Here is a 288,358-nt window from a genome sequence, read left to right as displayed (position 1 = left end):
AATGCGCAGTGGGGGTGTGAACGGAAAAACAACGACAACGACAAGGGAGCGAGATAGCCCCGACCATGAGATGCTTCGCATTTAAAACAGCGCCTCCGTATAGCCGTGTGAGATTTCATACGTGCGGCCCGAGTCCCTCGCAATATGCACGCCAACTACCACATTGGCCGCAGGCCTTCTCGTGCTCGAGCCCTCACTACGCCATACGGGAACTACCCCAGCGGCCTATACACAGATGATATTCCTTGCACTGGGTGCGTCGGCCACGTAGCCTGTGTAGTTACACATACTGGACAATGCATGAATGCCGTGACTACTACCAAAACCCCAATCGATGTGGCTGTAGAAATAGCTATTGTCCTGCCACCACTTCCCGCCCTGAACCAGTTACTATCCTCACCGATTTGCAGACAGCCTGACGAAACTACCAGGTTGGCCGCATTTCATTACCAACCCTACTAATCCTCAAAAACTGCTCGGCAACCACTGATATCCGCATCGTCTTGGCTACTGGACACGCCGCCATCCCCGGAAATGAAGCGGCTCATTGCGAGGGTCGTGGTCTGATGGACCGAGCCATTGCCAATGGTGACCAATGTCCACCCCCTCGAGATTAACCCCGCCCACTGAGTGGCTACACAGAGATTATACTCCATTGCAAGCAAAGTCGTCACAGCCTCCCACGCCACAATGGCCCGTATCTAGAGAGGAAGCTACTAATGGACGAATACCTACTCACGCCCCACCCGCCTTCACCTCATCTTCCCCACTCAGCAAGCTTCCCTCTGTACGTACTGTCCCCAGCTTGGAGCGCTGTACCATAAATATGGGAGTGCGAACGTATTCCAGACTCGCCCCCACTTCCCAACTCCTCCTTGGAGCAGAGGAGGACTTTTCTGACCAGGCTGGGCGCGGATATCCTGCTCAAACTAGTGACCTGAGCCCGGACGGCTAACCGAACTCAAGGCTTCCTCGACTATGGATGACTTCCACGGGGCGAGGACGTACATCAGCTTCTGCTCGCTGAATAAAAATATTCTCTCTCTATCTCTTTCTCTCTGTTGCTCAGTAAACCTCCGCACAGGTTAAAAGCTTGGTATAAAAACAGCAGATGCCTTAACACAGAGTTGGTTATTTAGAACCCAACCTACGTTTTTTGCACTCCATACTGCATAGCGGCACTCTCTTACCATGACAACGGAAAGTGATGCGATATGATGCTTTCTAGCATTCGTCAAGGTTGAAAAAACTGTTTTATCATCACTATACTTGCGATTACGGGGAATGGTAATGTCTTCGGACGAAGCCGACAACTCTGCCGGCCTGGAATGTGTCTCACCTTGCATTTTTTTCCTGTTTTCGGTTATTAGCAGCTGGCTGTTCTCTTTGTACGAAAGATTGCTCGATACAGAAGCTGACGCCTAGCTCCGGCTATTTGAACTCCGCGCAACGAAAGGGGCAACATCGGCAATATTTCATCCGGAGTTGTATCAAAAACTCTACTTTAAATCACGTTTTGAGCTTGTGTATGCCATTCTAGTTCTTTTATTATATTAGAGAGTTACGCAATGGTGAAATCTGGTGCGTGCAAAGCACTCAACTTAGCGTACAGAGACAGCGGGGTGAGCGAGCCCGAGTAAGCACACGACAAATGCGAGTATCTGCAAGCCGAGCTTAGGGAAACGCGATTTTCAGAGCAGCGTGGGGTCGCGCTTGCCGCCTGTATGAACCCCACCTCCCATTCCAGTTCTCGCCTGGCCCGCGCTCGCCCTCAAATCTCAAAATACCCCCTTCTCCCCCCCCCCCAAATGAATACATGGTTTACGTGCACTCCGCGGATTATAGAAACCATTCAGATTTCACCCTGAACGTCACCGGTTCATCTATTACTCAATCAATGAGATCCGGCACCCTACACGGCATCACCAACTACTGCGCAGGAGGCGGCCTTCGCCTGAACCCTCGCACAGTGACCAACCCCGTCTTCGTATATCATATTCGCAGATGCAAATACAGAACTCCTTCAAAGGCTCTAGTTCCAAACCCGCCTTCGAGATGCCTTCAATGAATCCCCATACCAACCCATGTCACATGGACCACGGCCCATATTAGGATAGCAGCTGATGAGGTGGCACATAAACATGCTCGAGCAGCAGTTCCCCGGGCTCGGGTTTCTTTAACACTCCATCCACAGCGTCAGTGAACTCAGATAATGAGCCCTTCTTTTTTTGCGCGACATCCCACAGCAATACCGCGTCCTCCGCAGAAGCCTACCACCTCTTCATCCATGACTGACACCGAGGACAATCCAAATATGGCGGCTGCTACAGGAACTTACACTTTCTCCCATATACTCGTACAAACACACCCACATTCATTCCCTTCCCCCTCAACTGACCCTCATCCGCCGCACTGTATACTCGAGATCACTATCTATGTGAATGTCAACATACTTCTCGCTCCTACCCCCTTTTTTCCCCTTACCAGTGGAAGCAGGCCCAGGGGAGCTCGGATTTAGCCATCCAGGAGGTAGCAACCACCCGGGGCCACCAAAGTCGCCGAAGCCCGTTTCTATTATGTTCTAAGCGAGCTGGTGGAAGACGCCGCGTATGCTTCCGGGATCTTGTCCGCCGTAGTACGAAGCACCCGCCCTAAACCATCTCTCCGCCTGGTGTCGCTCAGCAAGATGACAAATCCCCCCGCCTTTTATCTCTCTATCGGTCTTTCTCTCCTAGCTCTCTCTCTCTTCCAACGACTTTTGGTGAGGCAGAGGTGCTACCCCCAGCCAACCGGGTTCGTCACGTTGATCGAGGTACCCGCGGATACAAGGTTGCCCGCCTTACAAAATCATCTGTAAAAACGCAATTCGCTGGTAGCTGGTATACACGGCGGTCCTAACACCACACATAACACACCCTCCACCCCCCCATTCCCCCATACAGATACATGTCATCGTTGCAACACCTCTGATGAGGTTGATGAGATGAACATCACCGGAAGCCTGACAAATTAGCAGGGCGCAAAGTGCAAACTCTTTAGTGCCATTTCCAAGAAACCTGGCCTCATTGTTTGTGTTTGAAGCTCGAGAGAAAGTACACAGAAAGGCGGAGAAGCGAGGGGGTTTAAAGGGTGAAAGGAGGGGAGGGGAGAGTATATGAATAGCAGCGAAATCAATTACGTTCCTTCCACACTAAATCTTTCCAGCAACTGAAATCACACTGTTAACGCAGACATCACCGTATCCAATGGTCGGCAACATATTTTAGCGCATCAGCATTCAACAACGATGCTCTATGTCACGCCAGGTTCCCTATATCACTTCATTTGCATTTTAAACCGTTTGATTCAATTGCCCATCTACCTTGATATTTTTATGTAGGACCACCTATATTGGCAAATCAGTAAGCTTTTACCTGTGATACGTGCACACACAAACGCAAATTCCCCTTTGAAAAACCTCGGCGAATTGGGCAACATAAAATAAATGGGGTCTTACAAAATTATTTAGTAAAAGTCACTAACGTCATCGCACTTCGATATCACTGAAGTGATATTACCCCTCGGAAAAAAGGTGCTCCAAGCCTTATTTGTTTCTTCCGAAGCTGGCTTTAATAGTTCTTAGGATATCAATAATAGCTGAATAGAACGCTTGCGCACTATGCAAGAGCTTCAGGAAGAAAGAGAAGCTTATACCGCCGGAGTTTCAGGCACCAAAAACGAAAAAGTCACCGCGTACCTGCTTACTTTGCTGCAAATGTTGTTTCAAAGGCGACAGTCCTGTGCCGCCACCTGCCGCCGCGTCAATGCTTGACTTCTTTTCCCCGCCCACTGTACCGCTTACCCCCTCTTGTCTCACTCCTCTCGAAATAAACCTTGTGGAAGTTTGCCCTAGTCAGTTCAATTTCCTCGTGTTTCACTGCTCGTTCACCATTTACTGGAACCTTTCTTTACCCTGTGACTACTTGAAATGCCGCCACAGGGCACAAGCCACGGGCGCACGCGCTTTAACTATTTTTGAGACCGAACCATTGTTTTATTGAGATCGAAAAATTAAGATCCAAACAGTCTTCCTATAGCAAAAATCAAGCCGACATCTGTGTTTAATTAAAAGAACACTGCAAACACCAGATATGTACTTATATTTTGTCCCATATCTGCCTAATGTTTTCTTTTTCCTACATAATGAACCAGTATAGAGTGTGTTGCAAGATTTATGGTTAGCAAACATTTTGCCTGCATAAACCTCCCGATCAAGCATTCGTTACTTTAACATTTGGCCTGAAGGCTTGCACAGTAGCACTCCCCTACTGCATATAGTTAACGTGATTGTGTTCTTCACTCTCAGTGCCTGTACATACCAGCAAGTTTTGGACAAGAATGTTCCGTGTCCTGTGTTTGTAGTGTAATATATAAAATAAACTATTTCTCAACAGAAACAGAACACACACACCCAATTTTTTGGGTTAAGGGGCCCATGACAGAATATCGTTTTTAGTACTCCCGAGAGTCCGCGTACTTTTGAAGCGCGAAGCATTGCGCAGTCTCAAGTGTTAAAACAGGAATACATGGTTGTGTGTACTATTAGCTGGCGATCACGACCAAATATGGTTACCGTTTAAATCATGATTTGGAAGTTACAATTAAGTGTCTTAGCATTTGGATATGCACTTTCATTACCGATGGACGCCATTTTCTAGATAAGTCACGCCAACATTATACCGTGTGAGTGTATGTATGTACTACATATGTGTCTTTTTTGGGATTATCGCTGTCAACGCTCAAGAGAAACAAAATTTGCCCTGAACTTTGGCCTAATTTCTTCGTGACCTCATTATCATGTGCTAAAAAGTTTCCCAGGTCGTCTTTCTTCATTTCAGTAGAATGACTGATGATTTTAAGCTACATACGTCGTTTACTTAGCGCCCCCATTTTATTGCACTCTGGCATTCCTTTCTCGCGTATTGTATATATTCTTCTTTTTAAACGTTTTCCTACGAGGCCCGGTTTGACATAGCGTTCTTCTGTTCCCGAAGGAACCTGCGGGCACCCAACGAGAAGTCTTCGCCCATCTTCTCCGTTACCTGGAGACGACTGGCCTCACGCAGCGGATGTAGCCCGGAGCGCAGTGCCCGAACTGACGTTCCCGGACTGACAGCTTTCTATGACTGACAGCTCTGTTTACACCTTTCTCTCTGTGTCTCACTCCACTTTATCCTGTAACTCCCTCTCTACGTCTCTTTCCCTGCACTGGGTTGTATGCCGGTGAGCTCCCTTCCAAGATAAAATGTCCACAGTGCTTTTCCATTCATTTTCGTCTGTCGCAAACCAGAGCCCCCACCATAGCGTTCATATATTTGATTCTTATTTTTGTGTAGAGTACTGTTTTATGTCCGGCAGTAGTGTACCTTGATTTTTTTTCCGAATCTATATCTACGTTTAAAATTTCAAGCTAAGTATTCAACCTCTCCCTGGACCCGTCTGTGGTACGCACAAAACGCACTCCAAGAAACCAAGTTTCCCTGACGATGATGATCATCCCTGGTGAAGGGAATAAAAATAACCAGCGTTCCGCGGTCGCAATCGATTGTGGGTTGCTCGCGTTATGAAGCCGACGTGTGTCCGATTGCCCCATTCCGGTGGAGTTGAAGCGTTTTGGACTTCTGGAGGGGTGCATGGACGTGCAAAATTATACAGTAAATGCAACTCTCGGTCTAACTACGGCTATTATTGACCATTAAGGAAAACCGTGCAATTCCCGCGTCACGAAAGCACTGGAGAACGCAGTCTCAGAGTAGTGTAACCTGCTAGTTACGTAACAGGTGTTTATAAAGAGCGTACACTCTGACGTCATACCCGATTCTCAGTTGGTTGATTCGGTTTTGGAATTTATATTAAAAAGTTTCTCGTTTCCTCATCTCTGTCGTTTCTACAAATGGGTGGTTGAAGTTTCGTCCTAATTACCTTCCTTCCAGGGAAACATCCTCGCGCGTCCTTTTGTCAACGGTCCCCCGGTGCGAGAGCAGTTTCCAACTTGTCTCGCCTGAGAAATTGAAGTTTTTCGCGAGCACAAAAGGAAGGCATTAATCCGAGGCCCACTCTACCGATTCGAAACTGAATCTCAAAACTGCACAGTGCCGCTATGCCCTAGATCTCGCGGACAGCGATTGGAATGAATTCAGTGTTGCCACTCTCTGTATGCGCCCAAGGCTTATATATAAGCCCCACGAGATGATTTCCTTCGGGGCCTTGGATTATGTATCACTCTTTCTCTCCACCCAGTTAAAATGTCTATGCAGGCAATGTTGATTTATAGGCCTTCTATCTCCAATCTCTTTATCAAACAACGTGTATTTTGACCATACGCGAAAAATGTTGGTCTAGTCGTATACTATTCTTAATTAAAAAATAACAAGAACGGCACAGGTAAACAGACCGATATGCAACGGCTCATAAATGTTAGCGGCCAGGAAGTCACCGACCTCGGTTTAAATTTTAGCGCAGCAAAATCGGGACTAATGGTTTTCAATTACACTACCACTGGCGCAGTGTCGATCCAGCATGGCGAACAACCCAGAGTGAAGGAATATAAATATTTGGGAGTATGGATTAAGGAATGGGGATTACTTCTTAAGAACTGACGAGGAGCAACTTAAGGGTAAGGGAAAGCGAAACGCAGCTATAATGAAGCATGGGGCTCTGTGGGAGCACAACAAATATGAAGTAGTGAGAGGAATGTGGAAAGGAGTAATGGTTCCGGGTCTCAGAGTTGCGAATTCTGTACTCTGCTTAAAATCAGATGTTCTATCAGGCCTTGAAGTGAACCAGAGAACAGTAAGGCATTTCATATAAAAACAATTAACGAAGCAGTGCAGGGGGATAAGGGCTGGGTGCCATTTGAATTTTAAGAAGCGCAGAGTAAAATATATTTTGGGAGGAGGTTGGCATCAATGGATCAACGTAGGTGGGCAGCTAAGGTGTTTAGGCAACTATACTTAAAACGCGTGGACACGCAGTGGTTAAGGAAGACTAGAAGGCTAACGATGAAATACGGAAAGAACAGTGGAGAATCCAAGACAGCCAAGGTAACCGAAAAAGAGGCAAGGCAGATAGAAACGAATAAATGGTGAGAAAAAATGGAAGCTAGAACGTCGTTACAGATGTACAGGGTATACAAATCGGACATCAGAAAGGAAAATTTCTACGATAGTTAACAGGGCAGTGCTTTGCTTTCTAAAGCTAGAGCAGGTATCTTGCAAACTAAGAGCTTTGTGGGGAAGTATTCACAAAATGATGGGGTATGCATTGTCTGCGGGAACGAAACAGAAACTATGCGGTACATAGTGTTAGAATGCGAGGGTATCCATCCAAATCGACATGAAGGAAACGTTTGGCTTCCAGAAGCCCTAGGGACTCAGGGTAGCACCGAGGAAGTTAATTTCAATGCTGTCGAGAAGACGAAAAGACGATTAGAATGCTGGTGGACGAAAAGCAGAGAGGGGAATATTGCCTACGACCGTTACCGCCTGTAAAAGGAAAAAAAAAGTATTTGTGCCTGATAAGTTTTTGTGCCTGCCCTAAGCAGCGCTGGTAATAAACCAAGAGTATAAAACATGGGTATATTAGTCCTTCCGGTAATACAACACGTCACCACCGCGCTACAAAAGGGAAACCAATAGCGATCATCATTATCATCAGGACAAGATCACCGATAAAAGAATGCACAAGCTCTATCCTCGTCCAGTGTACATTGTACGCAAATTTTCGCTACGATCAGAGTTCTACACTTGATATGAAAACTAACATCAGATAGAGCGTTAGCCGACAGCTACTCCTGAGAGATTCCTGCTTGCATGAAGCGTCATTTGCGGGTACCTTGTGCAGGCGTGAATATGCAGCAAGAACCTAAAAACCGGGCCTAGCTAGAGGATGATGAGCGGGTCTTGTGACCTATGTGTTAGGTTTTCACATGCCCGTATGCAGCGCCAGTGTCAGACGGCTAGGAGTCACTTTTTAAAAAAACGTGCTGCCGTACAAGGAGTATTTGGAATTTGGCATCACCTGTCACCGCGATGTGCAAAAGTTTGTAAGATATAAGCAAGTGTGACTCAAGACTTCTGATTACAATTAGTTCAACTGTTGTATGTACACCATCGTAATCCTTCGCATCATCATCGTGGTTAGCAGTGCATTATGTGGACGACTGATGTTTTCTCCTCTACCCATCACGCTATGTAGGACACCCTTCTCGATAAAAACCGGTTAAAGAAGAATCGCTTCCCGAGTGGCCTCGAAAGAGAGAGCATCTTAGACAGATTGAAGGCCTTGCTTTGTCAGAGATCTTCAATTCCTCTCATTCTTTACTGCCTGTCCTACAACAACCTTCGTTATTCTGCGTCGTGCCTATCTTTGATCATGGTAAAATCATTAGGTACCCTGGTGTTAAAATTGAACTTTAACTGTGTACGTTGCTAACATTTGTATATACTTCTTGTATTTCTGATAAGTCGTCCTAAAAATAACTCTCTATATACGCTTGGACAAAGTTTTAAGTAGAAGGACCACACCTACGTGCCACCATAACATAGAATTAGCAGGAACGTCCTGGGCTGTGATCCAGAAAACGAACTTGTCTCTGTGCGATTATCCTGGATCGCCAACAAAAAAAAATTATTTTGCAGCCGACCACGGTCAAGTACTTTATTCAAGAGGCGGCGCACACCCAGCGTATGAGTATGCAAAAAGCCCGAAAGGGTAAAGTAGCCACCTGTAGAAAGTGTTCCGAAACAGCACTGTGGGCAAAATGAACACAGGTGTACGCTAACGTGCAAAAAGCCAGTATGGCGTAATCAGTATATACGTAAGCTCTACGAAAAGATGAACCCCGGATCCGCACAAAATATTCATACATTTAACATTCATGAATCTGGTGAACTCGACACCAGTTGTTGGACCTGGCCCGAGGTTCTGTGGACATAAAGTGGTTTTTTTGGACATAAAGTGGACATAAAGTGCGTAGACGGTATTTCGGGCAAGTACTTGGTCGAGGAATGCTAAGTCCACTCAGTATTTCTTTGAAGTGTTGCGAAAGGTAAACGAGCAGCATGCATAAAGCCTTTCCAATCAGGACCGAGGGCACAAGCAACCCCATAGGGTGCTAACACAGAAAGAATTGAGTATGTCGCTACACGAGTGAGCTCTCTTTGAACATGCCCGCCGAATCCGCTCAAACATGCTTCTAATGCTACGCGGATCCAGTGAGCTGAAGACTAGAACTTAGGCCTTTAGGTCTGTGGGACAAAAAATTATTCTCTCGGTTGCTTCGCAGGAATATTAAAAAAAAAGGTCGGCACCCATGCACCTTACTAGCGCGGGAAATAAACAGTCATCTTCCAGCGAATAGCCGGACGGAAACGATCCTCACGTCGCCTGACAGGTTGTAAGCCGAACATCAAGGGCAAAAACATTAAAAACTGCCTTCTCCTTGTTTTCTTATCACGCAGACGTATTACACCCAGTCGGCAAATTCAGCTCCATCGGTAAAGTCGTACATCTCTGCATGCACTGGCATGGTTTCAGTGATATCGAAATAGTGAACAACGCGGGCATGGTACAACGAAAAAAGGGGCTCAAGGTGCCCCTGCCCACTGCCTTCGGACGGCGTCTGTAATGTGAATGCCTGGAACCTATTTCTCTTGTGCAATGTCTTGGCGCGTAAATCCAACGAGAAATTGGCAACAGCTGCTCGGGCGCTGCGAAAAAGCGGGTGAGAAATCCAATTCCATCATTCTTAGTCAAACAAATCTGGCCTATTTGTTCGGGATTGCGTTATGCCCGGAGGTGAAGCTTGTGCCATCGCACTATTTCACGCCTCGGGTTCGACTGCAAATCGATTTATTCTGCAAATTTATGCTATGCAGTTTTAATGCTCGAGGAATTAATGAAAAAATTATGTAGTGCGAATTTCTTAAGACAGTTGTTCACGAGTAAATCAAGCAAACGTATCCTTAACTGACCGAAATAATGATTTTAACTCACTCAGCAACTGCATGTCTAATAATCACCGTGCAACTCCAAATCTGAAATTATAACAGAACCTCCCGCATTGCTAGGGAAAACAGCCGGGAAATTGAACACGCGGTAAATGCGGGGATAGGTTGGAGGAAGAAATTTTCTATTGCGTTGCTCAACTGTTGGACAAACTGCGCAGAAAATACCGCGCAATGCGCAGTTTTTTCCATCATTGTTCTGAAAATCGAGAATATTGAAAACAAGAAAACCAAACATAATGGATGAAATCACACAGCTATGCATGCAGTTGCATAGTTTCATGATTTCGGAAAGAAATAGAGTCACCTAGAGAAGGAGCAAAAAAAAACCTTTATGCTGTGACTTTTGTCAGCTAGGGCTTTTGACGCGGGGCTAACCTGGTAACAGTTATATACAGCGAACTCCCGTTATAGAAAACGTGGTTAAGACGAATTCACCCTTATGCCGAACACAGGAGGAACTTTTCTTTGGTTCTCGATAGACCCAATGCACGAAAAATTCGCTTAGGACGAATAGCCTTGCACGTACTCTTCGGTAAGGACGAAAAACTTTTGGGGGCCGGCACCACTGCTGGCGATTCTAGGTAGCGAACATGGCAATCTTCGTAAGGTGCGGTTGGGCATTCACGCGACCAGAGGAAAACGAAAGTAAAGGAAAACCCTAGCGCGAAGCGAATTCGTGCCAAGGAGGAAGGGAGGGAGCGAGAAAAAAATACAGGCGAAGGTATGTGTAAAACGGGGGGCCCGTTTGTAAAAGGGGGTGTATGTGCAAAACGGGGTGTAGAAGAGGGCTGCCCAGTAGCTTAAGAATGGAGGGGGTTGTTTGGAAAAGGTGCAGGGCTCCTCTAGGCCCTCAATTAGCCTACTACTTCTCCCACCCTTCAAACCGCGCAGCCAACGGCACAACAAAGAAAAAAATAGGGAAGGCGAGTTTTTTGGCCGCTCTGCTGTACAGGAAAGGCGCAAAACTAGGAGTATAAACACGTAGAAGGAAACGACGACGGAGACCTCCTTTCGCGAACGTACCAGCTATCCTGACCACTACCTTTTCTCAGCGGTAGCGAGTTTTTGCCGGTTCACGTCTCGATTCCTACCGCGTCATCGCCGAGAAATGGAGGATTTTTCCCTCTGTCCTTACTGTAAACCCAATATACGTAAAATAAGAGGGGAAACGAAGGGCCCCGACTTACCGGGGACATGTTGCTGGTTCTATTTGCGAAATGGCGTTCTGACGAAGACGAAAGAGCTCGAGCTAGGGCTGCTCACGCGTAATTACGGGCACCGATGACGGTGATTTTATCGCTGCGGCGATGATAATTATAAAGTTCCCACATCGACCCCGGCCGCACAGAGCCCATGGTCAGTCCACGTCCACCAGTTGTCTTAACTTCGTTTTTGTCAGAATCTTTGAGGCAATCGGGAGGCTAAGCTGCGACATCCGCCGACTTCTGAGCGGATGGTGAATGTTTCGGTGGAATCTGCAAAGCCAGGTGAAAATTCGTACTTTGTCTTCAACGATCCAATGCAAGTTTTCAAAACGTGGACACCCCGGTGTGAAAACAGTTCCTCACTGCCCCCTTATTTTTTCTTGACATTTTTGCTAGGATAATCCTACTGAATATGTGAGATACATTCTGTTTCTGTTACTTTTTCTGAAACAAGTTTGAAAATCCTCCTGCAACTCGAACAAGACAAAGCACTTGTCGTCAGGGGCCATACGAAGGCACGCTGCAAGCCGGGTCATTAACAAGAAAAACGCTTCCAGGTGCTATGATGGCGGCCATGGGGGCAAATGATTGCACTGACAGATTAACCTCTAATATATGGAAGTATGAAGCTATAACCTGTTGTATATACACCCAGCGTCAAAATAAGCCGGGGCACGCAAGCGCGTGGAAAAATGCATTGCCGCGACATCTGACGTTGCACTTCTGGTGTCGAGACACGGATGTGCGCTTGCGCGTCCAACCACACTAGCTAGCCTGTCTCTTTCTTCGCTTCAAACTGCGATGCTGGTAACCATCAGCGTTTGGCGACAGGGGTCAATTTCTTTGCTGAGCCCGTCTGGCTAGCACCTGCTAGCACACGCTTCAGAGGCTGAGGGTGAGGGTTAAGATGCGTTGCTCGCTCTACCCTGCTGTGACACAGGATACATTGCAATGGGACTGCTATCTTAGTCTTAAATACTCTATTCCTTTTTTTTTCGCTATCTAAACGTGAAAATGTCGGTCTGCGTGCGTGCCAATCAATTCAACTACACCGCCAAGAACAGTGGAAAAAAAGTTTAAAGGCAGAGTGCTTATACACAAACTGTTCCAACTACTTCAACTTCTCCCATGGCTCATACAGGTTAACGACATAACGAGAGCGCCAGCTTTTTTTTTTTTCGTGGCGAGTATACACGCTGGGTTAGTGTTTATGACAGCACATAAAAATCAACGCGTTAAATAATGCTTCGGAAATGTGAGACAATGGCACGAATTACAACAAAAAAATGATCTTCCGTTATTTCTCCCTTACTATTCAATATTGCCCTGCTTCAACTGCCTTCCCAGCTTTCAGAGATCCCCGTACTATATCACGCCTTTTACGCCGATGATGTTACAATCTGAACGAATATGGGATCAGCTGGAGAACAGCAGGATAGACTTCAATAGGCCATAGACTGCGTGACGGAGTACTTGGAAAGACGGGGTCTTGCGTGCGCCCCTACCAAGTCAGCCTTGCTGGTCCTTCGGGCACGCCCACGAGGCAGACCACCCAACCAAACGCCCGACATCGCATCCAGCCCGGTAGCTCAAGTCACATCACTTCGCATTTCGGGAGTACCATTTCATGCAGACGGCTCCGGTACCGACTTACTACCACAACTTAACACCACGGTCATGCAGTTGATGCACTTAATCCGTCGGATCTGCACCCAGCAGAGCGGTCTTAAAGAACAGGACACCTGCTGCATCCTTCAGGCACTTCTGACCAGCCGCATCACCTATGACACCCCATACGTCCAACTACGCCCCAAGGAACACTCTAAAATAGATGCCCTAATTCGAAAATCGTATAAGCTGGCCCTGGGACTTCCCGCTTTTACGCCTACAGACAACCTTGTCAAGCTTGGACTCCATAACACCTTCAGCGAAATTCTGGAAGCGCAACGAGCAAGCAAACTAAATCGACTAGCTCTAACGCCAACGGGCCGGGCGGTTCAAGACAAACTGGGCTACCCCATCCCTGCACCATCTAACGCGCCTACACGGATCCCATCAAACATACGAACCAACATCAAAGTAGCCCCCATTCCAAGACACATGCACCCGGAATAAAACAAGAGGAGAAGACAAGCAAGAACAAGATACTTAAGCAATAAATTCACTAATAACCCGGATGTCTATTATACAGACGTCGCAAGAAATCCCGACCGCCAGGTCTACGTTGCAGTGGTCGTGGGTTCCGAAGGGGCATCAATCTCAGCTGCAACAGTGCGCACCACCGACACCGATGTCGCAGAAGAGACAGCCATCGTCCTAGCGGCCACCTCCACCAAAAAGCAAATTATTACAGTCATCACTGACTCTCAACAGGCATTCCGGCATTACCTATCAGGACGAATATCTCTGCATGCGCTCACAGTTCTACAACACGCCAAAACTCTCCTGACCATTCAGTTTGTTTGGACGCCCGCGACATTTTACACCGGGCATTCCCAAGGGAGGCCGACGACACACCTCCAATCGCATCGTCCAGCCAGTCAGTTCCAAAAACATACACAGACATCTTATATCATTATCACCGGGAGCGCCTCCTTTACCCTCCTCCTCACCCATCACTTAATACGCAAGACTCGAATCTGGCGCCGAATCCAAACACAGACTTACTACAACATGGCAATGTTGCATCATATTTCACCAACTGTTTTTACCTACAACTGCACAACATGCAAGACACCAAACACCACCTATCACCTCGTATGGGAGTGCGCCAAACATCCCAACCCAATTGCATCACCTACATTGGAGCAGTGGGAGCACAGGCTGACCAGCGTCCAGCTCGAGGATCAGGAGTACCTGATCTCCCGGACGAGGGCTGCTGGGGGGCCTGAAGGCGGCCTGGACTGAGGCCACCATCCACTCTCCTTTCCCCCTCCTCTTTCCCTTAAAAAATAAATGTTATTCCTCCTCCTGCTCCTCGTCTGCTTAAGCTGCAGCCAACTGAAAAAAAAAATAGTCGCGTGATCCAAACAAATTGTCAGTGCTACCGGCGACCGGGGAAAAGTTAATTTAACTGAGCAAGCGTTTATTGCATTCAGTAAAGGAGAGGTGAAAGGGAAGGAGAACGTGGCGGGTGTTAGGGGTGGAGAGGAGAGTTACATTGCAGGTGTTGCAAGAGGCAGTTGTCTTTGATTGATCGATTGTGAGGTTCAACGCGCCAACGCGACGCCAGCGATGAGGCGCGCCGTAGGGAGGGCTCCGGATTAATTTGGACCACCTGCGGATCCTTAACGTGCGCCTAAATCTCGAACACACGGGCGTTTTTTCTGCAGTCGTCTTCCGAACACCGGGTGAATACGCGGGTACTTTTTGTAACATCGCATTGGCGACCTCTGCGGCCGCGTGGCCATGTTTACCACGCAAAACGTGACATGACGATTTTGTCGTCTTATTAGAAAATATTCATAGAATTGGTTTTTGGATACATTGAATAACACATGAGTTAAAGCCGTTTTCTTTAATCGTACTCCCACCGTCGATTTCCATGTTTCGCTGCGCTACAGGAAGTGTGAGAAAGCCAGCTTACAAAGACCAAGCTTCCCTCCGATCTTCATTCGGCTTTACCTGTAATCACAGACGCATTGCTGGGAACTCCGGAGGGAGCGTAAAGCGATACAAGGACAGGCTGTATGTCAAGCCCAGCCCAAGAGCAGCGCCACTGTTAGAAATACCGAGGTGGGAGAGCATATGTGGGGCACAATTTTGTCGCCGCGAGATGGGCTATATTAGTTATCTGTCACAGCAGGGCAGAGCGAGCAACGCATCATCACCCTCTCTTTCGGCCGCTAAATTGTGTACGAGCAAGACGTGTTGAGCAAGGAAAGTGACCGCTGGCGTCAAGCTCTCAATGTGATCAGCGCTGCCGATTTACCTTGGCTGCCGTTTGTAGCGAAGGAAAAGACAGGCTAGCTAGCGTGGTTGGACGCGCACGCGCACATCGGGGTCTCGACACCAGAAGTGAAATGTCAGATGTCGCGGCAATGCATTTTGCCACGCGCTCGCGTGCCCCGGCTTATTTTGACGCCGAGTGTACAAAGTTAGCCTCTTTGAATTTGCGGACTACGAATATTACGGTGGCAGAAAGCCCCATGTATCGTTTTCCACACGACATATGAATGTAGTGAAAATTTTGGCTTTTGCTAGTCCGAAATTTTTACCTTAATTTTTTTCAGGCTATTAAGCTTACCAGTTTCCAAACTGTTACTTTACAACTTGTGGTTAGTAAACAGATTCATTTCTAAAGCTCCCGGACTGCACAAAGTGGTAGTGGGGCTCGCCATTCCTTGCTAGTCGTAGCTAGCTAGGTCTTGTTATACGCTTATAAAGATCGCTTTTTCTTTGGCAACTGAATTGTTCCTAAACTTCTGCAAATCTATGAGGCGGAAAATCATTAAAATGCGGATTTTTATACTACCTCATTGGCATCTACTTCATTTATACTACCTCATTGGCATCTCCTAAGTGTACCATGTTCGGAGTAGAGTACGTGCGATGCCCTTAATTGCCTTTATTAGCCCATGGCTTGTGCCTCACTTTCGCGTCTTAATAGTGTACGCTTTCAAGGGATCACACCACTTTAGTAAAGACGGAGCATGCGTGCAGACGGTACCTTTAGGTGGTCTTCCCGTTCTTTTCCGGCAATACATGTGCTTGGTAACTTTCAATTAAGCGTTTGTTTTTATAACTATCCTGGATTTTAAATTAAACGTTCGGTGTGTTGAACGAAGGGGACTTCCGTGCCCCTGCGGAGGTTATGGTTTGTAGAGAAACCCTCCACACCAGTTGGAACGCTTCCGTCGATCCCAAGCTAGCCGACACTAGCCGGCCATTGGAGCCTAAGCTTGCGGGCGGCTACTGAAGATAATATTTCTGCAGAAACTTTCTATCGCGCTTTCTTATCAACATATAACAAAAAGCATGACCACCGCAAGTATAAAAATGTTTGCAACATTGGAGAAATGATGCAAATCTTGTGAGATAAAGGCGATACCTGTGACGCTTCCTTGATGCCCGCAGCTTTGATATAATGCCGGTGAGCGTATTTTTTTCTGTCACCTTTCTACCTGTGCGACATATCTGAATTCACATGCATTTACTGTTGCGCCGTAAAAACTATACGATTACGTGCACTTCATCTGTCAGTATGGTGACGACGCGCTGGAAATGCGGTATGAATAACTGGCAGGCGAACTTCAAGGACTGTACGTAAGATTCAAGATAATTGCCTATTTTTACAAGTTCTCGGTCGGGTACGTAGCTCTCATACTTCCACGTGGGGTACCATTGAAACATTTAACCGCGTAGGTTCGGCTGCAGCTCTAGACCAAACATTCTTCGGGATCATTACGCTGTGCAGTTCGCCGTCTCCCATACAGGTGAAAGATTGCTTTTTTTTACGTGGGACTCAGAACGTTCGCACATATTGGCAATAACAACGGTATCTTCAAACTCTGCGGGAGTGCAAGTGGTCTATACTTCGCAGAATGCGGTGTTGCGAGCTCGCATACCGCCAAAGTTATGTACCTACGTGGGTGTTACCGTATGCATGTTTACAGATAGGCGCAGCTGTCTTGCCACAATCGCCTGTTTAATGTGTCGATTTACGTGCTCACGTTGTTCTGATTTGAGATGATGCTGCTTCAAAGGGCATATGCTAGGAGTTTATTTTACACTTTTATGGACGGAAAAATAAATATAGAGTGGTTTTCGAGGGAGTAAATTCATCAGAGGTCTTCATGCAAACTTTCCAAGTTGCACTTTAACAGAAGCATGCTACTGTTACTGGTGTCAATGTAGCATCTGTTTTTAAGAAAACACCATTTGGCGTTGAAATCAATTTATTTGGAAGTTTGAACGAAGGTGAAAAAGGCATTCTCCCACCGGAGGACCGCAACCTACGGCCGCATAAATTTTGAAAGAAAAAATTTTTTATTGGGATCTTGGGCGTACGCGTGTGATTGGCTTCTCGGTGATATGAAGAGCCCGCTCCAGTGCACCCCATTAATTTCCTGCGCAGGCGTGGCCCATGGCGCAACGATTCCCGATCAGCCAGGGACCGTCTCACAACATATCCAGGCGACGTCATGCATTACCGCCTCGGCTGTCGTAAATATGCGCCCACCGCATGGGCAAGCGCGCACCTCACGCCTTTTAAGGTTCACTCGCGTCTCTCCAGGGTGGTGCTCCACCATATCCGTGCCTCTCTTTACCTTTCAGTCCAACCCCAGCGCATGTGGCGAGAACCCTACACTTACTACACTTACTCTCTGCATTTGAGACTTTTGTTGAAACCCGTTCCCTTCAATTACTCGTCAAATACCGTTAAAGCCGGCTCACCAAACATTGTTTCATAAAAAAATTTCTTCTTCTCTGTCTGAACCGCCACCTTTTGGACAAATAAGGGTTCATTTTCTCTCTATCTCCCTACTAAAGTTGGGGAAGTATTCGGAAAAGCTGCGACCTAAAGGGGGTTTGTACGCTCGCGCAGAATCTTTAAGATAGAAAAACGCAGATCGTTCCGATTAGATAATGGAAAGGTGAAGCGCCCCGCGAACATTATCAGAATGTCTGATATGGGAGAGGATTGTATCGTACTCTGCGGTTGAGAGACCTTAGTCAACGCTATGCCCCCGGGCTATGCTATGCCCCCGTCAACGCTATGCCCCCGTCATTTTTGTTGAGTGTGTTAGACAAAACCGACTTTTGCTTTTTAATTCAAAGCTGCATGCAAACTCCGCTGTTCTGCTCCTGCCTTTTTCATCTGCCTTCATTTGGGCCCTTATTCGCACGTCCCCAACGCAGCACAGCATTATGTAAGCAAAAGCAAGCGAGGAGACCTATCATCTTTCCTCTACCAAACACCCCCACCTTACTCGCAATCCACTTCTCTCTCTCCCATCACTTTCTGCCTCCGTATCTACCGTTCCTACCCCTCTTTCTATTTCTCTCTGCTTCCAACTATGCCTGGTATTCTGATTTCCTCTTTTTTCTCTACCACTCATTTCCCCCCTCACTCAATCTCTATCATTTTCTCCCTTCCTCTCGCTCTGTCTATACCGAAATCAGCACACATACAAACACATGCAGGTTATGTTAAAACGCTAGCCAGTTACTCTCTTGGTACTCTCGAGATGGATGCTCTTCGGCAGATTTTCTGGAACTACTATGGCAGCTTGAAATGACTATACAGGTACAGAGTGATTACAGACTTCAGAGGTAGCTGTTGCATCACGCAATATTACGCTAATCTTGGTTACATTTGACGTGCAGTAACGGGCATTCTATGCCGTGCTACTTCAAACACGGGAAGGGATCGCTTTTTACGACTTCTTTTTCACCAGTGCGCTTTGCGCTAACTTGACTTTCTTTGGGTGCAGTGCAGTTTTCCTAATACTCATTGTGTGTCGCTGTGTAAGCGAGCTTACATTAGGCTAGGCGGAACTGTGCTCTGTTATAGCAGAGCGCGTCTCGCATTCGATGCGCCCATTAGAAGGTGGGCTGAGCCCAAGAACACGGGTTCAATTCCCGGTCGCGGTGGCCGCTTTTCTGATAGAACGGGAAAGCGAAAACAATGCTTCGAGATTTTGGTGCGCGTTAAAAATCCCCATTGATTGATTAATTGATTGATTGATTGATTGATTGATTGATTGATTGATTGATTGATTGATTGATTGATTGATTGATTGATTGATTGATTGATTGATTGATTGATTGATTTTAGGGTTGAACGCGGCGACGCAACGCAGGCGATCGGGCGCTGCAGTGGAGGGCTACGGATTAATTTTGACTACCTGGGGATCTTTAACGTGCGCCGAAATCTCGCACACACAGGTGTTTTCCCTTTTCCACTCCATCAGAAAAGCGGGCGCTGCGGGTGGGAACCAAACAGAAAATCCCCATGTGGCCAAAATTACTCAGCAGCCCTCCACAATGGCGTGCCTCACCGTCTGTGTAGCGTCCGCGCATTTATACCTCACAATCAATCAATCAATCAATCAATCAATCAATCAATCAATCAATCAATCAATCAATCAATCAATCAATCAATCAATCAACCATGCCAAAGAGGATAAAACTAGCCCAGTACATCATTACCATCTTCAATCCTTTTGAGCGCTTTATTCCGTTTTTGAATCCGTGACAAATTTTATGGGTCAAATCCATTTTCCCGGGGTTCTTGCCGTTCGGAGTAAAAAGTCAAGTGAAGTTATTGCTTTCACAAAGAAGTGTTTCCATTAAACAAAATATCTATGTAACAGCAATAGGAATAATTGTAGCACGTTGTTAATTATTACAGGTATACCAAAGGAATGCATAACATTTGAAGTGGCCTGTGCTCGTATGTGCGTGTCCGTAAAGTTTTTGCGTCGCTAGCTAAAATTCTTCATTGTGAGTTTCTTTTCCTGACAGGAGTATTTCCCTACTGTAGATATTCAGAATTCGAAAACATCGCTCCAAGTAGGTACCGTTTCGGGATGAAGTACGAAAATTGCTACCTCAAATTTTGCTACCTAAAAATCCGTTCGCGGATTAGAGAATATGTTCCCTTATCCACAGTGCAGAGGCAAAATTGGTTTTGGAACTTTCAGACGCTAGATTTGAATACCGACGAATTGCACCCAAATGCGTCTTTTAAGAAGCGTGGAAAAAATCCACCAGCCTCTCTGATGTTATCTTGGTGTTTTATGCCCTTTCCTTTTCCTGAGAATGGCTGAAGAGATACCTCCTTCGCTTGGCTCGATACGGTTTTTTCCTGCACACTCTAAACATGCTTTGCTGTTCGCTTCATATGCCGCCTGGCGGTCGCGGAAAGAATAATCCCTACGCGAATACGCTGTCACGCGCTTGCGTCCAATTGTAGCGACGTCCGCAAAAACGCAAATAAGAACGGGTATGAACTTTTATCTTTAGGACTTTTTTAAAATTATCCCACAGGCCATACTATCGCAATTTAAAAAAGCCAGACAGGCTTCAAGAGAGAAACGCTGTAGTTGGATATCGAGTCTTGATTGCTTTCTAGAAAGAGAAATTCAGTAGCGTGTTTGTTTCCGATTGTTGATTGCTGTCATTTCTATTGTAAAACCCTTTGAACAACCAGGCAGCTATATAATGCCCTGTTCGTTTCAAAGCACGCCTAATCGATCAGCGGTCCTGCTCTCCTATAAACCTAGCCAATTGCCCTAGTCTTTTTTTAATTTTGATTTCTTGTTCCGTCAAGGTATTTGCTCGAACCTAGCATGTCCGTTTCTGTTTGCCACAAGCCTATCTAGAATTCGGCCGTCGAATCCTTCCCAAGTTTTCAAGTTTTCCTGCTTCTGTTCTTTCCATAATTCTGGCCTCGCTCTGTTTTTCGACCCCATCAGCACACCTACCTCTCCTTCCCCCCTTCCAACAAGCAGCTCTCCAGGCCTCGCTGTCAGGGCGAGTGCACCCATAATTTCTCAGGCTATTCCAATCTCCCCATTCAACAAACCTGGTAGATATTGCAGGGATACCGCTCCCCCCTCACTGGAAGGCGGAAACTTTGCTCACGAGCAGATTTCGAGGTCATACATTGAGAGCGAGAGAGACTGTGGGGCCCGACACCTTCTCACCTTCTAAAGCACTACTACATTTTATCGCTCTCCCCACCAAAAAATCCCCCGCTGCCACGCCATAACAGCCAAGAAATCCTAGTACATACTTTATTTCTGTTCCATAATATATAGAAAGAGCAAAAGCAGCAGCTGAAAAAAGATGTCATAGAAAGCATGGTGAGTCTCTAGAGCCCTTTCTCATCGACAGCAGAGGCGTGGAAGACTGCGAACAATAATACCAAAGGCATCCAAAATAGAAGACATTCATTGGCAGCAGAAACTTCTAACAGTAATACACTGATTTGGATTTATCGCAACACAAGTGATCTTTAACGAGTGTCCACGAAGCAGCGAGAAAACAAGAAGGCAAAGAAAAAACCGTGAATGTAATTAAACGCAGTTTTCTGTACACTGCACGCCGCTAACTCTTCCAGCATGCGTTGTAACTGAGCTATGATAGATATCTTGCGCATTCCTGCGTATTCCTAATTTTAATCGGTTTTTTTTCGCTAAATTGTGTGAGTAGAAATTATGTGCTCCACAACTTCTAAGAGGAATGTCTTTGGTTAGATTCTCACAAATCACATTAAAAACGCGACGGAAATAATATTTTTTTAGGCTAATAAAGTTATGCTAGAGAGCCATTCTTCGCAGTAGCAGGAAAAAAACGGAGAATATTTCAAATTGAACTAAGAACAATACAGATGCAATGCCAGATACTCGCCGAGTGTATTCTCTATACGATCAATATTTCAAGCTAATCTACCCACTTTCTTCGCTGATCAGGCCAACTTGTATAACACACAACTTCAAGAAGGAAACTATACTTATCTAATCCGGGCGCATTTATTCTTGTCCCGTCCATATGCAGCTCAAGGCATGTTTTGCCGTAAGTAAAGCGCGCTGCAACACATCCGGGGAGTGCTTTCAGAATCCAAAACTCCAAGCCCTACCTAACTTTGTATCCTTTCAGCTGGGGGAGAGCGCACTGGCCAGCTATAAACCGTACAAGCACCTCCTTCTAAAGACCCGTGCAAGCACGCCAAGGTTAGCGCGTCTCTCCGCGGCCTTGCGAATCACTTTCGCTATCTCCGGCCCAAATAAGCTCTCTTTTCTCACTCTCCCATATTTTCCGAACAACGTGTTCACGGTTTGATGCCGGCTTGATGTTTGGCATCATGCGCACTGAGCAGAGTATATGCTTACGTCATCAGTGACGTATTCGCAATTGACGTATATTACTTATACGAGAATACGACACCGATATTGAAAGTTGCATTACGCGTATAGCTTAACAGATGCTGAAACTGGGACATTGGTGAGAAGTCGCTGACCGCCTTCCGGATGCACTCAGTACGCGTGTGTATGCTACATGTTGGAGTGGATGCCACACCCAAGGATGTATCTCCGCGTCGTTAGTTTTAACAAAATGGGATGATGCGGACAAATGTGTCTTCCCCATAAGCTCGCAAACGGTAAAAATAAATACGAGGTGTAAAGAGGAAATGAAAAAGGCATGCACGCCACTTGTGGCCTAAATTGGTTGTTATTTACAAATATTTATGTAAGTTTTCGTGAGGCTTCACGCTGCCCTGCCGCCTATAAACCCCATTTCCAATGAATGATTGCTAACTCACGGCAAATAAATTAATTCCGGAAATTAGGGTAACACGTATTTAGACAACATCACATGAAAAATTAAAGCTGCAGGGATCAGCGCCCTACGTCTCACGGAAATACTTGCCAGGGCACTTAGCGAAACTAATTATTATGCCAAATTAAACCTTGCGACAACGTACAGCAGCTCAAGAATATTTCTCACGGGACGAACCATTCGTAGTAAATCCCTGAGAAAGCCCCAATTTACGATTTTCAATTCCATCGGCCCTAGTGAAGCCTCCTTGATATCAGCCTATTAGCATGGAAAGATCATTAGTGCGGAACAATTTGGAATATTTTTTCCCTCGCAGTCACTCTGACAGTGGATTTAAATTCGCGATCCAGTTCATTGGCTGGAAGGTGAAGGGTAAACTTTAACCGGCTGGCAATACTCCTGCAGAGGAGACGCCCCCACCGCGCTATTCACCAGACGACTTACTCTGCAATTCTGGAAACCAGCTAGGACGTCCCTTTTAGGGTCCATAGGCGAGCCGCTTTCCAACGTACTGAAGCTACGCGACGTGTTAGGGCGTTTGCCTAACCCAAAACGGGCATCTCGAGCGAGAAAGCTTTATTAAATTTCCGGCGAAGGGCATGGTTTGATCAGACGCTTTAAAGAAGGCTTCACTAGCGAGCGCATCATCGTCATCAAAATCATCATCATAACTTCATCGATTTCATTTCTTCTTATATTTCTGGTGTAGCAAGCTAGGTGCCTTTGCCAGGCTAAGCTCACCGGTACCATTAAGGACTATTGTCTCCCTTTCCCCAACCCTGCACACTCTACCCCATTATCCGATCGTGCTCCCGCACTCCATCCCTCCCCAATCCCCTCTCCCAATCAAGAGCAGTGGGAAGATATGGTAACCATCCCGGCCCCTGGCGACTAGCTTTCGCTGGTCGATAGGGCCCGCTATGCAGTGACGACCCAGGGACCTTTGAACTCAGAAGCCCCCCGGCATCATGGTTGCAAAATTTTGGCCCAAAAATCTTTTTTCCTCCCTCTCATCCTACTCACTTTGACATGTCAAACTTTTATCGTGGTGATTCTGTAAGATCTAGGGTCTCGTAGCTCAAAAAAAAGAAACTACCAAACGAAACCATTTACTTTGATTGAAACGAACCATTCGAAGGTACAGAAGGACCAGCAATTTGACATCTTTTTTACGTAATTCATGCCGGTTTTTGACGCCCGCAAATTACTTCGATAGCCTCTTTTTACCCACTCTCCAATTTCCAAAAATACTTTCGATCTGCATCACTGCTTCACGTATCGCTAAATTAATTAAGACACACAGATAATCTTGTGCACCTGCACAGGATAAAATGTTACATACTTTAGTTCCCGCTAACGCTTTCTGGAAAACGTCTTATAGGTAACATTGACACAGGCAGTAAAAGGCACTACAATTCCGCGTGACTAGAAACTAAGCTGCATACATCTAATATATCAAATAGGGTAATCGGTCTGCTCCTTCCAAATATTGCCCAATTTCTTTAACGTGTATTCCTTGTAAGCTCCTTGAGAACGTAATTTTTTTCTTTTCGAGTGTGGCAGCTTATTCCGAGGAAAATTGTTGCAAAACTAGCACGGCTTCAGCGCAGGTTGCTCCTTTGAATGTGAACTTTTTACTTTTACTAGTAAACTTTATTTAAACGTCCAGTCTGTGTTCCGAACCAAAGCCACCTCCACCGATTTTTCGAAGGCATTTTATAGCGTCCCTTATCAACGAGTTCTGCTTAAACTGTACTCTATTATTCCCGACTCCCCCAGACTGTCATGGATACATTGGTTTCTGGGGAATCGATCCCAGTAATGAGTGCTCAGAAGTCATAGTTCAAATGTACAAACGTTTGAACATTTGAACTACTACAAATGTATTTTCTGGCGTGCGTCAAAGTTCAGGGCTTTGCCCTGTACTCTCTCTAATGTTCATTATTGACCTTACCCCAGAGGTTAGATCATTCATGCGTCTTGTTGGAGACGATTGTATTCTTTACCGCCGTATACGTACCATCCTTGGCCAACAGGCCATCTAAAATGATTTAAATGGAATGGCAAATTGGTGGATGATGCTGCTTAGACTGTCTAAGTTGAATTTTTTGCTGGTTTTTTGTCAGCATTTAACAAGAATTATACTTTCCCTACAGCTTACCAATGTTACCATAGCTGAATACTACCGTTATCTCATTGTCCTCATAAATAGCAAGCTCACATGAACTGTATTATCAGAAGGTCCTGCTCCCGCTCCCTGCACTCAGTTTGTAACCTTTCTCACGAAAGACACGTCTGTAGTAAACTCGAATACTCAACTTCAGTGTGGAATCTACACTGATCTTACCTAATAGACACCAATGAAGCCAATGGGAATTGCGCAACTGGCTTTATAACTTCTAAGTACGACTGCCACTCCAATATTACCAATGTAGAATCATCACCCTGCCCTACAAATTGGATTTTAGACCAACATGGCGTGCATGTCATTTTCCCGAATTGTAGTTAAATTTTTCTTTCTTACACAGGTCCCTGCTTCCCTCCCCCCCCCCCCTAAATTAAACTTCACGCAGTGTTTACAGTTATATGTGTCTTGACAAATATAAGGTTGGAGAAACACTTTTAAGAAATCATTCCTTCCAGTAGTGGCCGAAGATGAGAACTCACTTCCCACTTCACTAGTCAGCGAACGCAATCTTCTTAAGTTTAAAGCATTACCCGAAGCACATTTTGAAATGGTAGCGTTTCAATGTGTGTATTGCGTCTTATTCTTCCTTTCACATTTCTTCACATTTCTAACGAGTTCTTCCTTATACATTTCGCACTGCAATCCCACTTTTTGAATTATTCTGCGTTTAATTGTTGAGAGTTTATGTTGGTATTATACGTATATTATATTTCTCAGCTTGGCGGTTATCTGTGGCACACCAATGTTATTTTTGTAGCACGTTTGTGCTTCAGTTATTTTCCTCATGTGTGCTTGATTTCAAAGAGCTCGATCTTACCTGTTCGTATACAAAATTGATACCGCTACTGTAATTGTTGTATCTACATTTAATATAGTCATGTGCACTACTAGTCTGATATACCACCTTTTTGATGTGCCCGGGCGGGCCACAGTAACAAATTCAGCTAAAATTTTTCATTTTCTCTCACTATTATTCAAATCATTTCCTGTATTTTGCCCCATGCACTCCTTTGTAATGACATTCTTCTTCTCACTTACCTTCCCCTATTGCCACGCTTATTGTAAGGCGTCTTTTAGCCGAGCAGCTGCTTAATCAGGTTGGTCTGGTGGCGTTAGAAAAAATACTAATAAAAAATGGAAGTGTATCTGCTCCTTTCATCAGAAATGGCGATAAAAGACGATAGTCTTTGTCCACATTTGCCTAGTAAATGCCTTCTTTTGCTTTCCCGCTCATCTATCATGCTATCCCTCTTCCGTCGCGCACCTCCTAAGTTAAACACATAAAAGCTTTGCTCAGGTAAGTTTAAATTTACCCTGTTCCACTGCTCCAGGCCGAGTGTCTCGATGCCCGGGTGTCTCGGGTGTCTCCAGGCCCGGGTGTCTCGCGGAGACTCGCCTGAATGGAGGCGCCCTACCTCAAAGTTTATGGAACCAAGTTGCCTTACTCCGTGAACGTTCCAAGCAGAGCCTGAAACCTACCTTGCGGAACCTTTCGAAACTGTCGGAGCTTGATTTCTTAAAATTCCGCTAGAAGATATAATGGCGCGGTGACAGCAGGCGACCAAGTAATTTTTTTTTTCTGCAGCAGATATAGCATTTCATTTCGTAAAAATCAAGCAACTACGAATTGGGAACACTGTATATATCCCTTATGTATAAATTTTCTGTCTTATATTTTCGTAATGTCTCTCGCATATTTTCGTAATGTCTCGTAATGTTATATTTTCATAACAATGTCGAGAAGTATCAACACAAAACCGAACTTACACGTTTAGATTTAATTGTGAGTGTATAAGACTCTTGCGCAGACTGCGTTTCACTTGGGCGGGTGGTTGAATCAAGTCACAAACAGACAGACATACAGACCGACAAAAATTTCTGGGTTTAAGTAGCCCAAGAAAGACTCTCGTCTTTAAAAATTCTTCCAGAACGCGCCGAGCCTCGCACAGATTCGTGCAGATGCGTTGACGGAGCCAGGCCGCGCTTAGCAAAGCTGTCAATGCACCGGCACGGCGATTTTTTGTTGCCGCGTCAGCGAGCGGGGACAGACAACGCCTCCCGACTTGTTCCACTAAGAACAGCGTTCATACTCCTGAAAAACATGGCTCGGCTGAATAAGTATGTAACTTCCGCGGAAGAAGAAGCACAGCACGAGCGCCGTCGTGTCGCTGCGCACCGTGTATCGCCGGGTGTTCATCGGGTCTCCGCTAATCGGGCCGTTCCGGTCAGTGTTCGGGGGAGGACCGGATGACCGACCGGAATGGCCTTGTCAAATCCGGTTCAACTCTGCGCACCCCTCAACACTTGGCCTAGCCTAGCAGGAATATAGCAAAATCTACCAAACTACGCCCGCCGCGCGCACGTCAACAAAGGCGGCCATGTTTGACGGGGTCGGGAGAAGGGCGCGTTTTTTTCGCGACAGTGAACTCCGTCGCCTATTTGCTTTCGGCTTGCGCTGCGCTGTACTGGAGCCACCCTCAAAGGATGTAGCAAATACAATTCAGCGGAAGTATAGGACACCGAGAAAATCGCAGCCGCCCAGCGCCGCTTTTTGGGGGCGCAGGTTTGAAAGAAGGCAGGGGCCAGGCCGGAGTTTTAAGTGATATAGCGGGGTTGTCTACTTGACGCAATGGGGTGCCCATTGCAACATGAACACAGACGGTGATGCACGCGGGTTTTTTCACAAGCCGTGCTTTTATGGGCGAAGCTCCTCTTGCTCGGGCCCTGTCCCGTCCCTCGTTGCTGCCTAGCACGGCGGAATGATGATGATTGTGGCATGATCCCCCTAGCGATTGGACAACCAAAAATTGGCCGAAGAGGTCAAAACATTCAACGCGTTCATTGCTACCCAACAACGACGAGAGGAAGAAGAGGCTGTCGTTCGTCGCCTGCGAGCTGAAGACACGTTCCGGGGCTACGCGACACAAGAAGCTCTGCAGAAGGCGACGGCCAAGGTGGCTAAATGTCACACACCGAATTCGCTAACTTACCCATGGAGATTCTCATAGTCCCAAACAAGCCCTACATAATCACCACAAACATCGACGTCGCCGACGGGCTTGTCAACGGAGTGGTGGAAAGCTTGACGTGTCGAGTCTTTATATGATGTGTGGGCGAATGTTTCATGGTTTTACCGATAAGCATTTGAGCTTCGCCCCTCTCATCATCATTCACTTCGTGGAGATGCCGGGATTTTTTTCAACGCGAGCGGCCTCAAGTGGGCGCGATGATAATGCCAAGCGTTCTCTCCTCGCGATTGCGCCGGGTTCGCTCGACGTCTATCGGGCGCTCCACTAAAACTACCTTGTTAACTCGAGCAGCTGGAAAGTCGGGAATGAGGTTTCAGTGAATTTAACTGAAATGTGAACGAACTGTGAATTTCGCTGGTTGACAGAGCCTGTGAAGCTACTAGTCAGTGAACCAATGGCTGCAGATTTTTTTATAACTACATCTAAGACGCTTGCTTATGTTATGACTACTGTATGTAACAGCTTGCTGCACCCCACATTATGTATACTTACTTGATGTTTTCATGACCTTTTTTCTGAGAATATATTTGCTGGCTAAAATTAGCGGTAAAAGATTACTTCATCAGCCAAAATAACAGGTCCAGCATGTCGCCCGACGGGGCAACTGCCCGGGACCGTTATTGGCCTTCAGTAAGAAGTCATTCAAGCCACGTAGTGATGGCTAGGGATGTGGAGGGGCAGGAGGTCGACAGCTGCACCGCTAGGCAGCAGAAGAGGCAGTAAGGTAAATCAACATACTGGACCAACAGCTAGGTTACGAGGTGTTGAATAGAAAACGGTAGAGAACGAGGAGGAAGGAAAGACTGAAACTAATGATTAGGACGAGTTAGCGAGAGATAGGTTAAGAAAGAGAGTGAGAGACAGAAAAAGTTTTTTTATAGAATAGATAACATTTACATGGCGAAGTATTGCCTCTCAACCGAGGGCATAGGTTGCCCGGGGGAGGGAGGGGCAATAAAAGGAAAGAGGGAAAGGGCAAAGAATAATAAGAAGGGCGATCTGCAGAAATCCAGATAATTATCTACTAAAGCGTTGCATTCTTATGGTACTTACCCTGAGTGTGAGTTTTTACAGTAAAAGATTTTGGTTTTTCTCAATCCTGTCCGACCAGTCATCTCCATGTACGCTATTATAACGACTCGAAGGGAAACAGTGGCGAAATCTGCATAATTCTTGAAATGCAGGTCGTTATACGATTTGCCATTTTTCGTAGTTTTTATTTTCTTTTTATTTATTATTTTTTCTACATTTTTTCGGCCATTTTTTTCGATGTAGGCTATTACAACGACTACAGGTGGAACTTTCAAGAATCTGCATTAGTGCGGAAATTCAACGCGGTACCCGGCTCGCCATATTGCGTAATTATTTTTTTCTTTCTTAATCTTTATATTTAAAAAAATTCGTCCTACAAATTATCTGCATTTACTCTATTGTAACCACTAAAGCGGAAACATTCCTCAAATATGCCTTATTGTGGAAATGCAATGCGTTGTACGCTTTTTTAAATTCCGTAACATTTCAACCTTTTTCAAATTTTTGAGTTTCTTAAAATTTTGTCCGACCAATTATGTCCATTTACGTTGTTATAACGGTTACATTTGGAATTTTCCCGTATTGTTCAATATTGCGGAAATGCAGTGCGTTACACAGTTCGGCACCTTTCGCAATTATTTTCTATTTTCATATTTCTTTTACTCTTTCAAAATTTCCTCTGACCAATTATCTGTCTTTTAGCTACTATAACGATGACAGGTGGACCTTTCGCAATATCTGCATTATTGTGGAAATGAGACGCGTTATACGTTTTGACATGTTTCGTAATCATTTCATATTTTTCTCATGTTTTACTTTTTCAAAATTTTGTTCGACCAATTTTCTCCATTTCCGTCATTGCAACGATTACATTTGGAACTTTCCAGAAGTCTGCATTATGGTGGAAATGCAGGGCGTTGCACGGTGCGGCAGTTTTCGTATTTATTTAATATTTTTCATACTTTTTTGTTATTCGAAATTTTGTTCAACCTGTTATCTTAATTTACGCTACTATAACGACTACAGGAAGAACTTTCGTGATATCTGCAATATTATGGAAATGCCATGCGTTACACGTTTTGATATTTCCCTTATTGTTTTTTATTTTTTTTACTTTTTAGTCTTTCAGAATGTCGTTCGATCAAATATAACCACTGACGTTTTCATAACAACATTTTGAACTTTTCCGAAGTCTTCATTATTGTGGAAATGCAGAGCGTTACAGGGTTCTTGGGGGGGTTACTCGGAAAGTCTTGTTCAGTACTCGGAAGTCTGGTTAATCTGAGAGAATCATCTTCCTTTCAAACCACGTTGCATTCATTTATCACGCAAAATATTAACCAGTAAACCTTACGAACTGCTTTGTTGAAAAAGTGCTTTAAAAATGTGCATTTTTTTGCAGTATAAGTTGTCTAGTGTAATCCTGTAATGTGCACAAAGTTCGGAAATGTTTGATTTTATTGTATGTATGCTTTGCAATCTGACTACGGACGATTTTGATGTTACGGGTTGCTCTTGCTAGCACCTTATATATAACCTTGTTGCACTACTAAGTTATTTGCGGTCATACATGCTCTGTTAAACATAAAAGACACAAAGATGGACGATGAATGATCGATGTATTCTGCATGTCACGCCTCGTTCAACTGTGAAATGGTGTTGTGTTTGTTTTTAACCCTCACTCCCCCTATGTAATTCCCATCACGGGCCTTTAGGCTACTAAAATAAATAACTAAATGTATAAACGAAATAAATAAATAAATAAATAAATAAATAAAATTACAGCTGAATATAGCTGAATATAACAGTAATATATGAGTTAAATGTGGTTATATACTAAAATAAATAAATAAATAAATAAATAAAAGAACGTTAGTATTATAACAGGAGATGCCCCATGGAATGCGGTCAACACACTGGCTGAGCTCAATTCGGCTCTTGCGGCACTGCCCCCGGTGGCGCAGCACCTGTGGCGCGGACGGCATCACATATGCCATGCTGCGAAACCTCTACACCGACCAGCAGTTGCGACTACTCGACATCTTCAACCAATTTCTTAGGACCAGCACCATCCCTCAGGACCGGAGGACTACTATTGTGACAGAGGTGCCGAAGGCAGCCAACCCACTGACTGAGCCTTCCTTGTATCGCCTCATCTCCATGACCTCAGTGGTGGAAAAACACATGGACACTGTGGTCCTGGGCAGAATGGAATAGCTAGTAAATGTGGTCCTGGGCAGAATGGAATAGCTAGTAAGCCTGCGAAATGCGAATGACAAAAGTCATAGCGGCTTCTGGAGGTACTACTGCACTGCTCGCTCCCTCGTAGATGTAGTGTCCTTCCCGGAGCAGGCCCGACCCGAACTAAAAGGGGCGTACCTTCTGTTCCACGACGTAACATCAGAATTCTACGTGCTTCGTCACTAGATCATCCACGGTGACCTTGACGGCCTGGGAGCAAAGGGGAGGCTCACGGCATATGGCAATGGCTTCCTTAGGGACCCTACACGTCGTCTACGCTTTGGCAGGACCGTGAGTATAGTTCCCGGTGTGGGGATCGGTGTTCTACTTGGAGACTCCTGAGCCCACTTCTCTTTAACATGGCCATGACCGACCTTCCCAGCTTGTATTCCGGGATGCCTGAAGCATCCGGTAGAGATGGCCATCTATGTTCATGACGTGACACTCTGGACACACGAAAGTCGACAGGCGGTTGCGCACGTCCCCACAACCTGCCCTAGATGCAGTGGCAAACAACCTGACGAGTAAGAGACTTTGCCTCTACGGGACAAAACTGAGACCATCACGATCCATCCGCATCCAGCCCAAGGAAGATGCGTTGCCCCACTACACCTCAATGGCGGACCCCTCTCCAGAGAAGCCGATTCTCCAGCATATGCTAGTTATCCATGAGGCTGAGGATAGAGGATGTCGCCCCGACCGGAGTGCAGGTAGACGTCCTTGATCGTGTGGCACAGTCTCCCACCGTCCTTCCAGTGCGTGGGGCAGGAAATCGACAGGTCACCGGAAAAGAGTGTCACAAGTAAGCAAGTGGTAGAACTAAATCCAGTTAGAGGCCGAATGCTCGTATACCTAGTGGAGGAAAACGGTGGATGACTGCCTTGCGAAGACCGCGGGTTCGCCCTCCAGTGGAACTATATAGGGTGGAAAGCCGGTTTGTAGGCGTAAGTCACACTTAGAAGTCAATTATGCTCACAGTTATTATTCTTGCTTAGTTGGCTTTCCATGATCGCATAACTATTTAATGCAATAATTGAAATTCATCGCAAGGTACGCACTTTCAGTAAATTTGCTTAAGATTTCTCAGTAGCTAATATAGCGCTATTTATACACCATTTTTAAAACACATATATACGTGTTCAATCCGATGTGCTTACACTGTATGTATTTCACTCCATGAACCAGTATCCTGGGCCGCGGTCAGCTTGTAATCAAGAGTGCCGCCCAGTAATAATCCGGTTCAGACTATTGCAAAAAAAGTTGAACTGAAAGTTGAAGCAAAGGCTTATTGTCGACAGTGATGACGCCGTGTTAGAACAACACACTCAAAGCCCCCGTGCCATTCTCTACAGAACCGCGAGGACAGGAGCGTCCAGTAAGCTGCTCAAAAATCCGCGGGTTGGAGTGAGGATTACAGTAAGCCCTTTCGGAACTATTCACAATTAACCCATGCACGGCCACGTGCCAGGGACCTGACGAGCACTTGAACTGGAAAGCACGCACAACAGCCCGGATACAGCGGCGTGCGTAGATTAAGCGAGTTTCTGAAACACCGATGGTGAAATTAAGAAACTTTTCAGTTCGACGTGCGTACCACAGGCGCATAAGTTCTTGCTTGGAAAGCTTTATGGCCGTGTACTTCATATGGGCTTCTAGGGAAAGCGGCTGATATGTAACACGGGTACAACGTGCCTGCTCTGTGTATGTAGAAGGCTCAGCGTAACTTTGTCTACACGAAATAGAAACCGCTAAAGGCGGGCGCTGAGCAGAGGCACATGCAGATCCGTTTTCGTCCCATTTCAGTTTTGCGAACACTGGTCAACCGGGCTGCCAGCGCACTTCAATAATGTTCCAACTTTCCTATAGCTGAGAATTTATTACGTCCGCCGTTTCAATATCTTCAGAGCGCGCTACAAACAGAGCGCGCTACTGGGAAGCAGTATATGTCTAACCCCCCATTGTTCACTCTGGTGAACCCGATTCACTCAGCGCCGCTAGGGCACTCCTCCTCGCCACTGCCGACTCCACTTTCACAACTGTTATCCTGCTCGCCACAACCGATGCCTCTTTTACAAGCCGTGCCATCGGTTCAAAACGGTGGCAGCGCCCTTATCGTTCCGTATCAGGTCAACATCATTTAGTTCTATAGTAATATAGTAATATATACTAGAGGGAAATCTGCGCTGCAGTCGCGGGCCGCAGTGGGCGGCGACATTGCCTCTAGCGACGTTCCTCGCCTACTTGGCTTAGCTAGCCATATGGCTTCCTTTTTGTCTCGAAGCAAAAATCAACAAAAAACAGCAACATTTTTTTCTTGCTCATCATACGTGAAGCTTTTATATAATTACTAACAAATTAATCTTTTTGGAGGTTCAATTTTATAATAACCAAACAAATTTTATTAAGCTTCAACAGTAATATTGTTGCTTTTTTGCAGACAGAGCCAACTTTTCAGCCTGTTCATGAGCCATTGCAAGGAACAAGTGAAACGTGCTGCTTCCCTGTACTTGTCGGAATGCTCGCTGAAGCGCGGCTCCCCTAGGCGGTGACGCCAGATTTCCCTCTAGTATATATTACTATGAAACGCTAAGGCCAACATTCCCACTTTGAACGCCGATGAGAGCTGATAATATTTTTTGGTGCGGAATACCTTAGGACTGCACCATATCCATCCGCGGCCATGCTGATAGCATTTACAATCGCAAAAAGTCACGTCACAGCAGAATTTGAGCCTGTGTCTGGTAGACCAGACAGAGTTAGTGTCAGTCGTCTCATCCATTGGGTTACGACCATAAGTTAGTACCCGAGAGTCAAACGGCTTACTCTATCGGCTGTAATGGTGCAGAGTACCTTAGAACTTCCCCATGACCGTCCGCGTCCATCCGTGCGCACACCACAATCTAGAGAAAATCAAGCGAAATTCGATTTGAGTCGTGAGTTGCAGTTTCCTTTAGGGAATAATATAGGTGCAACTCGCGGCTGAAATCGAATGACGGTCGGGGCGCAAATCGGATGTCACTCGGGGCGGAACTTGGATGTTATTTTGAGTCCCCGTACTCCGCACCCTCGCCATCGTCCACGGAGTGGAGATGCTGCCATTTTTCAGCATAAAAGGCTTTCCGCGCGTGTATTTCACACCTAAGCACTCGGCCATCACCGGTTGCTGGATTATGCGAGCACTGGTTTGGAGCGGAAGGAGTGGGGTGTGCAAGCACTGCTGTGCTCCATGTCGCTAACGATGACATTCCTAATGTGTTGGCGGGAGATTTAAACGTGGAATATTGTTGGCTCAATGCGCCGTGTAAGCTTCATGTCTTCCGTAATCGAGTGGTTTGGGTCTGGGTTCATGTGTTTCACAGACAGAACGATGGCTTCGACGGGGGAGGGAAACGGGCCGCCAAATATTTGTCCGCTAGAATGAACCTTGAGCCCTTCGAGGTTTTAACTCCCTATGAAAAGACGCGTGTCGTTCGCTCGGAGAAAGAACTGCGGGAATCGAAGGAGCGTTTGCTGGAACATAAGCGCGAATGTGTTCGTAAGCAACAGAAAGCCGCTGCCGCCGCCGTTTCCATCGGAAGTTCCAGCTCGCCGAGTAGCTGGGAATCTCTCCCGGATGAATAAAAACGTGGACGTGAGCCAATATTTCTTGTTCAGCCTAAAGGGCTTTCATAGCGACAATTTTCGCGGTGCCTTTCACTTCTAAGCACGCGCACATAACTGGTTGCTGGGTTATCAGGCACGAGTTGGCTGGGGGGGGGGGGGGGGGCAGTAGGGGTAGGTAAGAGGGCGCGCATGCTCAGATATAGGTTACATGCCCTTACTCATGACATGTCAGTTGTACTGGCGGGAGGTTTGAAAGTGTACGTCCACCACCCCAGTGCGAACTTTCCGGTGTCCTCAGGGGTCGAGCGGATTGGGTTGGTGTGTTACGCAGACAGTAAGATGCCTACGACAACGGGGATATACACACAGCCCAATGCTTGTCCACTAGAATCCTTCAAAGTTTTATTGGGCTAAATTACGAGTTACAAACAAACGTATTTTGTTTCGTGCATTTCGTGGACTGCGTCCAGCCTCTGCGGTAATCTTTCTCCACAGAGTTGAAAGGCACTAATTTTTCTTTGCTCACCCAGAATGCTTTCGACATTGAAACTACACAAAACCTTACTCCAAGCAAAGGCAGAAACATTCCAGTGAGAAATAGCCGGGCTTACAGAGTGCCGCAATAACGCCTCAACACAGGCATATTCCTTTTTCCACCCACAATACGTCATTGGAACGTATTACCAGAATCTCTCGTCCAATCTGGAACTGCTTCGGAATTTCAGCACCGGGTTTATGCTGAACCAAGTGCAATTCATTCCTAAACATGTTGTTAATAGTTCGAATGCATGTCTGTCATTATAGAATGAATGCTTGTCTTCATATTTGTGTCCCTAACCTCTATGTCATTCCATTGTTTGCTTATTATTTGTGCGCATAGTTTGTGCGCAAAGGTAGGCGTGCACGATTATGTAATTTTTTGTTAAGCTCGTATGTTAATACATGGATTTTACAACCCCACAGTGTGTCGGCCTCAACCGGCCAACGGTATGAGTAAAAAATAAAACAAGAAATACAGTGGAAGTCCGACGACCCATGTAAATCGTTGGATAAGAAATCACTACTTTTTACTGCCCTGTGATGGCAAAAAATTAAACGTAACTGCAGAAAGGCACCACGCCAAAAACAAATATATGAAACACAAATATGGGGGGTACCATTTCTGGCTAACAGAGAAAATACCTCCATCATTTAAAAGTGGCCAAGAAAACTGAGCAGGATAACAAATGAAAGCGCGGCCAGATTTTATAGTATTATCGCCGTAACCACGTATAAAAGGAAATGAATATGTAACGGTGACACGCACCTACCATCGTACGGAAACTCGCCGCACATTCAGGGCATAGAAGCGTTGGTGTGCCTCTCCATATGCTCTTCCCAGGCGAGAAAAGAATTTCTTACGCTGTCACACTGATCGCCTTTTATACCATTGACGGGTATACTTCTTCCAGTGCCCACACTTATCCTCAGGCGTTCCGCGAGCGATTTAGCGATTCACGCCAGCTGTCCCGTGGCGCATAAACCCCGAGTCCGCTCGCTGCTAAGGAGCCCACTCCGCAGCGTGCGCTTGTCATCTAGAAAGAAAACGTATTGCGCCCGCCTATGCCTTTCTGCCGCCAATTGCGGTTATTTTCCCTCGCGCATGTGCACAATGTCCTTCATGTCGCTGCAGCCTCACTAGGACTTACAGTGGCGTCTGCAGTCAGTTTCCTGGAAACTTCCTCTGGCCTCACATTTCCGACAACTTCTCCGCAGTGCCCACTTAGTGTACAATGTACATATCACCACGCAAAAAGAGATACTAATCGGCACATGGTCGCTTTGCCTAAGGGGGGGGAGATAGCTGATCCGTGGCCAGTTTTTCACGGGTAACCTTACAGGTAGGAAATGCTCTTTCTTGACGCCTTGCTACTTCTAGAATGACTATGGACGCGCTAATCTAATCGTTTGTCTGTCTATGAACTGCTTCAGAGGGCTCACGCGTGTCCATTTGCTACACTGCCTGTTCCTTCGGCTCGCGAGAGTTTCCACCGAGGGCTGATGCGTTTTCGAGGCCCATAGTTTGGGCAGCACTTAGTGCCCACGCAAGAACGGTCTCGAGGAATACACCGTCCGATCTGTTGCAGGCTTCGGCGACTAGCTGGTGCCAACGAACGCTTTCCCTCTGTTAATGCATGTTCGGAACATAAGCAGGCTTCGTAGAAGAGCACTTGCGCCAGTTTGAGAACATTGTGCCCCGACGTCTGAGTGTTTCCCTAAATGTCCTCGTTTTCTAAGCCTCGAATTTACTGGTGAGGCATTGTTTCCCTGCTATCCCAGAGACATTTCTGCGGCATTAGGTGTGGCAGTGCCTGTGTCTGTAAATTAATGCATAAATGTACAAGTTATCACATATAATCTTTATAATATAATGAATATAGATCATTGTTACTTTCAGAATCGATGAGCATGAAAAAAATAACAAAACCTTTGGACACGATGCGCTGTCATCGCTTTTGTGCATGATCACTTTTCTAATGTCTGGACCTAAAGGTAACCTGCAACGAGTTTTTCAACTTTTTGAAATCTTAAATGCGTGCAGAACGCAGTAACCTTACACACAAAGTACTTACATTAGGAGGTCGCAAAGTACTTCTGCCAAAGTTTACTGCTCTAAGAACATAAGTTACGTGGAAACCTGCCAAAAAGAGTTTTATGTATTTCCAGAGTTTTCGCCTTTTTGAGTGCTCGCATTACATCATTAAAGCAATTTAGCGGGTATTGACCGCTTCGTTTTTTTGCAGAAAAAGGACGCAATCGGTAGCAACTTTAAAAAAAGTCACAAAGCGAAGCCGAAACACAAGGCAGATAGTTCTGCGGAAACGAGCAAATGACGCAATGCCGCTCAGTGGTGTGGACAACAAGAACTTTGACAATGCTTCAAGACACGAATAAAAGAGGGAAAGCGCTTACCGGATGAGTTCCGGAGTCCCCTAAAATGTAGTCCGCATTAAAGGGGTGTCAAAACAACATACAAAACTGTAAGTTGAGACTAACTAGCTAGCCTTCGGCAACTCACTCAGCTACATTCCAGTCCCGAAACACACTTTTAACCCAGAAAGTGCGAAGAATAATAAAAAAATTAGCAGTGGCTTAGCTCGGCAATGCCAGGATATACGTAGGGGGAGCTAACGCTAGGCTGGTTATTCTTAGGTTTCCTGGTTGTCTAGCAAAAACTGGTTATCGTGCTTACTGCTACTAAAACGATTTCCAGTCCAATCCAATGCAATCCAATTTAATCCAATTCAATCCAATCCAATGCAGTCGCGGCGGCAGCAGCTCCGGCGCGCCAGCTGTGCGAAGTTAGATGTCACTGTTCCTCGTGCATGGGCAGCACGGCTGTCCAGGAGCCACGCGAAGCTGTTCCACCTCGGCCAGTGTAGATCGCGCTACAAAAATTCCACACTTTTTTCCCACAGTAACGCAAGGAAGACAGAAGTGACGTAATATGAGCCAGGACTAAAAACACTTTTATCCCTGTTTTCTCTCATGACTGGTCGAGCAGCTGTGGAGCATCCAATCACGGCGGCGGCAGCCCAGCGATACAGCAGTGGGTGACCCGACTCTGTGGGTGCCGACAGGCCACAGAGTTTAATACTAATATACGCTAGAGGGAAATCTGGCGCCACTGTCTACGGGAGCCGCGCTTCGGTGAGCGTTCCATCATGTACCGGGCAGGCACGTTGCAATTGTCCTTGGCATTGCTCATGAACAGGCTGAAAAGCTGGCTCTGGCTGCAAACAATATTACTTTAGATAGTTCATCAAATTTGTTTTGTTGTTATAAAATTTACCCTCCAGAAAGAATAATTTGTCAGTGATTATGCAGAAGCTTCATGCACGTTGAACAAGAAAAAAATGTTATCCTTTTTTTGTTGATTTTGGATTCGCGACAAAAAAGAAGCCATATGGCTGTCTAAGCCGAGTAGGCGAGGAACGTCGCTAGTGGAAATGGCGTCCCACACGGCGGCCCACGACTGCAGCGACAGATTTCCTTCTAGTATATATTAGTACGAAACTCTATGGAACAGGCCACCTTTGGAAGTCGAACCTGTCAAAGCACAACGCTCGAACCCGGTCTAGCGTAGGAAGCTGATCTGCACTACTAGAGGAGCTATTGGACATAAATCGTACAATATAAAGTTAAGTCAAATCAGAGGAATACGAGAAGGCTTCAGTTTGCTTAATAGCTGGCATATTGTGTGCTACCGAGGGTCTAAAAACAGGAAAGTTAAACGGATTGAATTCCTATTTCACAGAGAAATAACAGGGAACGTGGAGGAATTATTCAGCATTATAGAAAATGTTCAAGACGTGATAAACTAAACAAGTGATAGAAGTTAAATATAGTACAAGCCTATGCGCCGTCAGCTAGCTGCGATGACGGAGCCGTAGACTGTTTCTACGAGGACGTCGAATAAGCCATTAAGAAAGGAGCAACACAGTCCGTGATTGGGAAAGGAGACTTCAACGAAGAAGTTGTTCAGGAACACGTAGGAGAAAGGTCAGTGGGAAATGTTGGAATAGGCAGTCGCAATAGTAGAGGAAATACATCGATGGGATCTGTAGCGAGAAATAACCTGAGAATAATGAGCATATTTTTCCGGACACGAAAGTGTAGGACATGGACGCGAAAAAGTCCCAACTCTTAAACAAAAAATAAAAGTTACTTTAAGTGACAGCGCTTGCATTGTTTTGGCCGTAAGGCGCTAAGCAAAATTCGGAGCAGCGATCGTGGGATGGTTAGATACAAAGTAAGGCTGAATCTAAAAACACAAAAAAGAAACTCGTGGAAGTAAGAAACTGAGCATAAAGACAGTCAGAGACAGGACGCAGAAATATAAAATAACCCTTCAAAACAAATTCCCGCCTTTACGCGCGGGTGAACAGGGTAGTATAGACTGGCTATATGCCAACCCAACAACAACAATCACAGAATCAGCAGCAGCAGTGGGATAAGAAACATTTAAAAAACAAAGTGGAGAACTAGCTCGGAGAACAAAGAAAACAATCGCGAAATGTAGGAAAACGAAAGGGTTGAGCGCGGGGGATCAAATTAAGTTAGCAGAGCTAATTTGATTAGCAGAGCAGAAGTAAAACAAAAATTAAAAATTGCAGTGATGTATGAAACACTGCACATAGTATGGAGTTTCAGAGCAACTAAGAGGAAGCCAGCTATAGGCAAAGGCAGAATTTACGCCCTCAGTGACAAGCAGGGTAACTTAGGCACGAAATGTAGGAATAATGAAAGTAACAGAACGGTTCTAAAACAGGCTATACACCAGCCACCTAACACCATAGGAACTATTGAGCGTATGTTAAAAATAGTAGATGAAGCAGAGGTGGTCACTGGCAGCGGCCTCCTCCCAGTGCCATCACATTGTACAGTTCCATCCGACATTAAACAGATATTTATGTCCTGCATTCCCGGCCACGTTTTCTTCAAGAAAATGGTGCCGTGACCACTATCCGAGGACCCTGCGGTTGAAGAACTGAGCTAGCACCCCCACTCAACTATGACGTAAGTGACCGGAACGAGGGGACTTAACTGCTACCAGTGACCACCGACCACAGGCGGCCAAGATGAAAAGCCTAGAAACAATTGATGACGCGCCAAAGGGTTACCTGGTTTCGCAGCCTCAACGAAATTACAGATTCTTGGCGAATGCCTTGCAGAGACAACCGGAAAACTCCTTCGATTCCACCTACCATCCGTTCTCGACGACTGAGATGGTAACGACGCCAAGCGCTGCCTTGGAGGCTCTGTATGAGCGACTAAGCCTCATGTGAAACGACACGACCACACTGAATAACCATATTAGGACAGAGATGAACGCCTAGACCCCATCAATTGAGAAGGTAATTTTTCTCGGGAAATGCCTTACCAAAAAATGTGATTTTAAAGAAGCTAGAAAGTGAGATTGAAGAAATTCGCTACCTTGATGGTTTAACGGTAGAATGGGCAGCCGCATATGAATTCCAAGATTCTATCCTGCTGACAGAATTTAGAAAGGACCGAGTGCTCCCCGTGTTGCTAAATCATTCTTACAGTGAAATTGCCACAATAGCCTCGGAAGAAAGGAAAGGTAGCATAAACACCAATTACACGGTAGTACAGAGCGGTGACTTTGTCAAAAGAAAGAGTAGTTTGGTGACACCATTTAATAATTGGCAACAGCCACAGGTCCTCCAACGAGCTGCTTCTATTAAACCAGGACCATAAGAGTCAAAGAGGGGGGGAACCGTTCCTGTAGCTCGCTCAGTCGACGTCAACGCCAACCACAATTCACTGGTTCCTGAATACACATTGGGGTAGCGAAGTATTTATGAGGCGGAAAGATTACTACAGAAAGGACGACCTCATGAAGGCTTACAAGCACAAAACCTGAACATAGAACCCCTGCTTGAGCATCGACACATTGATCCAGCCTCATACTAACGTACACAGCATTGGGATACACGTCGTCATCGTGGTAGATTGGGTTCGAAGAGGATTGGTGGTAATACCAAGTAAAAACTTGCTTTTAGGACACCCACGTCGAACCTAAAACAGCTATATAGGTGTCGACCTAATACAAGCAGGAACGAGTATTGCAAGAAAGCCTCCACCGAAGCTCATGACGAAGTGCCGACTGATCGGAAACATGAGGAAAAAGGCAAAGCCTCTGGAAGAAAGATTGCTACGTGCGGAAAAACAGCCATTCCCCTCACGAATTTCTCCAACATACGACATGCACAAGCCCTCATAACCGCCACATTATGCTTGCGCAAGTGCTGCTGTGCGGTTATTGCGGACAGGCGCTGCTACAGACGAACCGCCGATCATACGGATTGAATTCCTTAGACCGAACGTATCACAGAAGCTTTAAGCCCAACTGGAAGCAGAAGAATGAACTACATGGTGCGGCCAACATGGACATGACATGAATTGTTATTATAATGGACTGCTTACGTGACCTTCTACAAAAGTGTTTGGCAGTGTACCTCAACGAACGCGGGATTGTGGGTTACAACTGAGAACAATTTCTGGTCGCTTCATGTAGAATATCTTCTTGTGTGTATTGTTCGGCGGGGAGGATGTTAAAATATTAGAGGAAGAAGAGGTGGCTACTAGCAGCTCGCAATATTATTATCATTGTACACTTCCATTCGTCCTTAAACAAACATTCAGGACCCGAAGTCCCCTGCAACACTGTAAAAGCTTAGCTTTCGATATCCAAATCGTAAATAAAGAGGAAGTAGAAAGGGCTCGCAACAGCACAAAAAGAGGAAAAGCTGAGGGTGACTATGGCTTAACCATAACTGTTTTTAAAGGAGGAAGGAAGTATTTTACTGGACAAGCATTATACAGTGTTTTCAAAATGCCTACGGGAATAAAAGGGCCAACAGCCCGGAAAAACGCCAAAATAGCTTTCATTCACCAGAAGGAAGATATCAAAGACCTTAAGAATTACAGACGATTAGTAAACTCGCTGTTCTATACAAGCTGTTTACCAAAGTAGTAGTTAACAGCATAAGTGATAACCTAGACTTCCTACAGATCATGGAGCAGGTGGAGTTTAGGAAAGGATGTTGAACAATGCCGTGAATTACATCGATGTTAGAAATCAATTATTAAAAATATCCCCAGAGTAGAATAAACCCCTTTACATGTATTTTATAGACTACCAAAAAGCGTTTGACTCACTACACACAACACCAGTGCAGGAACCGTTAAACAACCAGCAAAAAGAGAAGATCTTCATAACACTTCTAGGCAACATATATAAAGGATGCACGGTATGGGTAATTCTTCACAAAGCCACAAATTCCCGATCCAAAAGGGTGTACGGCAGGGTGATACCATTTCGCTAAAAATACTTATAGCATCTCTTGAAGGGGTATTCAGGATGCTTCAGGGGGAAAACACAGGATTACAGATTTAAGTGGAATATGTTTGGTATTTGCGTTTTGCAGACGGCATAGTCTTGATGAGCAGGTCTGCAACACACCACGAAAAAATGCTTGAGTACCTATATTCAGAAAGCGTGTCCCTGGGGCTAAATATAAATATCAATAAACGTCAAGTAACTATGAGTAAATACGATAAACGCGCACAGTGCAGCATATGTAATGAAATGCTAGATCAAGTAGAAGAACGAAACTACCTTGGACAGTTTGTCTGTTCCGATCCCAACCACGAGAAAGAAAGTGGGCGAAGCATATGTATAGGTTGAAGACCACTTGGAAAGCGCCCCCAGATATTCAAAATCAAGTTACTTCTAACACTACAAAGAAGGCTATACCGCCAATGCGTCCTGCCGGTGTTGACATATAAAGCGGAAACTGAAAGTCTTAGTAAACAACTGGAAAGAAAACGTTGATTGGCTCACCGGGCCATTGAGTGAATGATGGTAGGAGTAGCACTTAGGTACCAGAAACGAGCTTACTGGATCAGGGAACAGTTTCGAGTAGAGGATATCATAGATCAAACAGAAAAAGAAATTAACTTAGGTTGGACACGTAGTTAGACCAATCGGTAACCGGTGAACCGCCACGCTTAAAGAGTGGATGCTGAGAGACGGGTCTAATGAAGGGGAAGACTAATAACCCGATGGAGGGACGAAATGAAGAAATAATGTGGCCAAAAAAATGGAATCGGGCAGCGCAGGGCGGGAGCGGTCGGAAGTCAATGGAAGCTGCCTTCCTCCTGCAGAGTTCCTGACGAGGCTGTTGATGATGATAATGATGACACGTTCACACTCAAGGGATGCGGACAAACGGAAGTGGAGGCCCCACTTGAATTGCCAGTCGTGTTTCTGGCGGTGTCTTTTTTTCTGCTTTCTATCGTGCAAACACAGATCTGGGACGACATAGAAAAGTCGCCGGAAAGTGGCTGGGAGGACGGCACTGTTGTTTATTTATGTCTTTTTTTTGTTGAAGCTTGCAGTATAATAATTGGTAAGAATTTCCTCTAATGAACGTAACTTGTGTTTTGTTTTTAAGGGCTCTTTAAAGGTGGTCCCTATACGGCGCTTCGTACAAATACACGAGGGCTTCAGAAGGGCTCTTTAAAGGTGGTCCCTATACGGCGCTTCGTACAAATGCACGAGGGCATCAGACTTTATTACGAACACTTACACTCTGTCTGCTATGATGTCTTCCCAGCGATTCCTATTTGTGCCGCAGTTAAGCCAATGGTGTAGTTGCTGGACCATCATTATGCAGCTTCAAATAAGGCTTATATATCGCTAGAGAATAATAATTTCTGTACGATTTTAATAGTGAGTTTTATATATCTAGGGTACTGTTCATTTTATTTACACGTGTACAAAAAACGGTTCGCGCAGTTTAGGAGGAGAGAAAGGGTAAGCTGGTCTGAATTGTCTGAGCTCATTGTCTTATTGTCGGAAAACTGAGACAGAAGTTAAACGCAACGGGATTAGAATGGTTGCCGGCTGAGAAAAGACAGAGAACAAGAAAAAGAAAGAGCAGATGAAGAGAAGGACGAAAAGAAAAACGCATGATTGACGGGACCAGATGGCAATGAGAGAGAGAGAGAGAGAGAGAGAGAGAGAGAGAGAGAGAGAGAGATGCACAACACTGACACAATTGTTTTTATAATTTTTTTCTGGAAATTGTTCGGGGGGATAGGGCGGCAAGTTTGGCGGTTGCAAATTTCAGCCGCAATTAATAAACAGAAACTTGGGGACAAAGCCACGCGTATTATTCAGGGAACTTCGTTAATGGCAGCCATACAGCCTTGGCGTTAATTACCTGCCAATTTGGGCGCTGCTCTGTAATTGCGAGAACGTAAAACAATGTCAATGGTAGTCACAGGGTTCCGCGTAGATTAACTGCCACTTTTCTGATCTATAACTGCGTGAAAGCACCCGTCAGACGATCTAGCGTTGTGCTCTTGCTCCTGAAAGAAAAAGCTTGCGGTCTTCCACTTCATCCAAGACATTTCCCCATCTTTAAGGTGTTGGTGACAGGAAGTGTAAACAAACGGCTGACACACCATTAATTAGAAGCAATTCGATGTTCTCCACTGCATCCAACCGAGGGCAACTGAATCGAACATCCGAACAAAGGGATTTCCATTTTTACCAACCAATGCTTTCTTGTGATCGATTTTCCATAAGTTGTGAGTTGTATAGATCAGGCGCCTCTAGCTATTCTCACCCCTAATTCTATTAAACTACCATCCTGTCGAGTTCGCCTCGAAGCAGCAGCTATATCTCCGCAGCTACCAGACGTAACGAGGGAGCAATCAATAAATAAATATTGACAGACGTTTCATACATGGTTCTAACTGCGTTTCCCTTGATCCTTTACAAAAAACATGCCTTTGCACAGCTCCAGGTATACGCTATGCAAAAAGCGCATTCAAACAAAATGCAATGACTCAAGTTGAAAGTGAGAGAGTCTGAATGTTTACACGAACCCCAGACGGCGAAATATGCCACATTCTTAGTGGTATTGACAAGAGCAGTACTCGCACTGTCCCGTTTAGAAACCAATGCATAGAGCGGAGAGCACAAATAATAATGCCATCTACAATCGATAACGGTTGCCTGGGCAAACGGACATGCCTGCTGGCGGATGTCTGAAAAATAGCAAGGCAGTTTACCTCTCATGAAATTGCCGAGTTTTTACAACTTAGAGTTCTCTTATCCTTCGTATGGCCACTTCTGACAAACCATTACGTGCGGAAAAAAACTAGCGCCCTTTCGACAAATACCAGTATTCAAGGAATTTCCTTTGAAATTGTTTGCAATTAATTTCAAACGTGCGTTACCACCCCGGGCATGCCACTTTCCCTTTTTTTACTATGCTCTCCTAGGATTTAAACTTATAAGAGACGAAGTTTGAAGGCGGATACCATAGTTTGAAAGCGATGTTTGTTTTTTGGTTAACGCAGATTTCTAGGGGAAACGCTATTCATTTTCAGTCTTATTCCAAGAACACACGTACGCAAATTAGCACGTCTAGTCCAGTCGCGATGTTTGTTATGAACGGCCTGTACCCAACTATGCACCTGCCTGCGCTGAATGTCTATCAAAATGCGTAAAAGGCTAGAATTTTTAATAAGTTGCTTTTGGAATACACACAAACACTTTTAAACTCAGCTCTCCCCCAAAAAACAACAAAATGCTGCTTCTTCTGTTAGCTTAAAGCAAGAAAGACGTCGAGCTGGCCGGTCCATTCAAAAGTTTCAATACAAAGATGCCTCCAAGTCAGTCATGAACACATTTTATTGAGGCTATATTATAGTAGAACACCCTTTAATAAAGTTACGAAAAACGGGCTTGCTTCAAACATTCAAAGCCCATGATTTAAATTTTAAAACATCACACAAACAAACGTTACAACAATATTACAAAGGTGTGTCTATGTTTTAGCACATTTAGCGATAACAAAATCAGGGGAAATGTCATAAGTACTTTTTCAGCTGCAAGGTGATCGACCCCAGCACTGGAACATAGTTGTCGGTAATCTCTACAGGTAAAGCAACCTGCATTGCTTGAATCCCAAGATTCACGTTTGAGCGGTGGGTATGCTAAACATTCTCAGTGTCGTGGTACAGATAAACCGGGTAATCTTCAGTACATTTTTTTGTGAAAATCATGGCTAGGGTCATCGAACACTAGCGCGTAGAGATTTATGGTTATACGGCAGGCAAAAAAGAGAACACACTGAAATAGGCAGTCACGTTTCGCGTGAATCGGTGCGTTTATATTATCCGCACAGCGTCCACCAGGAAAGAACAGCCTTCTAGTCAAGCTGAATGCGACCTGTTGCCCCAATGGTTCGGGTTCTCTGTGTCTATTAGTTACTGCACGAAATGTCGGTTAAGTGCATATCACATTTCTGGCATTACACTCATCCAATGTGCGCACCTATTTTGTCTTGGCATTCGTATTAGTCACTTTCATTGTGGATGGCTCACACGGTCAGGGCAGTTCAAGAACTTCCCACTTTGAAAAACACAGCATTCACGAAATATGTTGCCGAAGTTAAATATTGCGTTCAAACGCCCGCTTTGGGCACTCCAACATTGCCTACGCAATGTTGGAGTGCGTGATTTGACGATTGGATGCGGAGGCTGTCGCTCTAGTGAGTTGCACAAAAGATGTTTTTCTATTCCTAATGTATTTTTAAAATTTTTGATCTTGTTTCTGCTAAGGGATTTTTTACCCATTTTTTTGCGTTACTTTGAGGATCACTACCTGTTATCTAGGGGACTTACTGTGGAGTTGGTGGTTTGAATAGCCTCTGTTAGCGCTTCACGCTGGTCATTGTATACTATGCGTATCACCGAGGTACTCGCTTCACTTTGCTTTTAATTAGCACAACGACGCCCTTCTACCAACAAATCGCACCATTGAGGGAACCAGTATCAAAATGGGTGGCCACCGAACGTGAAACCCAGGTGCACCGCATAAGCGTTCAGCCGACGTCCCGTCAAACTAGCTTTTCGTAAGCTCGGCAATAGCTAGTGAAGTAATAAATCCCCTTGCACACTCAAGAGACAATAAAGAACGCCTGTTATACTCCCGCTTTTAGACGTACCTAAGGCAAACAACAAAACACTAGGGCTTGTCGTTTGGTATTTCGACGCCAGATTGATTTTTTGCAAGCTATTTGCTAAGACCATCGCAATGTACACGCTACAAGTGACGGTACTTTAATTGTTGTGTTAGAAACATAGCTGAATCTGCAATTCTATTCGATTGGTTTTAACGGTGCACGCTTTTCAAAAAACCAACACACGCCTTCTCGCTATCCGGCCAAGAGCGAAATGTCTAGAATTCGTTCGACACGATGTCATCCTGGCATAGGAAGCATTGAGGCGGATGTCAAATTTTCCTTCACAGAAACTTACTCCACCTTGGGGATTTCTCTTAAATTCAGTCGATTAACACCTCTACTTAAGTTAGATTTGTTGATTAATTCGCTCTCGCGCTACAAACGGCTAGTCTCCTTGTTAGATCAGTTGGTAGAGCGACTGCTCCGTTAAGGCGCGGTCCCGGTTTCGAATCCTTTAGCAGGACGAATTTTTCTTCAACTGTGAAGTTTATGTACACGATGTACAGATTCCGTTTGTAGCAGTACGGCTGCATTGAGATGGATGTCAAATTTTTTTTCGCAGAAACTTACTCCATTTTGGATGTTTCCCTTAAATCTGGTCGATGAAGGCCAAAAAACCTCAGGAGAATCAGGAAACTGGAAAGGAGTGGTGACAGAGAAAATGCCGCTTTACCGACATCACTTTTATGGGCACTTTCAATTCTTTCTTTGGCGGCGGAAGAGAGAGAGAGAGAAAACTTTAATGAATACTGAAGAGGTTAGCCCCACAAACGGCGGGGCTTGCTACTTCAGATGGGGGTGAACATAGCGAGGTGAAAAAAAAAAGAAGAAGAGGGGAAGAAGTGCGCACCAACAATGAATATGAGGGAGAAGAAAATAAAATCAGTTCGGAACGTAGAAAATAAAATTACAGCACTAGGAGAGAAATGTGAGGATCCCAAGTTTAAAGAACATCGGTTAGTCCCGTGTCAGACAGGAAAGTTAAGAGAGCCTTTGTCCCTCGCGCCGCGTCAGCGTGATTTTGCCACGGACCAAGAAAGTGACGCAGCTCTAAAGAGTGTCCTCGTAGCAGTCGCACTAGAGTTATTTTAGCTGTTTCGCGTTGAGTCGTATGCTTCGGGCAGTAACACAAGACATGCTGTATGTCGTCTCTCACAGAGCACACAGAGCACAATGGCGAGTCCGCCCACCCTATCTTAAAAAGAAAACTACCAGTGAAGGCAACGTTCAGGCGTAGTCGGTGAAGGACACCCTCAGTTTTCTTTTGCAGACCTCGCGGAAACTGGAAATTGCACTGACGGTCAATCGCGTGCAGAGGCAAGGGTATCTTAAGAGGGTCCTTCCAAGCTGATAACTGCAGTTTCCATCCAAGCGCATTCACGGCCGTACTTCCGTCTTGTCTGGAATACGGGATTCCAATAGACACAAGCAGATTGTGTGCCTCTTTCGCTGCTGCGTCAGAGATGACGTTCCCCTTGATGCCGGAATGACCCGGTAGCCATTGAAGCGAGATGCGGTGCCCGCCTCGTAGCCCTAGTGTGTGCAATGCGTTTAGCTCACGCACAAGTTGGCCGCAGCGGTGGGATGGCTTCATCAGTGCTTGCAAGGCAGGCCGCGAGTCGGTAAAAATCACCCATTGTGGAGCGGGACTATTGGTGATGTGAAGGAGTGCCGCCCTAATAGCAGTTAACTCAGTGAAGGTGGACGACGTCTTGTGACTGAGTTACTCTTTCATAGTTAGTCCCACCGACGGAATCCAAACTCCAATGGCTGACGAGTCAGACTTCACGGATCCGTCTGTATATACCTGAATGTGGCCAAGATAACGCGAACTGATATGCTCCAGCGTGTAGTATCGCAAGGCTGGCTCAGGCAGAGATGATTTCTTGCCTATACCTGGTATGGTGAGGCCTACATCCCATGGTGCAGCTTTCCATGGCGGAAAGGCAGGCTTGCTTGGGCGTTCGAAGTTGGCCGGTAGGAGGCTCCGTACATGCGGGGAAGACACCTGTGCTAGAGGATGGTCAGCACGCCGGGTTACGTGACGGAGGCTGGTGCGAAGGAACTCTTGGGCTTGGAGTGTCTGGGCGGACATACACCTTGCTTCGCAGAGAGTTCCATTCGTGGATGTGCACCTTGGAAGGCCCAGGCAGATGCGCAGAACTTGAGCCTGCGCACACTCTATCACTCTGAAGTTTGTCTTAGACAAACCAATCAGCGCTGGGAGGCTGTACCGCAGAAGGCCAAGGAATAGTGCCTTATATAGTCGTAGTAGCGAAGCCACTGAGCAGCCCCATGTTTTTCCTGTCAGCATCCGGAAAATGGGCACAAATGAATGCAGGCGTTCTCTAAGGATACGGATATGGGGGGCCCAAGATAGCGAGCGATCTAATGTAACTCCGAGAAATTTATGGTTGTGAACGTATGGTATTTCTGTTTCATTTATGACCAGAGGATAGCGGGATAAATCCCGCTTCGTAAAGGCGACCGCGGCACACTTTTCGGGTGAAATTAGCAAGCCGCAGGTGCTAAGGTACTTTTGAATTGCAAGAAGAGCTTTCTGCAGTTTCGATCGTATACTTCTCCGGTTTTTGCCAGAAGCCCAGATACAGATGTCATCAGCATAGAGAGATATGTTAACACCTTGGGGTAGCACTTTCGTGATCCGGATGAGACAGATGCTAAACAGCACAGGGCTTAGGACTCCGCCTTGAGGGACGCCTTGTGTAATCTCATGCCGCCTTGTGCCGCCTTCCTTGGTGGTCATATAGACGTACCGCTTATGCAAGTAGTTACAGAGCCAAGTGTGCATCCGCCCTCGTAGACCTACAAACGCCATTTCCCTTCGAACAGCTTCATGAGAAACGCTATCGAAAGCCGTCTTGATGTCTAGGAACACAGCTACTGTGATCTTTTTCTCAGCCTTTTGCCGATGAATGTCCCTCACCAAAGCAATGACGTTGTCAACGCTGCTTCTTCCTTCTCTGAACCCTGACATCTCTGGGGGATACACTTCTCTGTCCTCAAGATCCCAGACGAGTCGCTGCAGCACAATTTTCTCCATTACCTTCCCTATGCAGCTTAGTAAAGCAATAGGCCGGTAAGAGTTGATGTCGGTTGGCGGTTTTCCTGGTTTAAGGACCGGAACTAGGCGACCAAGTTTCCAGCTTGCTTCCACGCAGCCTGTCTCCCACGACTTGTTGTAGAAGGTAAGCAGTTGCCGGAGGGCGTTACCGCCGAGATGTCGTAAAGCCGAGTATGTAACGCCATTGGCGCCTGGCGAAGAAAGCAGGTTAACTGACGCTTACGCTGAGATAAGCTCGTGCATTGTGAATAATTCATCCATGAGCGTAGCATTCGTACTGGAGAGCCAATCGGTCAGGACTTCTGAAATCATTGCAGAGCTCCGGGGAGCTGTAACCTTGGCGCAAAATTCGTCAGCTACGTCCAGTTCACTGACGCCACGCTGGAGAGCTATTGATGAGAACGGATGAGCTTGACTCGGTGTTGCTCTTAGGCTGCGGAAAACTTGCCAAATGCGAGTTAGCGGTTTGCGGGGATCAAGCTTGGAACAAAATTCTCTCCAACGTTGTCTTGCAAGCTTATTCAGGTGCTTCTGAATGCGCTCCTGGGCATGTCTTGAAGCTCGAATGTCATCTGGTGACAGCGTTTTTCTCGCACGGCGCTCTGCTCTCCTGCGAATCGCGCGAAGGCGTTCATACTCTCCGTCCACTGGTGCCCACGCCTTTGGCGCCAAGCTCCGCCGTGTTGACTGTGACTGGGCCCTGGCAATAGATTCCGCCAGCTCTTCGCTCGTAGACAATGCAGCAGAATTATCCTCCAGCATGTCTCGGAAAGTCGACCAGTTTACAGTCGACAGTGGCCGCTTGATGGTACCGCCGCGAACTCCATCAATCATGGTGTACGTTGGGATATGGTCGCTGCCGAAGCTTTCAATGTCTGGGTACCAGGATGCGACAGTCAGCAGAGAAGTGGACACCATAGTCACATCCAACACGCTTGAAGCCCTGCCCCGAAAAAACGTGGGGCAACCACTGTTGAGCACTGATAGTCCTGCTTGGCTGGCCACATCGAGCAGACGGTTTCCCCTTGTTATCGTCTTAACACTGCCCCAAGCTGGATGGTGCGCGTTGAAGTCCCCCGTAAGCAAGTGCGGCGGCGGTGTAGTGTCCAAGAGGGCTTGCAGGCGCTTAACGCTGAACTTTGCCTTAGGTGCAATGTATCCTGTGATTACAGTGAAAGCCACCTGATTATGCTTCACTGTTGCCGCGACATACTCATTCGAGTCATCTGGCTCAACATTATGCACCAGAAAAGTTAAGTCATTACGAATTGCAAGGAGCACTCTGCTGTTTTCTGAGCTCGTCAAAGACCGATGCAGACAGTATCCCGAAAGGAGGAGGACATCTGGATTCTGAAATGGCGACGACTGGGAACCTGTGCTTATTGATGAGTTGCCTAAAGTCAGACCACCGAGATGATAGTCCACAGGCATTCCACTGAAATACTGTTGCCTGATTCCGAAGAGTTCGCATCGGCACCGTCATAGCACTCCCAATAGAAGTTACAGCCAGTTTCGAAGGAAGGGGGTAATGGTGTCAAGTAGAGTAAGGATAGCACGAGTCACAGGAGACGTGAAAGGTGCTAGAACTGACCGTACGGCGTCAATGAGAAAGAGTATTGATGAGCCAGAGTTCGTAGATGGTTGCACGCTCTGCCGGCTCATGCGGTCTTGGCTGGCACGTGTCCAGGCGTGCTGCCGTGGAGCAGCAGGAGCGGTGGGAGGGGTTGCAACTTGCGGAAGGTGATCAGGCGTCTGAGGTGGTAGCGGCGGGAACTCGGAGAAGTCAAACTCGGTGTTCTGACTTCGCCTCTCTTCTGTGGTTCTGGTGGTGTCACGACGCGTGGAGCGTTTCTTCGATCAGACCGCCGCCTTCGCTGCCTTGTAGTCCACTTTGTTTTGGCTCTTGTACCTATAGATGCTTCTCTCTTGTCGAAACGTCGGACAAAAGTTGAAGTCAGCCTCATAAGTCCGGCCACAGTTTGGACAGCGCTTCTCAGTTGAAGTACAGGCCTTCAGCTCATGGTCGTCTCCACAGCGGGGGCAGCGCAATTTGCGCTTGCACGTTCCAGCGATATGACCAAAACGCTGAAATCGCGTACATTGCACCGGCTTCTCTTCGTAGTCGTACACCTGGTGTCGAGTGTATCCCAGGATGACATATTCAGGTCTCGTGTCAGTGGTGAAAATAATTTGTATGACCTCTGATGTCCCCATTCGTCGCGCCGATCGTGCTGGTGTTCTCTGCCGCACGCTCTCAAGTATTTCAATGTCAGTGATGCCCTGAGGTACTCCTCTGATGACTCCAACAGCGCAGCTTGCTGGGCGAGGTTCATAGGCACGCACGGGAATGTCCCCGATCGCTGTTATTTGCAGGAGGCGTTCAGTAGCGTCGGCATTCCTTGTGTCTATAGCCATGAGATTGAGCCTGTAATTTGGTCGCAGTTGCAGCACCCCGTCTGGTGCCTTAACTTCCAGGCTTTCTTTCAGCAACAGTGGATTAAAGCGAGTAATAATTTTTTTTTAATCCAGCGGCTTTAAGATCACAGTAAGCCCATGCTTTGGGGCACTTGCAGCTGCGTTGCCTGCCGCGACAGACAGAGATCTTTTAGATCCTCGACGTCGTTTGGGAGGCACAACAAGTTGAAACTTGTCGTCGGAGGGGAGTGTGCCGTCTTTGGCGTACTCATAGGTCATGGTGGTCGAAGACTCGGAAGAGATTGAGCTGATGCCGTGATCCATACCTTCAGTGGTGATGTCAGCGCGTGTGGCCGCAATCACATCCTTTGGTGCAATCCCCGTAGACAGCAATGTTGCAGGAGGTTGGAGAGGCACACTCTGTGGAGCATCAGAAGTGGACGGTAGGCCTAGCGCCCCGGGGGCAGCCGCAGCGATAGAGCCAAGATGTGTAGCGGGCGGATTGGGAAGCCCCGGAGGCTCCGCGGAGCCCGCGGGCTGCATCGCGAACGTTGGAGAACACTGTTCTAACCACGTTGTCGGTGTAGAGACTTGAGTTCGCACAAAATAATCCAGAGAGCGGAGAGCGGGCCGAACACCACTTCACTTCGTCGTCGTCGATCCTTGGCGGCGGAAAGCACTAGATACGCTGAATGGAACCCTTCCCCTTTCCTGAAATCCAACAACGGCATCATCTTCGCATCCGTACATGGTGGAATTTTGTCCGCTTAGCGCTTGCTGATCCCCTTTTTACATCGCTACCGCACATTAGGCGTCTACCTCATCATCTGCTGATTTGCGATTTTTGTAAAGGCATGACCCTCCGATATAAACTTTGCATCATATTCTTGCCCTACCTTCTAGATAGCATACAAACGGGACAAGTTTGGTAGAAGTGTGTCATTTCTGAACTTGCTAATATTCACCTAAATTACTAGCAATGCCACAACGTAAATAAAAAAAGTTGGTGAGAAACTTACGACTCAAAGCCGCGTTCTTGAGCTGCGAATGTGAAAAAAAAACACTGACTGGTTTACGCTATTGACGGCAGCCGACAAAACCTGGTTGATTATATGGTTCTGGTACTTTTGTGGCTGAAAAAACTAAAAATAGATAAATACCGATATTGAAGGCAAGGAGGGCTGTAAGCCTAGTGGGGGAGTCGCGTTAGAGGGTGGGGTAAGATGAAGTCCGGTCAGACTTCCGAAGTCTTCTGATCTTCCTCGAAGCAGAAGGATTCTTGTAGGCATTGGGTTAGGACGTGTACAGCATACACGACTTTCTGAACTGCTTGTATAAGGCCGCTTAAGAGCCATAACAGCGCACGTATATCCCCTGTTTCTCCTCACCGACTCCGTACGACGCGTCTTCCTCCCCGGCTGTGCAGATACATTGTTTTAAAAATTAAGCTTGAAAACTATACCCCGCCTTGACTCACCACCTATCCATCTAAAGCCCCAATATTTGCGGAGGTATGCGCTTGTACGTGTACAATGCCAGTAATACACATGAAACCCTACCCAAATGGAACGCGCCTGCAACCACGCCATGCTGCCCACAACATCCCAGCCAAATGAAGGTTGATCTAAACAGTCTCATTTGGATTTCCCAAAATTAAATCGCAATTTAAATTTGTCTCACTGTAATATACACGCACTACTCTTAAACCCTCACTTCTCGCACAAAGCCACCCCTATCCTAATTGTCCTACTCCCTTTTAGTGTTTTTCACCCCACTTTATCGATCTGCAACATTGCTACCATACCACTGATGGCCCATTTTTGGTACGGTGGTGGCGCGGCAGCCGGGCACTGCAAGAGCGATCGCGATGGGCCTGAGCGACAAGCGATAGTGCGGGCCTGGCCCGGCGGTGCGCAAGCAGCCACGATCGCCACAAGCGTGGAATTAAATGGTGCCCCAGTTTTTGGATGCACGGCACAGCGTTCAAACGTGTCCCGTGTGGTCTCTTTGTATCGTTCCCGACATTGGTGATCCGGACGCTGCAGTGGAGTCAAGAGCCCAGAATGGGCCTTTCTTTCGACACCGGCGGTAATTCTGCGTCCTCCGCTGCCTCTTCACACGTTATCTCCGCCCTCGCCTGTCGTTTGCTCCCCTTCAGCACTCAGCACCACGACGTGTGGTTCCTTCAAGCCTGGGCAAGTTTCAGAGTGAGCCGCATCATGTCGCATGAGACCCGCTTCAACCATATCCAACAGTCACTACCTATTGAGATCGCGTATGACGTTCGCGACATCCTCGCAAACCCACCTACCACGAAGCCTTACTACACTTTAAAGGCTGCCAGCTTGACCAGCTCGAGGCCTTCCGAACGGCAGCATTTCCAGCGGCTACTTCCTGCGGGGGAGTTGGGGGATCGTCGACCTTCGCAGCTCCTTCGCGAACTGCAAATCCTGCTTGGCGACACACCTTCTGCCACGGACTCCCGCTTGCTGAAGGAACTTTTCCTGCAACGGCTTCCCTGGTCTGTGCAGATGATCTTCGCTACGGCTTCCGACCTCCCATTGTCACAATTGGCCCGGAACGCCGACCAGGTAATGGAAGTCGCCACATTACATTCTTCTCCAACCACAGTGGCATCCGCTCGATCTCCCGGAACATACCACCGTGGGGGCTTCTACCACATTGCCCCCAGCGGCATCCGACGACGTCACCACTCTACAAGAGCGCATGTGAAACCTGCGGTAGCTTGTCCGTCCACTGGATACGCTGCAACACTCCTAGGTTTCGTCATTCTCCCAGTCCTTCGTCACCACACGTTTACCGTGAGGAATGTACAACGCGCCAGCAGATTCAACACACTGATTCCTCGGGCCATCGCCGCTTCGGTGCAGTGGTGCAACGTTGCGCCCGTCCTTGTGACTGGCCGGCAAACGCGACGAGGGATCGTTAGCGGCGGCAACCGATTCCCAAGCCAGCGACAGCCGCTTCTTCTACATCACGGAGGCAACGAGTGGTCACCGTTTTCTAGTTGACACTCATGCTTAAGTGAGTGTGCTCCTCGCCAAATCATGTGACTGCACTCAACTACCACTGTGCCATCTCCAAGCTAATAACAAGTCCAGCATCCCCGTGTACACAACAAAATTCCTGATGGTAAACATCGGCCCACGCCGTGCGTTCCGCTGGACATTCCTCGTGGCCAACATGAGTCACGCAATTCAAGACCCCTTTCCCTCCATACTTAAAGAACAGCAGTGGGAGGGAGCACTGGGCAGCTCCGACCCAGAGTTCCAGATACTTCTCGTCACCCGCGCTGATAACGTCGCCGTCGGCCTCAAGCCGACGGCCACACCTCTCCCATAAACCCGCTTAAGCCTCAATAAAGTGATTTCTCTCTCTCTCTAGGAGCCGATTTCCTTTCCAACTTTAGCCTGCCTGTGGACATGACCCGAAAAGATTTCTGGACGCCGCAACCCGCCTTTCTGTCACCGGCCAATTGTCTACTTTCTACCCGTTCACGTTTAAACTTCTTTGCGACCTACCTTCTCTGTCCCGGGATTTGCTGAACAAGTTTTCCTCCTTGACTGCACCTCATGACTGGACAAAGCCTGTGAAGCATGACATCTTTCATCAGATCATTACAACTGGTTCACCTACGTGTGCCATGGCTCGTCGCCTGGCTCCGAAGAAACATAAAATCGCGGAGCCAGAATTTCGCCACAAGGTTGAGATCGGCATTGCTCGTCCATCCTCGTGGTCCCGAAGAAATCAGGTGACTGGAAAGCCTGCGGTCACTACCGCTCCTTGAACGTGCCCACTGTACCCGACAGGTACCCCCTACCTAATATACGGGACTTCACCAATAACGTCAGCGGATGTACCATATTTTCACAGCTCGACCTCCCAAAAGCCTACCACCCTGTCCCTGTAGCCCAGGACACCGGTTGGCCTCTTCTAATTCACCCGGATGTCTTTCGGGTTGCGCAACGCAGCTCAGACTTCTCAACGCTTCATAAATGCCGCCCTCCGTGGCTTAGATTTTGTTTTCCCCCACATAGATGACGTTCTTGTCACCAGTTCATCATCCTCTGAGCATCTGCACCATCAGTGGATAGTTTTGGAACGCCTAGCAGAGCATGGCCTCATCCTCAACCGCGAAACGTGTGCATTCGGGTTGCCGTCGTTGGAGTTTCTCGGTCATCTCGTAGACCGCAATGGAATTCGCCCTCTACCAGACGAATTAAAGGCCATAATCGATTTTCCTAGGCTTCAGTTCTAATGCCAACTGCGTCGCTTTCTAGGGATGGTAAATAAATACCGACGGTTCATCCCAATCTGTGCGGCCATTGTGCAACCCCTCGAGGTTTCCCTTCAAGCTTTCATCTTCAAGCTTCCAACCCATCAAGCTTCCAAACTTGAGTGGTCTGAAATGGCTGATTGCGCATTCACCGCCATAATGAAGCGCCTGGCCGTTTCTACTCTCCTTTTCCACCCGCGCCACAACGTTCCCACGAGCCTGGTGGTAGACGCTGCCCACTGTGCGGTTGGAGGTGTACTTCATCAACACATCCGTGGCACCTGGCACCCGCTCGGTTTCTTTTCGAAGAAGCTTTCTCCAACTGAGCAACGCTACAGCACTTTCGGGCAGGAGCTCCTGGCGGCGTACCTCGCTCTTTCCGTTTTTTCTTGAAGCCCGGAGCTTTGTGATCGTAAGCGATCACAAGCTTCTTGAACGCCTTCAATTCATCGTAGACTGCGTATTCTCCCCGAGAGACGCGATATTTGGCGTATCTTGCAGAGTTCACGTCGGACATTCAGCTGTCAAGGGTGCTAACAACATCCCAGCCGACACCCTTAGCCGTATTTTGGCGATAGAAGGGTCCGGTTTCATACTCAGGAGTTGGCTCAAGCCCAACGAGATGACGAGGAGCTCCGCACTCTGCGTTCTTCAAACGGTTCCTCTCTGCTACTCCAGGACATTATCTGCGCTGATGCAGGAATGAGCATCGTCTGCGACATTGACGCGGTTTCAGGCCACAGATGGCCGTAACTTCCTGCTTCTCTCAGGCGCATTGTTTTCAACTCTATTCACCGTATCAGTCATCCTGGAGTTCGTGCCTCACGGCGTTTTCTTGCCGAGCAATACGCCCGGACTGGCATGAATACTGACGTACGCGCATGGGCTCGTTCCTGCCTCACCTGCCAGCAATGCAAGGTTTCTCGGCATACCACGTAGCCTCTGGACACTTTTGTCCTGCCGGGATCTAGGTTCTCCACAATTCACATCCACCTTGTTGGCCCGCTACCACCACCTAAAAGCTACCGTTACATCTTGACAGCGGTCGACTGTTTTACTCGCTGGCCGGAGGTGGTTCCATTCGACGAGATTACGGCTGAGGCTGTTGCTTACACGCTTATGTCTGCGTAGATCGCCGGTTTTGGCGTGCCTACGGAGATTATCACAGACCGTGGCCGCCAATTTTACTCCACGCTCTTGCACCGTTTGACATGCCTACTCGGTATAATTCACCTAAAACCAACGGCCTACCATCCTCAAGCCAACGGCATGGTCGAGAGGTTTCATATTCAGATAAATGCCTCACTGATGGCTCACGAATCACATGAACAGTGGACAGCTCACCTTCCTCTTGTGCCGTTAGGATTACGTAGTGTCATCAAAAAATATCTTGGTTGTGCCGCCTCTAAAATGATCTATTGCACGTCTTTGCGCTTACCGGCAGATTTCCTGGTTCCTTCGCAGCCGCAAGATAAGCAATCCCCTCCTGGCCGCTCCTACGCAAACGGTTAAACCGGGTTTTTCAGCTGTATCCGTCCCAAACCGCCATGTTCGTGTTCAACTAAGCACACATTTAATATTCCAAACCTTTCTGACTGCCAATACGTTTTCATTCGTGTCGACAGTAACCGCCGGCCACTTCAACCGCCATACACCGGCCTAATCTCATCCTTTCACGCTCTGAAGAGACGTTTACAGTTCGCGTCAACGGCCACGACACCCTCGTTTCCATCGATCGCCTCAAGCCCGCGTTCACCGAAGCTGCCCTGCCTGCGTTCCACTCCAACATCCACCGTAATACACTGAACACCACCACTCTCCCACACTCTCCCTTCCGTTCGTATCGCCACCCGTGAAACTCGCAACGCAAAGACTGCGTTTTACTGTGCCGTTTTCCACAAGGACTCCTCCTCCAGACTCCGTCTCAAGGGGAGGGGGCTATGTGGCGGCGACGCAGCCGGGCGCTGCAAGAGCGATGGCGCTGGGGCTGAGCGACAAGCGATGAGTGCCGGCCACGCGCCGCCGGTGCTCAAGCAGCCACGAACGCCACGTGCGTGGAATTAAAAGAGGCCTTAGGGGTTTGGGTGCACGGCGTAGCGTTCTGACGTGTCTCGGCTCGTCTCTCTGTTGCGTACCCGACAGTACCACAGAATAGCCCTAATGCCTGACGCCTTGTGCCGGTAGATTTAATGTTTGATAATGTTTGTGATAGTTTTAAATGCATAGCATTTTAGTAACTCACAATGTCACGCGGCGTTGGCGTGCCTTGTCGTAGTCCGCATGCGCGCCTTGTCGTAGTCCGCATGCGCGTCTTGTCGTAGTCCGCATGCGCGTCTTCTCGTAGTCCGCAGGCGCGCCTTGTCGTAGTCCGCAGCCAGGAAGAAATAACAGTTTCCGGCGCCCGGTTTCGAGCCCATGACGCCGCGGGCGGAACGCAAGGTGCCCGGCGCACTACCGACCGAGCCACGGAGCCGACACAGATTTCGATGCACCGAAAGCGCCTTATATCCTTCACTCATTTCTCGTTTGTTTCGAAAGCGCCACAAGTTGTCCCGCGCCTCCAAAAGATGGCGACACGGGTCCCGCGATCGAGAGATACGACTTGCCGGCGCACCCCCACGGAAATGCTGTGCATTTGATCGTGCCCCTCGCGAGGGGGATGTCTTTTTAAATGCATAGCATTTTAGTAACTCACAATGTCACGCGGCGTTGGCGTGCCTTGTCGTAGTCCGCATGCGCGCCTTGTCGTAGTCCGCATGCGCGTCTTGTCGTAGTCCGCATGCGCGTCTTCTCGTAGTCCGCAGGCGCGCCTTGTCGTAGTCCGCAGCCAGGAAGAAATAACAGTTTCCGGCGCCCGGTTTCGAACCCATGACGCCGCGGGCGGAACGCAAGGTGCCCGGCGCACTACCGACCGAGCCACGGAACCGACACAGATTTCGATGCACCGAAAGCGCCTTATATCCTTCACTCATTTCTCGTTTGTTTCGAAAGCGCCACAAGTTGTCCCGCGCCTCCAAAAGATGGCGACACGGGTCCCGCGATCGAGAGATACGACTTGCCGGCGCACCCCCACGGAAATGCTGTGCATTTGATCGTGCCCCTCGCGAGGGGGATGTCTTTTTTTACAAATGGTTGCTGAACGTCCCGCGTAAATGTGTCCGGCTTTGAATAAGCGGCGAACGGGAAAGCGTCTAGCGAAAAAAGGAAAACGAGGGCTTTGCTTGGCGGCGCCGCAAGAAAGAAGAGTGAGGGGAGGCACGGTGAGAGATGACGCCATAGGCGCGCGTGTGGCTCTGTGGCTCACAGTTCCCCAGAAGCTCCTCTTCGTTTTCTATATGCCATCGCTGCTGCGTTCGCTGACTTGCTTACGCGGACATAAACAGACGCCGACACCACGAAACCGGGTGACGGCTGCCAAAGGGCTGCGTCCTAAAAAAAGTAAGCAAGAAGAAAATTTTTTTATTTGTCTGGTGACAACAAATAATCTTGGGACGGAATAAAGCCAAATATCAAAAACGGTCTCTTTTGCACCCACTGCGTTCCTGATCGCTTAATTTGTAACTTCGGTATGGCCTAATCAAAACGGTAGACGTCCTATGAACACACTCTGTGGTGCTTGTTAATGAATTATAACGCTACCTCTAGCCGCATTGTTGTGTCTTTCTGAAAACAGTGTATTGTACGCGAGTACTGAAGGCATACAATTCCACTGCGCAGTTGACGAGACAATGTTTTGTCTACAATTTTATTTGTGTGGCAGATAGGACTGCCCTTTTAGGAGGTGGGTTGCGCATACATACAAGTTACAAACTTGCCTGTTTATACAAAAAAAGTACGGACGATGCCTCGTGGAAGCTTTTTGAAGCAATCAAGATCAACGTATCACTTAAAAATGGCGTTTTGAATAATACTACGCAACCTTAGAATGCATTGAAAAACTTCAGTGCTTCAAAATGCCAAAGCCAAAGAGCTACGGTTTAGGTGTGGGTGATTTCGCCTTCCGACATTTTGTATACCAATGGATAACTCATTAACTAGCGAGGACCTGGACAATCAAACTAAAATGTTTTGAGACTAACATTTACCCAGCCTGCGTGTCGGGCTCTTCTGTAATATAGGGTGGTTACAAATAGATTCAAGGTTGCATTTAGGCGGCTTTTGCGGCCGACAAACTGGACGAGCGACCATTCTGAGCTGCAGTTTTTGCCTACCTACATTAATAAGATCGTGTGAGTTCAGAGGTTCTCATCACGATAGCTTTTACAATGTTCCCATGCACTCTGTGCGGATGGTTGAAGAAGTCATAAAAAATGCTAGTTTGTTTAATTTGAGAGAACCGGCCTTCAGTGCCTCAGATACAACGCAAACAGGAAACACTTTTTATTCGGAAAAACGCAGAGAAGTACTACCATACCACCTATCGTTATCGGTTGAGTGTGATTCACACAGTACATCACTGCGCCAGCAGTCCGCTATGATAAATTCAGCTAATTTTCTGCCCTTATTACTCCTCTTGAAGCTGATTTTTTCCATTGTCATAGGGTTGCGCCGGATGAGTTTTTTTCGTACGTAGTAGCACTATACTTTCCGTTCGAGTGCCTATAGAAAACTGTTTAAACACCGTTCCCTTGCTGAACACATTCAAGGTTGTAACGCCGATCTGGCACCAAGGCATGCACGTCCTTGGTACATGCTGCGCGCAGAAGCGTGGGTTTAGGCGTTGTGTTTTGCGCAGTATAGTTCGACGATACGCAAATCCAGTGTATCTAGTTTCACATATTAAGGATAGTGCTAAGGCATAATTAAAGTTTCGTACAGGAGTTCTGTGACGACCAGAAAATAGTCATGCAGGAGCACTTCCATTCTCAAGAGATATCCTGCATTTTAATTATAGACTCCAATAGCCCTTGACCCTCTGAGCCAATCACCTGGAGTACCGGTTACGTGTAAACTGGTAACATGTTATCCCAATAGCAATACACATGTTTTTCCCAACAATCGGCTACCTCAATAAGCACACCCTCTCTCATCGGTTCATCCAACATATCCTTTGTCATCACTTCTGTTTTTATTGTACCTGAACGTGCTTTAATTTTATAGCTACAGGACCATATTCTTTCTTGGCTCACCTTATCGTCATGTGAGGTGCTAATTGTAGCCTACGCTAATGACTTAGCTATACTTAAATTGACACGGCAAGTGTGGAGCCTGGTCTTACCTTTACAAGAGGGCTTTCTGACGTTTCAAATGCAGCTGTGAACGTTGAGCATATGCTCCTTGCTTGTGAATGTGCGTCTGAGTGTGCTTCTTGGTTTAGAGATTAGGGCTCAACAAACGACTATTTTGCAAAAATGTCTTCAAATAGTGACATAAGGTAATTAAGGGTGCCCCGCTCGCCGTACCAAATACGAATGCACATCGGCTGGCGCAGGTTCTACAGGTTCAGGGGGGTGCACAGAAGTACGAACAACAGAGCGCACGGACTTTGATACAGGCTGCTCTACGTGGCTGTCGAATTTCGAAGGTCCCAATATCCACAGGTTTTCAGTTTTTCCGAGTAGACGACCTACTGCAAAATCAACCGCCTTCTCAGAAAATCGAAGCTTCATATTTATTTACGGGTGCCTTTTAAACTGCTGTGTTACCAAGCCATTTTAAATGCGGAGCATTTCTTAGGCTCGCCTGGTCCTCCGTCGTTGATGGCGGCGCCGTCCACACACTCACTGCGCATGCGCAACTCTCCTCCTTACATCCACAGCTCCGCGATACTACACTATAAAAAAAAGAAATAGTTAGCGGCGCCCAGTTTCGATTCCACGACTCTCTGGTCGCAACGGGAGGTACGCGGTGCTCTTCCCACTACGCTACAAATCCGGGACAGGAGTAAGTGCTACGAACGCGCCTTATGTCCTTGACTCATTCAAACTACGTCCAGAAGCTACTGATACAACGAAGGCACGCGAAGCTGAACATGAACGGAAAAGACGAACTGAAAACTTTAGAGGGGGATGCTGGATTTCCCGTGGGAAAGCTGTGGCGGGAAGCGCCACGCGCCTTGCAGCCAAACCAGCCCCGTCCGCAGCGCCTCTGATGCTGATTGTGGCAGGGTGCCCCTAGGGATTGGCCAACCAAAGAATCCATCACGAGATAGGTCGTCACCGTCGTCATCTCCGCCGAAGAAGAAGAAGAACGAGAAGACAAAGCTGCGAAGAGGAGGGCGTGTACATTGCTCTCAGCCGGTGCACCAATGTCAACAATCTTTAACTCACCAAAGCTGACGGAGACTACCGATTCTACCACAGAGACAACATCGACAAGAACGTGATGGACGAGTTTCGGCGCCTCGAGAACCACCGCCTACTCACCGTAACACAACAGCACTTGCGTGCCTTTGCCACCGGTGTGGACCCGGACGCGGAATTCCCTCTGGCGCTAGTAAAAACCAGATCACTGAACATAACGGCAACACAATGGAACCACACGGAGCCGCCACGATGCTTCGCATCCTCATCAGTGTTCCCAACGGGAAGATGGTGTAATTTTTTTTTGCATCTAGCATGCATCCCGTCAAACGTATTACCTTCATTTAATGAAGTTTCATTTGTACTTAAGAAGGAAGAAAAGTATCAACCATAGCCTTGCGCTGAACGTCAGATTCTTCGTTTATTTAAAAGTGCAAAAGGATGGCAGCTTGCATAGGGGGCTCTTATGTCTCACGACAACATGCCACAAACACAATGGGCTTAGCGAGATGCGAAATGTTGGGAGCTACTATTGCTTTTCGCTCAACTGCGCAAGGGTGTGTAACTACAAAACTAATCAATTTTGCGCCGCCGCTTCACTGAGCAGGCATCTAATTAATCGGTAGGTCGCACCGTCAGATGTGGAAAGGTCTAGCGCATGCGAGGGGCTTTCGAATTCCCCAGGCAGAAGATGAAACGTTGTTCCCAGCCTATGCGCTCTGTCCTTCACATGTTTCTGTATTCCACTACCTTCCCCTGTACAGTGTGAGCGAATGACTGGTGTTGGAGACAGCTGTCTGTTTTTCTCGCGCCTGTCTGGGCTAGACGTCTCTTGAATGTGAACATCTTCCACAGAACTCTGTCTGGTTGGGTTAAACTTGGGGAGGAAGCAAATACACCAACCGAGGGCGTTTATTGAAAGTAGGGTTAACGTTTCGCTGCCTATTTGGCTCCTTTATCAAATGTGACTTTGTAAGAGCACAAGCAGCACTCATGTGAAGTGCCGTCTTTTTCTTTTTTCTTTTACTTGAATCTTGCCCTAGCGAATCCTAGGCCGTGGGCGTAGATTGCGAAAAAGACTCCTAAGGTCCTAAAAGATCTAAAAATTAAAAGACTCCTAAAAAATCCTCAGGACTCCCAGTGAACCGTGTGTGTGTGCCAGGAGTCGGGGAGTATTCATCGTGAGTAATTGGTTTCGGTGCAAATCACCTATGCGCCGTCGAAGTCAATCGGGTGATGAGCTTTCTCAAAGTGCTCGACGAATGCACTGCGCTGAATCTAAGGCCCAAATTTTAAAACCTTCCTTACCTTACTAAGGTCGCCTTAGAACTCGCAAGGAGGCCTTAGTTCAATTTTGGAACGTTCCCTACTGAGGCTTCCTTACGAAACGCTCCCTTGATGTCTCCTTACTGCAAGGTCGCTCGTGGGCTACCTTGATGCGACCTTACCCCGCTCTTTCAACTGGACGCACACTTCTCCGCAGCACTTGTTCCCACTAGGCCGACACGACGGCGACGACGACGCGACGGCGACGCCGACGAGTCGCCAAACCATCGGCCAACTGCCGAGTTGACCGACCGCGCTGTCATACTACGCCGACGGCGCCACAAACACGTCGGCCGATGGAAAGTCGCCGTAGTGTGACTGACTCGCCGACCGAAGACGCCAACAAAAGCGGTCGTCCGACCGGTCGCCGGACGCGTCGTCGGGAATCGACCGAGAAACGAAAACTGCTCCCCGACAACATTCGTGCCGCAATGAATGCGGCCCCATTTTGATATTGTCTGGAGTGTAATAAACTCAGTAACGTCCACGAAGCCCATACAACTCAACACTAGCGCTAATGCAATCCGTATTTTGGCGTTCGAGGCTTCAGCCGTGCTCTTCGGCGACGCCGCTACCCCGGACTTGCAACCGGCAAATACGTGTGCGATCGGCTCGCCTGTAGAAAATGTAAGGTCAGTTTCGTGCAGAAGAAGAGTTACGTAGGGTAATTTTGGTAATAAGGCATCAATATCGACCAAGGTTTTTCATGTGAAACGTAAAACCAAAGTACAGCAAGCACTATCCCCACAGTGGGAAATCGCAGTCGCAGCCGGCAGCCGTGCACACACATTATTGCGAGCGCTTTCGCGAAGCAGCGGAGTTGATGGCGATAAGCTATTGTGGGGGCTTCGGGGAACGTTGCTGTGCAAGCGCTATTTAAGAAATTTCAGTTTACCAGCCAGGAATTGTGTAAACCAGCTAGTAAACACCGACGTATGACACGGAAGGATGGGCCTCCATCTATTACCCAGGCTATTTCGCAACGAGGCACTATTTGGGCAGTGGCGCAGTGCTCTCGCGCGTCGCGCCCGTGCGCTGAAGTTGGGGGTTCAATTCCCGGCGGGGTGAGTTTTTTCTTTTTTTTTTTTGCGCATGTGTGTGTGTGAGCGGTTGTTTAGAGGGTATGGTTTGCGCATCCAATTTGGGAATCGCGTGATTTTGAGAAGCAACCTCGTCAACGTTTCGCAGCCCACAGTCAGCAATGGGCTCTGGGAAGTTACGCAGGCGGTGTGCTTGCGCCTGTTCCCAAAGTACGTCGGCTACCAAACGCAACAAAGAGGAAACGCTTATGACGCGGAGTTGTTTTACATCACGCGGGCACACGTTGGGCATGCTGTTGTATTCGTCGCAAAGTCGCTTCCACACTTTAGGTTTCGCGTGCAGCGACATGGCGTTGCTCTTGTTGCACTCTACAAAGTTTTTGTATTTTCGTACCAGTTCTTGGAGAAGTTCTTTTTTTTTCTGTGTAATACACTTTCCCGGGCATGGTTACACTGGCGCTACGCTCGCACAAAACGTTGGCTCGCACGTTTCGACGCTAAATGCGATGTTGACAAAAATCAACGTGAGACTGTTGCCAGACTAGATTTGACTTACAAGCAACTGCAGTAACCGACCGGTACAACTTGTTTCAAGAACTGCGCAATAAGCAAACATTAAATATATATGCCCGTATAAATGTAAAACACGACAAATTACATGCCTATCACGGCTAATGAAGGCACATTTTAAGAACAAATTGCGCTTACCCTCGCACCCATGTGCACGAATGTCTTCCTTGACGGGAGTAAGGGCGCCCTTTGGTAAGGAAGGTTGAGGGAGGCTTTAAAAATGAGAATCGGAGCTGCAAGGTCGCCTCACTGTAAGGGAGCATGAAGGGCTCCTTCAGTAAGGTGAGGAAATGGGGTAAGGTAAGGAAGGTTTTAAAATTTGGGCCTAAGACTTGCCAACGTTGTTCTTGGGCTGCGCCGGAGGCGTTTTGCGGAGTTTCTGGTCTCGCCGTCATAACTGGTGGGGCAATGTGCGCAAGCAATTTTGAAGGAGACCCATTATTTTGGCGGACGCTCTTTCGGTCGCGGCATCAGCCACCCGAGTGTTGACTCCGGCTTTTGGGAGTCGATAAAGGCAGACATTTCGTGTATCACGATTTGTGAACGTCTTCTGTTCGTGTTTCAAAGTACCGGTGTTCACTGGGCTCCCGTGACATTTTTTTAGAGTTCGCATAGTGGCCTATGCGTCGCGAAGACTTTTTCCTTCTGGTTGTGCGAGAGGGACTTAGGCTTGCTCATATTTATGTTTGTCAGCTTGCTTTTAGCTTCGTATTTTCCCAAAATATTCAACATTTGTTCATGAGCGCGGCGATACAAACACAAACCACTAATGTTCTTCCTGAAACAATTTCGTCGTCGATGTCTGTTAAAGCACCCAGATGCTTTCCAGATTTCTTCAAGGAAGTGTTGAGAATTTCTGCTTCTTACATGTGGGTTATGTTTACCTAACAACTTGAACGCCAATGACGGCGCTTTATCCCATAATGGGGTGCCTAAAGCCCGACCGCACTCAAATTTTTCTTTGTCCAAATTTGATCCAAATAGGTAGTCTATGCTCTTAAAATCACCATGGTGAAATCCTAAGCTTCGTAATCACACAACATACTAGGTACCGTCGTTCAAAGTAGCTCCGTTTAAACGACATTTGTACCTGGCGGAGAGTCGCCGAAATAAGTTCCAAGCGGCCTGTGACGGAGGTTGGGGAACCTGTCCCGTGGAGCTCGCGCTTCTCTGGCGACTTGCACGGCGCTGCGTCGGGCGCAGAGACGTGTTCGTCAGCGGTTTCTTTGCTACACCACCGCACTGTACCCCCGTCACCATCACATATTTGAAACTAACAGCATAGGTAGAAATATCCGCCTTTTTTTTCTTTTCAGTGCGAAAAAGATATTAGGTGCCTATAAGCTATTCGCGCGCTTGCGAACCTTCTGGAGCTAGCAAAACTCTTTTTACTTGAAAATATTATTTCTACTAACAGAAGTAGCGCAACCCGCACACTTGCCTTACATTTGTCATTCCTACGGCATCCATCGCAGAAAAAACGAATTTTTTATAAATTTGACCACTTGCACTTCCGCGTTCAAGATTTTGACATATTTGGGCTGGCCCAACCCCAACTGCATTTCTTCGACGTTTTTTAAACTTTGACGACCTAACTGGAGTTATTGTACACACGGGTACAAACATTTGTGCGACGTCTGCCTCACTCCCTCAGAGAACCAAAGAACCAGAGAACCAGAGAATCAGCCTTGCTCGTGGTAAAAATTACATCCGCACAAATATTGGCCGTCACCTTCGCGAAGTGCGAAAGCTAACAAAGATGTTCCTTTCATAAACAATAAATTTGATCTTTTTTTTCCAATTCCCCAATGAAGTATTTACTTTTGTAGCGGGATAGATTTAGTTTACATGAAAGTAAAATGTTTTCATCAGCACATGTTTCTGGTGAAAGTAGAAAACAGCGGTAGATCGGTACCTTTTTTCGTGTTTTAGTGCATCATGTAGCTGTGAAAGCTGGCTCATAGTTTTAAATCCCTTTTATAATTCGACACTTGGTGTGCAGCAAGGCAAAAAATACTGGGCTGATATTCACGAAGCTGTTTGCAGAGAATGTACAGTAATAATAGTGATTGATCTTAGCCGGTGCGCGATTTATTCCCTTCAAAGAACGCGATGTCACAGCCGAGGCGGCAGCTCACTAAAGCTGCTTTTGGTTATCGTACGAGCAACTAGCTTTGTAAATCAGGCCTCACTTCTTTACTCGCCAAGCCAAAGATTGCTACAGTGGCAGTAATACTGATGGGAAAGTAACTGTCGAACAGCCGACTTTATGTCGATTGATAACAACGGGATGTCGGAATCGCGCCTAACTCCATTATACTGGGCAAACGTTAGTGGGAGTTCTTCTGTAAAAATAAGAGTGCTAAAAGCGACGCTACCGCGGCCATTTGAAGGCGGCTTTGAGCGGCCGCCGGTTCTGGCGCGGCCGATTCCGTTCCATCACGTGCGTCATGTCCGGCCGCCGGTTGGCCGCCTTTTTCTATTTAGTTTCGGTTCCGCAAATGCCAATGTCGCGAGCCATTTGCTTCGCTCACTTTCATGTTTGACACGTTGTATTTTGTATTTCGCACTCTTTTTATGTGCACTATTAGCTGACATTATTTTTACGTTGTCGACAATTTGAGTGCAGCTGGCCTTTAAGACTTTCGCCGTAACGACGGTTTTATGAGAAATGGGGCAGCAAAGTCTTTCTCCTTATACACCCACAGACGAATTATCCAAAGCAGTCGCTGGATTTTAGCGGTCTCGTTTGTTCTCAGTCTCCACCGCTGCCTTTGGTTAAGCTGGAAACGGCACATTCAATTAGTTCACGGATTTCTAAACGCAAAAGCCAGATATGCTAACCCGAATGTACTGTGTCTAAAACACTTAGAGGCTTTCAGTCGGCCAACCCAGATTTGGATATTAGAGCTTCATCTGCGACTGATATATGCGAGAAATTGGCTATTGGGCAACTGAATGATCGGCAAAAAGAGAAGTCTCGCGGGGCCCGCAGTTTAGGCAGCCTGGCTGCGCATGCATCTCTGTACGGACATAGAACGGATGTGTGTGAACTGTTGTGGTTTTTATGTTCACTCCCACGCGTGAACTATGGTGTCTGAGTCTCGTGCCTCGGACATTATTGTAAAGGACCTTCGGTGCGGTGTACTAGTTGTTTTGTGAACTTCCATGATCTTCACTTCCTTTTCCTCTGTGGCACATTACGTAAATCCTGTGCTCTGTCGACCCGTGTAGTAGCTAACTACAGCGGGTCCTAGCTGTAACCTGTGTTTAATAAATTCTCTTTATGTGTGTGTCTAGTTGAGCGGAAGACAGTGGTTTTTCTGTTGTTGTCCGCTAAAGACAATGTCCGCTGCTGTACACAGCAAATAAATAAAATACATCCGTGGTCCGATGGGACTAGAACCCAGGTATGCACATTAGGAATCTGATGCGGTACCGCTGCACTACATTTTTGTTTACCGTTTTTTACCGACAGTCTCAGCGCTTAAAAAGCTCCGATGTTAAAACTCTCCTGAAAATCTGACTCACAGGCACGAGGCTGGTACCACTATACTCAATAACAGTTTTTTAGAAAGCTTATTGAGATAAATTTAATAAACGCTCACGAGACATTATTGCACAAAAATAATTTTATAAAAATCTAGTTGAGATAAATGTAATAACAGTCCATCAAAAATCATGCAAACCAAACTTATGCCAAAGAGCATGTTACGACCATATTCAATATTGAGTTTCAGAAAACTAATTGAGGTATATTTAAAGGAGCCATGAAGAGAAAACAAAAGTTTGTTTTATTCGAAAGGTTAGGTGTTTCATAGTACACCAAGCGCTTTCCAGGAAGCAAATGATGCATTATTCACTGAGAAATAAGGCAATTTAAGCCAAAATTTTAAATCTCCCGCTAAAATTGAACATTCCGTGACGTGTACAATGGCGTCATAGAGCCGGTCCATGAAACAGATACTTAGTATGTCGACTCCATATAGCACCCACACGCGGGAGTCGATCGAGACGGCGGCCATTTTAGAAATACTAGAAAAACCTAGTGCACCCGCAGCCCTAGTCATGGAATCGCCTGATCCGGAGAACAAAACTCTCGCCGAGGAGCTCGGGCTTGCATTTAACAACCTCACACCACAAAAACGCTCAATGCTTCTAAGTGCACGAGCGGCAAGAGTTGTGGGATACGCGGTGGACGGGAAAGCGACCATTCCGCGATAGCCAACAGACGAACGCCCAGCCGTCGGCACCGCTGCCTCGTCAGCCCCGTCGCGACGGACGAATATAGACTGGTACGTATGTGCCGTGTTTTGATTACGGTTAATAATAGTTCAATTTCAGTAGCAGTATCACTTATGCCAGTTGGCCGGTGTCGTGTATGGAAAGCCGTTCGCGCGAGCTCTCTGCTTCGACCAGAAAGATACGAGCGTCAATGCGCGGTGTTTACGGCATTTTTTTCCCCAAGGTCAGAGCGATTTGACGAAGTCGGCGACGAGCGCCAGCAGGTCCCAGGAGTGAGCTAACGTAAGGGTCCCTGCCGTAACTGAACAAACTGAAGTTTTCAGTGGTTGTAAACTGGAAACGAGCTCGTAACGACAGCAGCAAGCCAACACCATTCGAAACTTACGCGACGACTGGCACTATCTCGTCGCTTCTTGCTGTTCCTTACTCCCCTCGTTTCTATTTTTACCTTTGCTGGTTGGCGATATGACGGACAACCTCCTGCGAAGGGATTACGATACGAAGCAAAATCGCGGCTGTGCGTGCTGGAACGGTTCGTTGGCCCCGAAGAGCCTCGAACCCGAAAATTCGTCTGCGCGACGGCGAGATGTCGAGCTCGGCCGGCGCGCTAGTTTCGTACGCATTGGCGCACACGCTTGCGAGTTCGTTCTGACCTTCTACCGTTTACTCCACCGTTCTCTGTCATAAAAAGAATGTGCAGTATGTTTCACGGGCATTTAGCTCGCTATGGAAACTGTAAGCCCTGCCTAACATGCGTTTGCTTCTGCCAGCCTCCGCCAATCGCAGAGCTTAGCCCATGTGACGGCATAGGTTCTGTTGCGGGAAATGAGCTGGTGGGTCGCATGACCATTCCCGTTTTTCCTAATTATGTAGCTTATTTGAGCGAAGTTTGCGTTATAAGTGGTGTCGTTATGGTTCTAACGAGGCAATCTTTCGAATGAACCAAACTTGTGTTTTCTCTTCATGGCTCCTTTAACATAAACTCGTAAAACATTGTATTCCAAATTCGTTCACACGCAACAGGGTGTTACGACTACACTCAATAACAATAATTTAGAAAACTAATGGCGATAATTTTAATAGAAACTCCCAGAAACTCTATTAAAACCTGACCCACACGCAAGACGCTTTACGACTACAGTTAAACCTGGATATAACGAACTTGACAAAAATTCGCGATTTTTCGTTACATCCAGATATTTTTTAGATGCAGGTTTCGAGTTAAGGCTTGCATAAATGAAGCAGGAACGAAAGCAGACTGCTAGACATCAGTGACGAGGAACTCACCATCCAAGGATTTATTTCACAGCGAAAAACTGCGTGTGTTGCGCGTGCTGCTTTCCGAAGAGGTTACTTACTAGACGGCACTCCGAAGGATCAAGGTCACTTACCTCCGTATGCGCAAACGTAACTCAGGTATCCGTTTTGACTTTTCACACTTTTCGGGGCGTTCACACGTTTCAAGGGACAAACGTGTGCTCAAAGGGTGCCTTATCGCGAACTTGAGACTCTTTTACGCACTCCAAATTGTTGAGAGGTTGCTATCTGGGATACTTTACCGGGCGGCGACGTTCTTCTTTCTCGCCGGCGGAAACGGCGTGTAAAATATCCAGTTCGTTGGAACAAGACAAAAATTATTGTTTTCTCGCCGCAGAAAACACACTGCAGGTAGCAGTGGCGACTAGCAGCTACACCTCGACGGGCAGGCCTAACCGACACCGCACTCCTACGGCACTAACCGTCACACCTAACCCACACCGCACTCACACGTGGAAACACACTGTAGCTTGGGGTGCGAGCGAAATCTAAATTAGTGCATTTCTCTAGCCTATTCTTCAGAAAAATGGAAAAAAAAACAATGGCTCACCAACGTAGCGAATTCTTTCCATCGCAACGCCTTCGTTACATAGAGATCGCAATCCGATGGGTTTCAGTGAGGCTGGAAATGGGGAATTGAAAACTTTCCTTAAATCCATGAATTCGTTGCATCGAGGCTCGTTACCTCCAGGTTTAGCTGTATAATCAGTAAGACTTGCACAGAAAGCTTATTGAAAATGTTTTATAAATATTAACAGTGACTTAGCTCGGCTTTGCCAGGATATATGTAGCAGGAGCTAAGGTTCAGCTGGTTATTTTAGCTTTCCAGGTTGTCTAGGATAGCTTGATTATCATGCTTACTGCTGCTGCAATGACAAAAACATGGTACACACATTATGTGACACATGTATATTTATCAAGCGGCTCCGGCGCAGCGTCACCAATCGCCCCAGAGCTAAGCTGGTTACACAGGCGCCCGCCGGTGTTGCTGCGACGCACGAGCCATCGGTTGCACACCCGGCCACCCGTGGCATGATCATCAAGTGGACCGGGCCGCCACGTGCGGAACGGAGGTCGGTGAAGACGCTGGGCGCGTGGGGTGTGTGTGAGAGACGCCGGGCAGCAAGCAACGTTCTGCCGCCGTGTGACGTAACTGCTCCTCGCAAATGCGCGACACCTAGAAAAACAGCCGAAAAAACCCGGACGTAGAGAGGTTACACAAACACGAGCGCTGACGAGCAACTGGTGAAATTTTATTAAAGTTGGCAATAAATAGAAAAAAAAGAAAGCAATCATACGCCAGTACAAACGAGATAAATAAACAGCTTAAAAGCGGCGTCGGGAGTGAAAGTTGATAAAACACACACAAATTTCTTTTTATCTAGACAGATAAGCAATCTCGCGCTCAAAGAGTACCACGGAAGGCGAACTCACGCAATCCTCCCCCTTAGTGGCTATGACAGAAGCTTCAAAGATTTCGCGGGATCGGGCATCACGATACCGTTTGAAAATGCGGGTTTCGTTGAGCTTGGGGTAGCAATCTTTGCAATTCTTGCAGTGTAAGGCCAGATTGCTACCAGTTCCTGTGCGCATGTTATTTGCGTGCTCACGAAGACGGTTGTTGACGCACCTGCCTCTCTGGCCCACGTATACTCGCCCGCACTTAAGTGGGATCTCGTACACTATGCATTCCACGCATTTGACATACTGTTTTTCATGTTTCTTCCCACAAGCAGCCCTGGGAACCTTTTTGTAATTCACCATGGCACACAACGTGGCTAGTTTGTGGGGCGCTGAAAGAACTGTCCGCACTCCTGCCTTGTCTCCTATCTTCTTCAGGGGGTGTGACACGGCGTGTACGTAGGGGATGACGTTAAAGCGGCCCCTGGAATTCTCTTGCGACCTTTTCGTAGCCCCTCTGGAGTTCGCCCAGCGGAGTACATGCGCAGCACGGCTGTCCAGGAGCCACGCGAAAACCTCAGCCAGTGTAGCTCACGCTGCAAAACCATAGAAGAAACTCATCAGAAACTACATTCAGAGTCGGTAAGGAGACTATTGACTTGGCTTTACAGACTTTTAATTAAAACGCGGGGGCCAAGTTCTAATGGAAACCAAAAGACATATTCTACCAAATGTTGGCAAACTGTCTATAGGATTCGTTTACGCAATATATGTAACAAGTTTATTAAATATCGCTAAACATTTTTATGAGGGTTAACCCAGCTACACCAAAACGACCGCGGACAGCGTCGTGAGAACGGTGACGAGATAGCACGTCCTTCGTGTTGTCGCGAGGGCAACCGCAATCAACTCGTACCGCGGCACAAACAAGCGTTTAGAGGGCTGCAGGAATATACGTAGTCCTACATACGCAGGATGCGGTTCCTACTGAGGCTCCGCACCAACATTGTTACGAGAGCAACGCAAAATAGTTCCGTGGGCGTGTGTCACAAAACGTCCCATCCAGTCTGATTTTGGATTTTCCTTGGGAAGGGGCCGGCGCGGACGCCTAGCCCCACTACCAAAAATTGCATGCCCCATCTACCCCAGTTTGGGGTAGCGGCAAGCTTCAGCCGACCGCAGTGCAATGGCCGGCCTCCGCTTGGGGCGCCGGGCAGAAATATTTATTCGTGACACATGTATACAGGATGGGTATGGAAAGACACGGGATGGCGTTAGCGCCTCCTTGAGCGTCCATGTTGCATCGAGAGGGCTGGATTGCCCCGCTAGAAGAAATGACTATTTACAAAATTATATCCTCTTTGGGGATTTCACACGACAGTCGCCACCCTGGAGGCACAAAAGTGTCTCATCTCCTCCAGGGTGCTTCACGCACACACACACATAGCGCCAGCCATCGTGACCACCGAACAGCCCAGCACCAGGTAAGTATGCAAGATATATTGCTGCAAACGGACCCCACTTGCCACGTGCACTCATGAAGCGCCAGTGGCGTGACCCAAAAAAAACAAAAATGCGAAAAAAACGAGGTGTCAACCTCATAAATAAGCGCAAATTGACGACTTTTTTTGTGGCTGGCAGATATCTGTTAGTCAAGCATATTTAAGGCATAATTTTTTATAGGTCTGCAGGGGTTTGCCAACTATACACTCCCTTAATGTTTAGTCAATGAAATCATGGCAGCACCAGAGACACTTCGTGGCCGTGTGGTTGACACACAAAACAGAAATTCCTGTCCTAAAATTACCGATGAAAACCCTCGTGCATGCGTGCGATATATGCCCTGTATGATTTTCGCCCTGGAGATTGCCATTTATGCGGACACTGCTGCAGCAAAAGGGTGTGGGCCCCTAAAGAAAATAAGCGCTTGTGCAGGAGTCGCCGACAAGTACTTTTGTGTCACCAAAGTTGCCTACGCCGAGGAAAACACCCTAGATAAATTCTTAACCACCCATACCCCACTTATTGTTATAAGCCACACCCACACCAAGCATGGCGTTAAAGATACTCTTTTAAGAATAATCGTGATTGACTTATATTTCGCGAACTACTGCGGAGCAAGGAGTAAAATTCTATATAAAGGCATCGATTTTGAATGTCTCAGGCTGTATTGTTCTAACAGCTTCGTCTCGGGCACGCCCAAGGGAAACAAAAAAAAAAATATTCAATGAGGGTCACGGGTCTCCACATCAGATATTTTTAACTCCGGAAAATAACAATTCTTTCTAATAGTAAAATATAGGAAGTGACAACAATTACACATACACACCAATAATTAAACTTTGCCAAGTCACTACAAAGGTAATATCATGTGCGTAAATAAGTGGGGAGCTGGGCGAGTTGGTATCGCGTCGTCTAACACCGCGAAAAAGACGGGGTGGCACTCGTTTTGTCTGGTTCCTTGGTCCTTGCCTATTTCTCGCGGTTTAGATGAGCGTTAATTCAACTGCCGTTTTGTTAGCAATGTAGTATTGGGAGAATGATACTGTCCATACCGTTGTCAGTACTTTTCTATCAAAGCAGACAATTGAAATGCGAGGTTTATTACGCTCTAAAAATTGGCTCCTGTTAAGGACCAAAATACGCAGCTCTCATGTGCGTAGCTGTTACTAAAATATGGTTAAGAAAGCTCGCTGTTAAGAATAGAATTAGGGGTGCTTCCATGGAGTCGCTTTGTATTTTACGTGAACCTAATTTTTACCTCTTATGACGTCATTGTTCCTCTAATTTTTTATCAAATTGTTTGTTATTCTTGTCTTTTTTTGTTATTTATTTATTTGCCTTGTGTAGACTTTAAGCCCGTCCGAAGAAAGCACACGTTACCTACACGGTTCCGCCGGGACAGCTCAGAATTTGACATTAATCTAAGGATGCGCCTGCCTTTGTCGTCGCTCTTCATGCCTCGCAGGTGGGATGGAGGGAGAGGGGGGGTGAATATTTAGGGCCATGGCATAACATAATTCGCAAAATTTGTTGTCGTTTCAGAGAGCAATATGAGTGATAGCGCTCGATTCCGGGGCGTAGCGACGCTTGATTAATCACGGCAGCAGAAACCGCGCTTCAAACCAAAGAATCTTGGCCGCAGCACTACTTACCGACTTTATTGCGTGAAGCCCGGCCAAGCGGTTGTTTGCTAGTTCGGCAGTTTTTACTGCGAAGGCCTTATGTGTCTCATAAAAAGTGAAAAAGAGGGATGGCCGGCGACAACAGATATTGTACCGACATGGCCACCGCTGTATAGAGAAAATAAATATAAAAAATTGGTGGCACAGCTTGCACTAGTGTTGCTATTCTAGAGAGAGAGAGAGAGAGAGAGCGAGAGAGAGAGAAACACTTCATTGGTGGGAAACAGCAGAGGTGGGTGTCGACCTAGCTGCTCCCCACACTGACGGCGCATCCCAGGGGAGAGGGACCAGCCGGACCCCAGCCGTGCAAAGCCGTTTTGGTCGGCCCTGTAACGCAAAGACCATTAGAGCATGTAAAGTGTTTTATATTCGGTAGCAATCGTCGTCATCAGTTTCATCGTCATCTTCTGATGGCACAGCACCGTAGTGGAAGATCCTGTTGTTGATGATGATGATGTCCTTAAAAATTTTGGCACGTACCAAGGCTAAATCGGTTGTTGAAACACGTGGGGACCTCAAAATACTAAATTATTTCCGGAGAGAGGCAGTAAAAGGAAACTTAGTTATGAATAAAACCCGAATTACCCAGTAATTAGCACCCTTCAGCGATTCAAATGACCTGAAGCAGTAACAAAAACAAAATTTCGAAAGCAATTAGCCACAGACACAAACCCATATATATATATATATATATATATATATATATATATATATATATATACCCCTTTTTGCAAACCCCAAATTTGGTCTGCCAATAGATAATATAAGTGGAATCAAAAAAGTCTACCCCAAACGCTCAAATGGGTCCTTCAAAAGCAGTTGTCAAGCGGTTGAGAAACGGCGGCAGTCGAGAAAAATCTATTGTTTTAGAGACCTCGCACCGCACACATAGTTCCGTAGGCGATAGTCCTGATCTCAACAGATAGAAATCAAGCCTTGGAGTCCTGAAGCGCAGCTCGGTGAAGTTCACCTCGCATTGCCGAGAACCACAAAAATGAACATTTCACCCGAACTTTAGATGTTAGTACTCTTCAAATGATAAAAGTGAGTCTGAACGAGTAGCGTCTAAATGCCAATATCGTCTTTATCTTGAAGATGCAAAAAGAGCCTGATTAGGTATTCCGAATGTAATGGAAGCTGTGACAGCGAGATTAGCTAAGTGGTCCGCTATCTCGTTGCCCCTGGTGTCCGCATGGCGAGGGACCGAAGACAAGCGTACCTCGATCGATTGTTGGGGTTTAACGCGCCGACGCAACGCAGGCGATGAGGCGCGCCGTAGTGGAGGGCTCCGCATTAATTTTGACCACCTTGGGACCTTTAACGTGCGCTGAAATCTCGTACACACGGGCGTTTTTTGTTTTCGCCTCCATCACAAAAGCCGACGCCGCGGAGTGGGAACAAGCGAACCTCCTTCACGTGCCCAGGAACAAAAAAATAATAGTGTGCGGTGCAATGGAGAGCTGGAAGTGGAAGTTAATGCCGATATAACTGCTATCGAATTGGATAATATGAGGATTTCGCAGCTCGTCCTCGCCTCGCTAAACAACCACTTCTTCGTCAGCTGGCCCGGTGGACGTCTCCACGTGTGGATTGTGAAAGGATGGCTAGACAGATTCTTCGTCATTACCTTCGGCGCGGCGGACTCGTGGCGCGTCATTCACTACACAACGACGATGACGACGACGAAGGCGGGAGCTCCTCATGTGGCGTAAGCCCTCGCGCAAGCCTAGACGATGCCGGGAGGTCGCCGCGAGGCCGCTCGGGTTTTTGTCCACGCCGGAGGGAGATGTGTTGGCCTAAACTGCTGTGCTTTGTAAACACAAATTGGTTCATGCGGGAATAAAACGCGCGTCGCAGGACCAACAACCAAGCGCACTAACCATAGCGCTAAACGGGCACCGAGACAGCACGCAGCAAAGATTTGCTTGATACGTGCCTTGTGCCCTGTGGCCGGCGAACGGGGAGGCACGTGCATAGAAAACCACTTGCACGCGGTGCACAGTTGTTGGGGAAAAGCTGCCGCCCGAATTACGGCCAGTCTGCCTGCCGGGTACATTTGCGCCATTAGAAGTAGCAACGAAAGCGAATAAACAGACGCAAATACGATGAAGCAGTGTAGAACTCTTTATTAATCGTTGGCTTTCGTCCTCAAATCACTTAATAAACGGGTCATGCAGAAAAAAAAAAGTTTGTTTTATTCCAAAGATTTCGTGTTTTCTGGTGCCCCCAGCGCTTGTCCGGAAGCAAACGATACTTTATTCATTAAGAAATTATTCAATTTAATGTAAAATTTTGTTTCTCTTGCCAAATTATGTGTTTTCGTGACGTCTGCAATAATGTCTTACGTGGTGGGGAGCCTTGTTTACCGTTAATCATCCTAGATGGCACCACCACACCGCGGCGGGCCGTTTTCTGCTTTTCGTTTTCACCGTAATTGTATCTGGCTTGTTATTGCTAAGGTACAAAATAATCATTTCATGAAACATAGTATTCACTTGACAAATATGGTCGCGTAAGACACCGTCGCTTACGCCAATCGGCCAATGTCGTCTGAGGCAACCCTAAAGCGCCGCAGTTCTGTGCAGCTAAAACACCATAAGGCGCGCAGAACCAACGGCACTACCCTCGGTACTTTCATTTTTTCGTGCACTTTCGTAAATTCCACTGTTTACCCAACAGTTCTTACTGTTATAAAAAAATGTGCTCTAAATGTGGTTGCAAAGAGCTCGTTCGGCAAGCTTATAGGCGCTGCTAATTTGCGTTTCCTTTCACCGGCCGCTGCCAATCGCAGAGCTGTCGCATATCACACCATAGGCTCTGTTGCGGGAAGTGAGCTAGTGGGTCACATGGGCATTGGCTTCATAGATGTGAAACGTCTCATGGTCGGGGCTATGTCCAATATGTCGGGGCTATGTCCTCCAATAAAATTACACCATCTTCCCGTAGTGGGACCCTGAGTAGTATGCGAAACAGCCATGGGGTCAACGCAATTTCTCATTTCGTCGTTAAGGTAAGGGCAAAGTGTGGTAGTTACCATGGAAACAAAACTGTAACTATAACGATAGCTACGTACGTCCACCTCACGGAAACGACGAACTGAAAACTAATGGGTACTTGAATCGACCCCATGCCTGCTTTGCATACTAATCAGGCTTCCCCTACAGGAAGATGGTGTAACTTGTTTTATAGTTATGTAGCTCATTTCAGCGAAGTTTATGTAAAGTAGGGGTCATATGGTTCTAACGAGGCAATCTTTCCAACGAACCATACATGCATGGAAAGTTTGCATGGCCCCTTTAACCAGAATCATGTGCACAAATATTATTTCATTCAATGTATTTGGATGAGAGGCCTCTCGTTCTAACAGCTTGCAGTTTACAAGCAACTTTCTTGTTTTTTATCGTCAACCTGCGAACATCCGCGATAGAATCTTCAAGGTAAAGGGATGTACGCTAACACTTAAAATGAAAGGTACGGTGAACGTCGGCACAAAGAACTACACCTGGAGCGCTCAAGCTTAGTTCCACAAAAAGGCAATGCTGTCTTTAAATACGTAATAAAAATGAAAAAAAAATCATTTTTCGATACCCTAATCCTTTCACCGTTTAAGCAGCCTACTGATACAAAAGGTGTTATCAGTGGCGTACAGAAGATTTAGATTCGTGGAGGAGCAAGGAGACAGGCGAGAAAAGCGCACAATTTTAAAACAGGCCATGAGCCAGGAAAGGGCGACGGCAGTAAAAAAAAGCGAAGAGAAACAAGAAACCTTGATTTATTGTGGGGTTTAACGCGCCGAAAATACACCTGGGATACAAGGCGCGCCGAGTTGAGGGCTGCAGATAATATGTGACAACCAGGGGATCTTTAACGTCCGCCAGCATAAATAACAACACAGGAGCATTTTCGCTTTTCGCCTCCACCAATAAAGCAGTAACTTGGGATGGAATCAAACCCGCGTCCTTGGGCTCAGCAGCGAACGCCTTATCTTCTGAGTCACCATAGCAGACGAAAGAAGCCTAGACAATGTGTCAAATCCAAATAAAAAATACGGATGCCATGCACACACTCAGACGATATATCGGTTGTCTTGTTCATTTTCGTTCGTATTCGAGAGCATTTAAAAATTCGTATCCGTTGTGGGGAGAGAACAAACCGAAGCCACTAAAGTTTGGCCGATGCTTGTGAGCGGCCAATATTTCTCAGTAGTCGCCATCTCATATTAGGTAGAGCTAGTGGCTATGTACGCTGATCCACACCCCCTCCCACCTCCCCGCTACTCCCACATTTCCCAAGCTCGAACATTCTGGCGTGACCTCATCTCTTTCCTTGGCTTTGTATTAAAATCGTTGTTAAAAAACCTAGGTCTCCGTTGAAGATATGTACAATGCTCTATCACGTTTGCTTGTTTTAAAGTCCACCTGTTCTTACAGGTTTACTTGACAGAATGCGTGAATTTCAAAGAAAAACTTGAGAACACACATAAAAGTTGTAATTTTTATGCCTTTGTCACATTTCATTTGTGATAAAGCTGACTCCTTTGAAAGCACCAGCGCAGCTACGGAACCAACGATTGCTTTTTCAAGTATGTATTGTTTAGACATATCTTATTTCGGTGGTATTTTCAAAAGTAACAATCCGATCTGCCGTTTTGTGGCAATCGCGCTTTGTATTGCCGGCTGTGATTAAAACTATCGAGGGTGTGTTAAAACTTCAGACAGCTTTATTTATAATTAGAGGGACTTAGAACCAGAAAATAAAGACTCATACACAATGCATCGAGAAGGCTGGATGAAAAAAACTACCGTCATTCTGCCTACTTTACTTCTTCCAGAAGTCTTTGTTAGCAGTCTTGGGGTTCCTCCGGAATAAAATATTCAGCTCCTCGCAACAAGTCCTCCAGCCACGTTTATCTAGCGATTATTTTCGTCTGTAAGACACGGGGTTTGTTTTATTCTTGAAAATACTTTGTATTTTGCAACCGTACAGTTGAGGTGAGTTGCTTGTCTTATTGCCGGAGCACAATACGTCAGGTACGAGTAGGGTATGCTTAGAGCTTTTCCGTCAAATTCGTGCATTTTAACGAGAAGCGCGACTTCTGAACTTCGGCATGTTCCTTGCGCCATCTTTTCTACGATGTGCTCACGTAGGAGAGAAAGACTTCGAGGCTACATTTAGAGGATTTACTTCTAGCTTGAATAACATGTACAAGGTACGCGGGCGCATAAGAGAATAAATATTTACCATCACGTATGTCAACCTCATTGTTTAAAACAGCGAGGTTGCGCAAAATAACATTGTAGGAAAGTGCGACGTCATTACCGTTTACCGTAGCTTGGGTCGAGGCCTCAAACAGAACATGGTGTTTCCTTTGCTACGCGCAATTACAAAACGAAGGCTTAACACTAGTTTTAAGCAGCATTATTATCGATTACCAGGTCATTTCGATAAGTTTGACTCGAAACTGGTGAAAGGTTTGAGCATCAGGTGCATTAAATGCACCGATTACACCACGCAAGAAGAAAACCGGCAAATTCATCCTTACTGGATGCGGAAAAGCAATGCTAGGAAGTTCACAGGAAGGGTCTAGAGGGGATGGGCTAATAGAATGGCAAAAGTTTGAGAAAATCTCTACTTCGAAAGAAGAAAGGAAACAAAATTCCTCGGGGCACGTAAATTTGATTACGTCCTTCGAAGCCAACAGCCTGGAGCACTAATTAACAACTTTGTGAGAGGTATGTCTTGATTGCGCCTATTTCTGCGCCTTAATTTCTTTGTCTTTCGCAAGAATTACTTTCATTTGACCGGCTTTTGCTCTGCTACACTCTGTATGTGTCTCTCTCTGCAGCTTTGTTTGTTCTTCTTACGGGGCGAACTATGACAGCAAGCGCGCTAGCACACGCCTCGGTTTCCCTAGGGTCACTGTTCTGCGCGGCTGGTGTGCACCTGGTCTACCCACGTGTCATCACGTTCAGGTCCGACACGCCACTCTTCAATCTACCACATTGAAGCTTTCAATTTGCGGTTTCGTGAATTTTTAAGTGGGCACGTTTCCACACAAAACTGTCCATTTTGGCCAATTCCCAAAGTACGGATGTGCCATAATGAAAGTAACAACAACACCGACAATTCCTGTCCTACACTGGGAAATTTTTTAAGTGCGATGCACTTCTTAAGCGACCCTGAACCTGCGTCCACCGGAGATGTCCGCATAGCATACCCACGTGGGGGATTGGCCAGGAATCTCCTCGTCTTCCTTGGCAACGGGGGGAGCTGGGCGCGCGCTGCCTGGCCGCTGACATGGCACATACCCACGTGGGGGATTGGCCAGGAATCGGGCGTGAGAAGGGCTAATGCACCCGCTTAAAGGAGTACTGACACGAAATTTCAAAGCTGAGATCCGCTCTACCAATCAAGTACAACGACAACACAAATAGGTGTCTGTGAATAAATGCATCTTTCTTTCTTTGTAGTTGTGTGTGTGTGTGTGTGATCTCTCTTTCGCGAACATTACCGAACCTCGCAAATTCAACTCGTGCATTCGCACTTTCACATTCTTCCCCTCGGGGAAATGCAGGGAATTTTATGCTACATGGATTTGTAGTGACATAAAAACATCTGGTGGTGATGATGCTGATGATGATGGTGATGATAATGAATAGTCTTTTATTGAAGCCAAATCCGGCTTTGTGTGGAGGCAGACCAGCAGGGAAATAGTATGCGGCAAACAAAAAAAAATGGCCGCGGCTGAGCTCAGCTAACCTTGGATATGCCAAGGAAAAGCCTGGCCTAGTATTGTTGAGTCTTTGTTTCGCTTGGTTAATCTTTGATGTAGCTGTATTGCTGACTACGGCTCAAAGCCATTCGTGCTCCCGCAACGCTCACAGAACGAGGCCGGCCTCACTGTTATTCTAGGCGAACGCGGAGTTCCTCTTACACGGCGAACGCGACGCAAGACGAGACACGTAGCCCCAGACGACCCAGCAGCGCATGGGAGGGACGCTGCGGGGATGGTCAGCGGCCGATCAGCTGATCGGCCGCATCCGCGGCGGCTGCCGCCGCTCAATGGTTTAGCAGAACGACTGAAAACGGGGCGTTAAGCCCAGCGCCAAAAGCGAGCCCGTCAAATGACATGATGCGCTTCGAGGGGTGTGTCTTAGGGGATGTGTCTCCTGTCAAAAGGTGCACTTGCGTATCTGCGGCGAAACTGCTGGACGAAAGTAGCAAACCTTCGCTTTAAAAGGAGATAGCGCAGTGGAAAAGCATCGGGCTGCTACTGCGCCTCAACAGATTCAAAGGCCACCGTACACCATAGGTTTTTTTTTTTAACTTAATCTACAACTACAACGATACAACAACGGCGCTTTTTCGCGGACTTGCGCACTCAAAGCTTTCGCCTTAAAAATGACAGGAACACGTGAAGAGGCTCCACCGGCGCTCCCTGCGTTGTTCCGTTTGGCGCACACGCAGAAGGAGGACGCCGAAAGTGAGAGGCGGAAAGGGGAAGCGCAACAGCGGAGGGCGGAGAGTTTGGCAGCGTCGTCGGAATCCCGGACCGAGCGCCTCGGGAAACGGCTCGGGTCCGCCGGAGAGTTCGGACGACTATGCTGCCGCCCCCGTGCACTCCGCCCTCGTGGCTTCGCGTTTCGCTGCTCGTTACGCTTCTGCCGGCTGCTTCGTTTACGCGCGCCTCTGTGAATGGTGTCCGAGTTGCGCGCACTGCGGACCTGCCCGAAGACAGACGTTTGGTGGTGACGAATGGATTGCAGGAAGAGCGTGAGAGGAGTACAGCGCTCAGGAGTGGTACCGGCAAGGAAATCGGTGAGTTGCACCTGATTGTTTGAGCGCGTTTTCTCAAATCACAGAAAAGTGGCCGGTTGGTAAATGGAGTTCACAACTTTGTTAAAACGCATCATTGGGCGAGTTCATTATGAAAGAAAAAAAAACAGCTCGAAATAGTAGAAACCGCGGAAAAAAGTATGCAAAAACAAACCGTTGCCTCTGTACTTGTCCTTTTTTTTCTTATTCTACCTTTTAAGTTCTCTTTCTTACAGCAATAAAACAATTCAAATATTTTTGTGTCAGCTCACTTGTGGTACCGCTTTTTTGTTGCTGGATGTGGATGATGTAGGAAACAACAAAACCTGTACACAGAATAATAATATTTATTAAGGTGAATTCTGGCCGTTAAACAAGCTAGCCAATAGAACATGAAAAGCGCCGGACATTTTTAAAGGATTTTTATTACAGTACGCACAGGTCAAGTTACTTTTCGTGATATTCTTTTTCCGTCCGTAAGTGACTGCGACATCCGTGTGTCTGTATACGCACATCAACGTTGAATGGCTGTCTACATATGTCGCACAGTGTACTGCGTAGTTGCTATTTGATTAGCACGTGGGAGATTCAAGAAGTGCAACTTTGTTGGATTAAAGGCATTTTTTGGCCAAATTTTTTATGGTGCGCGCCCGCGATATTTTTGGAAATCAGATTTCGTAATTTCAGCCAATCACAGAAATAACGGCGTGTCACCAATGTACGTACGATACATCGGCCTACAAAAAGCAAAGAACAAAATGAGTCAGTATGAAGGACCCGAAGAAAAACTGTGGGGCGAAGCGTACAATGAATAGAAAAGGCTATTTTGCAAGGTTTAATCGACTTTAGGTTTAGATGAACTATTCAGCAAGATCTTTTTAACCCCGAAATAACCAGGAAAATGTTTCCAAAGGGAGTATTAACCGCCCATTGTACTACCAGTTTAGTTGACAGCTGATAGGATATCTCTGCAGTGCTTATACGGCTACTGTTTCGTAATATGCACTTGGTCGTCTGGAAAAAAATCAGTGCAAATGATTTTAAGTTTTAATTCACACAATTGGTCACAGAAGCTTCCTTTGGGTGCTACAGTGGTGACGAAGAGTTTCTAAGCCCCGGTTTTAAGTCACGTATTATCTAGTAGTCTTACACAGCAAATATTTGGCGATCAGAAAAAAAACTGGAAATAAGTGCAAGGAGGAAAGTCAGGCTTTTTTTCCTGTATTATGCCTAACTTCGCGCGTGTTCATTCTGCTTGTTCATATACCACCAATTTCGCCAGAGAGTTTCTCCGCGTACTGGACTCAGTGCCACCCTTAGCAATGACTCTTCTGACGCGATAGAAAATACTTGTTGTACTTGACCACTGCTGAGTTATGACTGACTTATATATTTTTAATTTTCGAGGATTTCACGTTTTCTTTTCGACCAGCCTATTTTACAAGTACCTTACCGCATTGGTTTTGAGTTCATACTGACGGGAAGATTGTTATGCGTAAAGAATGGCTATACGGAGTCACGTTTTTCTAAAACTTTTCGCCGATATTGCTTGCGTAGCTTTTTTTATAAAACAAATTACGCCTCCATATATTGACAATATTTTGCAATGAAGCAAACACTGGTGAAAGCGCGATAATAATACGTCAATGAACTGTAAGCTTCGGCTAGTTAGTACATCTTGTACATTTCGGAAAAACCACATAGAACTGGACAAAAAAGACTAGAGGACGGCGCTTTGTCCTATACTATTATTATAACTGCTAACGAATGTCGAATATCTCAAGATCTATAGTTTGTTGTGCATACCTTCATTTGATGTAGGGTATAATGCGATGAAAAACGTCGTACCAGCCTGTTTGGTATTTCGTTCGTGTTGGACTACCATGGTTGGAATGCCCACCTTGAGCTGACTGAATTTATAATAGGCATGAAGGGTCTGTCAGAGGTGTTTAACCATAAATCTTCAGCCCAAAAGGTGAAGATACTTTGTTCACGCGAGGAGGTTGCAACTGCAAATGTGACAACTGTTTGCATAAAACAAGGGTCCGCATGATAAACAACAACGGCATCCACCAACGCAGAGTTAGTTTATAAAGATAGCTGTTCGACACTCTTAGAAATTCTCCATCCGCGTCAAGTGCTAAGATATTTACAAGCGTGGAGAAACATTTTCAAAAACGCTGATCCGCACTCACCTATTCTGGTTTTATTTTCAATGCAGACACAAAATATTGCCCGAAACTCGCAACTCGCATCCGAAAAGTAGCTCACACATAGCTGTTGGTGGCTACACCGGTTGTTAGAACGATTTGTTCGAGAACAGGAAGATGTATTTCAACACATATATTCGTTGTGTGCGTGTATATATGTGTGTGCATACACAAGTGTTCGTGCGTGTGTGTGTGTGCGTTACGCACGTATGATGTGTGCGTGTCTCTTTTATTGTGAAAAAAGGGAGTGTAGATCTTCGTGAAAACTATACAAAACATGCCCAAAATATTGCCGATCGGACTATAGAAATGTTGTCTTCTTTACAAAAGTTTTGCGTTTAAAATTGCTGTTATCTTGAGAGAACCTATAAAAGCGTAGGAATGAGTGCACAAAAAGATTTATTAATACAAAAGACGGGTGCTCTTTGACACGATAACCCAATTCTGACATCGCGCTTTTATTTGCGCGTCACCACATTGCGTACGTTACGCAGTGTGGAAAAAATAATGGAAGCTTCGCGTTATCATTCACCCGAAAAATCATTTATTGTATCGATGGAGAGTTTTTTCACGTCTTCTTTTTATTTATATTGTTTAGCTGAATGCGGAAAGTATTAAATAGGCTTGCAAAAGTAACCTTGAAGTGGTACCAACACAAGTGAACCTGAGAATTTGCAATGAGCTTCGAAAGGTTTTGCCGTATTTGCACGGATGGCAATTCAGACCCTCGGCTTCCGTTCGCGTGGATTTCTATGCGATGCCAAAATAAGGAACAGTGGCTACTGGCTATCCTACGCAGTGCATTTTCAGTAGCGTAGCTGCATTTAAGGTTTGTTAACCGAGCTGCAGGATAATATGTCGGATATTTTGACACAGAAGCTCACGGGTTCTTCTCGCGGCACCACAAGACCCTAAGGGTGCCAATGCATGAAAAATCTAATCCTGTCCTAAATCACAAAAGTGCGAATTTCATGGCCTTAACAATTTCATGTCCGTCACCCTACTTTCTGTTGTGTATAAATTATTGACAAAAGCGATGTGTAATCGGATCACAAGTATGCTACATTTCCCGTAACCTAAAAAACAGACTGGGTTTTGTAGGAATTTTACTTATGTGGACCATATACCTGCAATAAACCGGCTAAATATAAAACGTTCGTGACGTATGAAACCTCTATATAATGTTGTTATACACAATAAGAAGGCATGTGATGTAGTGGCCACCACTGCGATGTTCGAGGACGTAAGGCATTATAGTTACACGAACTTGTCTTCGCATTCTTCAAGGATATTGCGAGGAAGGAAGGATATTGCGTGCAAGGAAGGTTGCACGCGCCTTCTTCGTTAGAGCGCTAAATAATTTTTCTGTCACGGGGCGCACGTAACGAACACACAATCTAACCAAAGCAATTTGCCCTCCCTCTGTAATTCGAATAATTTATTATGGGGTCATTAAAACTTGCAAATCACGACATTGTCTTATTAATTTTAAGACTGTCCCGCCAGAATTAGCCGAAAATGTTTCGTGAACGGTACTTCTGTTGAGCAGTGGGTTTAAAATAAAGCCTAAATTGTGGCCAGGTAGTGACAAATATCGACGGGAAGAGGTTGCACCCTACCTATTCGGCTAGTATGTATCCGCAATGTTTTCCGGCATTTTAGTTTTCATCAGTAACTCTGTGATGTGCACAAGGACGTTTCCAGCGTCCATACTGAATTGTAACGTTTCCGTTCCAAAGGGAAGTGCGGTTGGTTCCAGCCGATTGCACAGTGCTCACAGGGTTCACGTTTAGGTCGCTTTGCGGAATAAAAACTTGAAAATGACGTTCGTTCGTGCCTTTCGTTCGCACGTGCAATGTCAACTGACTCTTTGTTTTATATCCTCTCACGTCCGAGTTCAGCTGCACATGCTGATTAGCGGTTTCAAGCCGTTGTACCGTAGATTCAGGTACAGGCATACTCGTCCTGTACGCAATGGCAGCTTTTAATCTTTCTTTGTACCTGGTACTAACGAGACTTTTATAACAAGACATCGCTAAACATGGAAGTACAACTTATACGTATTCAACCCTTGGCTTCGAAAACTCGACAAACGTGTTCATAACTGAAACGAACACCTTTCATCATATTCTATCTTCGTAACTGAGACTGTTAGTGGCGCATTATTTATCATTATTGTCTTTCTAATTCAATGATTAAGAGAAAATAGTGCTCTTGGTCATTTATTTGCAACTTCTATAATGAAGTTAGACATGTAAAACACTCCTTAGTCTATCATCATTCATTCAAAATTAAAATGCTCATCGAAGGAAAAGGAAGTCGAAATATTGACCTGTAGTATCAAGGCAGGTTTTACAATGCCGGCACTTTTACTGTGTGGCGTAGGATTAGCCAGATTTAGACAACAACGTGTCCCGTCGTGGGAAACCAAGCCGGCTAATTAAGTCACCTTTGTTCTACAAGTATCTCCTGAACTTTGGAGTCTATGTGCTAGTCTTCCGTTAACGGTACCAAAATGTTAACGGAAGAACGACGCAAAGCAGACCTGGTCCATGGCTGCCCTTAGCAGGGATGACAGATTTAATGACACGGGAAATCTACATGATGATGCTGATGATTACTGACGCATACATATCGGGAGATTAAACAACTACTTTTAAAGTCGCGCACTTGAAGGAACCGGGTTGTCGTCATAGTTCATCCGGGGTCGCGGTATCTAGCCACTGCAGTCACGTGGCGTACCGCACACTAACGCAGGCTTCAGAAAGATCAACTCTTCCCCTGGTCGGGATCGAACTGGGATCCCTTGCGGCACAAAGCCGATGTCACTTCGGGTGCAGCACACACCAGACTTTGATCACTTGCAAAATATTTGGGTCATCCTTATGTTGCCCGGTTCCCACGGAGGCTGCCAGGGCAATGCCGCAAATAAGTACACAGTAATATAAAAAAATCACGCATCTCCACGAAGTGAATCATGACGAGTAGGTGAAGCACTGGAGATCGTTCTTACCGTAAATCAAAGTGAGAGTCCTTACTGCCGCTTAAACAATTTCCAATCCAATCCAATACCGGAAAATTCAATTTAGGTCAACCTGTTCTAACACAATTAAATCCAATCCAATCCAATACAATACAATCGAATTCTCCTCACGCGTGCGGAGAAACGCTTTCCAGGAGCACTCTCTGTTTCTCTCACTCTCTCTCTCTCTCTAACCTTTTGTGAACAATTTATTTTGTTCTTATTAACCTGTTGTGAGCATTTTGTTCACAGATGTTTCGATTTACACGGTGCTGTGCGTCGATTTACACGGTTTTGTGCGGGGCTGTGCTGAACAATATGCAGCAAACGCTTCCTGGTGGTGTTCCAGTTTCAATTAGGAGGATAAAAAACATGCGTACAACTTGGGAAACGTTTTAGTTGCGTAACACCAATACAAGAGAATGCCATAGACACGAAAAAATGTGCTTGTGAAACACATTACGCCCATTTTTTACCTTTGAAGTTGTGAACATTATCGAGATAGTCAGATGACGCATTGCCTCTAGAAAGCAGATTTGTTCTGGTTACGTACCTGTTGCACAAATAGTTCAATTAAAAGCAAACCAGCCCATAGCTGTTCCAACTCGTACTCCTGAGTGGTTTGTGATTTACAAGTATTTTTATGTTTGTTAGTGTATATGACTCCCGGGTGTTTTTCCGCCTCAATTTTACTCCCCATATTGAACAGCGTAAAGCTGGCATTGTAAGTTTGTTTAGGTAGTAATTACTTAGGCAGTCAAACTCGCCATTTGGTTAGATGTATATCTCAAAATATTTGGTTTGTCAATACCTATTTATCGCAGACATTCAATGTTTCCCGAAATTAAAGCTTACTATTATATTCTGGGCTAGTTTGTGGTTATTAAGCTTTAATGATATGAATACAAGAGACTAGTACTGCGATTTGCGTCCATGTAATCGGCCATGCGCTGATGCACCGGCTTATTAGGCGGGACGCCTAACTAGAAAGGCATAGGAAGCGGGTCAGGTGTCAGCAAACACGGCTCACTGAATCAGATACCACGCGCGCTCACACGCGCTTTCAACGCTATTCTCGTTGAGCTACTAGCTGGCCACTCAAAAACAAAACGTGCCCCTTACTTGGAAAATGTAAAAATAAGAGGGACCAATATCTGACATTCCAAGAACGTGGTGCCCCAATGAAAAACGGGACTGCTCGGCATACCAGTATATAAGCGCCAATGTACGCTGGTGTGCGTATATTGAGGTGGTACTGAAAAAATAGGAATACAGCAGCTGCACAGAGTTTGTATTTTCTTGAATTGAAGTGCGTAGGATTAATAAATGAATGCTTACAGCGAACTAAACAATATTTGTTCATGTTCTTTGCAGGTGTTCCCACAAACGCTTGGATGATTGTGCCCCGCACAGACGAGGTGTTCGCAAGAAAAGTCCCAAGATACTTCATTACTTTTCGCCGTATTTTGCACTTTGCTCTCCCTCTTTCTCCCGAGAACTCGGAACGATGGCAAAAAGGCGGCCGCAAAGGACGATCGCTGCTGAAAAGTCCAAACTTTCGAAGGAGCCATGCAAAGCGGTTGGTGAAGAAACATTCCACTCGTCGTGAAGTGTACAGCAAAAGCTTTTTTGATATATTGAAAATGGAGAGGGATTTTTTTCAGCAACAAAATCAGGAAAAAGGGAAAAGTCCTTTTCCGCAAATTCTGCCATCCTTCAACGTGTCAGAGAAGGGGAAATACCCAGCGTCCCCAAGTTACTTCCTACTTCTATGTAAAGATCGCTGTATGACTAATTCAGGCACGAGAGTTTCTGAAACTCGTTTACGAGATACCTCTGGCCTCGACTCTGCAGACGACAACCAATCGGTGTTGCATGAATCAGAATCTGCTGAAAAAGAAGGGAAGCGTTACTATGACTTCAATAAAAAAGTCTTACCTACGCCGATGAAAGGAAGACAAGTACTTGTCAACGTGCGGAAACACAAAGAGAAGAAAAAGATTGGTGCGAGATCCGTGACAATACCCGCTTTGGAGAAAACTATCAAGCACCTTCAACAGGGGAAGAACGCAAAAACGAGTGAAACGCAACACTTTTCTAACAAACGAACTACCCACAGCCTTTCAAATTGTCCAAATAACCAGCGGAACTACTGGCACGGCGACGGTGTGCAGCTCTATATAGTTCCCGATCCAGACCGCCCGTCACAAAACCGCGGCTGGAAGCACGCAGAAAAAATAAGGAGCTCAAACAGACCGACCACACGTGGCCCTCAAACCGCGAACTACAATTTTATGACTCCGGGGTACCAAGCCTTGTACAAAAATAAAAGTGGTGTTTTCTCTAAACATGTACTAATGCGAAAGAAAAGATTCCTTAGAAGCAAGCGAAGACCTGAACGAACGACAACACTGGGCTGGCAGGAGCGAAGAGCCATTAGTGACGGAAGGGGCGCTCTTGGAGCATTATCGCCGTCGAGTGACCACAGATTTTACGGAAGTGATGTGGCAGAGAGAGCCAAACCAAAAGCTAGAGACCATCCTCCCGGATTCCCGTCGAAAGAACACGGAAGGCCACCCGAACAAGATTTCGCTGAGTTCACCACCCTTGGAGGCGTGAGAGGTGGCATAGACTTGCCCTTGCCATTCACGGAGTCGGTTCGTAGTGACGGTTGCCGCTGCGTGGAACACAACGGCCCGAGCGGCTCCGCGGGGGGCACCGAGGCTACGGCAGTGGCTTCAGACGACTTGGACGCAAAACCACGGGCTGGCCTGGAGTGTCACTGCGTAGGGGCTGCGGTGGAGGACGTGCCTAAGGACCTGGGGAGCGACGTCGTAAAACTGTGAGTGTACTACCACTGCGATGTCATGTTTAGCATTGCTGAGGGATACAGTCAAGCTCCTTGTGTGTCAAAGGTTTTAGTCCGGGCTTCCTAGCAATGAATCTTGAAGAAAGTAAGAAAGTATAGCTCTAAACACGAGAACTAAAGGCGGAGGTTATAGATGCGCTATACCTATAATAGAACTATAAACTTGTTGAGAAAGAGAATACGCATGTGTGGGACACATTACAGCGCGAACGTTGACTGAGGCTAAGGTGAAGAAAGAACGAAAGGCAAGTGCAGTAATGTGTTCCACTGCCGAATAAAAGCTGTGGAAAAAATCACAACGCTTGGAGAGTGACTCACCTACCTGCAACCTTTTTCAATATTTCCTGCGTTTATTCGGCCCGAAATTGTCTTTCGTGACTGTAATGGAGCTGTGTGACTTGCCAAAATCTATGTATTTCGAAGTAAACCAGGTTAATTTGTTGGTTCACGACGCTTAAATTTGCGGGATATCGCATAACAAAGAATTGTGGTGTTTGGTTTTTTTTTAATGGCGCAGTCCTACTTTTCATTTTTTTTACTTTTATTTGCTTTTTAGTTTGTCCCAGAGGATTTTCAATGAGTGGGGAGGACCGAGAATTGTCAGGTTACTTTCGGCGCCATATTTTGACGACTTGAGCAGTATAATATGTACTCGGTACACCATCTCATATTTTTCTAACAACAGAATCAAGACCGTTGCTAATAATTATTGCGGAATTTTTCGCTAGCAAGATAAAAATAAAAAGTCGTATGTCCTCTTTGTTTCGCGCTTTTTTACTCGCCCATGAAAGCAAAATATTGTCACCTGACAACGCAGAGATAGGTTGTCAGAAGGAACGTGTATTTACAAAAGACACCGCAGTCATCTGCACAGAGGCCGGTTGATGGCGCAAAACAAGTCGAGCCAAAACTCCAGCTTCGTCTTCCTTCGTTTTCTTCGCATCCGTACTTCAACAGCAATACGCACCAAGATAAACTGAGATAGGACATAGCTAGATATGCGGCTATGATAAACGTCAGTTTCTGGCGAAGCTGGCCGAGACGATTTTCGTCATGACGATTGGTGACGCTCATTGGCTATAAAAAGGTTCAATAATATTTCTTGTGAGCATTTCATCGACTTCCCGCTGAATGACACCCCGTTAGTTAAGAAACACGCGGTATGAGCGGCGACGTATAGGGCTGGCATCGCTGATGTTTGTGGGATGCGTTACAAAGGACATCTGACCTAAGCGATGGTTGTAGAAGGCAAAATGTTCCGACGGCTTGCAAGAAGACAGCCGAGCTACTGCGCTTGCTGATCGGAGAGGTCAGGAGAAATTATTGTCATAAACGGCTCTGTTGTTGCAAGGTTGCGGGGCTTGCCTTTACATCTTGAGCTGTGTCAATGGCCACGGCGGAAACTTCGCAGTCATCCAATGGGGAAAGCAGGGAAAGAGCTAGTCCTTGCGGAAGGATTTGGGCTGAGACTCCGAAATTCAGGAAAAGGAGTGTTGTGCGGTTCTGGGCAAACATTACGCCCGGAAAGGGGAGGGTGGCGTTGCCGTTGAGCAGCACGTTGATAACCGGTGAAGCGAAGTCATCACCATCCTTCACGGGCGGAGGTGAGGTCAGCGGAAAATAGGTGCCTGCTTTTCTGTCCAGTCGAATGTGCTCAGGGAAACAAAGCCAGGGCTGATGGTCTACATTAGTAGCAAGGGTGGTGGTAGCTCGAGACGAAGAAAACCTGAAGCGCAACCGATTAAGGCAGTGTGATCGACGAGAGAGTCAAGGCCGAGAATCACGTCATGAGGGCATGTGTTGAGGAGGGCAAACACGACAGGAATTTCGTGGCCGACAATTCCAACACGAGCATTACATATTCCGGCTACGGAGGTCATCGCAGCATCGGAAACACTCAGAACACGGCACGGGGCAGGCGTGAGGACTTTCCTTATGCGGTGGCGAAGTGGTGAGGTCGTTACGGACAACTGTGCTCCTGTATTGACAAATGCAGTAACCCGTACACCATCGACATGATAGGGTAGTAAGCTGTGTTTTCGAGAGAAAGTAGGGACAGAATTTTCGGGCTAGGTCAGAAACGCAGTGTCACCTCCGGGAGCTGCACTATCCACTTTTCTGAGGCGGATGGGGTTGCATGGCCGGGTATCGGGGAAGTGCTGCGAGGTTGCCGCGAGCGAGACTAACCATGTTGATGCCAGTGCAAGCACTTGAGCCGGGTGTGCACAGGTTCTGCATTCAAGGGTTGGACATCAGAACTTGGAGGAAAACGGTGCTGCGCATTGGAAGTGTAGGCGGAGTATAAGGGCCGGTAATTGTAAATCAAAGGACCTATTTGAAGGAGGTATCGAGGGATTCCTGCAATAATGAGTGATATGACCAATGCGGGTACAGTTAAAGCAGATGGGTTTGTCATCTGGTGTTCGGCATACAGGGGGACTGCGGCTGGGGTTACCGAAAGGTGATCCGGGATTAGGGGCGTAGTAGGCCAAAAGTCGTAAGTAAAAGGAGGATGCGGATTTATGCTGCTGCGGATTGGATTTAGGCCCTTCCTTGCGTTTTTATCGCGAACAACGGCCTGGATCACAGAGATTGTGGGTAGTTGGCAGCGATCATCTGCGCATGGCTCTGTGGTGTTCGGGGCCATTGCTTCTAGTTCACGACGCATGATTATCGTGATATGATCCGCAGACAGTGCGACAGGGTCCGCCGTACGGGGCAGAGGTCAGGGGAGATGGAGGTCATCGCAAGAAGACGTCGCAGCTGCGTCCGCGAGGAGAGTAAATTGGTGGGCTCCAGGGCGTCCGTTGGCCTGCCCAAAGTGTTGACAATCCTTGATGATTGAGTCCACTTGGCGCAATCCTTAAAAATTAGCAGGTGAAGTGCGTCATCTGGAGAGCCGTTGAGGATGTGGCCATCCTTGTCTTCCTCCAACATTCTTGTGTCAACCTTGGAGCATAGGACCATGACGTCCTGGATATAGGGGACGCAACATACAGTACAATATTGATCGCGTTTTGAGAGCGCTTGCTTTGCCGCTAGCTGGCGACCCACGGACTTTCCGAACACTGTTCGAAGCTGTTCTTCAAAAACAACCCAACAGTTTTGTCTATCTTCGTTGGTTGCAAAGCACTTTCGAGCCGTTTGTTTCTGACAAAAATAATAACATTGGCGAGCATGAGTGTGGAGCCAATCTTCTATATGCGGAGCCAGTCTTCTACATGGGTGTCGTCCGTTCCAATGCAGTTGCCGGGGCCTCGAGAATGGGACACAAGGATGAACGGTGAGGGGGATTCGTCTCCTTTGTAAGCATCGCGCGGCGTCGATCGTTGCGCCCACTCCGAAGTTCAGTGTTGGGTTGAAGCCGCGCTGGCAAGCGGCACAGGAAACAGCAAGTCCGCCTCCACATAAGACATCGCGTGACAACGCCGAGATAGATTGTCAGGAAAAGGTGTATTTAGAAAAAAAAAGGTATCACTGGAGCTGAGGCGGGTTGATGGCGCAAAAGCAGTCCAGCCGAAACTCCAACTTCGCCTCCCTTCTATTCCTTTCCGTCGGTCCTTCAACACCAACATATACCGAGATAAACATAGATTGGGCGTAGCTGTATATGCGGCTATGATGTGCGTCAGTTTCTGGCGAAGCTGGTCAAGAGAGAGAGAGACAACCTTTAATAGAAAAGGATGACCACTGGTCACGATGGGGGAAAGGAATGGGGAGGGAGGGTAAGAGAAAATAAACAAATTAATGCTGGTCGTTCTCAGTAGAGTCAATAACTGGGCCAGTTCGTGCAACCAGCAATTCATGGGCCAGTTCATGGTGATCGCAATAGAGTTTGTGCACATACACCAGTTCGTTCGGGGGAGGACCCGCTCAAACAACCCGTGCCAGACCGCTTTTGATTGAATAAACCGCTATTTCACATAATAGTTGTGCATCAGTTTGTTGTAGATCGGGATGGGGTTGGGGAGATTGAAATGTACGGTGCGTGGCGAAAGCTGGGCACCACCAAACTAGGTGTGTGAGGTCTGATGGCGTTGTGGTACGCCAATAAGGACATCGAGGGGGCAGGTGAGGGGTATACCACTTGCGAAGTGTTTCAGGTGTGTACGCTGAATTTGCAATATATTTGTTAATAAAAATTTCGCCTGAGCGGGGAATAGGAGGTAGGCAGCTGAGGAAGCCAGCTGGAGTTAGGGCTTTTAGACGTGTGCGTCGGTCTTTCTTGTGCTGGTGAATACGCATCGCTGGGGAGGGAGAGGGAGACCGCGACGGCCTTACCCCAGGCACCAGTGGAGGATAAGAGGGGGAACTCTCCTGAGCGGCCATATGAGCCGCCTGGTTGCCTGAAGAAAATGGTTCGTGGCCAGGTACCCAGTCGACGCGGATGTTGGTGTTGTTCTGTTTGAGAAGTTGAATTTGAAATAGAATTTCGTGGACGACAGGGTGGGTTGAATCATATGATCGCAAAGCTGTGAGGGCCTCGTACGAATCTGTGAGTATGCGTATGGAGGGCGGTAGAGGTGGGTCACAGTCAAAGGCGATAGCTGACACTGCGTTGTTAATAGCGTACAGCTCCGCATCGAGGCTGGAAAGTTCTTTGCCAAGTATGGTAGTGTACCCTGAGAGAACCGGTGCCTCAGGGCATGTCCAAGAAAGGCCCGCGCCGTACTGGTTTACGCTTGCGTCCGTGAAAATGTCCAGTTCGTTCTGAAGGCGATCCCTTTGAGACGTCGAATTCGCCGCTGTCGCAATAGAGTATTAGTACGCTCTATAGGTCTGCTATGCGTAGCAGCATCAATTGCTGGTCGCTGCCAGGGTGCTATGGGGACTGGGTAATTGGAAAGTACTGGTGGTCTTCTGGCGTCCCACGCTACTAAGGCGTGTCCCTGGTGTGTAAGGGGTCTTTTGAAGTCCGCCTGGGCTTTGGCCTCCTGAATGATGGCTTCAATAGGAGGAAGAGGTACAGCTTGCTCCAGTTTACCAATGGGTGTGTGCTTTGGTAAGCCAGTGACTGTCCTGAGGGTCGCCCGATGTAGCACCTGAATGGTTTTGGTGTCGGTCTTGTTGAGGTCGTAAGCCGTTGCACCGTACGTGAGGGTGCTCACAGTGACAGCCCTGGCCATATTCAAGATGGCTTTCTGCGATGCTCCACCATATTTATTCGACAATCGACGAATGGAGGGCAGTATGGCATTCCATTTCTGTTTTAATCTTTTGAGCCAGATGCCAGGACTGTTTTTTGTTCCAATGGGGAGGCCTAGGAGTGTAATGGGCTCAGTTGAAGCAGATACATCGCAGTTGACTAGGTTGACTACAATTTCTTGGGGCGGGTCAGGTGGCTTACAACCGTATACTGCCAGGTTTTTTCAGGTGCGAGTTGTAGACCTAGCTGAGCCAGAGTGAGCTCAAGGCTATTAGCCGCGGCCTGTAGCTCAACAACCTGGCCCTCTAAAGAATCAAAGTCGGCCGCTTCAGTCCAGACCGTGATATCATCGGCGTATTGGTGAAGCGGGCGCCTGAGTCAATTTCAAGTTGTCGAGCTACTCTGGTCATGGCCACGTTGAAAAGTAGAGGGCCTAAAATCGACCCTTGGGGAACACCGCGGTCGAGGTAGTAAGTCGTAGGTTCCCATCCAGGGTGCGAACCGTGAAGGCGTACAGGCCGGCTTTGGAGAAATGCTCTAATCCAATTTTGCGTGCGGGCACTGGGGTAGGCGCGAGCAAGTTCCTCTAGAATGACCAGGTGGCTAACGTTGTCGAACGCCTTTCGCAGATCAACCGCCATGATCAGGTCAGGAGTGCCGCGATGGTAGTGAGGGCGGTTAATTACCCTACGCAGAAGCCAGAGGCTATCATGCGTGCCAACATTTGGCCGGAAGCCTGTTTGGGCTGGGTGAAAATACGGTTGGACATATTCCAAATAACGTGTGAGCCGATTGTTGATAAGGCGCTCAATCAATTTGCAAATAACGGGCGTGAGGGTCAGCGACATTATGCTCGCCTGAACATCAAGTTTTGTCTTTGTTTTCTTTCTTCTATCCGACCGTTCCCGGGCACATAAATGGCATATATACAGGATACTACAAACGTGAAGCTTTGAAGTGCCGACTTTCTAGTTGAACTATGGACCCGGTACTCCTTTTTTTGATTTGGAAATACCATACAAAATTACTAACTTAACCTGAAAAAATCAACCTCGTTCATAAAATTCTGTTTCGAGAGGGAGCTTATGCAAAGGAAGGGTTTTTCGGCTTTTGCGAAATGGTCTCCGTCATCTTAAGACACTAAAGTTCACTTAGTGGATGCTTGCTTTTGAGCCTTCAACACCATACACAGGTAAATCTCGTCCTTGAAAGGACATCCAGGTCTTCAAGCCATGCTGCAGGTCGCTGGCAAACGATAGGCCATTTATCTCACTTACGGCAGCGCGTAATTTACGCTCGGAGGGAGAGTTATTACGTTAAAAGTAAACCAACTTGCGTGAGAAATATATACCAACTTAATCTCCTTTAATGTCGCTAGTGTAGAAGGCAGCCTAAATTCCAGGACGACGAGTACCTTGTACCGCAGGAAAAAAAAAATCGTAAGGCTTGAAAACAGCACCGTTACTTTCCAGTAATAACCTAATGAATCGAAATGGAGGTCTCATACGAATAAAAATATCCAGAACGTTGCAGTCAATGCAAGAGCAAAACCAAACTTGTACACCTCTTCACGGAAAGGCCAATACAGTGATTGAAACTGGGAGATTATCCAGGATTGTACAGATTGCGCATCCGAGAAGCGTTAAATAATTAAACGTCACTTCGACAGCACGGCCCTGATAAATTAACTTGTTTTTTTTTTGTACTCACGTTTCAACTAAATCCTTCTTGGGCAGCATTCCAGCCCTAACTGCCGTTTTATTTAGAGCTGTTACTCAGAGATACTGTCGAAAACTGCCATAGGGTTTCATTAACCTTTATCTGTACAAAATTTCACTGTTTTTATTTGGTGCATGCGCTAAAATACAGAATCAGCTGAGCGCGCTTTTTTTCACAGAAATTGCGATCTTCTCCGTGAGCCCTTTCCAATGCCTCTTAACCGCACCAACCCACGGCCCTTCGCGTTTGAATGCCTTTCTTGTATTACTGGGCGGGGAAATTTTCTTAAGGAGGTTTGCTCATCCCTTAACGTCGTAAAATAACATATGGAAGCACCAATACCTGAAATTGGCAGGCAAAGATGGATTTTATTTGTTCTATTTTTGCGATATTTATTCGGAGTAGAAGCAAGAAGTTGTAGACGTCCCAAAAAAGAGGGCGGACAAATACCACTTCCCAATCATTTTTCCCAGAAAACTGCTTGCGAAAGACATATCACAAACACAATGTAGACAGAGCTATTGGCCACGCCTCTATTTCATACAAAGTAAGGCGGAACGCTCAAAACCGAAGGGTTGCATGATCCCTATCAGAAAGGCCTGACAGGGAGAAAATGGCCAGCATTTTCTATTCTTCACACTTTTCTATCCGGCGGTATTTCAGGTTTCAGAAAAAAGGCGTAATTTGATTGTCTTGTTTGCTTGCGCGCTGGCGGCCGCATAATCGATATTTCTGATGAGTTCCAGAAATCTTTTCGAACTTCACAAAAAAAAATCGCGCAGCCAGTTCCTTGTGAGTCATGCCATAAATGACACATTATCTAAAAACGAATTCGTCGCAATCCCGCCCTGCTTAAGAGGAAGTGCAGCAAAACCGTATTAAACAACTACAAGTGGTGATGGAGAAAGGTGTGAAATGTTTCTCGTCGTCTTGGCGGGCTTGTCGCTTGCGCTCGGCTGAGTCACTAGATAATGCCACAGAGTATCGACGCTCTTCTCTAATATTCTTCCTTGCCGCCGCTATGATCATTGGTCAGTTCGCATTAAGTCAAATTGGTTTACTCTGCGACGGTTCATGGGGGCGTCATTTTGTTATTTATGCGTTTTAGCCGGTCAACTCTGGTGGCCTTACCTTGCCTTCCTTGCTTTGCGGTTGCGGGTGACTTACGTCGTTCCGAATGCGAATCAAAGATAACGCGTGTAATTGCATTTCAGCTGCAGAAGTGTGTTCCAAAAAGCAGTTTTGCTGCACCTTCGGTAGTGTTGTTGACAACCGTCCCGGTTGACGTTAGCGGAGAGGCCGTAGATGCGGCAGCTTCGCTATATTGGCCACCAAAACCGCCAAAATTGCCGTCATTGCTGACTTGCGTGCGTTAGTGGCGGTACCCCAATACCTTACCTACTGACACAACGCTCGGCTTCTGTGGCGGCAAATGCTGGTTCCTGCCTGGCCTGACGCATACGCTCAGCGTCTTGGACAAGAACTGCTCTATTTAGTGTGACTAGGTCTGCCTAGTCCTAAAAGATCATCTGCAAACATAATCTTTACCAGGGACATGGTGAGGGGGAGTCCCATTGTTTTCAAACTTCTTCTTATTCATATCTTATTCATAATGCGGTTTTGGTACTTGTTTCATCATTTCCTTAATCGAATTCTGAGCTCTATGATGTATGCTTGAGTAGCTTGACGCATGCGCTCGCCGTCTTAGGCCTTGGTGCCTTGGCGTTCTTGCCGACAGCAATGAAACTGTTTGGGGGTACAAGTATTCAGCTTTGCTCTAAAATAATCATGGATAGGAAGTGTAGCACCGAGACGTCCTACGAAAGGTACAACGTGAAAGTTGCCATACCTTTAAAGCCTTGTCGCCAATGAATTTTCTACTACGAAACTGCACTGCACCCCTAATTGCCCACACGGCCATTATTATCGCTTGCCTTCTTATCCGTGTTTTGTGTAAACCCTCGTTATCTTACTCTTCTACGCTCTTCTCTCTTCCCTCCTTTAAAACCTCTCATATGCTGCATGGCATATGCGAGGATTGCGAATCGGTGTGGATAGAAACGGTTAGTTCTCTACTTCCCCATAACAATAAAAAGTTCGTCATTGGTTGCATCTATCGTTCCCCTTCGTCTTCTCTCACTGAATTCCTGCTTAACCTTGATACTATTCTTAACCAGCTTGCACTCGAAAATAAGGACGTTCTGTTAATTGGTGACATAAACATTAACTTACGTGACACCGAATCTAACTCATCTACCGCTTACACAAATTGCTTAGCTGGGTTCAGATTCGAATCTCTGATACATTCACGCACCAGATGCGTGCGCACTTTATTAGACGACGCACTTTATTAGGTCTGTGCACTTTATTAGACGATGCACTATCTAACCTATCACCCCAACCTTTCCCAGCCGTTCGTGACTCACATATCACCGATCATTATCCTACTTTGCTTATTTTTGACGAGGACGTCCCTGAAAAACCCAGTTTTCATTGTACAGTCGGTAAAAGGCTTGTCTATAACACAGCTTTCGTACTCTCAGCCCTATAGTGCCCCGCCAGAGCAGGATTTGAATAAAACTACTGCGGAATTCTGAAGTCTTAGCCCTTCGCTTTTGCCTCCGACATGTTTGGAATGAGTATGTTCCGGCAGTTTTCGGATGTAGCTGGTTGAAGCCGACATCGCTGTTATAGACAAGCGTTTTACCGACTGTACATCCGTAGTTGATTCAGTAAAATCTAAAGGAGCTATAAGGGCGACTGACTGGTGTACCATTAACTCCATGCATGATGCAGAACTAGCACTGCAGCACTTTTCTTCGACGTTTTTAAGAGCTGTGTCATCTAGCACTACTACTGTTAAATATTAAAAAAAAGGTTCAGTTTCCCGAATAATCTCTGAATTACTAATGGACTTTTAGAAAGCATAGGAAAGACAGATAACCTCTACAAGAAAACCAAAAGGCAGGCCTTCAATTCCTGTTCAGCTAAGCGATGCAAAAAATACTGCTCGCTCCTAAGCATTCTTTTTAAACAGGCAAAAAAAAAAACGTTATAATGAGAATGAATTTGTTAAACAGAAAAATAACTCCAAAAAACCAAAGAAACTATTTAATACCTTCGTTAACACGACTACAGTTAATGCCTCAATACTAAAAATTACCTGCAATGGAACAAACCTAAATAAACCTACTGACATTGCCAATGCTTTTTGCGATTATTTTTCCTCTGTCTTCAACAATACCCTGCAGTCTGTGAATGGGCAACATGGTATACGCCATGCCAACCAATCTTTCTTTTTGTTCCCTGGTACGCAAGAAGAAGTGCTGTCTACGCTTGGTGCACTCAAAATAGGAGCCCAGGCCTAGATAACATTCCTGTTCGCCATTTGATGTTAGTTGTCGATTTAATCGTATATACACTTACCCATATAATAAACCTTGTAATTAGGTCTGGAATGTTCCCAGCTTCTTTAAAAAAAGCAAAAGTGATACCCATTTTCAAAAAAGGTGATCTTATATTACTAATTAACTACCGCCTCAGTTCCATTTTCTCCTGTCTGAGTAAACTAATTGAACAGCTGTTTTCCAAACGTCTTAATAGCTACCTAACTAATGTTAATATACTAAACCCTTGTCCATTCGGTTTCCGGTCTGGACGTTCCACTCACCTATCTTTGCTTTCGTAATGTGACTTTATTAAAAAATCTATTGACTCTGGAAATTTTGTAGGGTCAGTTTTTTTTAGACTTTACGAAAGCATTTGATACCATTAATCAGGAAATCTTGTTTAATAAATTAGAAACGTACGGCATAAGCGGACCGTCATATTCATTTATGAAAAGTTACTTGCTAAACAGAAAATACACTGTATATGTTGCTGATACTTTCTCTGAAACGAGAACATTTAATCAAGGCGTTCCCCAGGGATCAATTTTAGGTCCTTTACTTTTATTTTATTTATTAACAACCTTCCCGATTGCATTAATCCCTCTCATTGCGTTTTGTATGCGGACGTTACTACAATATTATTATCTAATAAATAAATAATTTGCCTTACTTCGAACTTGAATGCAGTGCTTAACAACGTTTTAAACTGGTGCCGTGACAATTACCTAAATATTAACCCGGAAAAAAAAACTAAATTTATGGTATTCAGGTCTCATCAGAAAACTATCACTAATTTTCCTAAACTAAAACTTCGCCCTCATTTAATTGCACCATGTGACCGCGCTAGATTCCTTGGCATTCATCTCGACCCTAACGTTACATATAAATCGCACTTTTCCAATCTTAAGCAAAAGACCGCTTTTGGCATACGAGCTTTCATCAAGGCTCAGCGTTTTTTTCCCTCATCATGTTTTGTTGTCTTTATATTCTGCTTTTGTTCACAGTCATTCACATTATGCCATTGTTTCATGGGGCAACGCGTACTTTTCTCACGTTTCATCGGTTCAACATATTTAAAATCTGTGTATTCGCATTATAACCTTTAGTTCATGTCGTTCTTCTGCTTCAGGCCTTCTACATCAGAATAACATACTCTCAATTAATGCAGTATTTCACAACAACCTGGGAATATTTTTACATATTATTGCACTCTTATCATTCTTATGATTTCATTGATCTTGTTAGTTTACGAATCAAAACGTTCACCAGATTTTCAAGTAATAATAATTTCTTATTGCCAAGTGTTCGTACTAATTACGGTACGAAAACATCTTGTTTCGCAGCTGTCACAATGTGGAATAATTTGCCTGTTACAGTTAAATTATCATCTTGTATTACATGCTTTAATAAAATCATAGAGAATTTTTTCTTGTTTAATTACAATCCTGCTTTTGTTTGTATTTATGAGTGACATTCCTGTTTGCTTGTGCCGTTAATTCTTTTGCGTTACTTCACACTATAACTTTTTTATATATATTAGGCTTACTGTTGAGTGCATGTCAAGAAGATTAACTTCACTTGTCTTTTTACTATTATGATGAGATATCACGCCCGTTTGCTGCTTTCACAAATTTTTGTGCATTAATATTTGAGGGTCCCCTTACAGTCTGTTGACAATTGGACCCTCGTCTGTATAATAGTATGTTAGTATTATTTTTATAAAATACACTTTCACTTCCACTTTCAAAACGGCACAAACACCTAGCTACAAAAAAGCCTTTTTGTCACAGAAGTATTGCTGAGTCTTTGTCAATATTACCTCGAAAGCTAGGAATAGAGTGTGAGTCATAAAATGAAAGAAGGTCACGTGTTCTGTGTTATCTATATGATTGTTTGTTCCCATCCCCTTCTTGCACTTGCTCCTGTGTGCAAGTACCAGGCCATTGTCGTCTCTAAGCTTTGTAATTGTTTTAATGCTGTGGGGCGCGTGTCGATTAAAGCTGCACGAGTAAGCCGCCGGATAGCCATTCCCACGGGGCTTGTCTGTCGTAAACCGAGGCCCTCGTAAAACACCGCTGGTGGCGAACACTCTTGATTCTGCGTGGCTCCCATCGTCGCGTACGTTGTTTACCTCTTCATGGCCGTGCGGATGTGCTTACAAAGCGAGAAAACTGCCTCGTACGCCCCCACGTAGCCTCTGTTTGACATGCGGACAAAACTATTGTTTCTGTACGCTATTAAGGTAGTAGTTGTATTTATTGTCATGTTGAAAATGGCGGATATGTGGACCCATTTGGCTGTATTGCGTTTCTAAGTACTTTCATTTTCGTAGTTAAGTACCGCATCTAATGCAAAAGATCAGCTTGAAACACACAGTTTCTACAAATATATACTAGATGTTTATCTGTCGATGCAATCCAGTGCCGACGTGGCTGCCGCCTAGCAGCTAGCAACCTTCTTCACCTACTTGGTTTGGCTACTCATACGACTCATTTTCCGTCTTCAAGCCAAAATTAACGAAAAGGATAACATTTTCGATTCTGTCGTCCCACATAAAGCTTGCTTATTATCCCTGACAAATAAAGACTTTGCAGCTCAAGTTTTTAATAACTAAAACAATTTTAAATCCTTTTACAATGCCGTTGTAATTTTTCTGCAACGCTGAATTTGACCTCGTTTGTGAGCCATGCCAAGAACAGCGGGAGGGTCCAGACACTGACGCCAGATTTCCTTCTAGTATGCATTAGTACGAAGCTGTATGGCTTACAACGCAGCTCGCCTACCCACGTACATTAGAAAAGTACAGCAATTTCATTCAGATAACTCAGAAAATTGGCTCAGATACTAAAACCTGCTTTAGTTTTTGGTGAAATTTCTTTGACAATAGTTTTTACGTGTTGTAAAGCTGTTTGCGATGGTTGTGCCGGCGCCACAATCTTTCGCGGTAGAAAGAGGAGCAGAGGTGGATGTAGCGAGCAGACCGAGTTTGGTGGTGCTTGCGGGAAGATACCCATTCCACCGCTGAGTGAGCCGGAAGCGAGCGAAGGCGGTTGGGCGACGTTCGAATAGAAGCCGGCTGTCAGTCCGGTCGCCCGTGCTGCCCAATCACGAAAAATGGGACCTCTACGCATATCGATGCTTGCCTGAGCGCATGCGCACGCGTTGTGTGGCGTTGTAGTCTCGCACTCATCTTAAGTCGAAGCATATTTCGCTAGGGTTTTCCGAATTTTCCTAGTCTTCGAGAAACAAAAACGCCTAGCGGCACAGCTCACTTTATCGCGAATGCTCAGGAGAGACCGGTTCCAACTCTATTTTATCAAGACTTCCTTAAAAATATTTAAACAACAACTAGCCGCTAAGACGATTCTATTATTGCTGAGTTTTATTTACTTGTCAACCTTAGCTAGTTCAATACGAAGTCATAAATATCACAAACTTCACCTTGACTCTGACTACATGGACATCTACGGGAGAAGTATGGTAACAGAAAATTGCCCTAACCTTTTTGGTTGTCCAAAACATGTCAAACACCCATTGCGTAACAACTGGCCGCTAAGATGAATCCAATATTTTGACCAATGATCGTTTACAACAACGTTTTTTCTGAAATTTTTCAACGTGGTGAAAACGCCATTATGATTTTTCAACGTGGCCGCCAATGAAAACTTAGGATAGCTCAGCGAAAAGCCCTCATGGCAACAGAAAGCGCTCATTTCCGATACACATGCGCAAGTGCCTGAAAACGGAACGTTGCAGCCACGGAACGATGCCGCCACGCCAAGTGATTAGAAGAATAAACTTCAAAGTCGTTGATAGGATGGTGACAGCTGAGTACGACTCAGTATTCGAATGTTACAGAAACCACGTTTTCGAATGAAGCAATCTGCTCAACGGCCTCAGCGAAGTAAAATCACGTACGCATCCATATGACCGAATGATAATTTTGTAAACGGCGGTCAGTTACTAATGCGGGGCTTTCTCTGGCCCACTGATGGCGTATGTCACATCTAAAACGCTTTCCCTAAAAGCATATCTTCCGTGACGATCATGATAATCGCGGGTGAAGTGACAGAAAAAAAAACTTTTCCTTGGTGCGAATGCAACCTCAGTCCCTGGTGTTATAAATTCGTTATGTATCCGATCTCTCCAGTACAATACGATCGAAGCAGTTCGGATATGGAGAACCGTGTATGGACGTGCAAAATTAGAAGAATCATGCACCCCTCCTTCAAACGGCGACGATGGTAGAACGCGAAACTTTCTTCAAGCGAAATAAAATGGCGAAGCATTAAAGTCGAAGCCACTGTGACGAGAAGGCCAAACTGTGTACGAGTCAAAGCGAGATCTCAATGGGTCAAAGTTCGGGTTGTTTGTGAGTTCCCGTCCGAGCACAGACGGCAACCAAAGAATCCCTAACGGGAAAGATTCGCGTCCAGCCATTAACGTCGGTAGACGAAGGAGTGCAATTTTTTACACTTCAGGTATTTGCTTAAGTTACTTGTCATCTTCAGGGTGTGTTGCCTAATGTAACCACTGGTGACATCAGGCAGCACGTCATTGCTGATTTGGCGCCTAGTTCAAAGGCACAATTGCGCACACAAGATTCGTTCGAGGGTTGCTTTGGGGCGGGGCTCGTGTACTAGTAATATAATTAGAGGTGTTCTGCATGGTGCACTGTTCAATAGTTTACGCCACTCACGTGCTCGATCAAGTTAAGCAACTCTTCGCTTTCGGTAGCAGTCGCGCTCCCTGACCACCGGGCTTTCCCGCAAACCAGTAAGACGATGCATGCACAATGCGGATAGGATTGTTTAGGACGTGGTCAGAAACACATAAAAAGAACGTGTGTGTGGTTAGAAAGCTGAACAGTAATGGCTCATGAGCACCTCCCGTATTCAATGACGTTGTGGCCATTACTCAAGCGTAGCTAACTCAAGTAAACGAAAAGCATTGTTTACTCAGCTCACCAGGCTAAAGTTTTGGGAATGCAGGTTATCTTCTGACATTTTGTGGGGATACTAACACAAATTTTTAAGCGAAAGAGTGTGTGAGGAAGTGCTGTCGCCACATAACTCCCCTATCCGAATTTTCAGACACATTGAAAAGTCTGCAAGACAAACGTTTTAGTAGTAATGGCGCATTTAACCTAAACACAATAACGCTAACAAAAAAATAATAATTGTAACCAAGACATTGGTGATGACAGTTTACAATTCGCAGTCCCCGACAGCGTGAAAGCTCATAGCAGACCAGTGTGACGTCTTCACATTTCTTACGGTGACCGCGCATGAAGCGTTCTGTTTGCTCTTCTGCTGCCCATTACCGACAAAAATAAGGAGGTACACTTCCTCTAAAGACTGAATGAATGAGTTCCTTGAAGAAACAAGATCTTGCCAACCAGATATAAGTGTCTTATCCACGCGCTTGGTGGTCCCCTTAAAAGTAACTCCTGAAACGGGGAATTCTTTTAACACAATTTTTGAAGGAAGTTCCTGCCTGTAAACCACCTTCCCTCTTCCTTCTACGCAGCATAAGCGTCGAAGCGGTGTATAGGATGAGAAACATGTTTCGTTATCTATTTTACTAATTTGCGCTGCTGAGCACAAAGTCGCGGGTTCGATTCCCGGCCGCGGCGGCCGCTTTTCTGATGGAGGCGAAAAGCAAAAACGCCCGTGTGTACGAGATTTCGGCGCACGATAAAGATCCCCAGGTGGTCAAAATTAATCCGGAGCCCTCCACTACGGCGCGCCTCATCGCCTGCGTTGCGTCGGCGCGTTAAACCCCACAATCAGTCAATCTATTTTACAAATGATAAACAGTTAGCCAGGCTTCACCTTCGTAATGTCGCGAACGCTGATGTTAACAACGAAGCTCCCTGGCGATCACTAATAACAAGGATTAACTTCATTGAAGTACTCAAAAGAAGCAGTTCAATTCTAATTCGAGTTAATTCGTTTTTGCCGTGTTCCACTGCTCCTGCCATATACTCGAACCTTTTCAGTTTCAGGGCCCCGCCCTTGTTCACGAATGTGTTCATTTATTTTTTTTTTTTTTGACAAGGCAAGTGCCTTCTTGTATTTCATCTATGAATCACCCTCGCCTGGCGAGTTTTCGTGGAACCTTGATATAAATATAACCTAGGTATTAGTGTCTTGCCTCAAGTATGGTTAGTGTCTTCTTTTTGCTCAACACGGTTGACAAGTATAAACGATGCCACCAGATTTAGTACTTTAGAGGGGCTTCGCCTACATAAGCGTCTCGTTGAAGTGTTCTTTTAGCTTGCTGCATGTGTGCTTTTCGATTGCTCTCGTATTCGCTGGACATGCCCTTTCAGCATTCGCTGCAACCACGTTACCGCATTTCGTCCCATGAAAGCCTCGATAAAGAGCAGATTCTCTGTCCAATTTTCACGCGGAACGTGTACGGCGCAACTCTTAGAAAACAACACGGTCCGCATATCCGCTGTTGCTTGTTTTTGGCATAGTGGCTCGATATCAATTTTTTCCTCCGAATTAGTAAAGGTCCGAATGGTTGCCTTTATTCTAGATGCGATTTCAAATAATGGTATGCCACTTTGTCTTGTATCAGCGCACCAAGAAGACTCCTTCTATATCGCAACATCACTAGGGTCTAGGTTACTAACTGGTGCTGGAAGGAATTTTACAAAATTGCTCTCCATCAGTAAAAGGGGTTCATGAAACATCTGGGTTGGCCATGAGCCCAGGTACTTCCATACTTGCAGTGTTTATTGCGCCAACAGTGTTAAATCGATATGGTTTGTTGTTTTACAACCAGCTCAAACCCAAATTTCGCTTCCGCTCCCAAGAAAAAACAAACGCAGATATTTGCATTTGTGTTTTTGCTACATAAGCGTGATAATGGTTACTACCATCCGGTTCATTGAGTGGATTCTCGAGTTGATTGAGTACGACTAAACGCTAACCAAGGTCAGGTGTTACTGACTACAAAAGAACTGTTACAATAATGTAGCCTGTTATTTTATGTTGGTGATTTTATTTTATAAAGATATATTATTTCTTTCGTGTTAAACAAAAATTAGGTGATTAAATTTGATTTGAGTTCTTTTTTCCTCTTCATCGCACGTTCGCGTGTCCGCAACCACCAACTCGCCCAGTTTCAGGACGCATGGATTTATAGTACTTTGGGAGAAACAAAAGATTATACCAGCCGATATATGCAAGGCATTTAGTAATCCTTAATAAAGCAGGAGCAGTATGCAAAAGCTACAGACACATCAGCTGAGCCTGCAAAGGGGATTGCGATGGTCCTGTATTTCCTTGTATTAGAAGAAAAGTGGCCCAGAGGTCTCCACCTGTGCTATCAAGATTCATTGATAAATGAACAATGGAGCGCGCCGCTTTTAGTGCATGCTTCACAGTCTGGGGCCAGTTCGCGTATGGGCTTTTGGAATTAGTTACGAGAACCCGTCTCCACCGTTGACATGGAAGCGCATAGTTAGACGCGGGAGCATTTTCAATCGATAAATAAATAATTAAATAAATAAATAAATAAATAAATAAATAGGTGGTGGTGGTGAAAACGTTTTATTGAGCTGGAACGGAGTTAGTTGAGCCGTTCCTCTCTTGTGGGGGGCGTCCTCAGTCCAGGAGGCCCTGGGCACGTGCGGCCAGTTGCGCCCGGGATATCAGCTGTTGCTGGTCACCCAGGTCGCCGCTAGCCAGCTGGCCCTCCCACTGCTCAGGGGTTGGGTTGGGAAGGGCGAGTAGAGTTGGGGTTAGGTGGCACTCCCACACCATGTGGTATAGGGTGCATGGGGATGGGCAGTGTTTGCACTTTGGAGAGTACTGTGCAGGATACATAGCATGAAGGCGTGTGCCATGAGGAAAGGTGTTGGTTTGCAGCCGTCGTAAGATGCACTCGTCGGTCTTGGGAAGGTTCGGATGGGGTGGAGAGAAGTGCTGGCGTTGTCGGCGTAAATGGGCAAGGATGTCAGCGTAGCGGAGGGGTATGGGCGGAGAAGCACTTGGGTCGTCGGCTCCCGTGGGTGCCCGGGGTATGAGGGCGCGGGCAGAGGCGTGGGCCGCCTCATTCCCAGGGAGAGCCGTGTGACCCGGTGTCCACACGATGCGGATATCGGGAATTGGCGCTGATCGTTGGGCAAGAATGCGGAGGGCAAGGGCCGAGATTCGTCCAGCTTGGTAGTGGCGGCAAGCGGTCTGGGAGTCTGTCAGGATCGTCACATACTCTAGATCGGTGTGGGCGGCCAAGGCGATTGCAATTTCTTCTGCTGTTGTTATGTTGTTGGTAGGGGTGGTAGCTGAGTTCACAAGACTTCCTGTGGAGTCGACAACGGCTGACGTGTGGGCTGAGTGAGAGGAGTATGGAGAGGCATCCACGTATCGAGTGTCGTCCCGAGATCCGTACTTGACGTAGAGGTGGGCAGCCCGCGCCTTGCGGCGGCCTTGGTTATACGTTGGGTGCATATGGCGGGGTATAGGGGAGACAGTGATGTGACGACGGATAGCTGGTGGAATGCGTTGAAGAGTATGTTCCGGTGGGGGGAGCGGGTAGCCGAGACGACTTAATATTGAGCGACCGGTGGTTGTCAGGAGGAGGCGTTCTTTTTGGCTGGTGAGATGCGCCTCGATAAGCTCCTCAAGGGTGTTGTGAACCCCGAGTTGTTGGAAACGGATTGTTGACGTGGTGATAGGTAGCCCAAGTGCCATTTTGTAACTTCTCAGTATGAGGGCGTTTAATTTATTACTTTCAGCAGGTTTTAGTGTGAGATACGGCGTGCCGTATGTTATGCGACTTATTAGGAGAGCCTGTACAAGGCTTACAGTGTCGCGCTCCTTAAGGCCTTGACGGCGGTGGGTGATTCGTCGAATGAGGCCGACTAGTTGCATTACGGTGGTTTGCAGTTGGGTGAGAGTTGCGTGGCCAGCCCCATCTTGTTGAATTTGAAGTCCTAGTACCCGAAGAACGGTCACCTTGGGAACGGGTTTACCCTGTATGGTGAGTGATGGCTCAGGCGGTGGAGGTGGGCGTCTGCCACGAGAGCGGGCGCGGAGAACGAGTAGAGACGATTTTTCCGGGGCGCAAGTAAGTCCGCAGGTTGTCAAATAGGTGAGAGTGGCATTGATAGCTTGCTGGAGTGAGTCTTCCTGGTCGCCTACTGATCCACCAATAGTCCAGATGGTGAGGTCGTCGGCGTAGAGTGCGTAGTGAATGTGAGAAAGAGAGTCAAGAGCTGGTGGTAACCCGAGAAGTGCGACGTTGAATAGGAGTGGGGATATTACTGAGCCTTGTGGCGTGCCCTTGGGTGGTGGGTGGAAAGCAGAGCTACGGAGGTCACCGATTCCGATCGTAGCTGTCCGGCCAGTTAAAAATTGACGTACGTAGTTGTAGGTGTGGAGGCCGCAATTGGTGCTTTGTAGGTTCTTTAAGATGGCAGCATGGGAGACATTGTCAAAGGCTCCTTTGACGTCTAGAGCCAGGATGGCTCGTGGGGTGGATGTGCTGAGATGGTCCAGAACCTCTTCTTTGATTTGGAGCAGGACGTCTTGCGTTGAAAGGTGAGCTCGAAAACCAATCATGGTATGCGGGACTAGATTGTTGTCTTCAAGATAGGCTGTAAGGCGAGTATGAATGAGGTGTTCGTAAAGCTTGCCTAGACATGATGTCAGGGAGATCGGGCGGAGATTATTAATGGAGAGCGGTTTGTGAGGTTTCGGGACAGTGTTATATCCGCATGTCGCCACTGGGCTGGAACAGTGCCTTGGGTCCATTGCGAGTTGAAAAAGTCGAGTAGTGCTTGGAGAGAGTCGTTGTCGAGGTTACGCAGGGTTTTGTTATTGATGCGGTCGTGGCCGGGAGTGGTGTTGCGGGTGAGCTTGGCCAGGACGTCTTGAAGTTCTTGAATTGTAAAAGGGGCATCTAGGGTTGGATTTGGGGCCCCTGAGTAGTCTGGATGACCTATTGTAGAAGAAGGGGGAGGCCCAAATAGGGTGGTTTTGATATCGGAGAGTAGCTGGTCTTGGGGTCCGGGGTAGTTGTGAAGCAAACGTTTGAGGTGATGTGCCGTAGCAGATTTGGAGGGTTTGTCCCCGAGAAGCGATCGCAGTATGTGCCATGTCTTTGTAGTTCCAAGCGTTCCTTGCAAGCTGTTACAAAAGGTAGCCCAGTTTTGCTGATGTAGCGTGAGGGCGTATTGGGCTGCCTCTTGGGTGATCTCGTTGATCCGGCGGCGGAGTTTCTTGTTATGTTTTTGTTTTTTCCATCGGCGAAGTAGGCCCTTGCGGGCGTCTAATAAGTGGAGAAGATGAGCATCCATGACTGGGTTTTCGGAGGTAAGAGGGAGAGTTTTGCTGTGCCGGGATACGGTTTCTTGAATTTGAGAGACCCATTGATCAAGGTCCGTGATGGTGGTGGGGAGTGGGTTAGGATCTTCGCGAAAGGCTTTCCAGTCAGTAAGGGTAGCTTGTCCAATGCGCGTTTTTGCTTTATGTTGGGGGAGAGTCACTTGGATGATGTGGTGATCGCTTCCGAGGGTTTCGTCGAGGCGTTCCCAGATGAGGTGGGAGATGTTGCGTGAGAAGGTGAGGTCAGGGTTTGTATCACGGGTGACGCTGTTGCCAATTCGAGTGGGAATGGTCAAGTCATTCCACAGAGATAGTTGGTGGTGATTCGCGGTTGTGAACAAATCCTGGCCTTTCCGTCTGTCCGAAGAGTAACCCCATGAGGTGTGGGGGGCATTGAAGTCCCCCAATAATAGTAAAGGGTGCCTATGAGAATGACAGAGGGCACGTTGGACGAGGTGGTCGAGGGAAGCTAGTGATTCTCGTGGGGGGCTATACACGTTAAGCAAGAATATACTAGGCATGGTAGGCGAAGTAGGAAGAATTTCTATAAATGTATGGCCAATTTGGGAGTGAATGTCGATAATCTGCGCGGTGAGATGGCGTGCCACCAGGATTGCCGTGCGAGGGGAGGCTGGTGAGACGTGTGTTTCGTAATCCCGTAGGGTGACAGGGGCGGTATCAACTTCTTGGAGGGCAATGACATCTGGTTTTTTGTCCTGACTGAGATGTAAGAGGGAGATACGCTTGCTTTGAAAGGAACGACAATTCCATTGCCATATGGTTAAGGGACGTTGTATGGCTTGCGGATTATTATTCATGTTGGAGTGCATCAAGAGTTGCTGCCATTTCCACGTCTCGTTGAGGGTAGGTCTTCTGTTTCTTTGGATATGGTGTATGTTCTCGACTTGAGAGGTCCGAGACTTGTTTCGTAAGGTTCACGAGCGCTGAGTTCATGGCCGTGATTTGTTGTTCGATTGCCTTTGTTCGTGTGGTGAGGGCGTCCTCTATTCGGAGGATGAGGTTGGTCGTTGTGGTTTGGGCCTCTGTGATTTTTCGATCGATGAGGACGGTTGTTTCCTCGGGCGATTGGAAGACTGGGAGTGTTTTGATCTTTTCTATTAGTAGCGCATTCTGAGTCTCTATCTGAATTAGGCGTTCCTGCGTTTGATGTTCAAGCTTGTCAACTCGTTCCATCAAGAGATTGAGTTGTCGTTGAAATTGAGCTTGTGCTTGGGAGAGTGTCAGTTCAGAGGGGGAAGAAGGCGGGGAAAGGGGTGTGTTGACAGGAGTAGGTAGAGGGGGGAAGTCGGCATGCTGAGCAGTGGGAAAAGGCGCAGCCACTTGCGACCAGCTTACCTGGGTGACGTGGTGGGAAGGCTTGGCTGGTAGAATGTTGAACTTCTGTGCGACGAGGTCGGCCGAAGTCTTGGGTTTCGTTGTTTTTCGGGGAAGAAAACGCTTGGGGCAGTCTTTACTCGCTGTGATGTGTGGAAGGGAGCACAGCTTGCAGCTGGGCTGGCAGTTGTGGTTGGAGGAGGGGCTCGGGGTGCCGCAAGCGATACACTTCGGCTCGTCCGGCCGCGGGCAAATGTCCTGTCTGTGGCCTACGTCGCCGCAAATGCGGCAAAACTGCACTGCTCGTCGGTACGGGCGGCACCTGGTCAGCAGACAGCCCACCTTTACGTAAAAGGGCACGTGGGGTCCGTGGAACGTCAAAAGGGCTGATGATGTTCGTCCCAGTAGTCTGGCGTGAAGTAGGCTGGGTCCATTGGCTGCCAGGAGGTCGTTTAGGTCTTCGTTGGAAATGCCTTCATCGAGGCCGTGTATGACGCCGCGAACCGTGCCAGGCGGGGGTTTCAGGTAGGGCGACAGTTCCAGAATGCCGGTCGTGAGAGCAAGTTGATCGACAGTGCTCAGCAGAAGGGCGTGATCTTCATTTGCAGTTGAGGCCACCAGCAGATTTTGTGCGGGTTGTATTTGCAGTGTTATGGACGCGTAGAACTGTTCTGGAGGAAGCTTGCTAGCTGCAACGAGTGCGGTCACAATGTCTTTAGTTGAGCAGCGCGCGACCGTGCCTGCGGCGCGGGGACGGTAGACGATGACGTACTCAGAATCTGGTAGGCTTGGGGTTACGGGCTTGCGAACGCGGGGCTGGCGGAGTGCGGGCAGGATGCCGGCAGCTGACGCGGAGCCGACAGGGGCGACTGTGGTGGCGGCAGGGGTTGTTGGAGAAGCGGCGTTCGGCGCGGCGGATGTTGTAGCGACAAGCGTAGGAGACGCACCTTTCGGCTTTGATTTGTTATTCTTGCGAGCTTGGATAATTTTCGTCCAAGGGCCGTCGGGATTAATCGTGCGACCGCTTAGTTCGTCGAAGTCCATGCTCTGAGTGGTTGTGTCCAGGGTAGACAGGAGCGGGTCGGTTGCTGCAGGCAGGGCAGCGGCAGGCCCGGAGGCTGGCAGGTTCGGCGGCGCGGCGGTGGCCATTAGGGCTAGCGCCCCGCCGGCACGGTGGAGTGTTCAGACAGCCACTAATTAGTCGGATGGGCACTCACAGACAAAAACGAGGTATCCCCAGGTAGCGTAACTCTTAGCGGATGCAATATTCACACAAAAAGAAAACAGGGAGGCGATGGTACGGCCCAATGGGCAGTTAAAACGGGAGTCGGTGTGAGTCGTGACTGCTTGCGGCGGCCCCCAATAAATAAATAAATAAATAAATAAATAAATAAATAAATAAATAAATAAATAAATAAATAAATAAATAAATAAATAAATAAATACACTGTTTATCTTATTCTTCATGAAGAATAAAGGGGGGCCTGCGGAAAACAGCTGCGCTATTGCAGAAAGCCCGCATCCCCCAATCGCGCACAGTTCCGTTCACCAGCCGTAATGTAGCGCACATTTGGGGCACGGTGAAGACAAAGAAACACGCAACACACCACCGATTGTCAACTGAAGTAGCACAAACAAAAAGCATACAAAACAGGAACGACGTTGAATTTGTTTTGGCTCGCCGCCACGTTTTGCTCCAATTCTCGCTATCAATAACCAAGGTATACGCGCGCAGCTTCCATCCTGTGGAGCGAGGGAGATAGAAAACGGCAGCATGAACCGGCGGCAAACACGGCGTTGGGAAAGTAAAACGCTCACATGCCAAACAGCTCTTTGCTTATCAATGTTGGCTAGACACGAACAATCGCAAGCTATACCTACTGTGCAATGGCGGCCCGTCACCAGCACGCGCAGCATGAACTGAAAGCAATCTGAAAGCTATGCCCCGCTTCGTAGTATTCCAATTTACCTTTGTAGTAAACACGAGTACTCCATTTTCTCGCTTTTATACATAGAGCCAAAGTGTTTGCATTATTCCGACATACCCCAGCCAAAGTCTAGCGCTTAATCATACGTATCCTACTTTATTTCCACGGGTGTACAACCAAGGCTACCGCATGTAGGGTTTACAGCATCTACGGTTCCGTGTTGATGTCAGCAGAAGCAATGGACGCCAAACATGCAACGCGGCAAGCATGCGGAAATGCAGGGTGCCAAAGCGCCAAGCCGAAAAGCATGGATACTTTAAAGTTATTCAAACAGACTGTCAGGCGGAACGGTCTTTGAAGCCCGTGCTCCTAATTAGTTATGCCTCGCCGTGCCATGCCTGGATCTGAAGCTACAAATAGTAGTTCAAAAAGCGCGCTCCACGTAAAGGGGGCATCTGTGATGTTTTGACTGCCCGTTTGTAAACACACTACATGGTGGCGCAGGTGTCTGTCGTCAATGTTTCTTTGTGATTTGTTGTTTTTGATATGTTGAAATTCACTTTCAGGCGGATGTTTAATATTTTTGTGTGGTGAGAGGACCGGAATCTCGCCGCTTGAACGTTCCCTTTGCTTGTTGCTCCACTCTTCAAAAAGAAAGTGTTTTTGTTTAGAGCGCCTCTCTGAAATTCCTTCTGCAGCTCTTTCAGACTCCTAGCTTTAGCTTTCCCATCCTTCGGCGCTGGCGTCATAGATGGCGCTGCTTATGTCAGTCGTGGTTAGCGCCTAGCTGCCGCTTTCCGCGCGACGCTTTGCACTTTATTTCTATCGTCCTGCTACCATTAGAAAAAATAAACTAAAAAAATAATAGGGTTTAGTTACGGCGTGTGTATTACGTTCCATTTAAATAATAAAACGGCGAGTTTACGTCTAAAAGAGCACGAATAGTTGCAAGCAGCCTAGAGTCGTAGAATCGTTCCTTACCCGAGATGTCGTGCAGGCCTCCCAATGAGGCAAGTCAAATATGCGTAGTCATACATACGTAGTCAAATACGTCTCCGCACTCAAATATAAATAGGTGGCTGATGTAGTTGATGGCTTCGCGTCCTACGTCTAAAATTTTTTTCGCTCACAGGAACTCACCATTCTGTATTTGCGAGTTACAATGCAGAAGTTGTTAATCTCTAAAGCAACTTTGATTTGACTCTTTACGGACATGCTAGAGCCACAAAATGAGCTATGCTTAAGAGTAACGACACTGACGCACGGCGGCAGCCATTTTGGTGCCTGACGCCAGGGTGGCCAGCTTTATGCGCCCTGTTGCGGCTGGCATTGACAGGCGGGATTGGTCCGGGAGCCGCTTGGCAACCATGAGAGCTGGGTTTACTTTTCGAATATGTAGAAACAGCGCGGCGGTGCGATGCGCACAGGCTCGGTTAGGCTAGCGTATCTTATTTAGTGGCTCTAGGTTACGCGCAGAGCCACTAATTAAGCCACGCTCTTTACAATCGTGACTATATGTTACGCTAGGCCACTGTCGTTGTTTGCCAGCGGGAAGCTATGCAGGTGTTGTCCACCCTCCCGCCGGTTGAAACAGCCCAGTACAGAGCAGCACGGCATCGCTTCTCTGTCTGGGGGCTTAAAAACACCCTCTCAACGTCTCATACAGCCGCACTGCGCTCCGAAGATCACGACTTACCGAAGAGCGCGCGCGGCAACACAGAGGCATCAAAATATCAGCGCCCATGGGTCTTCCACGGCTAAACAAATGTCACGTGACGTGGGTCGACCAATTGCCGCTGTCGGTGGCATACAACAATTACCGAAAAGAGTGTCCATACTCTGAAACCTGATAAAGTGGTTCTAGGACTTGACATGTGGGCGTTACGGCGCTCTAACGAGAGGGCTGCTCCGCCTCCTCTCTCTCTGTAATATCATGATTTTTTTTGTTTACGCTCCGAAAAATTCATTCGTAGTGTCCGTTGTTTTATATATCAGCAACGGGCTTTCGGTCCGCTTAATAAATACCACGAGGCGGACCTAACACAGCGTCGTTGATGCGGATATTGAGCCAAATACGGTAGCCTTTCGGGACAGCTTCCGGAAAGGTAGCAAAGAAGCATGACGAGATAGAAAGGTTTTATTTTCATTCAAGTGAATCAGTGACAGCGGCAACGTTCAAGAGGTGGGGGCTGCCTGGCGATTTTTTGCTATCTGTTTTCCCCTTTGTGGTTATTTGAGCACACCCTCAGGGTCAATGGACTCACGTTCACATTCGCGTCATTTTCGAGGGTCTCTCGACGATAGGGCTCAACGCTGCACTTCGGTATTGCTCTAAGCACTTGTCCCGCCCACCCAAGGACATATTGCTAGAAGACGACGGTGATAGAGGCGATCCGCTGCACAAACACATCAGGATAGTGCCATGTAATATGGAAGCCGGCTGTATATATGCTAATCTTCTCCCCACACTGTCGTCTTCTACTAATCCTGTGAAGCTACCGAGCTCTCCACGGGCACATTCTGCAGCGTTTCAATCGAAAAGAAACACGAGCGATGTTGCAAGCAACGACAGATAGGTGAGTTCATATGGATACATGATGGAAAAGAAGCGCAAAAGACACAAAACGACGGAGAGAACTTCAAAGGACAAGCGCTCGTCGTACTCAGCTTTATCCTTCGTCTTGTGTTTTTTTGCGTTTGGTTGTCATCACGCGAGGGATGCTTATAGTTTTCTGAAATGTGAAGGCAGAAGTTTAGGTGGACACCTACCATTAATTTGCGGTCGAACTTTGTGGCCACGCCCGTCACTACTTGACCACTCTTTGTACTGTACCCCACGGAGGTCGTAACGCTCACTCGCAATCGCTATCAGCATCATTTTCGACCCGCCTGTGCCTTCACTTTTCAGTACAGCGCGCACTGCAAATGCCTCAGCGGCCTATCATCATTTGGCGCTGCTGTGTCTGGTTTCGGCGCCACAAACGTCGCACTTTTTCACGGTTGGTTGGTTGGTTGTGGCGATTTATTAAGAAAGCAGTGAAGAGAAAAGAACTGGGGATATTTTTCGACTCAACGGGGAGTTCACCCTCATGCAACGCAGTCCAGGGAAGGGATGGGGAGGGGGGGGGGGAGGTTACAGGATAGAAAGAGTGAAAGAGAGGAAAAAAGGAGGGGAGTGAGGTATAGTCTATGTCGCGTTCGTCTCGTCCAAGGTTCGACGGCTAGAAACGATGCCCTAGTCCCGTCACAACCAACAAGTTGAGGAGGTGCTGGTAGGGAAGGCGCCCGGACCCGTTGGGACCTCCTTGACCAATGCCTGCACAGCTGTTTTCCTTTCCCGGCGCGTAATGTCTGCCTCGCAATCTGCGGCTCGAGCTCGTTTAGGCCACAACCTTTTTCGTACTACAGATTTTATCTGCCTCGTGACTTACACCTTTTTTAAAGGGACCCTCCAACGTTTTCTCTCCACTTTTTGTTTTAATCATTACTGCTTTCGGAACGTAGTCAACAACCTCAATCTGTACTTAAAATAAATTTTCACAAAGGTCCATTAGGCAGCCGCTCCACAGCCATCATATAAGGTATAAACGTGCTCTGGCGTTCTTTATCTCTCAGCCTGAATACTATTTGTCCGCTCGAGTGACGTCACTCAGGTTTTATGGCGGATATTTGTCGGTTGTCTTAGAGTTGCACGAACAAGCACACTCAATAACCACTGGGAAGATGAACGCAACAAAAACAAAACAGAAAATTGAAGGGAACAAATCCTCAGCAAATCACACCGTACCGCTGTCGGCCGGTGGTAACGACGCTTTCGCTGTTCTCCGAGGTACGAACAGATTGAGAGAAAATATTTGTCGCCAGTGTTTCGGCGTATGTTCTAAATTATCCACCATGCCTATGTAAAGAAGAATAACTCACAAGCGACAGGCTTATTTAATGCCGCATTCCAGGAGGATGTCGTTCGCACCATTTGTAGTTTTCAGTATGCAATTTATTGTTCCCGTCCGCACCACACGTCGCCAAATTCGAGAGAGGGTCTGTCGGAGAAGTGTGCACTTTGGCAATGTGCCTCGGCTGGAAATTACCTATGTCCCTGTGCCACATCTGCCTTTTCGTCTCTGCATACGCAGCTGTTGATTCGCCCATTGGCGGAGACTTGTCTTTTTTTATTTTTGTTTTAAATGGGTTATCTCCATCCAGTTCTCTCATCAGTCTTTCTCCCGCGCTGTAATGTATTTGCATTGCGTGTAATAAAATCTAAACAGGATTATAGGCAATTGTGATGCACGTACTTAGGCAGCGTACGGAATGCCCCTTACTAAAGATTAAAGCAGTTACACTCAACGTAAAAGCTCAAGTTCGGAGCATTGTTCCGCCAATGGGGCTGTGGCGCCCTCTCTTGGCTATTTTCGGTATTAGCCTGGAGGTAATACCAAAAGTAGTCAATAGAGGCCACCGCAGCCATTGAAAACGCCTATAAAGAGACACTGGTATCATTTCTCATAAATTTAGGGTAATAAATATCATAATTCATGAATTTTCTATATTACATTCATCATCATCACCATGCTCAGTCAGTCAACGCCCACTACAGAGCAAAGGCCTCTCCCATAAGGCTCCGATTTTCTGGTTCTTGTGACATTATATTACATAATTGTGTGGTGTAATGTATAGTAATTTTATATTATTGTGTACTTTTTGCAGCCTAGCTACGACAGCTCTCCGTGGCAACGGCCCAACACATAGGTCCCAACCAACAGTCTTTTTTTATGATGAGCAAGTGCCTCTACCCAGCAATAAGATTCCCATCGGTTTCGTAATACTACGGACCCAGGTTCAATGCCTACCAGGGGAAGCAAAAGCAAAAAATACGAGCAGAAGCAAACAATGACGCTGTGCTAAGTATGTAATCCAGGTAATGAAATGTTGGTAAAACTTATCGCAGGATGTATTTAGCCGTATTCCCGCAAAGGATGCATGCGTGGGGTGAACCAACGAATATGGGCAATGCTCTTTAAAGGTACCCTGCAACGCTTTTTTCAAGTTTTTTTTTTAAATCTTAAATTCTTGCAGAATGTAGTCACCCAACACACCAAGTATTTAGATTAGTGGGTCGCAAAGTAGCTCAGCCAAATCTTAATGCTCCATGTCCATCATAGAACTTGTAAACTCGCTCAAAAGATTTTTATCTCTTTCCCTGTGTTGGCGTTCTTCGACGGCTCGAATTACGTCAGTACGGCCATGTAGCGGTTATTGGTCGGTGTTATTTCAGTTGCAGGGATGAACCCTTTCGATCGCAACTTAAAAAAAGAATCCACAAAAATAAGGCAGAAACGGAAGGCGTATCTGGTGCGACCAGCAAATCACGCAGTGCCGCTCCGTGTTGACGATAACTTTAGCTTTCGCAGCGGTAACAGGCGCATAGAACAGACTGAAAGCGCTTATACAACATGTTTCAGGGTCCCATTAGGTAAGAGCACCAGAAATGTTTAAAATTTCTCGCAACCTTTTTTGGAGCCGTGATTTTGGCAGTAATCACTTTATCAATTCTTTATCAATCCACGGAACGCAGGGTTACGTTAAGATTTTGATGCCCTTCTGGGTAACGTGACCGCACTGTACTCTATAAAATCATGGTATTTCCGCAACTCGAGGCACAAGACCGCTCACGAACACGTTTTTTTGCGCTTTAGCTTCCTGAATATATGAACTAGCCAGCCCCGCGACAGGTTTTCTAGGCTCTTTACTTAAGCTTGCGCCTAATGTCTCATTAGAACTCGTTCGAAAAAAAGCCCGTAAACATTTGCAGCGGAGCTCTCACTCCCGATAACGAGTCTAAAATATCCACGGGATAAAGGTTTGGGAATCAAGGTGGCGTCGTAAGAATGGTTAGCTGAAAGTGTTGCCCAATAAAAAAAATTACCAGAGTTTCTTACTATGGTTGGTCGCGGCAGAAACGGTTTTCTCCGGACGCTGAAGCGCCCACGCGATCGCGGACAAGGGCTATATTTTTGTGCTATTGGCCGGACGCACTTGACTCATGTGCCTTCAGGCGGAGCTAAACGTGCTGGCAAACAGCGCCCTTCTGATCGTCTGTCTCCAGTGCGCCATCGAGACGAAATATAGTGTCTGGAAGTGCGTCTGTTCGTATCTATTGTGGATTCAAAGTCTGCGGCCGCGCAACTTAATGAATTCGGCGGCCGTTGTGCCTCAGCTTGTTGAGCAACAAATCTCGATACTGTTTTTTTTTCCCTTGGGATTTTGAAGAGGTGAAGAACCAGCTGCAACAATTTTGGAATTCTAGCGCCATCAATGTTGCGCTAGTCGTCACACCTTGCAGAGGTGTACAGCTTTTAAAACCCTGCAAAAATAACTGCGTTATCACGGAGGACCTTTAGTCCACCTTGGTTTAGGAAACATAAAACAATTTTTGTGGTCATGGATAAAAGTAAGTATTATTCATTACCCTCAAGAATGTTCCTTCGTGGGCCGCCGAATTTGTGTCATTTTACATTGTATACGTGACGAGAACAGCCCCTTGCGTCCAGTTTTGAGATTGAGATTTAGTTCACCCCCAATTTTGATTTCCTTAGATGATTTGTGTGAAAATTTTATTATTTCTTCTTTTCTTAATTTGTTCAAAATTCTGTTGTTGTAAAACGGTTAAATGTGCTACTTTGGCAAGTGATAAATTTTGGTTAAAATGCACGCCATCACAGGGTTTGCTTATTTGCGCTGTTTTTATTCCCACTTTGAACAACCTTTTGTGGTTTTCTTTCCGTTTATTCTTCAGTGTTTGGAGCTGTGTAAAGTACATATATTCGGTTTGGCCACACGAGTTTTCTGAAAACTTTGTTTTATTTTTCTTGTTCTCATTGTTTTTCAAAATTCTGTTTGTCGAATTGTCTCCTGTAGCTAATAAAACCAGGGCCCGCTTGCTCGAAGCCAAATAAGACAGTCTTATTCGCAGTCTAATCTTCTGGGAAGTGTTATTCGGGGTCTTATGTTCCCTAGGCTATAAGACGCTTTCTGGAAACTTATAAGACAGCGAATAAGACTCCAAATAAGAACGCAGTAAGACTGTGAACAAGCGTGCTCCCAGCAGTCTTATTCACAGTCTTATCCTGACGTGGTCGGTTGTTTCATCATAAAGATCGACCTCCATACCGTGAAAAACGAGTGCAGTAGCCGTACAAGTGGCCAACGATGCCGAGCGGCGGCCGTTCGACCGTCTGCCTGGAACAAATAAATGCCTGTTCCGGGGAAATCGACGCAGTTGGAAACGCCTTCAGGAGAGAAGGTGGAAAGGAACAGACAACGCCGGCGCCGGAACCGCAAGGCCTACCTACTTTGATGTAGCAGCGATGGCTGCAGCCAACCACCGTTTTCAACTTTCGCTGTGCGCTATAGGCATGTGCTTGTTTTTTCCGGGTAGCGCGGCTTTTTTTTTCTTCCTCACGTCAAACAAACATAGACGGGAATGATAGTCTTCGGTCCGATATTTGTCCCGAACAGACATCGGGCGGCCGAGCGCGCGGTATGAATTTGTGATCGTCTGCTACGACAGCTGTCACCACAGTAGCTATAAAAAGGCGGCACGGAAAGGACGCAACAAATGTATTGTTTTATAAAAGCATGTTTGATAAACTCAGGAACAACAAATAGGCGTTCACAATAGAACTGCAACGTGACAACAAAATTACACGCAACAGCAAAACGCTAGCAGCCTGTAATACCTCTGCCCGTGAGCGTCAAATAAAATCGCGTTTTCAACGAGAAGCTGCGCAGACTTCGCGGCTTTTCACCCTTCTCTTCCAAAGTGGCGGTTACGAAGCTCGATTGTTTGTGTTTTTACTTTGCGCATTCTGCTTGAGCAATTGTGATCCGGAGGCGGCACGTAAAAGCAGCATGCATAATATCAACATTCGGCGATATTCTACAGCGCGATTGTTTACAGCTCTAGCCCTCGCTAAGCGTACTGCCGGCTAATCAGCGGGTTGTTGCAATCGTGTCGCCGTTCCAGGCGGCGTGAGCCGCTGGAGTGCTCGTTGCATCCGAGTCTACGACGATGAAACCGAAGCCAATTCGCAACTTTATAATTCACGGTGAGGTGAAAAGCACGACTCGTGTTGCGACAACGGGAGACAACGTCGCTGCTTTTTGCGTCAGCCCAGTGGGTTTCTCGGGCTCACGCTTCGAGCAGACGATCTTTGTGTATGACTTCGTTTACGCGGCCGGGGCCCGGCCGCGTGAGTTGGCCTACCAAGGATGGCGGATCATTGTGATGTATTTGTGACAATGCCCAAAAGCGCAATCTGATGGTCCGAATTTCTTGAATTTATCCAATCATGGTTCAACATAAACGCTTGCCCAACGCCGGCGACGGCAACAAGCAGTATTGCGGCGTATTCCCCGCTTTTCCCTAGGGGCCTCTCTCGTGCTCATCTAGGTACCGCTGTCCCTATAGTCTTCAATAAGACCGCTCTGTAGACTGGCCCGAGTGCTTTCGAGCAAGCGCACTAGTCCGAATATTATTCGTGGTCTTATTGAAGTCCGTGAATAAGACTAGACTGTGAATAAGACTGCCAATAAGAACGTGTGTTCGTGCAAGCGGGCCCTGTAATTGTATTGATTACGAAAGTTCTCTGTTTCTTTGGAAATGCACGGCGTTAAGCGGTTTGCTTAACTTAGCAGTAATAATTCATATTTCCATTTTCATTTTCTTCATTGTTCATTTTCACTTTCATTTTCATTTATCTTAGCTTTTCGGAGGAGATGTATAATTTGCAGGAGATGTGTTATAGAGATGTATTTGGAGGACGGGTGGTGTTTGTAGGAGATGCATAAAATGCACTTTGAATTTCGTCAGGTCATGTCTGAGAATCGTATTTTTGCTTTTCGTGGAATTAATATCCCTGTTTAAGTTATTATAACAAAGAAATTTACTTCCACCAGCTAGCCATAATTGTAGATATAGAACCGGTCTACACGGTTTGCTTATTTTCGCTGTTTTTTATTCGATTATGCACGTTATTGTCCGGGCTTTTCTTGTTTTTGGTCTGATTTCTTGGGGAGTTGTATTGTATGCCTAGTTTTGTTTTCTTTAGATGATTTCTGTGAAAATGTTTATATTCGAATTTTTCTTTTTTGTTTATTTTTTCAAAATTCCTACTGGTCAAATATCTTCATCTGCGGTATCATAACGATTAAATGTGTGCTCTGGAAAATATGAATTTTTGTGAAAAGGCAGGTAGTGACCCGTTTTGCTTATATTTCTATTTTTATTCGTATTCAGAGCGATCTTCTGCGGGCTTCTTTCGCCTCATCCTCAGTTTCTGGAGGAAATATTAAAATGCAGAGTTTTATTTTTTCAGTTCAGTTTTGTAAAAAAATTATTCTATTTATTTTATTTTTGGCTTCAGAAAATCTCTTCGACTATTTACTGCCATTCACACTATTATAACGAATAAAATGGGTTATTTCCGCAATTCCGCATTTTGGCACAAATGCAGGGCGTTACATTGTCCTGGCTTTGGGATTACTCAGCAAATAATGCTCGGCTTTACGACAACATTTGTGAAGCAGTATGATGCTTCTACGCCATGTTTGAAAAATGCAGCATGAAATGCTCCAGCTGCATGTACGCTTTCTTGTGGCCCCGAAGAAAATGGCGGCTTCCCTCGGAAACGCAGGACCGGGCCACCAATTTTTGTCTGAGAAGGTAAGTTCACTGGACAAGCTAGGCCTTGACAACAGTGGTACTACATCTGCCCAAACCGTTTACTCTTTTTTTGTTTAGGGCGGAAGCTATACATCTCCAATATGGTGCTCTGATATATGTAAAAGCATAGAATAAAATCAAAGCCCGTCCCAGGCCCTTGAAATTTTCTCCTAAAACAACGGAGCTGAATTTCAGCATGCTGGCGCCCACGTGCCGGAGAGGCGGGCTGGCTCACAACGCCTCCCGCTACGGTATACGGTATATACGTAATTGAGGCTTATATGCGGAGTTCTAGTAGTTTATTGGTGCATATATGTGGGTTCGTAAAGCACCACAAGCCCCGGCGCCGAGTCAGCAAACTGGGCAACCGACGCATCGTGTTGGCAGCACCACGGGCCTGCGGTAAGTCTCCGTAGGTGATGGTGTGCACGAACAGTCAAACGAGTACAGTTCCTGTGCGGCAGACTTTTTTTTTACTACGCAAGTGGTATTTCATGACTTAGGCGCACTGGCGTCCCCCCGGCCGCGGAGGCTGCGGTCGCTCGCAGTGCCACTCGCCGCGGTAGGTATCTTTTCGAAGCTCGTCCAAGGACACGGCTAAACTACGATTTTTGCACCGTACAATAGTATAGCACTTAGAACATTCTAACGCTGGTGGCCTCCGGCGCATTGGGAGGAGATCAGAGCAAGTCGCAATTCTTCCGCGCTCATCGGAGGTCACTGGCAACCACGTCCTATCAATGGCGCCTAAGGCCTGCTCACCTTGGCCCTACGCACTGCGCTGCCTGGCGGGCAGCTGAGGGTCTGCAGCAAAGACGAGGCAGACGACAGGGAAATGAGCGAATGTGGGGGAGGTGGCGTGTGTGTGTGCAAAATACAAGCAAAACGGGGCGGGCTGTGTAAGTGGCATTTCCGGCTTCAGTAGTGGTGACATCACATCCTTTCCTAAGCTTTTCTTTCTTCCATGCCAACGAAGATTTGGAAGTTTATCAGTGCATATATACATACAAGTTGACCTGGGCTGCGTGCCCAGATGAACGACGGTCGAGGCGCACTGTTGAGACCGACGCATGGACGACCGTCGAGGCAGTTGCGCCATCTGCCGAATTAGCGGGGCACCTTTTGTTGTTATGAGGGGCATCATCGCCGGACATTTGGAGCCCCTAAACAGCTGCACTGTTAAACATTATTGTGACATATAAATAACCCCACAGAAAATCGGATCGCGCACCTGGAAAGGGAAAGGCAGTAACTTGGAAAAATAGAGAGTAGGTGGGAATTTCTTTCTTGAAGCAGCAGCTCCGGAGGAAAAGGGCGATAGACCACAGAACATTGTAAAAGTGCCTTGCCATTTCATCCCTTGGCAACACTGAAAACCACCATGTCTCGGCCTCTGTACCTGCGCATGGGCAACTCGCTAGCACCTTGTAGAAAAAAAGGAACACCGGTGTGCATCGTCTTTCCATTTCAACCCGATTGTATGCTGCGGTATTAGCAAATCTATTAAAAATCGCACTCACATTATATGGTGGTGGTCTCCTTGCCCTAGACAGGTTCGCAACACCGGAGAATGATGATAAATTACTTTTTATGACGGTGAGGACCGAAGGTGGCTGGTCGGGGAAGAGGTGGAACAGGGAGGGAGGTAGCCGCCAACTAAATCACGCTCGCCAGGCCACTGGAAACGGCTAACTTAACTGAGGTCAGCAGGTGTTGAGGATGTTCAGGAATGCCTTTATGAAATGCTTCTATATCTGAATTTTGAAAAACACAGAGATTCAGTCTATGAATATCAAAAGAGGAGCAGTGCAGAACAATTTGTTCCATGTTTGCGTGACACAGTGTGGCAAAAGGTACATGTGCAAGGGGCAGCGGTGCCAATGCTTTTCTACCGCTGAGAAACCGTCGGCCATTTACGGGTGATATGAGGTCTAGTAGCCGCGTAGGCAAGTACTTTGTTGGTAAATATTTCTTGCGATTAGCATAGGGATAAATCCTTAAAGATTTGTGCAGGGGTGATTCTTTTTAATCTCTCGCGGTGAAGAAACCGGAGGTAGCGTCGTACTCGCGCCGCTTCAAAATGGCCGACTGGCGGCGAATCCGGATAGGTGTGGTCGCGAAGGTCGGGAGATCCAAGCAGGAGAGGCTGGAGATGCACAGGTAGATCTCCTTATTGTTAAGACCATGTTCCACCTCGTTACCACCCCCGTGATTCCCGCCGTGTCCCGAGGTCCAGGTGACCCTAGCGTCAACGTCGTTCATCTGCTTGTGCTGGAGTATCTGGCGGGTGCGTGGAGCACTGTCATGCTCTGTTTTCGGGTCCTCAGTGCTACGTACTGCCTCAATTGAGCCTGTACATATTACGGATGGTCCGGTGTTGTAACTTAGAGCTGTCCAGATAGCCAAAAGCTCTGCTTGTGCAGGTGCTGCGTGGTCCAGTGTGCAGACGTAACGCCTGTCTTCTCTGGTCGAGGTTTTGTACCAGGCAAGGGCCCGACCAAATCTATCGAGAACGGCGTCAGTAAATAGTGCATTGGCGTTTTTTTGATGGTGCCTATGAGAGAGGTTCTCGCTGGTTGAAGTGGCGCCATTTATGTGGGGCGTGTAAGCCTTGGAGGGGTGCAGGGTAGAGAAACTCGAGGTGGTTCTTTCGCTGGAAAATAAAACGACACGACAAGCAAGAGGCCGAAGCTGCAATCGCCTGCTACCACGGATGTCGACTGAAAACACTTCTCCCTCGCACCCAAAGGGAAATCCCTAAGTGCGTAATTTTCAACCCAATTGAAAAGATGGCCCAGTATCTGCACCTTCCGTCCTAAGTGCATAATTTGCAACCCAACTGAAAAAAATGGCCCAGTATCTGCACCTTTTGTTCCGAATGTCGACGAAAGATGATAGTCGACTTGAGCCCCTGGGAAGTAAATGCCTTCCTTATCTTTCCTGCTTACCTCTCATGCCGTATCTCTCCCGTCTCGTTCCTCCAACGATAACACGCTAGAGCTTCGCTCAAGTAACTTTAAATTTATGCGTTCACTGCTCCAACTCGGGTGCCTCGACGCCAACGCTGCCGTACAGCTGAGATGCGCGTGTATCGAGAAGCCTACTGCAGCGTTTATAGAACCACGTTTCCCTACTCAACGAACGTTTCTAGCGGAACATGGAACCTATCTAGTCGAACCTTTCGTTGCTGTTGCCGTTTGATTTCTTAAATGCCGCCAGGAGGTGGCGTGCGCAACAGCAGGCGACAGTTTTCTGCAGCTGATGTAGTATTTCGTTTACTATCGCAAAAACCAAGTACCCATAAATTTTGAATGAAGGAACGCTGCAAATATCACTTATGTATTGATGTACCGCCATATATTTGCGTAATGTTCTGTTCTCGCTCAACAACGTTGACAAGTATTAACATAGCCACCGGACTTAGGCGCTTAGATTTGGAGGTGGTTATGTAAGACTATTGCGCAGCTTGAGTTTCGGTTTGGCCGGGTGGCTAAATGTAGTCACGGACAGACTGACGTACACAGAGACCAAAAATTTTAGCGTGTAAGTAGCCCAAAAAAGACTATCGTGTTTAAAAGTTGCCACTTTTTTGGAAATAATTCCCAGGGATGGAGCCAGTGTCCAACGTCAGGAAACGAAACTCCGAATATTGGCGTTGAAGCTACAACGCCAATACAGTAGTGATGTTATGATATGCTAAAGAAAATGTTATGGAGGAAAGTAAGGCAAGTAGTTTTATGCACATACTTTATTGAAATGGCCCCCTTTTTATTGCTTTGGTTGTATGTTTATCGACCCTATACGCTTTATCTCCGCAGTGTGCACAGCGGAACGCCGTTTCATCAGGAATTGTCTTACTACACAAAATACAGCAGTTATAGTTGAGAGGGAAGTTTTTGTGGCTTTGAAATGCAGAAAATTTATGGGGTTTTTTTCTCGCTGTAAGCAAAGGTCCATTTGATGGGAAACCCAGGCACATACAGGTTAGCAGCCTATCGACTTTCTCCTATTGCAGCCTTCTCAAGGCATGCACTTTTGAGCACGCTAACCATACGCTAAAAAGGGGTAAATTGGTATATACGCGCAAGCACTACCTCTTGTGTTCGAAGCAACGTTGGGACGATTCTCTGGCCCTTCAGAAATGCGGAGCTAAACACAATCAAATATTCAAAAAATATGTGCAGAATGGCCGCATAAATTAAAGCTGCATGACTGCATTGCGCGATTGGTCACTAGGAGCAGACGCAGCACAGAAGACTCATGCCGAATGTCCCGAATGGCGCAAAGATGGTCGATAAATGTTTAACCTCGACTCATCTCGTCAGGGAGGAGCTACTTTATCAACCATGAGAAGGTCCAGGAAACAGACCCTTTGTGCAGCAGTATCACGAACATTGTGCAGCGAAACAGGAGTACAATTTGCTCAGAAACCGTCAGGGGTCATTTATTGGGGCTTAATATGTAATCGAGGGCATAAAGGCAGTGCTCGTGCACCCATACCTGGCTTCTCGTTGTGAGCCTCACAGTGTGCTAGGTCATTTATCCTTAGTACAGGACATACACCTATCCGATTACCTATCAAACAAGCTGCTAATACATTGGGACCTCAATGGCCTTGCGTGGTGGAGAGGCATAAACCGTGTGCAGAAAACTGCAGTGCGACTTAGATGGTGGAAGCAAAATTGTTATGCTGTAATTTGCACTCAATGTTACAGAGTTTAAATGTAAAACGAGTACGTACCACTTAGTTGCACAGTACTGCACCATTTAAAAAGCATCGGTTTCACAAGTAATGGTAAGAAATAGGAGAAAACATAACCCTGAAAGCTGGAACATTAATTCTTTAGCAAACCATTCGCGGTTTACGTTTGTGATTAATAAGTGGAAAACCCTAAGTGCTCCTTTCTGTGAACCTAAACACTGTTGTCATGATTGATGTTGTAGTTGTCCTATCAATAAAGAAATGGCGGCCACTGGAAGGAGTCATAAGATTTTAAAGCGAGATGCTCTTGAAATATGTGCACGACCAGATCAGATTTCAACCGGGGTCTCCACATTACCAGCCCTACTGCTCTCTAACGCAGTGTTCTGCCGCATGCTGTCTCCACGCGTTTTTTTTCTTTATTACATAGAAAACTATCCGCAAAGTATAAAACCACTCGCTATTAACAATAGCACCACACTCAGTGGCATTTATGAAAAAGCACAAAAGGCTCACCGCGACCTATTTTTAAAAGTAAGGCAGCTCGTGCTGCTTATTGCTTTGATTGGGATGCATATCCACTTTTAGACTGGCCAGTAAGCTGGAGCATAGAGAGGCAATCTGCCCGCTTCCCATAAGCGACAAAACCACGAATTCAAAATGTAAAGGTTTAGAACATTGTATGCCGCGTGGCACATGGCCGTGATATCACGTAAGTAGAACAGCTGCAATTATGAAACAGTGCAGTGCAGAAGAGGCAGAAGCGTGCCTCTTGAAGGTAACTTCCGCAAAACGACATTGGAACAAAAGCAAGGACACACAAATACGGTAGAAAAGTATTAAAAGCACGTAAGCAAGCTTGCATACCTAGACAATTTGTGTATTTAGGATACAGAATCTACTTTTCGTCTAGCTTCTAGGGTGTGTTCAATGCAAAGCCTCGATAAAGAAGCCTGAATGGGAGCGGGTAAAGCGAGTCCAAAAGATCGCGAACGTATGGGTTACGAAGGAAGGCGTAGAAACACATAGGGCATCTCTTCTTCCCGATGCCGTCTACAAAAATCCCAATACCCTCCACACGAGATAATGCCACATTGTAGTTTTGCGGTATCAATTACGTGTAGCGCTGCGAGGAGGTCGGTTAGCTTGAAAAAAGTTGCAGTATCAACGCAATACGACTGTATTTAAATCTGAAGAGTTGTTTGGGTTGCATTTCCTAATGCTTGATATGACATGACATTGTATAAACTCTTGGAAATTACTTTAAATCCCTTTGTGATACCAAGAATTTCTTGGAATTTCGAGGCGAGGGTGAGGGATTGAGCATGGCAATGGCAGCGATTGCGTATATGGGGAGCTTATTGGACTAAGCGCAGTGGTGATAGTGAAATTGGGCGAACTTTAAGAGTTACTCGAGTCCTTTGGAATATCTGGCAATTAAACCCATTCCCTTTTAGTGACGAGGCCACGATAGCAGATACCTGACTGTGCATGTGAATGGGTGTTTGTTAGTAGGAGTGCCTGTGTACCCAAACGTTAATCTAGTGGCCCCTTTGGTGACGTTTGCGGGCGTACATGTGATAACACAGCCGGCGAGCCATCCACGTGTTTTGAAACAACGCTAGGAGGCAAACAATACTTCCCACAAATCACTTCAGGAGGGGCATGTTAGGTTTTCGTATTCACAGTTTTTTTTTCACATGCTGCTAAGAGCAGTCCCGATCAACGGTCATACCTGTGATTAGAAATATAATGGCGATTAAATCCAACTTGCCACTCTTATCTACAGGGAAGGACGTAACTGAACTGAAATTGCACAATTCGCAGAGGACTGACAATGCCATACAGATCGCCTTCAGCCTGTTCGGTCACAGACACGTTGGTGCCCAGAGTTCAGTTAATCTCTTTCTTTCCCGTACCCGCTATCCTGTCTGCACAGTCTCTTCCTCTTGATGGTCAAGTTAACTAAAGAAATTTTAGTGCTTTTCCACTTTTCGGAAGGATGACTTGCGAAGCTGGACGCAGTGCACAGAGTACACGAAACAACAAAGCGGTTTTTTGTAATTTGTGATTGAGCGTACTTTTTAGCCAAATAACTGATTGAAACTTGGAAGGACTTGAGCTTTATTCTAATGGACAAACAAGAAGCGTTTTGCTTCTCTCGGGCGCCCTAGGCATTACCGTCCGTCTTACACACCAACCCAGTCAGCCCGACCTCTGACAACTGACAGGTAGCATTGTCCCGCTTGACGCCCACGTTGAAACCCTCACCAGCACAAAGGACATGTTTTAAGTTAAGGCAAATAACCTAGAGCTGCCCATGCACGCCCCCTGCCGCTCCCTCCACTACCGAACCATGCATGCTTAAACCGGCAAACGGACTCTGTCGAAACTGTCGCTGTAAAGCCCTCCAAGCTGAACAAGACATATTACCTCACGTCGGCGTTCGAAAAGTGCAAGTTGCTGTTCATCCGGGGAGAATTGGCAGCTACTTCATGAGCTGAAACTCGCGGCTCGTGAAGTCGAACGACTCCAAGTCGACCGAACTCCGAGTCGAACGTCTGCGTCCGTCCCTTCGCGAGTTAAACCTGGAAGGACTCGAGCGTTATGGAGCGGACAAACATGTGGCTGTCCATTTCCCTCCCGCGTCGTAGGACCCTTACTGTCTGTGTAACAAAGAAACCCAAACCGCTCGACGAAGGAGGACAGCTCACAAGCAGCATCGAGCCCTGAGACTTTCGCGTTTAAATCTGCAACCATGACCACGGACATTTCTTCGGTAGCGGCGTTAAGCCCCCTCCTGACACTACCAACCCGTCCACGCAAAAACAGGCAACGGGTGATTGGCGCGAGTTTAGGCGTGAAATACACCGGAGAAAATGACTCACCAAAACCCTTCCAATCTCAGGACGAATTACGGGCTCACGTCGGCGGTCCAAGCGGGCATGTTGCGCTTCATCCGGGAGGGACTCGCTGCTACTCAAGAATGTGGAATTTTGAGGCAGCAACGGCGGCAGCTACTCGTTCGGCGGTAGCAGCTTTCCCGCGTTTTAATGCTCATTTGCTTTCCGTTGATTCTCCGCATCGATTTGATGATGACGCTATGTTGGTTTTAGTCGATTGAGCAATTTGTGAAAGAGACATGGGTGGTGGCGAGGGGAGTAACATGTTGTGAAAGAGGGGCTGACGGTGGCAAGGATGAGCGTTGGAAGGAAGGAAGAAAGGAAGCAAACTTCATTTTCCTAACCACCCTTAGTCCAGGGCACCGTCTTGAGAAGCTGTGGCCATGGCTTCCTCAGCTTTAGACGACAGCAGGAGCTATGTCGCAGCTCTGGGGAAGGGGGGGGGGGATCAGCCAGACTTGCCTCGTAGGATGCCAGAGTTGGATTCGCGATGCAGGTCAACTTTGCATGTCGATTACAGGCCCATTTTGTGTGAAATATGTTTGGGTAACCTCCGCAGAACGAGGAAGTAGGGGTGCCGGCTAATTTCCGAAAGCAATGGGTAAGATGTTGGAGCGGCGCCGAGTAAAGTGGGTAAATTCTGAGTAAACTCTTCAGTTTAGTAAACTGGAATAAATACTGGCGCCGTGAGACATACCCTACTGCTTCGAAGTAAAAAGTGTTTCGCTTGGCGTTGCGAGCACTGCCTGCAATTCTGAGGCACAGCTCATCATGAGTAACGTGTTACAGCTTGTATTTCTTCTTAAACCGAAGACGTGGAAAAATAACGCGCTTTTGGTTAGCTCTGTGCAAACGTGTGCCTGTAGAAAATTATGTGCGTCCCTTATTCGTTTCATAATATATTTGCCAACAGCTCAGTTTTTTTTACCGAAACGACAACTGCCTCTGAACCTCCCGTAAGCCAAACAACACCCACTAACACAACTGATGAACACAAATTTCAGTTGTATCCAGGCCTAATAACGGGGGACTATGTTGTTCGCGCTTTAAATACATCTATAACACACGGCCAATTATTTTTCACCTTGTCGCTCCACACTCCCCACACGCATAAACTTTGCTGGTAACTTAAAGGGTCGGAGAACTACTGCGGGGGCACGAGTGTGCAAATAACAATACATGATGGCGGCCAATTGAAAAACAAAACTCCTCCAACAGCCCAAGGGCCAATTTAGGCACCGTCTCTGACCATCTCTGGCTGTCGTCAAGTGAGGTATCTCAGGCCTATAATTCTTAACTAAAGTTTGGGTTTTCGCAAGTTGGTTCATAAATAAACTGTGAAACAGCGCTTTAAACGAGGACAGACACTAGGCACAGCGCTAGTGTCTGTGTCTTCTCTCGCTGTTCTTGTTTAAAGCGCTGTTTCACAGTTTAACTATAATTCTTAGCGTCGTTCTTGTACCAAACTAAGATTACTTTCGGAACTGTTGTAATCGATTGCATTCGTGTAATTCCAGCTTTGAATAAAATATGTCCTTCCAGTCAAAAACTGTATGCACACGTCACTTGCGCGTCACCACGACAAGGATTCACAATTCAAAAGTGGTGACACACTATAAACGCGGAAACAAATGAGAACACTCCCGGTTATTTTATCTTTAATTTATTTACTTTATGAATCGATTGAATTGACCGCACCTCAACATTGCCGCTTATTCAACTGGCGCCTCAAAAACACCGTATAAAAAGAACGAGGAGTACGGTTATATGTTTTGGTTTTTAATACAAACACGTGTTACGGGGTTGAAAAAGGCACAACATTTTATATCTTGTGGTCAAACGTCGCGGCAGAGGTGAACTTCAGGTTTGTTTAAGTTATTACGGCATTGTAACTATATTCAGACTTCAGTTAGATGTTTTTGTACGCCTTTAGAAATCGCTCATAACTTTTTACGAAAACATGGGTACTTCCAAAGTTTAGAAAGGAAGTATGCGGTTAATTCCACGAGTGCTTACCTTTAAAACTTTGAAAGCAGCATTGTTTGGTAAAACTTCTCCGGGACGGTCATGACTTCTAAATAAACTCTCTGGAGCATCGCCTTCTGCCCACGTCGGTGAAACGCGGCGCTGCCTGAAGTAGATGTAATCAAACTACTGTAGTTCAACAAAGGGGTATTTTTTAAACATGTACTGTGGAGCTGAAAACAACAACAAATAGCAAGTTTTGCGAAGGAACATAACTTGAACATAGTTTGAGTGACGAACATAGTTTGAGGGAACATAGCTACGATAGAGGTTTGCATTTGTGATTACTGCCTTCAAATTTAGTTTTCCTACTTCAGTGAGCGACCCTATGTCCGAACTTCATTTACAATAACTTTGTACAGAAGTTTGGTTAGGTCTACATAGACCGTATACAATAAAGAAAGAAAGCTGAGAAGGAAAACGTTCGGACGCTTTGACGAAGTCACTTTTGCCTGTATGTTGAACATGGTTGGACGAACAACTTTATTTGACCTTTACAAGAACGCAAGACCAAAGCAAGGGACAACTCCTATGATGCCGCGATTACGAGCTAGCGAAATTGTGAGAATGCAGACAACATGAGGAGCCGCGAAGTTTGCAGAAGGCAACATTTCTGCCTCGGTGGGACAATGCTACACGTTGACAAATAGCGCACCCTGAAGAGAAAAAAAAAGCCACAAAAAACTCAAAGCTGGTGCAAGTGTGTGTTATGCAAATAGAAGTTTAAATACGAACTAGAGTGGTAATTTAGGATTCAAGGGATCTTTTTTTTTTAGGGGAGGGGGCTAAATGACTTGAAAAAATTTGTTATTTTTCCCCATTAAAGGAACACCGCAAGTAACTAAAGTAAATATGGGGAAAATGAAGCTACGAGGGCTGACTATCTAAATTGTTATTAAATCAGCTATTTTCGAGCTCGGCATTACACCTCATATCGCAAATGTAGTGGATTTAGGTAAAGTGGAATGGCACGGGAAGTTTATGAAACAGCCAAGGCAGTACACGGGGGAAAATGCTAGTTGTTCCAGTGGTGCCAGAATCTTGCGGGTGAGGTTCACTGCGTCTGTGCTCACGGGAGCCTTCAAACCATGTTATCGCACACGATGCCACGTACGTTGCAAGTTGTGTACCTGTAGCCGGTTTGTCTCCTATTGTTAATGTTGCCCAATAATACAAAATGAAAAAAATCGGCCGTGTATTTGCTTGCTTTGCTGCAAATACCATCAAACCATGTTGCTGCATTGCTGCTCCACTACTTAACGCTCTCTCCTGTTTCGCCCCCCAAGAATGTAATATGTTCCCCAACCCATCTCCCATAACGAACGCAAACTGAAGTAGCCACCTTTTTAATAAGTTTTCCGCGTTCGCACAGACCGCGCGTCGTTTGTTGAGTACTCTTGTTTCTATTCTTCTAGTAGATCTCTAGAAGTATCTTTGAACGTTCAATTGCTTTCGCCTCTCTTTTATGCCACTCTTGCGCGTTTTTTACTTCCTACTGCGAAAGAAATGGCCAATTCATTTGTAATTTATTTATTTATTTATTTACACATACTGCCAATCCCAATTAGGGATTATTGCAGGAAGGGCACATACATTGTGGAAGTGCAAGATTTATACAAAGAATACTCACTGAAATATTGCAATAGGAGTGAAACAAAACCGACTGCAATACATTTTATGACTACATCACTACAATTATAACTACATCAATACCATAGGACATCAATACCAACTAGTATTGGGAAAAAAATAGTGAGCACTTCAAACAGTGTACAAAAAAACTCAGTTTGTCATTCCAAAGACAATAAGTAACATTCAAGCAGGGATGAAAAAGTTTCCAATGATTGACTGTTTGTTATACTGATTGGCAAATTATTCCACTCACTAATTTCTAGTGGAAAAAAAAGAATATTTCAGACAGTCAGTACGGCACTGATATTCATCCAGTGTCTGTGAATACTTTTGTCGTGTTGGCCTTGTTTCTGCGTATGACATTTACTTTGAACTGTCTATGTTTAGCTGTTCGTGAATTAATTGATACAGGAATTTCTGACGTGCCAGTTTAGCGAGGTTTTTTATTGTTAAGAGACCTGCTTTTTTTTAAGTTCGGTGGGTGAGTCTGTTATTCTGTACTTGTTATAAACAAATCTTATCGCTTTTCGTTGTACTCGTTCTAAGGCATTTATGAGATTGTTTGTAAAGGGAAACCACGCGACGTTTGCATATTCTAAAACGGGTCTGACGAATGCTTTGTAGGCGAGAAGTTTCGTTTCATGTGGTGCAGAACCGAGACTTCTACGAAGGAAAAACAGTCGTTGTAATGCAGCTGATGTGACATGGCTAATGTAGATACCCCATCTAAAATCTTGTGTTAAAGTTAAACCTAGATATTTGTGTTCACTCACTACCGGAAGGGGAGAGTTATTTATAACGTAAACGAATTCAGATACATGCTTTTTACGTGCGAATGCACTTTATAAGCGACCCTGAAATCCGGCGACCGCCGTCCGTCCACATAGCAACAGCTGCGGGTGCGCGCGCTCCTCGGGGGGAGATGGGCGCGCGCTGCCTGGCCGCTGACATCGCACATACCCACGTGGGGGATTGGCCAGGAATCTCCTCGTCTTCCTTGGCCACGGGGGGAGATGGGCGCGCGCTGCCTGGCCGCTGACATGGCACATACCCACGTGGGGGATTGGCCAGGAATCGGGCGTGAGAAGGGCTAATGCACCCGCTTAAAGGAGTACTGACACGAAATTTCAAAGCTGAGATCCTCTCTAGCAATCAAGTACAACGACAACACAAATAGGTGTCTGTGCATGGCACATACCCACGTGGGGGATTGGCCAGGAATCGGGCGTGAGAAGGGCTAATGCACCCGCTTAAAGGAGTACTGACACGAAATTTCAAAGCTGAGATCCGCTCTAGCAATCAAGTACAACGGCAACACAAATAGGTGTCTGTGAATAAATGCATCTTTCTTTGTAGTTGTGTGTGTGTGTGTGTGTGATCTCTCTTTCGCGAACATTACCGAACCGCGCAAATTCAACTCGTGCATTCGCACTTTCACATTCTTCCCCTCGGGGAAATGCGGGGAAATTTTTTCTGGTTATCGTCAAGAGAGCAGATTTTTTAACATTCAGGGTCATTTGCCAGAGAGCACACCAGCTAGATATGTACTGCAAGGCATTGTTCAATTTTACATGATCTTCTGGGGCGTTAATTTCTTGGTAAAGTATACAGTCATCGGCGAAAAGCCTCACATTAACACCAATGCCAGCAGGTAAATCATTAATGAAGATCAGGAATAAAATGGGTGCCAAAACACTGCCCTGTGGTACACCTGACGTTACATTGGCTATGGTAGAACTTTCGCGATTGACTTGCACGTACTGCGTTCGGTTACTCAGATAATTGTCTATCCAGTCAGTAAGTGGACCTGTGCCTATTGTTGCTTCTAATTTTCTTACACGTTTTTTGTGTGGCACCCCATCAAAAGCCTTTGAGAAATCCAATAGAATTAAATCGGATTGTTTTCTGCAGTCTACATTGAGTGAGATGTCGTGAATTAGTTCAACCAGTTGGGTAACTGTGGATAGTCCTTTGCGAAAACCGTGTTGTAACGGCGATAAGATGTGATTCTGTTCAAGGTACAATGTTAGATGTTTAAGAATTATGTGTTCCAGTAGTTTGCAGGTTGTGCTGGTTAGTGAGATGGGTCTGAAGTTTGATGGGTCAGCTTCGCTACCAGATTTATGAACAGGGGCTACCTTTGCGATTTTCCATTCTTGGGGGAGGGAACAGGTTGATAGGGACTTATTGAAAAGTATACACAAGCATTTGGCTACCCATTCAGCATATCTCCTAAGAAATTCATTCGGAAAGTTGTCCGGGCCGGCACCCTTTTTAGTATCTAATTTTAACAACAAATTAAGCACTCCGGACTCTGTCACAACAAGTGGCTCAATATTTTGGTGGTTACAAATGTCAACATCAGGCACATTTCCGTCATCAACCATGAAAACAGATTGAAAATAGTTATTTAGAGAGTTTGCTTTATCTTTGCTTTCTTCCGGGGCCGCGGGCCTATTACGGTTTTTGGGATTGAGGTAGTTCCAGAACTTCTGGGGAGACGTTTTCAAAAAGTTGGGTAGGGTTCTCGTAAAATAGTTTACTTTAGAAATTTTATTTGGGATTTCATGTTACTAAGAGCTTGACTCAACTTGTTCGGAATTTGTGGCGTAGGTTTTGCCTTCAAAGTTTTTCTGAGGCGTTTTACTTTACGCTTGGGATGAATAATTTCACGCGTTATCCAGGGGTTATGCTTTCTTGTTTTCTTTGTTTTAGCCGGCACATAGTTAAGAACGCAGTGTGTTACGACCGCTTTGAACCTTGCCCATAGGATTTCTATATTTGTGTCTGAATCATTCGCAAGTAGTTCAAACGAAGCAAGTTAATGGAAAAGATGATCAAGTATGCTGGTGTCATCGGCAGGGTTAAAGTCAAGATATGTAGTAAAGGAGTTGAACGGTATTGGGATGTCAAATACAGAAACATAGCCTTGAATAACTTCATGGTCCGATACGCCTTCAAGAATTACGATCTGTGCTTGATCTGCAGGAAAATGATCGCTTAAAAACACCACGTCAAGTACATTAGAACAGCATCCTTGAACACGGGTAGGCTGTTTTACAATTTGGGAGAGAATAAATGTCAACATGATATCAAGGAGCACATCCGAGCATGCGCTGTGGTGTTGCATTGTTTGCCAGTTTATAGCGGGTAGGTTAAAATCGCCGAGCAAGATTAGCCTGGCTCCGAGTACATGCCGATGCATATACGTGTGCAATGCTTGCAAGCTATCCTTGTCTGAAGATGGGCTGCGATAAACGCAGCCAACAAATACTGGGCGAGAAGTGAAGAGAAGCTTGCAAAATATTGCCTCGACTCCGGTAACCTCAGGAAGTATTGCAAAGGAAAGGTCTTTTTTTATTAAGATGGCCACGCTTCCCCCACGTGTCGGCCTATCTTTACGAATGATAACGTAGTTGGGGGGTGTTACCTCAAAATCCTTTATCTCATTTGTCAGCCACGTTTCTGTCAAAGCTACGAAGTCCGGTTCAATTCCAAGAGGTAAGGATTCAAGTGGTACTAATTTTTGAAGCATGCTGCGGGTGTTTATGTTAAGAAATGTTACTTCTTTCGTTGGCTGCGGCGTTGTGGCTCGCCTGGTGCTTCTGCTTCGTCGTTTTTTTCATCGTTGATGCTGTGACGGCCAGCGGTTTGGAGCGCAATAGCATTTGTTTCCTCATCCCATCGATACAGATCTTCGTTCACTTTTAATTTGTCATAGACCAGAAATACTTTGTATCCAGCTTCTTTTCTTGCTTTTGCAACTTGCCAAAGATTTTTTCTGATGTCTCTTACTCTATTTGAGAAGTCCTCTCCAACAGAGAAGGCGGTTCCTTTTAGTTTCGTGCAGTTTCCAAGAATGGTTGCTTTGTCTCGGAAGTCGAGGAGTTTTAGTATGACTGGTCTAGTTTTTTGAGCGTCTTGTTTTCCTATCGTGTGAATTCTTTCTATTGGAACGGGTTTGATCTTCGGTATGTTTTTAAGTATCTGCTCACTTATAGTTTGTTCGAGGGTTTCGGGGTTTTCCTCTGCCTGCTTTGGTACACCGTACACAAGTAAATTTGACCTTCTAGACCGGTTTTCTAAGTCGTCTATTTTTAACTCCAAGTAGTGAACGGTTTTTTGAAGATTGGTTACTTGGGATACACAGGACGTGATCTTGTTTTCCAGTAACGTTACTTGTTCTAGTTTGGCTTCAATAGATTTCAACCGTTCTTCTTTTATTTCTTTTATGTCATCTGCAATTATTTGAAGCTGTTTCATGATACTGGCCATATCGGGCCCCGGGTTTGTTTCAATGTCACCACTGAGCAATAGTAATTCCTTAATACAGGCACACATGTCACACAATTGCGCATACATCTGCCTAGGGCACGGCAGCACTATTAGGCATAGGTAATTTGAGCGAATACATTTGCCATAACGCTTGCTCACCTGCGGCAGATAAACAAACGGGTTGAGACATTGCATCCTGGCAGTGCTGCCGTAGAATGCCAGTTATTTACTCATCTTCTAATATTACTACACGAGTTCTTTTTGCTGCAACAGTTTGAGATAGACGGAGCAGGTCACCAGTTGTAGTAGTCACTTTCAGGCGTTCTATTGCGGTTAAGCAAATTACCTGAATCGAGTGACAAACAGACCCACCTATAGACAACACACATAGCGATATATTTGTGTTTAGGTGTCCTGAAACAACAATATTCGTGTGGACCTCAATTGTCCTGCTTGTCCTGGCTTTGCGCTGGAAACGCAGTTTTTTATTACGAAGAAAATGTGTATAAGACCTGACAGTGGGGTGCCGTGGTTTTCGTTCATGCTATTAATAATACAATAAAGGGTGTATTAGAAATTCCCCATTTTCTTCCTCGTTTATTTGGTTGCTTTTAGAAGATGATTGCAAGTGCCCGTTCTTTTCCCATGACTGTCATAGTTCAAGGGGCGATCCCCTAAGGGAGATGGGATTAGTGTGCGTGCGAAAGGCCGAAGACGAAAAAGATGGGAACTAAATTCAGATTTGCCGCCGAGCAGGTGACGAATCATGAATCACCGCGACCATCACACGAGAGGCAGCGGTGAAGGGAGAAGTGAAAGGGTAGCGGTCACGAACAGGCAATTGAAGAATGCAGTAACTTGATGGCGAAAGAATTTAAGCCTGGGACAAGTGGGGTGAAGGAAGAGGGCGAGAAGAGAGCAGGAGCAAACTGCACTAGAGCCAGACAATCTGGGAGGAACGAGCCAAAGAGACATGGCCAGGCCTTGACACCGCCACGTAAGACTAGGCTGGGGCCTTTCGTCATCACGTCGGTCGCAGCCTCCGAGTCGCAGCGCCAACCTGTGCATTGGCTGTCCCAGTGGCAAAGATTAGACGCCTGCATCCAGCCTCTACGCCCTCTGACGGTCCGCACATGGCGACGCTTCCGGTTTCTACCGGGTGCCTCTTGCTGCAATAGCGGCAGACCCCAAGCCAGGGGTTGACTCCTGCTGAGTGGGCTACCACAGGATAGCCACAGAAGGCCCAGGATGGGATGTGCAGCGCCGAGGCCATCCCCACAACGTCCGCGCGCAGCGACACGACAAGTACCAAAACGGATGTATACGGCTACCCCCGCATCGCGGCAACGCAACGTTATCGCGACGTCAGTGCCGGGGCAGGGGTAGGCCAGTCCAATAGGGGCACATAGCCGTAGGACATAATTAAGGGTTCCTTGCGTAAGACTATCCAATGATTGTACCCAGGACTTCTGTATTTGCGAAGCTTGCTCAAGGAATGTATTGTTGTTTGGATTTGTGCTGTTTCATTTTATGGTTTGTTTCACGATTTTCCCCGTGTGGAGTAAGTGACTGCTTGGCATAACCCCGCAGCGGCTCTCCTTGCTGCATCCCTTTGAGGCAGTCAAGACGCCACGCGATAATGACAACCATTTTGTGTATGTCCGTGAGTAAATGTTCTAGTCTGTATGAGCTGCCATCTTTCGAGACTTTAAACTGGTGGCCCTACCCCGAATGAACCGCAGCCCAGCAAATGAAAATTATAATGGCACCTTTACGAGCACCAGGACCGGGTTGAGAAAAACAACGCGAGAAACTTGAGAATGCTCTGCTTGTTACGCGTTATTTGATACGCAAATTGTTCCACAAACAGTTCACACCGTAACCTAAACACAAGTCACCGCTTAAAAGCACTTGCCTGCGACATCTAGGGAAATAAGTTGCACCCGCACAGGTGGTATTTTTCAAGTCTTGGAATGAATACAGTTCTATGCGTCGCGTGTTTTGGAGTGTTTACCGTCTTCCCTTGAGGTTGTCTTCCCGGAGAAACGAATTTCCCCGGAGACAGATGCCTTGCGAGAAAAATGGCCGCTTTCTGTAGGGCAATATCTTATCAAACAGCGGCGATGCGCGCTCTACGTAGCTATACACAGCTACCTCCACTGAATGCACCGTTTTTACTTGCAATAAATGAGGTTTTAAAAGACTAAATCGGCTTTTAGATCGCAGCACTAGTGTTGGCACTACCTCCGCCTCAAGCATTTTTATCGGCTGAACTGACAGCGTTGGTTCATGGCTTTCATATTCTTGGGCTGAAAGGCCAGTTCTGGACACTGAACTCTATGCAGGAAAATCCGTTTTTAAAGAAGGGGAATAAACTTCAAAAACGCTTTCGCGGAGTCCTGCAAAACTACCGAGCACGTAATGTATTCACTAATTGTAATTGTCTTGAATTTAATTATTTTCTTTGGCACAACATCGATTTAGAAACTCTTTCTCATGCGAACTGCGAACGAAGTTATTGCAGTTTACTACCTCAGTTCATGTCTACCTTGGCATCATTTTTTTCAGTTAACTGCGTTTTTCTGAATTTACCAAGGCCTTGATAAGGTAAATCCATTTTACTAATGACTAAGCTTGCCCCGGCCCTCAACCTTGATTCCAACTTGTTGATAAGGCGGGAGCATTTACTCGACAATCGTTTTTATTTCACAATGAATGGTCTTGTCTCCCTCCTTAAAGAGGTAAAATCTGGTATGCCTCAATGTGTAGTTCTAGGTCCATGCGTTTTTCTAATAAATTTCAATGATTTACCTAACCGTGCGTGGAGGAAGCGTAGAAAGAGAGGACATATAGGCTATAAGGTTAACCAGTTTTACAGGCTGGTTTGCTACCCTGCACAGGGGTATTCGGGTCCAAGGCGCGCACCCTAGTTCCTGTGTAGGCTCTACAGTCGTTCATGCAAATTCGTTTTGCTCAGGAAACGTTGGAGGGCTTTTGTCTGTGATGTCGATGGCAGAGATCGATTACTTAGGATAGTAACTACTATAAGTGATCGATTTTACAATCGGCTGACCCCAGTGGCAAGCACACTTCTCTCCGTCGAGTATTCGGGACCACGACAAAACACATGCTTTATAGCCTCTTCCGCTTCACAGGTGTAAGAGTGGGCATGGCTGACCATCCCGACAAGGAACTAGTAGGCTTTCGTGAAGGCTACTCCCAACCGCAGTCTAGAAAGTAAAGTCGACTTGGGTCGAGACAGCCCATTCAGAAGACGGTGCTGTACCTTGAAAATAAAGACAGGGATTCTAAAAGTCTGATGTGTTCCATTGCTCCAGGGTAATCCTACGTGCAAAAGAGCGAAACGTCTTTGCGGCTTCGGACGCACTCCTCTCAGCAGAGTGGTGCGTTCGCTCTCGGGGCCTGTACGGGCACCTTCATCCGCGAACACGTTACGGATTACTCCGCAGTGACCTCGAAGCCACTGGAATATTATGTCATGGCCGTCTGTGGTAGCGAGATGGAAGTTTTGTTTTGTTTTGATAGAAGTTTTTTATGGCCCCCTCCACCAAATGGGGGAGCGCAGAGCTGCGCATAAGCTTTGTAAGGTAGCCTTGGAGTAAGTATAGCCTAGTTTTGAGTACCTCCGATAACGTGGTAGAGATCCTCACGAAAGGGGTCACGTTCCGCAGTTGTCGAGCTCGTAGTATGGGCAACGTGGCAAAATCTACTCGTGCAACTACCGCGGCTGCCAAACTGGATGATGTTAGAGCCATCCGTATGTACAAGTTTCCCGTTGTTCAACCGCGTGTCGCCTTCAATGGACTTATATGCTGATGACTGCGAAATTTATCGCCACATTGGGTGTGATGACCACAACCGCGAGCTGCAGTCTGACTTAAGCAACATTGTAACCTGGTGCAAACCATAGAGCATGAAGCTAAACCCCCTGGAATTCAAAGTTACGCGTGTTTCCCGGCGTGACACTTGAACACGTGACTTCCTATTATTACCTCGGCGTAACCTTATCATCACACTTGGAAATCGCCCATTGACTCAGTCATATCAAACGCTAGTCGCATGCTTAATCATCTATGACAAAATTTTGGCGAAGCTTCGGTTTCTTTAAAGAAAACAATCTACGGAACGCTAATACACTAGAAATTAGAATTGCTACTTTTACTTCAGAACCCATCCATGCTAACCCAATTCAGCTTGTTCATTTATAGTGCAAAAAACGCAGCTCGCTTCGTACGCCCAACTACTCAGGAGCACCCAGTGTTACATCAATGAAGTCCAGTTTATCATTGCCGCTTCTGTCCCTGCGCAGAACCTTTTTTCTGCCTGTGCCTGTTTCACAAAATATCCAAACATAAGTTGCTACGCAATTTTCTCATACCACAGCCATTTTATCACTCACCTCGTGTTGATCACATTCATAAAGTTGGAATCACTCATGGTCAAACAAACATATTTTTTCACTCGTTCCTACCCACGACATAAAACGAATGGAACCGCCTTCCTGCAGATTCATTCTCAATGACAGATCATGTACTCTTTCGAGGGGTTTTATATCCGTTTTTGGATCAAAATCATTTCTGTAGGTTCCAGTGCACACCTTCCCTTGTATCTGCACCTATTTCTTTTTTTGTGTGTGTGTGATTAGTTCAGTGTATACCACTCTTCGCTTTTTCATGTTTCCATTTTTGATATGCGGTATATCCGGCCTTGAGTTTTTAACAGCCGAGCTGTTGAACAAAACGTAAGCTAGCCATTGCAGGAAAAAATACAAAGAAAAATGCAGAGCGCTCATGAGCGCGTGCAACGCCCCGGCCGCCGAGTGTTCCTAGCACGCGCAGTGGCTTTAGAAAAAAGAAGAAAACAAGCAAAAACAGCCAAGAGCGAGAAAATTCTGAAAGCGTGTGAGCGCGTGCCCCGTGGCGACCGCCGATTCCCGGCAGCGCAGTGGCTTTAGAAAAGTAACGAACATTAAACTACAGCGCTGTCGTCAAGCGCTACCGCGCATGTAACTGCTTGGCATAAGGAACACGACGATATCGATGCATACGACGGTGACAACTACTTGTACAGTACAAAGAAATGACGGAACATGCATAAATTATTCAAAGCTTGCACAAATGCGTTCTGATTTGTCCTTCGTGCTCCCGTATAAGGAAATCCTGCAGCTTCGCTATGGTTCAAGCCTTGCGCGACTCAGTGCAAGCTTCGCTACTTGAGCCGGTGGAAGTCAAAGTCTGAGGATGACTTCGCATCCGGCACTTGCCGCGAAGAAGACGACGACCTCTTCGGTGCATGTCACGACGACTTCTAGCACCGCAACTACGCAAATAAGCAATGATACTAAAACATAACTGTGTGTCCGGCAATGCTCACCTACGACAGTTCGGCCATTCAAGTCTGGCGCCTGAGTGCAGGATTACCTAACCTAATGCTGCCTTTGCGATGTGCATGTCTTTCTCTTTTTCCATTTTGTATGTGGATGTGTTTCTCTATAAAAATGATTTTTATGATGTTATTCATGTCCGTGCGAAGTATAATTACATATTTAAAAAAAAATCTGTCTATTTCGCCGAATTTGTCCTTTGCTGTGTACTCTCTAGCAACACTACTCTACACAATGCTTCGTCAATTGACAGTGATTTATTAAATAAATAAATAAATAAATAAATAAATAAATAAATAAATAAATAAATAAATAAATAAATAAAATTGTCTCTTAACGAACCACACGAACGAGAATTGGGATGCACAAAATTCGGCTGGCGCCTCGTAGGCGTTGCGAAATCTCCCCCGCTACCGGAGTCTGGTAATTCTGTGCAGTGCGCTTCGCAGCTATTGCGCTATATGCATTGGCCGCGATATACATTGATATGCGTGCCGTACTCGTGAAGCTCGCCAACAACTTCAGGCGCCGTGAAATCGCCGTACTCGCTCACCAACGTGCCCCGACAGCGTAATTAGTGTCTCATAATGGTCGCCGCGAGAGCAGTCTGTCTTGATTTTACCAAACCGGCCAAACCACTTCCGCTCACTGACTAGCCAGAGTCCATATTAATTATTGATAGTGACGCTGGCTAGTCAGTGAGCGGAAGCGGTTTGGTCGGTTAGGTATAATCAAGGCAGACTGCTCTAGCGGCGGCCGTCTCGGGGTAGGGGGGGATTTCACAACGCCTACGAGGCATCTGCCCGAAATTGTTCTGTCTCTGCTGACAAAATGTCTCATTAATGGTACTATACACCTTTCGCACAACCCAGAGAGAATTGGCAATCTGTTTGTTTAGCTCATGCTCGGTTGGGCGGCTCAAAAGATCTAAGATATTTAAAAATGATATGTTTCATAGATGTGGCAGATTGGTGTTATCAGGCGAAATAAAGGAAGATTGCAAGAGGTATACAGACGCAACAGTCATAAGTAGCGACTACACACAGTCTCATCAAATTTGGGTGTTTTACATCAAGTCATGCGGAGCAGCAAGTGCTCTCGAGTGTGAGAGATGTTAGATTAACATAAACTTAAATGAGCCATTCCTTTGTACGCTATCTGAAACATTGCTTATGTGCAAATTCCCTTTATAAATTGCGAGAAAATCAACCAGCTGGGCTTTCGAATTTCTTGCATTGATTTGTTACCCCGAGAAAGAACTTCGGCTATTCGTTTGCTTGTACCCCTCAACATAAAACAAAGCACTTATTAAGATGAGCGATATGCCATTTAGTTTTTTCTACATTACAATAGTGGAAAGATGCACAAACTTTGTTAAAATCTACCTCGGGAAAATTGACAGGCGAAGCAAATTTGATGTCGTGTGCAGTCTTAATTTTCCGAATAAGTGCCTTTCATGTTAATATTAGGCGGGATGTTCGCCGCCTCACTAATTTTATTATGAAAATGAATCCGTCATAACAATAATATAACAATATTCAAACTCCCTCTTTAGAACAAAGATGTGTTTAACGGGAAGCTTTCCCCCATAAACCTGAGTCAGAAACGAAGTACAAAATTCGACCACGTCCGAATCGCGCAGTCGGGTATACCTCGGCTTCATTGCGCCATGCACCAAGGTTCGATTGCGACCACGAATGCGTTTGTTTTTGCTGAGGCAGTTTACGAGTTTACGCGCATTCGCGTATCCTCATCATCGTTTCGTGAAACCCATTGTGCAAACTTGGCTTTGATGCAGTGGGCTTTCGGACGACTTTCAATGCCGTCAGCGATGAATAGACAGCTGCGCTTTAAATCATCGGAAAATTCCTACGCGTGCACAGATCTCAGATAAGAACTCGCCAATAGATGACTTCGGATAGTTCTCAGTCAGAAAAACAAAAACAAAAATGAACACATTTGCTCTTTATCTTTCATGCCAGCCCTTCACTACAGCTCATGGCTTTTCGCAGACCGGGTCGCGGTTAAGTTCCATGTGAGTTTGAAGTCAAGCGTATGTGTGGCCTCTTCTCGTCTCCCTACTTCCTCATCGCTTTTGGCTGGGTTTTTGATCCAACGGCACAACACGGTGTGAGTGCTTTCACCTGGGCCTAACCTTGTATGGTATAAAGACGTCAAACATAGTTAGGCAGTGTTTTGCTGGTGCTGTAATAATTGTTCGACTCAAAACTGACGTAAGTTGCAAAATTCCAATTGAAAAAGGGTGTAACATTTTCACCAACAGAAAAAAGGAAGCTTTTTATCTGCAATTCGAAACCTTTTATTAAAAGCATCTAGGCATTTCAACGTATCAAAATTAACGGCACGGTCGCAGGTAACTTCATGGGGTAAAAGGTTTGCTCCTTCTGTCGTGTATGTGTCAGCATGAAAGAACAAAGCTTCGTTAAAAGAAACACGTTTTTATCAACTTTTGGACACCAGTTTTTGTACCGGGTTGAAGCATTGACAACCGTAGAAAGAGACCGCCATTTATGGCTTTTCTTTCTACTTTTTTTTTGGCGTCAATTGCAGCCCGACTAGCACTGGGCATTTGTTGCATGTTTAAACAAGCAACGAAGTTCTTATATAAACTCAATTAAGACCTTTTCAGAATAAATTCAGCGACACAAATAAACAGGCTTTTTTGAGCTTCAAATTTATGGTAAAATCATTTTCTCTTCTAGTGCACACTTTGTGCAGGTTTTTCTTGTTTTTCGTGAGTGATGAAGGATAGTGTCGAGCCGACGGGTGACGAGATAATACAATTTATTCCACCTTACACTTGCGATAAACTTTAGGCACCTAGTGCGTCCCATGAAACTTAGAAAGTGTGAAAGATACGCGTGAAGTGCAGCGCCTTTGTTTGAAAGATTGTCAGACCACCAACTTTCCGCTTGGTATATTTTTGATGGAGCACTATTATAAGCTGGGAAAGCCTTTCCATTGCTTGATTTCTGTCACATAGCTTTTAAGCTGCTAAGTACCGAGGAACTCCTAAACAACGTAATAAAGCCGGCGAGGGGAGGGAAAGAGGTGGCACTTCACGCAAAAAAGGCGCATTGCCAACGCTGTTACCAGAAATGCTTTTATCCACTTCAAAACACTCAAGTGTGAAAACTCAGGAAAATGAGCCAAATGTTTTTCTATAGTTTTTATACACGTAAAAGCTCAAAGCGAGAACGTGACGCATGAAACGGGTAAATATTTTTTGTAAAGGATAGTATTTACAGGTCAGTTCTTTCTGTAGTGTTTGGGTGCGGAGGAACCCTACATATAATGCGAGATTTTTAAAGATAAAATAAAAAGAACTGTTCTTACGGCCGCGTACATACACTGAACAAACACCTGAGATTCACTGATTGTTACGGCTATTTTAAGCTCTTTCCTGTGAAGTGCGGACTACAACTTCCTAAAAAACAATTTGTACCTCAGCTGCCTTCGTCTGAAAGACCTTTAATAAAATGCTTCAATGAATGTAGCGGAAAAATATAGTAGGTTTAGACTTAAGAAGGGACACAGAAATCGTCCCAATATTAACCACATTACTCTGAGGCAGCAGAAGAACGACAGTACCAAACGTTCGCTTGCCGGCAAGTTTGGCGGCTATTATCGGACTGTTTGCTTCAGTTACGCCTATGTATCAAACATGCGGTGTACAATGAAAAACGAATTGTGTGTTTCGGCGGAAAACGTTCAGCCTGTGCTGGTTTATTAAAGTTGTCTAATAAATTTTTGTACCTCTGTAATTTCCTCTGCATTCATTTCATGGTTGTGTGAAGGCATGTAGGCCATCTATAAGCAAGTATCCAATAATATGATCAGATTTATCCTTTGTTTTCGGCATTTTTGTGTTATTCTTCGCTGTTGAATCCAGCGTCATGAGCCATACACCACTCAAAAGCTTGTCAGAATGTTTTTATTTTTTTTCGAATTGAGTAAAACCATAACCTATGTACTATTAAGGTTTGCCAGCCTAATGACGGGTTTTTCTACAACAGACGCACGAAAATGCACCATGTGCATACAAGTAAATTCACCTTTTTTATGAGGCTGAGTTACTTAAAACAGACAAGCACTATTCTCTGTTAGCTGCAACTATAGCGCTGCCCCCCCCCCCTCCCTCCGTGCTGTATTTGACAACGCCTTGGTTTTATTGGGTGCTCTTCGGGCTGAGAAAACATGGAAAAATAATTGCTAACAGCGTGGCTACTGATTCCCTAGAGATACGTGGAAAGTGACCCCCCCTTTGATAAAATTAGTGTACCACCCACATTTTATGTGGTGCTAGTATAGAGATTTCAGTAGCCTTCTTGAGCGATAAAGCACCTTTTATTTCGGACAATACTAGTCCATTAAAAAGTAAAGGGTTCCTCAGGAACGACGACGTACAAGGACAGTGTTATGACTTATGGGAAAGAACAGCACTCGGAGACAACGTGGTTTCTGTAAAAAAATGAGAGCGAATCTCCACGCAGTGTCGACAGTTTCAAACTGCAGCAAGACGCATTGATATGTTGGCAGCAGAATTTTCGCAATGGCATCGCTCCACAGTGACGCTAGTAAGTCAAAACAAAAATGTTGTCTATCGTTGGTCTTTCGACCTGGGAATGGCCAACAAAATCTGCAGTAAATTCAACAAAAGGTGCGATGTTTCCTGGAAACACAACTAGGGTAGTGTTCAAAGAACATGATGCATAGGTTGTGCAACATTCTGCATCCATAAATGACCTTGCAGCGAGGCAGAACAGAATATTTTACCGTTGCCTTCAGGCTCCTGCAATCGGCCCTCTTGAAATATTCCCAGCCTAAACGTACCATTCGCATGAACGTATGGCAAACGTGGTATCAGTAAAAAATACTTTTTATACAGTGCGCACAATAAAATCTTCCGCAGAGGCCATTTTCTTTCAAAAGCAGCATTTTATTTCTCAAATTTTTTGTATGCCCGTTGCATGATAATACCTTTACGGAAGATCGACGTTGTACATAACTACCCTAATTCCAAAAACGGATTCGAGGATTTGCCGATATTTCTTTCCCTAGTCGAGCCTCACGTTATTTCTTTCCCTAGTCAAGCAATCGGCTGTACATGTCTTCAAACAGTAAAAGAGAGAACGCGTGTGGTATACAATACTGAATCCGACAACGTAGCACCGCCGAATAGTACGGCAAGGCCTTCCGGTGCATTACGACGAACTGCTCCTGCACGCATTGTATACACCTTGTTAGCCTCGAGAAAACTCCACATTCACAATGACAAGTGCGCTTCCGACACTGGGAGCAGCTCTCTTTATAAACAATTTATATTGAGTCTCCCGAAATGACGCCTTCTTTTTACAATAAAACAGTTAGAAAACTTGACGACCTCATGTTTGCGACATCTAAGACGTAGAGCTTCTAACGCATGTCAGTCCCACAGTCTCCAGAAATAACGATAACGCGAACCGCTGCATCCAAGAAATGGACGACTTGTTATCTCGCACCGGCAAAACTGGGTCTCTCACTTTTCGCAGGTCGTTACAGTGGTTTGGGGAGCTGACCTGAACCTACTTCAGGATGAGAAAGACCAGGTTTTGTTGTACCTTCAGTATCTGCAATAAAAAGGCAGATGTGTCGGTTTCTAGGAACCTGAAGAGCACCTCCTAAAATATATTTGCAGGAATCAAAACGATGTGTTACGAGCATGGACTCGGGAAACGCGCGGCCTCCGTTGGGTCACTGGGACTCTCAGGGATCGTGAATTGTTTGCGGGAAAGCTTGCTGAGAAAAATGCATTTGCTTGCCCCACGGTCTGTGACCATGTCACTGTACGGCGCCTTTTGGACTGCTTTTGGGAGATTCATACTTTAACCCGAGTTTAATGGCCTGTGTTTTACAGATGATTGCACGTTATACCCGAATGTCCAGAAAATGAATACCCGAAACAAGAGAGCGCCTACAGTATTGCCGTTAAGGAATTCTATTTTGGGATTTCTTAGTAAGCAAATGGTAAAAACGAAGCAAATGACAACAGTAGCCGATGACAAGTCACGGTAGTGCACGGGCCAAAATGTTACGCTGCTGAGTCTAAGGACATGGGTTTCATACCGGCAGCGGTGGCTGCTTTTCTGATACAGGTGAAAATAAAAAAAACACGGGTGCGTCGAAATTTAGGCGCACGTTAAATAACCCATGGTAGTCAAATCAAAAATCAAACTTTATTTCAGTCAAAGAAACTCTGAGGCCTCAACTAAAGCAGGCCTCATAGCCTAGCTGAAGCTTTCAACAGTCAAACCGCGCAATGAAATCAAATAAAATTACAATAGCCAATGATGCTTTTGGAAGTTCTATGGCAAGATGCTCAGCATTAGGCGTAGGTACATATTGAGAGTTCTGTCATTTCCTAAACAATATTATTTTGCCTAACGCAGCTGGTTGAAAATGACGAAGCTCGTGATAGGGATCCGGCTTTATACTTTTTAAAGGAATGACCAGTGATTGATTAACAATAAATTTGCTATAACTGTTTACCCTGTGCTGTCCGTTCAATTTGTATAGGTTGTCTATACAGATGCTTTAATAGGGATACAAAGGAGTGCCTCATCGTGTTATGCGCTGTCATCTTGCCCTCAGTCGTATAAATGAGGACTTGTGATAGTTCAATAAAATTTGATATTTCAAAGACCATCACCCGGTGCTGTACGAACAAGAACAAGGCTTCTCATTCCTTCCAACGTTGTTAAAATAAAACCAATTTAGTGCACAAACAATGATCCCAGAGTAGAGCGACTGCAACGAGAGCCTTGATTAATTATTCAAAAGAGGCATAGAAAGCAGCAAAAACCAAACATTAACTTAAAATAAGTAATCAGAATGAACACAGCGAACAAGTACATTAAACAAAGCATAGAAGTTCGTTTAACAAAATGTACAGAAAAATAAGTCGTGCCTAATATTAGCACGATCCTAATTCAAAAGTGGTAAAATATGTAGAGAGCGAAACCAGTACAAAAACTGGGCGCTTGCACTATACATACGATCTATATGAAAACATAGAAAACATATATCATGTAAAATCGCAACATGGCAATAGAGATTGTAAACAATACGTTAATCCATTCTACAAAAATATTTTAGCATGTGTTTGAAGAAATACAATGATGATGATAACTTTAGTTCATCCAAAAGACTGTCCTAAAAAGAAATTTTTGAAAAAGCGAGTGTAATTTTACGATAGTGAGTGTGGAATAGGGTAATAAGTAAATATAGTAAGTTTTGAATCTGCTGGAATTGTTAATATGCGACAGACTCATTTAAATAAATTGGTACTATAAATTATAACCAGGCATTTGAAAATAAAGTGGTGGTGTTTTATTGGAATAAAATTTTATCCGATAAGACATGATTCTGCAGCATTAGCGAGGAATGAGTGGTTAGTATTGAAACAAATTGCTTTATTTTGAATAATCTCTAACGGTGCAAGATGATAATCATAAGTGTTCCCCTCTTCAGTCTCTGACTCTGGGACCTCCTTCTGAAATCTTCTATTGTATACATTCTAGCTGTAACAACACAAAATGAAATAAATTCAAATTCAAATTCAAAATTCAAATCCAGTTACCTAATACAACAATACCATGAGTGATATGACAAGGTATTAAATCAAAACAAAAAGGCAGGAGCTCCTTGCGTGAAAAAAATGGGTGGGATTGCACGTGTGCTGGAATGCCAACAGCCGTGTCATTTCTCTGGTGATCAATATGTTTATAAAATTTCAGATGCGAGTCGACGAACACTCAATGAAAAAGTACACCGTCACATGGGGTTACGGTGTTCGAACAAAGTTCAATTGTGGGAAGTCATAATACGTGATATTGGGGTGGTCTAAAAATCATCAATTTAGTTTCTGACGAATTGATAAGACACCATTTAGTTGCGTCAGTGAAAAGAATATCTAGATTTCAGTAATGCGAGTAGGCCATATTGAGGAAGATAAGGCGTATTCGCTGCTGCCGGCGGCGTTTTCCGTGGAGACTGGAGACCGCGGTCTAGCCAGCTACGAAACCGAGGAGTGCGAAGGAGGGCCAAGCGAATCGTTATGAGCGTGAGCCGTCTGGTATGGCCGAAATTCCCACAATGCGCAAGTTATTACAAAAACGAAATAACATTATAAGTGAACCAGGCGTAAGGGTATATCTGGCTTACCGCTCCCTTCGAAAAGCGTTCATCCCCATACTTTTCTAGTTGTTCTTGTTACCTTAATGTGAACAAGAATCCCAAAAAAGGGGATGCAAACACGCCGCGCTGTGAAAAGTTTCCTTTGACATATGGCCATTCACTGCTTAACATTTTATTGCAGACCTAAAACACTGTGAAAATAAATATTTTGCAAATTCAGCCATTGTTCCACAAGTTTTATAGTAATTCCACGTATCTGTCGCCGCAGTAGAGTTCCCGCAAAAATGTCATTCCAGTATACAAACAGCTAAGGATTCCGAAAAAAAAACCGCTTTGTTCAAGTAGTATCTATTCAACAAACTTAACCCGCCTTAAAGGGTTTGAATAAAAAAACACGGTCATATTCAGTTGCGGACGATATTGGGGGAGGTAGTGAGTGCTGCATTTACTGCGTGTATTCTCTGTAAAACAATGGCTTGCAGACGTCGCGAAGTAAAGTCCTGTAAAATTTGTAATCCTCTATATAGATATTCACACAACGAGTTCTAGAAATAAAAGGGCCTGTTTGGCGATGGTATGTATTGCATTAACGTGAAAAACTGGGCATGTTGGTCCATAATTTAGGCAAAACAGCGCAAAAAAGACAAGGAAAGAGAGAGATACACAATAGCCCATTCCCTGTCGTGTATCTTTCTCTCTCTTTGTCTTTTTTTGCGCTGTTTTGCCTAGATTATGTATTGGACTTGGAAGAAACCATAAAAATGACGGAAACGCTAAAACCGCATGACAATGAACTGATTGGCTGTTTATCATCATCATAATCATCATCACAGCCTATCTACCACCCTGAAGGGCAAATGCCTCTCCCATTATTCTCCAGTTACCCCGGTCCTGTGCGAACTGCGACCAATTTATCCCCGCAAACTTCTTGATCTCATCTACCCATCTAACTTCCTGCCGCCCCTGCAAAGCTTGCCTTCTCTAGGGATCCACTTTGTTACCATTAATGACAACGGTTATCTTGCTTTCGCATTACATGCCCTGCCCACGTCCATTTCGTCTCCGTAATTTCTACTGATATGCCCTTAACACACGTCTGTTCCCTGACCCACTCCACTCTCTTCTTCTCCCTCAATGTTACACCTATCATCTTCCGTTCCATTGCGCGCTAAGTCATCCTCACTTTAAGTTGAACCCTCTCAGTGAGCCTCCAAGTTTGTGCCCCGTAGGTGAGTACCGGTAAGATGCAGCTGACATACTCTTTCTTCTTAAGAGACAATGGTAGGCTGCCATTCATTATCTGAGAGTGCCTGCCGAATGCACTCCCCCCCTTATTATCCTTCGAATTATCTCTGCCATATGGGTGGGATCCGGGATCACAACTTAGCCTAAGTAGATATATTCGCTTACTACTTCTACGGCCTTGCAACCTATCTGAAATCGCTGTGCTATCCCGAGGTTATTGACCATTGCTTTAGTTTTCTGCATATTTATTTTCAACTCCCCCCGTTCGACTCTGTCTAGTGCGGTAAACATGCTTTGCAATTCCTCCCCCGAGTTACTTAACAAGGGAACGTCATCAGCAAATCTGAGGTTACTCAGGTATTCTCAATTAACCCTTACTCCCACCTGTTCCCAATCCAATGTTGTGAATACTTCTTGTAAACATGCTGTGAATAACATTGGAAAGATTGTGTCTCCTTGTCTGACGCCCTTGCTTATAGGTATTTTACTGCTCTCCTTATGGAGTATGATGGTAGCTGTGGAACCCTTGTAGATATCCTCTAAATGTTTTCTCATAATCTATGAAGGATATATATATAGGGGTTTAGTATACTCGGCGCACTTCTTTATCACCTGATTGAACTTGTGAATATCGTTCCTTGTCGAAGAGCCTTTACGGAACCCTGCTTGTTCGTTAGGTTGACTGAAATGTAAGGAAGCAGAAATTCTGTTAGCGATTACCTTGGTAAGTGCCTTGTAGACGACTGACAGCAAGCTGGTCGGTCTGTAATTTTTCAAGTCCTTCATGTCCCCTTTCGTATGGATTAGGATGATGTTCGCGTTCTTCCAAGATTCCGGTACACTTGCGGTCATTAAGCATTTCGGTTACAGGTTTGCCAGTTTGTCAAGTACAATTTCCCCACCATCCTTCAAGAGGTCTGCTGTTATCTGATCCTAACAGGTGCTTTGTCCCCGTTCATTTGTTTCAAAGCCTTCCTTACTTCTTCTGTCGTTACTGGTGGGATGTCTATCTCCTCTGAACTACTTCCTTGTTCGGCATTATCATGGATGTCCCGGCTTCTGTACAGATCCCTATAGAACTCCTCGGCTACTGTGACTATTTTATCGCTATTTGTGATGACATTACCTTGCTTGTCTTTAAGTGCATATATCTATATTTTCCCCACGCCAAGACGCCTCTTCACTGCTTTCTGGCTACCTCCGTTCTTTACAGCGTATTCGATCATCTCCATATTATACTTCCGTATGTCAGCTGTCTTACGCTTATTGATTAACTTCGAAAGCTCCGCTAGTTCTATTCTGTCAGCTGGGGTCGAGATTGTCATGGTTTGCCGCTTCCTAAATAGATCCTTCGTCTCCTGGGAACGTTTGCCAGCATCCTGTCTAGCCATCGTGCCCCCGACTTCTACTGCACACTCCGTGATAACGCGTGTAAGGCTGTTGCTGGCCTCCTGTGTCGTAAGCCTTGATTCTCGTTAAGAGCTGAATATCGGTCCTGCAGCGCGATCCTGAATTCCTGTACTTTACGTCTTACTGTTAGCTCATTATTCGGCTTCTTTCGTAGTAGCTTTTCATGACCCCTCGTCAAAACTAGCCTAATTGGAGATTTTACCATACCGTCGTCACTACACCTTACCCCTCCGAGGACTTCCACATCCTCCATTACTTCAGGGTTATCGCATAACATGAAGTCTATTTCATATTTATGCTCCCCATTCGGGCTCCTCCATGTCCACTTCCGGCTCTCTCGTTTGCGGAAGAAGGTATTCATGATGCGTAGGTTGTTGCTTTCTGCGAACTCGATCAGTAATTCCCCCCTGCTATTTGTAGAGCCCAGACCATCGTTGCCAACTGCCTTGTCTCCAGCCTGATTCTTGCCTACTTTACATTGAAGTCTCCCATAACTACGGTATACTGTGTTTTTAGTTTAGCCATTGCCGATTCCACATCTTCATAGAAGCGTTACACTACCTTCTAGTCGTCTTAGCTGGATGTTGGCGCGTAGCCCTGTACCACCTTCAATTTGTACCTCTTATTGAGCCCAATTAAATGACCTGCTGCCCTTTCGTTAATGCTGCAGTATTCTTGTATGTTGCCAGCTATGCTCTTATTTACTAGAAATCCTAGTCCAAGTTCTCTTCTGTCCACTAGACCACGGTAACGTAGGGCGTGTACATTTTTCAGCACCGTAAGGGCTTCACCTGTCCTCCTAGCCTCACTAAGCGCTATGATATCCCATTTAATGCCCCTTAAATTCCTCGAACACCTCTAGGCTCGCTTCGCTGGATACGACTCTCATGTTAAACGTTGCCAGGTTCAAATTCTAATGGCGGCCTGTCCGGGTACAGAGATTTTTAGCACGCTCTGCTGCGTCACCAGTCTGACCGCCCCGTGGTCAGTTGCTTCGCAGCCACTGGAGACTGAGTGCCGTGGGTTAATTGACTTGGTGTACATATACCTTGAGGAATGCAGAAGCAACAGGTACAGACATACTGTAGGCATAGAAGTTTAAAACAGAGTAACGAGTGCTGTCTTGAGGATACAAAATAAGAGCTATTCCTTGTGCTAACACGTCCAACAAGTTTAATCACTGTTGCGCCACATAAATCCTGCCATCGTTACAAGAAACAACGGTGATGAGTAAGTTTTGGAAATTACACTACCTAAATGCTGTGTGCAATTTATTATGTGCAGGATAACTGCATACAGTTCTGAATTTTAAGGGCAGTCACATTAGTGAAATTTTCTCAGAAAAGAAGAAAGTCGTTTTAGTAGAGTGGACCTAGGGCACCTTGATTGGAAGTGAATTGGCTACGTCGCACGTTCGCATTCTTTATCTCATGAAGTAACTCGGGGAAACACGCTGTACATTTCTGTAAGAAAACCACGCCAAAATGCACAAAAGCTCACATATTTTTATAATATCGTAATATTGATTGATAATAATCATTTACATTATTTATTGATAATTATTAATAATATTAAGAATATTCTCGAAAGGGGGACCGAGGTTTATTTTCCGGTTTACTGGTGACTTTGAGGAGGTAGTAAAAGAAACCGTAATTTAAAAATTTTTCTTAAGTTTTTATGTAGTATCATTTGAAATTTTAAAGAACTTTTTTTTCAAACGTGGCAGTTAAAGACATTAAACACGTACATCGACTAAAAATAACTAATAACATTAGGATGGATTTTATGTCCGGCTGAGAGGCTTGGAGTGCAGAGATCTCAAGTTACCTTAGCTTTGTTGTGTTTGCAAAGCAAGCAATTATTCCACTTGTACTGACTTAAAGTCGCGAACGACGGTTTTAACAATGAAGCTACTTTGTGTTCCATAGCCGGTTTCCTAAGCTTTATAGAAGCCCTCCGAGGTTTTATTTCTGTTCATGCCAACTTAGGTTAATTCTATTGTATGTTTAAATAAAAGAACAACGTAACTATTACTGATGTATAGATGTCTTGCCTCAAATACGCTTAACGTTATAGCTTTTCTCAGAAGTTGTGGGAATCGTGGAGAACCGCGACCTGCGATCCCGAGCCAGCGCGCGCTTCGGGAGAGACGCTTGTGCGCTGGAACCGGTCCGGCGCTCCGCTGGTTCGTCGGCGTCCCCCGAGAGATGGCGCCACCGATGTGTGCGGGGATAGGCGCGCGGGCGCGGGCGGCGCGAGCGTGCGCGCACGGGAGAAGGGAGTCTCGTCGGAGACCCGGTCGGGGCGAGATCGGCGGAACGCGGCGGTGATGGATACTTGTGTCTCAGGTGGGAGCTTTGTTTGTCGCGCGCCGTGAGTGCCTACCTCCCGTTCGCGGTCAGGACCCGGAAGGCGTGATTCGTGAACGCCGTCGAGCCTTGTGCTCGCATGCTTTGGGATTCCCCAAATAAACGGCTGTGCTTCGGCACTACTGTCTACTGTGTTCTCGTATCGGCGAACCTCGCTGGGCTGCCGTAGCCATGGGAGCCCCGCGTGGTTGACACGCCGGGAGCTAGCGTGGTGGCTTACACCAGGACTGGCTAAGGCCCCCGAGGAACCCCTCATATATCCCACATGGCGCCCGAACGTGGGGCTCGTATTCAGACGAATTCGAGGTTGCTAGCTCCCCGAGAAATGCGTTGCTGCAGTCGTAGCCCGCTACCCTTTGTCCGGAAGACTTCGGACGAAACGCCTCGCGCCAGTCGGTTGCAGGCAGACAGTTATGATGCCCGATACAGCCGTGACGGCAAATGCGTAAACCTTCCTACACGCACCAGGCGGTGAGTCAGTAGGATACCTCCGAGCACCGCAGTCGCGGCCCGCTTGCGAGACGGGAGGTGCGTAGGCCTTGTTCCAACATGGCGGCGGGTCGCCTTCCTCGTAGCGCCATCCCCGCGCAGTCGCGGCGGCGGCGCCGGTTGAAGTTTCCCCCAGGCGCGGCGGACACTACCGAGCGAGGGTGCGGTGTTTGGGAGTTCGCAAGCCGCACGATGAGCCCGCCGCTACTGCGCTTCGAGTCCGAGGCGGGGTGTTTGCCGATTTGACGCCTGACAAAGAGCGAGGGGGATCGCTGAAGAATCAGTCTCCTCTCGCTGCGGGGGGAAGCGGGAGCAATGGGACCGTTGTCTCCGCGCTTCCGGAGTGCGTGCGTCTCGATGCCGTGAAGTCTCCGCTTGAGATTGCGTTTAGGCAGTAAGAGCTTCGCGCGGCTCGGCAGCGGGCTCGTTGGTCGCGAGAGATCGCCAGTCTTAGTAAGAGACGGACTCTCAGGCGACCTATACCGGTGATTTGCGCCCGTAAGCCGCTGGTATTGCGGTTGGCGCTGGCTCTACGGCAGCTTGTATTGCTGCGAGTGAGTTGCAGGAGCCCGCCTGCTTGATGCTGACGCTGCTTTGCCGACCAACGCACCAGGCCGAAATAGCTCGGACGGGCGTTTCGATGCCGACAACCCGTAATAGTCAGGCGAGCTGCCTCCATGCGGGGGTGGCTGCTGGAGCACAGTTGCCGGACTCGTGATTCCGCGAGCAAACGAACGTGCAAGGGGGAGTCCCCTCGGGCATCTTTGTTACCCTATTTGGCGAGATCGTCGATAAGGTTTCCGGCCAGTCACAGGAGATTGCGGAGTCCCGCTGCTCCCCACTTCAAGTTTGGGAATCGTTTAAACTGGACGGTGAGAGCGAGACCTGCAAACGGATACAACCGGGAGCAACGCCAGTCACCACTGCCACGGACAGCGAGGATGGCCTGCTGAACCACCGGCGGGGCCGAGCGCGGTTCGTGGAGCTGCTACTCCAGTTGCTGCTCCGGCCTGCCGGGCGGCAGCCAACCGTTCGGGAGGACCTGCGGCCGAAGCGGCCACGGAACCCAGGAGGCGGCGGTATCTGACGCCTACGCGAGCGGCGCGAGCCTTCGGGCAGCCGCAGTGGGCGCGGCCGTTCCTGTTGCCGCCTCGAGCTGGGAGTGGGGGTCGCATCATGGCGCGACCCCAGCGTTCGTCGGCTGCGGCTGCAGCTACCCCCGGGCCTGCCAACCGGCTGTGCTGCCCAACCGCGAGAGACTTGGAACCATTGCAATGTGTTTGCGGGTTTGTGAGGCGAGCATCGCGACGGCGGCATCGTGTGGCGAACTTTGGTGTGGAGTGGCGTTCGGTGGCTGTTTTGCTGACTTGAGACGTGACGAGTGTGGTGCACCGTGGCGTCACTCGAGCTCAAGTGGCGTCCAGTTTTAGGGGGGAGGAGTGTGGGAATCGTGGAGAACCGCGACCTGCGATCCCGAGCCAGCGCGCGCTTCGGGAGAGACGCTTGTGCGCTGGAACCGGTCCGGCGCTCCGCTGGTTCGTCGGCGTCCCCCGAGAGATGGCGCCACCGATGTGTGCGGGGATAGGCGCGCGGGCGCGGGCGGCGCGAGCGTGCGCGCACGGGAGAAGGGAGTCTCGTCGGAGACCCGGTCGGGGCGAGATCGGCGGAACGCGGCGGTGATGGATACTTGTGTCTCAGGTGGGAGCTTTGTTTGTCGCGCGCCGTGAGTGCCTACCTCCCGTTCGCGGTCACGACCCGGACGGCGTGATTCGTGAACGCCGTCGAGCCTTGTGCTCGCATGCTTTGGGATTCCCCAAATAAACGGCTGTGCTTCGGCACTACTGTCTACTGTGTTCTCGTATCGGCGAACCTCGCTGGGCTGCCGTAGCCATGGGAGCCCCGCGTGGTTGACACGCCGGGAGCTAGCGTGGTGGCTTACGCCAGGACTGGCTAAGGCCCCCGAGGAACCCCTCATATATCCCACAAAGTTTAGACAAGTATAAACATTCCTACCCGAGGTAGTAGGTTAGAAAGATTCCTTATGCTAATGTCTAGTTCAAGCATTCTTTAAATTTTCTGCATGTGTGCTTTCCACTTGCACCCTTCACGGCAGGCTACACCCTCTGCACGTTTCTGCGGCTGAGTTGCCACATTTTTTGCCATAAAAGCCTCGTCCCTGAGCAGCTTGTCTGTTAAAATTTTGCAAAGAAGAACAGCTGGGCTGCAAAATTTTGCTTAGGCAAGCTCGTTTAATTGCGCCGAAGCTCACTTCATAAAGTCTAGGGCACACCCTTACATTCTGCAAATAAGAACGTCCCAAAGACGGTGGAGGCCCGCTCGTTGGGCCGATGCTGGACCGAGAAGCCGTAGTACAGTGCCTTGGCACCGCTGTACGCGTTGCAAAAATGAGTATGCGGCGAGTTCTGCGCCGAGAAGTTGACAGAATAGGAATAAATAAGAAGACCCCACTATATGCGAACACTGGTGGACAATAACAGGAGTAACAGGCAGCGAATTCTGCCGCTAAGGCAAGCTAGTGGGAGCCTTTTGACTTTTGCGACTCAATGCATGGCTGGCACGTGTGCAAAGGGCGTGCTAGAAAAACCTGTTGCAATTTTGTTAAGCTGGACCAAGCCGGGTGCATTGAAGCCACGCCCTAATTTTGTGAGCAATAGAAGGGAGATATCCACGTGTTCTTCAACATTCATCTCTAAAACTCCTCCTGACGTTTTATGGCAAGACCTATATCGAAGTCGCGAAACACAAAAAAGCAGTGCACATGGGTATGCCACTGACTGGTGGAAATGACTTCTGTGGTTGAACTACTACTATGTGTTATTGGTGGAGCAGGAAGATGTCCCAAGACATTTGTTCTCTTAAATATAATTACATTTTTACACTTTATAAGTGTGCGCATTTTATTACCTTCTTAGACTCTATAGGTGTGCGCCCTATAAAACTTGAATGGCTGTCAACGAGGGATCGTAGACTTGGCAACAGAGGCGACAGTGTCTGGAGAGTTTCAGAAGGGTTTGTGTGAAAAAGTCCACCAATGCAAATCCTCAGAGCTTCATACCCCCTTGGGTACCCGTAATTCCTAAGTTTAAATAAGATTTCTGACAGTGACGAACTAACACTTATATTTCAAGTAATGAATGCTAAAAATTCACTGTTCATAATTTATGCTGAAATGAGCATATTTCTAACAAAATGAACTGCAATAATAGAACTTGCAGCGGCCAAAAAGCTCACTTGTTGCAGAACGCCTTTCCTATACTCCTCAAATTTGGCACTGGCTGAAAGGGGTCCGTAGTCCGTGAATTCTAGTCAAACACCACCACTTTACGCCAGCCATCATCGAAAAATTCCCTCGCTGAAAAATACAAGATTGAACTAATTCGCCACTGATTAACTTCAGTTATTTCCCGTCCTAAATTACGTTTTTGACAAGATAGAACGCACTGATGTATTCAAGTGGCCTGTAGGAGCCGCTTTGAGCAATATTGAATCCGCAGGCAAATCTCGAGAAGAAACGTTGTGCACGCCGGAAATCGAATAAGTTTGCTGTCCTTTATATTTCTGGCTTTCATACCCTTTTGACAGTCGCAAACGAAAAACAAAATTAGGTGACAATCTTCTGCAATGTCGCAAATCAGCATAGACAGACTTCCAGGTAATCATTGTCAGAAGCAAGCGTAGAATTCGCGAAAAGAAGTTCGTTCACTGGTTTCGGCGGGCTTTCACCTTGAAAGACGCCGATGGCTAAAAAAAAGCGCCAAAAGGAGCAAGACCTGTTTGGACTATCTTGTATGCAACGAGATGTGCTTTTGCAATCACATGTGGTTCGTTTAGGTACGTGCGCTTTCAACGTTCTTTACATACCGTTGGGAAAGAAGCGCCTCCAGTGCCTAATGTGAGAACTAAGTGGGAAAGGTGCTGTCTGTTAGTATATTTTATTTAGCTATTAGTTCGTTCGGTAGCAAAACACTCAAGTATACGCACCAAATGCAGTTACGCTAGGAAACCTTCACCCGCACTTAAAAGAAATTTACATCGCCAACGCGGTGCATCGGGGGAACTGTGTTTTAGAATAGTGCAGACTTCGTAAGCGGACGTTTTGAGGCACTTTCAGCATGTACCATGATCTTTTACGAATTTACCTTTTCCTTACTGTGAACCACTCTGGGTTTTACTGGAATGTTTTGCATTTCATGCGTTAAGCAACAAGAAAAATGGTGTGTTTATTTCTGAAATGTTTTCGGTGATTAAAAGATTGCAGTATTCCAGTGTAGTCGGGTCAGACACAATTAAAACTGACTTTCGAAGCGAGCTGCTCTTATTTGGCTTTTTTTCATAATGGGACTACGTAAGGACGGTACTCCAGACTAATCCTCATTTTGGTGGACTAGTTTGATGGGAGAAGTACCATATCATGGCAACGAACGCACATTTTCTCAAGCAGTGCCGATGCCAAATCGCTTTAAATTGGTTTGAGCCGTAAAGCAAGAAATATCGCTGAGTTCCAACCAACACTGCTAGATATTAAAGCAACGAAAACTATCTGGTTAGCAGCCAAATTATTGTGCACTTACAAGTCAAGGCCGAACGTTTCTTTGGTAAATTGTAATGTGGTGGGTAATATTTATAGCTACACGATATTCCTCGCGCTTTCTGTTGAACCTCTGATGGCCACAGCCACAAAGGTGTTTGGGCGGTCGCGGTGCTTGGCCACGTCCACGTACACGGCGCCCGCATCTCCCTTGTGCTTTTCGGCGAGCGCTCGGGCTCGCGCCGCCCTCTGTTCCGCGTTCTTGTCCGGGTGGACGTTGCGCGGCAGGGGCAGCACCTTGATTTTGCGGATGATTTCGTCCCTCAGGGGCGCGACTTGGTCGACCTAAAGTGAGGTCAGGGGAGGGTTGATGCCTCACCTCTGCAGGATTCTTCTTCAGTCTTTGTGGAGCCGCCACGTGAGCGGGAAACCCGCGGATGTATGCAGTCTCCGTCCTCTGGCCACCACCAACGATGCTTGCCGTTGTCCCGCAGACTGCGTTCCTGGCAAAGCCCGCGATCGCTGACCTAGAGTCGCTGAGTATGGTGGTAGTTGTTGGGCTGGTGAGCGCTATGGCTATGGCAGCCTCCTCTGCCTGCTTGGCCGTTTTGGCCTTTATGCTGCAGGCATTTAGCAGTTCACTAGTGGTGCATACATCCGCTGGTTCCCCGCTCACGTGTCGGGCCTGGTGGACAACCGTAACGAGGAGGCGGACGCCATTGCACGCGAACTAGCATCGTGCCGTGCAATGCCACCCCGTCCCTCGCCAACGGCAGACCAGGACATGGAGCCCCTGACTTCATACGGGGACGTGCTACAATGGCATCGCATGGGAAGACGGACCCTGCCCCCGCCTCACCCGAGGCTCACGAGGAGCGAGGCGGTGCTTCTTCGTCCACTACAGACAGGAACGGTGCTCAGCCACGTGTGCCCCGGCGTCTACGAGAGTGACAAGTGCAGTGTGTGCGCGTTGGTCACTGCGGACCTGGCCCACCTGATGTGGGGATGTGACAGACACTCTGTGTGCATGGGGAGCAAAGATCTCCCACCGGACAATATCGAACTCATGAGCTCGAGTGAACACGAGCGGCAACTGCAAGCGGTCCAGCGGCTCGAGGCTGCTCTGGCGCGGCAAAGGCGAAAAGGAGACCTCTCTGAGGACTCGCCGAGTAGCCTGCGCTACAGCCCAGGCATAGCTTCGGGGTCTGCCTAGTTTCATAGACAGTGGAGCGGTGAAGCCCTGCGTAGCCTGATCCGCCTCCTCCCCGCCGGAAAAGATTCAGTAAAGTCATTTTCTCTCTCTCTCTCTCTCTGTTGAACTTGGTCTCACCGACTACAACGCAGTCTTCAACCTATGCGATCGACATAAGGTCACCAGTAAAAACTGAAAGTCCCTTCGTCTAACTATCGAGATAGAGAAAACTAAAAGCTTTCTTTCAGCGCGAACCGAATCGAATCAGAGTTCACTGTCGTGAGGGATTCGTTCGTTGTCGCCTGCCCGTGATGGCGGCTGGGATTGCAATGAGTATGCGCACTTGCGTTTAACGTCTAAAACCCTCGCGCCAAAGCTAAATTTTCTACGCGGCCTAATCAAGATTGCAATGGTGATTACGGCTTCTTTCAAGGGTTTAACACCTATTTATTAGAGGGATTGTCCATGGTAAGGTGTTAAGAGCGCACCTTCGCTTGATGTGCCCCTGGGAAATCCCACTGTGTAAGTTGGCTTTGTTGCAGTGTGTTTTGGGCTTAATGATTCATATTTTTGTGTACTAACAGTGAAGAAATTGGCTTTCAAGAAGAGAAAGCTTCGCGTTTAAACTGTGTTTTCCTTCACCTGTGATCATAGTCATCATAATCGTCATTAAAATTTGCCTGTCCGGTGGTGCTTACTGGTGTGAATGGATGCGTTCAGTGAGGCCAAGAAAGCTTCGTTTAAGACGAAATTGCTTCGACCGGGTGAAAATGGTGCAGTCCGATAAACGTCGCCTTTATACCGCGAGAGACACAGGTTACACTGCAACCACGATTGCAAGGCACAATTGAAGAGCTTGTGGGCATAATTGCTAGATCATCAGTGTCCCTTCTGCATTCTGCAAGGAATAGTGGATATTGAGACAGAATTGTCTACACAAATATTACCAATGGGATTGGAGAAACTGCAAAGGAATTGATACGAACTCAAGGGATCTGTATTTATTGTTATTCGCGTTCAATTATTATATGTTCTCACATCCTTAGCTCCAACCAAAGGCACCGATATGGTATCTTTCATGTAAATTTATTACCTACCCGGAAGGTCCTGTGCTTTTGTTGTACTTGGACAATACTTTCAAGAAAAGCTTTTGAAATGCGGTAACTTGCTTTATAAAGTCTGTATTCGTCCCGAAAGCGACCAACTTCGAAACGAACACTAAAATTCTTCCCAGCGTTTTGAATCGGGTTAAACTACTACATGACAAAGAATATCGTTACAAGTATTTAGAAGCTGAAAACTGTTGCTACTTATGCCGGCGTGAAAATACGAAGGCATGCCTACACTTCCTAGGAGTTTTCAAGCCAAAACCATGAGTGTTCAGTTGAATGCCTGAGAAGCATTGCTTCCGCCTCTTGAAAGGCTATGTTCAGTGATGCTCCTGAAGGCTTTCGTGTGGCTTCGACCTGCCGCCTGACAGTTGTGCTGCCCATTCTGCCGCCATAAAACAGGAGTGCTGATGGAAATTATATATTTCGATGTTTTTTTTTTCTCCGCTACCTCCATCAGCGGTGTACTGGAATATCCGACCCTCGTTTGCATCCACCGAGCTTTAGCTCACGCTGTTGAACTACTCGTGGTGTAAAATGCCTCTGAAGGAGTTTTGTCGAAGTTTTTTTTCTCTCAACCTATACAGGGCGGCTGCTTTTTTACCGAAGCTTTCGCTGTAGAGAAGCACAGGCTATATAACGCCTTAAGCAATAGAACACCACGTTAGGGAGCCGTTGTTTTTCATATGTACGCTGGACGCCGGCATTTTCTGTTTCTAAAACCAGTTAAGGCATTCGCCTTAATAAATTATAATGCGGAACAAAAATTGTCGCCTTGATTCAAAATTTCAAATTACGTGAACCAGTCAAACGCTCCCCTATTCCCACAACAAATTTGTTTTTGTGCACACACTAAAACGTCCGAACCTTTGTGACGCGAGGAAAACCCTTCCTACATGACGACAGTCTACTAATAATGATAGAACTTGGGTTGTTGTTACCTGCAGCATGCCTGCAACATAAAGCAGACGGACAATACCTTTGAAAATTCCGATGTCTGTTCATTTATATTTCTTCACAGCAGAGGATGTGACCGGTAATACAGCAATAATGCTTTTAATAAACCTGCGACACGAAGTAGAGGAGAAATAAACTGTTACTGAATCCCAATCTGACTCGGTGTGTGGAGGCAGACCAGTGGGCGACTCCTTAGTCCAGGAGTACCCCTGCCGCAGAAAGGGAAATTTTTTTTTGGCGGAGACCATACTTCCGAAAAACAATATGTGTTTTAGTTTGGTGGCAGCTCGGAACATCAGCATAAGTACTAAAAGATAGAAGCTTACCGTAATTGCACGATTCTAACGCTATCCTGGTTATAACGAGAGGACAGTTTACTTGGGAAAAATACAAAATAAATAGGTTGACGCCGACTCTCCCGCACAGATGTAAAAGGTATGAATTCACTTACTTGGCAGAAGACATTTTAGAAGACGCAATTATTCTTGGCCGCAAAAATTTGTGGTGGTGTATAATTTTTGGGTGGAGTTCGCGTCCATGGCAATCCTGTTGGCTACTTTGAAGTCGTAAGTTCTTGAACCTAGTTGATACGCGCGCACAAGTTTAAAGGCTACATTTAGCAAAACAAATGTGCGTGTTGGAATCGAGCAGATACGGTAATTACGTTAAAGTTATGGAGCAGTGAAGCTCTCAGTGAATCCGTTCTCTTTACGACCAAGAACACCATAAATAAACAATTTTGAACACTGAGAGGCTACTGAAAAGTCGTGACGTCTAAAATTAACAACACTTGTTTGCTGAAATGAGCGACGTCTGCTGTAATGTAAAAACTAAGAATTATGTGCCTGTTAGTTGTGTGAACATTTATATGTTGTCCAAATGAAGCTTTACTCAGCCCAAGTGGAGGAGCGGTGGTGGATAATTTTTTGGCTAGTTGTTTGTAGTTTAGTGTTTAGTAGCTTAGTGTTTGGACCACGCACTCAAACCAACTGCAACAATAAATTCAGAAATTGCCCGTTACAAATATTTTTCTGTCAGAACGAAAACTAAGGAAGTGTGCACTTCTGCTAAAATACACTAAACTTATAATCATGAACCCCTAAAATACTCTCCCCATCAGATCTCTTTCCCAAACATTCTGCATAGCCTTGACAAAACCACAGTGTTAAATACAGCTGGAATAGGCCGTGCAAGGCCAGACACTTTGCGTAACGTGAAGGAAGACGGTACCTGTGCAACCTTTACGACTCGCTTGCAACGACGCCGTTCATATTTTCATTGTCTACGTGAGCAAGGCATCATCTAACAGAACCATGCTACTTTTCTCTTTTATTCGACCCTCATTTCCGACAAGACCTTCCTCCACACAACCTCAGCCTGGTGAACCATTCAACGCTATATCTCCCTGGAGGATTTCCGGTCTTCGCGCGGCATCTTCCCGCCCGGGTGGGACGTAGGGCCGAGACAGCATTAGCCGCATCGTTGGTTAGTGTAACAACGACAATGTCCACCAGACCCATTTCTGAATTGTAGTTGTCCCCTTATGAATCTCGGTGGTGCAAATGAAGATTTTCGCAAGTAGGTGCTATGATTATTGTGGAAATAACTGACCACATGCGGAATTCCAGCTGCACTTCATTACGCTGTAGAAGTACAATCTCTTGCGGAGAACGGGCAGCAAAGGCACGCAGACATCTTAAACAGTTAGGGAGATGTGCTATCACAGAATTTTTTTAATCCCTCGTATCGCACTCGCCCTTCTGGAGGAAACGTTTTAGTAAATATGACGTTTTGCTTGCCTAACAAAAAAGAATTGCAGTTTATTACTGCATTCCACTTCGTCGTAGCCAGCATGAACAAACTCTACAAGCCTTGCGTTGTTGTAAAAAACCTTTATGCCGCATTTAAAGCTTTTTCGCTCTAGCTTTAGTGATGAACCTCAAACTGATGCACCCGAAGCAAACAAGTGCCTTCTACCTGGATGCGAGCAGACGGTGTTTCTTGGAAACTAAAAAGCAAAACTGTCTCGAACTTCTAGAGTTGTGAAACAGTTCGTTTTATTGAGCGAATACAGCGCATTTATCATTGCTGATTTATTCTGTTCGCGATATGAATTAGCTGGGTAAAGCAAAATAGCGTATCAAAGGGAAGATTGTCGCACTTCCAAATGTCGAGAGGACGCTCTAAAAACTGAACCGCAAGGACAATTTTCCTTCTGTTAACATCTACGCGCATTTCCACGGTACGTGCCAACGGTGCTGCCTTAATAAGAACGGGGCGCTATAATGCACTGCAGTGTCAATATGATGCGAAGTGTTATACTTTTAAGCAAAGTAAATTTAGTGGTGAACATGTTGGGAGAGTTCCACAAAAATTAAAACAGCACTTTTTCTAAATATTGAGGCGAATCTAAGAGTTTGTCGTTTTTCCCAATACATATACTTTAAATAGGGCGCAGATTGATTATTCAGGTGCCAACGTGGACACTAAAAATGCCATTTTTGTGTTACATTCTCGCTTATTATGCCCGAAGTGGGATCAATTGATTTTTTATACAACATACACAATTTACACAAATGTGAGGAAAGTCGCTACCATTACAGTACGTTGTGGAGAGCCGGGCGAATAGGGCTCCTTTCTCGCCCTCTACGCATTCCAGGAACAAAATGAGGCGATAAGTTTTGATGATTATCCAAGGAGATGTAAATGCGTACATCTGGGGAGAATTTGACACAATCTAAGACGTGTTTTTTTAAAGACGATAGTCTTTCTTGGGCTACTTAAACCAAGAAATTTTGGTCTGTCTGTCTGTCCGTCTGTCTGTGAATAGATTCAGCCACCCGGCCAAAGCAAAACAATGCCTGCGTAATAGTCTTATATAGTCACAGCTCCATCTACCCGTCTTGGTCCCGTGTAATGTTCATACTTGTCAACATTGTTGAAGAAGAACAAGATATTACGCAAATATGGGACAACAAATCAATACAGAAGTGATATTTGCAGTGTTCCTATATAAAAATTCAAACATGCTTGACTTTTGCGAATTTAAATACTTTATCAACTGCAGGAAAAGAATTCACTCAGCCGTCGCCGGCTGTCGCCCGCGCCACTATAGCTTCTGGCGCCATTTTAGGAAATCAACCGGCAACAGTTACGCAAGGTTCCACTAGATAGTTTGCACGTTCTGCTTGCAACGCACGTGGAGTAGGGAAACGCGGTTCTATAAACGTTGAAGTAGGGTGCCTCGATTAACGCGCGTCTTCGCCGTACGGCAGCGTTCGCATCGAGACACCCGGTTTGGAGCAGTGGAACGCGGGAAATTTAAAAGTTAAGCAAACATTTGGCGTCTTTACCTTGGGAGGAGCGCGACGAAACAGGAACAACATCAGAGGTGAGCGGTAAAGCGAAGGGAGGTATTTACTTCGCAAAATCCGATAAAGACTATCGTCTTTTGACGCCATTTGCAAGGAAAGGAGCAGATACGCGGCCAATTTTTAAATGCGGAGCATTTCTTAGGCTCGCCAACTCCTCCGTCCATTGGCGTCCGCAACTCATGATGTCACGTCGAGGCGCAAGTGCGCGCCTCTCCCCCGTACCCTCCTCGCTCTCAAGAACAGCTGCGACGGCGCGGCAGGAGCGCGTCTGCGCGCGCATGCGCCGTAGCTGCTCCGTGCGCCTCGTCGCTCTCAACAACAGTTGCGGCGGTGCGGGGGGGAACGCGTCTGCGTGCGCATGCGCAGTAGTTACTCCGTGCGCTCCGTCGCGCTCAGCAGCAACAGCGGCAGGTGTAAACGTGATAGTGGCGTGCTAGCGGCGTGACAGCTGCGTGACAACAGCGTGGGGGGGGGGGGGGGGGGGGGGGGGGGGCGTGGAAAGGTCGCGTCCAGACTCTCAAAGTTCGCGAGTGGTGGGGGGCGTGGAAAGGTCGCGTCCAGCCTCGCAAAGTTCGGGCCTGGGGGGGGGGGGGGGGGGCGTGGTAAAGGTGCGTCCAGACTCGTCCAGACTCGCAAAGTCGCCGCACTCCAACGCCTCGTGCATCTCGTCGTACTTTGCCTTCAAGCGGGTTCGACGCACCCGTTCCGCCGCAACGTGCTGCTCGTGCTCGTCGCCCTCGTCGTCGTGGCCGTTGTTGTTCAGCAGCGGAGGAAACGGCACCACGATCTTGGTGGACGCGCTCGGCATGAACGGGGCGCTGAAACGACACTTTGTGCGTCCGCGCTTGTAGCACGTGATGACAATACCTTCACCTGTCCTTCTGGTGTCCGAAAATCACGAAACATTAAATAAGAATAATAAATATGAAAGAAATAATTAAGCATTCCAAACCCTCCCCACATCCAAACGGTAACCACAAACTACCCAATTACGCAACTTTCTCGCAATACAACCACCCCTATGCGACGCATTTACTCGAGTTCCCCCTGTGGGAAGATGCGGGCGGGCGGCTTTTTTAAATAGGCTTTTGAAATTTGTTTTCAGTTTTACTCAAACTTGCGTGCTCGGTGCATCTCAACCGTAGATTATACATTTATAACATTGGCTGTGTTTGCTTATAACTATAAAGACCAGACGTGAGCAAAATAGTAAGGTTATAATTTTAGCACTTTTTGTAACTTTTAGGCCAAAATGTCGAACAAAATTGAATTATGAGACGAATTCTTACGAAAAACGCGTATGCTTGACAGCAGAAAACTTTTTTAGATAAATTTAAACCAGGCGTAAAATGTGCATAAAATGTAAGAATTCCCGCTCATAAATATTTTCGTAGCTAGACGTTGTTAAAGTGGCCTAGGCGTGTGAGCTTCTAGCCGCGGGGGTCCACGTTGTCGCATCCCGAATTTTCTCCCGGATAAAATATTGCTGAATCTCGACATAGCAATGATCTGGAAATCATATAAAAAATTCAAGCAAATTGAAGAGGTCGACCAGCCACGCTCATTTTGATCTTATCTGAAATCACCCACTCCATATAGGAGCGAAGTAATTAGCTCGCCATCACGGCAACCAGGTCCTCAAAAAAAAAGGTCGCCGAAAAATTGCCGAGAATAGCCAAAAATGTCGCCACCGTAAAGTGAATTTTTGAAGAGGAGCCATAAAAGTCGCCGTGTTCAGCAAGGGGATGTTAGTAAGTACTTTTTGTTACCTTTGCGGAAAAAATGCAGAAATTATTAAGTAGAAAATCGTACTACAAATTGTAATCGTTTGCTGCGGTTGACTACCGTCTATAAAAAACGGAAATATGAAAGTTAAGGTAAAGTATTCAAAGAATATGAATGATTTAAACCGGGCCTTCTCTGAACACCATATTGTACCACTTTCAATGCCTCTATACACTACCGTGCCTATTATACATCGTCATACACACTTGCCACCACTCTGCATAAAATGTCAAGCTCCCGTAAACGAGTGAAGCATTACACTTTAAACCAACTCTTATTAAAGTAAGGAAGGCAAATTTCGATTTGGCCAGTAAGTAGCGCAGAACCGGGGTGTATTTGTGTGACTGATTTGTTGGGACCTATAATAAAATTTGCCGGGTAACCTTCACCTGTTCAGTTTGTTCAGTTTGTCTCAACGGGCGAAATGCACTGACATTTCCATCGACACGAGTTTCTAAAAGACCCAGCTTGGCAACAAATCGCCATACCAGACAAGCCTGAGCATCATACAAATATGCAATTGACTTCACCTATACTCTAACTTAGCAACAAATTTGCCGTATATCGGTTTCTTTCAACGCGAATGTAGTCAATAGCCTTCGTCCCTCGCTGCGTAACTTGTACTCTTCGCGCCCACTTCCCACGTCTTTGCCTTCCCCTCTCTTATTCCGTCATAAATTCAGTCGCGATTTCTTCAGATCTATTCAATTTTCCCGCCTGCAAATACTCGCTGCACTACCTCATGAAGCAGGCCGCATTGTTTTTTTTTTCTTTTTTGATGTTTCTTTGTATGTCCGGAGCAACACGAGCCGTGTTCTTTTTGTGTTTGCGTTCACCTCATTTGTCTGCGCCAGTTTTACCCACGCCATTGCAACTAAAATGCATGACGAGAGTGGTAAGCATGCAATGAGACAGAAGCTTCCTTCATACTTATTCTTTTTGATCGAAATGCCCTCACAGATGCTCTTTTATGCTTGCGTTCAACGTCTTGCCACTTTCCTCTGATTGTGAAGCCATATATTCATTCCCGCTACGTGAAACATAACACCAAGATTTTTGTAAGTTGTCGGCATGGACATTACTGTCGCTTGTGTGTAACTCCGCAGTGTTGTCACTTCGGGCGTTTAATTCACTCACTCTTGCCGACACCTCTTATTATGTGCATGATCAAAGAAAATAATTTTTACTGATAGTATCTCATTCGTCCTTTAGAATTCGAAGCCGCTGTGGAGATTGGTAATATTTGCTGCGCCGAAAAAGCTAGCTTTTTTTATCATTTCAGCACCTTGATATTATGCTGAACTTTCCCAGCAGCTTGATGCTTTGTCGATAATTGGCGAAATACTTTACAGGCAACCCCGGCGTTGCACACGCCTCTCAATGGTTCAACCTCCTTAATATTTATGTCCTTTCATTTTCACATGGACTGCTTCAGTTGAGTATCACGTTCATGGTATATATGAGAACTCAGTTATCACCTCAAGACAATTCGAAGATTACGTATAAAAAACCAGCTCTTCCAGCAAGCGACTGTGGCTGGTTTTACTGACGACATAAAAGCTCATACCACTTCCCAGTGCAATCAACTGGCCCGCACCTCGGATGCAACCACAAGTGAAGAAGTGAAGTGCTGAGATTAATAATACAGTTTAACGACCGAGTTAACAACGTACTTTTCTGCGGAGCCAACGTTTTGCCTGCACCAAGGAAATTTGTAAATATAGAAACCCGTTACAATAACTTGCTTTATATTTACACAGTCATTATATTTGTATAAAAATACCATGCTGATAATAACATAGCACATAACCCTAACATATCATAACAACGTCGTTGTTATTTCTTTTTTAAATGGATTTTACTGACCAATTGTGAAGTGCACTTTTAATTTTGCTCCTTTTGCTAGAGTCTTTCTCTTCAGCGGTATACTGAAATAAATGAGGTGAATAAATAAGCCTAACTGTAGAACCGCCGTTTTCGACGGCGTGGGATCTACTATCCTCGTTTCGCTAGTTATCGGTAGCACAATTACGCGTAATTTTTAATCGTGAATACCAGCCTATAAGAAATGATTTAGTCGAAACTTGTCACATTTTGTTTTTTGAAGCAAAATGCGGGTATTGTTGTTTGAACGGTACGATTTTCTTCGAGGGATTTGTTTACGACTTAGCTCCAAGCCTCCTAATGTGGGCACGAAGTTGGTCGACCTCGAGCTACACATGTGGCTACAATAAACATGTGCTGCCAGCGAACTGCCGTGGGCGACAGCCTCTTCTAGCTGGGTTGACGAGCGTCTGGATACTAGAAGTAATAGCCACGGCGGCCAAGCGCTCGACCAAAGATGGGTTTCCCCCGCTGAGCCCCGCTAATCCTGCTTTGGCGACTTCGGAAACACGAGATCACACCACGCCACCCACGCGTCTGCCTGCCGTCTTGAACGTCTCGATATTCGCGGGGCAAAGTGATTGTCCGTGACGTAAGTCAAAGTAAGAGAGCTTATCGCTGTGCTCAATAGCTTTGCGATTTGGCCCAACTTGCTTTCTGCGTACATTTTCCACCACAGATTTATTTGTCGTCAATCTACCCTTTTCGCATGACGTTACTACCAATGCTGGAGCTCTTACTTTAGTTTTCTTCTGGTTATTTTAAGTAATTTATAGCAGTGAAAACATTTAAGGTGTGAAAAACAGTTGAATGTTAAGTTACTGCAACTGGTGATGGCAGTTGCAGGACTACTGTTTGGCCGACCAAAAGCAATGAAAAGAGAACTTGGGCCCAAGTACTTATTAACAGCTCCGCCTTGTGTTGCCTTTTCAATATACTAGGATCTACATCAGAGTAATTCCCTTTTGCACAATGTCCGTAGAACGCCTGTAACCTCTCTCTTGCTGTACATCTGTTTACAAAAATAGACACGCAAAACAAGCACCCCGAACTTCCTGTGTATTGTGACTGAAACAAGGCTATATAGTACTTACGTAGTGTGAGATCACTTTATAGCAACATTCATGTTTTGTAGCGTAAGCTACACTGGCCGAGGTTGAGGAGTTTCGCTTGTGCCGTAAAGGGCCGTTTTGCGCAAGCGCGAGGGACATTGGTTTGGATTTGATTGCATTGGATTGGATTGAATTGGCTTGACTTGGCTAGACTTGGCTTGACTTGACTTGGCTTGGCTTGGATTGGACTAGATTGGATTTGAATTGGATTGGATTAAAGTGGATTGTGCTGGATTGTGTTGCGTCATAGCCGCGGCAGACCCACTGGCGCCGGCCCGTGCCCAGGTATGCGCCTCAATTGCGCAGTAGCCAAGTCTGACGCAGCCCCGGAGCTGCTTGATAGCCGTTTTGCGTGGCTCGTGACGACCCGTGCTGAGCATGCGTGAGGAGCAGTGACTGGATAGGACTGGACTGGACTGGACTGGATTGGACTGGATTGCTGAGCCTTAGCTCACGCTACGTATATCCTGGCATAGCAGAGCTAAGCCACTACTAATTTTTATTGAACACTATTATGGTCACTCTACTTGCACAATTTTCATTAGCGGACGTTATTGAGGCCACTTCGGTTTAGCAGGCACATGAATTTTTGTGCCGTACCAACCAACCCGGTTCGCAAATTCAAAGCTTTAAACACGACGGCCGTTCCATTGCAGAACCCAACTGAAAATCAGTTGGGTTCTGCAATTGATTTTCTCGTGATTCTCTCATGAACCCTGCGAGGTGTGGCAAAAAAAGCGCAACGAAGTACGGCAGTGCTTTTTGCAAAATGCAGAGAGAAAGTCGGAACTGTAAATATTATTCTTGCTGTCAACTGAGGCGGAAATAGTTGACGTGTTTTTATTCTATGCTGCCAAACCTAATGTGTTTTTTGTAAACGCAAAACTTCACATACGCATGCCTGCATTTATGTTCTGTCTACCTTTACAAACTTTTTTTACCAACAGTTGTGCACTTACACAAAATGGTATCAAGTAGACCTCGTTGTCACATTTGTGTGTAAACGTCTGGTGCCCCAGAGGTGACGTTTATGGCACACAAAATGGCCGACGAGCTAGGGCTTGTTCTTCAATTCTGTAACGTATGTTTCATATGCACAGGAGAAAGGTCACTATGGTAATCTCACAAGTAGCAATTAGGCGTGAATGAAAGCCCGTTCCAACTAAAAGCGTACATGTATCTAACAAGGGCGATTGTCCAAGGCTGTTAGTTATAGTAACCGAAACAGAAAGAAACCTTCGTAAAAAGACAATTTTGAGGCCCACAACGCCACAACGGGCCACGTGTAAAGAGAAGTTCGACAAAAAAAATTGTTTGTTCTGGCCCTCCGTGTCCGTGCATGGCTTTTTTGCTGGTAGAATTACGTCATACGAACAAGCCAGTGCCATCACGCCTTTGGGGTACAGTGTGTCGGCTATGCTGAGAAGATTATGCGATAATGGGTGTTGCTGCCATCCGTCAGGAGGCTGCATGGAATTAACGCTCCGTCTTTTCGCAAAACTTCTCATACAAATAACATTGGTGCGGCCAACGTGATAGACTCGTGCACGTCTCCATCAAGAGCAGCTGTAAAACAGGCGACGGGGCACACCCAATACAGCCCACGCAGTGCGCGATCGAGGGGTCCCGACCAGCCGTGTACAGGCATATCCTTTAGCTCTTTCGCTACCGCCGGAAAATTGATTAATTTTAGGGGTCCAAGAAAACACTTTTTACCGCTAAAAAATTAGTTAGGCACTAATTGCAGGAGCACAAAATGCAGAATATTTAACGGCATTTCCAATATTACTGGTTTTTTAAAGGTTTTTATATATCATAGTTGTAAAAAAAATATCAAAACCAAAATTTTTGTCAAGTTGTCGAAAAAAATGATAAAAAAGGAGTTGTGTATATCAAACCACCGATTGTAGAAAAAAATTAGAATATACATTTTCTTGGAAAACATTTCAAAAACACGCCCTAGAAAAAAATTCGACTTGCGTGGAACAGTCTGTCAGATATAAAAAAAAATGTTAGCATGCACGGTGCTCGTGTCATGCGGTGAAGCCCAACCTCCAATTCAAAATGTGCAATTTCGGGTGGTTTCTTGGAATAAATCTGGCGGTTTGTCATTAGCAGAGGCAACGATTTGCCCCACATAACGTAAAAACATCTTGTCAATGGCTGACTTTGCATTTACAGCGAGCACAATATTTGGGACAAGCGCGCGATGCCGTAAAAAAACATGCCTGAAGTTGAAAACGGAACGCCGTGGCTGATTGTCGTTCACGGTCAGTTATCTCTCAAAACATAAATCTGAGCTTTATTATCATCTTCTTACTCGCAATTATAGCCTTGCTCACGAAAATGAGGTACGATGAGCTAGAATCGTGTCCTGCGATCTTTGGCCGAGTAGCAGTTGCGCGCTCAAAAAGATCACCACAACGAGCCTCCTCTATTGCAGCGCCACCTAACATTTTTCAAATGAAACAGTACAAAAACTTATCAGAGACTTCGTTCGAATAGACAGTTCAACTAAGCAGCAACATTAGACACCAGGATATACCCTCGCATGGAAACGAAACTGGAAGGCGAACAGCTGGCAGTGTAAGGCCGGTTTGAAGCGCTGTCCTCGGCGGAACAGATATCTGGCGACTGGGTGTGACCTTTGGACTTGCATCTGAAGTTCTTATCGCAAAAGTCGCGTTAGGGTGGGGGAATATCAGGAGTGCCGTGCTTTGTTCGAAGATCAGTCGCGGACGCTTCAGGCGCCATGGCAGGTAGCCTTGAAGTTGGGTAACTGCGTTGTAGCGCTAAATATGAATTTCGCGATGCAGAAACGAAACCGAAACTGTTGTAAACTGTTTGCGAATGATCCTGGGGTTAGTAGAACTACCACAGTACCTAGAACAACATGCGCAAAAGCAATAAAACTGCCTAAAATCATAAAGTAGCTTTGCAACCTGCCACTGCTTGACATTTTCAGCCGATTTCTGGGATTATTACGGTCAGAGCGCGAACCTGACGATTGAAAATCGTTTGCTAGTTCCCCATTCACGCCCTGATAGCAAAAAACAAGCGCTGGTGCAGAGTAATGACGAGTTACACGCATTCTTCGTTGGTAGCCGTGACGCGCTATGACCACGCCGCTTTTCCACACCAAGGTAATTCAAAAGCGTGTCAAAAATTACGTTTCCGTTGCAAAAATGAAAACAAAACTGATTTTGTAAGGCCATTTTCTGATCTAACTCCGAACAGCTTTACTTGTTCGAGAAACGCTTGGAACGCTATGAAAAGACGCTCCCAGAAGTATCGATCAAATTGATCGATTTTGATAGGTGCGGTAGCGAAAGAGACAATTCAACAGTATAGTGCTTCCTTGCTCATTACATTTTAAAAAAGTGCTTTGGAGTCAAGACGTTTTCATTTATCGCATTATCAGGTTGGCCAATTTGCACGTTTAAAAATTTCATTCTTCTCGCTTTACCCCGCTTACTCAATGCATGTTTTGTTCCCTAAACATCTCTATCTAAGTGATACTGCCCGTTCATCACATGATGTTTCGTCATAGGCGGCTTGGTAATAGGTAGGTTTCTAACAGCCGAAAAATCGTCATAGGCCGGTTCGACAAATGCGAAAGTCTGCCTTACCTGCGACAAAATAAATATCTATGTTTTATTTCTTCTTGAAGCGAATGTGTACCTCAGCGAAGTAAATAGGATGGTTCACGACTCAAAACAGGGAAGCAAGGCAAGCTCGTTCGTAGGCCAATAGAAAAACCTTTTGGAGGACATGTTACGAAGTACCTGCGCCCCGCCCCCTACATTGCTGTGGACTTTTTGTGTGGTCTTGAGTTCAACACGGGTACAGAGAAACACTACGAGACGTTTTACCACTGCAGCCAGGTGATAAAGTATTGGTAGTGTTTTCGTTTTCTTCTCGCTTCGAATGAACATCCGGGGCTCTTCAGCAAAGAATTCCAGTTAAAGTGGTCAATTCGGGTAACGCTGTTCATACCAAAATACAAAAGGCTGACTACGCTAGACGGAAAAGTGTGGCAGGACCGTAGCACAAAAAACAACCTTAAAGAGGGGAAACAAAGAAGAACCTGCGTATCCCCCCGCCTTCCATAGTTGTGACCGGCTTGCGCGTTCTGGAAAGCTTTCTGGAGCACTACACCCCGACGGCAAGGTATGGCACGAAACTTTTTAACCCTCAATGCTACTCAGAATGGTTTGCGAGAGTTACGCGGTTTTAAAAACAAAAGTTCGCTTTTGTATCTTTCGGCTGCACATCCGGGTCTGCTCTGCTCAGTAGTGAATGGCAGAGTGTAGAAGGTTGGTAACGCGGTTGGAGCCTGAAATCCTTTCTCTCTTTTGCCCATTGTTTCCTTCGAAAGCGTATTTGCCTGCGGAGGTTAAAAGAGGGGTCTTTTTTGCACGTGACCTAATCTTCCACTTCGACATGGAAGTAATTAACAGCAACAAAGGAGGTGCCATGTTTGTGCCTGATGTCATTTCATATGCTGCGATGAAACGCAACGAAACAGGCGAGGCGAAAGTTGCGACTGCTCTGCTTTCTTACAAAGAAACCACTGCACAGCATATTTAAAAGGTAATGAGTGATACTTACCATCGCTTGTACACTTCTACTAGAACAACTCGAACTCCGTTTTTTCGCTCCGAGACAAAAAATTATGAGTGACAAACTAACCTATGGAGAATGATCCCATGTGAACAAACAACTCAGTACGGCCAGACCTATGGCAGAACGCCATATGACGAACGGGATATCGCCCTCTACTAACAGCAGCTGCACGCGGCCGGCTTTATTTTTGTCACTGCCATCCACCGCTACCTCGCCGCTGGGGAGCATAAATGCTTCCATTACCGACCGAGCTTCTATTCGCTACAAAGCTACATTTTTCAAGGCATCTAACCGAAGCCTGGGAATGTGCAGCTGTCAATGCTTTGTTATAATAAAGCAGCAACCAATACCAGGTATCGATGCCACTCGTGCAGGCGTGCTAGGTTCATCAGACGTTCTTTTGATGTTTTGAATAAAAGAGGGTGAAATGCGATGACACACCTCGTACTTGAAATGCTAGCTAATTACCAGGGGCTCATTTCAGCCTTTAACATTGCGTGACGGCTGAAGACTGCATCAAGCCACCATTCTACAGTTATATCAGCAAGCTCTGTAAAAGCCAATCACGTGAAAAAAAATTATGAAATGCAATAGACGTAAAATGTACGAGCACGAAATGACTGTATTTCCAGAACGGCGATGCACTTTATGTTGATTATATTTGCTACTAATTACGTCACCTGAAAGTGTTGGTGCAGTAGCTGCCAATTACTTCTTTATTTGACTGTCTAAGCTTTAAATTGAACGGCAATGCTCGTGATGATGTTTAAAACGGGACACACACTACGTCAAACTGCGTCAAACCGGAAAACAAGTTAGGCTGAAGCACTTAAATGTATGCCGAAAAATAATAGAAAGCGCTTAACGCTGACTGCCCCATTTCCATGAGTTCATGAGCCGTATTCACAGCTTTTGCGTCAGATACCCTGCGAAGAAATCAATAATTATGGTAATCACGCGCTTACACCGTTTACTTTTTTCTCAGAGAGCTTAATTACCATATCTTTATTAACACCGCTTCTCTACTCGCAAGCTGACGATCTAAATGTTTCAGAGTGGAGAAAGTACTCTTATGCTTCTTAAGGTTGCTTCTTATACACCTATTTTGTACACCACCATGACAAAAGACAAAGATTGATGCAACAATCTACTTTATGAACACCGGTTCCTCAACTTGATATTGTCACGTAGCCAAAGACGACGCAGCTGTCTTGAAGAAAAAACAAGTTCATTGGAGTGAACTTGTGCTCCAGTAACAACAGAACGAATCCACAGGCGGCGAAACAGCAGTCAACAAAGTGACGTGCGTAGACTGGTGTAGGCGATTCGAATGCTGCGGCATCTACTCAGCGGCAATTTACCACTCGTCACGAGGGTTCCTGGAATAGTCAAAGTTTATCCAGAGCACTAGATAAACGAAGATTATTCTAGGCCATCCACGTTAGTCCGGAACGCTCTCCCAGTCAGAAGAGACAACACATGCGGCACAGAAAGAAAGAACGGAACACGTGCCTCCCTTGGCACACACAACACCGATAACACAGACCGGCGCAGCCGGGCGGCAAAAGCAAAACACAAATAAACAAACCCAATGCATGGTTCGCGGTATTGTTGTTTTTTTGTTCACGCGAGAGTTCAAAAATTGTGCATTTAAAACTGCTGTCGTGCTTTTCCTTTCAAAGAGTGGTTTTAGATGAGCAGGAACATTTGAGCCTTCGTTAGCTTCAGAAATGACATAAAAACAGTCTGGATAACATTTTAAGAGTGTTGAACGTTACCCGAAAAGTTAGGAGTCATCTCGTACGTTGATTATTAGGAATGCTCTACTTTTAAAGACACTTCCGGCATTATATTCCGAAAGCTTACCGACTGTTTTGAAGCATGTACGTGGCCCGCGGATGTTCTCTGTACACATCTACAGTATCGGGGTACTGTTGCGGCACTCTTCACCACACAACCACATGAAAACTGTAGAAACGCTCACACACAGCAGGTCAGCATCTGGCATTTCTCGTAACCTGCTGAAAAAAGCGTCGCAACTGCACAACCACTGCAGTATATTTCAAGGGCCTATGCCTGCACCACAGGATTCAACTCCATTATCAGCTATTGGTAACGCTGCACGGAAAACCAACTGGTCATGTTGGCCCAATGTACTGCTCAATTGCGCCAAGGGAGGCATCTTCGTACATCTGAAACGAGTGATTTTGGAAATGGCAAATTGTTTTTGGGGCTCATGCATCGGTGTTTGTAAAGAGCAGTCAAGTAGCTGTCCTAAGCTGCCTGATATGAAGTGGCTCTCAAATAGATGATATAAACTTTGAACGTCTGCACCTCGTCGTACTCCCGCGCACCAAGAGCGTTATTCCTTTCGTCCGAGTTTTAAAAAACCCAACCGATATGACATGGAAAGAGCCTAACATCTGAAACCATGACAGAACTTCCCGGTTCTGTCTATTGGATGTTCATGCCTAGATGTACATTTGAGGCGTTTTTTTTTCGAAATGACACAGATCCGCCTCACGCGAATTTGAGAAACAAGCGGACGTTTGCTACCGCACCTCAACGCAACGACGCCAAAGCTATTTTACGATATATTTTACATGTCAGCTAGAAAAAGTTTACTGCCACAAGTAATGAAAAATTGTGCCGTGAACTTGAGTAATAATAGGGTGATAAGTTTGAATTTGACTCATATAGAACTGAAACACTAAAGTTGATGTGGTATTCTTAAGAAAACTTTACTTAAATTGCCTATCTAGCATGGTGCCATTGAGTTTTGGTGGAAAAGGCACTGAAATATTAAACATGGCTTCAAGAACCCTAGAACTATAACAGGAGAGCAGGTGGGCCTTGTTGGCACCAATAGCGGCAATTTTCGATTTTTTTCTCAGGATAATTTTCTTTTTCACGCTAGAAGGCACTCATGAAGTAAGAAAGCTCTTTATTGCTTTGCCATGAATTTAAAAATGCTTCACAAGAAGGCTGCGCATGTCTTCTTGTTCACATTAATGAAGTTGTTTGTACTCTAGAAGGAGGGGGGATTTTCCAGTGCTTGTAAGCGGCGGCTATTTAGTAAAGCACTAAAATGATAAATATGGCATTTGAAAAATAAATAAAAGTAGAGTTATTTCGTAGAGACCGATGAGACGAAATGAAATCCTTGTTTGACCTGTCTCAGTTCCATTTCGTTCAATTTTTCCTCCGTTTCTTTGTCATTGACATCTGGGGTTAGATATTTCGCCGATCTTCTATTGGCCGTCTGAATTATTAATAAGGCAGCCACGGAAATCAAACTAAAAAACTTCCGGAAAGACCCACGAAACAGTCTAAACAGTCAAGCCAAAAGCAAACTCCCATTGGGTCAATGAATTCGGATCATTTTGATCCGCGAAACCGCAGGATCTGGCTCGTTTTTGATACAAAAGACAATCTGCATACATGTTTTCAGAGAGTTATCTTCACTATTTTCTTCCCATCTTTTTTTAGGAGAAAGTTGGCGAGTTTTTCTTGTCAGTGCTGTTTTATCCGACTCAGTTTCGGTTTCTGGATCTGGCTCATACCGAAAAAAAAAACGCCTCGTTCGTGGATAGTCGACAGACACAAAATTTGTGCACGAAAAGACTGGAGTTCTACGAATGGGAGAAATGTCCCCACGTAGTCACAGTAAATGGATTCTGTAAATGCGTTTCCTAATTCAAACACATCATTGGCCATAAACAGTTACTGCACTTTTCGATTTAAAGGGTGGGTACGTCACCAGACTGATTTCTAAAGGGTAACTTCGCTAGGAGTAATATTAAGCAATCAAAATATCAAAATATGCTTACGTCGTAACAGAATCTATAATTCATTTGAGCAGGGTACAAAAGCATAAACACTACAACACCGTCGAGTGAAAAAAATATGCTTTCTCAATAACATGTGTTTAATTTAAGTACCCCTGGTTTCCGTTTGAGCAGTGTCGAGTGTCGGGCAGCAGTTTTTTGTTCAAATTTGCTTCTCGTTGTACGGGTATGCGTTCTGTAGTATATCCGCACACATGTCTTTCCCTTACAATGTAAACGTTTTTCGCCGCAATGCCTTTTTTTTAATTCGGCTATTTAGCTGAAGTACGCACTTTTTCTTCATAGTGAATTGTGCCAAGACTGCGGTTTAAAGCACTTTTGCATGGCGTTTCAGTTTAACGTGTCCATTACCGATACACTTTCAGACGTGTAACAGGAAAACAAATTTGTTACGTCTGCATTTATGCGGAAGATTTCATGGACGTCTTTTGGATCCATGTGAACGCCCCATGGGCATGCAGATGGAATGTCCATCGGCTGTACAGTAGAGACGTATTGCTGTTCCTGGACAAAAAGAAAAAAGGCTGCTTATGCATGTAATGCTCGCATACATGGCGGTGTCTCCGAAATGTCTTTTTAGGTTTGCTTTCACTTTTATAATAGTGTAAAAGTACCGGTAATCCAAGATTCTGGAAACATGAAAATGTGATGGTTTATTACATTGTTAAAATATCAATTAGGTTTAAGTGAAAAAGTTGTTTGCATTATCTTGGGCAACTAAAATTCCACTGGTCGTATGTCTCTGCCCAGAGGTTTTTTAAACCGTGAACACCTTTAGAAGGTCGGTGCATAAATGGCGCATAAATCTGGCTAATATTGCGGACACATACGTTACCACTTGGAGCAGACTGATTTTGGATAGCTGCCGCTGCCTAAATACATATACATAGTGAATAGATTCGCTATGAAACTCCGATATGAAAAGGGGTTCTTAGATGAAAGAAACATACTTCTCAAGTGTGCGTAGATCCAAAACAGCAACGTTTGTCTCTCCATGAACTGTACTGTGCATTCTAAGTTTTTAAAATGTCCGCCATTTCCTCACCTTACAGCTATTAGCGATATTTAGTCATGCAGAATTTAACCTGTGTATTTTGTTATTCCAAAACATATCCTCCCGTTTATTCTGAATAAGGCCATTTCTTTGCATAAAACGCTTTTACTTGTTCGTGTGCATGGCAGCACTAAGAAATAACACCGATGGCAATTGTAACGGCCTGGCCAGTTTTAATTTTCCAGCTCAGTGTAATTTTAGCTCCACATGAATGACAGCTCTGTACACAATATATTTTTGGTATTGGGAACGACCGGTTTCTTACAGCGCTGGTGCGGCGGTGAGGAAGGATAATGAATGACCTATTGACGATTTATCGTTTTAGGTACCAAAAATATTCCGTGCGCCAAGTTAAAATGTTTAATTTCGGATAAACAGCCCATGACGTGTGCCTAGCAGAAGAACGTGCTCCACAAAATATTTTAAAAATAGTTGCTTGATTTGACGTTGGCGTTGTGATTAGCGTTTGTGTGTAATTTGTCATAAAGATTAAATTACAGTTGGGTAACCAAGCCGCGCTTTGTGTACAAAATGCCATGAAATAACATAATAACATATCGTGTCTATAAGATGTGATTTCTCTTTCTCTCGATTTTCTTTTTCAGAATCCTCGAGAGAGCCAGCGTCAAAGTATTGAAAAGCAATTGCCTCCAGTTCTATGGTCATCGACTCCTGGCTTTGTAAGTAATATTTATATAGAGAAAATCATTCTGGCATGACCATTGACTTTAGTGCTTGCTAATTCGTGCAAGAAGCGGTGGCACCATACTAACAAACTTCTGTGATTGGATCGCTTGACAATCTTATTTGGTATTGCCGATATATTTTTACAAAAAAAAACGCGTACTCTTAAAACTCATTGTTTATTTTTGGATGATCCCGTGTGGTTATGATGGGAAAGTAGCCGAAGCAAGTACAACATGGATATAACGGTATGCTGTCATGTGAAGATAATTACCCCTGGCACAAAGCCAATGTACTGGCAATAAAAACGGCGTAAACTAGAAGAGAATTGGAGAATAAAGACGTAAATATACGAGACAAAATTTTAACGAACGAATTCAAAACAGTCCTACAAGAACTTCAGAAGAACAAATTGCTACTAACATGACTGGGCGAAGAACTGAGAGATGGTGTTCACTCGTGGCCTTCTACAAAAAAAGCATAAGAAAATGGGGCGCCAATAACTAGCATACGGCGTGTCATCTAATAGACGGTCTTGAGAAAGCGACGCAAAAACGACAAATTCGTGCTAACAAGTAGTGCGAAATACATTCAGTGCTGCTGTAGGGTTACCGGGGATATAAGGGTATTTTCAAAAATGATGATAGCCTTACACTGTGAACAAACGAGAGCGGGGTCTGTGAAAACAGTTTTTTTGGCACAAGTTTGGTTCATTCAAAAGATTTTTTCGTCAGAATCATACTGACACCACGTTTAACATACCCTTCACTCAAAAAAGCCATATAATTCGGAAAAAAAAGGAATGGCCATGCGATTAGGTTGCGTATTTCCTGCCATACAACCAATTATTTCATACCAGCCAGCTCTGCGATTGGCGGACGCCAGCGAAAGCAATCTCCAATTAGGCAGAGCTTAGAAGCTTACTGAACGAGCTATTTGCGCTTAAATTTAGGGCACATTCTTTTTTTAGCAGTATGAATGGGGGGATAAACAGTGGAACTTACGAAACCACACGTAAATACGGAAGTACCGATGCGTACTGTTGTTGGTACTGCGCGCACTATGCTTGTTTTAGCTGCACAGCAGTCCGGCGCTTTTGAGTTGTCTTACTCGCCCTGGCAGATTGGCAAAAGCGATGTTGTCTTACACGACGCCGTTTGTGGAGGATATTCCATGTTTTACGAAACGATTGCTTTCTACAGTAACAAAATCAAACCACGTGCAAATACCCGTCAAAAGACAAAGCCACGGCAGACAACGGTCCGTGTATGTGTATGGTAGCGCCACATGGAAACACTGACGGCAAGGAGCGGTGCAGCCGAATCACGCAGTGCAAGTTTCTTTGTACACGCGCGCTTATGGCTTCATTGCTGACGTCCTAAAAACGCACGCTTCGGCGGGAGAATCAAAATTTTAACATAAAATGATTAATTTCTGAGTGAATACGGCGTCATTTGCTGCCGCACAAGCGCTAGGATCTCTGTAAAATACGAAATCAATTACGAATAACAAAAATTTTCATTATGTCCTCATGGCCCATTTAGCGAAAAAAGCCTTAGCCTTCTATACAGCGCTTGGTTGCGCCTACGTATTACGTACTAATAGTTTTCTTTTGTAAAAGATCGCATCTGCGATTGACGTAATACAGGTAAGGGTAAATATAGTTGATTCCTGGCCATGGTACAAAACGTCACGCTGTAGGAACCAAACTATCGATTACACTGTAGACGCGGGCCGACAAACCAAAATTCCAAGCAAAATACTGACACACAGTAAGGTCACTGCATAAACGTTAGCTGAGGTAGTGAAGGAGTGTTCCGGAGGATGTACTAGATATACTGAGTCAGTCTCCTGAAAAAGAAAACTTTTGAAAAAGGTTTTTTTGACGAGTACATTCCCACATCTCTGAAAGCAAGAACTTCTTTTTAAAAACAAATGCTGAAAACTTACACCATTCAATAAAGCCTTCCAATTTATTGACTTAGTGCCCGTGCCTTTATTTCATTACTTATTTCCCGTACCCCCCAAAGAAAAAGGCGGGAACGAAACCCGTTCCGTCCAAGCTGCGGTAAGTAAACAACAAATAATAAATAGTAAAAAAGGGCTGAAGCCCAGAAGTCGTTTTCGTGGAACAGAAGATATAGAAAACAACAGACATTACAAAACTAATTAAATGCTGATTCGTACAGCTTAAAGATTATGGATTAGTAAATCACCTCTGTCGCGTAAACGAAGCAATATGCAAGCACTTGCAACACCGCTCGTGCCTCTAGTAACATTTACCAAGCCTCAATTTCGCCCACATTATACGTACATTTCCGCGGATGGTCTATAGCAGGGTTCTAACTGGTGCCGAATTTTTCATTCACATCTTTTTTCAAAGTTTGCTACAGTAACGATTTCCCATGCAGGCATCTCAACACCGTGAGATTTCTGAGCACCATCGAGCCCGGGATCTTCGATAGCTCTTTGCAACTAAGAGAAATGTAAGAAAATTTCAGTTGTTTGCTGTTTTGTTGCTTCATAAATTGAAAGAAAATTAAGCTGCCCCTTATATCAATGTTACAAAAATCAATACCAAACAATACAAAAATCAATCAACATGAAATGAATACCTATGTTCTATAATCCAGGCGAAATGTTTGTTCTAGTGTCTTTGAAGCGGTAAGAGCACTTGGCTAGTTTTCCTTATTCTGCACGGCTGAAAATGCGGAGAGATTTTTTTAGTCCTTTGTTACGGACAACCACATTTGAAACCAGAAAAAGCAGTAAGCACGAAGCTATGTATTTACAGCGACATCGCATAAGAAAAGTGTATCAATGTTTACTTCCCTGTTTCTTGTATACAGTGAATGTTATCGGTGCCTTTTTGCGGCTTGCCTGAATGTCGGATATATCTTCAGTAGATTGGGAATAAATACAATGGTTGCAACATCGTACCAATCTCAACCGATGAATAAAAATAACTAAGCAAGTTTGCGAATGATACATAATTCAAGTTATCGAGTTATCTTAAGGCCATACAAATAGGTAGCAGACAACGCTTTCCCCATGTAGAGCTCTAGAATATGAAATTTGGTTCAGTTCGTTCACGCATTTCGTAAAATTGCGAGTTAGAACCTGTTGTATTATCTTCGTAAACTTCATCGGATCACAAACTCTCAGTGGTTAGTCTCGAACAAACAAGCGGAAAAATTCAAAACAATACATTAGGATCTTCTTTACTGCCCGATTCGAGATAATAACGCAAAGTAAAATGCATGTCTTTAGTGAATGCACAACCCGTTCATCTCAAGAAGGGTAAAACCAGAGTCCTTCAATGCTACTCTGGTAAAACTATAATTCACGATGCATATAGTGACAATGATATTCGGTGTAAACAACGCCCCACCCCATGTTCATGATGCATACTTCCAGTGCTTGTACTGAGAAAGTGCTCACCACGAATGTGTGTCTTCCGTTTTTTTTCATGTGTCCGTACTACCCCATAATATATAACGCATCAGAAGAACTGGCAATGTATTTCCGATTATGAATTACAGCGCTATTCACAACATCACGATCGGCTTTGGCCGCAGAAAGCTCCAGGGAGTGGGTGCTGTGCGGTCAGCGTTTCGTCGTTTTTTTCCTTCCTAAGCTATCCGGCACTCTTGCTATTGGCCTAAAGCATCCAAGGGATCCTTTCACGACGACCTATACACCGCTCCCCCGTCATTGAATTAAAGATGAGCTCTTGCGCATTCAGGCCATCTGAAAATGCCCAGAGTTGTGACTGACGGGGCGAGACAGGACAAAGGGCACCCAAAGCCCCACCGAACTTTATAATTTGTGCTGTAGTTTCGTTCTGCACGCCCTTGTGGATTTTGTTCCAGACTAATGTGCGAGATGCAGGCTGAGAGCATAGGCACAGACCACTCTTAGTTTGACCGGCTGGTAGCATTCACGTCCCACACCTGCTCACGACAGTTTTATTCCCAGTGCGGTCGAGCCACGCTGTTTCCGCGTCTCTGAAAACTGCTGCCATCGTATCCATTTAAATTAGTTCCAAGCAACGCTTCACGCTCATAATCGTCGGAAACACCTTGGCGTATTTAAAAAGAAATTGTTTCATTTTTTTAATACAAATTTTGTGTCAGCAACTCCTTATTACTGTGTGCTCTCACAGTAGGAGCGCTCCTATTACCATTCGGACGTAATTTTACTCTTTCCGAGGCTCACTCACTTTGTACATCAAAGAAAATCTAAACCCGCGGGTAATAGCGTGTTCAGCACAGCTACTTCAATTTAACTAACATTTGATGCAAAAGAAACGCACATTGTTAAGATTTTCAACCTCCTCTCAGCGCCTGAAATCCCTCCGAATGAGGGTACCACCCACAGAAGATGTACCTGCATTGGTACCCTTCATTCCAAATTGTTTTAAGTTTAGCATTCCAGTTTGTATTGCATGGTAACTTAAACATTACACTGTATTAAAAGATATTATTAAAAACATTTCGGTTTCCCCAAACGACTCTGCGTTATACCATGCGTCGAAAAAATTAGAGCAGCTTGCACTAGTGGTGCAGGGGTGGTGAAATAGCAGAGCTAGCGACCCTTCTCCCTTTGTAGGAGACACGGCTATTCCACCTCCTATGCATTTCCGAAATTGGCGCTGAATGTTTTCTAGACGGGCAGGCCCGGATAGTTTTCTTCGATGCCTTTCACATCTCTCCCAAAGTGAACCGTGCGAGGACGCGTTAGAACCGGTGGCAACCACGTTCGCCAACTCGTCGATTATCCCGGGAGCTTTTCTGTTCTCCCTATTCCAGTTGCAAGTGCACGTGAACTAGTGACGAAAAGAACACGCACTGGATCACGCCACGAACGCTGGGCAGGCTGTTTTTTACGGTTGAGCGGTTCCGGCGAACGAGATGACGTCATAGCTTGTCGAGGCTTGGCCCCGCCTACGCGACTGGGAGAAGGTTGTTCCGGTCGCTTCGCGGCGGAGAAGCTATTCTTTAGTTTTTTTTTCGAACGCCAACCACCTATCTGAGTCTTAAATAGCTCAGCTGTTAATAAACCTGTTAAATGTTGCTAATTTGGTAAGACAACATACTTTTTTGCGAATTCCTTGTTTGATAACTTGCTTTTATTATTCCAATATATTCATGCATTAAATTGATGATGTACTGAACAGTTACTCATGCCTTAAAAGTGACCAAAACATTCGCGAGCTTGGCGCATGTCTCTTATATGGGGCATTGTGACGGCTATGCTGAATACTCTGTTTGAGACCCCTTAGCCCCATTTATTGTTTTTAACATACCTGTACATAGGTGGTAGAACCGTGCATTTAATGAAACAGTCTGTCAGTGCGGATACAAATCTGGGAGAATTCACAGAATAAATATTTGAATTGCACGTGCTACTCACTTTATAGTGAGCGAATTCATTTCGGTCACAAACAATTCTGAGTCGCATGGACAGTATGGATACAAACCAGTTGCAGCTATGGGCGTTGCATAAACGTTATTTTGTGTAAAAGGTTGTATTTCATTTCACAAAAAAATTATAGGTGGTAACCAACGTCGCTTTCTTCAAATGTGGTGCTCGGATGTCTTCACAAACGCAAACAGCAAATATTGTTTACGCGTGTGTCCAAGCGGTGACGCGCGGTAGTTTCTGGGGAAACGTACTTTATTCGCGTGCCTTTCTGGAAGTCGTGCTCCCACATTGCTGTTGTAAAAATTTTATTTTAAGAATAATCAGTATTGCTCAAAACTCGTAGCAAGACATTAACGTTCATGGAATTTATAATAATGTGAAACTGTCTAAGCGTAATTAAGAAAGAGTACAATCACAATAACTAGCACAAAATTAAAACTGATTACGTAGCCGTTACTGCAAGCGCTTCCAACATTTATTTATTTGTGTTATCTTTTAAAAGTGCTATCATTTTCAAAGTGCTTCTTTGCAGCCCCGTTTGTTCAGGCCGAATTAGAAGTTTGCTATTGTGGGATATAAAATTTACACAAAAATGTTTAACTGCGCTTGTTTCCAACTTTTCGGTTAAATCAATGGGGACAAATGTGTGACACGTTGGACTTTTTCAGTTGATAGCGACGTTTGTGACCTATTTGAAATCCATCAGCAGCAAACCGTTGCGCGAAATTTTTTTCTTCTTTTACAGATTTATTCAGAAGGCACCACGGCTGCGCAGTATTGGCGAAGGAGTACTAAAGGGACTCCCAAACCTCAAAGTTCTGTAAGCGAATTTACACATAGTGCTTGTAGTAAATATTCTTCCCAGAAAGGTAAATTGTTCTGAAAGCTATTAGAAATATTTTTAATACAACACAGCAACCGCTGACGCTCAGTCAGACCTGACTTGACGTGTGGTATCCTGGAGTGCAGTGTTTTCATGTTTTCTTTTCATTGTCACTTCCTTACATTGTTCAGCATTTCTAATATGCACTTGCGTGCAGATATAACTAATTCAGGATTTATGTAACTAGAGGTTTTATTGGGCGCTAGGTGCGTAATTTCTTCGCTGTGGTCATTATGCGTACAGTATAGGCATTCTTAAATAGTGATTGCAACATTGTTTTTGAGATTGTTGGTTTCCACAAGTTGAAGTTTTATTTATGAAAGAGAATTCAAATTTAGCAAACAGTATTTGGCGAATATGGCTTAGAAAAGAAAATGAAGTTTTCGGCGAAGCGGGTATTCTGAAAGCGAATTATCACCAACATGGGGAGTTTTCCAGGTTGACTGATATTTTTTTTTCATTGTGAATACCTTACGCTATTGAGCATTTCAAATGTGCACGTAATGGTTTTACTTATAAAGACAATTCCGAGCTTGTTGCGTGCGCCAAATTTTTAGCACTGTTTTTTATGCAGTATGGGACCTATAGTTCATACCACAAGCTAGGTGCAGCACACTGGAGGCTACATTGTTGTCAACAGTGCGCCCAATGAGGGCTCCTAACTCGCCGTGAAGGGGGTCCTGAAAAGACGTTCCGCTCTCCCCTCTCGGCAAGCGGAACCGCGATGCACCGGCACCTTTTGTCGCTTCCTTCGCGGTGAGTGAGGCGTCCTGAGGGGCCGGGCTGTTGACGACGATGTAGCCTTCACAGTGCTGCACCTACCTTGTGGAATGAGCTATAGATAAATAGTGACTCCGACGTTGTACTTAAGATTGTTCCCTTTGACCGATTAAAGTTGTATTTCTTCAGGAAAAGTTCACATTTCAGCAAACAGTAATGAAAGAATCACGCCTGGGGGAAAATAAAGTTTTGGGGTTGGGGGCATTCTGATCGCGAATTATGACCTAGACAGGTACACTTCAAAACTGGCTTGGAGAACCTTGACAGTACTGTACCGAACTTATAAACATTTTTTCCCTGATGTTGCTAGATCAAGTGAATAAATAATTTTTAACAGCAGTCAGCAAACAATAAGAGCCGCAACGAGGGCGTAAGCATGCCAGAAAGTAGTACACATGTGTTATCCGCTTCCCAGGTATGGTTACGTTGAGTATTTTAGTTAATACTGACGTTGCTGCCCAGGCGACTTCCACAACCAGTTGTGATGTGATGCTACAATGTTGTATTGGTTCATATTAACAAGCAAGAAATTATGTTTTACCACCTCCAAATTTCTCCAGAAGAATTACCCATTCGGGCCTCAAGACGGTGCCTGCTATGCATCAACTGCAGCCGAAGTCGCACGTCGAAATGATGTGAGTATCGTACGCTGTTAAAATAGCCTTCTTTTATAGAAAACTTCCATACAAATAAAAACACTGAACCATAAATTTAGATTCTATTTGCCGAAAAAATTACTATTGTGCAATAGGCATATGACTGAAAAAGAACACATAGCTCTTGACGGCTGGCACTTCCCACGTTACTCAAGTGGCGTGGGAGTGAAGAAAATGAGAAGTTTTAAGCCCTAGTACGAGCACCTTAATCTGGGGAAAGGTCCTCAATCGGGGACTCTATTGGAGACTCCTGCTGGAATGGCTCTCTCCACAAGCCAAAGCGTGGGATTTGGGACCGGAGCTGCTGGACAGCTCCTTCTCCCTCTTCTCACGGGAAGGTTGCGGGATTAAGGTAATCTTTCGGTTTGCTGAAACCTGCCACACCATGTAGTACGAGGATCTCAGGGCAGCGCGGAATTTTCACAACGGAAAGTACTTCGTAGGTTGGATCAAGTGAAGTTTGCCTGGATGAAGAAAAAATGGTATTTGAGGAGCCGCAGGCCGTGCTCCTATCATTTATTAAAGATTCGTGGGTGGCGAGATTGCTCATTCTTTAGTATTTATCATGCAGTCTAATCTTGTTAGCTTTTAACTCCGTGGGGTTAGAAAATCTGCTCGCATTATCCGGAGTCCAAACTAGCGGGGGTCCCTCTGATTGGCGGTACTGCGCACGCTACCAGTATTACGATCCCATGAGCGATAAACTAGATGGCATTGAACGACCTTCTCAGTTCCCTTGCACTAATTACGTGCTGTGAAAGTAAGGCATGCACAATGGTCAGTTTGAGATGCCAACCCGAAGAAGCAGACGCGCAATTCCGCGCTACAATCCACAGTGCGAAGGTAGCAACGCCTTCAGTACGACTCCTACACCTCACGAATAAATAGCATGCATGCGTATGAAAGCACCTGCCCTACAACATCTTGGCGAATACACTGGGCCCTAACAGACCATTTCACGTAGTTTTGAACTAGGAGGCTCCAATTTGATGAAACGTAGTCTGTGCAGACATGCAAAATTCCTCGAATTAACCATGGCACGTGTTTCCGGTTCAAATTGGCGACAGTTTCCCCCAATGGAATACACGTCACTTAGCCAAGACCAATGGACCAGTTCGAATTACTGTTGGTTCGAATTATTCGTCTTTGAATTAACAGGGTTCGACTGTACTCTGTCATTTTTTGATAGATATGCAAGGGATGCGCATCTCTACCTATGACTGTGGGGTCCCCTGAAGAATAGCTGTCGAGTCGAGTCGGCTGGTGTTATCTAAATGACGTTTACTTCTCCTTCCGGTGGCTTCTGCAGCAGGACGTCCACAGCGGCAATGGAAATTCTCACACAAAGAAACTTTAGACAAGCCTGTTGCGGGTCCGGTGTACCGGCATCCGCACTTGTTTGGAAGATGGCCAGAGCAAATTTTCTGAAACATATATTGCCTGATTTAAACCAGAGTCACTTGTAGCTATATCGCGAAAGCATGCTCAAGACCCCTTTCTCAGTTTGTTATCCACAAATTACGCTTAGAACCCAGCGTTTTGACACTCCCTAATTTATTATTTTTGAATTGTGTTCGAGGACTAGGACTGGAATTCAGGAACTATTTCTGAAAATTGTGTTTGACTTGTAGGTTTTCCCATATTTACAGTCGAATTAAACTTCTGGTCTTCCTAACACAGTCTTTATGGCTTTCTATAGCCATTTTTAAATGTGAACACGTCATTAATTGCTATGAAAGGCGAGAGTTTACCTATACATGCAACGTTTCATTGCCTTGGCTAGGTTAGGGTCTCTGTGCACGCCTAAGTGCATCCCTTCCAGAGTCACCGGTCGCCCCGAAGATGATACTTTTAAATTATGAAATATCAGAGTAATAAAATATCAATTTAGAGCCTAACAGTATGACATTGTACATGTAAAAATATAGACGCTCCTGACCATTCTGGTGACAAGAGTATTAAAAATGAAATGGTAAACAGCCATTCCTGTTTACAATCTCAGGGTGCTCTTGAACAATATTAAAGCCTAACAATAACATTAAAAACAGTATCACTTTCTCGCTGTTTACTACTTATTATTCTTCTTCAATTTTGCAAGCCAAGCGTTATTTCATTCTTTCAAAGGGACCAATAACTGGTTCCCAAACAGGATCCTTCTTCTGCTTAGGTAGTTTCTTTGCAATGCAAAGTGACTAATTTGCTCCAGTTTTTTTTCACTAATTATTGTTCGTCACTTGTACATCACTAGGATATTTAGCTGGGACCCCTCGACGTTGTTTTTTACGCCGTTGTTTTTAATCGTGCATCGGAAGAGAAACCCAGAAGGTCTATGCCTAGCGAGAAATTTACCTTTTTTACTTATCCACTTTCTGCAGCGGAAACGACGTTTTTGGTATCCATATAGAAATAGTAACTTCTTTGACAGTTAATCCATGCCTCAGTAAGCCACAGTGCTACTGATAAGAAATATATGTGGGCGTATTCCGCATGTGTCACCATTTCCCTGAGCTCTCAACACGTACAATAAAAAGTAACAGAAACAATGGTTTTACTGCAATATGTTTCAGTTTGTACACTGGTATGCTTTATTAGGCTCTAATCTACACTTAATTTGTTCTGCAACGAACGAAATCTTATAAAACGCGCTTAGTTTACATTATTTCTTTGCCAGTGTAACTTAGAGCATTTTGAAGCATCAATTTCTTGCGGAAGATATTGTTTTCAAATATTTTACCTTCTTAACTATCTGCCCTTGTACTACGATCTTTAGTTATTAGTGGTTCAGTGTCAGCTAAACAACTCTGGATAAAAAGCCACCCCAACCTAAGGGATCCTATAAAATTATCCATAAAATTTCTATTTTCTTTCTGCTAACAAATAAACAATAAATTCTGCCATCTCCGCGTCCGCAGGCTATCTGCTGAAGGTGCCATGTTAGTTTTTTTGTTGCGAACCAACCTTGTAGTTAAAATATAAAAAAGGACACTGGACACTTCTCAACTATTAAACAGTGCTGAGAGCATTTAATCAGCATGAGTTTGGGCAGATTCATTGTGTCCATTCAAACCATTTAGAAGGTAGCCCGAAGCTTTTACGTTCACAGCGCTGAATCGCTGTTTTATGGCTGGTTTTGCCTTTGCTGTTGTTGGCAGGCATGAATGCCCTAATCAAAAGAGAACATTCTTGTTCTCCTGTTTTAACCTGTCTGCACGTGACAGAAAATATAATAGAACGAAGAAGAGCGGGGCTTCCACGGCAGTAACGACTTCCGGAGAAATATAATTGTTCTCAATCCTTAGGATATATACGTCATCGACAACTAAAGAATTCCCAGAATTCACGACTGGAGAATTATCATACGTTGTTTAAAAATAAACTTGCTCGTCTTCGTTTTCTTTCTCTTATTGCGAATTGGTTAATTCGTTTTGTCAAGATTAGCGCAGTACACACCTACTAAGCCTCACTACCGACAAAAATGTAAGGGCCGTTTTTTCGCGTCACGTAACGCCCACGCCGCCGATGAAAGCACAAGCTCGGCTGTACAATGAGCCATTTTAAACTTTTCCTTCATTCAAACTACCCGTGTACAAACGAGAAAACGCCGTAGCGCCTTCTGCCTATGTAGTCGTTAGTAAAATAAAAAATTCCCTATTGTAACATAATCTGCTGGAATTTACCTGCCTAACGTTCACTTATCGGCACTCTTCTTGAAGATGCCTCCAAATTGTGTGATGTCTCACGTTATAGAAGAAGTATGCCCATTCCTGTATTTTTATTGATTACTCAACTTGCCCGCATCGTCGTCTTTTCGCGAGACTTCAGCAGAGCAGGCAAGAGGGAATGGCTAATTCTACTTTTTGATTGATTCTGTAGAACAAACGACCAAATGAATAAAAAAAGATTTATAATATTTCAGAAAGTTTCCAGAATTTTAGGATTGAATTCCTTTTGAGTGATGCCACACCACAGGCACAGCATTCTAGAGGTAAACTAAGCAATCGCGGAGATTTGATAAACCAAGTTCTTGTGTACAATATACCTTAAAACATTGCATATTTATTCGTCTCTTCAAAAGACGTGTCCCGCATTTATTCCCGCGTAATGGATTTCCGCTTTATTACCATTGGTATCTCAACCTTTCGCTTGGTATCGCATAGTTAACGCGTAAAAAACACGTGATCACCTAGGAAGTTATTGTGGAAGAGGCTAAATAAACTAAACTCCTACCCGAGGATGTGTACTCTCCGAATCAGAATCCACGCAAATGGTTTACGAATACTTTTTTAGAAAAAAGAAAACTTGACAGAAAATGGCAAAACTTCACGATTGTGGATACGTACGACAAATTCAAAACAACGAAATCAACGGACAACTCGAAGTTTGCTGTTAATTGTGCAGTATTATGTAGCATGTGCGATCCGTCTCATTTCAGTGACCTGGACAGCAATCAGATAAGTCTTCTTCCCTCATCAGGAATCAAGGTGAAAGCAGGTGCAGTGTAAGTGTCCTTCAAAACTTTCTTTTGAATGAAATATTCTGAATGAAATATTCTCACTCGGAACGAAATGTTTTCTTTTCGCCTCCCACCAGTAGCAATATAGGAGAATTTTATTTCTGTCATTTTCTGTGAGCAGTTTTTTACCTATTATGTTGCGAATATTTCAAGACTTTTGCTGAAACCAGCGCTGTTTGGCTATTTTACCCCATCGTTTGCACTGTTATGTTCTTTACTTTCTAAGTACAGCTAGCTTAGCAGATATTGCGGGAAAACGTCATGGCATTATATGGATATGGAGTGCATTAATGGTGCTTCGAACCGCAGCTACCGAGAATATATTTGCTGTTCGACCTCTAGAGATTTCAAACTGTCTTTGTAACCTTTGATAATTATTGCTAGGTTGCTCTGTAAAGATAAACCGCACATAACATGAACGTCGCATAACAAAAATCATGCCCAATAGAAACAAGCCCAGAGCAGTTTGTCGTATGATTGAGGTTTTTTCCCGGACTAAAAGTAAGTGGATAAGCGACACGCAGGTTTTGCAAAAAAGTAAAATTCCCATAACAGAACCTTTTGAGCGCACGTGTGAAATGTTTTAGCTGGAGTGCCCCTAAAAATTTTACCTTGTGTTACGCCTATATAAAAACATGGTGTCACACTCAGTAACAAATTCGCCCTGTAGCTACTGGGACGAATTTCGCAACAGTACTGTTATTTATTTCGAGTTTGTTTCTTGTCATAGCCACCAGTTTAAATCTCTTATTGTTAAGCTTACATCCTACACGACACCATGAGAGGTACTGCACAGACTTTTATCGGAGGCTCTTATTTCTGGTTAGTGAAGAAATTTCAGCATTGATAAAGAACCCCCGGTATCAGCCAGTAAAACGATCAAAGTAATGTTGGTTTCGTGATTGTTCTCTTTCTCAGCACAAAGCGGAACTGTATCGTGAATGAATTGATTGATTGGGGGGTTTAACACGCCGACGCCTTACAGGCGATCAGGCGCGCCGAGATGTAGGGCTACGGACAAAATTTGACCACCTGGAATGACAACGTGCACCGAAAGCGCGAACAAACCACCGCTTTCGCTTGTCGCCTCCATCAGAATTCGTGTGAATTGTAGAATGTTTGCTGACAGAAGCCACTTTAATGGGCAGTAATGTTTTTGTTATGACCTTGATAGCCAACACTTCCCTAACTTAACGAGGGAATAGGGCAGATATCAGCAACTTTTTGCGGTAGAGGGCCTATTTACACGAAGTCGACAGGGCGGCGGCCGGATGGCAAACCAGGGAGGAGGAAGGGTCTTGGCAGGCAAAGCGAAAAGCTCGATGATATGACAATAATCGGGCGAAGTGTGAAAATGGAGATCATGTCAACTGGAAGCGATAATTTTGCTTGTTTAACCCCATTTACAGTCATAACTGTCATGTCGTCTTTCCGACGGAAAGCGACAACAGAAAGCGGGGGGTCACGTGGGGCCAGGGCCGCATAATACTGCGCGCGGGCCGCAGCTTTTCTTCCCCTACACCAGGGGATAAGCAGCAGGTCATGTATGTAAAGCCTCGTCGAGGCTCATGCTTACAAAACATTTCCATTTATGCTTATGCCTTAGAGAGTTTACTACAATAAGGAATAGCAATGGTGAGAAACAATATTTGTGTTTTCTACAAATATTTATTTTGTGCAGGATCCTCAACTACAATGATATCAAGGCGGTCCGCTCTCACGCTTTCAACGGTTCTGCTATTGCCGAATTGTGAGTACCGTTCTGAGTCTCTACCTGTATTCGTTAATAATTTTATGGCATTTACGACATACCCGCTAATAAAAAAGTTGTTCTCAAAAATGTAAAAGCTCAGTCAAGTATCCTGCAAATAAACCTGCCAAATGGTATCGGTTCCAATGGTTTAAATTGTGTCGGAACAGAAGGAACCGGATGTAATCAGGTGGATGGGCAACGACAATTGTCCTCTAAAAATACAAACAAGTGGCGAGTTTTAGTCGTGCCTTAGTCTCAATGCATTTTTAGGCTGCCGTTTAGAGTTGGCCACAAAGTTCGAAATAAATGCTGTGATATAGCTGGGTAAAATAACAGCACAGGAGCTTACACCATATCCATCAAAAACTGACACAATTTGGAAAAAACAAACGCGAGGAGTGTAATATCGTTCATCGTCACCAGGTTCAGTTTGTGTCACGCTTACAAAAGGGAGGTTTGACTCAGGGCACACTATGGTTTCTGAGAAGGCGGACGTCTGAGCGGAACAACCTCCGAATGCGCTTTCAATGTGAGTCTTTGACATCGCCACCGCCATGGCGCCAACGACGCTGTTCGATCTTTCTTCTAGCATTGAAGTCGAGAACGCCGCCGTAGGCGGACAGCACACACCTCTGCCATTCGTGATAAGTTACGTTTATAATATTTGAGCAAGCAATGAGGCAATCAGTGAGAGATAGTTGGTGGTAGAAGGTAGAGGGGGAGGACGCATTAACTTTCATTGAGGTAACCGCGATGGGAAGAACAACGCAGAATAATAGCTCATCCTTGAAAGTTACGACAGCGAGGACGCGTCGGCATGAATCAGTTAGCCCCGAACCATCCGAGTACCACCCCTTTGATAGCTGAATACACCGCAATAGATAGTGAGCATGGAATGTACCATCTGACCGTGGCTCCGAGAAAAGTGGTTAGAGAGAAAATTAGTCGCCTGAGTACTTTTGCAAGATTTCTATTTTTCGTTTTGATCGCGTGATTAGAAAACAACCCGTTGTTAGAGGGTCTCTCCGAAGCAATCCTTTTTCCTCTGTCCTGACAATTTCTCCTGCAGTAACAGACACCGGTTTACCACATCACACAGACAAAATATCTTTCCTGGTAATGGAGGGGGAAGTTTGGCTTGTTGTTGTAAAGGCGGCCACTTATCCACAAGCCGTTAGAAAACTAACCTACTAATTAGTGGAGTATGCCTAAAGTCAAATGGGTTGTACCCCAGTTAAGATTATCGTTCGATAAACTTTGTTTGACGCAAGTCTCATATTAGTGGCATCGCGTATTTATCTTGAACACGCTAAATATCCGATCCAAGAGTTTCTACATAGAGTAACGCCAGCTCAAAGTTCTTCTTCGCTCACTGAAGTGGTGCTTACTAACAAGCCTAGAAACACTGTGGCGGCTGCATGTCCCTCTCATAATATTAATTAACAAAAAATCTACACAAATTAGAGTGGCATTACAAAAGGTGTAAATCCCAAAACAGAGGCTGAACATATATTATTTCGGGTATTGGGACAGTTTGTTAGGCATTAACTTAAAATATTGATCAAGTGATTAGTGAATAGCGGGGTAGGCAGGTTGGCAGGCGTTAGAGGCAGGAGTTGGACTTAAGCAGTCTTTATTCCTTTTGTTGCTGTCATCAAACTTTTAACTTCAAATCTTGGCACCACTTATATCCTAAAAAATTCCAAAAGGGTAGATGAATTCGAAGGGGCAAGGCGGGACAGGCACCATCGGCATTTCAACGTATTTCCTTTATACACTTGCCAATTATTTAGGGGATGCTGCTATTCTGACAAGATGAACTGTCCTAATTTTGTCTCTGGTTTTAGGTTGGCATCCAACTACTCGCGCAAGCGGGTCACCCGAAATAGTTTCTCGCAAATTTTTCTTAAAGAGTTTCCGTAAAGGACAGGCATGATGCGTCTCAGCAAAGAACTGAGAAATAATTGGCATGCCGTAATTCAGGTAGTCTTGATAATAGTATCTACAGGCTTTGAAAGCACGGCGAGAGTGAGAGCTTTTTATTTTTCGGGAAGTTCTGTCGGGAGCAGACTAGCAGTCATGCTGTACTGAACACGTAACTCGACCGCCTGGCAGGACTTCTTGGGTTCGGCGATACGGATGAGGGACGTTCACCTCATCAAATACAAAAACAGGTGCGTTGCTTTGCACCATCCCGACGAGAGTTGGAAGATTAAAAATGACGCCTCCTAATCCTACATGACTTCTGCGAAACTTTTCGTGTGCTTCTAACACTTCGTAAAGATTTTCGAGCAGTTAGATGCCTGTGCCATGCCTTACGGCATTTGAAAAATTTGAACTAAGTGCCCCTTCGACAAAATTACGAAAATTCTGGAGTTGTTTATGAGATTTAACCAGGGCCAGCGTCTAAGCCGCTACTGTGCTTCGCGTGATATATTACCGACACGCCCCCACAAAATGTAATAACTTCAAACATATTCAAAGAGTGAAGGTAAAAACTTCAGCTTGCCAGAATACAATATAAATCCTTTTGCTCACTAATGAGGACCCGATTGGGACAAAAACACAGGAATCCACCGAGATTCCGCTTTTTCCAGTAGCATTTTCATCAGCCCACCTGTCTTATTTCGGTCGTGCGGCTGATATTGTGAAATAGTGCAGTAATTTGTCGCTCCGAGTGGCAGCAGCAAAAAGATGCACAGAGGGTGCATGCGCCTCGTGACACTGCACAAAAATAACGCTTGCCGGCTTCATGCACGTCCGCTGGACGGGATGCTCGCGATGAGGGGATTTAATATTTCACCAAGTCTCGAGAGGCAGACCCAAAGATAGCAGAGTTGTATTTGTTTTGACACTAGAAAGAGTTGTACGCATTGTCACCCCGTATTCTTCCGCTCTGCTTCGCGCCATAAATCCCTGGCACAGCGCACGAAAACAACGTATGAACTTCGAAAGTACGCAAAATGTGGATATAAAAACAACTGCATCTAATCCGAAAGATCCCTCCGGTTCGTGATGGCGCTTCCTCCTCCGAAACAATGAAAGACCCCGCGACGCCAAATTGCGTTGTTATCAGCGTGTGTGGCTCTTCTCTCTCCGACTTCCCACACTCTGCGGTAATGCGCTGCAATTTCTAGGTCCACGTGGCCGCAGCAGCTTCATGTGTTTTGTATTTCAGAAGGTGCATGCGGCTCGCGACACTGATGAAGAGTAAACGGCGTTCGGCTTTAATCATGTCCGCTCGACTGGATGTTCCTCATTAAGAATGTTCATCACAGACGCACCAATTCGAGAAGCCGACAGCTTCAACCTTGAATAAAGCTACAATCTTTTCCGTTGCATTCAGACTTACATGAACGACAGTCAACATCCTTATCTAGTTTGCGGCTTCTCTGCTTCGCACAAAATATTTCAGAGCAACTGCATTGAAGTCACGAATGAAAAATAAAGTACATAGAAGCGATAGCTACCGTGTACGGTATCAAATGGTTTTTGAAAGCGATTGCCTAAACAGGCGTGACCTTTAAAAATTCGGTAATAGTATCAATAAGGCACCTAGTCCATAGTTTGAATGTAGGCTCCGTAATTAAAATTGCTTGGGTAAGTTACAGTGCGCTCATGGTGTAATTAATCGTAAATAAACCCGACGTTGCAAGCATTCTAAAGCATGTTGTAGGAAGGGTACAGTGATACGCATGAACGGTTAGTTTTTTCGAATTTCTTCGGGATCAGACTACACTCGCCATGTTAATCTTGCTGTTATGTTATTAGGATTCGTGTTTTATTTCGGCATTCACGAGAGTAACGTTTACCATATTCATTTTTTCCAAGGCCGGCTGCTGAGATGTTTCTACCTATTTAAAAAGTGCAGTTGCCATAAGAAACAATAATTCTTTTACTTTTGATTTTCTGAAAAAAAAACTTTTCTGAGCTCCCCCGCACTACACCAGTATATTTATTTACAAATCGCTCTTTGTGTTCGCTCGCCAATGTTCGTTAGTGTAGTGGCTTCTATGTGCCTCTTATATATTCATCCTTAACAAAGAAACTACGGAGCACCTTAGCTTTTTCTGATGATGTTAGAATGAACAAGCATTACTTTAAACCGCATGCTAAGTAATGCTCCTGAAGTGTATGCTGCTGAGCCTAGTGTTGCAGTAAATATTATGTCGCCAAAAGCGCAAGAGGACCACCCAGCGATATTTCGGCATCTTCAACGCGTTTAAGTGACGTGGGCGTCCTGGTCCAAGGTTTCACTAGTATATTTGGCCGCAGATAATAATATACACGCTTCCTCTATCCTTTGAATACCTCAGAAAAAAGTGCGCTCAGTAAAGAAGCTTGCGCCATCTATTAGTGTTCGCCATGGAAATGTAGTAAATCACCCGACACACAGCAGTGAAGCAGAGCCAAACACTATCGAATGAAAACCCCACCAAAAAATATGCTGCTTACCGCCTCCAGTCAAGGGTTTTTTCTTGATAGCTTCCGCCACACTATTCTGTTACGGGGTTTTAGCCATCTGAACCAAGTAACGAGTGATCGGCATCCACTCAATAAAATATACTGCACTGCGATCTAAGCCGATCACGTAGCGGCACACTCGACCAGGCGGCATTCTGAGAGTGTACAAAGTTTAAACCGACATCAGGAACACCAAAGAAAGCCATCGGGCTTACAAATTTGTGCATAACAATCTGAATATGCTGACTGAGTTTCATTTTGAGGGTGACAAGAGCTCCTAACATCACTAACAGTCGTCTACCTGTCACGTCAAACATTTTTTTTGTACAATGAGAACTGTGAATGATTCGTTCGAGACATTTTCTGTTAGCTGGGGTTAGGTGGCGAGCGTGTATTCGTCTTTAAAATGAGGCGAATGCGCCGTCAAGGGTAAGTAGCGGGCGGCAACAAACCCTGCTAATGTGTCTCTGCCGTAATAGGGGCAGTAACGGCTTAAACTGACGCTTTGTTGTTGTATGTTCAGTGTAGCATCGCGTACCAATCTATTCCCAGAAGCAGTTGTAACTGTGAAGGATGGGTGTGTAAACTGTGCGTGTAAATAATATAGAGTTTTATGCTCTGCTTCAAATTGGTGTTTCCTGAACAATTGGTCGTGGTCTCTTTGCACGCAACTAAGAGGGCGTTGCAGTGCTGTGACACTGGTGAAAGTAATGCGTAATAGTTTTGTTATTCGCGAACCGCAAAGTGGACAACTTGCTAGAGAGTAGCGCTCTCACATCGCACAGCTAAACATTCTATCGTGATTGAGGTTCACTAACGGCGAATATATGGCATTTTTGCCTTTCGCTATCTGAGTGTGTAAACACGTCCTCAAGTGCTGCATTTGCACTTCGAAACCACCATGGGCCCTGTCTTGCTGCACTCCCTGCGACGTAGTAAACAAGCGGGCTGCAGCTACATGCAGGACTCCGGACAACTTATTGCGGTTCTAGGAGACAACATATCAGCCATCTACAGGAGCCTCCATTAATGAGCAGATAGGGCTGGTGGGTCCAAATGAAAAGTATTTGCCCCATGGTAGAAACAAGTTCCCTCGTTAAAACGCCTTTCTATATCCGGTTAAACACTTTACCAGGCAACAGGCATCCCAACAGTATGGAAGATAACAGTACACCCGCCCAATGTTTTACCAATATCACGGGAGCGTTCTCTATGGGAGCGTCGACCGATCGTTCGATCAGCACCGCATGGTGGAGCGATACGACAAACCCGGCGACCACTGTCGTCGTCTGCTGTGCTGCTCCAAGAGCAGACGGCCGCCCCCGATTTTTTTTATTCGGTTATCATACTGCCCAACAACCAGCCTTTAACGGTACGAAGAGGGCAAGTGAAAGCGATTCGTAACAGCAGTGTGGGGTGGCTGCGTGTTCTTGGAACAGCCTAGCATACGACGGCAGCAGCGGCCTTCGCTTATTTAAAGCGCATGCGTCTACTCTCGCCGAGTTTGTCGTATCGGCCCATCATACGGCGCTGATCGTCGGAACGGTCGACGCTCCCGTGATATTGGTAAAAAATTGGGCGGCTGTACATATGATACTACCTCATAACCAGAGAAAAGGTCGAAGTCAGCTATTTGGGGAATGGCAGCTGTCGCGCTATTGACTGGCTGCAAAATTGTTACTTTATTGTTGTTGCGCTTGCTGGTGGTACGCACTGTGATCTGATGTGTTCTTTTTCACCACGCAGACGACTCCGCGGGAACCGTGGTCTGAAGACGATTGAAGACGATGCCTTCGTTGGACTATCAAATCTCATTCGAATGTAAGTTCGAGAGTCGATACAGTAGTTCTAGAGTTATGTTTCTCCAAAAGCTATGTTTGCCCCTGATGGACTTAAAACAACGCGCACGTGCGTTGGGGAAACGCGTTTTCAATGCCCGTATATGGAACACTCTTGACGTAAGGAGGGTGCAACGAAAGAGCGTGTCAACCGTGTGGTGTTTTAACAGGTGCCGTTGCAAAACAGAGAGACGATTGGACGCAACAAAAAAGTTACTTTTTAGCATTTCTCTTCCTCCTCTCCTCCGAGGATTTCAATAAGGCGTATGAGGTAACAACTCGGTGTCGTCTCGTTTTTTCCAGACTCTAAATAAACTTTAAATGCATAGCATTTTAATAACTCACAATGTCACGCGGCGTTGGCGTGCCTTGTCGTAGTCCGCAGGCGCGCCTTGTCGTAGTCCGCAGCCAGGCCACTACACTATAAAAGAAATAACAGTTTCCGGCGCCCGGTTTCGAACCCATGACGCCGCGGGCGGAACGCAAGGCGCCCGGCGCACTACCGACCGGGCCACGAAACCGACACAGATTTCGATGCACCGAACGCGCCTTATATCCTTCACTCATTTCTGGTTTGTTTCGAAAGCGCCACAAGTTGTCCCGCGCCTCCGAAAGATGGCGACACGGGTCCCGCGATCGAGAGATACGACTTGCCGGCGCACCCCCTCGGAAATGCTGTGCATTTGATCGTGCCCCTCGCGAGGGGGATGTCTTTTTTAACGAAGTCCTGGATATAACGACGTTTTTTATATTGAAATTAACCTGATTAAATGTTTGATACACGGGTTTCCTTTCACCACTGATTTCAGCAACTCTATACAAATTCAGTTTTTAACAGCGATGCTGCTTAAGCTGGGGGTTTGACTGGCGAACTCGTGCAAAAAAACCTCGCCTTCAGATGACGACACCGCGCGCCAGCACAGCAGTAGCTTTCCCTCACTACGCTTAGGCGGTACTCGTGCCGCCACCTGTTGGAGGCGCGATACAACTGGTACAAGCACGGCTAATGCGTCACTGCGTGGCTGGCTCTATCGCTTGTGTCGACGAATGGTGCAGTTCTGACGGTTCAAAGGTATGAATAATGCAGAATTAAAAAATACGAAATGGTTAAAAAACGATAACGTTAATCTACTTCTTAACTAGCATCCAACACGTCAGACCACACAAGCAGAATGGTGTTCATCGAATGAGTTCAAAAATTGCTAGCGAAGGCTCGTAGCGCTGTGTCCTCCGCTACTCTTGGAGCTTCGCCACTAAACCGGTGGGCACGCGTGCAGCTTCATTTGTCTATACTTTATTGACCGAGTGTTCATTGCTTTTTGTTAGGCTAACGACCACAACATGCAAAAAACATGACTGCGACTCGAGGAATAACCACGCATAAACTAAGCCGAACCAAGAATAATTTAGGTGGGGCCGCCGGCTTGGCTGTTTTGCCAATCTTTGCGTAACTAGTGCGACGCTGCCTTAATTTTTTAGGAATGATATACTATGCGGGTTCTTTGAGAGATGAATGCACGAGGGGGCTGCCTATTTGTATAAGAGAATGATATCAGTATTAGTTATTGTTATTTAGGGCCTGTTATTTCATTGATGAATTGTTTCTTGTCATCAATTGTTGCTTGAAAAACCACAATAATTTTATTTCCAATTATTGCGTAATAATTACCTAATTTTTTTCCTTTTAAATGTGTGCTAATGAATAAATGTACAGACACTAACATGTCTTGCAGCGGGTCATAAATAATGATCGGTGGAACAGGATAGATCTTGGAGTGCGAAGGCGGCCCCAACAATTTTCCTTACAGAAAACACATCTTAAGTACTTTGTCCCCGTGCAATATCACTAATACACTAGCTGCTACTGATCAAGCCGGTTATAAGATATGTATATGAACTTTCTCGAAAATGATGAACTTACTACGATGACTTTTTTTTGTGGACGCAATAACAGAGATACCCGTGTATCATAAGTTTGGCTCCATTAACAGTTCACTGAAAAGTCGAAATTATTCTTTAGTTTTTTCAAATGGTTTACCTCATTGCTTAGGTGAAGCTTCCGCGCAGGATCCCTACACTGAAAATGGTTATCTTTGTTTTAAATACACCATTATCCTCCACGCTTTCCTTTATGTTTGTGTCTCGTGTTGCCACACACAACATATAAGGCAATTATGCTTGAATGTATCATAACACTTAAATGGAAACTGCACTCAAAATTTCGACCTCTTGAAAAACCTATTTCCGTATAGGCAGACAAAAAGAATGCTACACTCAGAACACAAAAGCTGAAATACTCGCGTTGAAGACGCAAGCGGTCAGCGAAAATTGGCGATTTTGAAACCAAATCCGAAGAGAGCGTGGCTATTGAAGTGGCGTTGCAGCCGTCCAGCGAGGGGCCGGACGGTCACCAGCTAAGGCGCAAGTCTGTGTGCAAGCTCTACGCGCGCGCACGAGGCAGCAAATGAATGAGGTGCGCGCAGCAGAGCTCAACCGGTTTTCCAGCTGCGTGGCTGGCCAGAGAAACAAGCCCCCGTCGGCTGGAGTGACACAGGTGCGTCATGGCTGTTTAGGCGATCTGCCGGCAGGTGAACCGTGTTCTGCGGCGGAGCTTTTAGATGCAACGCAACTCATGCTCGCCCCTCTGTACTTCCTGCATCTGTCCGGCGTTGTCCGCACAGCTGCGCCTCTCCTCCTCTCGTCTCTCCGATAGCGAACACTCTCTCCCAAACAGCTGTGGGTTGGCGCAGCGCGCTCTCACTCCGTTGCTAGGCACCGGTGGGCGGCGCTGCGCTCGGCGCTGCATGCGCTGCGCATGTGCAGTACTCTCTCTCTCCGCGCTCTCCTCTCCTTCGGGCGCTGTGAATATAAAGCGGCATGCCGCGCTCCGACGGTCTCAGTCGACGGTCGTCGGCGTTACGCTTGCACTCTCTCGCAGTACTCAACGATGGCTTGATGAAATTGTCGAGCCCCTAACTGTGCACTTTACGGACCACAAGCCGCTCATTCTCGTCTGCAATAAAGACCATGCCTGAGCATACGTGTACTGCATGTGCATTGCATGGTGAAAATGGAAAATTACGCCCACCTTCCCTTCGCGTGAGAATCCTTGCTATAAGCGTAATCAATACGATGGAAAACGCCAATGGAACCCCCCATGAGATGCGTTGCATCACACCAGGGTTCCCGCGAGGGGAGGTGGACGTAATTTTTTAAATGCTGCTGACTGATTAACGAGGCGTTTCACGGTGCTACCACTCGTGTCCTAGCTGATTTGGAGGTAGAGACTACACGACTGATTAACGAGGCGTTTCAAGGGGCTATCAGTAGTGTCCCAGCTGATTTGGAGGTGCTTACTACACATTAAAACTAAATTTGGCCGAGGTGAAATTTGAGTGCCGTTGGCCTTTAGCTAGTGAGGGTGAACCCGAATATTAAAATTGCAAAGGGTGGTGCGAGAACTCCCGTACTATACCGATTTTTGTAAAATTAAAATTGTCAACCGTATTAGTAATGAGCCCAAACAGTATTTAGTAATTATACTGGATGTTTTACACTGAGTTCGTGTCTTATGCAGAAAATAGCACCCTTGTGGGAGCTCAGGTATTCGTACAACGCTGTCATTATTTTTGGCTGACAGCACTTTGGCTTAACTTAGCTCAAGTGTGAATTGCGCCAGCAGTTTCTTCGATAACGTATAGGTTTCACATATCTTTTCCATGTTTTGTACTCCGCGATATAAAGCCACAAAGATGAACACCACACATAGCTCTTTTAAGCTTTTTTGTTTCACTAATGTCTGAGAAAGATATCGAGCCGTCAATTTTGTCAAAGTGTATCCCTAGTGCTAGATTTTTCTCGTTTATGATATAGGACACCAAAATGTTTTTTCAAAATAAGATTCATAAAATCGGATTCACAAACTTTTGTTGAATTATTACTATGAGGAAGCTGTTACTGCTCTGAGGCCCACAACTGTTTGCATCTGTGTAAATTGTTTGACATTTTTGTCATAGATAGAACAAAAAAACCGCGACTGTGCAGTTGTATTCCCTTCTGAAACCGAAGAATACCTTCTGGCAACGACATCTCGAGTTACCAGAAGAAAGTGCAGGTAGTTGTGGCTTCTTTGCTAAGCACAAATTTGCTATGTCAGCTCTCAAAGAAGCTGACAGCTCTATGGTTATCTAAGTGTCAATCTGACAGTAAGTACTTTGAAGGTATAGCAATTCTTCAAACAACAACAAATCTTTGTGTTCTACTCACGTTGTTTTGCCTAATATACTGTAGCAGATAATTTATCTGAGAAACGGTGTTTACCGAGTTAACTTGTCAAATTATCTTTGCGTGTAGCACCAAAAACACGTTGCTTCGGACGAAATGTTTAAACAACATATCTAAAGGTTTAGAAACTTAATTAGATGCTAAACGTTTTGATGCAAAAACATCGTGAACGCATACATGCAATAACTGGGGCGAGAGCTTTGTGTTGGACTGTAAAAAAACGTGATAAGATATTTGGTATTGTCACGTTTCTCTAAACCGTTTACCATGGTCACGTGTTGTAATTATAGCTATCATTTGCCGCATACTTCTTGCTCGTATTTTTGTCAGCAGCTTATATTTAGAGCAGTTCCTTTAGGAATCGAGGCTCAGACAAATATGTCTGCAAATTTGCTACAGTAAAAGCACTGCTTTGATGAGATTTAAAAATCTCGCGATCTCTAAAGTCTCATAAAATTTTCTGTAGTCCCCGAAACCGTTTCCTTTAGTGCTCCGTGGGAGCGTCTTTCGGGTGCTCGGGTTTCCGATGACGATTCTCCAGATGCGAATCCCTGGAAGGAAAAACTAAAAAAATAAACCCTATTTGCTTTTCAAGCATATTCTCTTTTCTTTCGAAGGTACTTTCGTACTTGCCCTTTCCGTTCCTGAGTGCATGGCAGTTGATCTACAGCGGTTCGTGCTATCGTAAACAAGTCATTTTTCAGGGGAGCATTAGGGCGCAGGGCCATCGCTATAAAGCGGGAGATAAATATAAATTTTTCAACTACGCTTCGATATAAAGCTGTGTCCGGCACTGTAACATTGATCTAATGTCAGACATTCCCATGCATTCAAGCCTGCGCTACAGCTCGCTCGCTGATTGTTGTGACATTTCGATGGTGTACGCGACACTGGAACATATGGCAATACCTGTTTTTATTGCTTTTTATGGTAGTATTATGTCCGCAACCATGCCCCGGTAGCAGGAATGCGATACTTGTTTTGGGTGCTCAATCGTCCTCATAAAATATTGTTTTCTGCTGTTTTTGTGGCGGTCCTCGAGTGTCGGCGCAGAATTAAGTGCAGCGAAATGAATATTTATTTGGTTGTTGCTTATCCATCCTACTTTATTTCATTCAGCGAAATATCAACAGCCACCTCTTTGAGCCCATGACTTACACGGGCATATAACTTCTTGCACAAACCGGTTTACGAGAAGAGCCAACTCAGTTACATACGCCCTGGTAATAAACGGTTCACCAAGACGTAGGTTGGCATCGGAAAACTGAAGATAAAGCACATAATTAACTCTAAACGGCATACTAGTATTCTTTGGCATGTAACATTGCTTCCCAGAGATTCCAGAAGCTTGGTAAAAATCAGCGCAGAATGACTATTGAAAACAATTGAGAAAGCAACCTTAGTGACAATTTTTCTCAACAATAGCGTGAAGGTTTTGCAGCTAAGTGTCATGCCTCGAAGAAAGGCAAGCCGTTTTTGAGAAGTTATTGTGAGCTTTGCGTATTTAACTGTGAAGCATTTTACTGCTCCGAAGATTAGACCTACCCAAGTTTAAGAACAACTCTATGGTGCGGGCTTGATATTTAACTTATATTGTGCAACTGACACTCTTCCAAGCTGTTTTGTCTCTTTCCATTCGTTGAAGATGAATATGAAGTGGAAGTGGGAATTTTTATTTTAGCCTTAACCTTTGACGGCAGCTGTCGCCATCGCTTGCCAATGGTGACAAGTGTTCCTCTAGTTAAGTGGACCTAGCAAACTGTGTTTAGTGAGACGTCGGCATAGAATAGTACTCAAGAAACGTGCTGTCAGAGCGTGTCTATGGGTTTCACTGCCGTTTATTCCATGGTGTTTAAATTTAGCCAGATGGCGTTTTACGGGCATCCGCTACTCGAAAGCAGCCACGGCACTGCTTTTCGCGTCGGCCGTGCTACTGATGGTACCTCAGTTCTGGCATAAGGAAAACAGAAGATAGGAGGGCTCAAAAACCAACATGCTCGCCCATGGTAATAGTTCAAGATTTACTCCTAAGACTAGCGGAACGCTCGCGTTTCTTGCATGCTCCGCTGTCCTGGCGAACAGGTCTCTCCGCGGGTGGGTCGCGCAAAAGACTTAGCATCACCGCGGTTCTTCGGCCACTGCTTTATAAAACCCCGACGACGACGATCCCCAGCAACAATTTTAGCGCTGTATCATCGCCTTTCACCCATTAGTAAATTGACTTTCAGCAATAGTTTGGGTCTGGCCGGTCGCGACGAGTTTTCGCTGCTGTGGTGTGTGCCGATTCGTGCACGGCCAATGTCCACCTTGAAGGTAGATGGTTGTAGCGGTCGCGTGCGTAGCATTTCTGTGTGCAGAGGACGCTCCGTGCTAGTCAGGGTTATTCATATCTCGTAAATGACTCACCATATCAACAAGGTCAGCTGAGCTGGTGGGACGGATGGCGACCACCGACATTCGTCCCTATAAATATACGCCTTGCCAGAGTGTCGTTCTCGTAGGCGGCCCCTGAGCTGCTGAACCACCTGCGTCTTCCCCAGAGCCGAAACGCTGATTGGCTGCAGGATTTGATGGAGCCTGCCAATAGCGCCGCCGTAGTCTTTAGCGCTAGTTGCGTCTTAAGGGCTACGTCAGAGGCAAAAAAAGTTACGTCAAAGCTCTGTTGAATGGTGACAAGTCTTCGCATGTAAACAAGGAAAGAAAATAACGCTTATCTAGCGATAATGCGCTTGAAATCGCGGACTATTTAGGGCCCCTTTAAATTACATTTGAAATCACTGCTCAATTTTACGTGCATTACCGCTTCTTCCATCAGACATATGGTGCTGATTTCTTGCGAAACAAAGGTAGGAATGACGAGGGGCCGGGTCGTGTAGTAATACGTTGGCAGAAGATGTGCGATCGGCAGAATAGAGGGGTACTGGTGGGTTTACACCGACGGAGGCCCGGCAGCCCGCCTGGTGTCTCGAGGCGAATACTGCCCAGTTATAGCACAGATTTATACCAAGGAGCCCTCGAAGATGTCTCAAGCGTCTGGCAAGCTGAGTGCACTTGGAAATACGCGCTCGAAAGACGCCGACTTGAAAGCACAAAGGTTCCACGAGCTGTGTGTGTGCGTCTGTCATTGGAATAGCAAAAGAATAACTGTGACTTCTTTATTGCAATTAATTTCAATTCAACCTTTATTTCCAATAAAAAGTTGGGGGCCCCCCAGGCTAGAAGTGACTGTAAAGGGCACTTGTAAGGTGTCTGAGGGCCCGCACTCGCAGTTTAGACAGTAGCAGTGCTCTGTTTCCCTTTTTTTCTCCTTTATACAGAGTTGTTCGACTTCAAGAGTAGGCGAGGAACAATACATACTGTCATGCGGAGACAAGCAACGAAGCATAGTAACTGCAGTAAGACAGGAGCAAAAACAACCGTCGTGAAAATCGAAGTTTTTCTATACAGTGACTCCGTAGGCACTAAAAGGCAAAAAGCAAGAAAAGTGATGGAAACGACACTTTTGATCAACATATATATAAAAGGACGGTGTGTGTAACAACTTTTTAAAAACAATTCCCTCATTTCTTTTCGGGTGTAGCCACTTCAATTTGTGTTTGCAATTTTTCATTTGTTAAGCAGGGAAAGGACAGTACATCTTAATGACTGCAGGAGATGGTCAGTCCTTCAAAGCGGATCTAGACACGTCTCACAACCTCGAATGCGCGAATTACTCTGTTGCATTTTAAATCGCACATGTGTCCCAGAAAAGGTAGGTATCCTTTCTTTGAAAAGAAAAACGAATACAATAAACAAAATGCTTAAATGTTCTTGAGAGACATGATTTTATAATGACGAAAGAACGACTGAGTTGAATGCGAGTGGGATACATTGGCGATGTAGCGCCGAGCCCATTTTTGTAAAAGAAAAAGACTTTCAATGTTTCCAGTGGTAGTGGTGCCCCATATGAGAGCACAGTAATGTAAATGTGCAGAGAACAGGGCTTGGTAAATTTAAATATAAGATATTTCGGGGAAATAATGCCTATATCGCACAAGTGTACCCGCCGCTGGCGACAGTGATTTAGTCAAGGTTTCCATGTGACCCGTCTATGTCAAATCAGAGAAAAATGTTTCTCCCAGGATTTTGTGCTTGTTCACTATCTCTATAGGTACGCTGCCTAAAGTTATCATTTGATGCATCGTTGTATCCTTGTTTCTAGCTCCAAAAAAGATGGCTTTTGTTTTACTGGCGTGAATTTTTAAGCTGTTAGAATGTGACCAGTTGTAGATAATTGACCGTGACTCCTGAGCCTTTTCCGCAATTTTGTTTGTCTTTTGGCCTGAATAAACGAACTGGTCTCGTCTGCATAGACAAAGAATTCATCTATCCTATTCATTTAATTAATTTATTTTCACCTTTGCGCTCAAATTTCGCCAAATCCAGTGGTTATCTTTCTTATCAAGAGCTACGCCTAAAGGTTCCGAAATTTTTCAATTTCGGTGATGCTTTTCGGTGACAGCCTGATGCTTTTATGCAGATAATCATACCAAGATATCGCATATAAACCGTGCAGTTTTATGAATTCAAACTTTATTGTTCCGCGTTCTTGGTACCGTTCTCTTCCACGTAGCTTGAACAAATACTAGATTATGTCGGCCCCCGCAACATATTTATAAATACTCAACGAAACCTCCCTGCCTTTTAGTTATTCTGCGAAGAATCTTGCTTTAAATAACTGTTGTTTTTCACAAATGATGAATATTGTGTTTTTTCGTTTCTGTCTTACATTTTTTGGCTATTTTCTATTTGCAAGCCACCAGATCCCCTTTAGGAGCGTGTGCAACGCCCAAGGATAAATTTTGTGCGTGCCTCGGTCAGAGTCTTTAAACTTAGGTGGTTTCGTACTACTAAATGTTTTATATTTGGCATACTAACTTTTGCCCCCAAAGGAAGCTGGAAGCTAGCTCTGCTTACCAGTCAACCTGTGTAATATTTGAGCCTCTTGAAATGCCATCTCATGAAACCGCCACTTTCCCATTTGGAAGAACGAGCTTATAACCCGCTTTTTTGTTGTTGTATTTTCTACTTTCCCCGAAATTTTTATATTTGTGTAGGTGCAACGGATGTTTTGTTTGCGCAGAGACCTGTCCGAGACGGCTCTGGAAAGGCTCCCTACTCTCGGCCTGGAGGGTCTGGAAGTGCTCGAAGTTCGTGACACGCCATCACTGCAGCGCTTCCCATCCGTATACCACTTCCGCTACATCCGAGAGGCCCATCTCACATACCCGTACCACTGCTGTGCCTTCGAGTTTCCTGAAACACACAACCCGGAAGAACATAAACGCTTTCAAGAAGACTGCGCGCACCACACTCCCTCTCAGCGACACGTAAGCGGGCGGTTGCCCGGTTTCTTATTATGGGTACCTTCAGCTGTCTGCGAGTTTTTTTCATGCAAGGACAGTAATATCCGGTTCTATAATTTGCGATTGAAACCCTGTTAATTATCAGACATGACTTTAGAAGAAAATGGCAGCAATTCTACTCCGTGGATGATGGCGACAGTGCGGAGTACGGGGACTCGAAATGACATCCAAGTTGCGCTCCGAGTGACATCCGATTTGCTCCCCGGCCGTCATTCGATTTGAGCCGTGAGTTGCATGTTGATTTTTCCATAAATGAAACTGCAACTCAGGGCTCAGATCTAATTTCGCTGAATTTTCGCTTGATGGTGTTGTGCGGACGGATGGACTTAGACGGACATTGGGAGGTCATACGTTACTCCGTACTGTTACAGGCGAGGCAGTAAGCAGTTTAAATCTCTGGTACTAACTCACGGTCGTAGCCCAACGGGTAAGACGACTAGCACTTACTCTGTCTGGTCTACCAGACACAGGCTGGTATCCTGCCGGTGCCTGTGCAATTTTTTAGCGTTGTAAACGCTAAGCGCACGGACGCGGACGGACATTGTGCGGTCCTAAGGTACTCCGCACCTAAAACAGTGTACATTTTATTCAATTAACAAAGAAGTGTGCCGTTTCTCGGCTGCGACGGCTGCTTTTGTAATGGATGCGAGAAGCAAAAACGCGCGGGTGTACGAGATTGCGGCGCACGTTAAAGATGCCCCGGTGGTCAAAATTAATCCCGAGCCCTCCACTACGGCGCGCCTCATCACCTGCGTTGCGTCCGCGCGCTAAATCCTACAATGAATCAAATCAAAGAAGTGTGCCGTAATACTCGCCTGATCCCAATCCTACGTGATTTTCTAATTTGTGATGCACGACTTCAAAAACCACCATGCGGAAATTTTGCAAGTTTCACAGATTCATGAAAACGTTTCTAACGGCCGAGTTAGCCTAGTTTCGAAATATATCAATTATGTACAGAAATGAAAATAAAAAATGCAGTTCAGTTTAGATAGTCTGCAATAGACGGCGCCTGCTTTATAGCAAGCGGTAATTTTTTTTTATTTATGTACAGCAGGGATCTATTTTCTAGTTAAGCAAACTGGGCCGTCAGGAAGGCTTTTTTGGATCTGTAAAACTTTTCGCATTGGGAAGTGGTTTTGAAGCTCGTTGGTCATGAATTAATAAGTCCCATTAAAATTTCCTAAGGTGAACCTTCCTAAGATCGACTTTGATTCGGGTAAATTTAAGAGGCATAAAAAAGCCTAGTGTTATTTGATAGGTAGTAATTTGTGCTTGGACTGTGACTATTTGACAAACCATATTCCCTCCGCGAACGCGACCCTTCTGCAAATCGTGCATGAAAATTAACTGAGAAATGAAAAAGCACTTTACCTCAGCAACGCTAAAAAGAGAATCAATGTTAAGTTATAAGGCTTCTAGTCGATTATTCCGCGTCTACTCGGCCAAGACTAGGTAACCGCTCCGAAACAAACACCTTTTTATGGAAAAGTATTCAACGCTATGCAACAACTATGAGCGATATCCAGACTCATTGTAATTTTTGTTATATTTGAGAAATATCTTTGCCACAAAAATAATCTAGAAGTCGGTGAAGAAAAAAATATCATGCACAGAAGGTGTATCACAAATATTTTTGTAAACAAAAGTGTTAATATCTTAGCAGTAAAACAGAGCCACGGGTAGGACGTTTGTGGGTCCATTAGTATAATAAACAAGTTGCATCCGCCACAGTGGTCAACGTTGTGACAGACGTGAACGCACAACACAGGTATTGGTATGTGTTAGAGACGAAGATCACGGAAAATATTTATTGCCAGTATCACAAAGGCCGCTGACTCGTCTGCGTTCTTTTGTAGGCAGAGTCATCCGCAAGCACCTGCATAATGCTTAAAATACGGTCGGTGCATGTGCGCATGTACTAGCATCGTCGCTACGGCTAATGGGGTTGGTCATTTCGAGCGAAACTAGGGGAGAGTTATTGCAAAGTCCAAACTTACCCATGGATGAAGTTGTTCCGAGTGCTGCTGTTTCCTGTGCGATTGTGGGTAAATAACGTTCAAATTGTTGAGTGCAGAGTGTATACGGGATGTCGTCCGTTAGAGTAGGCGTCTTAGGAATGTATTTCCTCCTTCATATTCTCCAAATGCCGACGATTCCCAAAAGCTGCGACGGTGACAGCACGAACCGGAGGGGTGGAAATTGCGACTCGCCGACTGTTTTGTTAAACTCATCTGGGGAACTCTCTCAACTTCCTGAAGCCTCTTTATGCTTACTCAATCTAGGCAATTGTACAAGGACTCTGAAGAATAACGGAAGGGCAGTAGGTAAATTACACGACTGAGCATGAGCAAGTAGCGTGGCCACAGCACAACTGAGGGGTAGCAGCCCAAGTTAGTCACAATAATCATTCTAAGCCCATCAAAGGCGGTCAGAAGTGACGTAAGGAGTGATTACATAGCTGTTATCATTGTAAATTCTGTAATCACTCGAGACTGGGCACAGAAAATAATTTCTAAGTAAAATTGTTGCTGAGAAACATCTGGGCGAAATTCAGGCAAACAAGGATAGGTACTTGAAATGTCATTATTGAGTATCGGGGCAAAGCGACTCGGGAGATATTAAGGAAACGATCAGGTAAACTAGTGGGGGAAGTTTAAGGTGCATTAATTTGTTCGAAAGCCGCGATGGCGTTCACGAGGAGCAGATTATGTTGCCGTCCTAATGTCTGTAAATTACTTTGAACTGGGAGCCATGGGGCGATATGTTCGCACAAATGGGCGAACAAAGAACAGCGCCGAAGGCACCGCGTGCCACGCGTATTCAGGAGCACAATATAAACTTCGTAACAGAGTAATTAAAACTTCCAAAAAGTCTTTTTCTTCGGCCAAAGTCTTTTTCCTTCAATAGTGGCATTACCATTGGCGCTTTGGCATATGATTTGTTAAGCTGGCGCAGACTTTAGTATTTCTCACAGCATAAGCGACTTTTTTTTGTTTTTCAGCGTGTGATGCTTCTAAGCTTGACAAAAATCTATATCTAGACTAAATGGCCGTCGAAAGGGAAAGGAATAAGGCAGCGTTACACCCCCCCCCCCCCGCTCCCACCCCCCCCCCCCCCCCACAATAAAAATTACTAGGAGTTGAGTACGTATATAGAAACCATTTACGCTCACGCAGTTTACAAACTAGTCGTCCAGCTTTCACAAACCGGCTTTTTTATGCATATAGAGAATAACGGTTAAGAATTTATCGCAGCGGAATTAGCTTGCAAAAAAATAATCACAGCTGCGGCGGCGCACGACGCCTACTGGGGTGCTTTCGTCGCGAAGCTTGTGTGCGTAAGGCTGTCTTTACTTTATAAGAAAAGAACATGTCTCTTCCCTAAATTACGCCCCACCACAAAGTCGTATTTACCAGAGAAATACCGAATTTGCTCACACATGGGCGAAGGATAACTGCGTATTACGAGCGGCGGTATAGCGCGTCGACCTAGTGAACGGTTTCATTTGACACAACGACAGCACCCGTGTATATGCTGTAAACATATGCATAGTACACAAGATGTGGTTGCGACCATTTTAAACCTTAAAATTCCAGAACAAATTTAAGTTTACAGTCGGTTATGCTGAAAGCTCTCCCAATATTTACCAATTTTTGCTTCATTCTTACACCCTAGAGACTTTACAACTAAGAACGGCTTTCGAGGGCAAGATACGTCTCAAAGACCCCGGAAGGAGCGAAAAATTAGCTCCCCACAACAGCCGTCCTGACGGACAGTAATTGTGGACGTCGGAATTTGCTATAGTGCGTGTTGCCTTGACCCTTCCGCTTAGCTATGAGATTTAGGAACAGTAGTTGTCCTGTCCTATTCCTTTCGCAATAGCTCTATCTGTGCACATGCGCTAATCAGGATATCAACAGATGTATTAGTTCACGTTGCACATCACCGTATGATAGTGTACAAAGGACCGTCAAAATGTATGAACGTGACATTTGTCGGTTTCCTTGAACAACGTATTTTTATGTCTTTTATTGCGGAAATCATTGTGATACCGATAATAAAAATACGCAACCGAATTTTCTAACCACGTAGCTTACAGATCTCCAGAAAAGAAATTCGCTGGTTGACGTTGATGATTCGGTGAGCTGGTGTTTCATATTCTTGAATTCGCACCGCAAAAAAGTGCGGGTCTCGCTAACCCCCTTTGATTTAAGTGCACAGCAATTTAGGCGCTCGCCTTTTCGTCCTAGCTCGCTCGCTCGACTCAAGTATATAGAACACCAAATCGGCGTCCCGGGGTAACGCTGTTGTTCGCAGGGTACACCACAGGCTTCGAAAGCCAAGTGGTTTATATAGTCAAAAGCGTTCGAAACTCGTGAAATTCTGGCGCTTGTCATACATCTTCTCGTTGTTTAGCGCAAAGAAAACTATTGGTACATTTGAGAAAAAATATACGTAATTAACCGGCAGCGCCCGCGTTCCTTTAGTTAAAGGGGCCCTGAAAGGCGTTTTGAGCACACTAAATGAAGTAGCGCAATCGTCAGATTGGGTCGTCAAGATAATCTGGGCCAGGTATTACTCTTTTACGCGCAGCGGAAAGCTCACACTTTTGTTGCAAAGTTTGTCGCTTTTTTCTCACCCTTTCCTTCGTGTTTTTGGACGCCGCCATCTTCACATGTCTACATCATCGATTCCCAGATGTTCGTCATGAGCTAGACATCCTGCTATTGGGCGGCTTTTTCACGCACTTCCGGCAAAGAGATGAGTCGTCTGCTCAGCGTAGGCTCGCCGGCTGATCTGCCAGAGGAGTGTCGGAGTGCTTGGACATTTTACGACAAACGAAACAAGTGTAAACAAACGCTTAACCGTTCGTATTGAATGCAACACGGCCATAACACGACATGGATATTCTCTTACCTGAGTACGTTCCGTAAAGAAAGTGTTGAAGCCCCGTGGCACTTCTTTCGTGCAATCGCAGAGAGCGCCCTGAGCCGAATGCCCGGGTTTGACGGATACATTTTATTCCACTTCAAAACAATCCAGAGATGCGTTTCGAACGAACACAACGTCACAACATGCGTTGCAAGTCTGAACCGCGATTGACAGACGATAGGTTGCCTCCTCCTGCCCGTCGTAAATTCGGCACTCACCTCGCGCGCGGTTTGCGGGGACGAAGTCACTGAACTCTGGCGCGCAAGCCGAGATGGCTTATAGCTACGCACACTGCACATACCCCATGCGAGGTTGAGTCGTACGTCGCTCGAGAAAGATAATCCAGACCATGGGAAGCACTATCCACCCGCAGAAGCACAACGTTGCATTTCATTGCGAGACAAAGGCGTCCACAACACACACACCATCGCCTCCTCTAATGCCAAACGCATCTCACACTTTCCAATGGGAGTGAGTGGTACGCCTGCAGTGCCCACATGTCGCGAGGTGGGGCACCGAGCTGAACCGGGATCACGCAACCGTAACTTCTGGGGCGGTTTGTGCCTTGTTGCCAAGGCAACCGATGTTTGAGATTGTCAAAGAAACGGCCCTCGCTCCAGCGCTAGAAAGCTCAGAGCCGTGCCGGAGCATGTTTTGCCAACGTTGCCGCTCTCCACCACGCGTAGCCCCAAGCTTAACTGGTCACATGATTGAAGCGTTTTGTGCACGGGTTCTGTATCGGTTTAAAATGTCTTTTTCACATGCCGCCGGCAGGAATTACCACCACCGCAAAATAAGACCCTGCACCAGCGGGGCCACATCTGATACGGCGCTTTTTGGATAAACAGTGCGCGGTGCATGAAAGGGACCGAGCGCACGATCCACCCCGAGCGGCTGCAAGTTCGCCGCCGATTAAAAGTCACGTGCTGCCCTGCAACAACGCACACCGCGAAAGGGCAAGGCCAGGCCGCCGCACAAATTCCGCCAGATTTTTCGTTCGCTTTTCCAGCCTTGAGCGGAGTGAGGGATTCATGGTGTCAACAAAGCTTGCCCGTAGCAGACGGCTGTGTGAGCAGCGCAATAGCGGAAGTACGTCACCGCGGAGGAGCACAGCATCATGGGAGGGAAGGCTCTCGCGCCGTCAACAGCGAAGCGAGGAGGAAACGCGGCGCGACGATAATACGCGGTTTTTGATTTACGATTTCTTAGCTAATACTCATCGCTTTAACAAAATTCTTGCGGGAGGAGATTGCTAATACATTGTCTTATTTGGTTACATGTGCATCCATGCATCGGCGGAAGGTATTTCAGGACCCCTTTAAGGACGGCCGTTGAGTTGGTTTTTACGATAGTAAACGCAAAATGTGGCAGTGCAACGCCGGCACGTGCGGGGAGAAAAGCACAAAGAGAACAGAACTCGGGCTGGCGCAGTTTCAGGCAGGGGGCGCGCGAGCACTGCGAAGGCGGGAAATTTGAATTCCATGGGGTGGTAGCAGTAAGAGAATAACGGCGGCACAGCCCATTATGGCGAACCACTGCTCTGCACTTCCGACAGCTTTCACATTGAGTGGAACGACTTTAATTTTTTTTCAAGATAATTCAGAGGAAAAGGCAAGTTCAAACTGTCTTATTTCTCTCGCAGGACCCTGTTGTGTTAGCAAGAAATACGGCGACGGCCAGTGATGCCGCTAGTTCAGCCGTTGGTCAAGCTGTCTGGAGGTATCTGGAGGCTCAGCTATCCGCCACCCGCCAGTGGCTGTTTCCAATGAGTGAGCGGCCTGCCGCCTTTGATGATACCAAGGAAGCTGATGTGCCAGCTTCACGTCGCATTGCAAGAGAAGCGCCAATGAGACGTTTCGGGAGCTTCATGGGTGTGTATTCTTTGGCACTTTCAAACTAGCACAGCATTTTGGCATGGTTAGTGTTTTTAGAGATACGCGCATTTCCGCTCCGAAGAGGGTTATATGACAATACAAATGCTTGTTGTGAAACTGGTAATGACGTTGTCCAGTTTTTGGTTTCTTAATTATGCGCATACAATCCGATTGTGTTATTTTTGTGTTACAACACTTGTGTCTATCCATTAAAAAACAGAATCTTACATTTCTTTGCACCCGCCGCGGTGGCTCAGTGGCTAAGGCGTTGCGCTGCTGAGCCCGAGGTCATGGGTTCGATTCGCGACCGCGGCGGCCGCTTTTCTGATGGAGGCGAAAAGCAAAAACGCCCCTGTGCACAAGATTTCGGCCCGCGTTAAAGATCCCCAGGTGGTCCAAATTAATCCGTAGCCCTCCACTACGCGCGCCTCATCGTCTGCGTTGCGTAGGCGCGTTAAACCCGATGATCAATCAACATTTTATTTTAAAACAAACACGCTCTCCAAATGCTACATTAAAAATGTGAACAACCTGGGTTCCCGAAATCGGCTTCATTGACACATTGCCAATATTTTCGGTGAAATGTTTGCGGTGCAATATGTAGCACGTTCAATTAAGTTCAATGGACCCCTTTTGAAGGGGAAGTGAGAGTTTTCATGGGAAATGTATGTTTAACAGAATACAGACAGCGTCATCCAAGTAATCAAAATAGTTATGGTAGTTCGTTTGCTACTAACCTGATGTCGGTGAAGGAGTTCGAATTTTGCGATGTTTAGTCAAAGCCAATATATAATTATTTACAATTTTGTAACTATTCCGTACAATGACAATGAAATGAAGGAACATCTTTTGGAGTTATGTCACGGACAGAATAAATTTCGGCCGTTCTCCTGGCTGGTTTTTCGTTATATCACTTTAAGTGGCTGTCGCGAAACATAGGCACGTTTACGTTTGCTTCGGGGACAGCAGCGTTATCTTCAACTTACGTTTGAATACATAACAAGAATTTTTGTAAATGCTCAGTTTCATTTGGACCTTGCAATTTAAACTTTATCTCCGTATTCCACTTTTTGGGGTATAGAAAAGGTTTAGTCAGGCCACTTTTTCAGATATTGCGAACATTCACAAATATCAACACATCAATTGAGATACGAACGCCTTGTGATGCCCAATAAATCTCAATTTCTCGGTTAGTTCCTGTTCCAATGCGGTCTTTTTTTTTTTTTGAAGGTCATTTCGAAGTGAATATCAAAGATGCGCGACCGCTAAAGCATGGCCATGTACACTGTTAGTTAGGATGCGGAAAGTGTCTTGTATATTCGAGGATGACGACACGCGCATTTCCACTGATCTCCCTATGGTGCGCTGTAGAATCGTACTAATAACTTGTTGAATCAAAGAAATCTGATTACGAGAAACGTCTCCCTCTTTTTCCATAAAGTTCCCTTTCCGAGCACTGGGTGGTTCTGTAAACATTAAAAGGCATCAAAATAGTGTACAGCAACCGATAATTCCCAATCGCACTTTATCTATTTTTGAAAACTGAGGGTAATACTTTTGATCTGAACACTTTAGATATTTACATGGCGCTTGAATATGCCTTTCAATATTTTTTTTTCACCAGCTACAAAAACAACCAAAAATGATGTCCGCAACAGAACGAGCCCGGCCCCACTCTTCGACGGATTTTTTCATGGAGAAGTTAGACCTCAACGAAACATGACTGTAAGTGTTAAAACTGATATGCTCTTAAGAATTGATCGCCCAGTTGAAGTTTTTTTAAACCCATAGTTATATTCTTCATCCGCTAGGGTGGTCCGCCCTGCCAAAAGATTATCAAGCCAAAAATAAGCCAGTTCCCCACTGTCTCATTATTGTAAACGTACGACGACTCGTAAGGTTTTACTGAAAAGATATTTGTTTTTAATAGCCACAGAACCTTTGTTCTTACAAAACAACCGCGAATACTATGACCGAAACTTTCAAAATGCAATCAAGAAGGCGTGGAGCTCAATACGAAAACAGATGTGCAATATTTATTTCAAGTACTGATTTTTGAAAAACATTTCTTATAATAGTCACATATGCAGCGTGAAAATAGCCAACGTAAATTACGTACTAAGTTCGGAGTCCCGAATAAAATTCTCCAACAAGCGTTCGGGGACGTCAACACACAATCTATTGTTACGTATCACATTTCTGGCACATGAAAGTTTTCGATGAAATACGATGTATTGCAGTTTTCAATGTATGAATGAGCAATATTTCAATTTCGACAGAGAATCACAGGCTGACTGGTAGCAACGCTGGTGTCACTACTATCGCCTGAAGTGTGATTTTTATTTTCGAGCTGTTTATATTATTTCAGTTCGACTGCAATATTCCCACTGGATTACAGCGGGCCGCCATATGCAAATAAAATACCAAAATATGGTATTACGTTCGGTCTCTTTTGTTGATTTCGCAAATAATTCGTGATCCTCCGAGCTCCAGGTGGTTTGCGGTGCCCTGGCCAGCCGCCGAGTCCTCTGCACTCCTGTGCCAGACGCCTTCAACCCGTGCGAAGACGTAATGGGCACGGCCTGGCTTCGGTGCGCCATCTGGATAGTGCTGGTCGCAGCTCTGGTCGGCAACAGTGCCGTCATGCTGGTGCTGCTCAGCTCGCGCTGGGGGCTGAGCGTGTCCAAGTTCCTGATGTGCAACCTGGCCTTCGCTGACCTCTGCATGGGCGCCTACCTCCTCCTCTTGGCTGCCGTGGACGCGCACTCGGCTGGCGCCTACTTCAACCACGCCATTCCCTGGCAGCACGGTTAGCTGACAGCTACCCGCACACGTTCTACAGACGAAACATAGTTTATGTACTGCTATGCCGTTCGCACCATTCCTAAATAACTTCATTAGGTGGACTAATGCGCTGCTGGATGATAAAAACTGTAATCGCATGCGGAGGAAATACAGACGTTAGCGTATTTTCTTGCGTATTTTTTCCTAGATTTTATTTACCTTAACGGTATTCACTTCTTCTAACTTCCCTACCAATCTTAGTATCTATAATAGGCAACTCTTTACTTTGTCCTTATTTCACAGCTCTCTTGTAGCTGTATGAGCATTATATCCGTGACTGTACGGACGTTTTGGGGACGTTTCGCGGTATTGCTGTACACCAGGCTACCGATGTGAAATAGGGGCAGTATCCACCATAACTCCTGAACAGACATATTACTGAAAACCCTTCCAGTAAACAGACAACTCTTTCTTCAAATGCCAAAAACTACCGTTTTCCGGGTTCTAACCAAAGGTGTGTACGGCCATGCTTTGCTGGCCGCGCGTATTGGAACCACGTCATACTTTTATGTGTTTCCTGTAAATAGCAGGCATGACGTCAGATGGACGGGTGCGTCTGCGTAATTCCGTGCAATGATATCACCTTTCTGAGCAGTGTAATGCACGACTGCTTTGGTATTTCGTTGATTTTGAACTTTTTATTCATGGACTGCGCAGGCGCCGGATGCCAGGTGGCTGGATTTCTCACCGTCTTTGCCTCGGAGCTGTCTATCTTCACACTTACCGTCATCACGCTTGAAAGATGGTATGAGTCCTTCCTCAAGTTACGGACCTGGAGTTCACAAAGTGTAAATTGGAATGCTAAATGATCAAGAAATGCCCATCAAACAGTGGTTATGATCCCCCTTCCGATTGCTGCATAGCACGCTGCGTTCATTATGAAAGTTGCTACACAAGAGGAACGGCATAAAAATACCCACACCATTACAACTGCACTGATGGACAAATAAATGCATTGTTGCAACTATTTTGATAAAAATTACTTTCCTTTACCTCTTGACACCATGAGCGCTATAAAATGATAGTTAAATTGTCCATACAATAATCTTACCACACTGAGACTGAACAGTCGCCGATTTTCCTATACGCGCTGAGTAAGATTATTAAACAAGCAGGTCCGTTGTGCCAGACTCAGAAAAGAACTATAAAAACGAGTGTTCAAATTCCTGTCTTCTGGTGCGGGCGCAAGTAATTTTGAGGTTTATGTGACTTTCGGTAGTGTTTCTGGTCAGTATCGCAATTTGCATTGTTTTTAGTGTAACTTTACGTCATGCTAACTTATTATCAACGTTTTTCTATCAGACGCAGCGATTGAGCAGCGAGGTGCACCATGCGGAACTTCAGTGCGGGGCTATTGTCGGTCAATGACATTACCTTATTGCTCATCAACGCGAATTTTGTTTCACTCGGTAGTATTCTATATTCTATGTGTTTCACTTTTATACGAACAGTGTTTTACCACCGGATTCATTTATAAGTCGTGGCATCCCTTCCACTCCGCGTGAATTTTCAAACAAGAAAATAATCAGACTAACAATCATGAAAATACGTAACCATATAACGTGTCTAGATGCACAATAACCTTGAAACAAACGTTTACCTCGCGGCGTCAGAACATTCATCACAGGCACTTGATGGAGTTGAAAAGTATTAAAGCAGTTTTTCTGCTTGGTTTCTGGATGCGCATATCAAATTGGAAAGAAGCATGCATTTCACCGAATAAACCAGATCTTGCGTTTTTTGTCGCAGGTACGCAATCACCTACGCCATCCACTTGAACCGTCGCCTCCGACTACGCACAGCGGCTCGCGTCATGGCGGCGGGATGGGCGCTGTCCGTGCTGGCGGCTCTCCTCCCTATCCTGGGCGTCAGCAGCTACACGCGGACGTCCATCTGCCTTCCCATGGAGACTAGGGCTCCCGCTGATCTGGCTTACTTGGCTGGGCTCTTGTCGTCCAACGGCATCGCCTTCCTGCTCATATGCGCGTGCTATGCGCGCATGTACGCATCCATCGCGGGGCGGCATGCATCGACGGCTGGTGCGTATCTCCACTTTGAGAGTGCGCTGAGATAGGATGCGCAGAAAATTATTCGAAAGAAAACAACGTTACAAATTGCGTATTTCGTCGGCCTGTTTATTAAGTTCTTGTTTAAATAGAAGACCTCCCTTTCATTCGTGATTCTGCGCCGCCTTAGTAACCATGGATACCTTGTTCTTTTAACTAGGTACACTGGAGCCCGCTTATAACGAACCCTTCGGGAAACTGAAATCAGTTCGTTATATCCGCTTTTCGCTATATCTGGACATAAAATTTATGTATACAAATGGTAATGGGAAACGAAGATTTTTCGTTATAGCCGCTATTTTGTTATAACCGGGTTCGCTACAAGTGGGCTATACTGTATATTAAATCATTTAGCTTCGGACGCATTTCTTGCAAAGACGGGTTATTGTAAGTAGCAGACCCACTTTATTCATCAATTTTTAATTGTGTACACACTGCTCTATGGACATGTACAAAAAGCAAGCTAAAATTTATTGAGATGAAAACTTATTATTAGTCTTTCTTTATTCATTGCACGTCGAGTTCAATGTGTAAAATTTTAAAAACAAGAGTCTAAGATTAGCGCGCGCAGTAAATATACCGTATTCCTCTATAAGCAATAGCGAATGTACTATACCAAATAAACCTCATAAGACAGCCCAAATACTCCCGCCCGCCATAGGGTGCCGATATATCGATCAGCCCCGTATTTGAAAGCTTAGTCACAATCTTAGAGCCAGCGATTAGGGCCAGATTCTTTCCAAGATCTCTCCTTCGGGAACAGAATTCCTCGCGCTTCACTTCGGGCTTCCATATTAATTCTGCAATCATCTGCAGAACGCACGCCCCTGTAAAGCACTCAAAAACGTTTTCCAGATAGCCTTGCGGAAAATCAATAAATTGCAAACAGAGCACGAGATAGAGGAAAGAACGATAATAAAAGTATTTATATCTTAAGTCAGCGTGCGCTTGTTCGGGAGCATAATGAAGTACAAAAAGATTACAGCAGTTCCACTCAACTTGAAAGCATAGTATTTGTGTTCTTGAATAATATTCCACCAGTTGCAACATGTTCTAAACAAGTAAAAAATTCTGATGATCCACCACTGCCGCCCGATCCTCATAAGCGCTGTCACGAATGCAGAACTTCTACTGTGTATGTTTAATGCTTTTTTTAAAAAAAGACGTACTTTATAACCCCATTTTTACTTGGCATCAAAGTTGTTTTATCAGTGCAAGTCATCGTATAATTAGCATTTCGTAGCACACATTTGCATTAGCCACAAAACTATCAGGACAAAAATAACAACATACCTAAAGCTGGCTGATCACAAAATCTAAATATAACCCTTTGAAGCAATATTTTCCCATACAAAGAGGAAATTGAATTGCACGAAAATTCCATGTTTTGTATGTTTTCTGCGTTTTGAAGCGTTAGAGTATTTTACCTAATCTGCAACAGACGCAAAGTTTGCCAATTTGATTCGTTTGAGTGTGCCCGAGCACTGTCCAAATGCTAGCTGCGTGCACAAACTAAGGCTACGCCATTGAAAGCGTGAAACTTGTTTCATTGGAATAAATAAGGCGGCATCGCTTGCCTCGAAAAAGCGCACAGATGCAGTTAACCGCGTGAGATGCTCTTACAGAACATAAGCACCAAAAGTATAATAACTGTTTAAAAAAATTGCGTGACTAAGCTACACCAGGGCTATGGTGTGCGCTGTTGTGGAGGGCTCCGAAATAATTTCGACCACCTGGGTATCATTAACTCCCACCTAACTATCCACACCCGGGCGTATTCGCTTTTCGCCTCCATCTGAAAAGCGGCCACCGCTGCCGGGATCGCCCTTTCGTCCGTGGGCATAGAAGCACACCTCTAGCGCCACGTAGCCACCTCGGCGGTTACTGAATGTTCGTAACACAAGTAAACGTTTCTAATGGTAATTCTTCTCTTTTCACATTCGTGCAACTTACCCACCGCGGTGACTCAGTGGCTAAGGCGTTGCGCTGTTAAGCACGGAGACGTGGGTCCGATTCCCGGCTGCGGCGGCCACTTTTCTGACGGAGGCGAAAAGCAAAAAAGCCCGTGTGTTCGAGATTTCGCCGCACGTAAAGATCCCCAGGTGGTTAAAATTAATCCGGAGCCCTCCACTACGGCGCGCCTCATCCTCTGCGTTGCGTCGGCGCGTTAAACCCTACAATCAATCAATCAATCAATCAATCAATCAATCAATCAATCAATCAATCAATCAATCAATCAATCAATCAATCAATCAATCAATCAATCAATCAACATTTGTGCACCTTACACGTTTCTGATGCGCATTGCAGGAGACACGACGGTGGCTAAGCGCATGGCGCTGCTGGTGTTCACGGACTTCGCGTGCTGGGCGCCAATCGCCTTCTTCGGGCTGACGGCAGTGGCTGGCTACCCCCTCATTGACGTCACGCACTCCAAGATCCTGCTCGTCTTCTTCTACCCGCTCAACTCGTGCGCGAACCCGTTCCTGTACGCCATCCTCACCAAGCAATATCGGCGGGACCTGTTCGTTCTTCTCAGTCGATATGGATTCTGCACGCGCCGAGCTCTCAGGTAACACCTGTTCAGAAAACCCACGAAACAAAAGTGTAACATAAATGGCCGGTTTGCAATCCACAGTCAAATCGTAAATATCTGTTAGGACAGGAAGTACGTCGTAGGGAGGACGGTTTAAAGTTACGTGAATGCCGCCGCACACATTGTGCATTGTGTTTTTGTTTAACTTTAACCAAAATCAAGTTGACCAAAGAAAAGTTCATGGGTTTCCTGCATTTTGCCATTTTTCAGTTAGGTACTAGATCGTCGCCAGAAAAACCGCAGTTGGTCACTTTCGTCCCCCTATATTTGGTATATATTAATGTATATATATATATATATATATATATATATATATATATATATATATATATATATATATATATATATATATATATATATATATATATATATATAGCGAATCAGAAAATGGGACATGAGGGGCTCGGTGAAATAAGACAGAAAATAAGGGTTGGCAGTCAAGAAAACCTCGGAAAGGAAAGGGGAGGTTGTGGTGGGTCATAGAAAGAGATGAAAATTTTTTTGAGTCAGAAAGAAGAATTGTTTGAGTCAGAAAAAAATTTCTTTCTGACTCAAAAAATGCTTCATCTCTTTCTATGACCCACCACAACCTCCCCTTTGCTCCCCAAGGTTTTCTTGACTGCCGACACTTATTTTCTGTCTTATATATATATATATATATATATATATATATATATATATATATATATATATATATATATATACAAAGTAGGAGTACGCGATTCCTGAGGAAGACCTGTCTCCGGTCGAAACGTTGGAAATAAAGTCTCCGAAGAGCGTACTTCTACTTTGTGCGTATTACTGCAGCAACTAAGGACTCTACTTCACGACTATATATATATATATATATATATATATATTTATATGTATATGCACTTGCTCATGCAGTTGTAATTTGTACAGCCTGAATAATTCATCAAAGAAATCAAACGGATGGCAGAAGTAGTTTCCGAGGCAATTTCAAGACTTTTCACGAAGAAACCGTGCAAAACAAAGAACCATGATTTTGATAAGACCATGAATGAATATCGGGCATTCATCAGACCTTTGATGAATGCCCGGTAGTTTCCCGCACGCATGCATATTTGTTCTTTTGCCATGAACCTTCACAACATGATGCGGTGGCGTACATATATATATATATATATATATATATATATATATATATATATATATATATATATTTATATATATATATATATATATATATATATATATATATATATATATATATATATATATATATATATATATATATATATATATATATATATAAGTGTGTGTGTATATGCACTTGCTCATGCAGTTGTAATTTGTACAGCCTGAATAATTCATCAAAGAAATCAAACGGATGGCAGAAGTAGTTTCCGAGGCAATTTCAAGCCTTTTCACGAAGAAACCATGCAAAATAAAGAACCATGATTTTGATAAGACCATGAATGAATACCGGGCATTCATCAGACCTTTGATGAATGCCCGGTAGTTTCCCGCACGCATGCATATTTGTTCTTTTGCCATGAACCTTCACAACATGATGCGGTGGCGTACATGATTTGTGGAATACAAAACTACGGGAAAAATAAAAGCAGTGGTGGCTTAGAATCCTGGCAAGAAAATATGTTGGGCAATGTTACGATATCCTGTGCCAATTTCGGGGGGTGCAGGTTTTTGAAATTAGTTTTGGGCCAATTTTTTCAACTGTGTCTGACGACATAATTTCCCGTGAAATATGCAAACGCGTGTCTTGCATGCAATTCACCTTGTTTTCTGCTCAAGCACCTGCGTAACAAACGCCAGATTCATGTTTTACTTGTGAATATGCTTTTCAGGGTTAAGGGAAAACTTTAGAAAGGAATAGCCTCACCTGTTGTAGGAGCATTGCATAGGGAAGGGCTGCAACGGAACCTAAAGTGAAATATAACAACTTCATGCACTACAGTTGTACAAACGTTGCCTAAGGTAATGTATTCGCGGTCAACATCAGGTTGCACGTCCAGTTGGGAAAACGCTCAAACATTTGTCCTCGCCTCGCAAACGCGTATGCAGTGCGATTCTATGTCGTGAAGATGGCTACTAAAATAGTTTTAATTACGATTGTAAGTCGCATATTGTCCATATATTGATGACCCCTAAGGCGAGTTAGAAGTAGGCCAAGCCTAATTTTAATTGGCTATCTGCAATGTATTATTGATGGTTTACACGCGCGATATCGGCACTTCCATTTAAGTTACTTTCTTCAAGGGAATTACAGCATGTTTATACACAAGCATAGCAATGAATCGTGAAACTGTCATTACGTAAATGGTCATATAACGAGATTGCTATTATCATGCATGGAATATTGATTTTGTGTACAATGGTATCCGCGCTCTTATTTTGGTTGCTGTGAGTCGGCAGACAGAAATTGCCTGCGCTCAGCGGCCTATCTTCAATTTCCTTGAGCCGTGTTCTAGCGCTACCTGTTGAAATACTCGTTGAAACATCTGCTACGAATGAAGCTCATGGTATATCTGTATAGCAATCAGGCAGATATTCTAAGCATTTATTGAGCATTAGGCAGGCAAAGCTCAGCCCTGTCTTGTCTCTTCAAAATCCTGGTCTTCTTCGTGCTGAGCATGAACTTCCGCACCGAAATTACGCGTTTTAGTCAACCAGTTTGCTGTTACAAGTTCGCTGAAATGCTTCAAGGGCCCTAACAAATATTTGCTTTTCGAGCTGTTTCGGTTTGTTGAACGGAGAAAAGTTGTCTTTACCCTAATTTTTTTTCAACGTTGATATTTCTCAGGTGTTCTTAAAACAACCCTTCGCATTTCAGGTACAAGGATGCGTCTTCCGTCACACAGAATGCCAAGAACAGGCTCACGATGTTAACGATACAAGGAAACCAGCGGCACAAGGCCAGTGGTGACGCGGCGTGCGAGGATGCGCCAGTGGACACCCAAGAGGAATCGCACTGCTCGGTTGCAGCATCAAATCGAGCCGGCTCGCCGCACCCCCTCCGCAACAGCTCGACGAAGCTGAGCTCGTTGGGTCGCTGCGCCACTATATCGGTCAGCGAATGACCGGTATAACGCTGGGACGAACGACATGCCTCTGGTGTGGACGGTGCAAGCCTCGTGTGCCGCAGGACGCTGTGTACTTATCATAGGACCTGAGCCACCATCAGCACTCAGCAGGTACTACTTCACAGTGCTTGGATTGGCATAAACAGTGTTGCGAGTTGAGGAAGTCATTTTCCTACCACGATGGTAGGTCGCACAAATCTCGGCTGGAATTGCACTTGTAGTGTGTTTAATTGTCTGTGTAACAACTTCAAGGGCTATGGCTGGGCCTAAATGAGCATTGCGGCGCTAAGCGTCATGCGGCGGTGCGGCGTTCTAGTGACCGTCATGTATATTAAAACTCATGAAGAGCTTTTGAACGCTCCAATTGTATACAGTGAAATACCATAACAGGATCGACCGTGTGTTTATACCTAAATGTTTCCAACAAGCTATCATTTCTTCAAGCTAAGCTCTTCATGTGACTTCACCGGATCTTCGCAACTATCCCATGGTTTTAAATAAAACCTTGAAAAGAGTGATTATTCTGTGATGATTGAATGTGACGTTATGGTGACTATTGGGCTACCAGAATATCCTTGGCTGAGGTAATAAAGAAACAACCAATTTTTGATGTATATAAACTAGGACGTTTCCGGCGAAGAACGCCCACGTTTGGTTCATTGCATCTCCAAAAAAGAGTCAGTAAAACGCAATGCCGCTGAAATGTGGGGTATGCAGAAGTATGTGTTGGCTGCTTCATGCCCATTCCTAGGCGTTCTATCGACACCAAATGGCAGCGACTGCAGTGATCTCCTGAATGGGTCAAACACTCACCAGTCTCACAATCAGGAGTGACTTCACCAAGGATGCGGAGAAAGTAGCGACTGGATTGGCGGTACCCCAAACCACCGCGCTCTCCGTATGTCAACTGGCGTGCACAAGCTATGCTGCTAGTACAGTTTCTCCAACCACACTGCGCCTTCCACGCAAAAGCCCTCCCTTTCGTATGGTCAGAATCATGTGGACCTCTGCCCTATGGCCTCCGAACGGTGGCACTGCCCAAACCTTGGCCCGCACCCTCACCAACAGGGCCCCAAAAGAGGAGCATCGTCCAACGCCCATTGAGACTAACCCGAAAATGACCTCATATTATGGTCAATGCAGGAAACCGTATGTCCCTGCGAAACCCAATATAACTAAAATATATGAAAGCACATTACGACGAACTCAAACTAACAACATTCCTTACCCCGTACGCCTAATTAATCATCTCTTCCTTGCAAATCCTCTCCATTTTGCGGCGATTTACGAGACTTTATTACAATGTCTGGGAGTGCTACCAAAACCCCGATCCTTCCATAGTCCCGACCATTCCCATGAGCTTTGGTAGAGCGTGTTATGAAGCTTGAAGCTCGACTGCCGGATTATACTGGTTCAAGAAGCAGCCAGCGCCAGGGCAACGCATAGACTTCCGGACAAGAAAAGAACTTCCAAAATATTTTTTCTCAATAAAATCTCTCCTCACTCTCTCTCATTGTCCTAAAAAGGCGAATTTCTCTTCACTAATGATAATGACAGAGATAAGTGATTCGCACCATAGTTCTAATTTTAAAAATGTATTTTTCTCGGAACGTTGTACTGGCAGTTGCCACTGCCGAACCAGCGTCATTTTACACATCATGGTGGTGTAAGGCGTCATTTTTTAAGGAACAATTGAATCATCATCGCTACCTCTGTTTGCAAAATAAAATCTACGCAGGCCTCACTTTCTTCCTTCAGTTATCATGGACCTTTTTCTTGTCATCTGCAATGCCACCAGTTCTCTCCCCCCTCCACCCCAAAACAAAACAAAACAAAACAAAAAAACAAGGCGAGGAAGCAACGTCTTGAATAACACCGAGAGGAGATAAGAATTTTTAAAGGGGCAAAGATCACAAGATATCACTGGGAAGCTTTGTACTCAGTAAGTCTATTTTTTTATTGGAGGAAAGGAAACACCAGTGTAGCCTCTACCATTTTTTTCTCTTAGTTTGTCTTTTAAAACGATATTTTGTGGGACCGCAAGACTTTGGCACGGCCACATCCTACAATGAGTCCTAACCTGTCAAGAAATTGCCACTCGCTTTTGAAGCCTTCGCGTGTTATACAGGATCATTCACAGCAAAATGTGTTGCTGTCTCAGTGGCATCTGTAGAGTGCAGGATGCCACTGCACAAGCAGCAGTATACGTGGTGAGCAAGACACTAGGGATGACAAATCTTTGCGAGCGCAGGTGTTTGTATGCACCTAATTAAAGTTTGCCCATTTATTTATTGATGACGGCTGTACCTTTCCACTAAGCCTGTGACACAAATATTCCCACAGAAATATAATAATTACGATATGTGAATGGGTGAAGCAGCAAATGTGACACTCTTCGCTACGCGGTTGAGCACTGAACATTGAAGTTTTGTAGTCAGCTCTTTTAAAAAACATCATATGCGGTCTCGAATAGGTACACTATTTGTTCAGCAATCGCACACTTATTGAATGCCGCAAGTTACCGAGACATTTTTTTTTCTGTACAAGCTGAAAGTATTTTTTCGCGCCAACACGCCGTGCGCACCATGAAAGCCCCTGTTAGGAATTTTCAAACGCTTAGGGAGTAATGACTGAAGACATCTGAAATAACACTGACCTGTGACTGCAGCGATGGCAATATACCACGAATTGTGTCAAGTCGGAGGGACGCTATTTTTTGATGGTAACCGCAATAAAGGTACTCGAAAAACACCATTAAAGTTGACCAGACAAAGAACAGCAAGTTGTAAGTTTATAGCGGCATATCATGCATTCAGGCCAAGTGACATCCGCGCTTACCAAGAGTTTAAACGCGTTTACCCTCTTGTAGCGCTTAAGGTAATATTAAAAGTCGTGTAAACTTTACAGTTCCAAACCATGCCGAACAAACAGCCACTGGGCCAAATAAAACCAAAACTATACAATAATTTTCCGGGCAAACTTCGTTTGTTCTTTTTTTTTCCGGGTGTTTCCAATGAAATGTTGACGTCCAGAAACTGTTCCAGGATGGAGGAAAATGTATGCAGCAAATTGTGAACCGGACGTCAAGGAGACGACTGTTTTTCTGTGGAGGATGGTCTTGTAAACACAATTCTAAACGATACACGTGCCAGTCGTCACCCGTTCGGTCTTCTCAGGCCCGCTCGTATGTTTTCATTCCTGTTCCGCTTATGTTAGCGGCAAGCTGGCCCGCGCCCCCTTTCTTGAACTTATTTATATTCGTTGTTCCTGAGAAAAAACTACTGTTTACTTTTCAGCAGCCTTGGGAATTGGCAGCCATCTGCCGCCACCGTCGGAACAAAAATCTCTCGTCGGTTGTAGCAATAGACCACTGTCCTGCATTCATAATCAGGCAACTTTTGAGTATTGTAGGTGGTCGTTCGGGAGAAAACGCCTACATGTTTATGTGTTGCTTTACTTAGCTAACAACCACTCCAGCTCAAAAAGTTCTAGAACACCTGACCACTTTTACATTGCGGTGAATACAAAAACTTTACTACAAAAATATGGAACGATATGGCAGTTTCTCCGCGCCGCCTTATTGGGTTGCAGATGGCGTCATAACGCTTTCCATTCGCTTTATACATGTAACTGCTTGCTCGACATCCTTCGCTGCAGCGCCCTTCAAGCGCGGTTGTCGTACCGCTGCTGTTGCGGTAGAAGCATCTGGGTCCATGGCAGTAGCTTCAGCTTCTCCGCCGCACCTCCCGATTCTCCCATCAAACCTTTTTCAGTGGCTCTCTGCGGGTTTTCGTGGTAATGGGCGAACTTGCAAAACTTCTCGCTGTATCGTCCGCTGGTGTGTCTCTCTTCACCCAGTACCACCACTACCGTCTTTTCAGAGCTCCTGTTTATGTAGACAGTCGAGAATCTGTTACTATATTGAGAACACCGATTGAATTCGAAAGACCATTGCCTTGTACAATAGCCTGTTCATTTTGCGGACAGTCGTGAGGTAAGGTTTTCAGTGGCGCCATATCTCATTTCGGCTCGGACGGCTCCACGACTCCAGAGATGCGAGTGTGTCATCTCATTATCACAGCCATTGCTAATCCTCTGCGTCTTTTCTTTATCGATTTGGTTAATTCGGTTGAGAGGCTCGTCTTATTGCCCCTGCTAACCCTATTAGCGAAACATGCCTCGCTAGTCGCCGAATTGCTACTTCATCAATTAGCGTACGGAAGTTGCTCCTGTGGGACTCAGTCCACTTCAATAACACACATTTCTAAATCCAAAGCCAAAGTACGATCACCATGTCCACACGTATCTGGAATAGGCGGTATGTGGTGATCGTGGGGTTGGAAGAGAATACATTAGCCACACAGACGTGTTATAGAAGAGGGGTTGTTTGTTTTTTGCGGTCCGACTTTGCACTCTGGAACAAACCCTGTACCAGGCACGTACCCAGGATTTTTTTTCGGGGGGGGCCCAACCCAAGGTAACTTTTCTATGCAAATTAGGGGAGAGGGCGAGGGTACCCACCGTTACTAGTACAAACACGATAAACGCACAGCGTTTACCATAAATGCGCGTAAACCTGCATAGAGAAATGAAATTAACTGTATCCGCCCTTGTGATGGAGGCGAAAAGCAAAAAGAATCATATGTTCGAGATTTCTGCGCACGTTAAAGATCCCTACGCGAAGTTTGCAAAATTAAAAAAAAAGAACGGCAGTAATTACAATATTTACGGGAATAAATACGCGTACTGCACAGTAACTATACATTTCCGGAGAATCCCACACGTTATACGCAATCGAAGTCGGCAGAAACGGAAGTGCATAGACAATCGAGAGTTCAGATCTCCGTGGCAACCCTCTTGCGCTTCCATTTTTTCTCCAAACAAAACCTGTGGCTACTAGTTATGAAGGAAGGAAACAAAATGCTAGGTAAATCGGAGGTGTCATACGCCTATTTCCGTGTATTATTACCCTAAACAGCCTCCGAGTTCGACGTTTAACGGTCTGCCATTCAAAGCACCAATGATTCAGGCCTCGGAAATTGCAGTATCGAGACGCACTGGACTGCAGGAAATGTAGATAAAAAAACGGTGGCAAGCGCCAGCGCGTCAGCGCTTACCTCTGGCAGTTTTGTAAAGAACCTTGTTATATCCAGGGATGCGCCTTGTCGCTTCCTCGACGTCGCAGCGTGGCTTGTCCTGCAAGGCGGGAATGAGCTTCTCCACTGTCCTCTCGTTCGGCTCGTTGGTGAAGTAAACTCGTTGCTCTCTTCCGACACCTCGACGATATTCCGACATCGCGAGACTAAACCCGGGGTTTTATAACCTCTCTAATACAAAGACACAGTTCGCAGTCCAATTTTCAAGCCGAAATTTCTCTCAGCCAAAAGTCTGGTTGGGGTCCGTCGAGTTGTCCGGCCCGGGTTCATTTTCACCGTTCACCCGCGGCACCCTGTCTCTCTCATGTTGACCATTGGCCACTTAGACTCCGTGCCCTTCTCCGCTGAAGCCCGGTGTTCTCGAGGTCTGTTCATAGGAATGCAGCTCGAGGTCCGTAAACCCGCCAGTAAAGTTTGGTTCGTTGTTGAGGTGGGTGGTGTCGTCGTGGAGGATGGTGAAGGACCCGATGATGAGACGAGGCAAGTAGATGATGAATGAATGAATGAACTACTTTATTTAGAAATAGGCCTGAGGCCCTGGGGTGGTTATTGGAAGATGAGGGAAAGGGAGTCGAAAGCCTCAATGAAAATCTCATGTACGCTATTAAACACAAATTGTCCGTTTCCAGGCCCTACTAGGGCTGTCAGACCGCTCTACACCGCTTTGTAAAGACCACTGGCAAGGGAATAAATTCCTGCGCGTTCGAGAAGACTATCATCGGAACGCAGGCGCTCCAGGTGCTCCGCATTCGTACGTGGTGGTGGGCAATTGGCTACCAGCTGTTCTCGGCCGCTTTCGAATGTCGGACAAGACCATATTAGATGAAACAAGTTCGGGAGGATATTATCGGCACCGCAGATATTGCACGTAGGTGCGGATGAAATGGATGTGCTGCCGTGGTACCATTTGCGAACAATGTCTGGAGTGTAGGCGGCGTCCGCGCAAGCCTTGTTAATAAAGATTTCGACCTGCCGAGAGAGGGATATCGAAGCAGGGAGAAAGCCTGGGGGGGTAGCTTCTTGGAGCCGCCGCTGACTTTGTTGCCGCAGTTGTCGTCTTTTTTGATACCAGGCTAAAGATGTAGGTGAAGTTTCGTCAGCGGGCGTGGTAGCCAGGGGAGGAATCGAAAGAAGGCACTCCCTAGCAGCGTTGTGTGCTTGCTGGTTTCCAGTCGCTCCAGCTGTGTGACCAGGTGTCCAAGCCAGACGAATATTAATGCCTTGTCCGCGCAAGGATTGAATTGTGCTTATAATGTGGTTGGCGGTGAGATTATGGGTATAAGCCTTGTTGAGTTCCTGGAGGGCAACGTGTGAATCGGGAATGATTCGGTAATGGTGATATTCGGGTTGCTGGGAGGTCTGAATTTGTTGAAGTGATCCAAGAATGGCAAATAGCTCGACATCGTCAGTAAGGCCGTACGTGTTGCTGATCTGCCGAGATCCATTCAGGGTTGGGTCTTCGGGGCAAGTCCAGGCTATTGCTGCGCTCATGCCGCTAATAGCCGCATCTGTAAAGATGTCTAATTCCTCGGGGCCTTTGTCGTGGGCCAACTGGGCAATGTACTGCTCCCGTACAGTTCTTCGACGTCGCTCTATGGGGCGGCGACGAAGTAGGCCGAGTGCCGGGCGTTCCCATGGCGGAACAGCAGGCGGCATATTTGAGATATCTGTGTGGCTGATTTGCTGGTCCCATTGTTGGAGAGCTTTCCCTTGAGGGGTAAGGTCAAGGCGCTGTTGGTGATGCAATTTTGTCTCTTCCACGAGGATGGGGAGGGGTGGAAGCGGTGCAGCCTTCTCAAGGAGGTCGACTCTGGTGTGCCGCGGGAGGCCCGTAATGGCACGTATAGTGGCACGATGCAATACACCGAGGTCTTTCATATGTCTATCTCGTAGGTTGTAAGTGGAAAAGCCATATGCCATCCGGCCTATTGCAACGGCTCGAGCCAGGGTGAGGCAGGAGCGCTGTTGGGTTCCACCATACTTGTTGGATATTCTTGTAATTAAATGCAAAGTTTGCCGCCAGGTCGTTTTTAGTTTACGGATCCATGCATTGGGGCTGTTGTAGCTGCTAACTTGCAAGCCCAAGAGCCGGATGGTGCCATTCTGGGACATAAGTGTAGTGTTGCCCATCTCAAGTCTTAACTGGTAAACCGGATTCGTGGCCTGTCGGCCATCGACGCTGAGAAATTCTGTCTTGGTTGGGGACAATTGCAAGTTCAGGGCTGAGAGGGATCTCTCAAGGCAGAACACAGCTGCTTGAAGTTCCGTTTGCATGTGCTGAGCGTCTGGATAGTCCACTGCTTCCGTCCACACCACGACGTCATCGGCATAGATAGCAAAGCGACCGGACGTGTCTTGTTCGAGGGATCTGGCCACTCTGTTCATAGCCAGGTTGAAAAGCATTGGCCCTAGTATGGAACCCTGCGGTACCCCTCTGTCGAGGAAGAATGTGCGTGGGGTCCATCTATCATCTTTGCTCGAGAGCCGAATTGGGTGGTGTTCAAGAAAGTTACGTATCCAGATTTGCGCTCGTTGACTGGGGAAGGCCAGCGCGAGCTCCTTGAGTATGCCTTCTTGGCTAACGTTATCAAACGCTTTCTGCATGTCTACTGCCAGGAGGTAATCTGGTGTGAGCTTTCGTGAGGTCCGATTTATAACTCTTCGTAACAACCATAGGTAGTCTTGTGTTCCGAGATTGGGCCGGAAACCAGTTTGTGCCGGGTGAAACCACGCTGTTTGTTCTAGGTGATATTGCATTCGGTTGTTGATTAAGCGCTCTATGAGTTTACATATCGTCGGTTTTAGTGCGATCGGTCGCAAATTTTCCGGTCGGCGGGAGTCTTTACCTGGTTTGGGGATGGGGTGAATGATCGTAAGCTTGAGGTGATCGTCTACTTGGCCTTGCTCCCAGGAAGAGTTGATAAGTCTGAGAAGCGCCTCATGTCCCGCAGCAGGAAGATTACGGAGGTCCTGCCACGTAACCCCGTCATGGCCAGGGGCCGAGTGAGGTTTGCCTTGTCCCAGAGCCACCTGGAGCTCGCCCATTGTGAAGGGTTCGTCAAGCGACTCCTGTGGGTTGAGGACTGAGAGGCAGGGTAAACGGGACAGTTGTGCCTTATCGCACGTGGCGTGGGGGAAGAACGTGTGGAGAATCTTGTCCTCGACATCGTAGGGATCTGCCTGTAACATCAACTCGTCAACAATAGGAAGTTTTGATTTTGTCTTGCCCGCCAAGCTTCGAAAAATGCTCCACAGATGGGCAAGACCTTTCTCTTGACCCAAGCGGTGACAGAGGTTGTGCCATTTCTCTGTTTGAAGGTTTCTTTGGTAGGTATTAACTACTTTATAATGTTTCTTCAGACGTATCAGATCCCGGTGCCGTTTTCCGCCCGCGCGGTACCGCTCAGTAAGGCGCTCGGCTGTCCGAAGGAGGCGGGTCATGTGAGCGGCAGGGACCTCTACATCGACTGTGCTTGTAACAGTTTCAAAAGCCATAGTCCTCGCATCCGTGACATTGTGTACAAAGTCGAGTAGATCGGGGTCCTCTTCCACGCGAAAGTTATCTCGGAAAGTGTTCCAATTGAGGGTTTTAAGGGTGGTCCGTTGGCGCATCTTCTTAATGTTGATATGAAGAAAAATGGCGTAATGATCACTGCCCCATGTCATGTTTAGTGGTTGCCATCGCTTGATAAATCCTGGGGTTGAAAAAGTAAGGTCCGGCGTGGTATCAGTTTGATTGCGGTGTAGGCCTACCCGCGTCGGGTGAAATGGCTCGTTGCGAAGGATAAGGTGGCTGAATTCGAGGGCATTCTCAAGGTTCTTCCCTCTAATGTCCGTGTGGGAGTAACCCCAAAGTGTGCTGCGTGCATTGAAGTCCCCTCCAATCACAATGGGGCCTTCGAACCGGAGAGACGTGATGTGCGAGATCCAGTCGTAGGTATCTCTGTAACCAGTGCTGCACTGCGGGCGATAATACACAGAAACTAGAAGCAGGCGCCGGTTACCAGGTGGTTCGACGCATACTATTATAACCTCCCTATTAGCGTTGCTGGCCTGGTCCCATCTATGTTGAACGGCACGGCAGTCCTTGCGAACTAAAATGGCTGCTTGTCCTTCAATGACTGGAGAATGCCTCCCTGCATGCTCAATGGCGGGATCCATAAAAGTAGTATAATTTTGGAGTTTACATGATCCCCGTGTTTCCTGTAACAGGATGGCTATGGGATTGTGGGTACTGATCTGGTGCTTTAGAAGGGGACCGTTCTGTGAAAAACTACGGCAGTTCCATTGTACAATGAGTCTATTGGCATCGCGTCGTAGGCGGGAAGTCAGTGCTGGGAATGCTTTTTCTTACGCTTTGTCTCCTCGGGGGTGACGGTTTCAATAAATGAGCGGAGCTGGTCGGCTAGTTGTTGAATGTCGGCCTTTAGCGTGTGTACGTGCCCTTGTAACTCATGAATCCCTTTGAATGCTTTTTGTAGTTCCTTGGAGGCTTCGAACTTCAAATGCGCGTCCCGTTGTTCCAGCATGTGTTTCGTAACCCATTTTTGCGTGTTGTCCGAATGTTGCTGCGGCAAAATGTTTTTCTTCACTCGAGACCGGCTTCGGCGCGCTGGCGGCGGACCCGGAGAGGTGGATTGGCGTCGCTGCTGCTGTGTTCGGGCTTGACTGAGTTCCGAGCGGAGTTGCTGCAGCTCGGCACGGAGTTCTTGAAGTTCCTGTTTAAGGCTGTTCTCTTTTATGATTGTATTCATTGTTCGAGTCGATGGAGGAAGAGGGGCATCCTTTCGTTGGGTGTGGACCACGTTGGCCCAAGAGATCCCATCTTTGAGCTTCGATGTGTTTTTGTTCGTTTTCGGCGTTTCCTTTTTTGCGGAATCTTGATCTTGGTCGGCCGATTTCCCCATGCGGCTGGAACATGCTGGACTAACCGCGAGGTGACCGGGCTCCTTGCACGCCGCACAGAAGGGGTTGTTGTCGCACTCTTCTTCTGTGGCATGTGGGCGGCCACAGTCCCGGCAGACACTCGAGGCAGGACAGAATTTCGCCATGTGGCCCAGTGTATGGCAGTTGAAGCATACTATCCTCTTCGGTTTGTATTCCGCTACTCTCACCAGTTCCATGTAGTATTTAACAACTCGTGGGAGGACTGCAGAGTTGAAGGTGATAATGGCGCGGTCCGACTTCCCTATCTTCTGAACTCGTAGTATTTCGGCCTGTTCGCAACGCAGCCAATTGAAGATGGTGTCGTTACTTTCAGCCGGGTCAACCCGTATAACTCCGCGAATCGTGTTTTTGTTAAAAGTCCATTCGGTCGACCGTCACCTCTATAGTTTCAAGTCGCCCGTTGTGCCTGTACGTGAGGTGGTCAGTTCTGGAAAGCCTAGCAGCATGTTCGGCATCGTAGATGGTGATGTGGGCGCTATTAGCGGCGTCGTCATACCTAATAGCAGCCATTTCAGCAAGTTCGGCGCTGGGAGAGCTACAGCCAATTGCGTTAGCTATGGCCTGTCTGGGGATATCTCGTACTTTCATCTTAACCAGTGGTCTCAACTGCAGTGAGAAACGAGTCCGACTTACCCTTTCGGTTTTGGTGACCTTGTTCGTCTTGGTAGGCAAGACGCGATGCCATTCACCGCCGTCGTCTTCGTTCATGAGCTGATCACGTTCGGCGTCTTCACCTTGGGCAGCGTCGTAGCTGGCAGCTGGGCTGGAGCGGGCGCTCGGTGGCACTTCATGAGCTTCGTGGTTGTCCATGTTACTCTGCTGGATTTCGTCCACGTTCATATCACAAAGTGGCAGCGCGGAGGCTTTGGCCACACTTGCAGTTGCGCCGGCAGCTGCGTCGGCAGCGGCAGCCGCCGCCGCTGGTTCCGAAGCACGCCGTCGGTTCGTTAGGCTTAACGGTCTTTTGATAGCTGCGTTGATCGATTTACGAGCACGAAAAGTCCGGTGGGGCCGAATGGTCATCCGGGGTGGTCAGCACATGGTAAGGAAGTTGTCTCACCACTTACTTCTGTCAGCAAAACGACGTTCCAGAACTGTTGGACAATATTCGAGACGTTATGCGAGGCACGACCGCATAGTTCGGCCCCCCAGCGACGTCCCGTAGATGATGAAGAAAAAGTCGATTTACACTTATTTACAGGAGACGACGAAGCATGAACATAAGATAACACATGGTAATGAAAACTGGATTACAATTAAAAGGTGCCGCAGCGCACAAAAAGGGTATCGCGGCATGATCCCTGATGGGGGCCCGGGGGCCAAAACGGGCGCCGAACCGCCGCGCGGTTGGCGAGAAATTCGTGGGGCTCTGGCGCCCAGAAACTGCCACGAGAGCAATTTTTCATGCAACCGCTCTTGGCCGCAGCTCCGGACAAACTCAGCAAAATTGCGCATGCAGCCGCAACGAAGCAGCCTCCACACAGCAACACACGTACCAATTAGGATTTTGACCCCCGCTCCCTCCTGTCCGCCGCCCCAGAAAGTCGGGGGGAAACGAAAAGCCGCGTAGAAGGTCGCCGGCAGGGCCGTCCCAAAGGGCTGCCACTCCGCCGACGGCTTGGGGGACACAGCAAAGCGGCGAGAAGGGAGGAGGGTTATCGCACCAACGGGGTCCACCGGCGCTGTCATCACTACACCGCCGTTGTGCATAGCAGCCATTAACCACAATGGCTGTCAATCAACAGTGCCGCTGTCACTGCCTTTAGTTGTCCAAAGGAATGCCGCCGGTGTCTCTTGCCGCCGTACAACTGCGATGCGCGCCTTCACTTTGTCACCCTGCCGTCGCCGGGCTTGGTAACGTTGTTGGGCTTCCTTTTTGAGCGATCCTTCTTGTCCAGACGGACGCGCCGACTGTGCAACAAGGCTTTTGTACTCCCACGGTAGCTATCCCTAAGCGGGCGTAATGTTAGAGGCGCCGGGCGGTGGGGTCAAGCATCCCCTCGCGCCACTCCGCTCGTCGCCATCCGGTTCCAAGCCCTTGTGTCGCATTGGCTTGTTCGGCAGACGCTGCACATGTGCGCGAGCCGGACGTTGGAAGGCATTGCGTAGAGAAACCCTACAGCGGGTTTCTCTGCGTCAAGAAGACTTCTTACCCTTCTTACGGACAAACACAAAAGCAGCATTTCCACGAAAACTAGTGAAAAACGCGCTGTGAGTTCGGCTCAGGGAAGGAATTCGTTGAGCCACAAACACCAGACATGGGGGATAGTATCGGCCGACACCACGGCGCGCTAGGATGGAGGGATTTGTTGAATGTTCAAAGACAAACATTTTCTTCCCCACCAAAAGATATGCGACCCGAGCCGCTGAAACCGCCACCCTGGCGAAACAAGCGATAAGTTACTGCTGTCTGAGAGAACCGAAGCACCAAAGCACCAATTGCAGACGAACAGGGTAAAGGGGGTGCAGCGAATTGCAAGTGACAGGCCGGCAGCAGAGCACGAAGCCAGTGTACAGCGGTACTGGCTTCCGCGTAAACGGAGCAAACATACCTCGCCTGCTTTTTTTCTTTTTAATCCCACGTTGACCACCAAATGATTCATCTTTTTTTTTCGAAATGAACCTAATCCACAAACAAAAACTAAGTCAGATAAAACTGCACTGCCAAGAAAATCCCGGCAACTTTCCCCTAAAAAATTGTGGCAAATAAATAAATGAGACAATTCCCTGCAAACGTGTACGCAGATCTTACTTCGTGTGGAAAATGAGCCAGACCCTGCTGTGGCATGGATCAAAATGAGCCAAATTCATTTGCCCAATGGGACTTCGCGTTTGGTGTGACGTTTCGAGCTGTTTTGTGCGTTTTTGCGTCAAATTTGTTTTTTTTTTTTTTGCTTTTGAGAGCTGGTTTATCATGAGTTCAGACAGCAATGAGTAGATCGGCAAATGATCTGCCGACACACGACTACGATAACGTGAACGGAAGCGGATGTGAATGAAATCTGGTTATTATTATTGTTATTACTCCCATATTTCCCATTTACGTACCTAACAAATTAGCTACCTCTTACAAGCCATGGTAAGCCATGCAAGATGATTTGAGCAGGCTTCTTGTAAAGCGTTTTGGAAATTTATGGCAAGGCAATGAAGAGCTTCATGAGTGTTTTCAGGCGTGTCCAAAAAAGTACCCTACGGAGCCATTCGAAAATAGCTGTTTTTTAAGCTCTGTTGCATGTTTATTGCCTTTTTTGCTTAAAACTGTATCGTACCATTCTTGAAAGTCGATTCCAATAAAGTTTTCACGAGAATGCCGCACCAACTTGTCTGTTTCAAATGAGTACGAGCCAAATCTGAACTTATCTTAATATTGCTCAAATTCTCCGCATAATTCTTAATTACTTGTCGTTATAGATTTTTCCTAGCTGACATGTGAAACATGTCATTTAATAGTTTTGACAGCACTGCATTTAGGTCCGGTTCCAAACTTTCGTTTTTTCCTCCTCAAATTCTCCTTAGGAGGATTTGGCTCATTTCGAAAAAAAAACGCCTCAAATAGCTATCAAGCCCAGGATTTGTATGGCGTCGCTTTAGAATGTGTGCGAGGGACGATGACAGGTGGCGCGGAAAAGGGGGGTATGGCCCAAAAAATTTCGGGGGGGGCCCGGGCCCCCTGGGCCCCCCCTCTGGGTACGTCCCTGCCCTGTACTATTGATAACGTTATTTGACACGATTGGAAGTGGTACATTTTGGTACGGTTCTCAGGGTCCCGCGAGAAAAAAGTTCCTTGTGAACTCACACTGCGTTCGTTACCTGCATGTGGACGATGAGGGATGTATACCTGTGGCTAGGATATTATCGTGGGCGTTCAGAGGAAATGGCGAGCACGCTCAGCGTATGTGTCTAGCGGCGTAGCTGCTTGGACAGTCAGGAGGTACGCCGGGGAACATACTGCAAAGCTTGTAGAAGCAAGAAAAACACATAAAGACACGTCGGCCCGTCGGCTCTCGAGTGTCGTGCCATATTGGCAATGTGAAAATATCTTGAAAATACATGACTTGCTCAGTTTCACGGCATTTCGAATGTTCCGAAGACTACTTGTGTACTCTGAACGAATTTTAGTTGGCTTGAGTGCTAGGCCAGAAACAAAAGAGAAGAAACAATGTGGTACTGCGGTTCCCAGCTCGCGTCGCATTCTAAATGACAGTTTCATATACTACCCAGCTACAAGTGAGCCTTATTTTATTCCCAGCGTAGTTTTACGTAAATGTCTTTGAGAGAAAAAAGCGCTGTGTGGCATCCGTACAAAAAATGAGTGTTTCGGAGCCGTACTATTGTGCGATTCAATCTAATGCGCGATAGAATCTATGACACGTATTTTAGTCGTTATTCCGAAGTACGTCGCAAGCACGAGCCGTTTCACTGTGTAAGCTTGAAAAATATGCCCGCGTCCAGCATGGGCATCACTAATAGAAAACCGCCCCTCCAAGAATTGTACAGGGCGAGCTTAAACTCGGCAATAGCGAAGGGTCGTCCATGCCAGGTAACGGAAAGAGAGTGGAACAGGTGGATGGGAGCCTCGACAACAGGCCGCCAGTTTTTGCGTAAAAATCTAAAATTGCACTCAGCACAAACATGCCAGTAAGTAGCGCAACCTTTCTAATGAATGATTTTAAATCGCTACGCTCCTAAAAGCCAATCAAACAAAAGGTGCTTTGGATAAGCTGTTTAACCTTCTAGGTGGGGGTAGGTAGTCCAATGTAGAATGTTTGGCACACAAAAGTGTTGAATAATAACTTTGAGACGCAAGGGTATTTTAGAATGCAGACTAGACTTCACCTGCAGCAAGCTGGTAATAAACTGGGAACAATCGAGGGAATAGGTAAAATACACGGTTTAAATTCACAGACCTGTTAAAGTCCGAGAACAGGCACCCTGTCACGGACGTACTTGCCCAAAAACAGAAGTCCCCAATCTTCCAACTAGCCGGATGCTTGTCCTTCAATAAGACGACCTTCCTATCAATTGCGCGTTACTTGCGGACGCGGCCGCGGACCCCGCTAATGTCAACAAAATTAGCAACACTGGCAAAGCTCACCGTCAGCATCGTTTGCTTTCAGAATTACCATAATTGGTTTCGGCGGGCATTGTTCCGCAAGGACAATAGGTCATGCTAGCTTTGAATTTAAAGCCAACAATAGGATGAGTGCTGGCTGGGAAGCTAATGTCTACGAGCCAACCCACGCGTGACGCGAAGAATAGGCTTTCCTGGGCAGCTCTTTCTCTAAAGTTTTGTGGCTAGAACGCTACCAGAACCAAGGGTCCTGAAGAAATCAAGCCAAAAAATACTGTGCACGGCGTACCCGCCTACCAAGAAAGCGCGGGGGGAACAAACGTTAAAGGAATGAAGAATGTAGCTTCCGCGGAACATAGATCGATCTGGCGTCAAGAGAGCATGGCGAAGAACAGCATCGTATCAGCGCAAGGAAGAGATTATCGAGTATTAGCTATAAGTAAAGCAAAGCTTACGAAAAAAAGAAATTACGAACTTCTTAAAACATTTTATAAACCCCATTCCATGCAGTCATATTTTAAACCGACATCCGCGCATTTGTTACAGTAGTACATCCCCTAAGCTAAATATTCAGGCATGCAAAGTAGAATTTTCTCGCTACTTACGACCTTTATTTACCGCATATCTTCACGTTATCTTGAAAGCTAGCATTCTGTGGTTGTCCGTATTTATGTTCAGCCTAGAACCATGAGTTTTTGTTTTCTTCAAGAAATAAATGAAAATAAATAAACGGTGAGAAAGAATACATTTATTAAACGTAGGCTGTGGCGCGTTGAGAGAGGTTCCGTGTTCACTGGAGCCCTTATGACGCCATGGCAGCCTGCTTGCGGTCGACCAGCGCATGTTGGCTCGTCAGTGAGGAGCTGTACATGAAAATCTCCCATTACTCTCTAAAAGAGCGGCTGCTCGGATGGAGGAGGGGTAGATTTTCTGAGCCGAAGTTGCACTCCAAAATTATGTGGCGGAGCGATCCTGGATTTCCACAATATTTTCATTCGGCAGAGTATTGCTTGTGGAACATGAGGTGTAGCCATGTTAGGTGGAGGAAGGATTCGATTGAATCGGGCGAAAGATTGTCTGCTGCTCTTTAGGGAGACTAGTATGACGTGGAGGAAGTGTCTGTCTTTGTAGCTATTACTGCTGTCTAATTTCCCTGAAACGATGAGTGGGCTGTACTCATAGAGCATTTCAGTAACTCACGATGTCACCCGCGTTGACGTCCGTAGTCGTAGTCCGCACCCCTCCCCCCACACAATATAAAATAAAATACTATCCGGCGCCTGGTTTCGATCCCTCGACCCTGCCGGCGGAACGCAATGTACATGGTGCTCTACCCACTGCGCCACAAAGCCGACTGGGGAGCGAGTGCGCAGGCTTGTTGGTGGGAAACTCGTTAATCTTCTTGGGTTCGTGAGCAGGCGTCCAAACTAATTTGATTTTTTGATTTGCTACTTTTTTCTTCCGCAATCTATGGGCCCATGGAGACACCCAACCAATTTGTAGTTACGATATGCTTGCTGCGAGTCGGTGGCAGTCATGTGCGCCGGCGTCTATGTGAGGGCCAGAGCAATGCCATCTCCATCTCCCACCCATGACGAGGCTAGAATAGCAGCAAGGACCCGAACGCTGAACAGGAATTTCGGAAAAAACCCCAAAGTCGCAAACAAACGGGGAACAAAGCCTGTTACAGCATGCTCATGGCATGCAGGTTTAATGCAAATTAAAATAAATGAACCCGTTATTTTACTAAGTTGTTTGGTTATTGCACACCTAATGTAGTGTGCGAGAAACCTTCATTTTGCGTGCACGAGTTGCGGCCGTGGACACGCTCTGCTTTGAACGATCATGGGGCCTCAACATTCTGAAATAGCGATCGCCGCGCACACTTTTCATGTCATCGCGATATTATTATGGCTAAACTGATAAAAAACTGCCTATTTCCCTTATACACTAACCATAAGAAATTTGTAGCGGCCGTTGAACAGAAGAGACCTTCGTGCTCAAGCCAATTTTATGCCATCAAACAGCATCTGAATTTTATACTTGCTGCAAGTCAACAACACCGCAATAAATATTTTAATGACTTGCTCCTGGTTAGCTCAGGATATATTCATTGTTTGTTTCATTTTATTGTCTTTTGCCCGCAAGTTGTAGTTGCTTAGAAGAAAAAGTTTCACTAGTAAAGCCTGCGTGAGCGAGTACTAAACCAATAAAATCTGGTTGTGATGTCGTTCTTGTAAACACACATACACAAAATAAATGTATTTAGGAACTTCCAATGTAGGGGTTTTTGCGTGCTGCAGATATACGTAGACTCTAAGGCGTAATGCACAGACTCTCCGCGGAAAATAACAATGGTTTCTCCAGCTACACTAGACATCGTATTGGATCCTGCTGGAACTTTTGACGATGATGGGGACGACGCAAGCAGCGCGCGCAACAGAACTAGAGACGGGGAAGAAGGAGACGACCAGGCGAGGCGACGAGATGGCTGCTTAGCACCCGGTTCTATGTAAATAGTGTAAATATATCGGCACTTCACCAGACGATGGCCTTCTTCCTTGCCTCCCTGGACGTTCTTCCACAGAGTCAAAATGTTGATGAAGTGCAATCGTGTACGTTTTGCCGTTCTTGCGCATTTGTTTAACTTCAGATTTATTTGGAGCCCAGTGTTTTAATCAACCATTGCGCCCTGTATGTTCCTCCAGCACAACCTGGGCTATGCTGCACTGCATTCGTTGGTATAAACTGAAGTATCAAAGGAAACAGCTGGCTTGCAGATTGATATTTCTATATATAAAATATAAAACAAGGTACTAAAGCACAGAAATCGAAAGCACACTGCACTATATATTAAACATTTTGAATTGCCCCAGAAAACCTGCGTTTTGCCATATAGTTTTTGACGGCGCTATGATCAACATTGTTATCACTATCACCATGAGGACACGAAAGGCAGCTTTAGTCATCGGCCACCAGAACTTGTCAATCTTGTGCCCCTCGTCGTCGCCTCAGTGGACTCGAGAAATAAACCGACAATGTCTATGTAACCCATACAATGATCGTCTTAGTGTACGTCAAACCATGGGTTCTTCACTTAACTTCTGGACGGTAGAGGGGGGAAGGTTCGATTTAGCGTTTTGTGGTGTTAAAAATTTTTGGATATTGCCAGAGCCTTGGGTTTTTGTTCTATAGCAAAACCTCCAAGATAAAAGGGCTGGCATGTACGGAATCGTACACTAGCAGGGTGCGCTGCATGTTTTTTACGCGTTGCGTAACTTGTCACCCTTACTTAACTTTGTTTTCATACCAAGACTTAAGCGAAATCTGATTGAAACGGTATCGTGTTACTATCTTTCTACCGTCTTCTGTAAACACGTTTTTATTGACAACTTTCCAAATATTACAACTCCAGTGTACGCTACGTATTCAAAATACTGAAAAGCGCCCAAGAACAGGCTCGGCAACTCGCTAAACGAAGAGTGGAAAAACAATCGGAAGTTTCCTCTGGGCGATATGATTTCCCCGCTATATTATGTTGTTTATATTGTTTTTTTAATCTCCGGTACATTCCCGTGCGGCATAATAAACAACGCAGCGAGGGAGGATAAGAAAATGGGGAGGAAAAGTAGGAAGAGGAGAGAGGCACAACAATCTATAATTGTACAATCGTCAGCCTGTTTGTTACTGTAATTGATCTGTTTATTTTAGTATTTTGAAGCAGCCAAGCATTGCATAATTTTTGAATTGAAGCACCGGGTGCCAACATTTTCTATCCCAGACATACAGCTGACAGGCACGCTCACGCGCATGCGCACGCACGCACGCACGCACGCACGCACGCACGCACGCACGCACGCACACACACACACACACACACACACACACACACACACACACACACACTCACACACACACACAAACACGCGCATATGCTCGCGCGCACACACGCATACACACACACACACGCACGCAGGCACGCGCACGCGCACTCACGCGCGCACACGCACACACGCATGCACGCGCGCACGTACACACGCACACGCGCACGCACACGCACACACACGAACATACGCCCAGGCGCACGCGCACACGGGCACACGCGCACACTGGCGCACAGACGCACGCACGCACACACATTGAAATATTCCGTGTCGAGTTTTCTGTGGACACGGAACAGACTTTCCTGCCTAACCTGGCAAGTGAGCTGCAGAAGAAACTAGAGGTTTAAGCGTGTTTAAACTGCCGCTTTGTACCAAGAATAACTCTGGTATCGAGCTCTCCATTACTGCAAACACGTTATTTTTAGAAACGTTTGCTGTGCATTCTGCATTCGATTTTACTGCACCCGAAAGCATAGCAGACGAATACTTGGGGCTTAGCGACCCGAAAAGGGGACTTAATAAAGCCTGGCTAAAAAGCGAAATGACGTCTGGTTTCTGGTAAAACGAGGATTCCATCAGAGCATGAAATTGGTTTCGAGAGTAATTTCGCTCCAATCGATCCTCAAGCTAATTCGCGCTAATTCAATGCGCTGTGCGGACTCAACAGAATCGCATTCCGTCATTTGTAGGTGTGTTCTGGTACTACAGAAGCCCATGACCTACTGCAGATTTTTAGTCGAATGCGAACAATATGCTTCTATACCTCCACCTCGCAATAAAACACTTTTTATCAGACATGTGGGGCGCTCCACGACATAACGTCAAATTCTTAAAGTCCGTGGCGGTTCTTAGCGCACTCAACGAGTTCTGAATGAACTGAATGGTACTAGGGGTTGTCTTACTAATTTGTTGGCTCAAATATTGAACAATATTACGGCCAATGTAATGGTGCGGGGAAGGTTTCCCTATAGAATTTCCACACGACTATGTTATTTTTATGCATTTTCATTGTCCCGGCATGTACGAAAAAATACGAGCATTGTGAGAGGTCTTCTTTTGTCGAAATAAAATGTTTATTCTGCTGTCTGCTCACTCCTAAGAAAAAATGCAATTTTTATTGGTATTACTCGTACAAGCACTAATACATTGACATGGGATAACAAATAATGACAATGAGTACGGTAAAAAGAATGGCTTGAAATATCCTGATGTGATGCGTTCAGTCTACTATATATTTCGCACCATGCGTTAAGAGACCATATTTAGGAGAAAACCCCAAGGTGGAGTAAGGTACTGCGAAGGAAACTTTGACATCCACCTTAAGTAAATGTAGATAGGCGGTGATCCCGAGGTCGAATCCTGGACCAGGACGAAATTACTTTTCTTGAACTGTCAAGTCTCTGAGAAAGCAATACAACCTTACTTAGCAGCTGTACGGCTGCATCGACGTGGATTTCATACTTCCGTTAGCAGAAACTTACTCTTCCTTGGATATTCTCCCCTAAATCTGGTCGATTAACACCTGTTTTTTTTTATTTTGAGTTGCTCATCAATTCGCTCTCGCGCCACAAACGGCTACACTTCTTTTTAGTTCAGTTTCCAGAGCGACTGCTGTAGATAAGCGGGGGTCAAGTGTTGGAATTCTGGAGCAGGATGAATTTTTCTTCAACTGCGAAGTTTCTGCGAAAGCTCTACACCTTTCCGTTGAAGCCGTACTGCTGTATTCAGGTGGATGTCAAGCTTTCCTTGGCATATTTCAGACCAATATATGTGTTACAGAATTTAAACACGTTTCGTAGACGGTTAGACAAAAGTTTTTCCATGTCAGTCTTTTTAATCTAGGCATGCCGCAGGGAACAGTGATTGCTTCCTTGCTTGCTTGCTTGCTTGCTTGCTTGCTTGATTGATTGATTGATTGATTGATTGATTGATTGATTGATTGATTGATTGATTGATTGATTGAGAGATTGTTTGTATGGTTGATTGATTTATTGTTTGATTGATTGATTGATTGATTGATTGATTGATTGATTGATTGATTGATTGATTGATTGATTGATTGATTGATTGATTGATTGATTGATTGATTGATTGATTGATTGATTGATTGAACGCGCTGAAGTTACACCTGGGGTAAGAAGCGCGGCATAATGAAGGTTTCCAGAAAAAGTTTGACCAAATTAGGATCCTTAACTTGCACCGGAACATGGACATGCTGACGTTTTTGCTCTCCGCCTCCATCAGAATACCAACCATAGCGACAGGGTTCGAACCCAGTTCCTTATGCTCAGCAGTACGACGCCTTAGTCACTGCGACACCACGGTGGAACAAAAAAAATTCGAATACGCTTGAGAGTGTTGAGAGTTTAAAGGGCCAACTCGTACCATATAGGGCATGGTACTTGCAAAAAAATAAGGAATATGCTCTAGCAGGAAGCAGTAATCGCTTAAAAAGAATAAAAGATGAAATGGAAAATGTTTTGTATACATAGAAACTCTGCGTTGGTTTCGGTTTACTGTGTTGACACTGTACATTTACGTTGCGAAAGAAGTGTGGCTTCGAATATCATGCATTATTGTCACTTTTCATTGTTTAAAAGACCGACACAGCTTTTTTTTATGAACGTTTATTTTGCCACAGGGCATATATATGGGACTATGAGGTGATGGTGATTAGATGAAAATGAAAATGTTCGCTTAGCGGATGAACTCAAGGAGTGAACGATGATGGCGCCCATGTATCTATGCGGCGTATGCGGAGGCGTCATCTACGCGCACGCCCGTCGCTGCAAGGTGCCGCAGTCTCGTCGGCCTCAAGGCGAGGCAGGACCACAGCAAGTGGTGAAGGTCGGCAATCGCGTCGCTGCGGTGGCACACTGGGCAACCGGGGTTTGTAAAGGAACCTTGGTATTGAGGCCAGTGGCGGGTCATGGCGGGAGTTAAGGCCACCCCCACCCGAATCCTCCCAAGCGCAACCGCCTCTGCACGGGTAAGATCCGGGGGGAGAGCGGCAGCACACGGTGGAATGAGAGCACGTGTGCGGTGCCGGAGGTGTTCTTTTCTCGTCACCAGGAGAGTGGTATCATCGTGCTCTAACGGGGAAGTCAGAGATGGAACGGATGCTGTCAGTTGGGCTGCTACGTCTGCCTTGCAGTGTTCTGTCACGTGGAACCCATTCAATCAGAATCTTTTGAGCGATTCCTGCCGCAAGTTGATGAATACTCTGAGCCAGCACAGGGCTACGACTAACTAACCGTAGTAGGCGGACTGCTTGTAGAGCGTCAGTGCGAACTACGATGCATGCCCCGGGCTGCAAAGTGATTCCGGTTACAGCAATCAGAGCCTCTCTAATGGCTACAAGTTCTGTACAGAACGATGATGGAGGTTCGGGAGCTTAAATCTGGACGTCTTGCTGAGGGCTGGATGGCTAGTGCAATGAATGGCAGTGACAATCACAGTCTCTTGTATACTGGTGTCAGTATATAATATACATGGTCTTCATAATACCACATGTTCCAACCCATGGCGGTTTCCACTATCGTTTTTTTTTTTTTGGGAAGGGGGGGGGGTTATTTTATGCCAGTTATTTTGAGTTTTTGAGTCCCACTGTTATGGTTCCAGAGTTTGTTACTCAACTCACGTTCTGGTGTTAAGGTGTGAAATCTTAGGTACCTTCTTAGGAGTCTAAACGGGTAAAGGAACGACTTTTAACAGCGAAGCTGTTAAGCAAATCATAACTTTTCGTGTCCACAGTTAATGATACCAAGAAATTGCCAAGCGCGCACTCGTGAGCCCGGGCCTCAGGACTACCACCCGTTAGTCAATTAACCAATAAAACGTGTAGCGCTCGTGTGCTCCCGTCTCTCGACAACCGCCCAACGTCCCCTGCGCACGTTTGTCAAGCCAACCATACCCACTAAGGAAGATTTGTCTAGATTCAGGCGACCGCCCGAAAGTTTAGAAAACCAAGAAAATGGCGAGCGCGCCTGTGTGCGGCCGTCGCAGCGACCGCCAAGGAACAGCCGCGCACGTTTATCAAGTCAGTCATACGCACATAGGGAAATTGGCCGAGATTGTGGCTACCGGCAGGCACAACATGCGAGCGCTCATCTGTGCGCTCCTCGCGGTGGCTGGCCGGCGTTCCTGACGCACGCTTGTCAAGCCAAGCTCCCCGACTTCGAGAGATTGGCCAAGATTGGCGAAAAAAATCTTCAGCGTTCGCCCTATTCGAGGCAACACTGGCTCGCAACGAGAAAAACACGTCATAGCGTACGCCCCTCCAAGGTTATCTCCAATGATTTTCACTTCCAGAAACAATGAGTGAAGGTTACACTAGAGCAGCAATGATGGAGTAAATTAAAGGTCATTGCGGCAGCGAAGAAGCAAAGAGGCTCAAATGATAGGCTTAAACCTTCGTGATGGTCGTGGAGGTTACATACAGGTTCGCTAGCTTTCCAATCTTACGCGTGAGTGCAAGCTTCTTTCTTTTTTGTGAACATTTGTTATAAACTTTACGACTCAGTGGACAGTCAGCTATCACATAATTGCAGAAAGCTTGTGTTTCCTGAGAAATAGTATCGTGGTAAAGTTGAATTCAAGGACGTTATGCTGCGTCATGTTCTTTAAAGTAACGCAAATACAACGTTCAGTCAGCATGTGTAGATCACAAATTTACCCATTATTTCTTCCGTGAGGAGATACCTAGCAACGCTGATGTCACATGCTCAACTGTGAATGTACTTGCGCATGTGCGCATGCTTCGAGAGTAAGCAAAGTGCAGACGGTTTCCGCACAAGTGCTGTACTATCCGCGTATGGGCGTTGAAGTCTGCGAATTTTTTTTCTCATCCCTCAAGAGCTAAACTTACCACTATATGAAAGTTGGCAAGCTATCGTTTATTACCTTCATGAAAGACGGTCTCAAGACAATCCGTGACACGGACTGTCTCGGTGTCTATAACACGGTATGCACTGCTCAGAAACAAGACATTTTGGCGAACCACTGCCACTGCACAAGACAGGTCTTCGGATCGGCAGTTTGTTCTGAAATTTTTGTACTTTGGTAGTGATTTTGATATTCTTTTTGCACGGATGTGATATTTCAGATCGAAAGCTCCATGGCGCTAGATCTCTCCAGGTCATTAATCACGTCGCAATAACCTTCAGCTACCCGCAAGTTGCACCTTTCTTATTTATCGCTTCACCTGCTCGGAGCTTTGCCGCTGTAGTTCAGCTCGGAGACTTAACGCAGGTGAAATGGCTGATTCGCCTGCTCCGTATCACCCAGCGGAAGTTGCGCCGCCTGTGCGCGCGCTCCAGCGCAAGGGAACGATGGGACTACGCCAGGGTTGCACGCACACGAAAGCTCTGCTTTGCCGGGGCTTGGTTTCTCAGTTTCGCTACCTATGGCGCACCGACCGATCTGCTTGTGCGGGAGATTCAGCGCAAGCAAAATGGTGAATCGAATCATCCAATTACATGTAGGTACATGGCAAACTGCGGAATCTCAAGCTAAAGCAAACTATCAAAAAAATTAGCAGTGGCTTAGCTCGGCTATGCCAGGATATACGTAGCGCGAGCTATGGTTCAACTGGTTATTCTTAGCTCTCCTGGTTGTCTAGGCTTAGCTTGATTATCGTGCTCACTGCTGCTTTAGCGACACACACACGGTATACGCATTATGTGACACATGTGTATTTATCAAGCGGCTCTAGTGCAGCGTCACAAATCGCCCCAGAGCTAAGCTGGTTCCTCAGGAGCACGCCTGTGTTGCTGCGACGCACGAGCCATCGGTTCTACACCCGGCCGCCCCTCCCATGATTATGAAGTGGACCGGGCCGCCACGAGCGGAACCGAGGTCCGCGAAGACGCTGGGTGCGTGGAGTAAGTGAGAGACGCCCGGCAGTGAGCAACGTTCTTTGCGCTGTGTGACGTCACTGCTCCTCGCGAATGCGTGGCACGACTCTTCAGGAGCCACGAGTGCTTTTTCGAGTGTTCAACCATCGACGCCGTTAGATGCAGGGCCCCTTTTCTGTCTAATTTTACACGCCCATGCACACCTCTCAAAATCCAATTAGTCATGGCTGTGCGGGAATGACGCAACTAATAGACGTCGGAGTTTTAGCACGAGGGAGCGAGGTATGATTCCCACAGGGGTAAGTGGTGTATTTTTCTTCACTTCAACCACAATCACCATCATCGTCAGGGAAGTTTGCCTTCCTACAGTACGTTTTGAGTTGACTACAGACGACATCGGTGAGAGACTGAAAGCTTCGCTTTAATTTACAAATGTAATAACGCGCATCTGTTTTCCCGCAACCCTAAGGGAAAAATATCTTACGGCAACTGTTTACCGGTTTAGTGAAGTTACAATGTTTTCGCTCACACACCTGTTCTGCTTCTGCGACCCAACATCGGAAAAAACATTTACATAACGCACTCGAAGCGGCTTCTCTAAACTTCATTTCCACATCATTGCCACTTAAGTTTGACTACACCGCCGAAATTTCACACGAGTCTAGGAGCTCCACTTGTGCCTCACACTCCGTCATTATTCTATCGCGCAAACATAGAGCTACATTGTTCAGCTGTTCTCCCCTTATTCTGACGAGACAAACATTATGTTGTCCGTGTTCTCCCCGTAGAAGGTGATGTATTGACATCAGTCGTGAATTCCGCAATATTTACAAGTTTATTGCGAACTACAGACATATATAAAGTATATGAAACTCGACGTAATATTAGAGTCGCCTTACCGTCTTATCGCCATGCAACTTGCACCTGGGTAGTTTCAATAAAATGAGAGTTGAAGCCGTTTTATGTAGCTAAAAGCATACTCCCTCCGTGGACCGCCATGAATTGACAGCAGCCGCAACTACTGTATTGTTTACAACTTCAAGGTGAACGAATCATGGGAAATAAATGAAGCTCCGCGTGATGCTAGAGTCGTGCTAGCAGCCATTTTCAGTATTTTTTCAAGGTGCCTTTATCGGCCTGGGAGCTACAGAAAATTCACCATAAATTTGGCTTTACGGCAAGAACCCATTTTGTCGAATTGACTTTCTTCTACACCCACTGCCGACGCACGCACGTCTTGTCAGAGCCTAGCCAACATAGCTCCGCTGTAAAATGAACTCCATGGTATATCACTACATATTCATTAGCAAATATCACGACAGGTTTCAGCAAACGACGATGAAGGTGGACGCGTTGAGGTTATGCGTAGTGCCAAATATTTGGCAATATCGGCCCGGCAGTGTGTTGAAGCTAATTTATAAAACCTTTATAGACAACCAGCTGTTCATGCGCCTGATATACGCTCTCTAGGCCGGTGCCGTACGGCACCGCAGTAAGTCTTGGATCGGATATGGTGGTTGGCGGAGCGACATTTAGGCGGTGTAGGACTGCCCTTCTCGTAGCAAGCGCCGTGTACATTCTTAACATTACTTATCGCCGCGGAGAGTGCAGCTCGTATTCGAAGTTCTGATATAGGCACTTCCGCTGTTTCTTGTGTATTGTCGTGTCTCCGCAAGGCGACCACTGCTCTCCAAGAAGATGAACGCCTCACCACACACTGCCACTGGACAAAAATGGATGTTCGCTGATCTCCAAGTTGAACACCCTGCTCAGCTGCTGGTTTCCGTCGACAGACCTTTTAAGTGTACAATTGTGTATTTTCCTCACATTCCACAAAACAGGAAATAAAGTACCCGAGCTTCTTGTTAGGCTGTACTTCTGGGCTTCGGTTTCTTTACTCGGAATTTCGGAAGCACCATATGGGGCCAAAGCCCTTGGATACTCTTCAAACTGATGACGTCGTAGTGCAAAGTTGCAGCGGAACTTTCCAGAGTTAATTACAGGCAACCAGCTGTCGCAAAAGTAGTGTTCCTGCTTGGGCGGATCGCAAGCAATGTCAGAAATCTATATTTTGTGTTTAAAGCCTGTTTTAATTATGAACCAAAAAGACGTATACTTAGATTGCACTCTACCCAAATTAAAGCTATTCCACACAATTGGTATTGCAGAAGCTGTAAAATCAGAGTTTTAAATCATTACCACTTTTTTTTTACGGAAAAATTGGCAACATCGCCTAATTTACAGGAACTGTTTTTGAGATTAGCTCATATGTTTTTGGTTCATCAGTGCAGAAAACCTAGACGTTGTTGAAGTACGGGTGATCTATCGGGGAGAAGTGAAGAACTAATCATCCTACTCTGAACAGAGACACTGAAGCCTATACGCCCAGGCTAGCAACGTGCACACGGAGGTTGTTTGCTATTTTTAATTTTTAATAAAATATTCGGAAACGCCAGCACTGTTTGATTTACGCTTGAAATGTAATATCGAGAAATTGTATTCATCGTGTCTAACACAAATAAAAATACCTGCTCCTTTTATAATATTTCAACCTAAAGGTAAATGTTTTTTGCAAATATGATAAGGGTTTTGAACAGCAACGTCGTTTAAAATGGTACGAACAACCAAAGTCCTGAACGGTGTTCCCTCAAACACAAAACCTTCAGTGAGGATATGATTTTATATACAATATTTCTTTTTGTATTTATATGCTTAAAGCGGCAAGAAAGATTAAATTCGTGGACAGTTTCAAAGCATCTCACTTTACCAGATGAAACAGTAGGCAAAAAGACATTAAAGAGATGAGCTTCCTGCGCGCGCGAGAGAAATATCTCAGAACTATTTCCACAATACATGCGGCCCAGAATACCCAACTGAAATGAAGAAGAAAAGGTAGTTTCTTCTTAAGGTATGCTACACAAAGCGGAAGGAATTTTGCTTATTTAGAAATCTCCAGAATACAAAGGTATGCTTTTACATCTTTTGCCGACGGGTGCATACCCAATATAAAGGCTTCGGGCAGGTGACGTAGAACAAAAGGACGCGCCTTCTTGCGTTGCGGCAAAGCATAAAAAAACACAAGGAGCAAATGTACCAAGCGCAACAAATCTTTCTGCTTTTTAAATAAAATCTCTTATGTGTCAACATTCCTTGGTTTGAAGCGTGTCACTCCGAATTATATTAGCGTTGAGGCGTGAAGGGTAAAGACAAAATACGAAATGCTCATGCCAGGACTTGCACTGGTCGGACGATAAGACGTCGGTTTTCCTTTGGCGAATGCGTTAGACATACAACCCCATAGCGAGACGCATGTCAGTCCACAATGTGTACGTGCCACTAAGCAGGATTTGATGTTTTACTTCAGCTCCGTTTATTGTTGTGATGGGCAAGCCAGCTTGTCCCAGCGTGAGGGCGGTACTTGTCTTTTGATGGCTTCTCCGGGAGATGCGGTGGTTTTTGTATAGCGTCTGTTTTGATCAGTTGCTTTCGAACGTCGCAGGTCTGACCAGACATCTTGTCGACTCATTTCGTAACAAATTAACAGCGCTGAAACTTTAATATTAGGGAGATCGCATGGGGGGTTGACGGTTGTCCTTATTTTAAAGATATACGAGAGTCGTTTGTACGCAGTGTTGGCCTAATTCTGCGAAATAATGTTTGTCTTGGCCCCAATCAGTGCGCTTACGCGAATCATTTCGGAAACGCTGTCCTCTTCTCTGCATTTTCCATGCTGATTTCCTATCAGGTTTCGTATGACGCTTACTCTTGCGGCTTGGCTTGACTACGCCTACTGGTTGGCTCGCAGACCCAAGCACAGATTCGGTAGGCCGTACGCCAATGGGTTGTCTGAATTCGTTCACCGAGTTAGAACTCAGCCCAAACAAGATTCGTGCGCAGAAAAATTTCGCCTTATTTTGTTACTTTGTAGACTGTATCAACCGTGGTATTGTCGATGAAGTCAAAGGAGCTAAACAAGAGTGCCCAAGCAATACCGCTATATTGGCTTACGACGCTTTGCCGACTGTCCCTCACTGGAGCTGCAAGCTGCATGCGCCTGTACAACTGGCATGCTAGTAGTATTAGTAGCAGAAGGCCAATTGAGAACAAAATAGGACTCAGCGAAGAAATAAATGTATCACGGAATTAAAATCAACTAAAAAAATTATCGCAAACCCTAAGACAGAAATACAAGTAGCGCATTGTTTCAAGGTGAAGTAGCATAAGTGGCACACAAAACTTTTGCGGTAACTTTTGCTGCCTGCAAGAACGCATTCGCTGGTGATCAGATATTTGGGTGGTAGGGGGAACCTTGCTGTACAAGCGTTTTTTTAAGAAATGCTATTCTTAGCAGCTTATACTGCTGCAGTCCCCAAAACAAGCAGCAAATATTTTATCTCAGTGGTTAGAATAATACGTGAAGCCTGTCTCACAGTGTGGATTCATAACCCGGATGCAGTTATTTTAAATTATTTTTACTCTCAGTTATAGTTAAATCAATTAATCCCCCACTCATTATTCGACAACAAGTTGAAGAATACTTGCTCGCTAAAATTTGTGCTACGACTTTTAACAGGCCCAATTCTGGTATATAATCTGGAAATACCGCAAAAGGGCGACGCCTGAAGTATTGCTAATGCGGCGTAACAAATATTTTCCTAAGCGACGTCTGTGTTGCACGAAACCGAAGCCAAATCTGATTCGAACATCTCTAAACAACGAACCGAGAGAAATACATTCCCACATATATGCTGGGTGCCAGCGGTACTGAAGTTTTTCTTTTAAAAAATAACGCTGACTCGCATGCAACTACGCATACATGAACATAAAAATTTTTAGACATCATCCAATCCGATCCCCAGTACCTGTCATTTCGCGTCACTGATGTAGTTGTTGCCGTCGCAAATTTTGCGTGGTATTTTTTCGTCTTTCAGGCTTTATAAATTAGATACCACTTTATCGACCCAGTAAACTATGATATGTTTGTTTATTTGAGCCAATCTATGCAATGAACCCAAAAACAGAATTTTTACTACTGCACTTCAGGACCTTTTCTTCAAGAAAGCTTTATACGGTTTATTGAATTCAGTTTACAAGGACGTAAAGTAAAAAAAGGAAAAAGACAAAGTTTGCAAAATATCCGTCAAATACATTCCATTATCAGTTGTAGAGGGTCAATTGGCGTTGATAAGTAATAGGTCATACTAACACTGTCCCGAAAAACCACTCAACAAGAAATGAATAACCATAGTTACTACTCGCCGTAGCAGTACTTGCACCACGCGTTTATACAAAGGCGTAACATACGATGTCCCGAAGATGGATTTAGAGAGAGGGAGAGAAAGAGGAGGGGGCGGGTGGGGAAAGAGAACGCAGTTTATGGATACTGACGAGGTCGGTCCATCCGAGAGCTTAACATGCTACGTCGGATGAGAAATGTACGAGTGGAAAAAGAAAGAACGAAGGGGAGAAAAAAAAGACCTAAAGACACAAGAAAAAAAATTGGCCGCGTATCTGCTCCTTTCGTTGCAAATGCCGTCAAAAGATAAATGCCTCCCTTCGCTTTCCCGCTCACCTCTCATGTTGTTCCTCTTTCGTCGCGCTCCTCCCAAGGTAAAGACGCCGAAGGTTTGCTTAAATCATTTTAAATTTCCCGCGTTTCACTGCTACAAACCGGGTGTCTCGATGCGAACGCTGCCGTACTGCGAAGACGCGCGTTAATCGAGACGCCCTACCTCAACGTTTATAGAACCGCGTTTCCCTACTCCACGTGCGTTGCAAGCAGAACGTGGAACCCACCTAGTGGAACCTTGTGTAACTGTTGCCGGTTGATCTGTTAAAATGGCGCCAGAAGCTATAGTGGCGCGGGTGACAGCAGGCGACGGCGGAGTGAATTCTTTTTCTGCAGTTGATGAAGTATTTATTTCGCAAAAGTCAAGCATGTTTGATTTTTCTATAAAGGAACACTGCAAATATCACTTCTGTATTGATTTGTTGTCTCATATTTGTGTAATGTCTTGTTCTTCTTCAACAATGTTGACAAGTATGAACATTACACCGGACATAGACGGGTAGATTTAGCTGTGACTATATAAGACTATTGCGCAGGCATTGTTTTGCTTTTGCCGGGTGGCTGAATCGAGTCACAGACAGAGAGACGGACAGACATACAGACAGACAGACAAACACAGACAGACCAAAATTTCTGGGTTTAAGTAGCCCAAGAAACACTATCGTCTTTAAAACGAATGAACCGAATTGAGCTATGGAGACAAAGTTTAGTATTTCGGTGTAAATAAAAAAAAGTATTTCGGTGTAAATAAGAATTGGTAAAATACACTCGAGAAAGTGTTAGCTTTCAAGATGAGCCGAGTTCAGAAACCGCGCAGCTGCCACACGCGAGCACAGCACACGTGTGGCGTTGTCTTATACCTTATCGTCTTAGTATTTTTTCTACGTACCTCCATCGCAAATAAGAGCGGTTCAAACCTTGCAAAGTCTAATACTATTTCTTTGTGCTGGACATTCGTCTTCCGGTTTTATAGGACTGATTGCTAACTTAATTTCATCCGTATAATACCACCTGCGATCATCTGGTACAATTTTCCTGTTTGTGCCACTTCGTACTCTGCTCATTCGAGCTTGACGCTGGTCAGTTTTTAATTTCTGTTGGTAATACCTCCACAAAGCAATGTGTTTGGATGACGAGCACGAACACTGCAAAAAAAGAAAATTCTTGAAAAACGTGTGAAGCTCACGCGATGCGTCTAACGGAATTGAGACCTCGTTACATTTGTTTTAGTTTCCACCTTCCTCTCCACACCATTTGTGCCAATCGAATTCTCACAGGTATTGTTTGCAGGCTTCTCTCCGGATGAAACGTGGAAACTCCCATACTTGTTGTTTATCACTGTCCTTTGTCCCCGTAAAAACCAGGACGTAAGGCACAATATATATATGGCGATCAATTATTTAGTGACTCTTTTGGGTTGTGGTGAAACATCCCTTAATTTTTGTTGGGTATAGCAGGCGTCAGACGACAACGTCGGGGTATATGTCATCAAATTTGGGGCGTTAACTTGCAGGAATTTCTAGAACTGGTTCGCAGGTAAATACTCGGGTATTACCTATAGCTCAGGAAGCTCTCCAATAAAATTTTCAAGCTCATGAGAGGATAGTTTGCTAGTGTACTTAGCATGGCACCTAAATCTTTACCCTAAACCTATTGCCGGGGTGAGAACTACTTTCCGAGATTTTCCTAGTTTAATAATCAGAGGGGGAATTTCAAACCACTGTGCTTCTGTAACCTCGGGCGTAGATAAAACCGGCCGTGCCTTTGTAAACATGACATATCGGTTCAGAAATTGGTTGGGCGGGTTTTGAAGTGTGTATCCCACCGATTCATTTTGTTTGGTCGGTATTAAAAAGAATTTCATGCGTGTTTTCTTACGATCTTTGAGTAATCCCCTGCAGCTTCAGCCAGTTACATTTTGTTAAGGCTTTATTATTTTGAGACAACGATTGTAACCGGGTTTAAAGATGTTAGCAGTTATTGTGTATACCTGTTCGCGTAATATTGCAAATTTGCTGGAATGGAATACGAATGTTTTGACAAAAGTAAGATGCCCTGTTCTATTTTTTGGATCTTCTTAATACACCGGGGTGACTCACTGGCTAACGAATTGAACTGCAGGGCCCGCGCACGCGGGTGTAATCATATCCGCAGCACCCAATCTGGCACGCGAAAAAATAAAACAACCGGTCCGCGTGTCTAGATTTCAACATAGTAAAGGTCCCCAGAATCTAAAAATATTCCGGTGGACTCAACTGCCGCAGGCCTCTGATCCCAGGAAGCGCATCGCCGCGTAAACCCCTAAAATTCGAAGTTCAGATGTTCCGCAACAACTTGACGCCATAAGTCATAATTTTCTGTTAGAGTAGCTATGCACGCTATCGCAATTTACGACGTCCACCCATTTCTGTGTAAAATTCATGTGCCAGATACGACGCATATTGTAAGAAATGTTTTGTTTCCAAGCTAATGAAGGATGTTTCCGTAGATGCGAGATGTTACAGACGAATTCCCACAGCACGTTAAACTGTGAGAGCGGTGAGAACGACACCGGTGGTATAGTCATTTCCTGCAGGAAGTTCAAATTCAAAAGGTAGTTTGCCGTATTGGAAGATCCCTGTTATATAGCAGTGTGATTTGTTCTGCCTTCCCTGTCGTCTTCTTAAGACGTATATTTTACGTTTCGTCTACTTGAAATATCCAATCAATGCAATCATTTTCATCCCTCACCAGCTTGATCTTAAAATTAATGATTTTTGATTAGGCGCCATTAGCGCATTCGGCTATAGAAATTTATGTTGCCTATTTTTTAAGTTTCTTTCAGCAGTGTCAGAATAAAAGATGACGAATAAGTAACTTTTTAAATAACTGGCACGTATTGTTCCTTTACCGCTATCGTAACACATGATTGCTTCCAAACAGACATTTTTACGCCTAGTATATGGCATTTGGCCTTCCATTTTCAGAAAACCCTGATTAGAAATTTATTATAATTACCTATTATCTTCATTATATACGTTACTCCCTCAGGTAATAAAAAAGAGAACTCCAAGAGCTTTCCAACTTACGGGCACATAGGTGATGAATATGAATAATTGGGAAAGAATCGGTTTCTCTGCGCGTAAGGTGTATTTTCTAAAGGTGAAACCGAGAGACCTCTGCGAAATCAACTATCGGTAACCGTTACATTTAAACACTATTAAGTCCCAGTTTTGCTGTAAGGAGCGATGCTCTGGGCAGTAAAAGAGCAGAGAAATGAAAATTCTCTTCCAACAGTGCCTCTAATATTTTAAAGTCCCTTTAACGGGAGTGAAGTTTTCAGTGCTGGCCACCTTATAGGAAAGACGTCGTTTTCAACTTCCACCATGGAGCATTCTAGCATTCTACACGGCTGCAGGGCTCCTGTCAGCATGCAGTGAAATCAATTAATCATCCTGACATCCAAGCAATGCGTCTCTCGTACTCTAAACAGCACACACGAGCTCCCGATCCGCGGTTACTTAACATTCATTTCAAACTGAGTGACAAGTAGAGCAATGGAGCTGTGCTCGTAGGTCTGGCGATTTTTCATGATTACATGTATACTGACAGTTTCCAGCTAATTTTCGTTTCTTGCAAGTTGAGACGCAAGTGATGTAGGTGCGTAAAAGCAGCATCTGTTATAACACAGTTACGAAAAAAATTTGCGTTAAACTAGGGCGTCAACAGTGTTTACATTGAAAACCCTGCATCAATTTTATGACAGGCTATGATAAAAAAATTCACGCATCTCCACGAAGTGAATCATGACAAGTGGGCGAAGCACTGGGGATCGTTCTTACCGTAAATCACCCGTGACATTTCCCACTCGCGCGTGTAAATGAGTGACAACGCGTGTGTGCAGTATATACTCCGGGGTAGCTTGTTATCGCCGTAGCCGTTGAGACGCTGCTTCCTGAGTACTCAACTCCTGGTCGGCTTGGCGTTTTTGCCGTATCGCCACCGCTTCACGAGCTTTCGCCTCCGGGGTAGCTTGCTGTCTGCGTAGACGTTGAGCCGCCGCATGCCACGCCTTACTTTTGATTTCATCCATGGCAGAAAGAGGATGTGTGGTCTAGAACGCAGATTTCCACCGCAGCGCTCTCTCTCTCTCTCGCTCTCCCTCTCTTTCTCTCTCTCTAACCTTTTGCGAACCTTTTCTATTGTTCTTTTTAACATTTTGTTGACAGGTGTTTCGATTTACACGGTGCTGTGCCACGAGCACAGACGCCGGACGGACAAGCCTCGGTCCTAAAGTGATTCGCCCTTAAAATTTGCGATTCTCGAACGCAGGATTTTACGCTAAAAATTACCAAAGAAATTTTTTCGAATTCGTGAAACTTATTAACCTAGAGGGAAATGGCGGGTCCTTTGTGTCGCTTGATAGGCCCTTTTCTGAAAGTGGGAGAGGAGGGGAAAATCACAACCACGACGGAAGCTATGCTTGAAGAAAAGTTTGACAGCGGTGTACATGAAATCATATTAGCTGTATTAAATAGCAGAACCACGTGACGCTTTAAGTTGTATTTAAAATATTCTTTAAACAATAAGCTCTTAGAGTTCTCTTTTTTATAACCTGAAGGTGTAACGTAAAAATAAAGATAACAGGTAATTGTAATAAATACAGGGAAGTTGTATTTGAAACGATCTTTTCCTCTCCCATGTTTGTCGCAATTCCGTACGGTCACAACCAACAACCGATGCGACAACACTGTCTTTGGCATCACAGGCTCTTTTAGGCCTGAGTCGGCTAGTGACTGGGCGGCACTGATTGAAGAATCTTTCGAAATCCCATTTCCAGTGAGAGCTGAGCATAATGACCTGCCAGGCTTTGAGAATACTTGTTTTGGAATACAATGCAAAAAAAGCCAATAATGTATTTGGTTATTGCGTTCTCAAACTTTTTCACGTTCACAGTTGAGTTATTATTGTCTGTGTTTTATCTAGCCTGTGCGCAGAGAACCACCACGCTATTCAACCGCCTGGAGGGGTACAACGTAAGCGAGCCATCGAAACAAAGAAAAACGGCAACACAAACACACACTAAAATATATAACTGGGGGAAGTGCTGTTTCGACACCATCGCACCTTGTGTAGCACCTTAGACGTTGACCTTCTTGCGTAGAAGGGCCTTCACTGCTGAGAACAGACCGATAAAGCACTCGTTCAGGCAATGCTACGACTACCGACCGCGATTTTAGGAATTAAAAACACGTTTTAGGCGGCCAAAACAGGCAGGCAAAAGAAAGTATAAGCCTTATCAAAGCGGAAATATAGGCACCGTAAACTTTTATCTAAATACAAATTAGTTCACACGAACGCTTCCAAGACATGTCTGTACGACAGTAAACGTTAAATTGTTGTTTATGTTAGCTCAAAGGTGAACACAGCTGTTCAATTACCCTCTAAAAGCGCTATACTAATGGCAATTGGTTCGCCTACTTCAACAAGCGCAGAACTGACATTCTTGTTCAATGGGCACAGTTAGCTCGGGCGTCGCGTATAGTCAAACGGGCGTGTAAAAGAAAGCACAAAATACTGATTTAAAAAAGTGGTATACTCGGGTTGAAGATAAGAGCGGCAGAAGCTCATGTAGTGGGGCTCTTCGATTTACAGTCTCGCACGCAACGCAGACTCCCCAAGCAGCAGTCCGGCTTTCGATTTTCGCATGTACCCCGGCTTCGTAGAATTCTCGGACTACCCGCGGACCATCCGCAGTGATTCCGAGACTGTAAATCAAATAGCCCCAGTGTATCACTCCGCGGAAAACTATGGCCCGGGATGTCAGCGCGGGTGCGCCGTTTGAAAGAAGATTGCGGTTAATGCTTAACATCGCGTGTTCTTTCTCTCTACTTTGAACGTCGCCCCTGCAGGATTATATAGGCAGATTAAGTCGGAAAAATCAATTGAACGACTTGCGTCATGTTCAAAACATTCGAAGTAAGGGGTCAGTGCGCCGCGTGGAGGAACGGCCAGCTGCGGGGATGTGGCGCTGTTAGAACTCCGGTTGTCGTTCTTAAGTTGTACCTGAGTATAGTTGATGTCTGCCTGGCGCAATTTAACTGGAACGCAACAAAAACAAGCACACATAATAAGCGCGAGAGAGACTACGATTTATCAAGAAATTCTTGCGACGACTGTTAGGTATAACTCTGGCGGGTTGCTCATGTCCCGAAACTGCCAAATGCACGTCCACACACTTGAATAGCGTTATTGAAAAGGTGCTAACAGCCGAACAGATTTTTGGTGGAAAAGCTCGTTTTAGAGCCCATTGGCATCATGAGTTTTAAGGTATTCGGAAACGCAGCTGCCCAGTTGTGTTTCGCCGTTGGCTGTTCACTATGGAACTTATCTTCTAACGAATCCGTGTTCGATACTAAACCGTTGCATTGAAAATTGCGTTGGATTTTAATATTCTTTGCGATAAATTGTTCATTCTCTCTCTCTCCCTGTTTCTCTATAGCAACGAGGATGAAACTGCGCATGTTTGAAGAATTTTTTTCTCAACACGCACAACGTAGTCTAAGAAATACGGTGAACATTCTGGAAACAACATCACCTACCACTATCTCCAGATTTTTTATTAAAAATTGTGCCTCTTGACACTGAGAATGAGCGTCTCATTCTACTGGGGCAGCAGTTGTTTTATGGTAGTTGCTTGCACTCGAGTACTGGATTGGACCCTACCGGATACGAAACAGTCAATTCTGCCAGGCAACCTGAACAACAATCTCAAACTGTACCCGGGAGCTAATCTTTGGGATAAATAGTGTATATATAGGCACCGATATTGAAAACGGGCTTTCAAAATAGGTATTCACACGCATTTCTAAGCGACATGGAACAAACGCCAAATAGACATTTATCGGCGCTATAAAAACACCACAAAATCCTTTCTTGACCTTCAATTCATGCTCATGTATAAAAATGGCGCCATACGAGTTCAAGGAGCAAAACAGGCATTTGCCAAAAATCCGGTGTCTAGCTATGACTTCGACGTGCATGGGTGCGAGACGAGATATGTCATTATCCTTTCAGAGCAGTGTTTTCTCCTTTGTAACGTCTTGCCAAACATTGAATATGCGTGAGGTCACAGGGATGCAGTACAACGCTTTCCTGAATAGGCAAAGTCCCGTCTTATCTCAACGCCCGAGGACGAGAACTGACGAAGGCGTCTTTGAAGCGAAGCTTGCTAGGTCTCACAAATGGTGGTGTCGTAACAAAAACGCCCGGAGCAAAGCCAACGTTACACAATAGGAGGGCACACGTTGGCGATGATGATGGTGATGATGATTGTTATTATGATGACATCGAGAAGAAACATTTTAGTAGTCGGAATCAAGCCTGGGTGACTCACGTTATGAATCCGACGCCTATATTATTACGCCATTCCGACACGGACGAAGTAGTTGGATTTTAAAGCGAATTTGAACAGGTGGGGGGGGGGGGGGGGGGAGCGGCGGGCGCTTAGGTTTCTCGTGAGGGATGGGTTTGCTGTCGTGTGAGCTCGGGCTTTGAATCGCACGCTGTTTTCGCTTTGATCGTTGGCGCTTGGACTTTGATTCTCAGACCGTTAGCAGTTCCATCGGTAACGTTTTGAGTTTGCATTGGCATTGACTTTGGCAGTTCACCATTTTATTTTCGTGCGCACGAAATCTTTGCGTTTCGATAATCATCGTCCTTAGATAGAGAAGATTTTATTTTTTGTTTCTAAAACTAACCTCCAGCTGAGAAGTTTTATATTCCCCGGGTGATATCATGTGGTTGCACAAAAACGCAGAGAGTACTGTAGCATATACCTACAACGGCAACTGCTTGGCCAATGTCTCATGCTAAAAATGACGGAAAGTTTAAAATCACCTTTATCCGGCTTTTACGCTTTTTGTAACGTCAGACGAGGACAGAAATCAAAGCTATGCGTACATCGTCGATTTCTTGTATCATTTATAAAGAGAATCCCCACCTCCTCTATCATTTGATTGGCAGTCATCGTAAGGGAAATATGGATTACATAATTTATGTCTTGCATTCAATCCCTGAGTGCTTATACCTTCCTTTTGAGTCCAGCTCATAGAGATTCTCGGTTGTTTACAAAAAACACAGCCAACCTTGCAAGTATAGACACACAAGTTACTGCCCTCAAACAGCTCCTCTCTAAACAGTGAAAGTTCTTTCAGGTATATTCAGGTTTGATCACGGTGAGTTAATCAACATCCGACCATCCCGCCGCAATAAGGCTGACAACTGTGATCTAATGGTTCGTAGGAAAAAATATATTTCATTTTACCTCGCCGTGATTATTTTTTTGTCATTGTAGAAGTTCGCAAATTTCAGGGATCATGAAATTATATATTTATATAAAAATGATATCCAATTTTGTCACTATGATTTATATCCACGTTGTCCAACTTCTCCCAGATGGCGTCTTTTATAAAACAGAAACGAAATACCGACTTGCCCAAGTAAATTCTACATTAGGCTCTACTGGCGGCATATGTGTCATAATCATTATTATCCACAACAGTCAGCTGACTGTACAGAACGGATCACGTTCCCCAAAGGTGTAAAGCGTCAGTATAAAAAAGGACTTCGCGAATATAGCCTGATGACTACATCTTGCTTTGTAATACCGAGGGGCTCCACTCCTGTTCAGAAAAAAACGCTCATGTGCTGCGAAAGAATTTAACTTGTGCCTTCGCGATAGTGGTCCATTCAGAACTTGGTAAACAAAGGGAGCCAGGTACGGGATCAAATATTCTTTCAGTCTCGTCACCCTTTTGTTCAGCAAGTTGTAGTTGCCTTTAATTGGGCTATGCGTTCTCAACATTTCTTGAAGTTCACCCCTTAAACTTATTTCAAGAGTGCAATGATATATTGGGCGTTTTCTCGTACAAATCTCTTTCGTGACCTGATCGAATGCTGGTTTGTGTAGCAGTAAAACAAGGGAGCTACAAAAAGGCTAAGTAAGATTGGCACACGAGAAAAAAAGTTTGACCAAATTTACACCTGGAATTTTGTTACCCTTTACAGTTCCCACATACTTTGACGGCTAATTGCGGTTCACCATTGAATACCGTCGAACCATGGCTGCCCTTACTGGGATACTTACATATTTTAAAGGCCAGAGAGCACGCTTCGCTACGCTAAGCGTGCCGCGAAGTGCTTTTTGAGTGTGTTTTGAGACCCCAGCTTGAAAGGACGTGTTCCGAGTTAAGCTGTAAAATTATGGTTCAAGTGGCGGCCGAAACTGCACAGTTCGCAGTTCTGGTAAAGGTGTATTCCAGGCGACTGCGTTTATGGTTCTAAATTTTGGTCCCAAGCATTCCAAAAAATTAGAAGGCTGTGATATGCACTGTATTATTAATTCACACGGAATTAGCGCGGTTAATTAAAGCTTCTTATATTGCCTGTCTGCAATTTGTAGTAGTCTGTTATGCGAGGGTGAATTTAAAACAACTGCACGCAACTTAAGCAAGCGTTCAAAATCAACTGATCTTTGTGCTACTGATTTTTAGTTACGTTGTGTGACCTAAAAGAGGCAAATACGACGTCAACAGCGTTTTTCGTGTGCTTTCCTGTGATGAAAAAAAAAAAGATGACTGGAATCAAACAAGTAGTTAGATAATTTTGCAGGCAATTAGCTTAGGAATACCGCCTAGGTGAACTTGAAGCCATGTTTACTCAAAGCAGTGCCTAACGACGAAGGAAAGAGGAATGGGAGGGTGGAGTGTCATAGAGGTATGAAGCTGTGGGAACAGAATTTAGTTAGCGAAATAAAACATTTCTCATACGTCTCTGTAGGTGCTTGATTGCTGCCAAATACCACGCCCGAAGACGCTGCTCCGACCGGCCTAATTCAAGGAGCGGTAACATAAGCACGTCGTGGCAGCTGGACGGCGCCATGCTCACAAGACGCGTGAGGCTCGCGCTTCTGCACAGGAACGAACGTTTACCCGCATGAGCAAACTTTCAGTGGTCCAAGCTCCACAACAACTGAACGTCGTTCTGAATCAGCGTCGTTCCATCTGTGACCAGCAGTGAGCAGCGTAGAACTACGCCAAAGTGGAGTGCCACTTTCAAAAGCCCTTCAGTATAACCGGTCGTTCAGGACCTCGCTCACCGTCTGTAACATGATGTGGTTTTCTTCGGACGTCTGTTTATTTCATTTATTTTGGTAGGGTATTTAGAGCACCAGAAAAGCACGTCTCCCAGTACGTCTAGCACGATTCGAGTTGTCAACACAAGTACTTACTCCTATAGCTTTAGCACACGTGGTATCCGATGAAGGCACAAAAAAGAACTATTTTCTTTGTTCGTGGAAACAAAGCTCGGTCGGGATGTTCTTAGTGACATAATATGAAGACATCCCCGTTTTCTAGAGAATACTTTGTCAATGACATAAGGAACCTCTTCGTATAATTATGTTTCTCAGTTTGCACGCTCCGAACCATTACCGTGAAGCTGTTTTTGCTATAGTTCCGTGGATTTCTATGCGCGTAAGCAAAAATTGCCCCTGCAAGCGCCCTCTTTTGTTCCACTCTCACTGGACAAAAAAAATATCCGACAGCTTTTCCTGTAATGGCAAGAACTCTTTCTGTAAGGGTAAGGCCGTTGACAGTGCGCTTCTTGGCGCGGGAAGTGACAGCTTGTAGAAATTTGCGTTGCCATTTTGGGAATTGTAAGCTAAGTATTCGGCAGACTGGAAAATTAAAACAGTGTACCAGCGGAGTATCTGCGGATACCTCCCAACAGAGCCTTCGTCTTCCGTTCACTCATTGGGTGTTCGGAAAAACCGCAACTATTGTAACACATCACAACACCTTAAATCAAGACGACAATAAAGAGCACCATGAACATGTTTTTAAGGGTTCCACTGTCCAGCGCTTTCCTTTCCTTACGAGTATATTTGTAGCGGTTTTACTGCTGTACTTATGAGTTTCTGAAATATATTTTCCCTTTCATACCTTTCTGTACTTCCTCTACAGGACGGAAAGACTAATGTAGATTACTTCGTACAACCTATGGGAATTGCGTTAGTATGTAATTTGGTGCGCCTGAAAGTACTCTACACCACAAAGCGCCGATTAGCCATTGGTAATGCAAGTATGGAACCACTCGTCGCTTCCGTCATGCTGGTTTCACTTACACCGCTATGGAAATAAACCAGAGTGTTTTCGCTCGACGGCCACCTGGAATGCGAACATATCATGTAGTTCCCCGTTCACGCACTCACAACGGCGGCCACAGCCACGACAGGCAATCTCTTTGCATAGCCAGGATTCGTGCGGCGAACGCTGGAAAGCCCGTTAGGCCAGAGTGTATTAGAGCACCACGGTGCGGTATGATGAGGGGAAGGTGAGCGTTGTCCAATTTGAGGTTGCATGTTTCCCAGGTCTTGCATGTCTTGTGAGGTTGCATGTTTCCCAGGTGAAGAAAAGGCCAGGTCCTTTTTCTTCATCAAAGTAATTTAAAAAAGCCCGCAAGACCAAAAGTGTGCCCGACGCCCCGATTTGTGGTGGCCAGTCGATCCACTCTTGCAGAGTACCTATGTATGTACAGTCCGTGCGTACCGCTTATTTGATTTGTTCGCTGCCATTTCTTTCATAGAAATATGCCACTTTGAAAGAGTGTAGCTCTCTGAAGAAGATGCGGACTTTCGTCGGCGCTGTCGAAGCGCCTTTCTTGAACGCCATAACAGTGTTGAAACGCCTGAAGGTTGGCGTTACGGCGAACATAAAAATGGCTCCAACTTTCTCCCACACTATGGCCTAATGACGCACTCAGCCAAAGCACAAGTCAACAGAGCCAGGCGTAGTACGCACAATTTACTTCTCAATGCTACTTATAATGTGCACCCATGCTTAACTGGGTGTTAGTTTTGTGGTGTCAAAAAATAGATTAGCCTTGGCGTTATCAGTTTTACTTTTCAACGCGACCAGTAAAGCTGGTGCATGCAGTAACTGGTTTGGTTTGTAGTAGTTTTTGTTCGGTAGACAGAAAAAAAAATATTCGGAATAGCTCGAGATTGAGGGTGCGACCCTCGAAGGGAAATTCATGTTCTTTCTTAGCTGTCTTCGCTCTCATCACCAGGAGAGTGTGGCAACTGGGAGAGCCCATCATTGTTAGTACTACCACGTAAGCCCTACTGCCACTTCAGGTACTCGCATGACATGCCGGGTATAATTAATGGTATTGAAAGACATATATCAAGCCTAGAAATCCGAAGCCTAGAAATCCGAAGAAATTCAGCAGACAATTAATTTTGAAAATAGAGAATATCAATGTTCTCAGCATTACACTTTAAAATAAATATAAATACGCAAAACTTTAACTTCGAAAAATGTTTCCGCGAACAACTTCGGGCAAGACCGATACGTAAGAGCTATTAGCTATCACAATGAACGAAAAAAAAAAAAACCGGAGCATTCCTGTTCCCTCTATTCTCGTCGACTGTCTTAGTTACAGATTTCTTTGTTTAAAATCGTAAGAGCTCTGATGAAAGAGAGAGAGAGAGAGAGAGAGAAGGCTCTTTATTGAAAAAGCAGAGAGGTTTGCTGGCATTTACAGACGCCTACATGCTTCCCTGCTGTGGGTTGGGGATGTGGGAAGAAAAGGTCCAAGGAAGAGCTGGGCAGAGAAGAAAAAGATAAAAAAATAACTGCCGTGGACTTGGCGCGGTAGCGGACTTACATGCATATTTTTTTCTGAGCTTGGGCCACATAATTTACAATTTTGAAATTTGGCCGATTTTATCCAACAAAATTCGTAAAGCTTGGCGCTGCTTTGACGGACGAATCCATGGTCCTAAAATAATTTCGAGAGTAATTGGTCTCTCTTCTAGACGTTCCATGCTTTCAAGGAAGTGAGATCTCGATTTCATGTACGCCGCACATTCTAATAATATGTGTTCAATTGTTTCGACACAAGCACAATTGTCGCAGTGCGAATTTAGCGTCGCCCCAAGGGGAAATAGGTAGCTATTTGGGTAGGCACAGTTCAGCCGTACACGATGCTACAACGTTTCCAGGTTACGAGGAAGCTGTCTCGGGAGTCTCAACTTTAATTCTGGGTCAATAGTGCGCAAAAAGCCGCGAGTATTTTGTAAGTTGCTCCATAGACGGCTTCTTTCAGTCAGCGCAAAGTGGGGAGCCAAGGCAGAAGCTTGTGTTTTCGTGAAATACACCTTTCGGTATTTTCGGTAAAGAAGGTCATTAGGGGCCGCTTCGTCGGCTTTTTGGTTACCTTTGGTGCCGCTGTGTCCAGGAATTCACTGCATTTTAATCTTGTGTCCAGCAGACCAGGCAAGATGGTGAAGGTATGATATATCACAGGCTGCGATTGGGTGGGGGGAAAATCTACTTCTCCTACATAGAATTTGCAGAGCTGATTTGGAGTCAGTGAAGATATTCCACTGGTGCGGCTCATGGCGCAGGAGGTAAACGATTGCCTCCTTGAGGGCGTAGAGCTCAGCCGCTGTCCAAGATGTAAGAAACGCACATATGGTTGCACATCACAAAGGAATGCTCAGCAAAGTTTAAAATGTAGTCTACTTGCGTCTTAGTGTTTATAACTGGAAGGTGAGGGAATGTAAACTGTTTTAGTTGCAACGAGAGGGTGTTTAAAGTTTCATTAAATGGTTTTGTTTCATTCCAGCCATCCCCCCTCTCCCATTTGGTGTGGCAGCTGCTTCGTGGATTCGCAGATAGGCAGTATTTTATCACGACACATTAGCGGGTTAAATGTTACTAGGTCTTTCACCGTCTTCATATGGCATATTAAATCAAATGCTGCCCTCGTAATGTCTTGACAGTGACACTTAATATAGTTTGCCACGACACCACTATGGCTCCTGAATACTGCAGCGGCCAATCATAGAATGAAGGTTATTTCACGGACCTAATAGCTGTTAATTCCCCGCTGCCCATATCATCGGAAAAGGTGCTGCGTAATCTGGCAACGCACTTGTTTGCCGACCTTAAGGCAATCGTCTTTTCAACCCAAAATCGGTTATTCGCAGAGCCAGTCAACTGCAAACAAAAAAGAAAAATGTAAAAAACTATACACATGCGACATTTACTGGTGCGTCCTTAATTCCTGGAAATATTTACACACGAGACATTTATTGGTGCGCTCACAATTCCTATGAATATTTGTTCCAATGGCTTCATCTGCCGTACTTACGGAATCTCCTCATCGCATTGCTAAGAAACTAGAATACGGAACGCATTTTGACGGCAGTGCTTATTTCATGGCCACCGAAATTACAGTAAAACTGTTGAAGTTAAGATGTACTCTCCACAACACTTTTGCTTCGAAGAAAGAAACTGCTTCTGTTTAGTTTGCGCTGACACAAAGAAAGGAGCCTGCTTAAAAATCAATTTGCTTCTGCTGCTCCGTTTGTGCCGACTGAGTCATGTGGTCGGTAAAGCATGCAGACCACTCATAGTTCGTGCTCTCGTGCATTTCAAATTTGTTTATTTCTAACTCGTATGTTTTTCTATTTTTATTCCAAAGTACCCTCTTCGGCAGTTTGCCGACTTGTCGAGTGAATTTCTATCTTGTGCCTGGCTGTTCTCCCCCCTGCTGGTTTTTCTACGCAAATTCAGCTCTCGTTCAACATGTTTCCGCAAGTTTCTCATATGGTGACGTCAGTCACCCACGCAAGATTTGGCTTCAGTTCACTGTCCTGTGGTGTGTTCGTAGCTTTGTACGAGCTGCCCCACTTTTTCCAAATGGCATAGAAACACGCAGCGCCCCTGTGCAGCATCCCCTGCATCTATTGACCAGTGTGTTGTGCGACTCAGCCCGTAGGTTTATGTTGTCGGATTTTCCGCAAGTTCGTGCACTTAGAGAAACTTCGAAATTCTCGACACAGTGCAGAAATGTTGGCAGGAATACGTGAGCTTGCAGTAGCGTGCCCGTTGCCCCACTCAAGTTCCCAGACATAGCCACCGTCTTGAAGGAGGACAACAAACCAAAGTGAAGTATAACGAAATTCGATCGCAGCCACTCATACACGCCTCGTTCCCCTTGGCTCCTTGGAATCGTCTGGCATAGTTAAATTCAGTAGGGCTGGAATTCAATTGATGTGCCAAGCAAACGTTGCTAATAAAACGTCAGCTGCCTGTAGTTTTACCTCAAACATGTACCGGTCGTTTAGAGACATTTAATTCGTCGCTCTTGCAAATAAACGTTTCTCGCAGCCTTCTCAGAGAGCAGCTGGGGTCTCAAGCAGTCAGAAACACTGCAGAAGTTTAGAACTCAACAGAATATTAGGATATTTCTCTTTGATCGTTACGTTTATATTATAGCAGTGGGCTACTCCCAGCAGCAGAGGGTGGGCAAATAAATGTAACTTATATATTAGTACAGACCTATTTAGTAAATTCCACAGTAATTTTACAGCTAAAATGAATTTTAAATAAAACTGCACTTGCTACAACTGCCGATGTTCCCTCTAGACACACGCGTTTCCTATTCTTATTTTCCCACCTAGTTCAACAGCCATTAAACATGCTAAGTGAGAAACATTAAAGCTGATTTTCAATAGCGCCATTAAGGGAAGGCAAATGCATGAAGCCATGATTGCCCGTATACGAATACGTTTTAGGCAAGCATACAAAACGCGTATGTATCGCAAAACGCCCTAATCTACATTCATAAGCTCTTGCCATAGCGTTTGACAATTGAAGAATGCTTCGTCAGTATCCCTATAGTTGATGAATAATGACAATGTTTTAAACAGCAGTCAAAGTCACTAAGAAAAATTCTCTTCAAAAATGAGAAATGAAAGTAACGGACTGACCAGTATTTTAAGCTTCGATTTATTGCTTTTGAGGTAGGACGACAATGTCATTTGATAAAAACGTTCCTTATGCAACTGTCTTTCCTATATAAAAGTCTCAGAATTGCGGGATATTTTTTTGGGTAATTAGGACATGAAAGTGCCTAGATAGATATTTTGGTTGACATGTCTACATATACAATACTTAGATAGACAGTTTATTTTGGCATCTTTTTTGGGGAGAGGGGACATTCAGGTGAACAAGTTAGTTCGCGATGTCACGGTAACAATTAAAGCCGACGCGAGAAAGGTGTCTAAACCGAAGAATAAAGGGAAAGCTGCTCGTGAAGCGATAGCAACCACAGATTACCTGAAGAATGACTTTGAGCAGTAACTTGACCAGTAACTTGCTGTTGAGCAGTAACTTGCAAAATAATTTCAGAGTACGTCAAGAGGGTAACAGGAGCCCTTGAGTCGTTTTAACGTCAGCTTCTAACTGCAATACACAAATTGATTACTTGAGCGAAATTTTTAGGGGCAGCTGAAAGATTGATATTGAAGTGAACAATTAAAGCGCCCACTCATAACATATTTTACGTGGCAAATTGGGTAAAGTTTAGGCTTCACTGACGGACCGAATTGGTTTATTATTCCCTCTACATAAATGTAACCATCCAAAAACAAAATACTTGGCCTGAAAAAATTGCAGCAGTCCAGTTTTAGTGCCCGTGCTGGTTTTTTTCATTCTTCCTTCTTCCACTACACTTGTGGAAGTTGCAATATGTGGCTTCTTATTAAATAAAGGTAAGCATTTATTTCTGATCTCACGGCTTACCCCGCTAGACCAATAAGGATGTGCAACCAACCAAACTATATTTTCTGGAGAGGCTTTTCTATGAAACATTTGTGGTCCTATTTGGCTGAAGCGTTCGCTGATATAATGCTGGCGGTACTGTATCGGCCATAGCCTTGTATTACTGCTGGAAGTCTCGCAGAGCTGCATGTTACCATTTTGGGACTCCGGTAAGAAAGGGATACCAAGCGTATTATTGAATAAATACCTATTCCTATTTGCCTGAAGGACCATGGCTTTTCTCGGTGACAACGTGGTCCCCGACGTGTTCATGATACCTACATTTCAACCACGCACAATATAGTTCTCCAGAATTTGGTTATTTATTCTGTCCGCAATTTACGGATATTACACACGCCAATCGAGAAGCGATTCATAACGATGTGGATAACACTTCGGAGCGATAAATAGTGTCTTCTGAAGGTATTATATAAATTGTCATATAATTCCGCACGCCTACAGAGATTAACGTTGCGATTACTAATGACCGTACGGACAATTTAAGGGTCATACAAATAGGACAGATAGGATTACCTATCCACGGCCTGTAACAGAAGTGAGGATTGTGAATATTGAAGTCAAATAAAAAGTTAGGGACAATTTTTATTATATAAAACAGCGAAAGACCCACGATACATCAAGGTTACATATCATCAAGAACCAACACGCACTTAGTACATAGGCCTGATAAGAATGATAACGACAACATACGCCAAATTAAGCTTCTAAATAAATAAATAAATATTACACTGTCGTATAAACTACCACTAATTTGACATAATAGATAAAATCGGGTATTTTTATTACACCAAGCACATGGCGGTATCCTTTACTTTTACGTGGGGTGGACGGCATTCAACTCATGATCACATTGCAGGATTGTAGGTGTCAGAACAAGTGGGTTCGGGAATGATTTATCGCGATGTGGATCACTGGTGGCACACGTCACTGGCACGTTCAGAATGTTTGAGATATTGCTGACTTCAACCCAGAAGTTTTCTCGCAATTCGTTTTCCGCGAACTCTTGTGCTGACCTGCTTTACCGGCCGAAGGAAGTGTGACGGCTTTTAGTTGACGTGCTGAAACCAAATCCAATCCTCTCCCTAGTTCCGTGAAAGTAATTCTAAATCACGTGACCGCTAACTTTCAACCCAAAACAGGCACATATTTCAGGGTTTTACTTCGTGAAGAAATAATAAATAGTGCTTTGTTAAATTTTCATTCCGGCAAAATCATCTGTTTTCAGTTTTCGATTTCGTCCTTTTCCCGCGCGCTGGTGAGCGTGCTGTGTGCAATGGCAAAACGGATTTCCAACCTTCTGCTGTCGAACCGCAAACTTTGTTGGACGATATATAAATACGTCAAAGTGGCACTACAGCCCAGCACAACTAAGTACCTACAGTCTGGTTCCTTAGAGAGCTTCGATAAATATTTTACTACGCCTGGGTATTTTGTGTCGAGAGCATCACGGTGGGTGAACAGGTCATGACGAAGTGCCTGAGAGAAACAACATGGAAGCACCGTCGATACTACCAAAATCGAACGGCGATAAAGCTGCGCACACGGATTCCCAAATTGACGAAATTGACTTTCGAGGGCTCATCCTTGCAAGAAGGGCGTATCGAATAATTGGTTCGATATCCAGCCTTATTGTAGCAAGGCATAGCACTTATAAAATCTGTTAAATATATGAACAATTTCGCATCTCATATTTTTATCTATCCCAAACAGTTTATGCCTACATCTGCCATTGTCAGGAAAAGAGACCCGCCATTTTGCTGAAAAAGATAGCGCTTGAGTCCGCACTTAAAACTGTTCACCGCGAAATCAACCCAAATCATTCCTTGCCCTTTCAAAGGGTTTTCAAGCATAATTGCCTGCAACAAAAAACCGACAAGCTGTTACAAAGCACTTCGATCCTCTAAAACATCTTTGTCGGTGGTTGTAAGGTCCACTTATGAGATTAGCGGCCAGGCGCCCGGGCTGCGCGTGAGAACCCGCCGCTCTGTCTGGTGGCCCAGCATGGTAGACTCTATGCTGCAGCCGTCGCCAATTCGTCACGGCGCGCACGGGAGACGGATTGTCTGGCCCACCGCATACCACAGGGATAATCCTCCATTGAGAAACCAGACGGGGCTGCCGGATTCCGGGACCCCGTCTGCTTGACGCGCGGAGGTGGTGCGATTATAGGCGTCGGGACGAGCGCCGCGTGAGCCTCCATTGTTAACGCGCCCCGATCAGCATGACGCACAGTCGCCGCGTATCGCACTCACCCCGCGGGGTCGCACGCACCTGCTCGTCTGCGAGCGTGCCGTTGACCCAAAGATGGCGGCGCCTCATTGACTATTCCATGGCGCGCTGAGGGACAGCTGTCTACGTGAAGTTCGGCACTCCCATACGCGTGTACGGACACTACAGGGGTGTTCCCGAGATAGGGTGATCTCGAGGTTTTATAAGGCCGAACTTGGCCGCTGGAAATAGTTCTTGTCTGAGCGCCGAGCTGGGCAGTTCCCTGCGGGACAGGAAGACTCGACCGTTGAAGCTAGGTTAGGATTTGTGAGCCCCCTAGGTTAGAGGTTAAGATCACGTCGGAGGTTAAGGGTACAGCGCCGTACCGGGCAACTAGACGGACCTTGCGGCGAGATAGGGTCTCGGCCGTTGTTTCTCGAGCGGTTTGTGTACGCTCCGAGGATAGGAGAGTTAGACGAAGTTGAGGAGCTCGAGTGATTTGTGCGCACTCAGAGCTAGCGTCTAGCTAAAGTTCGAAGTTCTCCTTTTTATTACTCATTTACCCAGTTTTTCTACTATAAATAGCTGTATATAAACTCGTCGTTTCACTTAATCAACAACAACGCATCGAGTTCGTCAATTCGACCGCCGTCTCCAAGAACAGCCTCCTGCCAAATCAACCGGAGCACGGGCGATTGGGTTCCTGATCGACACCGGTCTTCGGGGAAACGAACTACGGGACCATCTTTACTGTAGTGTAGCCGTAGCTGTTTGAAATACGCGCAAAGCGCAATTGGAGGCTTACGTGCAATATTTAATTTTTCAGGTCACCGCGACGTTGCCATTCCTTGGAGAACGTCACAAAACTGAGCGTCATCAGCTTTCTCCGACAGCTGTTTTATTTTTTTTTCGTGCCAACACAAACAACACTTATATTCTCCCTCTCTCCATCTCAAATGCGAAGCAGCAAAGATTCTTGAAAGGTGGCGTTTGACTATCTGAACGTTCCGCCACGTGGTCGAGACACCGATGTCTTTCTCAATCACGAAGGGGAAAAACAGCTTGATATTGGGGAACATGTTTTATTTTATCCTGCATACCCCAGCCCTTTGGCAGAATTTACAAGAATATTGTTACACGGCGATAAGGTAAAGATGACACGAATATTTGACGATGGAGCCGCGATGTATTTACAAGGATGAACTATGTACAAGCGGCCATGACCGCGCGAGCTGAGCCCGTGCAACAGACTGCTTTATCGTCGTCGGTATGGATCCCCTGGGGCTATGTGCCAGCGTTCCCTTCTGCTTGTGTCGGTAACAATATACTACAGATATGTGCACATGTTGATAGCTTTTCTTTTGTCCCATTTGCCTACAGCTCATCCCCTTCATGGTGTAAAAAATGCAAATAAGGCGCAAACAAAAAAAGAGGGTTCACGTGGAGATAAATCTACTGTTTCTTTTTCTTTTTAAACCTTATATATCAAAGAGTTCCTGCATCTGAAAATAATTTTGTTTGACGATGATATTTATGCGTATAACTTCTGTTATTTATTTTAAGAACAGTGCGTGCAGTGTCCTTCTCAATTTCTAGTTCACTTTCATCCCAGACTATCGCCGTTTTATTTGGGCGAAACTCTTCGTGATCTTAGTGCGTCTGAGAGAAGCGAAATGTGTCGGGATGGGAGTCGCAGTGTAAAGGAGGTGACATTCATAATTGAAATTAGATTCCAAATAGTTTAACTAAACAATAATATCCTCGAGATTAAATGACTCTCTTTGCGAACTAGTAGAGCTGACGTTACATGTGGGGCCCCCACATTGTTTTCAGATATTTTGTGTGGTTAACTTCGCGTTTTGTTTGGTTTTATAAATAAGTAGTAACTCTTTTCCCACTCTTCTAACCTCGATGCAGCAAGCACTGCGGAAGTCATGCATAAAGCTATCCTTTTTGTCACTTAGCTAATTCAACTTAATTTTATCGGTGCAGACGGACAATACACGGCGTTTATTTAATAATGAATGAAAAGTTAGCATTAAGCAGACATTGCTTCAAATAAACTGATATTGCATACATTTTAAAAATACTGAAAACGTAAACACACTTTCTAACACCTGAAAAAAAGAAAAACAGAGTCTTACACAATAATCGGCTACTAGTTCCCGAACCTGCTAGTAGTGTCTGTCAAAATGACTTAGTACATTGCGAAATCGTTGTGTCCCACCACATTTTTCAAAAGCTTGCCGATAAGAGGCATAGGCGATGTAACAAGAATAAAAGAACAAAAACACTGGAATTCCGAAGAAAAATAAGCCGATTAAAATTTCTTGCCTATCTATGAAACCGCCAACTTCACATGGACCTATCAATATATCTGATTGATTGATTGATTGTAGGGTTTAACGCGCCGACGCAACGCAGGCGATGAGGCGCGCCGTAGTGGAGGGCTCCGGATTAATTTTGACCACCTCAGGATCTTTAACGTGCACCGAAATCTCGTACACACGGGCGTTTTTGCTTTTCGCCTCCATCAGAAAAGCGGCCGCCGCGGCCAGGAATCGAACCCGCGACCTCGTGCTCAGCAGCCATCAATATATATGACCTTTTTTTCTTCCCGGCCAACCAGGCAATACAACCCCTTTAAATTTACCCCATTGTTCGCCCGCACAAACACTCTTAATATTATTTTTCCAGCGAACAACGTCTGACTGGAACAGTCTGCTAGCCACTGTGTTCACATCGCCAAATCTGCATGCATCAATTGATCAGCTTTTCTGATGTAGAAGTTTTTGTCGTTGCTATTCGGTTGTTGGTGTTTCTGAGATAGGGGTTGTAGGGTTACATTTGCCTGATATGGTATATTTTTATCTTTGCACTTCTGTTTGGGCTTAGTTCTGGCCTTAAGTATTTTCTAAATACAATAATAAGAAAAATGAAAAACTTGTCCCGCTTTGTTATCTTTTCCATAGCGATCAGATAACTTTATATCTATTGTAGGTGACCGAATACGGCCTCATTCTAGTCACGTCGGGCAGTAGCTTCATATGTTTAGGCTTCACAGATTGCCGGTGGCATTAGATCCAAACGTTAGAAATCTCAGTAAAATGCTTTTTCAAAATGCCACAAAAATTTCTATATTTTTTTGTGGCTGCAGTAATAAGGATTCATTTTTTGTCAGTACATAAAGCGTTTGTATCTGCGTTTCAGTAAGTGTTGTGGTTGTGATATCTTTTCTTGCAATAGTGTCTATAATGAGAGGAATACTTTCATGGCGCCTAATAGCGGAACCGTAATGGTCGCGAGGGTCTCCGCTGGTAGTGGCTGTACTGAAAGGAGCACCGATTTTCTCTTTTCACGGGGATTAATGATTTTCTTCCCATCTTTTTATGAGGTGGACTTTCCCGCACGACCACATTTGATAGCTGCCGATGAGGTGCTTCAGATTCCATCGCAGTAGAGACAATGCAGACAGAAAAAAGTGTGCTGGGTGGTAATTGTGTAATTAATTACCAGCTTTGTAGCTGCTCCTCACTTGCATGGTTTGCTCTTTCCTTATTAAAATGCCGTAAAGCCTGGGCCAATTGTCCTTGTTGGCAATGTATATGCGTAATTATGTACCTGTGCTTTTACTTCAGTAATTAGCACGCTGTAACAATCCCTGTAGACTTCCAGAGAAGCGATTGTGTTCTCTGTCTGCCATCGTCAAGACCCTTTTCCCGTAGCCTCGTTTTTTTCTTGTCTCGTGTTCTCCCCCGTTGCTCTTCACAACTATGTATATACGTTGTAGGCATAGATGGGCTCGTAACTTCTGTGATTATCATACTCAAATGACTCTCGTAGGCCTGAGTATTTTTTGCTAACACACCTGCAGCAGTAGAAGGCCACAACGCACTTACTAGGGTAGCCTGTAGTTACCCATAACCAAGTATCATCCGTGACGTTGGAAATACGTGTCACGCTCACAATCTATACGACCCGGGTTCGAATCTCAGATCAGATATCAGCCGGTTTCTTTTTCTTCACTCGTATTTTTTGCGCCCCGCCTGCTCTTTCTGACCCCTCCGCTCGGCCACACCGACGTCAAACGCCCGTTTTCACGCTAATAGGGAATGTATTGCTACCGCATCAAAACAGCAGCGGCACAGAGATTACCTAATTATTTTTTTTACAAACTGCACCCCCATTGGGCCCTGGCGGGAGTTTTATAGGTGATGAGTATACCCGGAACATTACTGGAAACAAACAGCCGGATATCGCAAAAAACAAAAGCCGAGCAACGTTCACCGAAATCATTGAACAAACGTTATTAAAGTGGTTAGGCACTAAAAACTTGCACTGCAATTAAACACAAGTACTGGCAAAACATCATGGTGCCTATGAAGGCGATAAAAAAGCGCGTAGAAATGCGCGTAGAAAAATTAGGAAGTAGGTTTCGTTCATATACACCCAGTGGAATTAAACCTTACTTAAAAGATTTGGTGCGAGTGAATCAGGGGATCAGTTTTACCTTGGACTGTGTAATACTTGTACGGGGTATGGTGAAAGTTATTAGAACGCCTGAGAACGTTGACAGCAGCCGTTTAAGGTGCCCTGCAGAACTTTCAGAGCCTCCACACGCCTGTGCTTTAAGAGGGATGCAAAGTTCAAAGAAGGGAGGGTTGAAGACGCAAAAAAAAGAGCCATATGGGCGAGAAATAAATTGTACAAGTATCATTTGAATGACCTCAGATTGAATTCCGTTTGCTTTAAGGGTTTCAGACCCACGCGGCATAATAAAGAAGACTACCTATCAAGGACTTGTATAGCCTTATTTTGCGGCCGATATCCTAAACAATTGTTTCCATAAACAACAGTACCGTACGCGGGATTTCATTTCTCGAGCTACAAGGTGGCTGGTATGATAAATTCTAAC

The 288,358-nt window shown here is 45.5% G+C and overlaps 1 protein-coding gene and 1 pseudogene across 1 annotated transcript; one reads left to right on the top strand and one right to left on the bottom strand.

Annotated features, from left to right (window-relative positions):
- The first annotated feature begins 83,882 nt into the window (after positions 1-83,882).
- Positions 83,883-234,595, top strand: LOC144139858 (uncharacterized). The gene is made up of 17 exons (XM_077672104.1): positions 83,883-84,188; positions 90,792-92,259; positions 186,616-186,690; positions 189,106-189,180; positions 192,867-192,941; positions 194,345-194,419; positions 198,873-198,938; positions 200,635-200,703; positions 206,917-206,991; positions 216,415-216,661; positions 223,275-223,503; positions 225,131-225,231; positions 226,000-226,315; positions 227,008-227,095; positions 228,100-228,389; positions 230,727-230,988; positions 233,828-234,595. Exons 1-17 carry the CDS (start codon positions 83,972-83,974, stop codon positions 234,072-234,074), a joined length of 3,975 nt encoding a protein of 1,324 aa, XP_077528230.1. The 5' UTR covers positions 83,883-83,971; the 3' UTR covers positions 234,075-234,595.
- Positions 140,642-141,623, bottom strand: LOC144138953 (uncharacterized; annotated as a pseudogene).
- Positions 234,596-288,358: the final 53,763 nt, after the last annotated feature.

Source organism: Haemaphysalis longicornis, unplaced genomic scaffold (assembly GCF_048455015.1).
Source record: "Haemaphysalis longicornis isolate Haplotype H1 unplaced genomic scaffold, Haemaphysalis longicornis Haplotype H1 scaffold_5, whole genome shotgun sequence".
Classification (NCBI taxonomy): Eukaryota; Metazoa; Arthropoda; class Arachnida; order Ixodida; family Ixodidae; genus Haemaphysalis; species Haemaphysalis longicornis.
This window is presented reverse-complemented; position numbering and strand designations above follow the sequence as displayed.

Bases quoted from the DNA above. Each gene is read 5' to 3' on its own strand.
- LOC144139858 (XM_077672104.1), top strand. From the start codon at position 83,972: ATGCTGCCGCCCCCGTGCACTCCGCCCTCGTGGCTTCGCGTTTCGCTG. The intron at 194,420-198,872 runs GTGAGTATCGTA...GTCTCATTTCAG, and splicing joins AAGTCGCACGTCGAAATGAT to TGACCTGGACAGCAATCAGA. The intron at 225,232-225,999 runs GTAAGTGTTAAA...TCCGAGCTCCAG, and splicing joins GACCTCAACGAAACATGACT to GTGGTTTGCGGTGCCCTGGC.